This window comes from Heterodontus francisci, chromosome 7, assembly GCF_036365525.1.
Source record: "Heterodontus francisci isolate sHetFra1 chromosome 7, sHetFra1.hap1, whole genome shotgun sequence".
Lineage (NCBI taxonomy): Eukaryota > Metazoa > Chordata > Chondrichthyes > Heterodontiformes > Heterodontidae > Heterodontus > Heterodontus francisci.
Window position 1 is genome coordinate 51,114,103 of NC_090377.1, and position 212,183 is coordinate 51,326,285.

The 212,183-nt window shown below is 42.2% G+C and overlaps 1 protein-coding gene across 20 annotated transcripts; it reads left to right on the top strand.

The window, feature by feature from the left end:
- Positions 1–37,703: 37,703 nt before the first annotated feature.
- Positions 37,704–184,586, top strand: LOC137371703 (mucin-13-like). Of its 20 annotated transcripts, none has more exons than XM_068034507.1 (30): positions 37,704–37,889; positions 58,010–58,033; positions 59,638–59,661; positions 61,281–61,304; positions 66,293–66,316; positions 67,936–67,959; positions 69,621–69,644; positions 71,264–71,287; positions 72,949–72,972; positions 74,592–74,615; positions 76,277–76,300; positions 77,920–77,943; positions 89,589–89,612; positions 97,888–97,911; positions 99,573–99,596; positions 103,390–103,413; positions 105,062–105,085; positions 109,985–110,008; positions 111,626–111,649; positions 114,114–114,137; positions 115,222–115,338; positions 126,224–126,330; positions 130,404–130,462; positions 139,783–139,904; positions 143,928–144,065; positions 170,931–171,042; positions 177,402–177,439; positions 178,777–178,858; positions 180,259–180,436; positions 183,664–183,752. In XM_068034507.1, the coding sequence occupies exons 1-29, from the start codon at positions 37,805–37,807 to the stop codon at positions 180,416–180,418; spliced, it is 1,476 nt and encodes a 491-aa protein (XP_067890608.1). In that variant the 5' UTR covers positions 37,704–37,804; the 3' UTR covers positions 180,419–180,436; positions 183,664–183,752. The 20 variants fall into 20 exon arrangements, with proteins under 20 accessions (XP_067890608.1, XP_067890600.1, XP_067890601.1 ...); XM_068034499.1 differs by having other exon boundaries at positions 37,706–37,889; positions 180,259–180,406; positions 183,664–184,586; XM_068034500.1 differs by lacking the exon at positions 105,062–105,085 and adding an exon at positions 108,343–108,366 and having other exon boundaries at positions 37,706–37,889; positions 180,259–180,406; positions 183,664–184,586.
- The last annotated feature ends 27,597 nt before the right edge of the window (positions 184,587–212,183 follow it).

Below are 212,183 nucleotides of genomic sequence, written 5' to 3' on the forward strand. Positions count from 1 at the left end.
ACAGTTTCCTGCTGGAAAGGAAATGGGCAATAACTGGTCGGATGCCCATTTTACATTTCACCCCACCTTCCTTTTCATTGATCAACACAAAGGAAAATCAGGCAGGGTGTAAATAGGTGTCCAACCCATGACCACTGGAAACGGTAAAATCAACTGTTTGGTCTGTGTTGTGTTAGGTGATTTCAGCCATGGCACCTTTGGTGGGTTTACAATTTGCCTTTATGTCCCTGGATGGAGAAAGAAAATAACATCAGGATTCCTGCATCAAAATGCTATCCTGCAATGGTAAAATGTGTATGTATGTATGCCTGGTAAGGGCAGGATTGGGCTCACATCCGATAGCCCGAAACTTGAATAGTCATTCAAGTATATAGTATATAGTATATATATAGTATATATGGGTGAGGTTGTTCCCCTTGAGCCTGCATTATTGAGGAGAAAAATGGAAACACTTTCTTTCTGAAAATAATTCTCTCCAAGCACCATGGGCCACAGAGTACTTGAAGATCTCAGATACCAGTGCTGTGATATAACTCAACCAGAAAATAACATGAAGTGATGTCTATACAACATCTGCTTATCCCTGATGGAAGTTTTGCTGATGAAAAACTTTAAAATAATGTTGTACAAAATCATAAATGTAAAATTACATACTAATTGTGACAGCCTTGCATCAATTTAGCAGCCTTTATACTACCCTATCATACCATAACTCAAGCAGAGACTGCTGGAGTTGTGTACCTATCACAACCTCTGCATCACCAGCTCGTTCTTTCATACTAAACCCTGTCACCAGGTGTCTTGGAGGCACCCAAGATCACGTCGTTGGCACCAGCTGGACCTCATCGTCACAAGGCGAGCCTCTTAAATCAGCATCCAAATCACACGCAGCTTCCACAGTGCAGACTGCAACACCGACCACACCCAGGTGTGCAGCAAGGTTCGACTCAAACCAAAGAAACTGCATCACTCCGAGCAGGAGGCCCCCCGCGCATCAACACGAGCAGAATTTCTTATCCACAGCTGTTACATAATTTTCTAAATTCACTTGAAAAAGCCCTTCAAAACACTCCTACAGGGGATGCAGAGACCAAGTGGGCCCACATCAGAGATGCCATCTATATCTCAGCAATGACCACTTTTGGCAAACGTGTGAAGCAGAATGCAGACTGGTTTCAATCTCACTTTGAAGAGCTGGAACCTGTCATAGCCGCTAAGCGCATTGCACTGCTGAACTACAAGAAAGCTCCCAGCGAGTTAACATCCGTAGCACTTAAAGCAGCCAGAAGCGCTGCACAAAGAACAGCCAGGTGCTGCGCAAATGACTACTGGCAACACCTATGCAGTCATATTCAGCTGGCCTCCGACTTCGGAAACATCAGAGGAATGTATGATGGCATTAAGAGAGCTTTTGGGCCAACCATCAGGAAGATCGCCCCCCTCAAATCTAAATCAGGGGACACAATCACTGACCAACGCAAGCAAATGGACCGCTGGGTGGAGCACTACCTGGAACTGTACTCCAGGGAAAACGTTGTCAGTGAGACAGCCCTCAATGCAGCCCAGTCTCTGCCAGTCATGGATGAGCTGGACGTACAGCCAACAAAATCGGAACTCAGTGATGCCATTGATTCTCTAGACAGCGGAAAAGCCCCTGGGAAGGACGGCATTACCCCTGAAATAATCAAGAGTGCCAAGCCTGCTATACTTTCAGCACTCTACGAACTGCTTTGCCTGTGCTGGGACAAGTGAGCAGTACCACAGGACATGCGCGATGCCAATATCATCACCCTCTATAAGAACAAGGGTGACTGCGGTGATTGCAACAACTACCGTGGAATTTCCCTGTTCAGCATAGTGGGGAAAGTCTTCGCTCGAGTCGCTTTAAACAAGCTCCAGAAGCTGGCTGAGCTTATCTATCCTGAGGCACAGTGTGGCTTTCGAGCAGAGAGATCCACCATTGATATGCTGTTCTCCCTTCGCCAGCTACAGGAGAAATGCTGCGAACAACAGATGCCCCTCAATGTTGCTTTCATTGATCTTACCAAAGCCTTTGACCTCATCAGCAGACGTGGTCTCTTCAGACTACTGGCAAAGATCGGATGTCCACCATGTATTCCATGACAATATGAAAGGCATAATTCAGCATAGCGGCACCTCATCAGACTCCTTTCCTATCCTGAGTGGCGTGAAACAGGGCTGTGTTCTCGCACCTACACTGTTTGGGATCTTCTTCTCCCTGCTGCTCTCACATGCGTTCAAGTCTTCAGAAGAAGGAATTTTCCTCCACACAAGATCAGGTGGCAGGTTGTTCAACCTTGCCCGTCTAAGAGCGAAGACCAAAGTACGGAAAGTCCTCATCAGGGAACTCCTCTTTGCTGACGATGCTGCTTTTCCATCTCACACTGAAGAGTGTCTGCAGAGACCCATTGACAGGATTGCAGCTGCCTGCAATCAATTTGGCCTAACCATCAGCCTCAAGAAAACGAACATCATGGGACAGATGTCAGAAATGCTCCATCCATCAATATCGGTGACCATGCTCTGGAAGTGGTTCAAGAGTTCACTTACCTAGGCTCAACTATCACCAGTAACCTGTCTCTCGATGCAGAAATCATCAAGCGCGTGGGAAAGGCTTCCACTGCTATGTCCAGACTGGCCAAGAGAGTGTGGGAAAATGGCGCATTGACACGGAACACAAAAGTCCGAGTGTATCAAGCCTGTGTCCTCAGTACGTTGCTCTACAGCAGCGAGGCCTGGACAATGTATGTCAGCCAAGAGCGACGTCTCAATTCATTCCATCTTCGCTGCCTCCGGAGAATCCTTGGCATCAGGTGGCAGGACCGTAACTCCAACACAGAAGTCCTCGAGGCGGCCAACATCCCCAGCATATATACCCTACTGAGCCAGCGGCGCTTGAGATGGCTTGGCCATGTGAGCCGCGTGGAAGATGGCAGGATCCCCAAGGACGCATTGTACAGTGAGCTCGTCACTGGTATCAGACCCACCGGCTGTCCATGTCTCCGTTTTAAAGACGTCTGCAAACGCGAGATGAAGTCCTGTGACATTGATTACACGTCGTGGGAGTCAGTTGCCAGCGATCGCCAGAGCTGGCGAGCAGCCATAAGGTCGGGGCTAAAGTGTGGCGAGTCGAAGAGACTTAGCAGTTGGCAGGAAAAAAGACAGAAGCGCAAGGGGAGAGCCAACTGTGTAACAGCCCCGACAACCAATTTTATCTGCAGCACCTGTGGAAGAGTCTGTCACTCTAGAATTGGCCTTTATAGCCACTCCAGGTGCTGCTTCACAAACCACTGACCACCTCCAGGCACTTACCCATTGTCTCTTGAGACAAGGAGGCCAAAGATGAAGAAAGAAGAAGAAGATCATACCATAATATCAAAAATAGCTGACAGTAATAGCTAAAAGATGTTTCATTTGAGTTGTGTAAGACTTGGTTGTGTCATTTGAATGCCATTTAATTATGAAACTTATAGCTGCCTCATTCTACACAAGGTTTTCTTCTTGCTGGCAAAGGGAAGCAATATATGGAGATGTATCAGACATTAACGTCATGTGTAACTGGAATTGCTGATAAGAGGTTAATGTTTGACAGGAATTTGAAGTGCTCTTTTCTGTGAGGTGTGGCTGAATGTAATTATATGATTATGAAACTGTGATACGAAGTTAGAGTTTCGTTAATATATTTTAACTAACCTTGCTCTGAACAGGAATCAGGTTTTGTTGTTTTCTATACATTGTCAGAATGGAAACATCCCAGCCACAACTTTAATACAGGTCAGACAGTGGAGGAGGTGAATTGTGAGCCCTCATGACATTACTCATGTGAAGCACAAGCCCTACACATCTCCACTTACCCTTTCGCTAACCACTCACCATCTCTCAATCTCGCTTTCTGCAGGAGAAGATAGCACATGGTGTGATCCTAACTCTTGTACCTATTCTCTTTCCTCTACATTATTCTCAGCCACAAGAATGTCCTGAAGAAGACATCTTGGAGCAGGACAATCATCCTGAGAATGCACTGTCACTCTGCAGCTGCAGTAGGCAGTGAGCTAGAGGGATCTGCATTTGGTGAAACTACTGGCAGCAGGTATTTAAGCCAAGTGTGAGCAATGTGAAGTGAGAAATGAGTCCTGGGAGGAATTGCTGATTCTGCAATTGCTGGGATGTGAGAAGAAAATGGTGTCAATATGTGATAGTCAATTAATGGTCTAATAAATAGAAGCAAGGCAGGGCACTTCAGTCCTGTGGAGTGCACATCCTGTGGCATGTGGGACCTCTAGGATGCTTCTTGTGTCCTGGACAGCCACGTGTACAGGAAATGCCTTCAGCTGGAGCAGCTTGAGCTCAAGGTTTCAGAGCTTGAGCAGCAGTTGGTGTTGCAGCAATGTATCCGCAAGGCTGAGAGCTACATGGATACCACATTTCTGGATGTGGTCACCCCGCAGCTTAAGGGTGTGCAAGCAAAGGGGGAATGGGTGACTGCCAGACAATCAAGGAGGACCCCGAGTGCATCTCATTCTCCAACTGGTGTTCGGCTCTGAATACTGGTGAGAGTGTTGGTTCATCTGGGGAGTACAGCCAGAGCCAAGACCATGGCACCACAGATGGCTCAACTGTTCTGGGGGCAGGGGGGACAGGAGGATGATTGGGAGAGCAATAATGATAGGGGATTCTATAGTTAGGGGAACAAACAGCTGTTTCTGTGGCCAGAGACGTGACTCTAGGATGGTATGTCACCTCTCTGGTGCCAGGGTCAAGGATGTCAATGAGCAGCTGCAGAGCACTCTGATGGGGAGGGTTAACAACCAGCAGTCATGGTCCATTTTGGTACCAATGACATAGGTAAAAAGAGGGATGAGGTCCTGCAAGCAGATTTTAGAAAGCTAGGAAGGAGACTAGTAAGCAGGACCTCAAAGGTCGTAATGTCTGGATTATTCCCTGTGTCATGCAGTAGTGATTACAGAAATAGGAGGACAGAGCATATGAATGATTGGCTGGAGAGATGCTCAGGAGGGAGGACTTTAGATTCCTGGGACATTGTGATCAGTTCTGGCTGTACAGGCCAGACAGGTTGCACCTCTATAGAGCCAGGGCCCATGGTTTTGCAGGACAGTTGGCTAATGCTATGGGGAGGATTTAAACTAAGTTGTCAGGGGCTTGGGAACCAGAGTGCAACATTGGAAAGGAAAAACAAGGTGCACAAAGGATTAGGAGAGACAGGTAGCACAAGAGTAAGAAATAGGCACGAGGTGGGTCAGAGTAAGAGGGAGCGCAATAATGTCTAAATTAGGTTTACAGTGCATGAATGTAAATGGATGAACCATGATAAATAAGGTTGGTGTGCTGCAAGTCGCAGATAGCCATGTAGGAATATAATGTTGTGGTGATAACAGAGACCTGACTCAAAAAAGGGCAGGACTGGGTACTAAATATTCCTGGTACAAGGTGTTCAGGAAAGATAGGGAAGGAAAGAAAGAGGAGGGGTGGTAGTGTTGATTAAGGAGAATATTACAGTGCTCGAGAGACATGATATCCTAGAGAGGTCAAGGACAGAATCTATTTGATTACATCTAAGGAACAATGGAGATACCCACTACTGCATGCATTCTAAAGGACACCACATAATGAGAATGAATCAGAGGAACAAATTTGCAAGGAAATTACAGAGAGATGCAAAAACTAGAGCATAGTTATAAGGAGCGACTTTACTTATCCTAATATGGACTGGGAGAATAATAATGAGAAGGGCAAGAGTTTCTGAAGATCGTTCAGGAGAATTTCTGAGATCGGTACGTTTCCAGCCCAACCAGGAAGGAAATATTGCTCGGTCGGGTTCTGGGGAATGAGGTGGGGCAAGTGGATCAAGTGTCAATAAGGGAACACTTAGCGGACATTGATCATAGTATCATAAGGTTTAAGTTACCTATGGAAAAGGAGAAGGAGCAATCCAATGTAAAAGTAATGAATTGGGGGAGGGCCAATTTCAATCTGGCCGAGTTAAATTGGAATCAAAGATTGACAGACAAAACTGTAATGGAACAATGGGCTGCCTTTAAAGAGGAGATGGTTTGGGTACTGCTGAGGTACATTCCCACGAGAGGGAGAGGTAGAATAAACAAAGTCACAGCTCCCTGGATGATGAAAGAGACAGAGAGTAAGATGAAACAGGAAAAAGGGATATATGACAGATGTCAGGTTGACGATATAAGTGAGAATCAGGCTGAATATAAAAAGTTCAGAGGGGAAGTGAAATATGAATTATGAAAAGCAAAGAGAGACTATGAGAAGAAACTGGCAGCTAATATAAAAGAGAATCCAAATATCTTTTATAGGCATATAACTAACAAAAAGGGTAGTAAAAGGAGGGATAGGGCTGATTAGGGATCAAAAATGGATTTACAAATGGAGGCAGAGGACATGGCCGAGGCACTAAATGAGTACTTTGCATCTGTCTTTACCAAGGATAAAGATGCTGTCAAAGTCATAGTAAAAGAGGAGGTAGTTGAGACACTGGAATGGCTAAAAATTGATAAAGTGAAGGTATTAGAAAGGCTGGTTGTACTTAAAGCTGATGGACTGAATTTTACGCCGCCCCAGCAGATCGGATGGTAGTCTGGGGGTGGCGTAAAATTGAGTGGGAGGCTCTGGGAGGCCTTCCTGCCCTGCTCCCGCCTCCGGCCAACTTTATGGTGGTCGGGCTGGGGGGAGGGGGGGAAACGGCCAGCCCGCCCGAGGCCAATCAAGGCCTTCAAGTGGCCACTTAATGGCCACTTAACCCTTGCCCACCTCCGCGGGTATTTTACCCGTGGTAAGCAGATGTGCTGGGGACGTGAAAGGCCGCCCAGTGAAAGCTGCTGGCCTTTCCGTGCACCGGGGGAGGGGGTGCCATGGCACTTGGGCACAGGGTGCCTGATTGAGTGCCACCCCCACCTCCCAACCCACCCCTGGGACACAAGACGCCCCCCATCCCCTCCAAACAACTACCCTTGCCTCGCCAGCATGACTGATCACCCCCACCGGCAAGGCAAGCCCAACTTACCTGATGTCCTGGCTCCATGGTGTCAGCTGGGCTGCAGTCCCAGCAGTGGCCACCGCTCCCAGTGGAGCTGCTAGGACTACGAGCTGCCGGACTGCTGATTGGCCGGCAGCTCATTGAGGCGGGACCTCCTCCCTCAAGCGGGTGGAAGTCCCGTCTCAGGACAATTAAAGCCTGGGGGTCTGACTCACATTTTACGAATGTCCGTGGCTGAGTCAATAACTTCGTCATATTTTCCATGGTGCAACATGTTGGTACCTAATCCTTGCTTACAAATATGACCTTCACTTCCGCAGACTGTAAAAAGTTCACAGTTTACCCCTTCCCATCATCCTCTACAGTAATGACAAGAGTTTGACCCCATTTCCACCTGCACTGAAAATCTCATGTTTCCCCCCTCCCCCCTTCCCCACCAGTGTGGCACCTGTTTTCCCCAGATGGGAAAGTGAAGATGCAGGAATAGCGGCTGCTGCTCTGAAGATCAAGGAGGGCCATAAGATTTGAGGTGAATGCATTTAAATTTATTCATCTAATTAATTAACATATGGTAATTCAGGTCCCGTCACCTAGCGGCGCGGGTGCTGCCAAGGAGCCTCGCTGCACTGGGAAGATTAGGCATTGCCCTCCCGTCGTCAGACTCTATGACAGACCACTGCCAGAACGATCTTCCGGCTCCCCCCGCCATGGAGCCTGACGTCGGGACCCATGTAAAATCCCAGCCCAAGTCTTGAGCAGTTCATTTTTTGTGACAGCCTCTTGGTCTCATATCCTACTCAGCTGCAATTTGTAGAATTGTGCAATGTGGATGGAGATCCAATTAGATCAATTTCTGCCATAATATCTGAACCCCTCTAGCTGAGTTTGCACCAAGAACAAAGCATCAGTGGAATATTGACTTGATAAAAAAACTAACAAAATGGCAGACTAATTAAAGTTAGACTTTTGAACCCAATGATAATTGACTAAATTGGTCTTTTACTCACCAGTGCTAAGCATTTATCGCACTGTTAGAATCAAAATTGGAATATGTAGGTTGAACGTAACCTTAAAGCTCAGGTTTCAACTTGGCAGTAACTGAGTGACAGATATATAGTCTAAAAATAGTACTCTTAGTAGACAGTTTGACAATTTTATGCACACTGCAAGCTAATTATTTTTAAACTCTATAATTTACTCTACTAAAGGCTATGTATCTGAATGCATTCGAAACAAAACAGATGAACTGAGAGCAGAAATAGAAATAAATAAGTATGATCTGATAGCCATTACAGAGACATGGCTGCAAGATGACATAGATTGGGACCTGAATATTGAAGGGTACATGGTATTTAGGAAGGACAGGAAGCTAGGAAAAGATGGAGGAGTATCTCTATTAATTAATGATGGTATTATTGCAATAGAGAGGAATGACCTAGTTCAGGAAACCAGGATGTCGAAGTAGTTTGGTAGAGATGAGAAATCATAAACGCAAGATGTCACTTGTGTGAGTGGTGTACAGGCCACCTAACGTTAACCACACAGTAGGATGGTGTATAAAGGAAGAAATAATGGCAGCTTGTCAGAAAGGTACAGCGATAATTATGGGGGATTTTAACTTACATATAGACTGGAAAAATCAGATGGGCAGAGGTAGCCTAGATGAGGAATACATAGAATGTTTTCGTGATAATTTCTTGGAACAGTACATTCTGGAGCCAACCAGAGAGCAGGCGAAACTAGACCTGGTATTGTGCAACGAGATAGGATTAATTAATAACCTCATACTTAAGGTGCCCCTAGGTAGCAGTGATCATAATATGTTTGAATTTTACATTCAGTTTGAGGGAGAGAAGAGTGGGTCCAAGACTAGTATTTTAAACTTAAATAAGAGTAATTATGCGGGTATGAAAGCAGAACTGGCTAAAATGAACTGGCAAATTAAGTTAAGGGATAGGTCAACAGAGATGCAGTGGCAGACATTTAAGGGCATATTTCAGAATACATAGAATAGATACATTTCAATGACAAAGAAAAATTCCAAGGGTGAGACCCACCATCCGTGGTTAACTAAAACAGTTAAAGATAGTATCAAACTTAAAGAAAAAGCAAATAATTGCATAAATATAGAAGGCTGGTCAGAAGATTAGACAGAATATAAAAAACAGCAAAGAATGACTAAAAGATTGATAAGGGAGGTAAAATTAGAGTACGAGAGAAAGCAAGCTAGAAATATAAAGACAGTTAGTAAAAGTTTATATAGATATTTTAAAAAGTAAAGTTAACAAATTGAGTGTTGGTCCTATAGAAAGTGAGTCTGGGGAATTAATAATGGATAATAAGGAGATGGCGCATGAACTGAACAGGTATTTTTCATCAGTCTTCACTATTGAGGATACAAGTAACATCCCAGTATTAGCCGTAAGTCAGGAAATGGGTGGAAGGGAGGAACTCAAGAAAATTGCAATCACCAGAGAAGTGGTACTGAACAAATTGTTGGAGCTGTGGGCTGATAAGTCCCCGGGTCCTAATGGACTTCATCCTAGGGTGTTAAAAGAAGTGGCTGTGAGATAGTTGATGTGTTAGTTTTAATTTTACAAAATTCCCTAGGTTCGGGGAAGGTTCCTTTAGATTGGAAAATAGCAAATGTAACTCCTTTATTCAAAAAGGGAAGGAGACAAAAAGCAGGAAACTACAGGCCAGTTAGCTTAACATCTGCTATAGGGAAAATGTTAGAAGCTATTATTAAAGACATTATAGCAGGGCATTTAGAAAAATGCAATGTAATCAGGCAGAGTTGACATGGTTTTGTGAAAGGGAAATCATGTTTAACCAATTTATTGGAGTTCTTTGAGGGAGTTACATGTGCTGTGGATAAAGGGGAACCGGTGGATGTTTTGTATTTAGATTTCCAGAAGGCATTTGATAAGGTGCCACATCAAAGGTTATTGTAGCCAATAAAAGCTCATGGTGTAGGGGTAATATATTGGCATGAATAGAAGATTGGCTAGTTAACAGGAAACAGACAGTAGGCATAAATGAGTAATTTTCTGGTTGGCAACATATAACGAGTGGTGTGTCATAGGGATCTGTGCTGGGGCCTCAACATTTTACAATTTATATAAATGACTTCGATGAAGGGACTGAAGGTATGGTTGCTAAATTTGCTGATGACACAAAGATAGGTAGGAAAGTAAGTTGTGAAGAGGACATAAGGGGGCTACAAAGGGATATAGATAGGTTAAGTGAGTGGGCAAAAACCTGGAAAATGGAGTATAATGTGGGAAAGTGTGAAATTGTCCATTTTGGCAGGAAGAATACGAACATACGAATTAGGAACAGGAGTAGGCCATTTGGCGCTAGAGCCTGCTCCGCCATTCAATAAGTTCATGGCTGAATTGATTACTCCACAATTCCCGATAACCTTCCACCCCCTTTCTTATCAAGAACCTATCTACTTCTGCCTTAAAAATATTCAAAGACTCTGCTTCCACTGCCTTTTGAGGAAGAAAATTCCAAAGACGCACGACTCTCTGAGAGAAAACATTTCTCATCATCTCTGTCTTAAATGGACGACCCCTCAGGACCTTATATGTTTCAATCAAGTCGTATCTTACTTTTCTAAATTCTAAATAAAAAAGAAGCATATTATCCAAATGTTGAGAGATTGCAGAACTCTGAGATGCAGAGGGATCTGGTTGCCCTAGAGCATAAATCGCAAAAAGTTAGTATGCAGGTACAGCACGTAATTAGGAAAGCTATAGAATGTTATTGTTTATCGCGAGGGGAATTGAATATAAAAGTAGGGAGGTTATGCTTCGGTTATACAGGGCATTAGTAAGACCACATCTGCAGTACAGTGTGGAGTGCTGGTCTCCTTATTTAAGGAAGATGTAAATGCATTGGAGGCAGTACAGACAAGGTTTACTAGACTAATACCTGGAATGGGCGGGCTGTCTTCGAGGAAAGATTGGACAGGCTAAGCTTGTATCTGCTGGAATTTAGAAGAGTAAAAGGTTACTTGATTGAAACATATAAGAGCCTGAGGGATCTTGACAGGGTGGATGTGGAAAGGATGTTTTCCTTTGTGGGAGAATCTAGAACTAGGGGTCACTGCTTAAAAATAAGGGATCGCCCATTTAAGACAGAGATGAGGAGAAATGTTTTCTCTCAGAGGGTTGTGAGTCTTTGGAACTCTTCTTCCTCAAAAGGCAACGGAAGCAGTCTTTGAACATTTTTAAGGCAGAGGTAGATAGATTATTGATAAGCAAGGGGAGCGAAGGTTATTGGGGTAGGCGGGAATGTGGAGTTGAGGTTACAGATCAGATCAGCCATGATCTTATTGAATAGCAGAACAGGCTCGAGGGGCCGAGGGGCCTACTCCTGCTCCTAATTCGTATGTCCTATGCACTAATTTCACTGAGCAGGAGGGTGGGGTGGGGGATGGGGGAGGGAGGTGGTTATAATCGAGCTTATGATGTCAAGGAAATTCCACATGTATGCTGGCAACCCTCAGCTCTACTTCTCCTGACTCCTCCACTGTCTTTGTCTTGTCAGATTGCCTGACAGTCTTGGATGAGCTGCAATTTCTTCCAATTAAATATTGGAAAGACAGAAACCACTGTCTTTCATCCCCATCATTAAACTTTGTTCCCTAGCACCCGATTCCATAACCCTCCCTGGCCACTGTTTCAAGTTGAACCAGACTTTTTGCAACCTTAGCATCCTATATGAATCTGAGATGAACTTCTGACATCAGATCTCCATCACAAAGACTGCCTACTTCCTTCTTCATTGCATTGTCCATATCTGACTATGTCTCAGTCTATCTACTGCTAAAACCCTCATCCATGCTTTTGTTACCTCCAGACTCGACTATTCTAATGCTCCCATGATTGGTCTCTCATCTTCCACCCTCTATAAATTTGAGCTCTACTAACACGCCTCATATCCCATTCACCCATCATCCCGGTGATCACCGAACTACCTTAGCTCCCCATCTGGCAATATCCCAATTTTAAAATTCTTATCTTATTCAAATCCCTTTATTGCCTTACTCCTTCCTATTGCTGTAAACATCCCCAGCCTACAATCCTCTAAGAATTCTGTATTCCTTCTATCAAGGTTGCTAATGCATCTTCACTTCATTCACTCCATCAATAGAAGTCATGCCTTCAGTTGTTGAGTTCCTACGCTCTGGAATTCCCTCCCTAAACCTCTCTGTCCCGCCACCTTTTCTTCTTTAAGACATGCATTGAGCAAGTTTTTATTCACATGTCCTAAAATCTCCTCCTTTGGCTTAGTGTCAATTTTTGTCACTCCCATGAAGCACCTTGGAACATTTTAGTATGTTGTTCTTTTAATCTGACCACATTATTTTCGGCAGAAACAGCTTTCAGTGTCTCTATTTGACAGTTTCTATTCAGAGATCATTTTCTGGTTACACCCTGAGTAAAAAAAAATGAATCCCTGCTACATACAATCTGAATCTAAAGGGTAGCTGCAGGGCCTGCTCTCAGGCCACTACCAATTCTTCCCTGCAGCCAACATCATATGGCACCTGGAATTGGCAGGTACAGAACGATAGAATTGTGGAATGATGCAACACAAAGAATCTCATTCAGCCCATTGTGTCTGTGCTGGAAAAGCTATTCAATTATGCCCAGTCTGTTAGGAAACTTCCAAGCCTGTTTGTGAAGAAGACACTGCGATTAGGATGCTTTGGTAGAGACTGTTAATTGCTTACCACAGAGCTTACTTCTCCACTCCTAACAACCAGCCAGTGCTGCTGGCTCTTCTTTATATGTACATCTGAGTACAATTAACTGATCAACACCCAACACCTGTTCATCCTATTACCTTCAACTACTAAGTATTTAACATTCATTAACAGAACTTCTGAGACACTAACACACTTCCCTGCGCTGCAAATTTTCTCTCTTCAAGTATTTATCCAATGCCATTTTGATATTTTTTAGTGAATCTGCTTCCAACTTCCTCTCAGGCAGTGGATTGCAGTTTATATCTACTCACCGTGTAAATTTTTTTACCCTCATGTCACCTCTGATTTTTTTGCCAATTACCTTAAATCTGTGTCATAAAAACAGAAAGTGATGGAAATACTCAGCAGATCAGGCAGCATCAATGGAGAGAGAAGCAGAGTTAACGTTTCAGCTCTGTGACCTTTCATCAGTTGGGAGCCAAAAAATCAGGGTGGACCTGCTCACCGGGAAACCTGACATCATGATATCAGTTCCAGATTTTGTCAGCGGTGGGATAACTCCAAGGGAGCATTGCCATCATGAAGCAACTGGACTGCAATTTGAATTTGTGAACAGCTAGTTACAATGCATTGGCATTGAATTAAAGCCAATCTTATGGGGGGTTTCAAATTTAGTCACCGGCGCACGGGGATAACGTGCCTTCATATCCCAGGCCTTTTAAAGATGGCGGCACCAAGGCAAGGCCTCAGTGCAACCGCAGGAAGGCAGCCACAGGGAGTAGTGAATCGAGGGAGAAGGGGGAGCAGAGGGCATTGTCAGCCTGCGGTGCTGGGCTCTCTGCAAAGGTGGGCCCTGAGGGGCATTAGTGCATCTTCAGAGTGGAGTAGCAACAGGAAGGTCCTAAGGCAAGATCGTCTCTCCAAGGACAACGCACAGGAGGGGCAGTTGGCAAAGGTCTCATACACCCAGACTTTTTGGACCCCGATGCGGCTCAGAGAGAGGGAGGGCCAGGATCAGACTCCACATGCCGGTGAAGCTCGAATATGGAAGCAGCAGCCAGCCACCCCAAGAAGGGCCTATTCACATCAGAGAGTGTACCAGACTCGCCTCAACTACCTACAAATGTCCAGGCGGCAATGCCAGAGAAGGCTATGGTGCTCCAGAGAGGCTGTCACCGACTTATGCGCCAAGCTGCAGGACGAGATGTGCCTCATGGGCTTCGATGGACGCACAATGCCCATGGCCCTGAAGATCACACCCGGCTCTTTCCAGGGATCCATTTGGAACATGTGTGGGGTCTCCCAGGCAGCAGTCCATTGCTGCATCAAGGAGATGACCAATACCCTGTTCAAGAGGGCCAGTGACTGTGTGCAATACTGAAACACCCCTGACAATCAGGCTGAGAGGGCCATCGGCTTCAGTGCTATCACTGGATTCCCTCAGGTGCAAGGTGTCATTTATCGACTGCACGCATGTGGCCATCAAGGTTCCCACACAGCAGCCAGCTGTCTTCATCAACAAGAAGGGCTTCCATTCCATCAATGTTCAACTAGTCTGCGACCACTGAAAGCGTTTCCTGCAGGTGTGTGCCTGCTTCTTGGGAAGCAGCCATGCGCCTGCATGCTTCGACATAAAGGCTGCCTCGGGTCTGCAAATGAAACCCGACCCGAGCCCAAGAGAACCACATCTGACCCAAGCACGACCCGGCCTGAGTCCTTTCATTTTTTCCTGCGCCCAGCCCGACACAACCACCGGAATGTTCAGTTAACCTAGCTTCCGTTTTTCCCTTTTTAAGCTTGTGCAGATAAGCGACAAAAACTGTAACTGGACTTGAAAGGTTGTTTAAAAAAAGTACATTAAGGTTGGAGCCATGTACTGGAGGTGGTGAGCCGAAGATTGTTAGAATAGATGTTAGTGATTGTTTGGTCACTAGTTAAACAGAAACCCATGAAGTAGTGCCCAGAGAGGTTGTGGCATACTGTACCAGTATCTGTATTGCTTAAAATAAACACAGCATTGCTCGAAGGCTCAGAAAATATCATTATACATTACCTAGACTCCTGATTTACAGGTTGAAATATTTGCTGCAAGTTTATCCAGTGAGCAGCTGAGATGCAGAGATATTGAAGGTCCTGAGTGATTAATTATTATAAAATATACATTCCTACATTAAAGAGGTTGAGCTCTACCTTCGATGGAATCGCTCACTGCAAACTAGTGCGGAGTGTTTCCCGCCTTGATGTCCTGGCGGTCACTGTGTCCGACCCAGCCTGACCAACCCGAGTCTGAATGCTGGACCCAGAAGAGTGACCTAACCCGAACCTGACACATGTCGTCGGGTCCTGTCGGGTTCGGGTCAGGTAGCCGTGCTCTATAGTAAAGGGTAAATGCCTGCTCGGGTATACAATTTAAACCCAGCCCTGGCCTGACAGAACCACATCTAACCCGAAGCCGACCCAGGCCCAAGTCCTCTGGTTCTTTCCCGTGCCCAACCTGACCCGACCCGACCCGACCCGACTCGACTACCGCAAATTAATGAAGCTGGTCATATCAAAGAGGTTGTGCTAATGTGCTGTACCTTGGATCCTCCATGCTCCATTCTGGCAGCTGAGCAGGCTATTCCTGCAGAATCGTGCAGAAGATGGAGTTGGGAATCGGAGCTTGATCTCGTCACCAACGGCATGCCCCTATGTACCCCACCACCAACGCCCCCCTGCCCCGCAACTTTGGATAGTGTGATCACTGTCAGGACTCTATACACATACAGTACTGCAAGTGCAGATCTGCAGTACTGTTTGATTGAAGACTTCTGGTGGTTGATCAGCATACACATAATAGCCAGCACCTTGAATAGCCTACAAAGCAAAGCAAAACAGATATGTTAATGTTGACAAAGTATGTTGAACAGTTTCTAGCATTGACATTTAATACAATTTTACAGAAAGGTTAGTATCACTTTAAAAAAAAGAATATTCTGACCATAGATTATTTGATGTCATGGATCAATCTCAACCCTCCAAAGCTTTCAGAGTGTCCATCTATCCTTTGAGATCTTTATTTATCTGGCAGTGCTACAAAAACTTACAATCAGCAAGCACTGCTTGTTAATTGCTTTTACACACTGGACTGTCTTGTTCCTCTGTAAGATTACAGTTCAGTCTTACAAGAAATAAAGCATCCCAGGAGCCCTGATTTAAAGTATTAAAATGCAAAACAAATAATCTAACAGCGATCAAATACAGTTATGTATTTATTGAACATTTTTCTTCCAACTCATTGAGTCGTTCCTTTCCTTTTTGGTCTCCATGTCTGGAGAGACAATGGGTAAGCGCCTAGAGGTGGTCAGTGGTTTGTGGGGCAGTGCCTGGAGTGGCTATAAAGGCCAATTCTAGAGTGACAGGCTCTTCCACAGGCGCTGCAGGTAAAGTTGGTTGTCTGGGCTGTTACACAGTTGGCTCTCTCCTTACACTGCTGTCTCTTTTCCTGCCAACTGCTGAGTCTCTTCGACTCGCCTCTCATCAGCCCAACCTTTATAGCTGTCTGCCAGCTCTGGTGATCGCTGGCAACTGGCTCCCATGACTTGTGGTCAATGTTGCAGGACTTCATGTCGCATTTGCAAACATCTTTAAAGTGGAGACATGGACGGCCGGTGGGTCTGATACCAGTGATGAGCTCGCTGTACAATACGTCCTTGGGGATCCTGCCATCTTCCATGCAGCTCACATGGCCAAACCATCTCAAGCACCGCTGCCTCAGTTGGGCATACATGCTGGGGATGTTGGCTGCCTCAAAGACCTCTGTGTTGGAGATACGGTCTTGCCACCTGATGCCAAGGGTTCTCCAGAGACAACGAAAATGGAATGCGTTGAGAAGTCGCTGTTGGCTGACATAAGTTGTCCAGGCCCTGCTGCCATAGAGCAAGGAATTCAGGACATAGGCTTGAAACACTCGGACTTTTGTGTTCCGTGTCAGTGCGCCATTTTCCCACACCCTCTTGGCCAGTCTGGACATAGCAGCAGACATGTTTCCCATGTGCTTGTTGATTTCTGCATCGAGAGACAGGTTACTGGTGATAGTCGAGCCCAGGTAGGTGAACTCTTGAACCACTTCCAGAGAGTGGTCGCCGGTATTGATGGATGAAGCATTTCTGATGTCCTGTCCCATGATGTTCGTTTTCTTGAGGCTGATGGTTAGGCCAAATTCATTGCAGGCAGCTGTAAGCCTGTCAATGAGTCCCTGCAGACACTCTTCCGTGTGCAGTGTTCATGCAGCATCGTCAGCAAAGAGGAGTTCCCTGATGAGGACTTTCCGTACTTTGGTCTTCGCTCTAAGACAGGCAAGGTTGAACAACCTGCCATCTGATCTTGTGTGGAGGAAAATTCCTTCTTCTGAAGACTTAAATGCATGTGAGAGCAGCAGTGAGAAGAAGATCCCAAACAGTGTAGGTGCGAGAACACAGCCCTGTTTTACACCACTCAGGATGGGAAAGGCGTCTGATGAGGCACCGTTATGCTGAATTGTGCCTTCCATATTGTCATGGAATGAGGTGATGATACTTAGTAGCTTTGGTGGACATCCGATCTTTGCTAGTAGTCTGAAGAGACCATGTCTGCTGATGAGGTCAAAGGCTTTGTTGAGATCTATGAAGGCACGTATAGGGGCATCTGTTGTTTGCTGCATTTCTCCTGTAGCTGGCAAAGGGAGAACAGAGTGTCAATAGTGGATCTCTCTGCTTGAAAGTTGCACTGTGCCTCAGGGTAGACATGCTCAGCCAGCTTCTGGAGTCTGTTTAAAATGACTCGAGCCAAGGCTTTCCCACTGTGCTGAGCAGAGAGATTCCACGGTAGTTGTTGCAGTCACCGCGGTCACCCTTGTTTTTATAGAGGGTGATGGTATTGGCATTGTGCATGTCCTGTGGTACTGCTCCCTCATCCCAGCACAGACAAAGCAGTTCATGGAGTGCTGAGAGTATAGCAGGCTCGGCACACTTGATTATTTCAGGGGTAATGTCTTGAGTACATAAAATTAAAGATCCCACCTCTAGGAGCTGAACTAAATTTTATGTAGATAACTTTCAAATACACAATAATTTCTCTTTTCTGTCAGAAATATCGGCCTGTCTCTTCTGAGACTTTCAAACAATGTCTGTTTTCTCATGAGATTCTCCATTTTCTCTCTACAAAGAAAGACTTGCTCTTCTCTAGCACCTTTCACAACCTCAGGACTGTCCAAACCATTTTCCACCCAATGAAGGGCTTTGTGAATTGTCGTCACTGTTGTAAAGTAGGAAACACAGCAAGCTCCCACCAACAGCACTGTGATAATAACCAGATAAAACAGAAACAAATTGTGTCAAAACGTAGATTGAAAAGAAAACAAATAGCCCTTTCCAACAAAGCACCCAATAGGCAGTTAGGTGAACATTTAAATTAGTAGTCTCAGTTACAGACATGGCAAAACAAAAGAAAAGAGCAAAAGGTGTTATAAACTGTCATGTAAAAAAAGAATAGAGTCAGCAGTGGTAGCCTTAAGGTCAGTCCTCCATTGGTCGATTGTCCTTCCAGCTACGCTGAAGTTCCTCTCACTGCTGCTACTGCTCGCTGGAATGCAAAGTATACTTCTAGCCAGCCTGGCCAATTTGGCTATGCAACACTGTGCTCCTTCCACCAGTCCAACAGATCATGCTTGTTTGCCATCGGCAACCCAGCAGGCTTCTGTGCTGGATATTGCTGCACTTCATCATTTGTGTCCATTTCTTCATGAACATTCTCCCATTCAGCAAATTCGGTCAGTGCTTTTTCAGCAGCTGTAGGTTCATCATCAACCACTTTTGTTTCCTTCACAGGGTCTTCTGTTTTAAAGTTGCTGATACGTCTGTGCACTTCCAAATGAACTTCGTCCCTATCATGGCTGGACAACATTCGCAGCTGATTAAATTTAGGCCAGAGAATTGTTGCTATCTTGTGCACGTCATTTACTTCAACTTTCTTCAGAAGCCACTCTCTGTGCCATTGCCTAACAACTGCTTGCATTGGAGTATCTGAAGAAAGTGACATACAGACTCATTTAAGTTTCTCAAACCATGGAATTTCCAGGTTCAATGTAGGATATTGGTCTCCCTCGAGTTCTCTCTGAGCTTCATAAAATGCTCGGAGGAAATAAACCAAAAACTGCAAGACATCGGGGGCGATGTTTTCCAGCCTGTAGCTTTCCCCTCGCTGTTCCAGTTTATCGTGCAGCTCATGATAAATATCCTGAATTGAATTCAGTGTCAGATACACAGTACTGTACCTCGTTTCTGCCATTGGGTTTAAAGTTTTAGACAACTGTGCAGCAAGACCAGACTGCTAATGTATGTCACCAAGGCTTTGGCATGACGTATAGTTTCTACAACATCTGGAGCTTCGGAAGCTAATTCCTTTGGATCAAGTGAATGTCGAAGGACCGTGTTATATATGTGGTCTCAATCCAGATGCCGATATGATCTAAGAGCAAGCACTATGTTAGTGCCTTGATCTGTCACCCAGACTAATTTATTTAAATTTGCAGGGTCAAATCCAAAAGTATTCACTAGCAGCTTTAAAATCTCACATCTGATGTTTTCGCCAGTTTTGGCATCCTCCAGTTGAAACATCGCTGTTGTTAAAACTTTGGCATTAAGTTGAAAATCTACTTTGATGTAATGACAAGTTATGGACATATAATAGATTTTATGGTAGTCGTCCCGTCCACATGTCAGTTGTCATTCCCACATTCACATCCTTCAGTATGTCAGTAATCTGAGAAATTAGTTGTTTTCTCTTTTCTTCAGCTACATCACAATATCTTCTTGAAACTGTAGTTGGATTTGGTAACACACTTGATGCTGATATTCGACCGTATGTAGCACCCACATTGATAAGCTCTTGTGCTAGCTCAACAAACCTTTCACCAGAGACAGTTTGGAAAGGTCGAATATACTTGCAACAGAGACTCATGCATTTGTCTGTAATTTGTGATTTCTTGTGAGCGGGTATGGTTTTTTCACTCGTCTGTACAAACAAAGTTATGTATGACTGACTTGACCCTGCTGCAGGTCGAGTACAACCTTTCTCAGTGTGCCATTGCAAAGATGAATTTCCCGTCTTTTTGCTGTCTTGTTTTAGTAGAAGTTTGCAAGATTTGCATTGTACAAATCCAGTTGAACTTTTACTACCACGGAAAACAACAGTATTGAAATGTTTCCAAACAGGAGATTTGCGTTTTCCAGCTGCAGGACTTTCCACTGCTAAGCATTCTCCAGTTGACAACTTTCGTTTTACATCCATAGTGCACTCACTGTACTTATTACTTTTGGATGGATGGATGGAATGGAAGGAAGCTATAGCATGAGCATGATGACGTCACAGAGATGCTCACTTGTTCACTGCGCAGAGTCTACGGAGTCTGGATGCACGTTTCCCTCCTGACTTCCTGGACTCCCAGCTCAGGCTGTTCAAATTTTGACGCTTACCTACTCTTACTCTACTTACCTTTTCCTCCCAGCAGAGCAAAAGGCAACACTGTGTGTGTCCGAACCGGCCCGGCCCGACCCGAGCCTGAATGCTGGACCCGGAAGAGCGACCCGACCCGAACCCGACACATGTTGTCGGGTCCTGTGGGGCTCGGGTCGGGTAGCCACGCTCTACTTCAACAGTCCCTAATGCCACAGCTTTTCAGGTCCCCTGCATGCCTCCAGGAATGGATTATCGGGAAAAGGGCTACCCATTGAAGACATGGTTACTCAGGCTTTTGATAAGGTCCTGCATAGGAGATTGGTTAAGAAGGTAAGAGCCCATGGTGGAGGGTTGTTTTTGCAATTGGAAGCCTGTGACCAGTGGTGTACCGCAGGGATTGGTGCTGGGACCCTTGCTATTTGTAGTGTACATTAATGATTTAGACGTGAATATAGGAGGTATGATGAGTAAGTTCGCAGATGACACGAAAATTGGTGGTGTGGTAAATAGCGAGGAGGAAAGCCTTAGATTACAGGACGATGTCGATGGGCTGGTAAGATGGGCGGAGCAGTGGCAAATGGAATTTAATCCTGAGAAGTGTGAGGTGATGCATTTTGGGAGGACTAACAAGGCAAGGGAATATACAATGGGTGGTAGGACCCTAGGAAGTACAGAGGGGCAGCGGGACCTTGGTGTACTTGTCCATAGATCACTGAAGGCAGCAGCACAGGTAGATAAGGTGGTTAGGAAGGCATATGGGATACTTGCCTTTATTAGCTGAGGCATAAAATATAACAGCAGGGAGTTTATGATGGAGCTGTATAAAACGCAAGTGAGGCCACAGCTGGAGTACTGTGTACAGTTCTGGTTGCCACACTATAGGAAGGATGTGATTGCACTGGAGAGGATACAGAGGAGATTCACCAGGATGTTGCCTGGGCTGGAGCATTTCAGCTATGAAGAGAGACTGGATAGGCTAGGGTTGTTTTCCTTAGAGCAGACAAGGCTGAGGGGAGACCTAATTGAGACATACAAAATTATGAGGGTCATAGATCGGATAAATAGGAAGAAACTTTTTCCCTTAGCGGAGGGGTCAATAACCAGGGAGTATAGATTTAAGGTTTAGAGGGGATTTGAGGAAAAAAAATTTCACCCAGAGGTTGGTTGGAATCTGGAACACACTGCCTGAAGGGGTGGTAGAGGCAGGAACCCTCACAACATTTAAGAAGTATCTCGATGAGCACTTGAAATGCCATAGCATATAAGCTAAGGGCCAAGTGCTGGAAAATGGGATTAGAATAGGTAGGTGCTTGATGGCTGGCACAGACACGATGGGCCGAAAAGCCTGTTTCTGTGCTGTATAACTCTATGACTCTAATAAAGATACCCTGTCAAGGACAACGAGATATTTTGAAAGTACACTCAACTTACCTTGGTGGCGAAGTGGAGGCAGGGTACACGAGATTAAATGATTTGGACAAATCATGGCTCTGTCATTCATATCTGAATATTTAATTTTAAGAATCTATCTTTCTTAGCACCAGTTTACAGTTCATCTTACGTATCTTGATGGGAGGTTGCGTTAAATTAACATTTCTAGGTACATGAATCAATAAGTCGCATACGGAGACTTGAACACATAATCTATGTTGACGCTTCGGTACAGTACAGCAGGAATGCTGCACTGCTGGAGGTGCTGTCCTCAGGATGAGATGTTAAACCAATGTCCTGTCTGCCTTAAAATACAAGCAAAATACTGCAAATGCTGGTAATCTGAAATAAAAACAGAAAGTGCTGGAAATACTCAACAGGTCTGGCAGCATCTGTGGAGACAAAAACAAAGTTAATGTAGTGGAAATGACCAGGAATTGCCCAGCAACGAGAACCCTCCTTGATATCTGCAAATTTGAAAGGTTTAATGAGGCTGATGCCCTGGAAAAATGCAAGCCTCCTGCATCCCCAGTTTGAAAGCCCTGGGCAATGCACCTATTGAGTATTTCCAGCAGTAACCTGCCACTTCATACTTTATATGCTCTCTACAATCAGTGTGAGGGTCATGAAAAGTCATTGGCAAACAGGATTAAGGAAAATCCCAAGGCTTTTTATACGTATATAAAGAGCAAGAGGGTAACCAGGGAAAGGGTTGGCCCACTCAAGGACTGAGATGGGAATCTATGTGTGGAGCCAGAGGAAATGGGCAAGGTACTAAATGAGTACTTTGCATCAGTATTCACCAAGGAGAAGGATTTGGTGGATGATGAGCCTAGGGAAGGGAGTGTAGATAGTCTCAGTCATCTCATTATCAAAAAGGAGGAGGTGTTGGGTGTCTTGCAAAGCATTAAGGTAGATAAGTCCCCAGGGTCTGATGGGATCTTCCCTAGAATACTGAGGGAGGCAAGGGAAGAAATTGCTGGGGCCTTGACAGAAATCTTTGCATCCTCATTGGCCATAGGTGAGGTCCCAGAGGACTGGAGAATAGCCAATGTTGTTCCTTTGTTTAAGAAGGGTAGCAAGGATAATCCAGGAAATTATAGGCTGGTGAGCCTTACGTCAGTGGTAGGGAAACTATTAGAGAGGATTCTTCGGGACAGGATTTACTTCCATTTGGAAACAAATGAACTTATTAGCGAGAGACAGCATGGTTTTGTGAAGGGGAGGTCGTGTCTTACTAATTTGATTGAGTTTTTTGAGGAAGTGACGAAGATGATTGATGAAGGAAGGGCAGTGGATGTTATCTATGTGGACTTCAGTAAAGCCTTTGACAAGGTCCCTCATGGCAGACTGGTACAAAAGATGAAGTCACACGGGATCAGAGGTGAGCTGGTAAGATGGATACAGAACTGGTTCGGTCATAGAAGACAGAGGGTATCAGGGAAGGGTGTTTTTCTGAATGGAGGGATGTGACTAGTGGTGTTCCGCAGGGATCAGTGCTGGGACCTTTGCTCTTTGTAGTATATATAAATGATTTGGAGGAAAATGTAGCTGGTCTGATTAGTAAGTTTGCGGACGACACAAAGGTTGGTGGAGTTGCGGATAATGATGAGGATTGTCAGAGGATACAGCAGGATATAGATCGGTTGGAGACTTGGGCGGAGAAATGGCAGATGGAGTTTAATCCGGACAAATGTGAGGTAATGCATTTTGGAAGGTCTAATGCAGGTGGGAGGTATACAGTAAATGGCAGAACCCTTCGGAGTATTGACAGGCAGAGAGATCTGGGCGTACAGGTCCACAGGTCCCTGAAAGTGGCAACGCAGGTGGATAAGGTAGTCAAGAAGGCATACGGCATGCTTGCCTTCATCGGTCGGGGCATAGAGTATAAAAATTGGCAAGTCATGTTGCAGCTGTACAGAACCTTAGTTAGGCCACACTTAGAATATTGCGTGCAATTCTGGTCGCCACACTGCCAGAAGGAAGTGGAGGCTTTGGAGAGGGTACAGAAGAGGTTTACCAGGATGTTGCCTGGTCTGGAGGGCATTAGCTATGAGGAGAGGTCGGAAAACCTCGGTTTGTTTTCACTGGAACGACGGAGGCGGAGGGGCGACATGATAGAGATTTACAAAGTTATGAGTGGCATGGACAGAGTGAATAGTCAGAAGCTTTTTCCCAGGGTGGAAGAGTCAGTTACTAGGGGACATAGGTTTAAGGTGCGAGGGGCAAAGTTTAGAGAGGATGTGCGAGGCAAGTTCTTTACACAGAGGGTGGTGAGTGCCTGGAACTTGCTGCCAGGGGAGGTGGTGGAAGCAGATACGATAGCGACGTTTAAGAGACATCTTGACAAATACATGAATAGGAAGGGAATAGAGGGATATGGGCCCTGGAAGTGCAGAAGGTTTTAGTTTAGGCAGGCATCAAGATCAGCGCAGGCTTGGAGGGCCGAATGGCCTGTTCCTGTGCTGTACTGTTCTTTGTTCTTTGTTCTTTGTACACCATCGACACATGGCATAGAATTTAAGCCCCACGATTATGAGCTTAGACATTTAAGGGGAGAAGAAATTTCTTCCGTCCTCAATTCTGATTTCAATAGTCAGTCGAAAAGAAAGTGGTAGTTTCAAATCAATTTTACTTATGACAGTTTTTTATATTTTAGCTGCGCATTAAAACATGTCTTAGTCCAAATATCACATTCGTAGCATGGCTAAAGCTGTTAAGTGAATACTCATCAAGAAGATATGAAAGGGTTTGTGTGTTTCAATTGGCAGACTGCCAAACCTTTTGACTGGTTGGACTTTGATAATATTTTGCAACAATTTATTCCAGGAAGTCACAAAGATAAATAAAAAAGATCAAGCCAAATCATCGTCACGTTTTTAGGTTTTATGTTTGATGTTGTATTCGGGTTTACTGTTACGGATTATTCACACAAGTGGATTTCACTAACTTCAGGTTCTCTACAATTTGCAGTGCAACTTTACCTGCCCAGTATCTAGGTAAACAATTGAAAAGCCCATTATACTCCAGCTCACTGGATCGTGCCATGAATCACCACATGATTCTCTCTGTTCCATAAGCAGACGGAATAAACTGCCAAGCCTAGGCTTATCCTACAAATCAGGGTTGTCCAACCTTACTGCGTGGGGGGGCGACATTACAATTTTTGTCTTACATGGAGGGGGCTGGTGAGACAATTTTGGAAAGATAAAGGCATTAAAAATATATCTTACTATTAATCAAAACAGCAACAAATGTGAATTTTTGTGAAGAAGCTTTAAATGAGAAGATTAATTTATTGGCTTACTTTCTAATCACTATGTTGGCAGTGATTTAGTGTAATACTTGGCATTTTTGTGCTTGCACAAGTATTCAATGTCTGCCTGCACACTTGTAGCGATGTTGATTATTCCGGATAGATATTCCTCTGTCAGGAGTGATCTTGAACTCTCTCTTTGTCTCTGTCTCTGTCTCTCCCTATATTTCCCCCTCTCTGTGACTGCACCACCACCACCACCACCCCCCCCCCCCCCCCCGTCCCCTTTCTCTCTCTGTCCACCTCTCTCTCTCTCTGTCCCCCTCCCTCTCTCCCCTCTCTCTGTCCCCCTCTCTCTCTCTGTCCCCTCTCTCTCTCCCCCCCCCCCACCTCTGTTTTCCCCTCTCTCTATCTTTGCTCCTCCCCCACTCCCACTCTGACAGTTGCAGAGAGATTTTTGGTTGGTCAGTTTGTTTAAAAACATCGTGCTGTCAGTTTCACAGCTGACAGCTGCTGAAGCAGCAACGCACTTCCCAATTTTGGACAGATTTGGGGTTTTCCGGCAGGCTTTTAAAAAAAGTTGGAAAATCCCAAATCTCTCCGAAATTGGGAAACGCGTTCCTGCTGCAGCAGCTGTCAGCTGTGAAACTGACAGCGTAATGTTTTTAAAAAGGCCAGTCTGCAAGAAGAAGACAATGGGAAATTTCCCATCTCCCGTCACAGAGGGAGATGAGAAAGACCCCGGATACAGTTTACTCCCGTGGGCCAGATAGAAACATTTGGCGGGCCGGATCTTGGCCCATGGGCTATATGTTGGACGACCCTGCTATAAATCAACAAAAACAACAACAATAAAGTGCCGTTAACAGTAAAATGTTCTGAGGTGCGTCACAGGAGTGAATTCAGACAAAGAAACTGGCGTTGAGATAAAGAGCAAGACATTAGGACAGGTGACCAAATGTTTAATCAAAGTTGTAGGTTTTAAGCAAAGTCCTGAAGGAGAGAGAGGTGGAGAGGTTTAAGGAGAGAATTCTATGGCTTAGGGCCTAGATGTTTAAAGGCATGACCATCATTGGTGGGCAAAGGAAGTGGGGGATGCACAAGAGGCCAGAGTTCCAGGAATGTAGAGTTCTTGGTGGGTTATAGGGCTGGTGGAGGTTACACAAGTAGGGAGGATTAAGGAAATGTCAGACACTTTATTTAACATAGTGCAAGATATTGATGATTATTCAGTGAGAATCAGAATGTTATAGTAAGTATAAGTTAGTTTTATCCTCAATTCATATTGAAACAATAAAAGGTTTATCCTGAGCTATTTTTCAACATTACTAGAACCCTGAAAATGGTTGCTCACTTCTTAAAAGTTAAACTGCTACTATGCAACCAGGAAATTAGCTCAGATGCTTGAGTGGCCCTCGTCTCACCCACCGATCCATCATTAAAAATCCTTTGAAGAACTACTGAAACAAAGCCAGTCATAAAGAATTGCATTTCCCATAGTTACATCAAATACTTATTATTCAAAGGCATACCCAGTCCAGCCAATTCTGCAAAGTCCTCCTCACTAACTTTTGGGCAAATGTGACCAAAATTGGGAGAGCTGCTCAACAGACGAGTCAAGCAAGAGTCTGACGTAGCCATACACACAGAATCATACCTTGCAACCAACAACCCAGGCTCATCCATCACCATCCCTTGGTATGTCCTGTCTCACCGGCAGGACAGACTCATCAGAGATGGCGGTGGCACAGTGGTATACAATTGGGACGGAGTGGCCCTGGGAACCCGAGCATTGATTCTGGACCCCATGAAGTCTCATGGCATCAGGTTAAACTTGGGCAAGGAACCCTTCAGCTGATTACCACCGACTACTCTCCTTCAGCTGGAAAATCAGTACTCCTTCATGTTGACTTGGAAAAAGCACTGAGGGTGGCAAGGGCTCAGAATGTACTCTGGTGGGGGATTGCAATGTCCATCACCGAGTGGCAAGGTAGCGCCACTACTGACTGAACTAGTCGTGCCCTGAAGAACTTTCTGCCAGACTGGACCTGCAGCAGATGGTGAGAGAACCAACAAGAAGGAAACCTACTTGATCTTGTCTTCATCTTCCTGTACCAGATACATCTGTCCATGACAATATTGGTAAGAGTGGCCACCACAAAATCCTTGTGGAGACAAAAGTCCCATTTTCACACTGAGGACACCCTCCATCCTGTTGTGTGGCACTTCCATCGTGCTAAATGGGATATATTCAGAACAGATGTAGCAGCTCAAAACTGGGCAAGCATGAGGTGCTGTGGGCCATCAGCAGCAGCACAATTGCATTCAACCATAATTTGTAACTTCATGGCCAGGCATATTCCTGAATCTACCATTACCATTAAAGCTGGGGATCAGCGTTGGTTCAATGAAGAGTGTGGAAGAGCAAACCAGGAGCAGCACCAGGCACACCTAAAAATGAAATGCTAATCTTGAGAAAATACAACACAGAACTACATGCACGCTAAACAGCAGAAGCAGCATGCTATAGACAGAGCTAAGTGATCCCACAACTACTAGATCGGATCAAAGTTCTGCAGTCCTGCACATCCAGTCATAAATGATGGTGGGCATTAAACAACTAATAGGAGGAGGAAGCTCCACAAACATCATCATCATCAAAGATGGCAGAGCCCAGCATGTGAGTACAAAGGACAAGGCTGAAGAATTTTCAACCATCTTCAACCAAAAGTGCCAAGTGGATGATTCCTTTCAGCCTCCTTCTGAGGTCACCATCATCACAGATGCCAATCTTCAGACAATTTGATTCACTCCTCATGATATTAAAAAACGGCTGAGAGCATTAGATACATCAAAGGCTATGGCCCCTGACAATTGGCTGTATGCTCCAGAACTAGCCGCACCTCTAGCCAAGCTGTTCCAGTACAGCTACAATATGGGCATCTACCTGACAATATGGAAAATTGCCCAGATATGTCCTCTCCACAAAAAGCAGGACAAATCTATTCCGGTCAATTATCACCCCACCAGTCTACCGTCAATCATCAGCAAAGGTGACAGTGCTATCAAGCAACAATTACTCAGCAATAATCTGCTCACCAATGCTCTGTTTGCGTTCTGACAAAAGAGCTGAATTCCAGAGGTGAGCTGAGAGTGACTGTCCTTGACATTTGACCGAGCGTGGCATCAAGGAACCCTTGTAAAATTGAAGTCAATGGGAACAAGGGGGAAACGCTCCACTGGTTGGAGTCATACTTAGCACAAAGGAAGATGGTTGTGGTTGTGGGAGACCAATCATCTCAGCTCCACGACATTGCAGCAGGAGTTCCTCAGGTCAGTGTCTTAGGCTCAACTGTCTTCAGTTTTCAGTAGCTTCTTCAATGACATTCCCTCCATCATAAAGCCAGATGTGGGAATGTTTGCCAATGATTACCTAGTGTCCAGTACCATTCACAGCCCCTCTGTGAATGAAGCAGTCTGTGTCCTCATGCAGCAAGACATGGACAAAATTCAGACTTGGGCTGCTAAGTATTAAGTAATATTCACATCACACAAGTGCCAGGCAATGATCATCTACAACACAGTGTAATCAGCTACCCTTGACAATCAACCATTCATTACTCTCATTGAATGCCCCACGAGCAACATTCTGGAGTCACCATTGACAAGAAACTTAACTGGACCAGCTATATAAATACTGTGACTACCAGAGCAGGTCAGAGGCTGGGAATTTACGGTAACTCACCTCTTGACTTTCCAACGTCTGTCCACCATCTACAAGGCACAAGTCAGAAGTGCGATGGAATACTTTGCACTTGCCTGAATGAGTGCAGCTCCAACAACATTCATGAAGCTCAACACCATCTAGGCCAAAGCTGTCCATTTGATTGGCACCCCATCCACCATCTTCAACATTCGCTCCCTCCACCACCAGTGCACCATGGCTGCCATGTGTACCGACTACAAGATGCACTACAGCAACTCACCAAGGCATCTTTGACAGCACCTTCCAAATCTGCAGCCTCTACCACCTAGAAGAACAAGGACAACAGGTGCACGAGAATACTACCACATGCAAGTTCCCCTTCAAATCACACACCATTCTGACTTGGAAATATATTGCCATTCCCTGACTATTTGCTGGGTCAAAATCCTGGAACTCCCTCTCTAACAGCACTATGGGTGTACCTACACCACAAAGATTGCAACAGTTCAAGAAGACGTCTCACCACCACATTCTCAATGATAATTCAATTCACTCCATCTGATATCAAGAAACGGCTGACAACATTTTGGCAATAATGCTGAAGACTTGTGCTCCAGAATTGGCCACGCCCCTAGCCAAGCTGTTCCAGTACAGCCACAACACTAGCATCTACCCGCCAATGTGGAAAATTGCCCAGGTATGTCCTGTCCATAAAAAGCTGGACAAATCCAACCCCCATCAGTCTACTTTCGATCATCAACAAAGTGATGGTAGGTGTCATTTACAGTGCTAGCAAACGGCACTTACTCAGCAATGACCTGCTTATTGACGCTCAGTTTGGGTTCCACCAGGGCCACACAGCTCCTGACCTCATTACAGCCTTTGTCCAAACATGGACAAAAGAGCTGAACTCAGGAGGTGAGGCAAAAGTGACTGCCCTTGACATCAAGGCAGCATTTGACTGAGTGTGGCATCAAGGAGTCCTCGAAAACTAAAGTCAATGGGAATCAGGAGAAAACTCTGCACTGGTTGGAGTCATACCTAGCACAAAGGAAGATGGTTGTGGTTGTTGGAGGTCAATCATCTCACTCCCAGGACATCACTGCAGGAATTGCTCAGGGTGATTTCCTAGGCCCAACCATCTTCAGCTGCTCCTTCAATGACCTTCCCTCCATCATAAAGTCAGACGTGGGGATGTTTGCTGATGATTGCACAATGTTCAGCATCATTTGTGCCTCCTCAGATACCAAAGCAGTCCATGTCCAAATGCAGCAAGACCTGGACAACATTGGGCTGATAAGTGGCCATTTACATTCATGCCACACAAGTGCCATACTATCTCCAACAAGAGAGAATCCAACCATCTCCCCTTGATATTCAATTGCATTACTATCGCTGAATTCCCCACTATCAACATCCTGGGAATTACCATTGACCAGAAACTGAACTGGACCAGCCATATAAGTACTTTGGCTACGAGCAGGTCGGAGGCTAGGAATTCTGTGGTAAGTAACTCATGTCCTGATGCCCCAAGGTCTGTCCAAGGCACAAGTCAGGAGTGATGAAATACTCTTCACTTACCTGGATAGGTACAGCTCAAACAACATTCATTAAGCTCGACACCATCCAGGACAAAGCAGCCCGTTTAATTGGCACCCCAGCCACTAGCCTTCATCATTCACTCCCTCCACCACCAATGCACAGTGGCAGCAGTGTGTACCATCTACAAGATGCACTGCAGCAATGGACCAAGACTCCTTCGACAGCACCTTCCAAACCTTCAACCTCTACCACCTAGAAGGACAAGGGCAGCAGATGCATGGGAACACCACCACCTCCAAGCCACGCACCATCCTGACTTGGAAGTATATCGCCAGTCCTTTACTGTCGCTGGGCAAAACCCTGGAACTCACTTCCTAACAGCACTATGGGTGTACTCACACCACATGGGCAGCAGTGGTTCAAGAAGGCGGCTCACCACCACCTTCTCAAGGGCAATTAGGGATGGGCAATAAATGCTGGTCTTGCCAGTGATGCCCATACCCCAGGAACGGATGAAAAAATAATTTCATAGACGTCATTCGTTAGTAGAAATAACTGTAATAGTTCAAACTTTACACTTCATTCATTCAGCCATCAAATGTAGCTGTACTATAAAACATATAGAATCCAAAATCTTGGTGCGCAGTTTGCATCAGTATGTTAAAATTACCTTTTGTTCCAACAAGATAGAGTTTTGTTAAGCAAAGATATTAAGGGATATGGGCCAAAGGCAGGTATATGGAGTTAGGCTGCGATCAGCCATGATCTCATTGAATGGCAGGACAGGCTCGAGGGGCTCAATGATCTACTCCTGTTCCTATGGAACCAGTCACAAATTCATTAATACAAATACATTTTTTGATACCCATTTTTTGATACATTGATACCCATTGAGGAACCATTCTAGGTTCCCTGTTTAATGTGAATTGAGCACACTGTCCATTTTCTATATGAACCTTGATATTAAGTGCCTTATTAAGTGCTGGTACTGATAGTATGGAATTCAAATAATCATCCAATACAAACAAAAGCACATTTTTAACAAACTGACAATAGTTGCTTTGCTTGCATGAGAAAGTCCAGATTCTCATTTTAAAACATCTTAAAGCAGATTTTCCTCTGAATGCACTTGGGCATAAAGGAGATCACCTAGGCAAAATGCATAATAAAAAATCGTAAGGGGAGCACTGCAACCCTGGAATGGAACCTGCCCAATTTCCACCTGATTAATTTAACTGGATCAATAATCATACATGTGACCCTACCTGTCTGAATTTCCACTGTATGTTCCATCAGATGATCCTTTACATCCAAATACATTAAGAGCAATATTTGTCCTTTTAATTTCTTTTACCAAATTTGAATTCTAAGCTTCTTGTTTCCTAGCAACAATCTGTGATGTGCCAACATAAACATATGTATGAGTTTCTTGACATGTTAGGGTGACATTTCCTTTTTTGCAATAACTTCTTCCTTTCCTTATGTCCTGAAGCTACAGACTCTTTCTGAGTTACAGTTCCACAAGTGTGCTCACCTAAGTGATCAGTCTTCACATGTGACCCCAGTTAATGCTCACAGGTGATCTGTTGAGGATTTCACAGCTGAGTATATGACAGGGATATGTTCCATGCCAGGGTTAATGGATAGCAATCAGGAGCAGGAACCATGGTTGATTTTTCCCTCACTAAATCAGAAGAGCTGAAGTCAGTTGTAGCACCAATTATCTTTATGAGGATAAAACTGGAGGAAATATTACAAACTTCATAAGCTTTAAATCAGGCTAGACATCAGCAAAAAAAAAAATCAATTTTCACAGAAGTAGTTTATTTCTAAACATCTTTAAAAGAAGTTGGACCATTAAAAAGAAGAATGAAGGCCATAGCGATATCGATCTTACATTTCTGTTGTAACATCCCAAACCTCCTTTTTGTAGGAAATTGATGGAATCTCTAGAGAAATGGCGTAAATGGCTGGAAACAGTCATTTATTCCATTTCTCCGGGAGTTCTGCTAATCTCCTGCCGAGTTACATCAGGACATTGGGAAAATCCCTGCTGAAATGCAGTGCCATTAACTGTGCGACATAGAATCTACAACACAGAAACAGATCATTTGGCCCAAATGGTCTGTACTGGTCCTTAATCTCCACGCCAGTGTCCCCCTACTCTAGATATCTCTTCACACCCTGCTCCGACATAATTTCATTCCCTTCTCCCTGATGTATCCATCAAATCTTGCCTTAAATGCATCAATGCTATCTGCTTCAAATACTCCATATAGTAGCAATTTTTACATTCTCAACACTGTGCAAAAATATCCTTTCTAAATCCGTTATCTGTCAATTATCTTTGGCCTCCTTATCTCGAGAGACAATGGGTAAGCGCCTGGAGGTGGTCAGTGGTGTGTGGAGCAGCGCCTGGAGTGGCTATAAAGGCCAATTCTAGAGTGACAGGCTCTTCCACAGGTGCTGCAGAAAAATTTGTTTGTCGGGGCTGTTACACAGTTGGCTCTCCCCTTGCGCCTCTGTCTTTTTTCTTGCCAATTACTAAGTCTCTTCGACTCGCCACACTTTGTCACATCTATCTGTCAATAGATATCTTATATTTATGTCTCCTCGTTCTAGACTCATCCACAAATGGAAATACTTTCTCGCCATCCACCCTATCTAACCCCTTCATAATTTTAAAGACATCTATCAAGTCTCTTAGTTTTCTCTTTTCTTGAGCTAAGAGCCCAGTCTCCTCGATCGTTCCTGATAGTTACACACTCGCAATTCTGGCAACATTGTTGTAAATTTTTCTGCTCTTTCTCCAGTGCTTCAATATCCTTTTTGTAGCATTTAGACCAGAACTGTGCACAATACTCCAAATGTGGTCTAAATTCTGCATAAATTAACATTACCTCCCTGCTTTTATATTCAATTTCTCTGGAAATCAGCCTAACTGTTGTGGTTGTACTCTCTAAGGCCTTATCAAGCTGCATTGTTACTTGTAGTAATTTATGTATCTGTATTCCCAAATCTTTTTGTGTCTCTATCTGATCCATTTTCTTACATCCCAAGGAATAAGTGGCCACCTTATTCTTCCTACCACAATGAATCATCTCACACTTTGTTATACTGAATGTAATTTGTTCACTGTGCAAGTCTGTTTATGTCTTCCAATATTTTGATGCAGGTCTCCACATTATTAGCTACACTTTCCAATTTTAGTATTATCTTCAAATGTCATCATACTTCCAATTTCTGAGTTCAAATCACTTATTGTATGGTGGACAACAGTGTTCCCGGATAATAAAAACATAAAGTGCTTGAAATACTCAGCAGGTCTGGCAGTATCTGTGGAGAGAGAAACAGAGCTAACAAAGTATTTCTGGCACTTCCTGTTTTTATTTCAGAATTCCAGCATCCACAGTATTTTGCTTTTATTTTAGTGTTCACAGCATGGATCCCTGTGGCATTGTAGGTAGGTGAACCCGCACGTTCCCTCTTATACTCTAATTCCAGAGTCCAACCTGGGTGGGGTAAAATGATCAAGGCTTACAACACAGTACAACGGCAGGGAGGTAATGGGCGGCACAGTGGCGCAGTGGTTAGCACCGCAGCCTCACAGCTCCAGTGACCCGGGTTCAATTCTGGGTACTGCCTGTGTGGAGTTTGCAAGTTCTCCCTGTGTCTGCGTGGGTTTCCTCCGGGTGCTCTGGTTTCCTCCCACAGCCAAAAGACTTGCAGATTGATAGGTAAATTGGCCATGTGGTAGGGAAATAAAGGGACAGATGAGGATGTGATAGGAATATGGGATTAGTGTAGGATTAGTATAAATGGGTGGTTAATGGTTGGCACAGACTCGATGGGCCGAAGGGCCTGTTTCAGTGCTGTATCTCTAAATCTAAACACAGTATTCTTTTAACTGCTTATTGTACCATGGATAACATATCAACATCAGTACAGAATTTCCTTTAATTTCAAACAGTATGCACACTTTTCTCTAACTCCCTTCAATTTCAAACACAACTCACCCTGAAAATCCCTTAGGGGACGTATGTTCCCATTTGTGCAGGATAAGCCATACCTATTTCCATGTGATAAATAAAGTTGAACCCTTCATGTATTCGAAGGTTCCTAACAGGGCAGGGATTGGTGTTGATGAGTACATCAGCTGCTTTCCTGGATCAACTATGTGGTGTGCCATGGCTTTGCCCATCTTGGCCAACACTCAGAGTAGCACAGCATGACCACATCAAGACCCGACCAACTGATTCGATTGCTCCCACCATCCATATAAACTTAATGTTCCTGCCTTTTCTGGCACCCTCCCAACAGACAGGGTGCCTAGTGTGCCATTGCTCCCTCACAAACACGAGCGAACACAGAGTGTACACTGTTAACGGAGGGATGGTACACAGTACCTCCCTTCATGCCAGCAGAGCTTTCCCTCCAGTCATCCCAGACCCCCTCCCTTTAAGAATGCAGAGTGAGATCCCTGTGTATTACCCCCTCCCTTCTCCCTTTAAGAATGCAGAGTTAGACCCCTGTTTATCCCCCCCCCTCCCTTTAAGAATGCAGGGTGAGACCCCTGTAATGCCCGCCTCCCTCCTCCCTTTAAGAATGCAGAGTGAGACTCCTGTGTATCCCCTCCCTTTAAGGATGCAGAGTGAGACCCCTGTGTAAACCCCCCTCCCTCCTCCCTTTAAGAATCCAGAGTGAGACCCCTGTGTATCCCCCCCTTTAAGAATGCAGAGTGAGACTCCTGTGTATCTCCCCTCTCTCCTCCCTATAAGAATGCAGAGTGAGACGCCCGTGTATCCCACCCCCCTCCATTTAGGAATGCAGAGTGAGACCCCTGAAAAGAAACTTACCTTCTGCCGCGAAACCTTCTGCCACAGTGGACCCACCAGATTTTCGAATTGTGAACAGGACAGCACGTGACGGCCGCCTGTTCATCGAAAAATCAGGACAAGTCAATGGAGAGGCAGCGGGCTGCATAATCAGCAAAGGTAAGTACCGTTTACCATATGCTAATTGTGGTGCCGCCGCCATGTGGCGGGGGCTGCACCGAGGTCCCCCCGCCGCTGGTAATTTGTGGCGGGCCCTTCTCGTCGTCGCAGGTCGAGGTGGCCTCTCTGCGCAGAATTTTACCGGCACCCACGCCGCGACCCACGGCGTCGAGGGTCCAGTAAAATTCAGCCCATTGCCTCAAACTTTTCCATTTTATTTTCTTCTGCTATTATCTGTCTCTATCTGCATGTGTGTATCACGTGTGCATGCTAGCAAGGGCGTGTCCTGTATCCATAGGCATTAACCGAATTAGAGTTTAAGTTAAAAAAATTTCAACCTTTCTTCTTTAAACCTAAGAAAACCTGCTTGTGCTGGTTTCTTTGCCTTATAATTGGAAAGCAGAGAACAAGGATTCACTGATAAGTGGCAAGTAACATTCGCGCCACACAAGTGCCAGGCAATGACCATCTCCAATAAGAGAGAATCCAACCATCTTCCCTTGACATTCAATGGCATTACCATCGCTGAATCACCCACTATCAACATCCTAGGGGCTACCATTGACCAGAAACTGAACTGGAGTAGCCATATAAATACCGTGGCTACAAGAGCAGGTCAGAGGCTAGGAATCCTGCGGCGAGTAACTCACCTTCTGACGCCCCAAAGCCTGCCCACCATCTACAAGGCACAAGTCAGGAGTGTGATGGAATACTCTCCACTTGCCTGGATGGGTGCAGCTCCAACAACACTCAAGCAGCTCGACACCATTCAGGAGAAAGCAGCCCATTTGATTGGCACACCATCAACAAACATTCACTCCCTCCACCCACGATGCACAGTGGCAGCAGTGTGTACCATCTACAAGATGCACTGCAGCAATGCACCAAGGCTCCTTAGACAGCACCTTCCAAACCCGCGACCTCTACCACCTCGAAGGACAATAGCAGCAGATGCATGGGAACACCACCACCTGCAAGTTCCCCTCCAAGTCACACACCATCCTAACTTGGAACTATATCACCGTTCCTTCACTGTCACTGGGTCAAAACCCTGGAACTCCCTTCCTAACAGCACTGTGGGTGTACCTACCTCATATGGACTGCAGCAGTTCAAGAAGGCAGCTCACCACCACCTTCTCAAGGGCAATTAAGGATGGGCAATAAATGCTGGCATAGCCAGTGACACGCACTTCCCATGAATGAATAAAAAAAACTGAGGGGGAGCTAAAAACATGGTGTGTTTAAAATTAAACCCTGTTACGCTAAGACCAGGTGAAGGCTGAGAGGGGACCCTAGACGCTTTCTCACCTGGTCCTAACAGTGGTTTCTCTGTCACTCTGAATGCTGGGTAAAGAACTCCCAATTTCACAAAAGCCAGGATCTGCACAGGCTTAAGGTTCCCAACCCAACCAGAATGGCCGTACTGTATTGAAATGAGGCATGGGTCTCTAGGGTGCTACAGTTAGCGGTACGGGAAATCAGTTGATATTTTTATGATTATTTATATGGTGATCAGTGCATTAAATTTCCATATGTAGTGCACGCGCCACTTCCTTACCTGCCCACGTACTCTGTAATGTCACCTGACTACCACCAGTGGCTCTACTATCTATTACCCAGTTTGTTTGAGTATCCACAGATGCAATCCATCTGTAACGAGGGCTAGTTTGTCTAGCAATGGCTTTCTTTCTATTTTCACTGTTGTAATACAGGTAGGGGAAAGTGAGTGTGCCTTAAAGTATGAAATCAACAGGTGGTGATAATTGGAGAGGGAAAGAGGTCTACAATAAAATAATCATAAATAAATTCTGGGTAAAATTGACTTGGAGGGTCAATTGACTTTTCACACTTGACTTTCTTAATGTTCATATATTTTTCCAATGAGGAGAGATTGAGGAGTCTGGGCCTGTATTCTCTGCAGTGTAGAAGAATGAGAGGTGATCTCATTGAAGCATACAAAATTCATACAGGGCTCAACAGGGTAGATGCAAGAAGGATGTTTCCCCTGGCTTGGGATGGTTAGAACCAGGGGACACAGTCTCAGAATAAGAGATAGGCCATTTAGGACTGAGATGAGGAGGAATTTCTTCACTCAGAGGATGGTGAATCTTTGGAATTCTCTACCCCAGAGGGCTGTGGAGGCTCAGTCATTGAGTATGTTTAAGACAGAGATTGATAGATTTCTAGATATTTAAGATGCCAAGAGATATAGGGATAGTGTGGGAAATTGACATTGAGGTAGATCAGCCATGATCTAGTTGAATGGTTGAACAGGCTCAAGGGGCCAAATGGCCTACTCCTACTCCTATTTCATATGTTCCTTTGTTCCTTGAACTTCTAATATTGAAATGATTTACTTTCTCTACTCCTTTGAATAAATTTCCAGTTTGTTAACATAAAGTAGAACAACTTGGAAGACAGGTGTAATTATAGAGTCGCTGTCCTATCTGAAGTAAAGGCAATGACAGACTGATGTAATGTGTAATGTATGAAGGTTTAAAGTTCATTAATATTAGTGATCCATTTTACAGCTTCCATCTAATTAAATTTCCCAGCCACACCACAAGAGCAACATTATCACTTTTGTCATCTCAAAGCAAACCAGTCTTCAGTTGGGAATTGAAAGGTACTGTGGAGAAAGATGTTTGCAGTAACATCGACCCATTCAGTAAGAAAAGCCATTCTTCTTCATGGAATCATTTTTGGCCTTTTAATATGTAGGCCAGGTAAGGATCAAACTTTTTACATGGAAAGAATAAGATTATATTTATTTGAGTTCAGGTTTATCGCCTAATTTGTGACAACGTATTTGCATAATGAATGGTAAATTGTTTGGAAACTATGGGCGGAATTTAATTTTCCTCTCGGGAATGGGCTGCGAGACAGTGGGGGTGGGTGGAGCCGTAGAATCAGGAGGGTCACCTTCCTGAATCCCCCACCCCAAACCCCCCACCCCTACCCCTTCACCCCCGATCACAGATTAAGTCAGGGGTAGGAAGGTTGGGGATAGCCTGCCCTTCCTGGAGGACACTTAAGGGCCTATTCTGGGGAGGGGTGCCCTCTGTTATGTGGGGAGACAGTAAAAGCTGGTGGCCTCCCTGCGGGCTTGTGGGGCAGATGGAGCCCTCCTGATCAGGCACTCTGTGGCCCACAGAGGCCCCCCAAGCAGCAAGTGCCGCCCCTGCTGAAAGACACATAACCTGCCCTCACGATCGACACCCACCCTCGCGCCCCTCGCCGAGGCTTGCCTAACTGGCCTCGGAAAGCCCTACAAGCTCATCTTGGTTCCAGGGCCTCCTCCATGCTGGCTGATCTGGGCCTCTTGGTGGCGCTGCTGGGACTGAAGAGCAGCCGATCCTCCAAAACTGGCCACGGGGGGTGGTGGTGGGCGGGGGGGGAATGGTTACCCCCATGTTCTCGGCCGGTGGACAGGGCCACCGCCGCAGCCATTAAATTCAGCCCATTTGTAAATTCTAATTAATAAATACATGAGAATATATGATCGGTGCTGTATCTAAACCTGTTATGATAGCGGGATATTACGTAATTAATAATGATTCAACATAGACCAGTAAATTTAATCGATTGGAAGGTTGCTTTGCACCTTTGGTGTTGACCTGTTTTGTTTTCTTTACTTCTTCTAACAGACTGCCAAGCTGCTGGATCATGCTCTGTCTTGGTGGTTTATCATACTTCCCTTTCTACCTAACCCCCTTTAGCTGTTCTCACAGTGGGTGGAATTATATGCATCCCTCGTGGCAGCTTTGGAAGTGGGGAGAGCATACAATTAGGCGGGATGGTGGCGGGGGGTGACCCCCACCACCTTCCACTTCTACCCAAATTAAGTCCAAGGCAGGAAGGCCTCTGAATGGCCTTCCCACCCCGCTGCCAATTGGGGCCCTTAAATGGGCAAATAATGGCCAATTAAAGGTCTTATGCCACCACCACTGGTATTAGCCCAGAGCAGGTGGGCCTATCACCGCACGGGGAGCATGCCAAGCAAACCCTTGTGGGTTGCTTGCTGCCTCCGGAGGGGGTCCCTCGTTAAAAGGTACTTAGTGCCTGAACAAGGGACCCGGCATCAGGAAGTGGGTGGGGCGGTGCCGCTGAGAGCCAACCCCTGCTCTTGCTGCCGATCCCCTTACATCCCGCGACTCCCAACCCTACGAAACCCCTCCCGCCTTGACTTACCAGCGCCTCCGGTGAGTCCAGTACCGGCAGCAGCCACTGTCTCTGCGGTGGCGCTGCTCAGTTAAAGAGCTGCCAGCCTCTGATTATTCGACAGTTCTCAGAGGGCGGAACTTCCATCGCCAGGGTGCTTAATCCCGGGGAAGGCCCTCCGCTGTCTACTTCAGTGCCCAATTGGAGGCGACCCAGAGGAGGCAACATGGGGCTCTCGCCGGCACTTTAGCTGGTCACCAAGATCCCCATCGTCAAGATAAAATCTCAGCCTGTGTCTCACACAGCTCACTTTTGCAGTTCACAACTAGCTTTAAGCAACAAAACTAGACCAAGTAAACAGAAAAACAGAACTCCATTTGGCTGCAAAAAAGATGCAGAATACAATTAAGCACCACAACACCAGAACACCATAAAAAATAATTAAGCTCCAAAACTCTTGTAAATTCCTGAAATTTTTAAATTCAAAAAGTTAATACCTGATTTGTTAGTTGTTAAATGTCTGCCAGTTTTACTATTTAAACTTGTAATACATTTATTTGTTCAGTTTGTTTAGTTTCTTCAAACAAAATGTGGGAAATAAGATTATGCTATTATCTCCTGTCACTGAAGATTCTGCACAACGGCAGGCATAATAAAATCTCCATGAGCGCTATTGGTTTTCTGACAGTGTTGGATGTTTTGCTGGAGGATGTCAGCAGGAGATGTTCTATCCACTGGGTGGCAGGAGGCTGTCCAGGACAGCTGCTGTAACTGGCGCTGATTATTATGACTGTCCCCTGCCCAGTTTCTGCTTGGCAGGGCTGTTAAAATTGAGGCCATAGACCAGAAGGGAATGAACAGTGATCAGAGAATGCAGATATGCTATAATTTTAAGAATTAGGGCTGTATTTACATGGGCTCCTGATGCTGCTGGTTCAATCAAAGGGTCAACAGCTCTAGAGACTTGGGATGACGACGGGGTGAGGTGGGTGCTCCTGAGCAGGTCAGAGACCTCAATGTGGCGGTGTCCTCGAAGGCATAAATTTAAATAAAAATTTCAATGGGGCTAAGCCAATAGGCCCCTCGAGAGGAGGGGAAACCCCTCCAGCAGAAACGTTTGGGCTGCGGATGTGGCATTTCCTGCTGGTGGCTTCCTCTTTGTGGTATGAAGCCCCTAGCTCTGATGGCTCCATCAGAGTGCTGCAGGAAAGCCGCCTCCAAGGTGCTGGCAGGGGGCCACATCGCTGCTCGCAAAATGCCGGCGGTACCACAAAATCGCCCCTAAATACATAGAAACATAGAAAATAGGCGCAGGAGTAGGCCATTCGGCCCTTCAAGCCTGCTCCGCCATTCATTATGATTATGGCTGATCATCCAACTCAGTAACCTGTTCCCGCTTTCACCCCATACCCTTTGATCCCTTTCGACCTAAGAGCTAGATCTAACTCCTTCTTGAAAACATACAATGTTTTAGCCTCAACTGCTTTCTGTGGTAGCGAATTCCACAGGCTCACCACTCTCTGGGTGAAGAAATTTCTCCTCATCTCAGTCCTGAAAGGTTTACCCTGTATCCCTTAGACTATGACCCCTGATTCTGGACTCCCCCACCATCGGGAACATCCTTCCTGCATCTACCCTGTCAAGTCCTGTTTGAATTTTGTAGGTTTCTATGAGATCTCCACTCACTCTTCTGAACTCCAGCTTATATAATCCTAACCGACTCAATCTCTCCTTATATGTCTGTCCCGCCTTCCCAGGAAGCAGTCTGGTAAACCTTCGCTGCACTCCCTCTATAGCAAGAACATCCTTCCTCAGATAAGGAGACCAACACTGCACACAATATTCCGGGTGTAGCCTCACCAAGGCCCTGTATAATTGCAGCAAGACATCCCTGCTCCTGTACTCAAATCCTCTCGTTATGAAGGCCAACATACCATTTGCCTTTTTTACCGCCTGTTGGACCTGCATGCTTACCTTCAGCGACTGGTGTACGAGAACACCCAGGTCTCGCTGCATATTCTCTCTGTTTATAGCCGTTCAGATAATAATCTGCCTTTATGTTAACCAAAGGTATTAAGTGATATTGGGCAAAGGCAGGTATGTGGAGTTAGGCCACAGATCAGCCATGATTAAATGCTGGAATAGGCTCAAGAAACAAAATGGCCTACTCCTAGTCCTATGTTCCTATGTTCTATGTTCAGTGGCCATTACACATTGTGTAAGATTTTCCTTTCCACTGACTTGATTCTGCAGTTGCTGGCGTTCTGTTTTCACTGAAACACAATATGACCCTCTTTCATTTCTGATTCTTAGGCACACGTAAATTTATTTTGTGCTGTGTTTAATGGCATTGTTTCTTGACCTTTCAAAATCTACAAAAAGCAATTATTCAAAACCAATCCTTTAGCAAAACCAAGGTCTCAAGAAAGGCATTTTCTGCATGAAATTATATCCAATTTTGAATATTCTTTCTATGTTTTTTCAGGGATGCATAAGAGGCCAGAATTAGAGGAGCGCAGATATCTTGGAGGGTTGTGGGGCTAGAAGAGATTACAGAGATAGGGAAGGGTGAGGCCATGGAGGGTTTTGAAACAAGGATCAGAATTGCAAAATTAAAATGTTGCTTGACCAGGAGCCAATGTAGGTCAGCAAACACAGGAGTAATGGGGAAACGTAACCTGGTGCAAGTTACGACACGGGCAGCAGAATTTTGGATGACCTCAAGTTTACGGAGAGTAGAATGTGGGAGACCACCGAGGAGTGTGCAATGGAATAGTCAAGTCTAGAGGTAACAAAGACATGAATGCAACAGGAGCAAAGTCGGGCGGTGTTACAGAGGAGGAATTAAGCATTCTTAGTGATGCCATGAACATGAGGTCGGAAGTCATTTCGTGGTCAAATGTGGCACCAAGGTTGCAAACAGACTGGCTTAATCTCAGACTGTTGCCAGGAAGAAAGATGGAGTAGGTAGCTAAGGAATGGAGTTTGGAGCTGGGACCAAAAACAGTGGCTTCTGTCTTCCCAATATTTAATTGGACAAAATTTCTGCAACAGTGAGCGAGTCCAGAGAACTTGTGGTGAGTTAGACCTTAGTGTCGTCAACATACATGTGAAAACTAATATTGTGCTTTCGGATGATGTTGCCAAGGGGCAGCACAGAGATGAGAACTAGGAGGGAACCAAAGATAGATCCTTGGGGGACACGGTGCAGGAGTCAGAAGAGAAGCCCTTGCAAGTTATTCATTGGCTACTATTAGACAGATAAGAATGGAAACAGCTGGGAGAAGTCCCACCTAGCTGGATGACAGTGGAGAGGCTTTGGAAGAAATGGTGTGGACAACTGAGTCAAACGCTGCAGACAAATTGAGAAGGATGAGGAGGGATAGCTTACCTTTGTCACAAATATTCAAAATTGGATATAATTTCTCGCAGAGAAAGTCTTTCTTGAGACCTCAGTTTTGTTAAATAATTGGTTTTGAATAATTGCTTTTTGTAGATTTTCAATGGACAAGAAACAATATTATGTCATTTGAGACATTGATAAGAGCTGATTTGGTACTGAAGCGGGGTGGAAAACTGATTGGAGGGATTCAAACATGGAATTCCAGGACAGATGAGAGCGGATTTGGAAGGTGACAACATGTTCAATGATTTTGGAGAGGAAAGGAAGGATGCAGATGGGATGGTAGTTTGCAAGGGCGGTGGGGTGAAGGGTTGTTGTTTTGAGAAGAGGGTGATGACAGCAGATTTAAAGGAGAGAGGGATAACACTTGAAGAGAGAGAATTATTTACAATATCAGCTAACTTGGGGACCAAGAGGGGAAGTTGGGCGATCAGCAGTTGAGTGGAAATAGGATCGAGGGAACAGGAGGTGGGTCTGATGAACAAGATGAGCTCAGAGTGGGCATGAGGGAAGATGGTAGAGAAACTAGAGAAAGATGCGAGTTAAGGTCTAGGGTGGGGGGCACATGTTAGGAAGTTTGGCCAGGTGGGCTAGTGGAAAGGATGGATACGGCAGAGGTAGGTGATTGGATGGTCTCGACCTTAGTGACAAGGTAGTCCATGAGCTTCTCGCACATTGCTGGAGGCGAGAGTGGAGAGGTCAGGGTACAGAGGTTTATGAAGAGAAAAGAAAAGTGTTACAATCAGGTGAGGAGGGGTCAAAAGGTTTTTCTCTTGTCCTTACCCTTTGTTTGACCACAACAGGATTTATTGTTATTAAAACAGTGGTTGTGCTTACCACGTCAGTGAGTGTGTAACCTTTGACCTTTGCTGTGATCACAAAAGAACCAATCAGACAGGTTTTCCTGAGTTTAAGGAAAAAAGTGGTCAGTTTATTGTACTTAAAAATCTAAAACCAATCTAAATAAAATAATAAATTATGCTACACTTTCACACGCATACACGCACACGAGAGAGAGAGGGGCACCCCTACTCTTTGCACACAAAGTCTTAGCAGCTTGACCCCTTGTTGTAAAAGATTGCTAGTTTTTCACAGATGGGGAGGTGGTCAGATGATTGTCCAGTGTCCTCGTTTGCAATTTAATTAGATTCAAGTTTAGGAATTCTCCATCTCTCTCAGGTCTCATCGTTTCAAAATGGCTTTGAAGGTTTTTCCATTAGGAATGAAGCTGTTAACTGATTCCAAATTCATTGTTCTAGAAGTGATTTGCTCAGACATTCATCTCTCCTTTGAAATGTAAGGTATTTCAATGCAAATTGTGGTGGCTAGCTTGGCTGCCAGCTTTTTTTAAAAGTTAACTGTAGGATCCCAGTTTTCCTTTTTAAGAGTTTAATGCAAGTTTCCAACCAATGAATTAAAACTCCTCATTTGGCATAGCATGTTTTCTTGACACCTTAGCACCATGCCGAATGAAATGGGACGATAGGAGCATTTCATTACAAGGTGCGGTTAAAAAAAAACACACACATTCATTCTTAAACACACTGCCAAAGCGAGGCTCGGGTTTAATTTTTCCTGGGATGATTCTGCATTGAGTTAGACTCTGGAGAACGCATCAACTATCACATTGTTGTTCCTGTAACGTGGGTCATTTTTAAGTGGTCGGGTTGTAAAAGCAGGTTTCATCGAAATATCCTTGCATTTTAATTTTTGAATTTCTCTACAAAGGTTAAGGGATTATTGTCGGTGTAGACAATAGTCTGTCTATACCCATTTTGGACATTCACTTCAAAATGCTGGAGAGCTAACAACATTCCCAGTGTTTCCTTTTCCACAGTGGATGACCTCTTTTGGTGTTGGTTTAACTTTTTGGAGAAATACCCAGCTGGTCTCTTAATGCCTGATTCACCATCTTAGAGCAGGATGGCACCTACTTTTAAGCCACTAGCATCAACTGCCACTTTAAAGGGTTAATTAAAATTTGGAACTTTGAACACTGGTTCATTGGTTAGAATGGCTCTTAGCCTCTTGATAACTGTCTGGCTACCTTTGCTTATTTCTGCAGTACGTCTATCAGTGGGGCAGCTATAGTGCTGAAGTTTGGGACAAACTTGCGGTAAAATCCACACATCCCCAAAAATCACATTATTTCCCGTTGGGGACGGGAAAATCTATCAGTGCCTGAACTTTTGCTGCCCTGGGCAGCACTCGGCCCTGACCGACAATATTCCCTAAGTAGGTTACTTGAGCTTTAGCAAACTCGCTTGTTGCAAGGTTTACCACTAGGCCAGCTGACTGTAACCTGCAGAAAAGGGCTTCTAATTGGTCTCGGTGGTCCCCTCCAGTTCTCATTGTACACCAGCAAATCATCCAGGTAAACTACACATTTGGGTAGGCCAGCCACTACCTGATTCATCAGCCTTTAGGATGTGGCTGGAGTATTCCTTAATCCAAAAGGCATCACTCGGCACTGGAATAGACTGTTTGGGGTGACAAAAGCTGAGATCTCTTTGGCTTGGGGTGTTAATGGAACCTGTCAATATCCTTTTAGTAAGTCTATTTTGATTATGTAGGTGGCATTCCCTACTCTATCAATACAGTCTTCCAAGTGGAGAATTGGGTAGAAATCAGCTCTGGTCATTGCATTAGCCTTCCTGTAATCAATGCAGAGACTGGTTGAGACATCTGGCTCGGGCACAAGCACAACTGGGGAACTCCAGCTGCTCTGGCTGGGTTCAGTCAGCTTGTACCCCAGCATATACTGTATTTCCTCCCGAACCTGGGTCAGTTGTCTGAAACCTCGGCAATAGGGGTTCTGTTTTATGGGAGAGGTCTCTCCTACATCCACGTCATGTAGGATTAGGGTTGTGCACCCTGGTGTGTCCCTGCAGATTTCTTTAAATGTTGTAAGCATCCTTTTTCGGAAGTCTCTTTCTCTTGCATGTAAGTAGGAGAGTACAGTGTCCAATTTTCCTAACACTTCAGTGTTGGCTAACTAAGTAGGGGGTTCAATTCATGCCCTGATCCATCTGGATCTCAGCAGGCAGTCCATATTGGGTGAAGAATTAGGTTAGCCCCTCCACCACTACCTTGGCAGAGATAGTTCTTAGGGGAATGGCCTCTGGGAATCGGGTAGCCATATCCATAATGGTGAGAACATAGTGGTTTTCGGCAGGGGTGCCACACAATTCACCAGCACGCTGCTGAAGGGTTACCGAAAAGCCGGTATGGGAAGTAGGGGTGCAGGTTTTAATTCAGGTTGGGGCTTCCCCATCTTTGTAAGGTTTTGGCCAGTCAAAATGCTGTCTTATGCGGGCTTGGGCTTTTCATATACCGACATGTACAGCTATTGGAAGTTCATGAGCTATTTTTAGTATTTCCTTATGGTACCTCGGCGACACCACTATCTGGTGAACCACTGTGCACTCTTCATCGCAGGTCTGTGAGGAGGTCTCCACTTCCTCATTAGCACCTCATTCTTTAAATAGTAACACTCTGGGACTCCCTCTGCTTCAGTTTTGGTTTGGGCAGTCTGTACTAACTTTTTAAATACTGGGTCAGCTTGCTGAGCCTCAAACAAGGAAGATCTGTTTAACACATCCTTTGGGACCTCTAACTTCCCAAAGAAGGTTCCAGACAGTAGGGTCATCTGTGTGCAGTGCCAGTTCAATCTCCACTGATGGAGCTTGTTTGGCCATGGACCAAGTCACCACGCAGTCGGGGAAAATGCCAGAAACCTTCTTCTGCAACTGCTCTGTCTCCCTGACCTCTTTACAATTACTGGGGAAGTTACCACCTTTGCCCCCGCCAGATCATTACCCAGGAGCAGGTTGATCCCAGCGACAGGTAAACTAGGGAAAATCCCCACGGTTACCGGTACTGAAACAAGGTCGCACTCCAGGTGCAGCTGGTATAAAGGTATGGGCATATATCGCCCTCCGATACCATTCACTAACACCCTAGCATTGAATGCACTCTTCCAGCAGAAAGGATTGGGTGGCCCCTGTACTCTAAGTATGACTATGGCTTGCTTGCCTCACTCAAGGGGTATGCAGCCACTTATCCTTGGGACACAAAATCCTGGAAATTTTCAGGAATTTTGTTAAGTTTTCCCACACTGACAGTGATAGGTTTACTGTGTCTTACTGCCACAGTTAAAACCACAGCCTACTCCGCTGCACTTTCCATCAGGGCCCCTTTTCCTGCACTGGTCTGGTGTGCCATGATTAATCCTACAGGTTTTTCCTGTAACTTCCAGCAGTCAGCTCAAAGATGACCTGCCTTGTTACAATAGAAATCCACAGGTTTTCAGGTGTCACTGCTGCTCTCAGCACATTCCTTTTTGGCCTGAGGAGGGCCTCCTGTGTATCCAGCTTTCCCTTCTCACCAATAGCTATTCAGGCTCGTATCACCCTCCCACCTTTTATCGTTGTTGTGTTTTTGGGGGTGACTAGGCAAGGGTTTCCCATGGGGTAAGGGCTTGTGGACAAGCATAAATTCATTAGCCAGGATTGTGGCCTGCCTGGCTCTTGGAACCTTAAGTTCCTCTTTGTGGATTTTAATGGAAAGGGGGAGTGAGTTTTTGAACTCTTCGAGAAGGATCACCTCTCTGAGGTTTTCATATGCGGGTTGTACCTTGAGTGCCAGTATCCACTGGTCAAAAGCAAACTGCCTAGCTCTTTCAAACTTGAGGTAAGTTTGTTCATGCTGCTCATGGAGGCTTCGGAATTGGCGGTACTGGCTCATATGTGTCCAGGATAGCATTTTTAGTCATCTTATAGTCTGATGAACTCTCATCAGGCAGCAGTGAATAAACCTCATGGGCTTTTCCTGTTAGTTTGGTTTGCAATAACAGTGACCAGCTCTCTGCTGGCCACTTCAGCTATTTTGCAAGCTTTTCAAAAGAGATACAAAATGCTTCCACATCCCCCTCATTAAACTTTTGAATCAACTGGGAGAACTTTAAGAGCTCAGCATATGGTCCTGAGCTAGGGGTAGCTCCCTCACTTAGAGTGCCTTCACTGGGTGTATTGGGCCTTCCCTAATTAGTTTGAGCTGCCTTTCCTTCTTCTCTGGAAGGCTCTTTCTTTTTCCCTTTCCTGATACTTTCCTCTATCTCTCTCTGGAAAGCTCTCGTTTTTTCTCTTTCCTGAAACTCTCTTTGCTCTTTCTCCTTCTGGAATTCTAATTCTAGTCTCCTCTGTTCTAGTTGTACCTTAGTTAAAATTGCTTTGCCTGTTTCCAACTCTAAATCTGTTTCTAAGTCTTCAGGTTCAAGTGCAAAATGGTTGGCCACAAGTTTTAGAACTTTGGGTTTCCAAGCTTTTGGAAGGATAGTAATTCCTAACTACCCAGCTACATTCCTCAATTCTTCAATAGATAGGGCATTTAACCTGCCCCAACTTATTTCACTCTGGCTTTCAATGTGGACATGTTAGTATTCCAGCAGTGTAAACGACAAGAAAACCTGTACTGGAATTTTAAAATTGTTACTAGGGATCAATTTGGTTTCCCACTTCCAATTTCTCATTCGTCTTTGGGTTCTGATCACGGACTAGAGCCCCCAAATTTCTGCTACGATCAAGCAAAGCTCCCCTCTTTTCCTTCCCTTTGTTTGACCGCAACAGGGTTTATTCCTTTTTGAACAGTAGTTGTGCTTAGCAGTTCAGTAAGTGTGTAACCTTTGACCTTTGCTGTGATCATAAAAGAACCAATTGGACAGGTTTTCTTGAGTTTAAAGAAGAGGTCACTTTATTGTACTTAAAAATCTAAACCAGATCGAAATAAAATAATAAATTATGCTAGGCTTTCACTCTCACACACACACGAGAATCACACGCACACAAATAGATTACAAAGTGATGAGATATAGTCTTGGGGTTGGATTAGAGTCGAGAACAAGTAAAAAGTAATATACAGTCTATGGTGTCTGGTAGGTCAATTGCCTTCCGGCTGTAGTTGTGGTTCCGAAGACTCTGGCTGGTAGCAGTATTTCACAGATGGCCCCACCTGGTTCAGGTTCTTTTTCGAGGCAATGATGAAGGTGGCTTTCTTCCCCAGGGATCTTTGTCTTGGGTCTTTCCCAAATGGCAGGTAAGCTTTGAATGCTCAAAGGTCGCCTGGAGATAGAGGGAGAGAGAGAGAGAGAGAGAGAGGCACCCCCTATCTTCTGCACACAAAGGGCAGAATTTTACAGGCCCCTCGATGCCGTAGGTGGCAGCGCGGGGGCCGGTAAAATGCTGCGGGGAGAGGCCCGCCTCGACCAGCGACATCGAGACAGGCCTGCCGCATTTTACTGGCGGCGGCGAGACCTCGGAGTGGCACCACAATAAGCATATGGTAATGCTTACTTACCTATGCTGATTATGCAGCCCACCACCTCTCCACCGACACTGCCGGATTTTTTGTTGAAAAGGCGGCCTGACATATTCAGGTAATCTTGGTTTTGGCAAAGGTGGACAACTGGCATTGCTGAACAGTCGTCACTATACATCCTGCAAGAGTTTCCTGCCCAATGATTACATTCTGCAATTGATGGCTATCCACCTGAGCCAAAATTGAAAATGACCCTGTTCCATTTCGAATTCTAAGACACATGTAAATTTGTTGTGCATTGCATTTAACAGCATTGTTGCTTGTTCAATGAAAACTACAAAAGACAAATATTCCATTCCGAAACCAAGGTCTCAAGAAAAGCTTCTTCTGCCAGAAATTAACGCCACCTTTCAATGCTCTTTCTGTGATTGTTTTCACATTGCCATTTCTGGAAAGCATTCTTACAACTGCTTTCCGATGTGCAACTTTAGAAAAAATGTTGTTAAATCTAATGAACTAAAATACCTTTTCATGATGGAAGAGGCATGGTTCCATTGCGGAGCAAATAATAGTGGGATGGGAGAGACTGCAAATGAAGATAATGCAATTAGCCTAATGAATTTCTGATCTCAGAGATATTTAAATTCTGTGAGCATTGTGTTTGTGTCCAGCAAAAATCCACAACAGTAAAGATTATGAACGAATAATCTTCTAGAAATGTATTCTAAAGTTAGAGTCACAGAGAAATACAGCACTGAAACAGGCCCTTCGGTCCACCGAGTCTGGGCCGACCGACAAGCACCCATTTACACTAATCCAACATTAATCCCGTATTCCCTATTACATTTCCACCATTCTCCGACCACCTACCTACACGAGGGGCAATTTACAATGGCCAATTTACCTATCAACCTGCAAGATTTTGGCTGTGGGAGGAAACCGGAGCACCCGACGGAAACCCACGTGGTCACAGGGAGAACTTGCAAACTCCGCAGAGACAATACCCAGAAGCGAATCCCGGGTCACTGGAGCTGTGAGGCCACTGTGCCGCCCTGTTGTATATAGTTAATATGATTGTTCCAAATTAACATTTCAAATTAACTCTCTTACTGCACCAACTGCAACAACCCCTATAGGTATGTTCCCTACATTTCACTGTGCTGTAATATCTGGTATGGAACATTTCCTTTCAAGCTGTATTACCCAAGATTAGAAATGCATGGATATACAGGGAATTTTGAAGAAAGAGTTTGATGGGGTAAGAAATTTTTGCATACAAGTGGTCATTGAAGATGAGTTAATCGTACCATGTAGAGAGACTTCTTCTTTCTTCTTTGGCCTCCTTGTCTCGAGAGACAATGGGTAAGCACCTGGAGGTGGTCAGTGGTTTATGGAGCAGCGCCTGGAGTGGCAATGAAGGCCAATTCTAGAGTGGCAGACTCTTCCACAGGTGCTGCAGAAAAAATTGGTTGTTGGAGCTGTTACACAGTTGGCTCTCCCCTTGCGCTTCTGTCTTTTTTCCTGCCAACTGCTAAGTCTCTTCGACCTGCCACACCTTAGCCCCGCCTTTATGGCTGCCCGCCAGCTCTGGTGATCGCTGGCAACTGACTCCCACGACTTGTGATCAATGTCACAGGACTTCATGTCGCGTTTGCAGACGTCTTTAAAGCAGAGACATGGACGGCCGATGGGTCTGATACCAGTGGCGAGCTCGCTGGACAACGTGTCCTTGGGGATCCTGCCATCTTCCATGCGGCTCACATGGCCAAGCCATCTCAAGCGCCGCTGACTCAGTCGTGTGTATATGCTGGGGATGTTGGCCGCCTCGAGGACTTCTGTGTTGGAGCTATGGTCCTGCCACCTGATGCCAAGGATTCTCCGGAGGCAGCGAAGATGGAATGAATTGAGACGTCGCTTTTGGCTGACATACCTTGTCCAGGCCTCGCTGCCATAGAGCAAGGTACTGAGGACACAGGCTTGATACACTTGGACTTTTGTGTTCCGTGTCAGTGCGCCATTTTCCCACACGCGCTTGTTGATTTCTGCATCGAGAGCCAGGTTACTGGTGATAGTTGAGCCTAGGTAGGTGAACTCGAACCACTTCCAGAGCGTGTTTGCCAATATTGATGGATGGAGCATTTCTGACGTCCTGTCCCATGATGTTTGTTTTCTTGAGGCTGATGGTTAGGCCAAATTCGTTGCAGGCAGCTGCAAACCTGTCGATGAGACTCTGCAGACACTCTTCAGTGTGAGATGTTAATGCAGCATCGTCAGCAAAGAGGAGTTCCCTGATGAGGACTTTCTGTACTTTGGTCTTCACTCTTAGACAGGCAAGGTTGAACAACCTGCCACCTGATCTTGTGTGGAGGAAAATTCCTTCTTCTGAAGACTTGAATGCATGTGAGAGCAGCAGGGAGAAGAAAATCCCAAACAGTGTGGGTGCGAGAACACAGCCCTGTTTCACGCCACTCAGGATAGGAAAGGGGTCGGATGAGGCGTCGCTGTGCTGAATTGTGCCTTTCATATTGTCATGGAATGAGGTGATGATACTTAGTAGCTTTGGTGGACATCCGATCTTTTCTAGTAGTCTGAAGAGACCACGTCTGCTGACGAAATCAAAGGCTTTGGTGAGATCAATGAAAGCAACGTAGAGGGGCATCTGTTGTTCGCGGCATTTCTCCGGTAGCTGACGAAGGGAGAACAGAGTGTCAATGGTCGATCTCGCTGCTCGAAAGTCACACTGTGCCTTAGGGTAAACATGCTCGGCCAGCTTCTGGAGCCTGTTTAAAGCGACTCGAGCGAAGACTTTCCCCACTATGCTGAGCAGGGAGATTCCACGGTAGTTGTTGCAGTCACTGCGGTCATCTTTGTTTTTATAGAGGGTGATGATATTGGCATCGTGCATGTCCTGTGGTACTGCTCCCTCGTCCCAGCACAGGCAAAGCAGGTCGTAGAGTGCTAAGAGTATAGCAGGCTTAGCACTCTTGATTATTTCAGGGGTAATGTCGTCCTTCCCAGGGGCTTTTCCGCTGGCTAGAGAATCAATGGCATCACTGAGTTCCGATTTTGTTGGCTGTATGTCCAGCTCATCCATGACTGGCAGAGACTGGGCTTCATTGAGGGTGGTCTCAGTGACAACATTCTCCCTGGAGTACAGTTCTAGGCAGTGGTCCACCCAGCGGTCCATTTGCTTGCGTTGGTCAGTGATTGTGTCCCCAGATTTAAATTTGAGGGGGGCAATCTTCTTGATGGTTGGCCCAAAAGCTCTCTTAATGCCATCATACATTCCTCTGATGTTTCTGGTGTCTGAGGCCAGCTGAATATGACTGCATAGGTGTTGCCAGTAGTCATTTGCACAGTGCCTGGCTGTTCTTTGTGCAGCTCTTCTGGCTGTTTTAAGTGCTACGGATGTTAACTCGCTGGGGGCTTTCTTGTAGTTCAGCAGTGCAATGCGCTTAGCGGCTATGACAGGTTCCAGCTCTTCAAAATGAGATTGAAGCCAGTCTCCATTCCGCTTCACACATAATAACATAAATAAGAAAAATGTGAAAACTTCTGGATGAATCCTGTGAATAAAGGTAGATAGCTTCATTTGGAAATCTGGTACCAACAGTTTAATTTCTGATTATTCTGACTTATGTCACCAATCACAGATTCTTCCAGGTCACATATCAATATTAAATTCCTTTTGCCAGTGCTTAGCTGACTAAGCTAACTGTCAATTATGATGATGAATTTATCATTCATTTAAATGGAAACCACAATGGGGAAAATTGCTAGCAGTTCTAGTTTAGTTTAGAGATACAGCACTGAAACAGGCCCTTCGGCCCACCGAGTCTATGCCAACCATCAACCACCCATTTATACTAATTCTACACTAATTCCATATTCCTACCACATCCCCACCTGTCCCTATATTTTCCCTACCACCTACACTAGGGGCAATTTCTAATGGCCAATTTACCTATCAACCTGCAAGTCTTTGGCATGTGGGAGGAAACCGGAGCACCCGGAGGAAACCCGTGCAGACACAGGGAGAACTTGCAAACTCCACACAGGCAGTACCCGGAATTGAACCCGGGTCGCTGGAGCTGTGAGGCTGCAGTGCTAACCACTGCACCACTGTTCCTTGCTCATATTGTGTAATGCAGGTTGGGAGAAAACATCTCTCAGAGCTACTGCAAGCAAGATACCCAAAACTGATCCAAGAGTAAATTATACAGGTTGAGAAGGAAACAGAAAATAATTCCCTACATAAAGTATTTGAAGAAATACTTGATGTGAATTGAAATGCAATCTCACTAGCAAATTTATTTGTTAGTTAATGGAGTAGCAGAGAGAATTTTGAAAGAATAACCTGTAAAGCCATAGAATTGCAAGGATATATGGGGAAAATAGAAGCATTAATTTTCATGGAAAAGGTATTTACAATTTAAAATGCACACGCTAAGTCACAATTAGATAAGATCATTGCTGCGACTGCTGGATAGGTTTGTCCCGATGAGGCAGGGAAGGGATGGTAGGGTGAAGGAACCTTGAATGACAAGAGATGTGGAACAGCTAGTCAAGAGGAAGAAGGAAGCTTACTTAAGGTTGAGGAAGCAAGGATCAGACAGGGCTCTAGAGGGTTACAAGGTAGCCAGGAAGGAACTGAAGAATGGACTTAGGAGAGCTAGAAGGGGACATGAAAAAGTCTTGGCGGGTAGGATTAAGGAGAATCCCAAGGCATTCTACACTTATGTGAGGAACAAGGAGATGGCTAGAGTGAGGGTAGGGCCGATCAGAGATAGTGGAGGGAACTTGTGCCTGGAGTCGGAGGAGGTCCTGAATGAATACTTTGCTTCAGTATTCACTAGTGAGAGGGACCTGGTCATTTGTGAGGACAGCGTGGAACAGGCTGATATGCTCGAACAGGTTGAGGTTAAGAGGGAGGTTGTGCTGGAAATTTTTAATGATATGAGGACAGTTAAGTCCCCGGGGCCAGACGGGATATGCCCAAGGATATTACGGGAAGCGAGGGAAGAGATTGCTGCGCCTTTGGCGATGATCTTTGCGTCTTCACTGTCCACTGGAGTAGTACCGGATGATTGGAGGGTGGCAAATGTTGTTCCCTTGTTCAAGAAAGGGAATAGGGATAACCCTGGGAATTATAGACCAGTCAGTCTTACGTCGGTAGTGGGCAAATTATTGGAGAGGATTCTGAGAGACAGGATTTATGATTTTTTGGAAAAGCATGGTTTGATTAGAGACAGTCAGCATGGCTTTGTGAGGGGCAGGTCATGCCTCCACAAGCCTTATTGAATTCTTTGAAGATGTGACAAAACACATTGATGAAGGAAGAGCAGTGGATGTGGTGTATATAGATTTTAGCAAGGCGTTTGATAAGGTTCCCCATGGTAGGCTCATTCAGAAAGTAAGGAGGCATGGGATTCAGGGAAAGTTGGCTTTCTGGATACAAAATTGGCTGGCCCATAGAAGTCAGAGGGTGGTAGTAGATGGAAAGTATTCAGCATGGAGCACGGTGACCAGTGGTGTTCCACAAGGATCTGTTCTGGGACCTCTGCTCTTTCTGATTTTTATAAATGACTTGGATGAGGAAGTGGAAGGCTGGGTTAGCAAGTTTGTCAATGACACGAAGGTTGCTGGAGTTGAGGATAGTGTGGAAGGCTGTTGTAGGTTGCAACGGGACATTGACAGGATGCAGAGCTGCGCGGAGAAGTGGCAGATGGAGTTCAACCTGGAAAAGTGTGAAGTGATTCATTTTGGAAGGTCGAATTTGAATGCGGAATACAGGCTTAAAGACAGGATTCTTGGTAGTGTGGAGGAACAGAGGGATCTTGGGGTCCATGTCCATAGATCGCTCAAAGTTGCCACCCAAGTTGATAGGGTTGTTAAGAAGGCGTATGGTGTGTTGGCTTTCATTAACAGGGGGATTGAGTTTAAGAGCCGCGAGGTTATGCTGCAGCTCCATAATGCCCTGGTTCGACCATACTTGGAATATTGTGTTCAGTTCTGGTCGCCTCATTGTAGGAAGGATGTGGAAGCTTTAGAGAGGGTGCAGAGGAGATTTACCAGGATGCTGCCTGGACTGGAGGGCATGTCCTATGAAGAAAGACTGAGGGAGCTAGGGCTTTTCTCATTGGAGCGAAGAAGGATGAGAGGTGACTTGATAGAGGGGTACAAGATGATGAGAGGCATAGATAGAGTCGATAGCCAGAGACTTTTTCCCAGGGTGGAAAGGGCTATCACCAGGGGGCATAATTTTAAGGTGATTGGAGGAAGGTTTCGGGGAGATGTCAGAGGTAGGTTCTTTACACAGAGAGTGGTGGGTGCGTGGATTGCGCTGCCAGCGGTGGTAGTAGAAGCAGATACATTAGGGGCATTTAAGCGACTCTTGGATAGGTACATGGATGACAGTAGAATGAACGGTAGGTAGTTAGTTTGATCTTAGAGTAGGTTAAAGGTTCGGCACAATATCCTGGGCCGAAGGGCCTGTACTGTGCTGTACTGTTCTATGTTCTATGTTCTATAACAACACTTAAGAAGTAAGATATGAAAACATGGAGGTAGAGACGAGAAAAGTCAGTTCAGAGTGGATAGCCTGACTTGGGAAATAGCACTGACATATTCGGGAAAATTTGGTTTTCAAGATTTCCCTTCCCAATGACTTCATTCTCCAATCGATGGAATTCCACCTAGACCAAAATAAAAATGACCCTCTTCCCTTTCTGATTCTTAAACACATATAAATCTGTTGTGCGCTGTGTGTAACAGCATTATTTCTTGTCCAATGAGAATCTACAAGAAGCGACTATTCCATTCCAAATTATAGAGGAACCGAGGTTTCAAGAAATGTTTCTTCTGCCAGAAATTTACACCAACATTGAATATTCTTTCTATGATTGTTTTTGCATTGCCATTCCTGCAAAGCATTCTTACAACTGCTTCCTGATGTGCAATCTTGGAATGATGTTGTAAGATCAAAAGAAATAGAATATTTTTTCTGATGGAAGAGGCATGGTTCCACTGCACATCAAATGTTATTGGCATGGGAGAGGAGGCAAAATAAAGATAATGCAATCAGTCTAAAGAATTTCCGATCGCAGACATATCTAAAGTATGTGAGCATTGTGTTATCACAAATGTGTTGTGCCAAGCAAAAATCCACAAAAACAGCAAAAAATTCTGAACAAAATTCTTCATGCACAGATTTATTCCAAAATTGAATATTGTTGATATGGTTGTTCCAAATTAACATTTCAAAATATCTCTCTTAAAGCATCGTGCACAACAAGCATTCCAGGTATGTTCTATACATTTCATTTTGACCGTAATGTCAGCTCCGGAACATTTCCATTCAAGGTGTATCAGCCAGAAATAGAAAGGCAAGGACATACACGGAGTTTAGAAGGAATATATTTTTCTACAAAGATTTGATATGGTATGAAATGTTTTCATACAAGTTGTCATTGAAGATGGCTCAATCCTACTGGGTAGAGACACTATTATAGCATGTATAAGGACAATATGAAAACATGTGGATGAAACCAGAGAAAGTGGATAAAGGTAGATATCTTCAATACGAAATCGGGTATGGCCATTTTAATTTCTGATTCTTCTGTATCATGACACCAAACACAAAATCTTCGAGGTCACATACCAAAATTAACTTATTTTTGGCAGTGTAAAGCTAACTAAGCTAACTTTCAATTGTGATGTTGAATTTATCATTTATTTAAATGGAAATCATAATGGGGACAATTTTTCATAGTTTTCCGGCCCATGGTCATATTGTGCAATGTTGCATTGGTAAGGCAGAATGGGAGAAAACTTTCTACAATATCTCTCTCAGAGCTACTCCAAGCAAGATACCGAAGAGTGATCCAAGCACAAATTGTGCAGGTTGAGAAGGAGGCCGAAAATACTTCCCGACTAAGGCATCTGAAGAAACACTTAATGCAAATTGAAATGCAATCCAGCTGGCAAATTTGTTTGCTCATTTGTGGAGCTAGCAGAGAGAATGTTCAAAGAATACCCTGTAAGGGCTTAGAGATGCAAGGATAATGGGAACAATGGAAGGACTAATTTTTATAGAAAAGGTATTTAAAATGTGAAATAGACGCACTAAATGGCAATAGATAAGATCATTGCTACACGTGGAAAGAATATAACATCACTTCATAAGCAAGATATGAAAACAAAGAGGGAGAGGTGAGATAAGTCAAATTGGATTGGACAGCCTCACTGGGGAAATAGCACTGAAATATTCAGGGAATTTTGGTTTTGGCTAAGGTGGACAACTGGCAATTGCAGAACAGTCACCGCCATACAGCCTGCAAGATTTCCCTGCCCAATGACTACATTCTGCAATCTGTGACTTCCACCTGGGCCAAAAGTGAAAATGACCTTGTTCCATTTCTCATTCTTAGACTCATGTAATTTTGTTTTGCACTGCATTTAACAGCATTGTTTGTTGTTCAATGAAAATCGACAACAGGCAAATATTCCATTCCAAATTTTAGCAAAACCAAGGTCTCAAGAAAAGCTTCTTCTGCTAGAAATTAATGCCAACTTTCAATCTTTTTCTATGATTGTTTTTACATTGCTGTTCCTGGAAAGCATTCTTACAACTGCTTTCTGATGTGCTACTTTAGAACAAATGTTGTGAAATCTAAGGAACTAGAATATCTTTACCTGATGGAAGAGACATGGTTCCATTGCACACCATATACTAGTGGGATGGGAGAGATTGCAAATGAAGATAATGCAATCAGCCTAATGTATTTCTGATCTCAGAGATATTTGAATTGTGCGAGCAATGTGTTTATTCGAATTGCTTTGTGTCCAGCAAAAATCCACAACAGTAAAGATTATGAACAAATATTCTTCTTTCAGAAATTTATTCTGAAGTTGAATATAGTTGATATGATTGTTCCAAATTAACCTTTCAAAATATCTCTCTTACAGCATCGACTGGAACAAGTGGTGCAGGTATGTTCTCTACATTTCATTGTGCTGTAATGTCTGGTATGGAACATTTCCTATCAAGCTGTATTATCCAAGATTAGAAATTCATGGACATACAGGGAATTTAGAAGGAACGGGCTGACATTGTAAGAATTATTTTCAAACAAGTGATCACTGAAGATGAGTCAATCATACCATTTCGAGAGATTATAACAACATAAATAAGGAAAATGTGAAAACGTCTGGATGAATCCTATGAATAAAGGTCGATAGCTTCATTTGGAAATCTGGTAGCAACAGTTTAATTTCTGATTATTCTGACTCATGTCAGCAAGCACAGATCCTTCCAGGTCACATATCAATATTAAATTCTTTTTGGCAGTGCTTAGCTAACTAAGCTAACTTTCAATTATGATGATGAATTTATCATTCATTTATATGGAAACCACAATGGGGAAAATTGCTTGCAGTTCTCTGTTCCTTGCTCATATTGTGTAATGCATGCTGGGAGAAAACATCTCTCAGAGCTACTGCATGCAAGATACCCATAACTGATCCAAGAATAAATTGTACAGCTTGAGAAGGAAACAGAAAATATTTCCATACATAAAGTAATTGAAGAAATACTTGATGTAAATTGAAATGCAATTGAACTGGCAAATTTATTTGTTAATTAATCGAGTAGCAGAGAGAATTTTGAAAAACCTGTAAAAACATAGAAATGCAAGGACATAAGGGGAGAATGGAAGCCTTAATTTTCACGAAGAAGGTATTTACAATATAAAATGCACACACTAAGTCGCAATTAGACAAGATCATTGCTGCACGTGGAGAGAATATAACAACACTTAAGAAGTAAGATATGAAAACATGGAGGGAGTGATGAGAAAAGTCAGATTAGAGTGGATAGTCTGACTGGGGAAATAGCACTGACATGTTCAGGTAAATTTGGTTTTGGCAAAGGTGGACAACTGGCAATTGCTGAACAATCACCGCTATATATCCTGCAAAATTTCCCTTCCCAATGAATTCATTCTGCAATTGATGGACCAAAATGAAAATGACCCTCTTCCCTATCTGATTCTTAAACACGTATAAATCTGTTGTGCGCTGTGTGTAACAGCATTGTTCCTTGTCCAATGGGATCTACAATAAGCAAATATTCCATTCCAAATTTTAGAGGAACCGAGGTTTCAAGAAATGTTTCTTCTGCCGGAAATTAACACCAACTTTGAATATTCTTTCTATGATTGTTTTTGCATTGCCATTCCTGCAAAGCATTCTTACAACTGCTTCCTGATGTGCAATCTTGGAATAATGTTGTAAAATCAAAAGAAATAGAATATTTTTTTCTGATGGAAGAGGCATGGTTCCACTGCACATCAAATGTTATTGGGATGGGAGAGGAAACAAAATAAAGATAATGCAATCAGTCTGAAGAATTTCAGATCCCAGACAGATCTGAATTGTGTGAGCATTGTGTTGATTGTAATTGTTTTGTGTCAAGCAAAAATCCACAAAAACAGCAAATATTATGAACAAAATTCTTCTTCCAGAAATTTATTCCAAAGTTGAATATTGTTGATATGATTGTTCCAAATTAACATTTCAAAATATCTCTCTTACAGCATCGACTGGAACAACTGGTGCAGGTATGCTCTCTACATTTCATTGTGCTGTAATGTCTGGTATGGAACATTTCCTATCAAGCTGTATTATCCAAGATTAGAAATTCATGGACATACAGGGAATGTAGAAGGAACGGGCTGACATTGTAAGAACTATTTTCAAACAAGTGATCACTGAAGATGAGTCAATCATACCATTTCGAGAGATTATAACAACATAAATAAGGAAAATGTGAAAACGTCTGGATGAATCCTATGAATAAAGGTCGATAGCTTCATTTGGAAATCTGGTAGCAACAGTTTAATTTCTGATTATTCTGACCCATGTCAGCAAGCACAGATCCTTCCAGGTCACATATCAATATTAAATTCTTTTTGGCAGTGCTTAGCTAACTAAGCTAACTTTCAATTATGATGATGAATTTATCATTCATTTATATGGAAACCACAATGGGGAAAATTGCTTGCAGTTCTCTGTTCCTTGCTCATATTGTGTAATGCATGCTGGGAGAAAACATCTCTCAGAGCTACTGCAAGCAAGATACCCATAACTGATCCAAGAATATATTGTACAGCTTGAGAAGGAAACAGAAAATACTTCCATACATAAAGTAATTGAAGAAATACTTGATGTGAATTGAAATGCATTCCAACTAGCAAATTTATTTGTGATTTAAGGGAGTAGCAGAGAGAATTTTGAAAAGATTACCTGTAAAGCTATAGGAATGCAAGGGTATATGGGGAGAATGGAAGTCTTAATTTTCATGGAAAAGGTATTTACAATATAAAATGCACACACTAAGTCACAATTAGACAAGATCATTGCTGCACGTGGAGAGAATATAACAACACTTAAGAAGTAAGATATGAAAACATGAGGGAGAGACAAGAAAAGTCAGATTAGAGTGGATAGTCTGACGAGGGAAATAGCACTGACATATTCATGTGCATTTGGTTTTGGCAAAGGTGGACAACTGGCCATTGCAGAACAGTCACCGCTATACATCCTGCAAAATTTCCCCTCCCAATGACGTCACTCTGCAATCGATGGAATTCCACCTGGACCAAAATGAAAATGTTCTGCTTCTCTTTCTGATTCTTAAACACATATAAATCTGTTGTGCGCTGTGTGTAACAACATTTCTTCTTGTCCAATGAGAATCTACAGGAAGTAAATAATCCATTCCAAATTATAGAGGAACCGAGGTCTCAAGAACGACTTCTTTTGCCAGAAATTAACACCAACTTTGAATCTTCTTTCTATGATTGTTTTTGCATTGCCATTTCTGGAAAGCATTCTTACAACTGCTTCCTGATGTGCAGTCTTGGAATGATGTTGTAAAATCAAAAGAACTGGAATAATTTTTCTGATGGAAGAGGCATGGTTCCACTGCACATCAAATGTTATTGGGATGGGAGAGGAGGCAAAATGAAGACAATGCAATCAGTCTAAAGAATTTCGGATCCCAGACAGATCTGAATTGTGTGAGCATTGTGTTTATTGTAATTGTTTTGTGTCAAGCAAAAATCCACAAAAACAGCAAATATTATGAACACAATTCTTCTTCCAGAAATTTATTCCAAAGTTGAATATTGTCGATATGATTGTTCCAAATTAACATTTCAAAATATCTCTCTTTCAGCACCAACCGGAACAAGCAATTCAGGTATGTTCTATACACTTTGTGGCTGTAATGTCAGCTATGGAACATTTCCATTCAAAGTGCATCTGCCAGAAATAGAAAGGCAAGGACATACAGGGAGTTTAGAAGGAATATAATTTTCTGCAAAGCTTTGATGTGGTATGAAATGTTGTAATACAAGTGGTCATTGAAGATGGCTCAATCCTACTGTGTAGAGAGACTATAATAACATAAATAAGCCCAATATAAAAGCATGTGGATGAAATCAGAGAAAGTGGATAAAGGTAGATATCTTCAATTCAAAATCCGGTTGGGCCATTATAATTTCTGATTCTTCTGAATCATGTCACCTAATACAGAATCTTCCAGGTCACATACCAATATTAAATTCTTTTAGGCACTGTTTTGCTAACTATGCTAACTTTCAATTGTGATGTTGAATTTATCATTTATTTAAATGGAAATCATAATGGGGCCAATTCTTCATAGTTTTCCGGTCCATGGTTATATTGCGCTATGTTGCATTGGTAAGGCTGAATGAGAGAAAACTTCCTACAATATCTCTCTCAGAGCTACTCCAAGCAAGATATCTATGACCGATCCAAGAACAAATTGTGCAGTTGAGAAGAAGGCCGAGAATACTTCCCGACTAAGGCATCTGAAGAAACACTTGATACGAATTGAAATGCAATCCAACTGGCAAATTTGTTTGTTAATTTGAGCAGCTAGCAGAGAGAATGTTCAAAGAATAACCTGTAAGGGCTTAGCGATGCAAGGATATACAGAAACAATGGAAGGATTAATTTTTATGGAAAAGGTATTTAAAATATGAAATACACCCACTAAGTGGCAATAGATAAGATCATTGCTGCACATGGAGAGAATATAAGATCACTTCATAAGTAAGGTATGAAAATAGCAGGCAGAGACGAGAAAAGTCAGATTAGATTGGATCCCCTCACTGGCGAAATAGGACTGACATATTCATCTAATTTTGGTTTTGGCCAAGGTGGACAACTGGCCATTGCAGAACAGTCACCGCTATACAGCCTGCAAGATTTCCCTGTCCAATGACTACATTCTGCAATCTGTGGCTTCCACCTTGGCCAAAAGTGAAAATGACCCTGTTCTATTTCTGATTCTTGGACTCATGTAAAGTTGTTTTGCACTGCATTTAACAGCATTGTTTGTTGTTCAATGAAAACCGACAACAGGCAAATATTCCATTCCAAATTTTAGCAAAACCAAGTTCTCAAGAAAAGCTTCTTCTGCTAGAAATTAATGGCAACTTTCAATGTTTTTCTATGATTGTTTTTAAATTGCCATTCCTGGAATGCATTCTTACAACTGCTTTCTGATGTGCTACTTTCGAACAAATGTTGTGAAATCTAAGGAACTAGAATATCTTTACCTGATGGAAGAGACATGGTTCCATTGAACAACACATACTAGTGGGATGGGAGAGATTGCCAATGAAGATAATGCAATCAGCCGAACGTATTTCTGATCTCAGAGATATTTAAATTGTGTGAGCAATGTGTTTATTCGAATTGCTTTGTGTCCAGCAAAACTCCACAACAGTAAAGATTATGAACAAATATTATTCTTTCAGAAATTTATTCCAAAGTTGAATATAGTTGATATGATTGTTCCAAATTAACCTTTCAAAATATCTCTCTTACAGCACCACCTACAAAAACCTCTATAGGTATGTTCTCTATATTTCATTGAACTGTAATGTCTGGTATGGAACATTTCCTTTCAAGCTGTATTACCCAAGATTAGAATTTCATGGACATACAGGGAGTTTAGAAGGAATGGGCAGACATTGTAAGAATTGTTTTCATACACGTGGTCACTGAAGATGAGTCAATCATACCATGTAGTGAGACTAAAGTAACATAAATAAGGAAAATGTGAAAACGTCTGGATGAATCCAGTGAATAATTGGAGATAGCTTCATTTGGAAATCTGGCACCAACAATTTAATTTCTGATTATTCTGACTCATGTCAGCAAGCACAGATTCTTCTGGGTCACATATCAACATTAAACTCTTTTTGGCAGTGCTTAGCTAACTAAGCTAACTTTCAATTATGATGATGAATTTATCATTCATTTAAATGGAAACCACAATGGGGAAAATTGCTTGCAGTTCTCTGTTCCTTGCTCATATTGTGTAATGCATGCTGGGAGAAAACATCTCTCAGAGCTACTGCATGCATGATACCCATAACTGATCCAAGAATAAATTGTACAGCTTGAGAAGGAAACAGAAAATACTTCCATTCATAAAGAATTTAAAGAAATACTTCATGTGAATTGAAATGCATTCCAACTGGCAAATTTATTTGTTATTTAAGGGAGTAGCAGAGAGAATTTTGAAAAGATTACCTGTAAAGCCATAGGAATGCAAGGGTATATGGGGAGAATGGAAGTCTTAATTTTCATGGAAAAGGTATTTACAATATAAAATGCACACACTAAGTCACAATTAGACAAGATCATTGCTGCACGTGGAGAGAATATAACAACACTTAAGAAGTAAGATATGAAAACATGAGGGAGAGACAAGAAAAGTCAGATTAGAGTGGATAGTCTGATGAGGGAAATAGCACTGACATATTCATGTGCATTTGGTTTTGGCAAAGGTGGGCAACTGGCAATTGCTGAACAGTCACCGCTATACATCCTGCAAAATTTCCCTTCCCAATGACGTCACTCTGCAATCGATGGAGTACCACCTGGACCAAAATGAAAATGTTCTGCTTCTCTTTCTGATTCTTAAACACATATAAATCTGTTGTGCGCTGTGTGTAACAACATTTCTTCTTGTCCAATGAGAATCTACAGGAAGTAAATAATCCATTCCAAATTATAGAGGAACCGAGGTCTCAAGAACGACTTCTTTTGCCAGAAATTAACACCAACTTTGAATCTTCTTTCTATGATTGTTTTTGCATTGCCATTTCTGGAAAGCATTCTTACAACTGCTTCCTGATGTGCAGTCTTGGAATGATGTTGTAAAATCAAAAGAACTGGAATAATTTTTCTGATGGAAGAGGCATGGTTCCACTGCACATCAAATGTTATTGGGATGGGAGAGGAGGCAAAATAAAGACAATGCAATCAGTCTAAAGAATTTCGGATCCCAGACAGATCTGAATTGTGTGAGCATTGTGTTTATTGTAATTGTTTTGTGTCAAGCAAAAATCCACAAAAACAGCAAATATTATGAACACAATTCTTCTTCCAGAAATTTATTCCAAAGTTGAGTATTGTTGATATGATTGTTCCAAATTAACATTTCAAAATATCTCTCTTTCAGCACCAACCGGAACAAGCAATTCAGGTATGTTCTATACACTTTGTGGCTGTAATGTCAGCTACGGAACATTTCCATTCAAAGTGCATCTGCCAGAAATAGAAAGGCAAGGACATACAGGGAGTTTAGAAGGAATATAATTTTCTGCAAAGCTTTGATGTGGTATGAAATGTTGTAATACAAGTGGTCATTGAAGATGGCTCAATCCTACTGTGTAGAGAGACTATAATAACATAAATAAGCCCAATATAAAAGCATGTGGATGAAATCAGAGAAAGTGGATAAAGGTAGATATCTTCAATTCAAAATCCGGTTGGGCCATTATAATTTCTGATTCTTCTGAATCATGTCACCTAATACAGAATCTTCCAGGTCACATACCAATATTAAATTCTTTTAGGCACTGTTTTGCTAACTATGCTAACTTTCAATTGTGATGTTGAATTTATCATTTATTTAAATGGAAATCATAATGGGGCCAATTCTTCATAGTTTTCCGGTCCATGGTTATATTGCGCTATGTTGCATTGGTAAGGCTGAATGAGAGAAAACTTCCTACAATATCTCTCTCAGAGCTACTCCAAGCAAGATATCTATGACCGATCCAAGAACAAATTGTGCAGGTTGAGAAGAAGGCCGAGAATACTTCCCGACTAAGGCATCTGAAGAAACACTTGATACGAATTGAAATGCAATCCAACTGGCAAATTTGTTTGTTAATTTGAGCAGCTAGCAGAGAGAATGTTCAAAGAATAACCTGTAAGGGCTTAGCGATGCAAAGATATACGGAAACAACGGAAGGATTAATTTTTATGGAAAAGGTATTTAAAATATGAAATACACCCACTAAGTGGCAATAGATAAGATCATTGCTACACATGGAGAGAATATAAGATCACTTCATAAGTAAGGTATGAAAATAGCAGGCAGAGACGAGAAAAGTCAGATTAGATTGGATCCCCTCACTGGCGAAATAGGACTGACATATTCATCTAATTTTGGTTTTGGCCAAGGTGGACAACTGGCCATTGCAGAACAGTCACCGCTATACAGCCTGCAAGATTTCCCTGCCCAATGACTACATTCTGCAATCTGTGGCTTCCACCTTGGCCAAAAGTGAAAATGACCCTGTTCTATTTCTGATTCTTAGACTCATGTAAAGTTGTTTTGCACTGCATTTAACAGCATTGTTTGTTGTTCAATGAAAACCGACAACAGGCAAATATTCCATTCCAAATTTTAGCAAAACCAAGTTCTCAAGAAAAGCTTCTTCTGCTAGAAATTAATGGCAACTTTCAATGTTTTTCTATGATTGTTTTTAAATTGCCATTCCTGGAATGCATTCTTACAACTGCTTTCTGATGTGCTACTTTCGAACAAATGTTGTGAAATCTAAGGAACTAGAATATCTTTACCTGATGGAAGAGACATGGTTCCATTGCACAGCATATACTAGTGGGATGGGAGAGATTGCAAATGAAGATAATGCAATCAGCCGAACGTATTTCTGATCTCAGAGATATTTAAATTGTGTGAGCAATGTGTTTATTCGAATTGCTTTGTGTCCAGCAAAACTCCACAACAGTAAAGATTATGAACAAATATTATTCTTTCAGAAATGTATTCCAAAGTTGAATATAGTTGATATGATTGTTCCAAATTAACCTTTCAAAATATCTCTCTTGCAGCACCACCTACAAAAACCTCTATAGGTATGTTCTCTATATTTCATTGAACTGTAATGTCTGGTATGCAACATTTCCTTTCAAGCTGCATTACCCAAGATTAGAATTTCATGGACATACAGGGAGTTTAGAAGGAATGGGCAGACATTGTAAGAATTGTTTTCATACACATGGTCACTGAAGATGAGTCAATCATACCATGTAGTGAGACTAAAGGAACATAAATAAGGAAAATGTGAAAACGTCTGGATGAATCCAGTGAATAATTGGAGATAGCTTCATTTGGAAATCTGGTACCAACAATTTAATTTCTGATTATTCTGACTCATGTCAGCAAGCACAGATTCTTCTGGGTCACATATCAACATTAAACTCTTTTTGGCAGTGCTTAGCTAACTAAGCTAACTTTCAATTATGATGATGAATTTATCATTCATTTAAATGGAAACCACAATGGGGAAAATTGCTTGCAGTTCTCTGTTCCTTGCTCACATTGTGTAATGCATGCTGGGAGAAAACATCTCTCAGAGCTACTGCATGCATGATACCCATAACTGATCCAAGAATAAATTGTACAGCTTGAGAAGGAAACAGAAAATACTTCCATTCATAAAGAATTTAAAGAAATACTTCATGTGAATTGAAATGCATTCCAACTGGCAAATTTATTTGTTATTTAAGGGAGTAGCAGAGAGAATTTTGAAAAGATTACCTGTAAAGCCATAGGAATGCAAGGGTATATGGGGAGAATGGAAGTCTTAATTTTCATGGAAAAGGTATTTACAATATAAAATGCACACACTAAGTCACAATTAGACAAGATCATTGCTGCACGTGGAGAGAATATAACAACACTTAAGAAGTAAGATATGAAAACATGAGGGAGAGACAAGAAAAGTCAGATTAGAGTGGATAGTCTGATGAGGGAAATAGCACTGACATATTCATGTGCATTTGGTTTTGGCAAAGGTGGACAACTGGCAATTGCTGAACAGTCACCGCTATAAATACTGCAAAATTTCCCTTCCCAATGACTTCACTCTGCAATCGATGGAATTCCACCTGGACCAAAATGAAAGTGTTCTGCTTCCCTTTCTGATTCTTAAACACATATAAATCTGTTGTGCGCTGTGTGTAACAACATTTCTTCTTGTCCAATGAGAATCTACAGGAAGTAAATAATCCATTCCAAATTATAGAGGAACCGAGGTCTCAAGAACGACTTCTTTTGCCAGAAATTAACACCAACTTTGAATCTTCTTTCTATGATTGTTTTTGCATTGCCATTTCTGGAAAGCATTCTTACAACTGCTTCCTGATGTGCAGTCTTGGAATGATGTTGTAAAATCAAAAGAACTGGAATAATTTTTCTGATGGAAGAGGCATGGTTCCACTGCACATCAAATGTTATTGGGATGGGAGAGGAGGCAAAATAAAGACAATGCAATCAGTCTAAAGAATTTCGGATCCCAGACAGATCTGAATTGTGTGAGCATTGTGTTTATTGTAATTGTTTTGTGTCAAGCAAAAATCCACAAAAACAGCAAATATTATGAACACAATTCTTCTTCCAGAAATTTATTCCAAAGTTGAGTATCGTTGATATGATTGTTCCAAATTAACATTTCAAAATATCTCTCTTTCAGCACCAACCGGAACAAGCAATTCAGGTATGTTCTATACACTTTGTGGCTGTAATGTCAGCTACGGAACATTTCCATTCAAAGTGCATCTGCCAGAAATAGAAAGGCAAGGACATACAGGGAGTTCAGAAGGAATATAATTTTCTGCAAAGCTTTGATGTGGTATGAAATGTTTTAATACAAGTGGTCATTGAAGATGGCTCAATCCTACTGTGTAGAGAGACTATAATAACATAAATAAGCACAATGTGAAAGCATGTGGATGAAATCAGAGAAAGTGGATAAAGGTAGATATCTTCAATTCAAAATCCGGTTGGGCCATTATAATTTCTGATTCTTCTGAATCATGTCACCTAATACAGAATCTTCCAGGTCACATCCCAATATTAAATTATTTTAGGCACTATTTTGCTAACTATGCTAACTTTCAATTGTGATGTTGAATTTATCATTTATTTAAATGGAAATCATAATGGGGCCAATTCTTCATAGTTTTCCGGTCCATGGTTATATTGCGCTATGTTGCATTGGTAAGGCTGAATGAGAGAAAACTTCCTACAATATCTCTCTCAGAGCTACTCCAAGCAAGATATCTATGACCGATCCAAGAACAAATTGTGCAGGTTGAGAAGAAGGCCGAGAATACTTCCCGACTAAGGCATCTGAAGAAACACTTGATACGAATTGAAATGCAATCCAACTGGCAAATTTGTTTGTTAATTTGAGCAGCTAGCAGAGAGAATGTTCAAAGAATAACCTGTAAGGGCTTAGCGATGCAAAGATATACGGAAACAACGGAAGGATTAATTTTTATGGAAAAGGTATTTAAAATATGAAATACGCCCACTAAGTGGCAATAGATAAGATCATTGCTACACATGGAGAGAATATAAGATCACTTCATAAGTAAGGTATGAAAATAGCAGGCAGAGACGAGAAAAGTCAGATTAGATTGGATCCCCTCACTGGCGAAATAGGACTGACATATTCATCTAATTTTGGTTTTGGCCAAGGTGGACAACTGGCCATTGCAGAACAGTCACCGCTATACAGCCTGCAAGATTTCCCTGCCCAATGACTACATTCTGCAATCTGTGGCTTCCACCTTGGCCAAAAGTGAAAATGACCCTGTTCTATTTCTGATTCTTAGACTCATGTAAAGTTGTTTTGCACTGCATTTAACAGCATTGTTTGTTGTTCAATGAAAACCGACAACAGGCAAATATTCCATTCCAAATTTTAGCAAAACCAAGTTCTCAAGAAAAGCTTCTTCTGCTAGAAATTAATGGCAACTTTCAATGTTTTTCTATGATTGTTTTTAAATTGCCATTCCTGGAATGCATTCTTACAACTGCTTTCTGATGTGCTACTTTCGAACAAATGTTGTGAAATCTAAGGAACTAGAATATCTTTACCTGATGGAAGAGACATGGTTCCATTGCACAGCATATACTAGTGGGATGGGAGAGATTGCAAATGAAGATAATGCAATCAGCCGAACGTATTTCTGATCTCAGAGATATTTAAATTGTGTGAGCAATGTGTTTATTCGAATTGCTTTGTGTCCAGCAAAACTCCACAACAGTAAAGATTATGAACAAATATTATTCTTTCAGAAATTTATTCCAAAGTTGAATATAGTTGATATGATTGTTCCAAATTAACCTTTCAAAATATCTCTCTTGCAGCACCACCTACAAAAACCTCTATCGGTATGTTCTCTATATTTCATTGAACTGTAATGTCTGGTATGCAACATTTCCTTTCAAGCTGCATTACCCAAGATTAGAATTTCATGGACATACAGGGAGTTTAGAAGGAATGGGCAGACATTGTAAGAATTGTTTTCATACACATGGTCACTGAAGATGAGTCAATCATACCATGTAGTGAGACTAAAGGAACATAAATAAGGAAAATGTGAAAACGTCTGGATGAATCCAGTGAATAATTGGAGATAGCTTCATTTGGAAATCTGGTACCAACAATTTAATTTCTGATTATTCTGACTCATGTCAGCAAGCACAGATTCTTCTGGGTCACATATCAACATTAAACTCTTTTTGGCAGTGCTTAGCTAACTAAGCTAACTTTCAATTATGATGATGAATTTATCATTCATTTAAATGGAAACCACAATGGGGAAAATTGCTTGCAGTTCTCTGTTCCTTGCTCACATTGAGTAATGCATGCTGGGAGAAAACATCTCTCAGAGCTACTGCATGCATGATACCCATAACTGATCCAAGAATAAATTGTACAGCTTGAGAAGGAAACAGAAAATACTTCCATTCATAAAGAATTTAAAGAAATACTTCATGTGAATTGAAATGCATTCCAACTGGTAAATTTATTTGTTATTTAAGGGAGTAGCAGAGAGAATTTTGAAAAGATTACCTGTAAAGCCATAGGAATGCAAGGGTATATGGGGAGAATGGAAGTCTTAATTTTCATGAAAAAGGTATTTACAATATAAAATGCACACACTAAGTCACAATTAGACAAGATCATTGCTGCACGTGGAGAGAATATAACAACACTTAAGAAGTAAGATATGAAAACATGAGGGAGAGACAAGAAAAGTCAGATTAGAGTGGATAGTCTGATGAGGGAAATAGCACTGACATATTCATGTGCATTTGGTTTTGGCAAAGGTGGACAACTGGCAATTGCTGAACAGTCACCGCTATAAATCCTGCAAAATTTCCCTTCCCAATGACGTCACTCTGCAATCGATGGAATTCCACCTGGACCAAAATGAAAGTGTTCTGCTTCCCTTTCTGATTCTTAAACACATATAAATCTGTTGTGCGCTGTGTGTAACAACATTTCTTCTTGTCCAATGAGAATCTACAGGAAGTAAATAATCCATTCCAAATTATAGAGGAACCGAGGTCTCAAGAACGACTTCTTTTGCCAGAAATTAACACCAACTTTGAATCTTCTTTCTATGATTGTTTTTGCATTGCCATTTCTGGAAAGCATTCTTACAACTGCTTCCTGATGTGCAGTCTTGGAATGATGTTGTAAAATCAAAAGAACTGGAATAATTTTTCTGATGGAAGAGGCATGGTTCCACTGCACATCAAATGTTATTGGGATGGGAGAGGAGGCAAAATAAAGACAATGCAATCAGTCTAAAGAATTTCGGATCCCAGACAGATCTGAATTGTGTGAGCATTGTGTTTATTGTAATTGTTTTGTGTCAAGCAAAAATCCACAAAAACAGCAAATATTATGAACACAATTCTTCTTCCAGAAATTTATTCCAAAGTTGAGTATTGTTGATATGATTGTTCCAAATTAACATTTCAAAATATCTCTCTTTCAGCACCAACCGGAACAAGCAATTCAGGTATGTTCTATACACTTTGTGGCTGTAATGTCAGCTACGGAACATTTCCATTCAAAGTGCATCTGCCAGAAATAGAAAGGCAAGGACATACAGGGAGTTTAGAAGGAATATAATTTTCTGCAAAGCTTTGATGTGGTATGAAATGTTGTAATACAAGTGGTCATTGAAGATGGCTCAATCCTACTGTGTAGAGAGACTATAATAACATAAATAAGCACAATGTGAAAGCATGTGGATGAAATCAGAGAAAGTGGATAAAGGTAGATATCTTCAATTCAAAATCCGGTTGGGCCATTATAATTTCTGATTCTTCTGAATCATGTCACCTAATACAGAATCTTCCAGGTCACATCCCAATATTAAATTATTTTAGGCACTGTTTTGCTAACTATGCTAACTTTCAATTGTGATGTTGAATTTATCATTTATTTAAATGGAAATCATAATGGGGCCAATTCTTCATAGTTTTCCGGTCCATGGTTATATTGCGCTATGTTGCATTGGTAAGGCTGAATGAGAGAAAACTTCCTACAATATCTCTCTCAGAGCTACTCCAAGCAAGATATCTATGACCGATCCAAGAACAAATTGTGCAGGTTGAGAAGAAGGCCGAGAATACTTCCCGACTAAGGCATCTGAAGAAACACTTGATACGAATTGAAATGCAATCCAACTGGCAAATTTGTTTGTTAATTTGAGCAGCTAGCAGAGAGAATGTTCAAATAATAACCTGTAAGGGCTTAGCGATGCAAGGATATACGGAAACAACGGAAGGATTAATTTTTATGGAAAAGGTATTTAAAATATGAAATACACCCACTAAGTGGCAATAGATAAGATCATTGCTACACATGGAGAGAATATAAGATCACTTCATAAGTAAGGTATGAAAATAGCAGGCAGAGACGAGAAAAGTCAGATTAGATTGGATCCCCTCACTGGCGAAATAGGACTGACATATTCATCTAATTTTGGTTTTGGCCAAGGTGGACAACTGGCCATTGCAGAACAGTCACCGCTATACAGCCTGCAAGATTTCCCTGCCCAATGACTACATTCTGCAATCTGTGGCTTCCACCTTGGCCAAAAGTCAAAATGACCCTGTTCTATTTCTGATTCTTAGACTCATGTAAAGTTGTTTTGCACTGCATTTAACAGCATTGTTTGTTGTTCAATGAAAACCGACAACAGGCAAATATTCCATTCCAAATTTTAGCAAAACCAAGTTCTCAAGAAAAGCTTCTTCTGCTAGAAATTAATGGCAACTTTCAATGTTTTTCTATGATTGTTTTTAAATTGCCATTCCTGGAATGCATTCTTACAACTGCTTTCTGATGTGCTACTTTCGAACAAATGTTGTGAAATCTAAGGAACTAGAATATCTTTACCTGATGGAAGAGACATGGTTCCATTGCACAGCATATACTAGTGGGATGGGAGAGATTGCAAATGAAGATAATGCAATCAGCCGAACGTATTTCTGATCTCAGAGATATTTAAATTGTGTGAGCAATGTGTTTATTCGAATTGCTTTGTGTCCAGCAAAACTCCACAACAGTAAAGATTATGAACAAATATTATTCTTTCAGAAATTTATTCCAAAGTTGAATATAGTTGATATGATTGTTCCAAATTAACCTTTCAAAATATCTCTCTTGCAGCACCACCTACAAAAACCTCTATAGGTATGTTCTCTATATTTCATTGAACTGTAATGTCTGGTATGCAACATTTCCTTTCAAGCTGCATTACCCAAGATTAGAATTTCATGGACATACAGGGAGTTTAGAAGGAATGGGCAGACATTGTAAGAATTGTTTTCATACACATGGTCACTGAAGATGAGTCAATCATACCATGTAGTGAGACTAAAGGAACATAAATAAGGAAAATGTGAAAACGTCTGGATGAATCCAGTGAATAATTGGAGATAGCTTCATTTGGAAATCTGGTACCAACAATTTAATTTCTGATTATTCTGACTCATGTCAGCAAGCACAGATTCTTCTGGGTCACATATCAACATTAAACTCTTTTTGGCAGTGCTTAGCTAACTAAGCTAACTTTCAATTATGATGATGAATTTATCATTCATTTAAATGGAAACCACAATGGGGAAAATTGCTTGCAGTTCTCTGTTCCTTGCTCACATTGAGTAATGCATGCTGGGAGAAAACATCTCTCAGAGCTACTGCATGCATGATACCCATAACTGATCCAAGAATAAATTGTACAGCTTGAGAAGGAAACAGAAAATACTTCCATTCATAAAGAATTTAAAGAAATACTTCATGTGAATTGAAATGCATTCCAACTGGTAAATTTATTTGTTATTTAAGGGAGTAGCAGAGAGAATTTTGAAAAGATTACCTGTAAAGCCATAGGAATGCAAGGGTATATGGGGAGAATGGAAGTCTTAATTTTCATGGAAAAGGTATTTACAATATAAAATGCACACACTAAGTCACAATTAGACAAGATCATTGCTGCACGTGGAGAGAATATAACAACACTTAAGAAGTAAGATATGAAAACATGAGGGAGAGACAAGAAAAGTCAGATTAGAGTGGATAGTCTGACGAGGGAAATAGCACTGACATATTCATGTGCATTTGGTTTTGGCAAAGGTGGACAACTGGCAATTGCTGAGCAGTCACCGCTATACATCCTGCAAAATTTCCCCTCCCAATGACGTCACTCTGCAATCGATGGAATTCCACCTGGACCAAAATGAAAGTGTTCTGCTTCCCTTTCTGATTCTTAAACACATATAAATCTGTTGTGCGCTGTGTGTAACAACATTTCTTCTTGTCCAATGAGAATCTACAGGAAGTAAATAATCCATTCCAAATTATAGAGGAACTGAGGTCTCAAGAACGACTTCTTTTGCCAGAAATTAACACCAACTTTGAATCTTCTTTCTATGATTGTTTTTGCATTGCCATTTCTGGAAAGCATTCTTACAACTGCTTCCTGATGTGCAGTCTTGGAATGATGTTGTAAAATCAAAAGAACTGGAATAATTTTTCTGATGGAAGAGGCATGGTTCCACTGCACATCAAATGTTATTGGGATGGGAGAGGAGGCAAAATAAAGACAATGCAATCAGTCTAAAGAATTTCGGATCCCAGACAGATCTGAATTGTGTGAGCATTGTGTTTATTGTAATTGTTTTGTGTCAAGCAAAAATCCACAAAAACAGCAAATATTATGAACACAATTCTTCTTCCAGAAATTTATTCCAAAGTTGAGTATTGTTGATATGATTGTTCCAAATTAACATTTCAAAATATCTCTCTTTCAGCACCAACCGGAACAAGCAATTCAGGTATGTTCTATACACTTTGTGGCTGTAATGTCAGCTACGGAACATTTCCATTCAAAGTGCATCTGCCAGAAATAGAAAGGCAAGGACATACAGGGAGTTCAGAAGGAATATAATTTTCTGCAAAGCTTTGATGTGGTATGAAATGTTTTAATACAAGTGGTCATTGAAGATGGCTCAATCCTACTGTGTAGAGAGACTATAATAACATAAATAAGCACAATGTGAAAGCATGTGGATGAAATCAGAGAAAGTGGATAAAGGTAGATATCTTCAATTCAAAATCCGGTTGGGCCATTATAATTTCTGATTCTTCTGAATCATGTCACCTAATACAGAATCTTCCAGGTCACATACCAATATTAAATTCTTTTAGGCACTGTTTTGCTAACTATGCTAACTTTCAATTGTGATGTTGAATTTATCATTTATTTAAATGGAAATCATAATGGGGCCAATTCTTCATAGTTTTCCGGTCCATGGTTATATTGCGCTATGTTGCATTGGTAAGGCTGAATGAGAGAAAACTTCCTACAATATCTCTCTCAGAGCTACTCCAAGCAAGATATCTATGACCGATCCAAGAACAAATTGTGCAGGTTGAGAAGAAGGCCGAGAATACTTCCCGACTAAGGCATCTGAAGAAACACTTGATACGAATTGAAATGCAATCCAACTGGCAAATTTGTTTGTTAATTTGAGCAGCTAGCAGAGAGAATGTTCAAAGAATAACCTGTAAGGGCTTAGCGATGCAAAGATATACGGAAACAACGGAAGGATTAATTTTTATGGAAAAGGTATTTAAAATATGAAATACACCCACTAAGTGGCAATAGATAAGATCATTGCTACACATGGAGAGAATATAAGATCACTTCATAAGTAAGGTATGAAAATAGCAGGCAGAGACGAGAAAAGTCAGATTAGATTGGATCCCCTCACTGGCGAAATAGGACTGACATATTCATCTAATTTTGGTTTTGGCCAAGGTGGACAACTGGCCATTGCAGAACAGTCACCGCTATACAGCCTGCAAGATTTCCCTGCCCAATGACTACATTCTGCAATCTGTGGCTTCCACCTTGGCCAAAAGTGAAAATGACCCTGTTCTATTTCTGATTCTTAGACTCATGTAAAGTTGTTTTGCACTGCATTTAACAGCATTGTTTGTTGTTCAATGAAAACCGACAACAGGCAAATATTCCATTCCAAATTTTAGCAAAACCAAGTTCTCAAGAAAAGCTTCTTCTGCTAGAAATTAATGGCAACTTTCAATGTTTTTCTATGATTGTTTTTAAATTGCCATTCCTGGAATGCATTCTTACAACTGCTTTCTGATGTGCTACTTTCGAACAAATGTTGTGAAATCTAAGGAACTAGAATATCTTTACCTGATGGAAGAGACATGGTTCCATTGCACAGCATATACTAGTGGGATGGGAGAGATTGCAAATGAAGATAATGCAATCAGCCGAACGTATTTCTGATCTCAGAGATATTTAAATTGTGTGAGCAATGTGTTTATTCGAATTGCTTTGTGTCCAGCAAAACTCCACAACAGTAAAGATTATGAACAAATATTCTTCTTTCAGAAATTTATTCCAAAGTTGAATATAGTTGATATGATTGTTCCAAATTAACCTTTCAAAATATCTCTCTTACAGCACCACCTACAAAAACCCCTATAGGTATGTTCTCTATATTTCATTGAACTGTAATGTCTGGTATGGAACATTTCCTTTCAAGCTGTATTACCCAAGATTAGAATTTCATGGACATACAGGGAGTTTAGAAGGAATGGGCAGACATTGTAAGAATTGTTTTCATACACGTGGTCACTGAAGATGAGTCAATCATACCATGTAGTGAGACTAAAGGAACATAAATAAGGAAAATGTGAAAACGTCTGGATGAATCCAGTGAATAATTGGAGATAGCTTCATTTGGAAATCTGGTACCAACAATTTAATTTCTGATTATTCTGACTCATGTCAGCAAGCACAGATTCTTCTGGGTCACATATCAACATTAAACTCTTTTTGGCAGTGCTTAGCTAACTAAGCTAACTTTCAATTATGATGATGAATTTATCATTCATTTAAATGGAAACCACAATGGGGAAAATTGCTTGCAGTTCTCTGTTCCTTGCTCACATTGAGTAATGCATGCTGGGAGAAAACATCTCTCAGAGCTACTGCATGCATGATACCCATAACTGATCCAAGAATAAATTGTACAGCTTGAGAAGGAAACAGAAAATACTTCCATTCATAAAGAATTTAAAGAAATACTTCATGTGAATTGAAATGCATTCCAACTGGTAAATTTATTTGTTATTTAAGGGAGTAGCAGAGAGAATTTTGAAAAGATTACCTGTAAAGCCATAGGAATGCAAGGGTATATGGGGAGAATGGAAGTCTTAATTTTCATGGAAAAGGTATTTACAATATAAAATGCACACACTAAGTCACAATTAGACAAGATCATTGCTGCACGTGGAGAGAATATAACAACACTTAAGAAGTAAGATATGAAAACATGAGGGAGAGACAAGAAAAGTCAGATTAGAGTGGATAGTCTGACGAGGGAAATAGCACTGACATATTCATGTGCATTTGGTTTTGGCAAAGGTGGACAACTGGCAATTGCTGAGCAGTCACCGCTATACATCCTGCAAAATTTCCCCTCCCAATGACGTCACTCTGCAATCGATGGAATTCCACCTGGACCAAAATGAAAGTGTTCTGCTTCCCTTTCTGATTCTTAAACACATATAAATCTGTTGTGCGCTGTGTGTAACAACATTTCTTCTTGTCCAATGAGAATCTACAGGAAGTAAATAATCCATTCCAAATTATAGAGGAACTGAGGTCTCAAGAACGACTTCTTTTGCCAGAAATTAACACCAACTTTGAATCTTCTTTCTATGATTGTTTTTGCATTGCCATTTCTGGAAAGCATTCTTACAACTGCTTCCTGATGTGCAGTCTTGGAATGATGTTGTAAAATCAAAAGAACTGGAATAATTTTTCTGATGGAAGAGGCATGGTTCCACTGCACATCAAATGTTATTGGGATGGGAGAGGAGGCAAAATAAAGACAATGCAATCAGTCTAAAGAATTTCGGATCCCAGACAGATCTGAATTGTGTGAGCATTGTGTTTATTGTAATTGTTTTGTGTCAAGCAAAAATCCACAAAAACAGCAAATATTATGAACACAATTCTTCTTCCAGAAATTTATTCCAAAGTTGAGTATTGTTGATATGATTGTTCCAAATTAACATTTCAAAATATCTCTCTTTCAGCACCAACCGGAACAAGCAATTCAGGTATGTTCTATACACTTTGTGGCTGTAATGTCAGCTACGGAACATTTCCATTCAAAGTGCATCTGCCAGAAATAGAAAGGCAAGGACATACAGGGAGTTCAGAAGGAATATAATTTTCTGCAAAGCTTTGATGTGGTATGAAATGTTTTAATACAAGTGGTCATTGAAGATGGCTCAATCCTCCTGTGTAGAGAGACTATAATAACATAAATAAGCACAATGTGAAAGCATGTGGATGAAATCAGAGAAAGTGGATAAAGGTAGATATCTTCAATTCAAAATCCGGTTGGGCCATTATAATTTCTGATTCTTCTGAATCATGTCACCTAATACAGAATCTTCCAGGTCACATCCCAATATTAAATTCTTTTAGGCACTGTTTTGCTAACTATGCTAACTTTCAATTGTGATGTTGAATTTATCATTTATTTAAATGGAAATCATAATGGGGCCAATTCTTCATAGTTTTCCGGTCCATGGTTATATTGCGCTATGTTGCATTGGTAAGGCTGAATGAGAGAAAACTTCCTACAATATCTCTCTCAGAGCTACTCCAAGCAAGATATCTATGACCGATCCAAGAACAAATTGTGCAGGTTGAGAAGAAGGCCGAGAATACTTCCCGACTAAGGCATCTGAAGAAACACTTGATACGAATTGAAATGCAATCCAACTGGCAAATTTGTTTGTTAATTTGAGCAGCTAGCAGAGAGAATGTTCAAAGAATAACCTGTAAGGGCTTAGCGATGCAAAGATATACGGAAACAACGGAAGGATTAATTTTTATGGAAAAGGTATTTAAAATATGAAATACACCCACTAAGTGGCAATAGATAAGATCATTGCTACACATGGAGAGAATATAAGATCACTTCATAAGTAAGGTATGAAAATAGCAGGCAGAGACGAGAAAAGTCAGATTAGATTGGATCCCCTCACTGGCGAAATAGGACTGACATATTCATCTAATTTTGGTTTTGGCCAAGGTGGACAACTGGCCATTGCAGAACAGTCACCGCTATACAGCCTGCAAGATTTCCCTGCCCAATGACTACATTCTGCAATCTGTGGCTTCCACCTTGGCCAAAAGTGAAAATGACCCTGTTCTATTTCTGATTCTTAGACTCATGTAAAGTTGTTTTGCACTGCATTTAACAGCATTGTTTGTTGTTCAATGAAAACCGACAACAGGCAAATATTCCATTCCAAATTTTAGCAAAACCAAGTTCTCAAGAAAAGCTTCTTCTGCTAGAAATTAATGGCAACTTTCAATGTTTTTCTATGATTGTTTTTAAATTGCCATTCCTGGAATGCATTCTTACAACTGCTTTCTGATGTGCTACTTTCGAACAAATGTTGTGAAATCTAAGGAACTAGAATATCTTTACCTGATGGAAGAGACATGGTTCCATTGCACAGCATATACTAGTGGGATGGGAGAGATTGCAAATGAAGATAATGCAATCAGCCGAACGTATTTCTGATCTCAGAGATATTTAAATTGTGTGAGCAATGTGTTTATTCGAATTGCTTTGTGTCCAGCAAAACTCCACAACAGTAAAGATTATGAACAAATATTCTTCTTTCAGAAATTTATTCCAAAGTTGAATATAGTTGATATGATTGTTCCAAATTAACCTTTCAAAATATCTCTCTTACAGCACCACCTACAAAAACCCCTATAGGTATGTTCTCTATATTTCATTGAAATGTAATGTCTGGTATGGAACATTTCCTTTCAAGCTGTATTACCCAAGATTAGAATTTCATGGACATACAGGGAGTTTAGAAGGAATGGGCAGACATTGTAAGAATTGTTTTCATACACGTGGTCACTGAAGATGAGTCAATCATACCATGTAGTGAGACTAAAGTAACATAAATAAGGAAAATGTGAAAACGTCTGGATGAATCCAGTGAATAATTGGAGATAGCTTCATTTGGAAATCTGGCACCAACAATTTAATTTCTGATTATTCTGACTCATGTCAGCAAGCACAGATTCTTCCAGGTCACATATCAACATTAAACTCTTTTTGGCAGTGCTTAGCTAACTAAGCTAACTTTCAATTATGATGATGAATTTATCATTCATTTAAATGGAAACCACAATGGGGAAAATTGCTTGCAGTTCTCTGTTCCTTGCTCACATTGTGTAATGCATGCTGGGAGAAAACATCTCTCAGAGCTACTGCATGCATGATACCCATAACTGATCCAAGAATAAATTGTACAGCTTGAGAAGGAAACAGAAAATACTTCCATTCATAAAGAATTTAAAGAAATACTTCATGTGAATTGAAATGCATTCCAACTGGCAAATTTATTTGTTATTTAAGGGAGTAGCAGAGAGAATTTTGAAAAGATTACCTGTAAAGCCATAGGAATGCAAGGGTATATGGGGAGAATGGAAGTCTTAATTTTCATGGAAAAGGTATTTACAATATAAAATGCACACACTAAGTCACAATTAGACAAGATCATTGCTGCACGTGGAGAGAATATAACAACACTTAAGAAGTAAGATATGAAAACATGAGGGAGAGACAAGAAAAGTCAGATTAGAGTGGATAGTCTGATGAGGGAAATAGCACTGACATATTCATGTGCATTTCGTTTTGGCAAAGGTGGACAACTGGCAATTGCTGAACAGTCACCGCTATAAATCCTGCAAAATTTCCCTTCCCAATGACGTCACTCTGCAATCGATGGAATTCCACCTGGACCAAAATGAAAGTGTTCTGCTTCCCTTTCTGATTCTTAAACACATATAAATCTGTTGTGCGCTGTGTGTAACAACATTTCTTCTTGTCCAATGAGAATCTACAGGAAGTAAATAATCCATTCCAAATTATAGAGGAACCGAGGTCTCAAGAACGACTTCTTTTGCCAGAAATTAACACCAACTTTGAATCTTCTTTCTATGATTGTTTTTGCACTGCCATTTCTGGAAAGCATTCTTACAACTGCTTCCTGATGTGCAGTCTTGGAATGATGTTGTAAAATCAAAAGAACTGGAATAATTTTTCTGATGGAAGAGGCATGGTTCCACTGCACATCAAATGTTATTGGGATGGGAGAAGAGGCAAAATAAAGATAATGCAATCAGTCTAAAGAATTTCGGATCCCAGACAGATCTGAATTGTGTGAGCATTGTGTTTATTGTAATTGTTTTGTGTCAAGCAAAAATCCACAAAAACAGCAAATATTATGAACACAATTCTTCTTCCAGAAATTTATTCCAAAGTTGAATATTGTTGATATGATTGTTCCAAATTAACATTTCAAAATATCTCTCTTTCAGCACCAACCGGAACAAGCAATTCAGGTATGTTCTATACACTTTGTGGCTGTAATGTCAGCTACGGAACATTTCCATTCAAAGTGCATCTGCCAGAAATAGAAAGGCAAGGACATACAGGGAGTTTAGAAGGAATATAATTTTCTGCAAAGCTTTGATGTGGTATGAAATGTTGTAATACAAGTGGTCATTGAAGATGGCTCAATCCTACTGTGTAGAGAGACTATAATAACATAAATAAGCCCAATATAAAAGCATGTGGATGAAATCAGAGAAAGTGGATAAAGGTAGATATCTTCAATTCAAAATCCGGTTGGGCCATTATAATTTCTGATTCTTCTGAATCATGTCACCTAATACAGAATCTTCCAGGTCACATCCCAATATTAAATTCTTTTAGGCACTGTATAGCTAACTATGCTAACTTTCAATTGTGATGTTGAATTTATCATTTATTTAAATGGAAATCATAATGGGGCCAATTCTTCATAGTTTTCCGGTCCATGGTTATATTGCGCTATGTTGCATTGGTAAGGCTGAATGAGAGAAAACTTCCTACAATATCTCTCTCAGAGCTACTCCAAGCAAGATATCTATGACCGATCCAAGAACAAATTGTGCAGGTTGAGAAGAAGGCCGAGAATACTTCCCGACTAAGGCATCTGAAGAAACACTTGATACGAATTGAAATGCAATCCAACTGGCAAATTTGTTTGTTAATTTGAGCAGCTAGCAGAGAGAATGTTCAAAGAATAACTTGTAAGGGCTTAGCGATGCAAAGATATACGGAAACAACGGAAGGATTAATTTTTATGGAAAAGGTATTTAAAATATGAAATACACCCACTAAGTGGCAATAGATAAGATCATTGCTACACATGGAGAGAATATAAGATCACTTCATAAGTAAGGTATGAAAATAGCAGGCAGAGACGAGAAAAGTCAGATTAGATTGGATCCCCTCACTGGCGAAATAGGACTGACATATTCATCTAATTTTGGTTTTGGCCAAGGTGGACAACTGGCCATTGCAGAACAGTCACCGCTATACAGCCTGCAAGATTTCCCTGCCCAATGACTACATTCTGCAATCTGTGGCTTCCACCTTGGCCAAAAGTGAAAATGACCCTGTTCTATTTCTGATTCTTAGACTCATGTAAAGTTGTTTTGCACTGCATTTAACAGCATTGTTTGTTGTTCAATGAAAACCGACAACAGGCAAATATTCCATTCCAAATTTTAGCAAAACCAAGTTCTCAAGAAAAGCTTCTTCTGCTAGAAATTAATGGCAACTTTCAATGTTTTTCTATGATTGTTTTTAAATTGCCATTCCTGGAATGCATTCTTACAACTGCTTTCTGATGTGCTACTTTCGAACAAATGTTGTGAAATCTAAGGAACTAGAATATCTTTACCTGATGGAAGAGACATGGTTCCATTGCACAGCATATACTAGTGGGATGGGAGAGATTGCAAATGAAGATAATGCAATCAGCCGAACGTATTTCTGATCTCAGAGATATTTAAATTGTGTGAGCAATGTGTTTATTCGAATTGCTTTGTGTCCAGCAAAACTCCACAACAGTAAAGATTATGAACAAATATTCTTCTTTCAGAAATTTATTCCAAAGTTGAATATAGTTGATATGATTGTTCCAAATTAACCTTTCAAAATATCTCTCTTACAGCACCACCTACAAAAACCCCTATAGGTATGTTCTCTATATTTCATTGAAATGTAATGTCTGGTATGGAACATTTCCTTTCAAGCTGTATTACCCAAGATTAGAATTTCATGGACATACAGGGAGTTTAGAAGGAATGGGCAGACATTGTAAGAATTGTTTTCATACACGTGGTCACTGAAGATGAGTCAATCATACCATGTAGTGAGACTAAAGTAACATAAATAAGGAAAATGTGAAAACGTCTGGATGAATCCAGTGAATAATTGGAGATAGCTTCATTTGGAAATCTGGCACCAACAATTTAATTTCTGATTATTCTGACTCATGTCAGCAAGCACAGATTCTTCCAGGTCACATATCAACATTAAACTCTTTTTGGCAGTGCTTAGCTAACTAAGCTAACTTTCAATTATGATGATGAATTTATCATTCATTTAAATGGAAACCACAATGGGGAAAATTGCTTGCAGTTCTCTGTTCCTTGCTCACATTGTGTAATGCATGCTGGGAGAAAACATCTCTCAGAGCTACTGCATGCATGATACCCATAACTGATCCAAGAATAAATTGTACAGCTTGAGAAGGAAACAGAAAATACTTCCATTCATAAAGAATTTAAAGAAATACTTCATGTGAATTGAAATGCATTCCAACTGGCAAATTTATTTGTTATTTAAGGGAGTAGCAGAGAGAATTTTGAAAAGATTACCTGTAAAGCCATAGGAATGCAAGGGTATATGGGGAGAATGGAAGTCTTAATTTTCATGGAAAAGGTATTTACAATATAAAATGCACACACTAAGTCACAATTAGACAAGATCATTGCTGCACGTGGAGAGAATATAACAACACTTAAGAAGTAAGATATGAAAACATGAGGGAGAGACAAGAAAAGTCAGATTAGAGTGGATAGTCTGACGAGGGAAATAGCACTGACATATTCATGTGCATTTCGTTTTGGCAAAGGTGGACAACTGGCAATTGCTGAACAGTCACCGCTATAAATCCTGCAAAATTTCCCTTCCCAATGACGTCACTCTGCAATCGATGGAATTCCACCTGGACCAAAATGAAAGTGTTCTGCTTCCCTTTCTGATTCTTAAACACATATAAATCTGTTGTGCGCTGTGTGTAACAACATTTCTTCTTGTCCAATGAGAATCTACAGGAAGTAAATAATCCATTCCAAATTATAGAGGAACCGAGGTCTCAAGAACGACTTCTTTTGCCAGAAATTAACACCAACTTTGAATCTTCTTTCTATGATTGTTTTTGCATTGCCATTTCTGGAAAGCATTCTTACAACTGCTTCCTGATGTGCAGTCTTGGAATGATGTTGTAAAATCAAAAGAACTGGAATAATTTTTCTGATGGAAGAGGCATGGTTCCACTGCACATCAAATGTTATTGGGATGGGAGAAGAGGCAAAATAAAGACAATGCAATCAGTCTAAAGAATTTCGGATCCCAGACAGATCTGAATTGTGTGAGCATTGTGTTTATTGTAATTGTTTTGTGTCAAGCAAAAATCCACAAAAACAGCAAATATTATGAACACAATTCTTCTTCCAGAAATTTATTCCAAAGTTGAATATTGTTGATATGATTGTTCCAAATTAACATTTCAAAATATCTCTCTTTCAGCACCAACCGGAACAAGCAATTCAGGTATGTTCTATACACTTTGTGGCTGTAATGTCAGCTACGGAACATTTCCATTCAAAGTGCATCTGCCAGAAATAGAAAGGCAAGGACATACAGGGAGTTTAGAAGGAATATAATTTTCTGCAAAGCTTTGATGTGGTATGAAATGTTGTAATACAAGTGGTCATTGAAGATGGCTCAATCCTACTGTGTAGAGAGACTATAATAACATAAATAAGCCCAATATAAAAGCATGTGGATGAAATCAGAGAAAGTGGATAAAGGTAGATATCTTCAATTCAAAATCCGGTTGGGCCATTATAATTTCTGATTCTTCTGAATCATGTCACCTAATACAGAATCTTCCAGGTCACATCCCAATATTAAATTCTTTTAGGCACTGTATAGCTAACTATGCTAACTTTCAATTGTGATGTTGAATTTATCATTTATTTAAATGGAAATCATAATGGGGCCAATTCTTCATAGTTTTCCGGTCCATGGTTATATTGCGCTATGTTGCATTGGTAAGGCTGAATGAGAGAAAACTTCCTACAATATCTCTCTCAGAGCTACTCCAAGCAAGATATCTATGACCGATCCAAGAACAAATTGTGCAGGTTGAGAAGAAGGCCGAGAATACTTCCCGACTAAGGCATCTGAAGAAACACTTGATACGAATTGAAATGCAATCCAACTGGCAAATTTGTTTGTTAATTTGAGCAGCTAGCAGAGAGAATGTTCAAAGAATAACTTGTAAGGGCTTAGCGATGCAAAGATATACGGAAACAACGGAAGGATTAATTTTTATGGAAAAGGTATTTAAAATATGAAATACACCCACTAAGTGGCAATAGATAAGATCATTGCTACACATGGAGAGAATATAAGATCACTTCATAAGTAAGGTATGAAAATAACAGGCAGAGACGAGAAAAGTCAGATTAGATTGGATCCCCTCACTGGCGAAATAGGACTGACATATTCATCTAATTTTGGTTTTGGCCAAGGTGGACAACTGGCCATTGCAGAACAGTCACCGCTATACAGCCTGCAAGATTTCCCTGCCCAATGACTACATTCTGCAATCTGTGGCTTCCACCTTGGCCAAAAGTGAAAATGACCCTGTTCTATTTCTGATTCTTAGACTCATGTAAAGTTGTTTTGCACTGCATTTAACAGCATTGTTTGTTGTTCAATGAAAACCGACAACAGGCAAATATTCCATTCCAAATTTTAGCAAAACCAAGTTCTCAAGAAAAGCTTCTTCTGCTAGAAATTAATGGCAACTTTCAATGTTTTTCTATGATTGTTTTTAAATTGCCATTCCTGGAATGCATTCTTACAACTGCTTTCTGATGTGCTACTTTCGAACAAATGTTGTGAAATCTAAGGAACTAGAATATCTTTACCTGATGGAAGAGACATGGTTCCATTGCACAGCATATACTAGTGGGATGGGAGAGATTGCAAATGAAGATAATGCAATCAGCCGAACGTATTTCTGATCTCAGAGATATTTAAATTGTGTGAGCAATGTGTTTATTCGAATTGCTTTGTGTCCAGCAAAACTCCACAACAGTAAAGATTATGAACAAATATTCTTCTTTCAGAAATTTATTCCAAAGTTGAATATAGTTGATATGATTGTTCCAAATTAACCTTTCAAAATATCTCTCTTACAGCACCACCTACAAAAACCCCTATAGGTATGTTCTCTATATTTCATTGAAATGTAATGTCTGGTATGGAACATTTCCTTTCAAGCTGTATTACCCAAGATTAGAATTTCATGGACATACAGGGAGTTTAGAAGGAATGGGCAGACATTGTAAGAATTGTTTTCATACACGTGGTCACTGAAGATGAGTCAATCATACCATGTAGTGAGACTAAAGTAACATAAATAAGGAAAATGTGAAAACGTCTGGATGAATCCAGTGAATAATTGGAGATAGCTTCATTTGGAAATCTGGCACCAACAATTTAATTTCTGATTATTCTGACTCATGTCAGCAAGCACAGATTCTTCCAGGTCACATATCAACATTAAACTCTTTTTGGCAGTGCTTAGCTAACTAAGCTAACTTTCAATTATGATGATGAATTTATCATTCATTTAAATGGAAACCACAATGGGGAAAATTGCTTGCAGTTCTCTGTTCCTTGCTCACATTGTGTAATGCATGCTGGGAGAAAACATCTCTCAGAGCTACTGCATGCATGATACCCATAACTGATCCAAGAATAAATTGTACAGCTTGAGAAGGAAACAGAAAATACTTCCATTCATAAAGAATTTAAAGAAATACTTCATGTGAATTGAAATGCATTCCAACTGGCAAATTTATTTGTTATTTAAGGGAGTAGCAGAGAGAATTTTGAAAAGATTACCTGTAAAGCCATAGGAATGCAAGGGTATATGGGGAGAATGGAAGTCTTAATTTTCATGGAAAAGGTATTTACAATATAAAATGCACACACTAAGTCACAATTAGACAAGATCATTGCTGCACGTGGAGAGAATATAACAACACTTAAGAAGTAAGATATGAAAACATGAGGGAGAGACAAGAAAAGTCAGATTAGAGTGGATAGTCTGACGAGGGAAATAGCACTGACATATTCATGTGCATTTCGTTTTGGCAAAGGTGGACAACTGGCAATTGCTGAACAGTCACCGCTATAAATCCTGCAAAATTTCCCTTCCCAATGACGTCACTCTGCAATCGATGGAATTCCACCTGGACCAAAATGAAAGTGTTCTGCTTCCCTTTCTGATTCTTAAACACATATAAATCTGTTGTGCGCTGTGTGTAACAACATTTCTTCTTGTCCAATGAGAATCTACAGGAAGTAAATAATCCATTCCAAATTATAGAGGAACCGAGGTCTCAAGAACGACTTCTTTTGCCAGAAATTAACACCAACTTTGAATCTTCTTTCTATGATTGTTTTTGCATTGCCATTTCTGGAAAGCATTCTTACAACTGCTTCCTGATGTGCAGTCTTGGAATGATGTTGTAAAATCAAAAGAACTGGAATAATTTTTCTGATGGAAGAGGCATGGTTCCACTGCACATCAAATGTTATTGGGATGGGAGAAGAGGCAAAATAAAGACAATGCAATCAGTCTAAAGAATTTCGGATCCCAGACAGATCTGAATTGTGTGAGCATTGTGTTTATTGTAATTGTTTTGTGTCAAGCAAAAATCCACAAAAACAGCAAATATTATGAACACAATTCTTCTTCCAGAAATTTATTCCAAAGTTGAATATTGTTGATATGATTGTTCCAAATTAACATTTCAAAATATCTCTCTTTCAGCACCAACCGGAACAAGCAATTCAGGTATGTTCTATACACTTTGTGGCTGTAATGTCAGCTACGGAACATTTCCATTCAAAGTGCATCTGCCAGAAATAGAAAGGCAAGGACATACAGGGAGTTTAGAAGGAATATAATTTTCTGCAAAGCTTTGATGTGGTATGAAATGTTGTAATACAAGTGGTCATTGAAGATGGCTCAATCCTACTGTGTAGAGAGACTATAATAACATAAATAAGCCCAATATAAAAGCATGTGGATGAAATCAGAGAAAGTGGATAAAGGTAGATATCTTCAATTCAAAATCCGGTTGGGCCATTATAATTTCTGATTCTTCTGAATCATGTCACCTAATACAGAATCTTCCAGGTCACATCCCAATATTAAATTCTTTTAGGCACTGTATAGCTAACTATGCTAACTTTCAATTGTGATGTTGAATTTATCATTTATTTAAATGGAAATCATAATGGGGCCAATTCTTCATAGTTTTCCGGTCCATGGTTATATTGCGCTATGTTGCATTGGTAAGGCTGAATGAGAGAAAACTTCCTACAATATCTCTCTCAGAGCTACTCCAAGCAAGATATCTATGACCGATCCAAGAACAAATTGTGCAGGTTGAGAAGAAGGCCGAGAATACTTCCCGACTAAGGCATCTGAAGAAACACTTGATACGAATTGAAATGCAATCCAACTGGCAAATTTGTTTGTTAATTTGAGCAGCTAGCAGAGAGAATGTTCAAAGAATAACTTGTAAGGGCTTAGCGATGCAAAGATATACGGAAACAACGGAAGGATTAATTTTTATGGAAAAGGTATTTAAAATATGAAATACACCCACTAAGTGGCAATAGATAAGATCATTGCTACACATGGAGAGAATATAAGATCACTTCATAAGTAAGGTATGAAAATAGCAGGCAGAGACGAGAAAAGTCAGATTAGATTGGATCCCCTCACTGGCGAAATAGGACTGACATATTCATCTAATTTTGGTTTTGGCCAAGGTGGACAACTGGCCATTGCAGAACAGTCACCGCTATACAGCCTGCAAGATTTCCCTGCCCAATGACTACATTCTGCAATCTGTGGCTTCCACCTTGGCCAAAAGTGAAAATGACCCTGTTCTATTTCTGATTCTTAGACTCATGTAAAGTTGTTTTGCACTGCATTTAACAGCATTGTTTGTTGTTCAATGAAAACCGACAACAGGCAAATATTCCATTCCAAATTTTAGCAAAACCAAGTTCTCAAGAAAAGCTTCTTCTGCTAGAAATTAATGGCAACTTTCAATGTTTTTCTATGATTGTTTTTAAATTGCCATTCCTGGAATGCATTCTTACAACTGCTTTCTGATGTGCTACTTTCGAACAAATGTTGTGAAATCTAAGGAACTAGAATATCTTTACCTGATGGAAGAGACATGGTTCCATTGCACAGCATATACTAGTGGGATGGGAGAGATTGCAAATGAAGATAATGCAATCAGCCGAACGTATTTCTGATCTCAGAGATATTTAAATTGTGTGAGCAATGTGTTTATTCGAATTGCTTTGTGTCCAGCAAAACTCCACAACAGTAAAGATTATGAACAAATATTCTTCTTTCAGAAATTTATTCCAAAGTTGAATATAGTTGATATGATTGTTCCAAATTAACCTTTCAAAATATCTCTCTTGCAGCACCACCTACAAAAACCCCTATAGGTATGTTCTCTATATTTCATTGAAATGTAATGTCTGGTATGGAACATTTCCTTTCAAGCTGTATTACCCAAGATTAGAATTTCATGGACATACAGGGAGTTTAGAAGGAATGGGCAGACATTGTAAGAATTGTTTTCATACACGTGGTCACTGAAGATGAGTCAATCATACCATGTAGTGAGACTAAAGTAACATAAATAAGGAAAATGTGAAAACGTCTGGATGAATCCAGTGAATAATTGGAGATAGCTTCATTTGGAAATCTGGCACCAACAATTTAATTTCTGATTATTCTGACTCATGTCAGCAAGCACAGATTCTTCCAGGTCACATATCAACATTAAACTCTTTTTGGCAGTGCTTAGCTAACTAAGCTAACTTTCAATTATGATGATGAATTTATCATTCATTTAAATGGAAACCACAATGGGGAAAATTGCTTGCAGTTCTCTGTTCCTTGCTCACATTGTGTAATGCATGCTGGGAGAAAACATCTCTCAGAGCTACTGCATGCATGATACCCATAACTGATCCAAGAATAAATTGTACAGCTTGAGAAGGAAACAGAAAATACTTCCATTCATAAAGAATTTAAAGAAATACTTCATGTGAATTGAAATGCATTCCAACTGGCAAATTTATTTGTTATTTAAGGGAGTAGCAGAGAGAATTTTGAAAAGATTACCTGTAAAGCCATAGGAATGCAAGGGTATATGGGGAGAATGGAAGTCTTAATTTTCATGGAAAAGGTATTTACAATATAAAATGCACACACTAAGTCACAATTAGACAAGATCATTGCTGCACGTGGAGAGAATATAACAACACTTAAGAAGTAAGATATGAAAACATGAGGGAGAGACAAGAAAAGTCAGATTAGAGTGGATAGTCTGATGAGGGAAATAGCACTGACATATTCATGTGCATTTCGTTTTGGCAAAGGTGGACAACTGGCAATTGCTGAACAGTCACCGCTATAAATCCTGCAAAATTTCCCTTCCCAATGACGTCACTCTGCAATCGATGGAATTCCACCTGGACCAAAATGAAAGTGTTCTGCTTCCCTTTCTGATTCTTAAACACATATAAATCTGTTGTGCGCTGTGTGTAACAACATTTCTTCTTGTCCAATGAGAATCTACAGGAAGTAAATAATCCATTCCAAATTATAGAGGAACCGAGGTCTCAAGAACGACTTCTTTTGCCAGAAATTAACACCAACTTTGAATCTTCTTTCTATGATTGTTTTTGCATTGCCATTTCTGGAAAGCATTCTTACAACTGCTTCCTGATGTGCAGTCTTGGAATGATGTTGTAAAATCAAAAGAACTGGAATAATTTTTCTGATGGAAGAGGCATGGTTCCACTGCACATCAAATGTTATTGGGATGGGAGAAGAGGCAAAATAAAGACAATGCAATCAGTCTAAAGAATTTCGGATCCCAGACAGATCTGAATTGTGTGAGCATTGTGTTTATTGTAATTGTTTTGTGTCAAGCAAAAATCCACAAAAACAGCAAATATTATGAACACAATTCTTCTTCCAGAAATTTATTCCAAAGTTGAATATTGTTGATATGATTGTTCCAAATTAACATTTCAAAATATCTCTCTTTCAGCACCAACCGGAACAAGCAATTCAGGTATGTTCTATACACTTTGTGGCTGTAATGTCAGCTACGGAACATTTCCATTCAAAGTGCATCTGCCAGAAATAGAAAGGCAAGGACATACAGGGAGTTTAGAAGGAATATAATTTTCTGCAAAGCTTTGATGTGGTATGAAATGTTGTAATACAAGTGGTCATTGAAGATGGCTCAATCCTACTGTGTAGAGAGACTATAATAACATAAATAAGCCCAATATAAAAGCATGTGGATGAAATCAGAGAAAGTGGATAAAGGTAGATATCTTCAATTCAAAATCCGGTTGGGCCATTATAATTTCTGATTCTTCTGAATCATGTCACCTAATACAGAATCTTCCAGGTCACATCCCAATATTAAATTCTTTTAGGCACTGTATAGCTAACTATGCTAACTTTCAATTGTGATGTTGAATTTATCATTTATTTAAATGGAAATCATAATGGGGCCAATTCTTCATAGTTTTCCGGTCCATGGTTATATTGCGCTATGTTGCATTGGTAAGGCTGAATGAGAGAAAACTTCCTACAATATCTCTCTCAGAGCTACTCCAAGCAAGATATCTATGACCGATCCAAGAACAAATTGTGCAGGTTGAGAAGAAGGCCGAGAATACTTCCCGACTAAGGCATCTGAAGAAACACTTGATACGAATTGAAATGCAATACAACTGGCAAATTTGTTTGTTAATTTGAGCAGCTAGCAGAGAGAATGTTCAAAGAATAACTTGTAAGGGCTTAGCGATGCAAAGATATACGGAAACAACGGAAGGATTAATTTTTATGGAAAAGGTATTTAAAATATGAAATACACCCACTAAGTGGCAATAGATAAGATCATTGCTACACATGGAGAGAATATAAGATCACTTCATAAGTAAGGTATGAAAATAACAGGCAGAGACGAGAAAAGTCAGATTAGATTGGATCCCCTCACTGGCGAAATAGGACTGACATATTCATCTAATTTTGGTTTTGGCCAAGGTGGACAACTGGCCATTGCAGAACAGTCACCGCTATACAGCCTGCAAGATTTCCCTGCCCAATGACTACATTCTGCAATCTGTGGCTTCCACCTTGGCCAAAAGTCAAAATGACCCTGTTCTATTTCTGATTCTTAGACTCATGTAAAGTTGTTTTGCACTGCATTTAACAGCATTGTTTGTTGTTCAATGAAAACCAACAACAGGCAAATATTCCATTCCAAATTTTAGCAAAACCAAGTTCTCAAGAAAAGCTTCTTCTGCTAGAAATTAATGGCAACTTTCAATGTTTTTCTATGATTGTTTTTAAATTGCCATTCCTGGAATGCATTCTTACAACTGCTTTCTGATGTGCTACTTTCGAACAAATGTTGTGAAATCTAAGGAACTAGAATATCTTTACCTGATGGAAGAGACATGGTTCCATTGCACAGCATATACTAGTGGGATGGGAGAGATTGCAAATGAAGATAATGCAATCAGCCGAACGTATTTCTGATCTCAGAGATATTTAAATTGTGTGAGCAATGTGTTTATTCGAATTGCTTTGTGTCCAGCAAAACTCCACAACAGTAAAGATTATGAACAAATATTATTCTTTCAGAAATTTATTCCAAAGTTGAATATAGTTGATATGATTGTTCCAAATTAACCTTTCAAAATATCTCTCTTGCAGCACCACCTACAAAAACCCCTATAGGTATGTTCTCTATATTTCATTGAACTGTAATGTCTGGTATGGAACATTTCCTTTCAAGCTGTATTACCCAAGATTAGAATTTCATGGACATACAGGGAGTTTAGAAGGAATGGGCAGACATTGTAAGAATTGTTTTCATACACGTGGTCACTGAAGATGAGTCAATCATACCATGTAGTGAGACTAAAGTAACATAAATAAGGAAAATGTGAAAACGTCTGGATGAATCCAGTGAATAATTGGAGATAGCTTCATTTGGAAATCTGGGACCAACAATTTAATTTCTGATTATTCTGACTCATGTCAGCAAGCACAGATTCTTCTGGGTCACATATCAACATTAAACTCTTTTTGGCAGTGCTTAGCTAACTAAGCTAACTTTCAATTATGATGATGAATTTATCATTCATTTAAATGGAAACCACAATGGGGAAAATTGCTTGCAGTTCTCTGTTCCTTGCTCACATTGAGTAATGCATGCTGGGAGAAAACATCTCTCAGAGCTACTGCATGCATGATACCCATAACTGATCCAAGAATAAATTGTACAGCTTGAGAAGGAAACAGAAAATACTTCCATTCATAAAGAAATTAAAGAAATACTTCATGTGAATTGAAATGCATTCCAACTGGCAAATTTATTTGTTATTTAAGGGAGTAGCAGAGAGAATTTTGAAAAGATTACCTGTAAAGCCATAGGAATGCAAGGGTATATGGGGAGAATGGAAGTCTTAATTTTCATGGAAAAGGTATTTACAATATAAAATGCACACACTAAGTCACAATTAGACAAGATCATTGCTGCACGTGGAGAGAATATAACAACACTTAAGAAGTAAGATATGAAAACATGAGGGAGAGACAAGAAAAGTCAGATTAGAGTGGATAGTCTGACGAGGGAAATAGCACTGACATATTCATGTGCATTTGGTTTTGGCAAAGGTGGACAACTGGCAATTGCTGAACAGTCACCGCTATACATCCTGCAAAATTTCCCCTCCCAATGACGTCACTCTGCAATCGATGGAATTCCACCTGGACCAAAATGAAAATGTTCTGCTTCTCTTTCTGATTCTTAAACACATATAAATCTGTTGTGCGCTGTGTGTAACAACATTTCTTCTTGTCCAATGAGAATCTACAGGAAGTAAATAATCCATTCCAAATTATAGAGGAACCGAGGTCTCAAGAACGACTTCTTTTGCCAGAAATTAACACCAACTTTGAATCTTCTTTCTATGATTGTTTTTGCATTGCCATTTCTGGAAAGCATTCTTACAACTGCTTCCTGATGTGCAGTCTTGGAATGATGTTGTAAAATCAAAAGAACTGGAATAATTTTTCTGATGGAAGAGGCATGGTTCCACTGCACATCAAATGTTATTGGGATGGGAGAGGAGGCAAAATAAAGACAATGCAATCAGTCTAAAGAATTTCGGATCCCAGACAGATCTGAATTGAGTGAGCATTGTGTTTATTGTAATTGTTTTGTGTCAAGCAAAAATCCACAAAAACAGCAAATATTATGAACACAATTCTTCTTCCAGAAATTTATTCCAAAGTTGAGTATTGTTGATATGATTGTTCCAAATTAACATTTCAAAATATCTCTCTTTCAGCACCAACCGGAACAAGCAATTCAGGTATGTTCTATACACTTTGTGGCTGTAATGTCAGCTACGGAACATTTCCATTCAAAGTGCATCTGCCAGAAATAGAAAGGCAAGGACATACAGGGAGTTTAGAAGGAATATAATTTTCTGCAAAGCTTTGATGTGGTATGAAATGTTGTAATACAAGTGGTCATTGAAGATGGCTCAATCCTACTGTGTAGAGAGACTATAATAACATAAATAAGCCCAATATAAAAGCATGTGGATGAAATCAGAGAAAGTGGATAAAGGTAGATATCTTCAATTCAAAATCCGGTTGGGCCATTATAATTTCTGATTCTTCTGAATCATGTCACCTAATACAGAATCTTCCAGGTCACATCCCAATATTAAATTATTTTAGGCACTGTTTTGCTAACTATGCTAACTTTCAATTGTGATGTTGAATTTATCATTTATTTAAATGGAAATCATAATGGGGCCAATTCTTCATAGTTTTCCGGTCCATGGTTATATTGCGCTATGTTGCATTGGTAAGGCTGAATGAGAGAAAACTTCCTACAATATCTCTCTCAGAGCTACTCCAAGCAAGATATCTATGACCGATCCAAGAACAAATTGTGCAGGTTGAGAAGAAGGCCGAGAATACTTCCCGACTAAGGCATCTGAAGAAACACTTGATACGAATTGAAATGCAATCCAACTGGCAAATTTGTTTGTTAATTTGAGCAGCTAGCAGAGAGAATGTTCAAAGAATAACTTGTAAGGGCTTAGCGATGCAAAGATATACGGAAACAACGGAAGGATTAATTTTTATGGAAAAGGTATTTAAAATATGAAATACACCCACTAAGTGGCAATAGATAAGATCATTGCTACACATGGAGAGAATATAAGATCACTTCATAAGTAAGGTATGAAAATAACAGGCAGAGACGAGAAAAGTCAGATTAGATTGGATCCCCTCACTGGCGAAATAGGACTGACATATTCATCTAATTTTGGTTTTGGCCAAGGTGGACAACTGGCCATTGCAGAACAGTCACCGCTATACAGCCTGCAAGATTTCCCTGCCCAATGACTACATTCTGCAATCTGTGGCTTCCACCTTGGCCAAAAGTGAAAATGACCCTGTTCTATTTCTGATTCTTAGACTCATGTAAAGTTGTTTTGCACTGCATTTAACAGCATTGTTTGTTGTTCAATGAAAACCAACAACAGGCAAATATTCCATTCCAAATTTTAGCAAAACCAAGTTCTCAAGAAAAGCTTCTTCTGCTAGAAATTAATGGCAACTTTCAATGTTTTTCTATGATTGTTTTTAAATTGCCATTCCTGGAATGCATTCTTACAACTGCTTTCTGATGTGCTACTTTCGAACAAATGTTGTGAAATCTAAGGAACTAGAATATCTTTACCTGATGGAAGAGACATGGTTCCATTGCACAGCATATACTAGTGGGATGGGAGAGATTGCAAATGAAGATAATGCAATCAGCCGAACGTATTTCTGATCTCAGAGATATTTAAATTGTGTGAGCAATGTGTTTATTCGAATTTCTTTGTGTCCAGCAAAACTCCACAACAGTAAAGATTATGAACAAATATTATTCTTTCAGAAATTTATTCCAAAGTTGAATATAGTTGATATGATTGTTCCAAATTAACCTTTCAAAATATCTCTCTTGCAGCACCACCTACAAAAACCCCTATAGGTATGTTCTCTATATTTCATTGAACTGTAATGTCTGGTATGGAACATTTCCTTTCAAGCTGTATTACCCAAGATTAGAATTTCATGGACATACAGGGAGTTTAGAAGGAATGGGCAGACATTGTAAGAATTGTTTTCATACACGTGGTCACTGAAGATGAGTCAATCATACCATGTAGTGAGACTAAAGGAACATAAATAAGGAAAATGTGAAAACGTCTGGATGAATCCAGTGAATAATTGGAGATAGCTTCATTTGGAAATCTGGTACCAACAATTTAATTTCTGATTATTCTGACTCATGTCAGCAAGCACAGATTCTTCTGGGTCACATATCAACATTAAACTCTTTTTGGCAGTGCTTAGCTAACTAAGCTAACTTTCAATTATGATGATGAATTTATCATTCATTTAAATGGAAACCACAATGGGGAAAATTGCTTGCAGTTCTCTGTTCCTTGCTCACATTGAGTAATGCATGCTGGGAGAAAACATCTCTCAGAGCTACTGCATGCATGATACCCATAACTGATCCAAGAATAAATTGTACAGCTTGAGAAGGAAACAGAAAATACTTCCATTCATAAAGAATTTAAAGAAATACTTCATGTGAATTGAAATGCATTCCAACTGGCAAATTTATTTGTTATTTAAGGGAGTAGCAGAGAGAATTTTGAAAAGATTACCTGTAAAGCCATAGGAATGCAAGGGTATATGGGGAGAATGGAAGTCTTAATTTTCATGGAAAAGGTATTTACAATATAAAATGCACACACTAAGTCACAATTAGACAAGATCATTGCTGCACGTGGAGAGAATATAACAACACTTAAGAAGTAAGATATGAAAACATGAGGGAGAGACAAGAAAAGTCAGATTAGAGTGGATAGTCTGACGAGGGAAATAGCACTGACATATTCATGTGCATTTGGTTTTGGCAAAGGTGGACAACTGGCAATTGCTGAACAGTCACCGCTATACATCCTGCAAAATTTCCCCTCCCAATGACGTCACTCTGCAATCGATGGAATTCCACCTGGACCAAAATGAAAATGTTCTGCTTCTCTTTCTGATTCTTAAACACATATAAATCTGTTGTGCGCTGTGTGTAACAACATTTCTTCTTGTCCAATGAGAATCTACAGGAAGTAAATAATCCATTCCAAATTATAGAGGAACCGAGGTCTCAAGAACGACTTCTTTTGCCAGAAATTAACACCAACTTTGAATCTTCTTTCTATGATTGTTTTTGCATTGCCATTTCTGGAAAGCATTCTTACAACTGCTTCCTGATGTGCAGTCTTGGAATGATGTTGTAAAATCAAAAGAACTGGAATAATTTTTCTGATGGAAGAGGCATGGTTCCACTGCACATCAAATGTTATTGGGATGGGAGAGGAGGCAAAATAAAGACAATGCAATCAGTCTAAAGAATTTCGGATCCCAGACAGATCTGAATTGTGTGAGCATTGTGTTTATTGTAATTGTTTTGTGTCAAGCAAAAATCCACAAAAACAGCAAATATTATGAACACAATTCTTCTTCCAGAAATTTATTCCAAAGTTGAGTATTGTTGATATGATTGTTCCAAATTAACATTTCAAAATATGTCTCTTTCAGCACCAACCGGAACAAGCAATTCAGGTATGTTCTATACACTTTGTGGCTGTAATGTCAGCTACGGAACATTTCCATTCAAAGTGCATCTGCCAGAAATAGAAAGGCAAGGACATACAGGGAGTTCAGAAGGAATATAATTTTCTGCAAAGCTTTGATGTGGTATGAAATGTTTTAATACAAGTGGTCATTGAAGATGGCTCAATCCTACTGTGTAGAGAGACTATAATAACATAAATAAGCACAATGTGAAAGCATGTGGATGAAATCAGAGAAAGTGGATAAAGGTAGATATCTTCAATTCAAAATCCGGTTGGGCCATTATAATTTCTGATTCTTCTGAATCATGTCACCTAATACAGAATCTTCCAGGTCACATCCCAATATTAAATTCATTTAGGCACTGTATAGCTAACTATGCTAACTTTCAATTGTGATGTTGAATTTATCATTTATTTAAATGGAAATCATAATGGGGCCAATTCTTCATAGTTTTCCGGTCCATGGATATATTGCGCTATGTTGCATTGGTAAGGCTGAATGAGAGAAAACTTCCTACAATATCTCTCTCAGAGCTACTCCAAGCAAGATATCTATGACCGATCCAAGAACAAATTGTGCAGGTTGAGAAGAAGGCCGAGAATACTTCCCGACTAAGGCATCTGAAGAAACACTTGATACGAATTGAAATGCAATCCAACTGGCAAATTTGTTTGTTAATTTGAGCAGCTAGCAGAGAGAATGTTCAAAGAATAACCTGTAAGGGCTTAGCGATGCAAGGATATACGGAAACAACGGAAGGATTAATTTTTATGGAAAAGGTATTTAAAATATGAAATACACCCACTAAGTGGCAATAGATAAGATCTTTGCTGCACATGGAGAGAATATAAGATCACTTCATAAGTAAGGTATGAAAATAGCAGGCAGAGACGAGAAAAGTCAGATTAGATTGGATCCCCTCACTGGCGAAATAGGACTGACATATTCATCTAATTTTGGTTTTGGCCAAGGTGGACAACTGGCCATTGCAGAACAGTCACCGCTATACAGCCTGCAAGATTTCCCTGCCCAATGACTACATTCTGCAATCTGTGGCTTCCACCTTGGCCAAAAGTGAAAATGACCCTGTTCTATTTCTGATTCTTAGACTCATGTAAAGTTGTTTTGCAGTGCATTTAACAGCATTGTTTGTTGTTCAATGAAAACCGACAACAGGCAAATATTCCATTCCAAATTTTAGCAAAACCAAGTTCTCAAGAAAAGCTTCTTCTGCTAGAAATTAATGGCAACTTTCAATGTTTTTCTATGATTGTTTTTACATTGCCATTCCTGGAATGCATTCTTACAACTGCTTTCTGATGTGCTACTTTCGAACAAATGTTGTGAAATCTAAGGAACTGGAATATCTTTACCTGATGGAAGAGACATGGTTCCATTGCACAGCATATACTAGTGGGATGGGAGAGATTGCAAATGAAGATAATGCAATCAGCCGAACGTATTTCTGATCTCAGAGATATTTAAATTGTGTGAGCAATGTGTTTATTCGAATTGCTTTGTGTCCAGCAAAACTCCACAACAGTAAAGATTATGAACAAATATTCTTCTTTCAGAAATTTATTCCAAAGTTGAATATAGTTGATATGATTGTTCCAAATTAACCTTTCAAAATATCTCTCTTGCAGCACCACCTACAAAAACCTCTATAGGTATGTTCTCTATATTTCATTGAACTGTAATGTCTGGTATGGAACATTTCCTTTCAAGCTGTATTACCCAAGATTAGAATTTCATGGACATACAGGGAGTTTAGAAGGAATGGGCAGACATTGTAAGAATTGTTTTCATACACGTGGTCACTGAAGATGAGTCAATCATACCATGTAGTGAGACTAAAGGAACATAAATAAGGAAAATGTGAAAACGCCTGGATGAATCCAGTGAATAATTGGAGATAGCTTCATTTGGAAATCTGGTACCAACAATTTAATTTCTGATTATTCTGACTCATGTCAGCAAGCACAGATTCTTCTGGGTCACATATCAACATTAAACTCTTTTTGGCAGTGCTTAGCTAACTAAGCTAACTTTCAATTATGATGATGAATTTATCATTCATTTAAATGGAAACCACAATGGGGAAAATTGCTTGCAGTTCTCTGTTCCTTGCTCACATTGAGTAATGCATGCTGGGAGAAAACATCTCTCAGAGCTACTGCATGCATGATACCCATAACTGATCCAAGAATAAATTGTACAGCTTGAGAAGGAAACAGAAAATACTTCCATTCATAAAGAATTTAAAGAAATACTTCATGTGAATTGAAATGCATTCCAACTGGCAAATTTATTTGTTATTTAAGGGAGTAGCAGAGAGAATTTTGAAAAGATTACCTGTAAAGCCATAGGAATGCAAGGGTATATGGGGAGAATGGAAGTCTTAATTTTCATGGAAAAGGTATTTACAATATAAAATGCACACACTAAGTCGCAATTAGACAAGATCATTGCTGCACGTGGAGAGAATATAACAACACTTAAGAAGTAAGATATGAAAACATGAGGGAGAGACAAGAAAAGTCAGATTAGAGTGGATAGTCTGACTAGGGAAATAGCACTGACATATTCATGTGCATTTGATTTTGGCAAAGGTGGACAACTGGCAATTGCTGAACAGTCACCGCTATACATCCTGCAAAATTTCCCTTCCCAATGACGTCACTCTGCAATCGATGGAATTCCACCTGGACCAAAATGAAAAAGTTTCGCTTCCCTTTCTGATTCTTAAACACATATAAATCTGTTGTGCGTTGTGTGTAACAACATTGCTTCTTGTCCAATGAGAATCTACAGGAAGTAAATAATCCATTCCAAATTATAGAGGAACCGAGGTCTCAAGAACGACTTCTTTTGCCAGAAATTAACACCAACTTTGAATCTTCTTTCTATGATTGTTTTTGCATTGCCATTTCTGGAAAGCATTCTTGCAACTGCTTCCTGATGTGCAATCTTGGAATCCTTTTGGGCCTCCTTATCTCGAGAGACAATGGATATGCGCCTGGAGGTGGTCAGTGGTTTGTGAAGCAGCGCCTGGAGTGGCTATAAAGGCCAATTCTGGAGTGACAGGCTCTTCCACAGGTGCTGCAGAGAAATTTGTTTGTCGGGGCTGTTGCACAGTTGGCTCTCCCCTTGCGCATCTGTCTTTTTTCCTGCCAACTACTAAGTCTCTTCGACTCGCCACAATTTAGCCCTGTCTTTATGGCTGCCCGCCAGCTCTGGCGAATGCTGGCAACTGACTCCCACGACTTCTTATCAATGTCACACGATTTCATGTCGCGTTTGCAGACGTCTTTATAGCGGAGACATGGACGGCCGGTGGGTCTGATACCAGTGGCGAGCTCGCTGTACAATGTGTCTTTGGGGATCCTGCCATCTTCCATGCAGCTCACATGGCCAAGCCATCTCAAGCGCCGCTGACTCAGTGGTGTGTATAAGCTGGGGGTGTTGGCCGCTTCAATGACTTCTGTGTTGGAGATATAGTCCTGCCACCTGATGCCAAGTATTCTCCGAAGGCAGCGAAGATGGAATGAATTGAGACGTCGCTCTTGGCTGGCATACATTGTCCAGGCCTCGCTGCCGGAGAGCAAGGTACTGAGGACACAGGCCTGATACACTCGGACTTTTGTGTTCCATGTCAGTGCGCCATTTTCCCACACTCTCTTGGCCAGTCTGGACATAGCAGTGGAAGCCTTACCCATGCGCTTGTTGATTTCTGCATCGAGAGACAGGTTACTGGTGATAGTTGAGCCTAGGTAGGTGAACTCTTGAACCACTTCCAGAGCGTGGTCGCCAATATTGATGGATGGAGCATTTCTGACGTCCTGCCCCATGATGTTCGTTTTCTTGAGGCTGATGGTTAGGCCAAATTCATTGCAGGCAGACGCAAACCTGTCGATGAGACTCTGCAGGCACTCTTCAGTGTAAGATGTTAAAGCAGCATCGTCAGCAAAGAGGAGTTCTCTGATGAGGACTTTCCGTACTTTGGACTTCGCTCTTAGACGGGCAAGGTTGAACAACCTGCCCCCTGATCTTGTGTGGAGGAAAATTCCTTCTTCAGAGGATTTGAACGCATGTGAAAGCAGCAGGGAGAAGAAAATCCCAAAAAGTGTGGGTGCGAGAACACAGCCCTGTTTCACACCACTCAGGATAGGAAAGGGCTCTGATGAGGAGCCACCATGTTGAATTGTGCCTTTCATATTGTCATGGAATGAGGTGATGATACTTAGTAGCTTTGGTGGACATCCGATCTTTTCTAGTAGTCTGAAGAGACCATGTCTGCTGACGAGGTCAAAGGCTTTGGTGAGATCAATGAAAGCAATGTAGAGGGGCATCTGTTGTTCACGGCATTTCTCCTGTATCTGACGAAGGGAGAACAGCATGTCAATGGTCGATCTCTCTGCACGAAAGCCACACTGTGCCTCAGGGTAGACGCGCTCGGCCAGCTTCTGGAGCCTGTTCAGAGCGACTCGAGCAAAGACTTTCCCCACTATGCTGAGCAGGGAGATTCCACGGTAGTTGTTGCAGTCACTGCGGTCACCTTTGTTTTTATAGAGGGAGATGATGTTGGCATCGCGCATGTCCTGGGGTACTGCTCCCTCGTCCCAGCACAGGCATAGCAGTTCATGTAGTGCTGAGAGTATAGCAGGCTTGGCACTCTTGATTATTTCAGGGGTAATGCTGTCCTTCCCAGTGGGCTTTTCCGCTGGCTAGAGAATCAATGGCATCACTGAGTTCCGATTTGGTTGGCTGTATGTCCAGCTCATCCATGACTGGTAGAGGCTGGGCTGCATTGTGGGCAGTCTCAGTGAAGCATTCTCCCTGGAGTACAGTTCTAGGTAGTGCTCAACCCAGCGGTCCATCTGTTTGCGTTGGTCAGTGATTATGTCCCCCGATTTAGATTTGAGGGGGGCGATCTTCTTGAAGGTTGGCCCAAGAGCTCTCCTCATGCCATCATACATTCCTCTGATGTTTCCGGTGTCTGAGGCCAGCTGAATATGACTGCATAGGTGTTGCCAGTAGTGGTTTGTGCAACGCCTAGCTGTTCTTTGTGCAGTACTTCTGGCTGTTTTAAGTGCTGCGGATGTTAAATCGCTGGGGGCTTTCTTGTAGTTCAACAGTGCAATCTTGGAATGATGTTGTAAAATCAAAAGAACTGGAATAATTTTTCTGATGGAAGAGGCATGGTTCCACTGCACATCAAATGTTATTGGGATGGGAGAGGAGACAAAATAAAGATAATGCAATCAGTCTAAGGAATTTCGGATCCCAGACAGATCTGAATTGTGTGAGCATTGTGTTTATTGTAATTGTTTTGTGTCAAGCAAAAATCCACAAAAACAGCAAATATTATGAACACAATTCTTCTTCCAGAAAATTATTCCAAAGTTGAATATTGTTGATATGATTGTTCCAAATTAACTTTTCAAAATATCTCTCTTTCAGCACCAACCGGAACAAGCAATTCAGGTATGTTCTATACACTTTGTGGCTGTAATGTCAGCTACGGAACATTTCCATTCAAAGTGCATCTGCCAGAAATAGAAAGGCAAGGACATACAGGGAGTTTAGAATGGAATATAATTTTCTGCAAAGCTTTGATGTGGTATGAAATGTTTTAATACAAGTGGTCATTGAAGATGGCTCAATCCTACTGTGTAGAGAGACTATAATAACATAAATAAGCACAATGTGAAAGCATGTGGATGAAATCAGAGAAAGTGGATAAAGGTAGATATCTTCAATTCAAAATCCGGTTGGGCCATTATAATTTCTGATTCTTCTGAATCATGTCACCTAAAACAGAATCTTCCAGGTCACATACCAATATTAAATTCTTTTAGGCACTGTATAGCTAACTATGCTAACTTTCAATTGTGATGTTGAATTTATCATTTATTTAAATGGAAATCATAATGGGGCCAATTCTTCATAGTTTTCCGGTCCATGGATATATTGTGCAATGTTGCAATGGTAAGGCAGAATGGGAGAAAACTTCCTACAATATCTCTCTCAGAGCTACTCCAAGCAAGATATCTATGACCGATCCAAGAACAAATTGTGCAGGTTGAGAAGGAGGCCGAGAATACTTCCCGACTAAGGCATCTGAAGAAACACTTGATACGAATTGAAATGCAATCCAACTGGCAAATTTGTCTGTTAATTTGAGCAGCTAGCAGAGAGAATGTTCAAAGAATAACCTGTAAGGGCTTAGCGATGCAAGGATATATGGAAACAATGGAAGGATTCATTTTTATGGAAAAGGTATTTAAAATATGAAATACACCCACTAAGTGGCAATAGATAAGATCATTGCTACACATGGAGAGAATATAAGATCACTTCATAAGTAAGATATGAAAATAGCAGGCAGAGACGAGAAAAGTCAGATTAGATTGGATCCCCTCACTGGCGAAACAGCACTGGCATATTCATCTAAGTTTGGTTTTGGCCAAGGTGGACAACAGGCCATTGCAGAACAGTCTGCAAGATTTCCCTGCCCAATGACTACATTCTGCAATCTGTGGCTTCCACCTTGGCCAAAAGTGAAAATGACCCTGTTCTATTTCTGATTCTTAGACTCATGTAAAGTTGTTTTGCACTGCATTTAACAGCATTGTTTGTTGTTCAAGGAAAATCGACAACAGGCAAATATTCCATTCCAAATTTTAGCAAAACCAAGGTCTCAAGAAAAGCTTCTTCTGCTAGAAATTAATGCAAACATTCAATGTTTTTCTATGATTGTTTTTAAATTGCCATTCCTGGAAAGCATTCTTACAACTGCTTTCTGATGTGCTACTTTCGAACAAATGTTGTGAAATCTAAGGAACTAGAATATCTTTACCTGATGGAAGAGACATGGTTCCATTGCACAGCATATACTAGTGGGATGGGAGAGATTGCCAATGAAGATAATGCAATCAGCCTAATGTATTTCTGATCTCAGAGATATTTAAATTGTGTGAGCAATGTTTTTATTCGAATTGCTTTGTGTCCAGCAAAAATCCACAACAGTAAAGATTATGAACAAATATTCTTCTTTCAGAAATTTATTCCAAAGTTGAATATAGTTGATATGATTGTTCCAAATTAACCTTTCAAAATATCTCTCTTGCAGCACCACCTACAAAAACCTCTATAGGTATGTTCTCTATATTTCATTGTACTGTAATGTCTGGTATGGAACATTTCCTTTCAAGCTGTATTACCCAAGATTAGAAATTCATGGACATACAGGGAGTTTAGAAGGAACGGGCAGACATTGTAAGAATTGTTTTCATACAAGTGGTCACTGAAGATGAGTCAATCATACCATGTAGAGAGACTAAAGTAACATAAATAAGGAAAATGTGAAAACGTCTGGATGAATCCAGTGAATAAAGATAGATAGCTTCATTTGGAAATCTGGTACCAACACTTTAATTTCTGATTATTCTGACTCATGTCAGCAAGCACAGATTCTTCCAGGTCACATATCAACATTAAATTCTTTTTGGTAGTGCTTAGCTAACTAAGCTAACTTTCAATTATGATGATGAATTTATCATTCATTTAAATGGAAACCACAATGGGGAAAATTGCTTGCAGTTCTCTGTTCCTTGCTCATATTGTGTAATGCATGCTGGGAGAAAACATCTCTCAGCACTACTGCATGCATGATACCCATAACTGATCCAAGAATAAATTGTACAGCTTGAGAAGGAAACAGAAAATACTTCCATACATAAAGAATTTGAAGAAATACTTGATGTGAATTGAAATGCATTCCAACTGGCAAATTTATTTGTTAATTAAGGGAGTAGCAGAGAGAATTTTGATAAAATTACCTGAAAAGCCATAGAAATGCAAGGGTATATGGGGAAAATGGAAGCCTTAATTTTAATGGAAAAGGTATTTACAATATAAAATGCACACATTAAGTCGCAATTAGACAAGATCATTGCTACACGTGGAGAGAATATAACAACACTTAAGAAGTAAGATATGAAAACATGAGGGAGAGACAAGAAAAGTCAGATTAGAGTGGATAGTCTGACTAGGGAAATAGCACTGACATATTCATGTGCATTTGGTTTTGGCAAAGGTGGACAACTGGCCATTGCAGAACAGTCACCGCTGTACAGCCTGCAAGATTTCCCTGCCCAATGACTACATTCTGCAATCTGTGGCTTCCACCTTGGCCAAAAGTGAGAATGACCCTGTTCTATTTCTGATTCTTAGACTCATGTAAAGTTGTTTTGCACTGCATTTAACAGCATTGTTTGTTGTTCAAGGAAAATCGACAACAGGCAAATATTCCATTCCAAATTTTAGCAAAACCAAGGTCTCAAGAAAAGCTTCTTCTGCTAGAAATTAATGCTAACATTCAATGTTTTTCTATGATTGTTTTTACATTGCCATTCCTGGAAAGCATTCTTACAACTGCTTTCTGATGTGCTACTTTAGAACAAATGTTGTGAAATCTAAGGAACTAGAATATCTTTACCTGATGGAAGAGACATGGTTCCATTGCACAGCATATACTAGTGGGATGGGAGAGATTGCCAATGAAGATAATGCAATCAGCCTAATGTATTTCTGATCTCAGAGATATTTAAATTGTGTGAGCAATGTTTTTATTCGAATTGCTTTGTGTCCAGCAAAAATCCACAACAGTAAAGATTATGAACAAATATTCTTCTTTCAGAAATTTATTCCAAAGTTGAATATAGTTGATATGATTGTTCCAAATTAACCTTTCAAAATATCTCTCTTGCAGCACCACCTACAAAAACCTCTATAGGTATGTTCTCTATATTTCATTGTACTGTAATGTCTGGTATGGAACATTTCCTTTCAAGCTGTATTACCCAAGATTAGAAATTCATGGACATACAGGGAGTTTAGAAGGAACGGGCAGACATTGTAAGAATTGTTTTCATACAAGTGGTCACTGAAGATGAGTCAATCATACCATGTAGAGAGACTAAAGTAACATAAATAAGGAAAATGTGAAAACGTCTGGATGAATCCAGTGAATAAAGGTAGATAGCTTCATTTGGAAATCTGGTACCAACAGTTTAATTTCTGATTATTCTGACTCATGTCAGCAAGCACAGATTCTTCCAGGTCACATATCAACATTAAATTCTTTTTGGTAGTGCTTAGCTAACGAAGCTAACTTTCAATTATGATGATGAATTTATCATTCATTTAAATGGAAACCACAATGGGGAAAATTGCTTGCAGTTCTCTGTTCCTTGCTCATATTGTGTAATGCATGCTGGGAGAAAACATCTCTCAGCACTACTGCATGCATGATACCCATAACTGATCCAAGAATAAATTGTACAGCTTGAGAAGGAAACAGAAAATACTTCCATACATAAAGAATTTGAAGAAATACTTGATGTGAATTGAAATGCATTCCAACTAGCAAATTTATTTGTTAATTAAGGGAGTAGCAGAGAGAATTTTGATAAAATTACCTGAAAAGCCTAGAAATGCAAGGGTATATGGGGAGAATGGAAGCCTTAATTTTAATGGAAAAGGTATTTACAATATAAAATGCACACATTAAGTCGCAATTAGACAAGATCATTGCTACACGTGGAGAGAATATAACAACACTTAAGAAGTAAGATATGAAAACATGAGGGAGAGACAAGAAAAGTCAGATTAGAGTGGATAGTCTGACTAGGGAAATAGCACTGACATATTCATGTGCATTTGGTTTTGGCAAAGGTGGACAACTGGCCATTGCAGAACAGTCACCGCTATACAGCCTGCAAAATTTCCCTGCCCAATGACTACATTCTGCAATCTGTGGCTTCCACCTTGGCCAAAGGTGAAAATGACCCTGTTCTATTTCTGATTCTTAGACTCATGTAGAGTTGTTTTGCACTGCATTTAACAGCATTGTTTGTTGTTCAAGGAAAATCGACAACAGGCAAATATTCCATTCCAAATTTTAGCAAAACCAAGGTCTCAAGAAAAGCTTCTTCTGCTAGAAATTAATGCTAACATTCAATGTTTTTCTATGATTGTTTTTACATTGCCATTCCTGGAAAGCATTCTTACAACTGCTTTCTGATGTGCTACTTTAGAACAAATGTTGTGAAATCTAAGGAACTAGAATATCTTTACCTGATGGAAGAGACATGGTTCCATTGCACAACATATACTAGTGGGATGGGAGAGATTGCCAATGAAGATAATGCAATCAGCCTAATGTATTTCTGATCTCAGAGATATTGAAATTGCGTGAGCAATGTTTTTATTCGAATTGCTTTGTGTCCAGCAAAACTCCACAACAGTAAAGATTATGAACAAATATTCTTCTTTCAGAAATTTATTCCAAAGTTGAATATAGTTGATCTGATTGATCCAAATTAACCTTTCAAAATATCTCTCTTGCAGCACCACCTACAAAAACCTCTATAGGTATGTTCTCTATATTTCATTGCACTGTAATGTCTGGTATGGAAGATTTCCTTTCAAGCTGTATTACCCGAGATTAGAAATTTATGGACATACAGGGAGTTTAGAAGGAACGGGCAGACATTGTAAGAATTGTTTTCATACAAGTGGTCACTGAAGATGAGTCAATCATACCATGTAGAGAGACTAATGTAACATAAATAAGGAAAATGTGAAAACGTCTGGATGAATCCAGTGAATAAAGGTAGATAGCTTCATTTGGAAATCTGGTACCAACAGTTTAATTTCTGATTATTCTGACTCATGTCAGCAAGCACAGATTCTTCCAGGTCACATATCAACATTAAATTCTTTTTGGTAGTGCTTAGCTAACTAAGCTAACTTTCAATTATGATGATGAATTTATCATTCATTTAAATAGAAACCACAATGGGGAAAATTGCTTGCAGTTCTCTGTTCCTTGCTCATATTGTGTAATGCATGCTGGGAGAAAACATCTCTCAGCACTACTGCATGCATGATACCCATAACTGATCCAAGAATAAATTGTACAGCTTGAGAAGGAAACAGAAAATACTTCCATACATAAAGAATTTGAAGAAATACTTGATGTGAATTGAAATGCATTCCAACTAGCAAATTTATTTGTTAATTAAGGGCGTAGCAGAGAGAATTTTGATAAAATTACCTGAAAAGCCATAGAAATGCAAGGATATATGGGGAGAATGGAAGCCTTAATTTTAATGGAAAAGGTATTTACAATATAAAATGCACACACTAAGTCGCAATTAGACAAGGTCATTGCTACACGTGGAGAGAATATAACAACACTTAAGAAGTAAGATATGAAAACATGAGGGAGGGACAAGAAAAGTCAGATTAGAGTGGATAGTCTGACCAGGGAAATAGCACTGACATATTCATGTGCATTTGGTTTTGGCAAAGGTGGACAACTGGCCATTGCAGAACAGTCACCGCTATACATCCTGCAAGATTTCCCTGCCCAATGACTACATTCTGCAATCTGTGGCTTCCACCTTGGCCAAAAGTCAAAATGACCCTGTTCTATTTCTGATTCTTAGACTCATGTAAAGTTGTTTTGCACTGCATTTAATAGCATTGTTTGTTGTTCAATGAAAATCGACAACAGGCAAATATTCCATTCCAAATTTTAGCAAAACCAAGGTCTCAAGAAAAGCTTCTTCTGCTAGAAATTAATGCTAACATTCAATGTTTTTCTATGATTGTTTTTACATTGCCATTCCTGGAAAGCATTCTTACAACTGCTTTCTGATGTGCTACTTTAGAACAAATGTTGTGAAATCTAAGGAACTAGAATATCTTTACCTGATGGAAGAGACATGGTTCCATTGCACAGCATATACTAGTGGGAATGGGAGAGATTGCCAATGAAGATAATGCAATCAGCCTAATGTATTTCTGATCTCAGAGATATTGAAATTGCGTGAGCAATGTTTTTATTCGAATTGCTTTGTGTCCAGCAAAACTCCACAACAGTAAAGATTATGAACAAATATTCTTCTTTCAGAAATTTATTCCAAAGTTGAATATAGTTGATCTGATTGATCCAAATTAACCTTTCAAAATATCTCTCTTGCAGCACCACCTACAAAAACCTCTATAGGTATGTTCTCTATATTTCATTGCACTGTAATGTCTGGTATGGAAGATTTCCTTTCAAGCTGCATTACCCGAGATTAGAAATTCATGGACATACAGGGAGTTTAGAAGGAACGGGCAGACATTGTAAGAATTGTTTTCAGACAAGTGGTCACTGAAGATGAGTCAATCATACCATGTAGAGAGACTAAAGTAACATAAATAAGGAAAATGTGAAAATGTCTGGATGAATCCAGTGAATAATTGGAGATAGCTTCATTTGGAAATCTGGTACCAACAGTTTAATTTCTGATTATTCTGACTCATGTCAGCAAGCACAGATTCTTCCAGGTCACATATCAACATTAAATTCTTTTTGGTAGTGCTTAGCTAACTAAGCTAACTTTCAATTATGATGATGAATTTATCATTCATTTAAATAGAAACCACAATGGGGAAAATTGCTTGCAGTTCTCTGTTCCTTGCTCATATTGTGTAATGCATGCTGGGAGAAAACATCTCTCAGCACTACTGCATGCATGATACCCATAACTGATCCAAGAATAAATTGTACAGCTTGAGAAGGAAACAGAAAATACTTCCATACATAAAGAATTTGAAGAAATACTTGATGTGAATTGAAATGCATTCCAACTAGCAAATTTATTTGTTAATTAAGGGCGTAGCAGAGAGAATTTTGATAAAATTACCTGTAAAGCCATAGAAATGCAAGGGTATATGGGGAGAATGGAAGCCTTAATTTTAATGGAAAAGGTATTTACAATATAAAATGCACACACTAAGTCGCAATTAGACGAGATCATTGCTGCACGTGGAGAGAATATAACAACACTTAAGAAGTAAGATATGAAAACATGAGGGAGAGACAAGAAAAGTCAGATTAGAGTGGATAGTCTGACTAGGGAAATAGCACTGACATATTCATGTGCATTTGGTTTTGGCAAGGGTGGACAACTGGCCATTGCAGAACAGTCACCGCTATACAGCCTGCACGATTTCCCTGCCCAATGACTACATTCTGCAATCTGTGGCTTCCACCTTGGCCAAAAGTGAAAATGACCCTGTTCTATTTCTGATTCTTAGACTCATGTAAAGTTGTTTTGCACTGCATTTAACAGCATTGTTTGTTGTTCAAGGAAAATCGACAACAGGCAAATATTCCATTCCAAATTTTAGCAAAACCAAGGTCTCAAGAAAAGCTTCTTCTGCTAGAAATTAATGCTAACATTCAATGTTTTTCTATGATTGTTTTTACATTGCCATTCCTGGAAAGCATTATTACAACTGCTTTCTGATGTGCTACTTTCGAACAAATGTTGTGAAATCTAAGGAACTAGAATATCTTTACCTGATGGAAGAGACATGGTTCCATTGCACAACATATACTAGTGGGATGGGAGAGATTGCCAATGAAGATAATGCAATCAGCCTAATGTATTTCTGATCTCAGAGATATTTAAATTGTGTGAGCAATGTTTTTATTCGAATTGCTTTGTGTCCAGCAAAAATCCACAACAGTAAAGATTATGAACAAATATTCTTCTTTCAGAAATTTATTCCAAAGTTGAATATAGTTGATATGATTGATCCAAATTAACCTTTCAAAATATCTCTCTTGCAGCACCACCTACAAAAACCTCTATAGGTATGTTCTCTATATTTCATTGTACTGTAATGTCTGGTATGGAACATTTCCTTTCAAGCTGTATTCCCCGAGATTAGAAATTCATGGACATACAGGGAGTTTAGAAGGAACGGGCAGACATTGTAAGAATTGTTTTCATACACGTGGTCACTGAAGTTGAGTCAAACATACCATGTAGAGAGACTAAAGTAACATAAATAAGGAAAATGTGAAAACGTCTGGATGAATCCAGTGAATAAAGGTAGATAGCTTCATTTGGAAATCTGGTACCAACAATTTAATTTCTGATTATTCTGACTCATGTCAGGAAGCACAGATTCTTCCAGGTCACATATCAACATTAAATTCTTTTTGGTAGTGCTTAGCTAACTAAGCTAACTTTCAATTATGATGATGAATTTATCATTCATTTAAATGGAAACCACAATGGGGAAAATTGCTTGCAGTTCTCTGTTCCTTGCTCATATTGTGTAATGCATGCTGGGAGAAAACATCTCTCAGCACTACTGCATGCATGATACCCATAACTGATCCAAGAATAAATTGTACAGCTTGAGAAGGAAACAGAAAATACTTCCATACATAAAGAATTTGAAGAAATACTTGATGTGAATTGAAATGCATTCCAACTAGCAAATTTATTTGTTAATTAAGGGAGTAGCAGAGAGAATTTTGATAAAATTACCTGTAAAGCCATAGAAATGCAAGGGTATATGGGGAGTATGGAAGCCTTAATTTTAATGGAAAAGGTATTTACAATATAAAATGCACACACTAAGTCGCAATTAGACAAGATCATTGCTGCACGTGGAGAGAATATAACAACACTTAAGAAGTAAGATATGAAAACATGAGGGAGAGACAAGAAAAGTCAGATTAGAGTGGATAGTCTGACTAGAAATTCATGGACATACAGGGAATTTAGAAGGAACGGTCTAAAACGGTTAGAAATGTTTTCATACAAGTAGTTTTGAAGATGACTCAGTCATACCATGTAGTGAGATGGTAATATCATAAATTTAAAAAATGTGAAAACGTCTGGATGAAGCCAGTGAATAAAGGTATTAAGATTCAATTGGAAATCCAGTACTAACATTTGATATTCTGCTTTTTCTGACTCATGGAGCCATCCACAGATTCTTCCAGGTCACATATCAATATTAAATTCTTTTTGACACTGCCTAGCCAATTAAGCTAGCTTTCATTTGTGTTGAAGAATTTATCATTTATTTAAATGGAAACCACAATGGGGACAATTGCTCACAGTTCTCTAGTCCTTGCTCATATTGTGTAATGCAGGCTGGGAGAAGACATCTCCCAATAGCTCTCTGAGAGCTACTACAAACGAGATCCCCAAAGCTGATCCAGGAATAAATGAACAGGTTGAGAAGGAAACAGAATGTACTTCCATAAATAAAGTATTTGAAGAAATACTTGATGTGAATTGAAATGTCATCTAACTAGTAAATTTATTTGTTAATTCATGGAGTTGCAGAGAAAATGTTGAAAGAATAACCTGTAAAGCCATAGAAATGCAAGGATATATGGGGAGAGTGGAGGATTAATTTTCATGGAAAAAGTATTTGCAATATAAAATGCACATGCTGAGTCGCAATTAGATAAGATCATTGCTGCACGTGGAAAGAATATAATAATACTTAAGAAGCACGATATGAAAACATGGAGGGAGAGACAAGAAAAGTCAGATTAGTGTTTCTCGCCTGACTGGGGAAATAGCACTGACATATTCAGGTAAATTTCGTTTTGGCAAAGGTGGACAACTGGCAATGGCTGAGCAGTCACTGCCATACAACCTGCATGATTTCCCTTCCCAATAACTTCATTCTGAAATCCATGGCATTCCAGCTAGACCAAAATTAAAATGACCCTCTTCCCTTTTTCATCTGTTGTGCTCTGTGTGCAACAGCATTGTTTCTTGTCCTCTAATCTTGTCGCTTCTTGTGATAGACTCTATGACTCTAATCTGCAAGAAGTATCTACAAGAAGCAAATTATAGAGAAACTGAGGTCTCAAGGAAAGGTTCTTTTTCCAGAAATTAACACCAACTTTGAATCTTCTTTCTATGATTGTTTTTGCATTGCCATTCCTGGAAAGCATTCTTACAACTGCTTCCTGATGTGCAATCTTGGAATGATGTTGTAAAATCAAAAGAACTGGAATAATTTTTCTGATGGAAGAGGCATGGTTCCACTGCACATCAAATGCTATTGGGATGGGAGAGGAGGCAAAATAAAGATAATGCCATCAGTCTAAAAAAATTCTGATCTCAGACATATCTAAATTATGTGAGCATTGTGTTTATTACAATTGTTCTGTGTCAAGCAAAGTTCCACAAAAACAGCAAATATTATGAACAAAATTCTTCTTGCAGAACTTTATTCCAAAGTTGAATATTGTTGATATAATTGTTCCAAATTAACATTTCAAAATATCTCTCTTACAGCACCGATCGCAACAACAAGTTCTGGTATGTTCTATACATTTCATTTTGGCCGTAATGTCAGCTATGGAACATTTCCATTCAAGGTGTATCAGCCAGAAATAGAAAGGCACAGACATACAGGGAGTTTAGTAGGAATATATTTTCCTGCAAAGCGTTAATGTGCTATGAAATGTTTTAATACAAGTTGTCATTGAAGGTGAGTCAGTCCTGCTGTGTAGAGACTCTATAATAACATAGATAACAAGTAAATGAAAATGGCTGGATGAAACCAGTGAAAGTGAATAAAGGTAGATAGCTTCAATTGGAAATCTGGTCGTAAAATTTTAATTTCTGATTCTTTTGTCTCATTCACCTACCATGAAATGCTCCAGGTCACATTTCAATGTTAAATTCTTTTTGGCAGTGCTTCGCCAACTAAGCTAACTTATAATTGTGATGTTGAATTTATCATTTATTTAAATGGAAATCATAATGGGATGAACATTCACAGTTCTCTGATCCTTGGTCATATTGTGCAATGCTGTATTGGTAGTGCAGGATGGGAGAAAACTTTCCCCGGTGTCTCTCCCACAGCTACTACAAGCAAGATACCCATGACTGAGCCAAGAATAAATTGTGCATGTTGAAAAGGAGACTGAAAATTCTTCCATATATGAGGCATCTGAAGAAATACTTGATATGAATTGAAATGCAATCAAACTGGCAAATTTGTTTGTTAATTAGTGGACTGGCAGAGAGAATGTTCAATGAATAATCTGTAAAGCCATAGAAATGTAAGGATATATGGGGAGAATATAATATACAATATAAAATGCATACACTAAGTGGCAATTAGTTGAGACAATCACAGCTAGTGGAGAAAATATATCATCAGTTAATAAGTAATATATGAAAACATGGAGGGAGAGTCCAGAAAAACTATCAGGGAAGCATGACAGGCAATCAGCCATGCACTTTACAAATGTGACATTTTTGAGTTGTGGTGAATACATACTGGTGGTCGAGTTTGAAAGTTCAAAAAAGATATGCTCATAAATTAGTCAATTATATGTAATTAGGTTATTAGCATATTATTTAATCTAGCTAACTTCTCTTTTCTGTGATCCAGTTTGCTCTACAAACCCCTGTGGAGATATTGCAACATGTGTGAACTTGCACAGTGGCTTTGCCTGTGAATGCAACTTTGGTTTTTATTATGAAAATAATACTAAGAATTGCAAAAAAGGTAAGTAGGGAATCATTGTTCTTGCAATGGCACAAACTACACAGATTGTTTATGAATAATTTTACTATAAATTGTATTCCATGTAAAATAATGTCTAGAATTCCCTAATTTTATTTTGAGTATTTATCTACAAACTTAAAGCATAAGTGTAATAGGAATTTATTTAGTCTCTACTACTTAATGAAGTTGTGTGCTCTGTCTGATTGAAAGTACAGAATACTTTCAGAGAAGTAACATTATGTACTGATGTTGACTTCATTTATCTTCTAAAATGTATAATAAACGAATACTAACATTGGCAAGGGGTCTAAATAGAGGAGGGAAATAACTAAATTGAAAAATATAGAAACAGGAAAAGGACAAAACAAAAGTAAAGTACAGAAACAATTGGAGGATATTGATATCCCCAATAATGTGCAATACTATTGCACTTGCACAGGTGCAAAAAATTATCACAATTTAGCACCTCAAATGGAAAATAGCTGCTATAGTGCACTGTTGGCAGTGGAGGGCAATGTTGCAGTAATCACAAATTGTTTTGTCTATTCTTTCACATCAGCTGGAGAAATGCAATTTCTTCCTAAGATATATAATGGATACTTTTGCTATATAAGTAAAATTGAATTGAACAGCAAAAACAACTTGCATTTATATAGTATCTTTAATATTGCAAAACATTTCAAGGTGCTTCACAGGAGTGTTATTAAACAGAATTTAACACTAAGCAACATAAAGAGATATCAGGACAGAGGACCACAAGATTGGTCAAAGCGGTAGGTTATTAAGGGTTATCCTAAAGGAGAAGAGAGAGGTAAAAAGGTTTAGAGAGGTTTAGGCCTATGAAACTGAAGGCATGCCCTCCAATGGTGGAGTGATTAGAATCCGGGGTCTGCATGAGGCCAGAATTGAAGGAATGCAGAAATCTTAGAGAGCTGTCGGATTGGAGGAGATTACCAAGTTAGGCAGTGGTGCAGCTATGGAGGGATTTAAAAACAAGGATGAGAATTTACAATCGAGGTATTGCTGGTCGTGAGCCAATGTACTTCAGCAAGCACAGGGATAAGTGAATGGAACAGTGCAAATTAGGATGTAGGGAGAAGTGTTTTGGATGAGCTCAAGTTCATGTAGGGTGGTAGATGGGAAAAGTGAAAATTCCAACTCCCATAGTTATCTTAGAAGAATTAGATTGGGATTTAAGGGTGATGTTACAATCAGGTGTGGAGGGGCTGAAGGGCTCCCCTCTTGTCCCTCTCCTTGTTTGACCATAACAGGGTTTATTTCTTTTTTAAAAAAGTGAACGTGCTTGCTCAATTCAGTGAATGTTTGACTATTTACCTGCTATGATCATAAAAGAACCAATTGGACAGGTTTTCTTGAGTTTAGCGAGGAAAGACATTAGATTAGTTTAAGTACAATAAAACTATGTAAAATAATAAACTACACTCCAACTTTCACACATACGTGCGTGGGTGTGAGTTTCACACACACACACAAATAGGTTAGAGTGGAGAAGGATAGATTGGTTGGGTTAGAGTCCAGAGCAAAACCAGGTGTTTACAGTGTGTGGAGTTTGATGACTCGGTTGTCTTCCAGTTGAATCTCATGGTCCTGAGGCTTCCAGCTTGTAGAAGTGGCCAGCAGATTCGGGGCTTTCCTGGAGAACAGCGAAGCAGATGATTTTTTCCATGGGGTTTCTGCATGCAGCAATGATAGGACTTAGGTGGTCATGGACAGTAGGCAAGGCTCAAAACTGGCCAGGTGGGCTGTGGAGAGAGAGAGAGGTGGGGGGCATACCCCACTTGGGTCTCCTCTGATTAGTGTTCAGTTGTTTGTCTGCTGCAAAGAGAAAAAATCCAGCTTAAAACACTCAGATAGTGGGCCTTTCACATGATGGCACAGTGTATTTCTTCTTTCAACTTAATTAGTTGATGTTTAAGAATTCCCTTCTCTCAATCAGGGTCCCATTATTCAAGTGATTACCTTGAGTGGTTTGTCTTCACCAGTTTAATATCACAAGTGATTTCCTTTAAATGTCTTGCGAATGGGGACTGGCCAGGTGATGTACTCCAAACTTCCCAAGTCAATGTTATGGAAGGGATTGGTCAGACAATTCAACTCCCTCTCGATGCATTAGAATGTAGGGGATTTTGATTCAGATTTCAGTGCCTATTTTAGCTGCTAGCAGTCACCTTTACTCAGATTTAATTCAGGTTTCCCTCCGATGGATTAAAAAAATCGTTATTTGGCATAGGTTCGTGACACCTTCACACCATGCAGAATGAAATATGATGACAGGAGCATAAGGTTGTAAAACAATAAGAAACTGTACATACACATTCATCCTTAAATACTCACTTCTCAGTCTTACACTGCCATAGATGTGCTTTGGTTTCATTTTTGTCTGCGATGATTCTGTGTTGAGTTAGACTCTGGATAAAGCATCGGCTATTACCTTGCTTTTTCAGCAATGTGGGTAATCTTTAAGTGGTAGGGTTGCAAAAGCAGGCTCCATCAAAATAGCCTTGCATTCTGGGTTTTGAATTTCTCCACAAATGTTAAAGTGTTATGGTCGGTATAGACAATGATCTCCCTATATCCATTTTGCCTATAGACTGCAAAGTGCTTGAGAGCCAGCAACAGTGCCAGAACTTCCTTTTCCACAGTGGAATATCTCTTTTGATGTCAATTTAATTTTCTTGGAGAAATACCCAACTGGTCTCTCAATGCCAGACTCATATCTTCGGAGCAGGATGGCACTCACCCCTCAGTCACTAGCATTTACTGCCACTTTAAATGGTTTATTAAAGTTTGGAGCTGCCAGCACTGGTTCATTGGTTAAGATGGCTTTTAGCCTCTCGAAAGCTGTTAGGCACCCTCCTGACAACACTAACCTTGCTCTTTTCTGTAGTTAGTCTGTCAGTGGGGTGGCTATAGTGCTGGAGTTTGGAACGAATTTGCACTAAAACCTATGCATCCCTTAAAATCGCATTATTTCGTGTTTGGTCGTGGGATTGGGAAAATCCATCAGCACCCTGTACCTTCGCTGCTCTCGCCCCTGATCCATAACATACTCTACGTAGGTTACTTGAGCTTTAGCAAACTCATTCTTTGCCAGATTTACCACTAGGTCAGCCGACTGTAACCTTCGGAAGAGGGCTTCTAACTGGTCTAGGTGGTCCCCCCCAGTTCTCACTGTACACTAACAGGTCATCCAGGTAAACTACACAGTTGGGCAGGCCAGCCATTACCTGGTTCATCAGCCTTTGGAAGGTGGCTGGGGCATTTCTTAACCCAAAAGGCATTGTTCGGCACTGGAATAGGCTGTCTGGGGTGACGAAATACCAGATTTCGATAGCTCAGGGTGTTAAGGGAACCTGCCAGTATTGTTTTAACAAGTCTATCTTGGTTATGTAGGTGGTGTTTCCTACTCTACTAATACAGTCTTCCAGGCATGGAACTGAGTAGGAGTCAGCTCTGGTCACTGCATTAACCTTCCTGTAATCAATGCAAAACCTGGCTGAACCATTGGGCACAGGCACGAGCACAACTGGGGAACTCCAACTGCTCTGACTGGGCTCAATCAGCTTGTACTCCAGCATATACTGAATTTCCTCCCAAACCTAAGTCAGTTTCCTGGGACCTAGGCAATAGGGATTTTGAATTATGGGAGGGGGCTCTCCTACATCCACATTGTGTAGGGTTAGTGTTATGCACCATGGTTAGTCCCTGCAGATCTCTTTAAATGCTGTGAGCAGCCTCGTCAGCGTTCCTTTTTCTTCTGCACTTAAATAGGAGAGTATGGTGTCTAATTTCCCTAACATTTTAGCGTTAGCTAACCGGACGGCAGGGGGTTTGATTTGGAATACCTCCTTGCCTCCCTCTAACTCACTGTCCCTTTTGTTCTCCCCCCTGACTGCCTGACAGACCTGTGCTTGTTTGTCCCCTTCCTGGCTGTGATACCACTTTAACATATTGATTTGGTACAGTCTTTGCTTTTTCCTAGATCTGGGGTGTTAATTAAATAATTCACCCTGCCAATCTTCTTTACTACTCTGTATGATCCACTGAACCAGGCTTTCAATGGTTCACCCTGTAATGCTAGTAGCACTAACATGAGACTGGATTTCAGCGCCGGATGCAAACTATGACAGTCCGCCCGTATAGCGGACCGCACATCGCGGAGCTGTCGCGATATTAAATGCGCTGGCTCATTTAAATGGCCTGGGCACAATGCCACTCCCGCCCCCCCCGATGAAGTGGAGGGGGTGGGCAGTTCATTCCGACAATGGCATCAGGCACCATTGTGCAGACGCTGCCATTTTTAAAGGGCTTCAAGCCATTCCATGTATTTTAAATATTTAAAGAACAATGATTGTAAAAAATTAAAGTTATCCCGACCCTCTCCCACCTCCCCACCAATGAACATAAAATTCATTACTTACGCTCTCCACCCCAAAACACTTATCTTGTGCACCCGACCTTTCACCCCCAAAGTTCATAAACTTTAGACTTTACCCCTTCCCACCACCTAGACCAACGAAATTACTTTGATGCCGCTCCCCCCAACTGCACTGAATAACATGCCTGCTCCCTACTCCCCACCAGTGTACCGCCTCGGATGCCCCTACGGGGATCCAAAGGCACAAGAGTGTAGGCCACAGCAGCAATATCGCACTGGAGCGGGTAAGTACTTAATTCATTTATTTAAATAAATTAAACAATGCAAATGATGTTCCTGCCACTGAGCGGCGGGGAGTCCGCCATGAGGCCTTGCCACTTTGGGCAATATCGGGCCAGCCCTTCCCAGCATCGAGGCCTGTGGCGGACCTCTCCCGGAGGCATTTTCTGGCCCCCACCACAACCCCCCTGCGATGTTGGGGGGGCTGTAAAATCCAGCCCATGGTCTCCGGGCTGAAATGTTCTGGCCTTGGCATGTTTATCTGCCCACCTTTTCATAGTTGTCTGAGAGGTTTTTAGTTGTTCCTGAACCATCGCACAGGCTCTCTATGAGCTGCTCCCAGAACATCGTGATGTACTCTAACATGGAAAGCTCATCCCTGTGTCCCAAAATCCTCTCCTTGATTAGTTTGAGAAGACCTCTCACCATGTGTCCACAAACTAATACAAAGGGAATAAAGCCAGTGGACTCATTGGATGAGTCCCTGGCGGCAAGCAGACGAAATCCCAGCCCTATGCTCCAATCCTGCGGGTACTCGTAGCAGCATGCCCTGATCATTGTTTTTAGGGTCTGGTGGTACTGTTCCAAAGCCTTTTGTAACTGTGGTGGTAGGCTGAGGACTTTAGCTGGGTTTTGCCCACATTACCCATGACCTTTTGAAAGGAACCCGACATGAAATTTGTGCCCTGATCCATCTGGATCGTGGCAGACAGGCCATATCGGGTGAAGAATTGGGTTAGTCCTTCCACCACTACCTTAGCAGAGATAGTTCTTAAGGGGTTGGCCTCTGGGAATAGGGTTGCCACATCCATAATGGTGAGAAGATACAGGTAGCTCCCTTTTGTTATCGGCAAGGGCCCCACACAATCCACCAGCACTCTGCTGAAGAGTTCCCCAAAAGCTGGTATGGGAATTAGGGGTGCAGGTTTTTTTGAAGGTTGGGGCTTTTCACCACCTGGCATGTGTGACAAGTTTTACAGAACTCCACCACATCCTATGGAGTTGTGGCCAGTCAAAATGCTGCCTTATGCAGGCTTGGGTTTTTTGGATACTGACATGTCCAGCTGTTGGAGGTTCATGGGCTATTTTCAATATTTCCTTACAGTACCTAGGCAGCACCATCATCTTGTGGACCACTGTCCACATGTCTACTTCCTCATCAGCACCTCATTCTTTAAATAGTAGCAATCTGGAACTCCCTCTGCTTCCATTTCAGTTTGGACAGTCTGCGCTAACCTTTTTAACACTGGCTCAGCTTGCTGAACCTCGACCAAGGAAGACCTGCTTAACATTTCAGTTTGGGTCCTCTAACTACCCGAAGGAGGTTTCGGATAACCAGATAGTAGGATAATCTGTCTGCAGTGCCAGTTCAGCCTCCTCTGATGGAGCTTGTTTGGCCATGAATCGGGCCACCACACAGTCAGGGAAAATGCCAGCAACCTTCTCTTGTAACTGTTCTGTCTCTCTGACCTCTTTTGGTCACTCTAAAACTACTGGAGAAGCTACCACCTTCGCTCCTACCGGATCAGTACCAAGAAGCAGCTCAACCCCATCCACGGATAAACCAGAGACAATCCCTACAGTTACTGGAACAAAAACAAGAAATGCTGGATTCACTCAGCAGGTCTGGCAGCATCTGTGGAAAGAGAAGCAGAGTTAACGTTTCGGGTCAGTGACCCTTCTTCGGAACAGTTACTGGTCCTGAAACAAGGTTGCACTTCAGGTACACCGGATATAAAGGTCTGGGCATGTACCTCCCTCCTATACCGTTTACTAATTCTCTAGCATTCAATGCCCTCTTTGGGGGAAAGGTTATGTCTTTTCCCAGCAGAAGGGATTGGGTGGCCCCTATGTCCCTATCTATGACTATGGGCTTACCTGCCTCACTTGAGGGTTATGGGGTCATTTTTACTTTGGACACAAATCCTGTTAACTCTCAGGGTTTTGTTCTGTTCTTCCGCACTCACAGTGATATGTTTATTGGGTCTTACTGCCACAGTTAAAGCCACAGCCTGGTTTGCTGTGCTTTCCATCAGGGTCCCTTTTCCTTCCCTGATCTTGTGTACCTTAATTAATCCTATAGGTTTTCTCTGTAACTTCCAGCAGTCAGCTCATAGGTAACCTGTCTTGTTGCAATGGAAACACACAAGCTTTCAGCCATCACTTCAATTCTCAGCACATTCCTTTTTGGCCTGAGGAGGGCCCCTGTGTTTCCAGCTTTTCCTTCTCACCCATGGCTGTTCAGGCTCCTATCATCTTCCCACCTTCTATCCTTTTTTGGTTTTTGGAGGTGACCTGGGAAGTGTTTATCTTGGGCAAGATCTTGTGGACAAGCATATATTCATCAGCCAGGATTGCTAACTGCCTGTTGGAACCTTTTGGTCCTGCACATAAGTCTTTATGGAAAGGGAAAGTGAGTTTTTGAGCCCCTTGAGAAGGATCACCTCTATGAGGTTTTCATAGGTAGGCTCTATCTTAAGCACCCCTTTCCATCAATTGAAAGTGAGTTGCTTAACACTTTCAAACTCGATGTAAATTTGTTCAGGCTGCTTTGGAAGGGTTCGGAGTTTTTGGTGGTATGCCTCCCGTACCAGCTCATAACTGCGCAGGATAGCATTTTTGGTCATCTCAGTGTGAGGAACTCTCATCAGGCAATAGTGAATACATCTCGTGGGCTTTTCCTGTTAATTTGCTCTGCAGTAGCAGGGTCCAGCCTTCTGCTAGCCACTTCAACTGTTTTGTAAGCTTTTCAAAAAGAGATGAAAAATTCTTCCACATCCTCCTTATTGAACTTTGGTATCAGTTGAGAGAACTTTAAGAGCTCAGCATTCAGTCTTGTGTTAGGAGTAGTTCCCTTACTAGTGGTGCTTGCACTGGGTATGTTGGGTCTTCCCCTAGTTAGTTCAAACTGCCTTAACTCTCTTTGGAAATCTCTTTCTTTTTCTTGGAATGCTAGCTCTAGTCTCCACTGTTCCAACTGTAGCTTGACTAATGTTACTCTGTCTGTTTCAGATTCCAAGTCTGTCTCTGGTGCTTCAGTTTCAATTTCAAAATGGTTGGCCACAAGTTTTAGGATTTCGGGTTCCTAGCTTTTGAACAGATAGTAATCTCTAAATGCCTACCTATACTCCTTAACTCTTTCACAAATAGGGCTTCAAACTGTCTGAAGTTACTTCACTCTGCTATAGGAAGGTATTGGCCTCGAATGTGGGCATTTTAGTACAACTAGCACTGAAAACCACAAGAAAACTTATATTCACGTTTTAAATTTTTGCGAGGGATCAATTTGGTTTCCCGCTTTCAATTTCTCATTTGTCTTTGGACTGATCCTGGACAAGAGCCTCCAAATTTCTGTTACAGTCAGGTGAGGAGGGGTCAAAGGCCTCCCCTCTTGTCTCTCTCCTTGTTTGACCATAACAAAATTTAGTTCTTTTATTAAAGTTTGCCAATTCAGTGAGTGTTTGACTATTTACGTGCTATGACCATAAAAGAACTAATCGGACAGGTTTTCTTGAGTTTAATAAAGAAGGAGGTTACCTTTATTGTACTTAAACTGACCTAGGTAAAATAATAAATTACACTCCAACTTTCATACACACATGCAAGGTTCACAAACACATACACAAATAGGTTACAAAGTGGGGAAGGATAGATTGGTTAGGTTAAAGTCCGGAACAATAAAAAGAGGCATACAATCTATGGAGTTTGATGACTCGGTTGTCTTCCGGCTGAACTCAGTGGTCCTAAGGCTTCCAACTTGTATAGGTGGCCAGCAGATTCAGGGTTTTCCTGGAAAACAGTGATGCAGATGGTTTCCTTCACGGGGTCTCTGTCTGCAGCAATGACAGAATAAGGTGGTCACGGCCAGCTGGCAGGGTTCAAAACTGGTCAGATGGACTAGAGAGTGAGTGAGATAGAGGAAGAGACAGAGAGACATAGTGAGAGAGAAAGAGACAGAGAGAGAGAAAGAGAGAAAAAGAGAGAGTCTACCAATTGGGTCTCTTTTAATTAGTGCCCAGTTGCTTGTCTGCTGCAGAGCTAAAAAAACCCAACTTAAAACACACAGATGGTAGGCCTTTCACATGATGGCACAATGTATTTCTTTTTTCAACTTCATTAGTTCATGTCTAATAACTCCCTTCTCTCAATCGGGGTCCCATTGTTCAAGTGATTACCTTTGAGTGGTTCCTTTCCACCAGTTTAATGTCCCAAGTGATTTCCTTTAAATGTCTCAGGATGGGCTAGGTAAAGGGGACTGGACAGGTTATTCACTCCAAACTTCCCAAATCATTGTTCTGGAGGGGACTAGCCAGACAATTCAGCTCCCTTTAGATGCATTAAAATGTAGAGGATATTGATGCAAATTTCAGTGGCCATTTTAGCTGCTAGCAGTAACCTTTATTAAAATTTAATTCAGGTTTCCAGCCAATGGATTAAAATAATCATTTGGCAGAGCACATGTTCGTGACTATGAATTAGCTTTGGGGTTCTCCCGCTTTCCCACAGTAGCCTTGGAAGAAGAACCATGAACAAAATCATTTTTCAGAGTTTCTGCAGTTTTCCTACAAAATGTAGAGAAGATGAGTTGAACACCTCCGTGGAAATTCACCCCCTTAATATTTATGTATTCGCTAATGAAGAGGATGAAGTTAATGTCATGGTAGAAGAAGAGACAGCAGAGATATTGCATAGAATAAAAACAGATTGAAAGAAGGTGCTAACTAGGTTGGCATTACCACAAAGTTAACAAATCACCCAGTTCAGATGGGATGCATCCTTGGTTATTGAGTGAAGCTAGAGTTGAGATAGCAGAGGGTCTGACCACAATCTTTCAATACTGCTTGGATATGGGAGCGGTGCCAATGGACTGGAGGATTGTAAATATTACACCTTGTTCAAAAAATGAGAAAACACTCAATGTGGTAACTACAGATCAGTTTATTGAACACCAGTGATGGGAAAACTAGTGGAGACCATTGTCAAGGACAAAATAAATTCTCATTTGGAGAATTGTGGGTTAATTAGGGACAGTCAGTAGGGACTTTTAAAGGCAAATTAGGTCTGACGTGATTGAATTCTTTGATGAAGTAGCAGATTGTTAAAGATAGTGCAGTAGATGTATATATGGACTTTCAAAAGGTTAAGTACCACGTAACAGACTTATTTAGAAAATATAATCACATAGCATTAAAGGAACGCTGGTAACTTGATTACATAATTAGCTAAGGGATAGGAGGAAGAAAGTGGTAATGAACAGATATTTTTCTGACTGGAGTGAAGTATGCAATGGCACCCCCCACAGCCCCACCCCCCTCTGGGATTGGTATGAGGACCATTGCTTTTCTTGTTACATATAAAATGACCTCAACTTGGGTATAGGGAGTACAATTGCTAGAAAAATGGTAGACCATCTTCCCAAACCTATATTTTAATGGTCCCCTTGAGCTGAACAAATGTATTTGAAATCACGTTAAGTTCATCTATCTAAATTTTAGTGTGACAGATCCTTTATTCTTTCATTAAATGATCTAGAACAGCCCAGCAAATCTTAATCACAATGTTCATTTTGTTTACATCTTCACCCATTTCAGGTTCTGTTGTTAATTATAAGACTAGAAAAAACACTTTTTTAAAGTTATTTTGGTTATTCATCATTCCTGATACTGCAATTTGAGTAGTTTGGAATATAGTACCAATTGGATTAATTGGAAATAATTAAGTCTCACACAACCTATAATTTGAGCTTCTACAATTATGTTGATAGAGGTTCCAGCACAATTTGTTATCTTTGTAATCGAAGCATTGATGATAATCAAGATGATTGGAACTTCCTTTAATTCTTCCCAGAACTTTTGTATTTGTGTGTGCTTTCTTAATGGTCAATAAAAACCCTATTTCAAGTTGTTTCTAAATCTAAACAAAGACTAAATTCATTGAAGTTGACTCCTGACATGTTGAACAAACCAATAATAACCCAACAAATACAAACAGCATAAACTGATATTCAAGACTTTTTGAAATGGAAGGACTTGCTGCTGCTTTTCCCACTCAGTGGTTATGGTTTTCAAACCTTCCAATTGTTTGAAACCTGTAATTATAATTGGAAAAGAAATGGGGAAAGAAACTGCTGTCATTTATAAATCAAGTTGCTATATCGTCTGACACTTGAGCAAAATGTAAGTATTCAATTGTATTTTTAATATCTAGGCAAGACTTTTTGCGGAGAATTGACCATTCAAATGGATTTTCATGAAGACCTGAAGAACAAAATATCTTTGGAATATATGAAGCTTCGAAATAATATAACGATCTTTGTAGGTATTCGTAGCTGTAAAGCACAATTTTTTTTTAAATTAAGAGAAACAAACCACTTTAAAAGACAAACTTAGTTTTGGCTAAAAATAAAGGTGACAGGAAAGCGTAGAATGTTGAAATTTGAGCACACTGCACCGTGAGTGGCAGGATACAGGTTCACACCTGAGGTTTCCAAATGGTGACTTGCCAATTTTAGCCATACTATTGTAATGAAGCACAGAACAGAAGATGGGCAGCTTCCACAGGAACAAAGAGACTGGGCAGAATTTTCCTGCGAGATTCAGTACCTCAATGTTGGGACCAAATGGAGGTCCCAATCCACAATTGCCGGCAGCGAGGCCAGCGTCATGATCTTCCAGGAGACAGCTTCCAAATTGGCTGCCTCTAAGCTTGCATCCGATAAGGATGGGCTCTCGATGCTGGCAGCCCAATCAGAGGGCCAGCATATCTAGAGCCTCAGCAACCCCACTGGTAGAAATGGGCACTGCTGAAGCAGGTTGGGGACCATGAGGGCCCCTCAACATGAAGCCGCCCTAGCTGCCTGCACATCAAAACTTAAATAGCTGTGATATACATGGGTAGATGATTTGGGTGGAGGGGAAACCCCTCTGCTGGATCAGTCTTGCGTTAATTCAGCCCCCTCTTTGCAGCATGGAGCATCCGGCTCCAATGGATCCCTGCCTGCCACACTGAGGCCGCCTCCATTGAGTGGATGACCTCCATACGTGGCAGGGGGCCACTCTGCCACTGAAAAAATGGTGGAGAGGCCACAAAATCACCCCTAATTTGGGAATTAACTCTGCAAATTGTCTGCCTACCTCTGTGGTGCAGGCAGCTGACCCGCCTCCCATCCTACCCGGGAAAGTTCCCCAGTGGCAGGAATGTGTTGGGGAGCTGATCCAACTCAGCTCCCCACTATTTTCCCGACAACCCCCTCCACTCTTGCCACCAAACCCGCCACCATGAGGCCAGTAAATTCACCCACCACTCCCAATTGTACCTTTTAGTTGCCCCTTATAGACCAAGATTGGCAGAGATTTGGAGCAGATTTTATGAATATTCTGTAAACTGGATATGGTGAAAGGAGTCTGTAGAACATGTGAACATAAGAAATAGGAGCAGGAGAAGGACATTCAGCCCCTCAAGCCTGTTCCTCCATTTAATAAGATCATGCATGATCGTCAACTTCAACTGCACTTTCCTGCCTGATCCCCATTGGGCCTAAAAATCTCTCGATCTCAGCCTTGATTGTGGGGCTTGGCATTTGAAAGTGTTATGCCACTTATATTTCCTGCCCTCTTGAAACCTGTAGTGCAGTGTCTCCAGGTTGGAGGAAGTACAATCCTGCCGCTGACTTCCTTGGCCTCTTCCATGCACGGCTGCTTGGTTTGTGAGACTGGTCACTTGCTCCCAGCCTTGGGAAAGATTACTTCACTGCAGTCCCTCAGATCCTGCAGAAGGACCATCAGGTAAGAGTGTGAGCTCCAGCAGGGAGGAGGTGGTGGGAGGTCCTTTCCAGGTCTCCTCTCCATTCCTGTGGTTGCTGCAGCCTTCGGAATACATGTCCAGTTGAGCCTTTCTGGCCAATGTTCCACGGTCCATTTAATTAGATGTCCTTTCTTTAGGAGAGCCACGGCAAAGCCTACTCCAGCAGCAATCAGATTCCTGACCTGCTGCAGCTCCCATCGTTTTGCCAGGGAACTACGACTTGCAAATACTACCTATTGTGCCCTCCTCCATAGCTCACTTGCCCACCTAGCTTTGTATTGTCCAAAACTTGTTTACATTACATTTGGTCCCTTCACCTAAGCCATTGATACAGATTGTAAATAGCAGAGGCCCTAGCATTGATTCTTCTGGCACCCAGTAGTAACAGCCTGTCGACCTGAAAATGACCCGTTTATTCCTACTTTCTGTCTTCTGTCCTTTAACCAATGCTCTATCCATGCTAATATATTACCCCCAACCCCGTGAGTCCTTACCTTTTGCAACAACCTTTCATGTGGCATTTTATCAAATGCCTTTTGAAGATGCAAATGTACTGCATCCACTGGTTCCCCTTTATCTACCCTACTAGTTACATCCTCAAAAAATCTTAATAGATTTATCAAACACAGTTTCCCCTGTCATAAAACCATAGTGACTCTGTCAATTATATCTTGCTTTTCTAAATGCCTTGTTATCACTTCCATAGTAATGGATTCTAGCATTTTCCAGATGACTGATGTCAGGTTAACTGGCCTATGGTTCCCCTGTTTTCTCTCCCCCTCTTTTCTTGTCTTCTACTGTGAAGACAAACATAAAACAGTGAACACTGACATAAAATATTTGTTCAACATCTCTGCTATTTCCTTATTCTCCATTATAATTTGTTCTCTCTCAGCCTCTAAGGGACCTATGTTTGCTTTCACTACTTTCTTCCTTTGTACATTCTTGTAAAAGGTCTTAAAATCTTTTTTGTATATTTCTTATTAGGTTACTCTCATTCTATTTACTCCTTTATTTTGGTCATTCTTTGCTAGTATCTAAAACTCACCCAATCCTCAGGCATACTACTCTATTTGGCAATATTATAAATCTCTTTGTTTAATCTAATACTATCCTTAACCTTTTTATTTAGCTATGGATATATTTATTTTTCTGTGGTGGTTTTATTTCTCAATGGAATGTAGATTCATTGAGAATTATGAAATATTTCTTTAAACCTTCACCATTGCTCATCTACTGTCATACCTTTTAGTCCAATTTCCCAACTTACCTTAGCCAACGTGCCATTTATACTTATGTAATTGGTTTTATTTAAGTTCAATACCATAGTTTCAGACTTAAATGTCACTCTCAAATTCAACATGATATTCTACCATATTATGATCATGCTTTCCCAGAGGATCCTTTACTATGAGATTACTAATTAACCCTGTCTAATTACAAACAAGATCTAGAATAGCTTCTTTCCTTTTAGTTCAATGGCATATTATTCTAGGAAACAATCTTGAATACATTGCATGAACTTTTCTCCAAACTACTTTTGCTGATTTCATTTGTCCAGTCTATATGAAGATTAATGTCCCCTGTAATTATTGCTTTGTCTTGGTTACAAATTCCTCTTATTTCTTAATTAATACTCTGTCCAACAGTATAGCTACTGTTAGGGGGCCTATAAACTACTCCCACCAACATTTTCTGACTCTTGTTATTTCCCTACTGGTTCTACTTCCTGCTCTTCAAAACCTAGATCCTTCCTCACTATTGTCCTTATGTCATGCTTTATTATAAAGGCTACCCCTCCCGCCTCTTTTCCATTTTGTCTTTTTCGAAATGTCAAGTACCCTGGAGTATTTAGTTCCCAACCTTGGTGACCATGCAACCACAGGGCAGGCAACACAACCTTCAGAACTCCCAGTGCTGCAGAAAGCAATTTCTAACCCCCTGACTATACTGTCCCCTGTTACGACCACATTTCTTTCAATCCCCCCACCTAAATTACCTCCAATACCTTCAGGTGCTGTGCTTAGTTTGCTCATCCACCTTGCAGACTTTGCCGTCATCCAAAGAAGCACCAAAAACCTTGTACCTATCGAATAATGGCAAAGGCCGAGGTTTCTCCAGCACCGCACCTAGAGTCCCCTTACTAGCCTGACTCTTGGTCACACTCTCCTGTGCTTGACCACTAACCAGACCTCTCCCACTTCCTGACCTTAAGGGGTGCAACTGCCTCCTGGATCAGAGTGTCCAGGTGACTCTCCCCCTCCTTGATACCACGCAATGTCTGCACCTCAGTCTTTTAACTAATTACTTAATCTAGTGTAAGTTATTGGTGGATTAAATTAAATGGTTGCCTGTAATACAAACCTCTACAAGTACTGGAAGCAAACTGCAGCCCCTGCTTCCCCACTTTTGTCACAAATTCCCAATTGCATCAAATTGACAACTTTTGGACCCTTTGGAAGGGGAAGAGGATAAGAGTAAAGCATTTATCTTGATCAATACAACAATGCATTTATATTTCAATCAAAAATAGAATGGAAATTTTTCATATATATTTTGAATCTATTCTCACATTTTTTTGCAGTTTGAATCTGCATTTAACAACCGTAAAGACTACCGAACAACTTTAATTGTTGACGTCAGGTAAGGAAAAATCTTAATTTCAAATACCTGAAATCTACGTAGTTAATTTGAAGTATGGTCAGGATCAAACGTGCAATATTGATATATTGAAACAGGAAAAACTGAAAAAAAATCCGAAGTGAAGAGAATGATGAATCAAATGAATGCCACATAAACATGATCAGTGGTGTATTGTATTTCATTTATTGTCATGAAAGAATTATTTTGTTAATAGTCCTGTTAAGACCAGAATTTTTCTGGCTTAGTTATGGTGGTATACTGGCAATATAGTTCTTTATTTTAAAACGGCTCAGTGGGATGCTAATGGATAGTGTGCAATCAAAAAGGAATGTGTGGTCATTAATGGTACAATATAATCAAATCCTTGCATTTATATATTATCCTTAATGTAGAAAAAATCTCAAGGCACTTCGCAGAGGCATAATTAGACAAAAACAGACACCAAACCAAAGAAGGAGAGATTAGGAATGGTGACCAAAATCATGTTCAAAGTAATGGTTTGAAAGAAGACCTTCAAGTTAAAGAGAGAGATGGAGAGTGTTCTATTTCAGAAAGCCAGGTGGTGAAGGATAGAACTGGAGCCAATCTTCACACAATTTTATAAGCTTTTAATTACAGAGATACGCATTACAAACATGCACCTCCTAATCTAGTCACAACTGTTTCTATCTGTTCCTATTTATAAGAGCACAAGTGAATTACCAGTTAATGCTCACCAGCTGCATACAACTAAAAACAATTAATATACAATTAACAGATAGGTGGAAAGGTTTAGCGATATAATTCCAGAGCTAGGGCCTGGGTAGCTGAAGGCACAGCCAACAATGCTGGGGTGAAATGTGTGGGGTATGCACAAGAAGACAGAGTCAGAGGAATGCAGAGTTCTCTGAGAGTTGCAGGGCTTGAGAAGTTTGCAGAGTTAGGGAAGAGGAAGGCCATGAAGAGATTTGAGACGTTGTGAGACCAGGAGCCACTGTAGAAATAGGGTTGATAGGCAAGCAGGACTTTACTTGGCTTATACTACAAGTTGCAGAGCTTTAGATAAGCCAAAGTTTATGGAAGATGGAAGACTGGCCAGAAGAGCATAAGAATAGTCAAGTACTGAGGTGACCAAGATATGGATGAGGGATCCAGGGGTAGATAGGCTGAGGCAGAGGTGGAAGCCGACAATGTTATGGAGATGTAATTTCGTAGTCCTTGTGATGGCAAGGATATGGGGATCAAAAGCTCAGCTCAAAGTGTATTAGGATGCTGAAGATGTGAACAGTCTGGTTCAACATGAATTAGTGGCTGGTGAGAGGGAAAGAATAGGTGGTGAGGGTATAGAGTTTGTAACAGAGGCCAAGATGATGGCTTCAGACTTCCAAATGCTTAACTGGAAAAAATAATAGGTCATCCAGAACTGGATGTTGGACAAGCAGTCTGATAGCACAGCGGCAGTAGAGTGGTCAAGAAAAATATGATAAATTTGAGTGTCATCAGCCTACATGTGGAACTTGACCCATGTTTTTAGATGATGTTGCTAAGCAGAATGGTAGCATAGTGGTAATTTACTGGACTAGTAATCCAGATGCCCAGACTAATGCTCCAGAGACATGTACCTGAATTTTGCATTGGGTGGGATGCCCACCAGTCTGTTTGCAACCTTAGTGTCACATTTGACCCCGCGATGAGCTTCTGACCTCATATTCACACAATCAGTAAGACTACCTATTTCCACTTCTGTAACATTGCCCAGTTCACTCTGTCTCAGCTCATCTGCTGCTGAAACCATCCTTCATGCCTTCATTACCTCTAGATTTGACTATCAACACATTCCTGGCTGGTCTCCTACATTCTGCTCTCTGTAAATTTGAGGTCATCCAAAACTCTGCTGCCTATGTCTTAGCTCGCACCAAGTCCCATTCCCCTATCACTGTGCTTGCTGACCTATATTGACTTTCTGGCCAAGCAACATCTTGGCTTTAAAATTCTCATCCTTGTTTTCAAATCCCTCCATAGTCTCACACCGCCCCATCTCTGTAATCTCCAGCCCCACAACCCTCCAAGATATCTGCGCTCCTCCAATTCTAGCCTCTGGTGCATCCCTGATTTTAATCGCTCCATCGGTGGTGGCTAACCTTCATTTACCTAGGATACAAGCTCTGGACTACCCACCCTACACCTCTCGGCCTCTCTACCTCACTTTCCTTCTTTAAAACACTCCTTAAAACCTACCTCTTTTCACCAAGCTTTTGGTCATCTGACCTAATGGGCTGGATTTTGTGGCACTGATGGGGCTTCTGGTGCCAAGCTGAAAAGTTGGGGGATGTTACGACCAGGTGAGAAGGGGTCTAGGGGCTTCCCTCTCAGCCTTTGCCTGGTTTAACCTTAACAGGGTTTAATTTTAAAACACGTGTTTTTAGCTCCCCCTTAAGTGAATCCTTGTTCACTGCTCCAATTGTAAGGCAAAGAAACCGAACAGGTTTCCTTAGATTTAAACAAGAATGGTAGAAGTTTATTAATATTAAAATCTAATCCAGTTAACAACTACGAATACACGGCGCGACCAGGCTCGCATTCATACGCGATAAATACACTCGCAGATAGAGACAGAAAAAGTGAAAGGAATAAAGGGGAAACGTTTGAGGCAATATCTGGTAGTTACAGTCCTTTAAGTTCAAAGTGGAGTCTTTGGTTGCCAGTAAATCTTGCAATTCGTTGGGGCCCAGTTCACGCTTCAACTTGTTCCGATGTAGGAGTCTTTTGTCTCTTGAGGTTTACGTGTTTTCCGTGGGCTTGGGAGAGAGAGAGACAGAGAGAGAGACAGAGATGCTTCCTTGTTCCAGCTTCAGTTGCACACTACCTTCTGAATTATTATGCCTCATTCTTGGCAGATGCGATCCTGCATGACAGGGGAATCCCACTTCGGCCTTTCCAACTCCCACCACCCCATCCCCCAAGCCCCACATGATCATTCATTGCTCTGACACCTCAGTGCCCAGCGCCGGGATCCCTCTCCCTCTAAAGATGGGGAACCTGCCTAACAGCTGCCAGCCAATCACAGGGCCGGAAGCTCAGCAGTATCAGTAGTGCTACTGGGAGCAGAGGCCATTGCTGGTACTGCAGAGGTCTTAGACCCAGGCTTAGCGCTGGAGCCCAGACCCAAGGTAAGTGAGGCGGAATCGCTGGAGCCAGACCGGCAGGATCCAGTGAGGGAGGGGGCTAGGGTGGGCATTTAGTGCAGGTCTAGGGGGGAGGTTCACCTATGTGTTTTTTTTCCCGTGGGGCCCTCCGTCAGTCACAGAGGGCGCATCGTTTTACTGGGCGATGTCCCCGCATGGTGGAGGCCCCACCGCCACCCTACCTCCCCCCACCACCACCGCTGGCTAAATCCCAGTGGCAGCAGGAAGAGGCCCTTAAGTGACTGTTAATAGGCCCTCCATCCCCCACCTCCTGTAACTATTTTATGGGACACCCGCCTCCGAACCTATCTCAGGGGGCCCATAAAATCCAGCCCAATATCTCCAGTTGTGGCTCAGTGGCTTTGTTTTATAATGCTCCTACGAAGCACCTTGGGACGTTTTATTACGTAAAAGGCATTGTATAAATTTAAGTTGTTGTTGTTCTACAGCCAATGGCCAGATTCCTCGCATGAACAGGACAGACCACCAGAGGTTTAGTTTAGTGATACAGCACTGAAACAGGCCCTTCGGCCCACCGAGTCTGTGCCAACCATCAACCACCCATTTATACTAATCCTACACTAATTCCATATTCCTACCACATCCCCACCTGTCCCTATATTTTCTCTACCACCTACCTATACTAGGGGCAATTTATAATGGCCAATTTACCTATCAACCTGCAAGTCTTTTGGCATGTGGGAGAAAACCAGAGCACCCGGAGGAAACCCACGCAGACACAGGGAGAACTTGCAAACTCCACACAGGCAGTACCCAGAATTGAACCCGGGTCGCTGGAGCTGTGAGGCTGCGGTGCTAACCACTGCGCCACTGTGCCGCCCTGTGGTTATACAGTTGGAATGGGATGATCCTGGGAGTCCTCAACATTGACTCCAGACACCATGAGGTCTCATGGTATCAGGTCAAACATTGGCAAGGAAACCTCCTTGGATCACCACCTACCACCCTCGCTCAGCTGATGAATCAGTGCTCCTCCATGTTGCACACCATTTGGAAGAAGCACGGAGGGTAGCAAGAGCACAGAATGCACTCTGGGTGGGGACTTCAATGTCCATCACCGAGCGGCTCGGTAGCACCACTACCGACTGAGCTGGCTGAGTCATATATTTGAACCATATATTTGCCAGAGTGGACCTGGTGGTGAGAGAACCAACAAGGAGGAAAAACCTACATGACTTCATCATCACCAATCTACCTGTTGCAGCTGCATCTATCCATGACAGTATTGGTAGGAGTGATCACTTCACATTCCTTGTGGAGATGAAACCCTGATGGTGGCGTAGTGGTAATGTCACATGAACTCGTAATCCAGAGGCCCAGACCAATGCCCTGGGGACATGGGTTCAAATCCCACCATGGCAGCTGGTGGAATTTAAATTTAATTAATTAAAAAAATCTGGAAGTGAAAGATAGTCATATTTTCATGGTACTATTACTACCATCGATTGTCGTAAAAACCCATCAGGTATCTGGTTCACTAATGTCCTATAGGGCAGAAAATCTGCCATCCTTACCTGGTCTGGCCTACATGTGATTCCAGACCCACTGCAATGTGGTTGATTCATAACTGCCCTCTGAAATGGCCTCGCAAGCTACTCAGTTGTCAAGGGCAATTAGGAATGGGCAAAAAATTCTTGCATTGCCAGCAACACCCACATCCCATGAAAGAACAAAAACTTGTGTTGTGTGGCACTATCACCATTGTAAATGGGATAGATTCAGAAACAGATCTAGCAGCTCAAAACAGGTATTCCATGAGGTGCTGCGGGCCATCAGCAGCAGCAGAATTGTATTCAACCACAATCTGTAACCTCATGACCTGGCATATCCATCACTCTACCATTGCCATCTAGGCAGGGACCAACCCTGGCTTAATGAAAAGTGTAAGGGAGCATGCTAGGAGTAGCACCAGGCATACACAAAAGTGAGGTGCCAACCTGGTGAAGCTACAACACAGGTTTGCATGCATCCTAAACAGCGGAAGGACAGAACTAAACGATCGCACATCCAATGGACCAGATCTAAGCACTGCAGTCCTGCAAGTCCAGTCATGAATGGTGGTGGAAAATTAAACAACTAACCAGAGGAGGATGCGCCATAAACATCTCCATCCTCAATGATGGGGGAGCCCAGCACATCAGTGCAAAAGACAAGACTGAAGCATTTGCAACCATCTTCAACCAGTAGTGCCAAGTACATTATCTATCTCGGCCTCTTTCTGAGGTTCCCAACATCACATATGCCATTCTTCAGCCAATTCAATTCACTCCACATGATGTCAAGAAATGGCTGAAGGCACTGGATACAGAAAAGGCCTAAACCTGAACCTAGCAAAGGCTATGAGCCTTGACAACTTTCCAGCTGTAATGCTGAAGACTCGTGCTCCTGAGCTAGCTGCATCATTATCTAAGCTGTTCCAGTACAGCTACAACATGGGCATTTATCCAACAATGTGGAAAACTGCCCAGGTATGTCATGTCCACAAAAAACGGGACAGTTCAAATCTGACCAATTACCACCCCATCAGTCTATCTCAATCATTAGAAAAGTGATGCTATCAAGTGACACTGACCCAGCAACAACCTGCTCACTGATGCACAGTTTGGGTTCCGCCAGGACTACTCAACTCCAAACCTTATTACATTACAGCCTTTGTCCAAGCACGGACAAAAGAGTTGAACTCAAGAGGTGAGGTGAGAGTGACTGCCTTTGACATCAAGGCAGCATTTGACAGAGAGTGGTAACAAGGAACCCTAGCAAAATTGAAGTCAATGGGAATCAGGGGGAAAACTCTCCACTGCTTGGAGTCATACCAGCAGAAAGGAAGATGGTTGTGGTAGTTGGCGGCCAATCATCGTAGCCCCGGGACTTCGCTGCAGGAGTTCATCAGGGTAATGTTCTAGGGCCAACCATCTTCAACTGCTTCATCAATGGCCTTCCCTCCATCATCAGGTCAGAAGTGTGGATCTTTGTTGATGATTGCACAGTGGTCAGTACCATTTGCAACTCCTCAGATACTGAAAGCAGTCCATGCTTGCGTGCAGCAAGACCTGGACAACATTCAGGCTTGGGCTGATAAGTGGTAAGTGATAATCGCATGTAACAAGTGCCAGGCAATGACCATCTCCAAGAAGAGAGAATCTAACCATCTCCCCTTGACATTCAATGGCATAATGATGGCTGAATTCCCACTATCAACATCCATACCATTGACCAGAAACTGAACTGGACCAGCTATATTAAATACTGTGGCTGCAAGATTAGGTCAGCTGCTGCGAGTAACTCACCTCCTGACTCCACAATGCGTGTCCACCATCTACAAGGCACAAGTCAGGAATAGGATGGAATACTCTTCACTTCTGTGGATGAATGCAGCTCTGACAGCACTCAAAACGCTCAACACCGTCCAGGACAAAGGAACCCGCTTGATAGGCACCCCATCCATCGCAACAAACAACCACACCCTCCACCACCTGAGCACAGTGGCAGCAGTGTATACCATCTACAAGATGCACTGCAGCAACTTGCTAACACTTTCCAAACCTGCAAGTTCCCCTCTAAGTCACACACGATCCTGACTTGGAACTATATCACTGTTCTTTCACTTTCGCTGGATCGAAATCCTCAAACTCCCTTCATAACAGCACTGTGGGTGCATCTACACCACATGGACTGCAGCGGTTAAAGAAGATGGCTCACCACCACATTTTCAAGGGCAATTAGGGATGGGCAATAAATGCTGGCTTGGCCAGTGATGCTCACATCCCATGAACGAATATACACAGTGCACCGTGGTCACATCCATATTGCATCATATTATGTCTTTGATTAATGCCATTGTATTGCTGGGGGAGGTGAAGATACTAATTGGAGAGATAGCAATGTAAAGTTATGGGAAAGGCATGGATTTGAGAGATGACACACACTTAATAACAGGAGAGGAAAGGGAGGTAGGGGATAGATGGTTTGCAAGGACAGAAGGTCTAAAGGAAATGTAGGGTGATGATCGCAGTTTTGAAAGGAAGCTGGCCAGTACATTTGCAATGTCAGATAGCAGAGGCCAGGAAGGAAAGCTGGGTGATCAGCAGCTCAGTGGAAATTGGTTCAAGGGACCAGGAGGTGGGCCTGATGGGCAAGATGAGCTCGAAGAGGTCTTGAGAAGAGATAGGACAGAAATTCTAGAAAGAAACAGGTTTAGGTCTAGGACAAGCTGAAACCTTGGGAGAGGTTTGGCTTGTTGCGCAAAGGGAAGGGGCATGTGGTAGAGTCAGTTGACAAGATGTTCAGTCCATAAGCTCCTTGTACTTATTTAGTGGAGTTGAGGATAAAGGGGGCAGGAGAAAGGAGTTTAAAGAGATGGCTGAGAGTGGAGAAAGGAAGCTGATTGATTATCTTTGCTTTCCAGGATGATCCTGGAGTATTGAGCAGTTTTGACAGAGGAGAGGAAGGCCCAATAAACTTGATGTGGTCTAGCTGAGTTAGATGAGTTAACTAGTTGTGTGCCAGATACTCTCAGGTCTGCAGCTATTAGACTTGAGGAAGTTGCGAAGGGACCATACCACGGGAGCAACCAGGATGAGAGAGAGTAAGGATTTTACTGAAAACTATGACCTTAAAGGTGGAGTCAGAAGTATCATGGAAAATGGAGGGCCAAAGGCAAAACACATGGGGATTTTAAAGTGCAGTTGTAAGTGACTTGGGAAGAGTTTATTCCATGGATGAGTGCAGAAGGAAGTGCAGTTAAATGGGGGTAGACGGTGAGTTGGGTGGAACAAGGTAACTTGCTCAAAAGGAAGCAAAAGTACCAGAGGAGTAGGGAGTGAGACCAAGGTATGATTTGGGCCACATTGTCACAGTGGCAATTTGGACAGGGCAGTTACATATGAACGTGAGATCGGAAATGTATAGCAAGATAGGAAATCTTCGGTAAGGAACAGGTGTCACCACCCATGAGCCAGTTTTCAGTAAAGCCATTATAAGATTGTGGATGACAAAGACAGTGGACTGGATCTTGTTCTCCTCCAAACGGCGGGTTTCGTGGTGGGGGGTGCCAGAGAATTGGACGCCAGCGACCGCCACGGAACCCGACACCAGGATTGCCATTTCTGATTCTCCCAAGGCCGACGACAGTCTTCCCGACCAGATGCCAAATAAGGGCCACTTCCCACCGTTGCTGGAATCTTACCAGCGGCGGGTGGGTGGGATGTGGGGGACTCCACCACGTGAGTACGATGCCTTGAATAATGAGGTGCCCTCCCTGTGGGAGGGGTGGGGCCACCCTCCGTGGGAAATTTGTGGCCCATGGCGGACGCCCTCCAGGAACAAAGTACCCCCGGAGCTCCCTGGACCGAACGCCCATCCCCAAACTTCCAGACTAGCCCCAGCGACCCTGCCTCACTTACCTGAGGTCCAGGGTTTGAGCGCTGGTCCTAGGTCCGAGGCCAATGCAGTAGCAGCAGTCGCTACCGCTCCCAGTGGTGCTGCCGATACTGCTGAGCTCCCAGCCCTGTGATTGGTCGGCAGCTTTTGGGGTCTGGATCCCCATCCTTATTAAGTGTTTAAAGGAATAGAAATCCCACCTCCTTAAACTTTGATCCCAAAAGACTGGAGGATCGCTCCGGATGTCAGAAACAATTCAGAGGCGGTTCCCCCCGACTTTTCAGCCAGGTGCCAGGAGCCCGGCCTCCTGCATAAAATCCAGCCCAATGTTCCCAAATGAATGGAGATTCTGGAGGGAAATACAGAGAGGGATTGCTGTTTGTAAGGAGGAACTGAAGATTGCCTGAGAGGTGAGGGTGGAAGTCTGTGGACTTATCCAGGGGGAGTTCAAACTTGGTATAGTGACAGAAGAATTGGAAGGCAGAGGAGTAGTAATGGGCTGGGATAGGGATTGGGGTGAAATGTGCCCATGGGGAGAAATGAAAGGTGGCATGACTGGGTGACAACAAAGTGGTGACTGGAGAGAAGGATCCAAGAGTGGTCAAGAGAAGAAAGACAAAAGGGAGATACAAGAAACAGAACTGTTTTAGACTCTCAGATGGGCTTTCTAATAGCTGTCTTGACTTATTAACCCCACAACCGTGTAATTGCACACTTGTGCTAGTCAAATGATAATACTTGACTTTCTAATTGCAGGAAAGGAAGTGTCATCACATCAGTTACAAACACATTTACTGCCGATGCTGAAGTGAATGAAGCAATCGTTAAAGAAGCTGTAGACAACATTCTAAATGACAATCCACTTTATTCATTTCAAAGTAAGTAATGTCATTTTTGCATTTTCTAGCAGAAATAAAAGGGTTTTGTGAAATTTTAGGCACTATACAATGAAGCATATACTATCCTCTTGTGCTGCACCTCTTCAGGCTTTCTTTGTTGAAGGGGACTGGCCTGGCTTCACTTTCCTGTCCATCTAGTTGACCTGAATTCTTACATCCAAAAATGCTGTGATACACAACAAAATTAGGACTCTCAATGCTAAAAGGAGAGCAATAAATATTGAAAGTGTAGGGAGAAATAAAAAGGAAGAAATGAAAGGCTAAATGGGAATATAAAAGGAAATAGTAAGGGCTTGTATAAGCATTGAAGAACTAAAACAATAGCTAATGGAAAAGATAGGACTGCTCATGGATGAAGAAGGAAATCCATCTATGGAAGATATAGACAGAGTTGTTAAATAAACCATTTACATTGTTTTTACAAATAATCTTTTTTATTCATTCATGGGATGTGGGCATCGCTGGCTAGGCCAGCATTTATTACCCATCCCTAATTGCCCTTGAGAAAATGGTGGTGAACCGCCTCTTGGTTTTGTGGCCATCGTCGATTGTTGTAAAAATCCATCTGGTTCACTAATGTCCTTTAGGGAAGGAAATCTGCCATCCTTACCTGGTCTGGCGTACATGTTACTCCAGACCCACAGCAATGTGGTTGACTCTTAAATGTCGTCTGATAATGGCAGAAGTGAGAATGCAGGTGCACTTAAGGAGAACATGGAAAAAATGTTAGAGGTGACTGTAGAAAAGGAAATGGCCCTAAAAAGATTAGCACAACTCAAGGTGGATAATTCACTGGGCCCTGATGTGATGCACCCTTGGCTGTTGAATGAAGTCAGGACATGGTTGAGGGTCTGGCCACAATTTTTCAATCCTTCAGAAATATGCAAATTTAACATCTTTGTTCAAGAACAATACATAGGAGAAAATAGGTATTTACAGAACAATTCATTTAGCACCAATTGCAGCAAAATCCTGATTTTAACTTAACCTGCCCAGATTGAAAAGGGTGGTTTGGATCATTTTACACCCTGCTAGAATTTACCTTCCATTGATTTCAATGGAGAGTATAATCAGATGGGATGCAAAGTGGGCATTCAGCCTGAAATGCATGGATTCTTAATGGACAACCAGCATAGATTTGTTCAATGCAAGTTGTGTTTGACAGATTTAGTTGAGTTTTTGAAGACGTGACCAATTGGATATACAAAGGAAATGTAGCAGATCTATCGTATATGGAATATACAGAGGGCATTTAGTAAGGGCTCTCAAAAGAGACTTCAGAAAAATTCAGGCATGTGGTATGAGGAAATGTGGATAGAAATGTTTGGTGGACAGGAAACAAAGAGACAAGGATTTAAGGCAAATAGGTGTTCACATTAAAGAAAGCTTGGAAATTATGTATTTTGGGAGGACTAACAAGGCAAGGGACTATACAATGGATGGTAGGATCCTAGGAAGTACAGAGGGTCAGAGGGACCTTGGTGTACTTGTACAGCAGCACAGATAGATAAGGTGGTTAGGAAGGCATATGGGATACTTGCCTTTATTAGCCAGGGCACAGAATATAAGAGCAGGGAGGTTCTGATGGAACTGTATAAAACACTAGTTAGGCCACAACTGGAGTACTGTGTACAGTTTAGGTCGCCACACTATAGGAAGGATGTGATTGCAGTGGAGAGAGTGCAGAGGAGATTCACCAGAATGTTGCCTGGGCTGGTGTATTTCAGCTATGAAGAGATACTGGATAGGCTAGGGTTGTTTTCCTTAGAGCAGAGAAGGCTGAGGGGGGACCTGATTGAGGTATACAAAATTATGAGGGGCATAGATAGGGTAGATAGGAAGAAATTATTTCCCTTAGTGGAGATGTCAATAACCAGGGGACATAGATTTAAGGTAAGGGGCAGGAGGTTTGGAGGGGATTTGAGGAAAAAAAAATTCACCCAAAGGGTGGTTGGAATCTGGAAAACACTGCCTGAAAGGGTGGGAGAGGCAGGAACCCTCATAACATTTAAGTAGTATTTAGATGAGCACTTGAAACACCATAACATACAAGGCTACAGACCAAGTGCTGGAAAATTGGATTAGAATAGATAGGTGCTTGATAGCCGGCACGGACACGATGGGCCAAAGGGCCTGTTTCTGTGCTGTATAACTCTATGACTATGAAAGGTGCAGGGATCAATGCTGCCTTCAATATGTTCTCGGTTTATATAAGATGATTTGGATTTGAACGTAGGGAGCATAATTCCAAAATTTCCCAGTGGCATAAAAGTATAGTGTTTAGCAAACAACAAGGAGGATAATAAAAGACTTCAAGAAGACACAGAGATTAGTTGCATGTACAAACAAGTGGTATATACAACTTAATGTGGATAAGTGTGAAGTATTGCATTTTGGAAGGCAGAACAGTTAATGAACTGATACTCAAGAGTATGGATAAAGAGAGATCTATGGTTTCAAATGCATAATTTTTACAGTGCAAAAACAGGTATTTAAAACCATAAAACGGGTCAATATAAATGTAGTTTTCATAAATATAGCATACAATACAAGCAAAGAAGTAACAATAAAATTTTATGAAAAAAAATTGGTGAAACCCCAATTAGAGTACTGTGTCCAACTTTGGGTGTTCTGTTATAGGAAGAGCATTGAAGCTATAAAGACCATACAGCATAAGTTCACCATAATGATGCCAAAGATGAGAAACTTGTCAGATATTGGAACCATTTACACTGGCAAAGAGAAGGCTGGGAGATGATTTCATAGATATTTTTAAAGTTATGAAGTGAGGGTGAGTCAATGATGGAGGATCATCAACTTCAAATGGAAATTAGGATAGTGAAGTGAAAAGTTAAAAGAATGTTTTTCATGATGTGGGTTGTCAGAGAATGGAATACTTTAACAGGGAGTGTCTGAAGGAGAGGCATTGTATTTTGTGAAGAAAACCTGGACAAATATTTGAAATAGGGAAACTTGTAGGGCTGTTGGAATTGAGCAGATCAGTGAGATTAGTTTTGAATTTGTCTAGCACCGAAATAATGTTGGAATCACCTCCTTCTATGCTGTAAACTACTAAAGTTGATGCACAACTTTACCTTATCAAAACAGCCTTACAAAAGAGCAAAATGCTAAAAACCTGAGGCCTCAACCAGTGGCAGAAGATATTCCTGATCAAGAGCGGGAAGATGTCTCTCCCACTAACCAATCATCTGGAGCGTGTTGGAGACCTCTATAGAACACAGGTTTAGTTAACAGCATGACAGAGCTAAGCCCCTAGCCAGATAAAGCATCAAAACAAAAACAAAATTCCGTGGAAAAAGCATCATATTGCTCTGAGCATTAAGTCAAAACTCCTGAGCACAAGAATATTTTTCACTAAGTACTTTTATCTGCTTCAAAGTTGAAAGAATTGGCAGCAAACAGCACAGTATCAGAACTCCCATATTTTTATGAACGGCAACAGTGTGAGATGAAGATGTACTCAGAGCAGTGTTCCTTAGTGCTTCCCCTTTGGCACGTTGTATTTTACTGCCATTTATTTTCCTCCCTATCTCCAGAACAGCTTCAGGAGAGACCAACATTTTTTCTAAAGAGCTGCTGCACTAGAAATCCTGACCTTTGGCCCTTTTGTGCTTTTAGCTGCAAGCAGATCACTTAAATGTTAAAGAGCTGACCTTGCATTACCAGCACGAGCTGACTTTATTTCAATTGCCGTACATTTAGCACTTGAGAAACCGTTATCCCAGTAACAAAGTATGAAGACAACATTATTAGTCCAAACTGCTGATAGCAGGAAGAGCGTTGTAGGTGTTAGATGCCATAGAATACGGAATAGAGTATGTTTTTTTAGGTTCATTCATGGGATGTGGGCGTCGCTGGCCAGGCCAGCATTTATTGTCCATCCCTAAATATGACTAAGTATGATTAAGTCAATACTTTTCAAGAACGAGTGTGTAAATTAGATGTTTGGAAATTAATTTCCTATTTTGTTCTCTTCTACAGCTGTGTCTACATGCGACACGCTTAAGTGTGACAATAAAACTACTACAAATTGTTTTCAACCACCTAATGGAGCAGCAGCTGAGTGTATCTGCAAAGCTGGATTTTATAAACCATCTCCATCTGATAATATATGCATAAGTATTTACATTTAACACCTGATTTTATATATCAATGTTAAACTTCTACAGTTCTGATCAGTATATAATTTTTGTTGTCATTATGGATCAACATAAAATTTGTTTTCCCTAATTATAGTTTTCAAAATAATGTGCCCTTTAAATTATAATTTTCTGTTCCTTGCATTTAAAAGAGATAACAGCTTTCTTCTTACTCCAGTGGATCTCTGAATATACTTATTTAAGTTGGTTCTTTGTAGGCTGAACATAGTAATGAAAGCAGAACAATCTTTTTTTTAGATTAAGCTGATACAGTTCCTAGTTATATGCTTTATTCCTAATTTTCTGCATTTACTTTATACCTGATTCAATTTTGATCTCTGATGATATATTTAAGCAAAGAATGTTTGGTAATTACGAGACTTGATGTGGCAATCCTAGACAATTCTTACCGGCAATTCATTTGACACATAAGACGTTGCTTGAAATATCAGTTTAAGCATAAAACATCAATCCAAGTAATCTTTACAAGAAACTTTACAGATATTACCAGTTTTCCTTGGCACCCAATTATATTGAAAGCATAATGAAGGGATAAACATGTGAAATTGTTGCTTCTACACAAAGTGAAACAAAGTGCTAAAATATTTACTATTGTAAATCTCCAATATAGATAGTGTTCAAATGCTGTATTGTCACTAGATTCTGTTTGCTAATGCAATGTGATAACTCTAACAATTTTAATGAATGAACCTAATTGTATGATATTCTCAGTACTTCTGTTAAAATGTTTATTGAGGACCAAAATAACCATCATAAACATAATATTTATCAATAGGATGCTAAGGTAAATTGGGAAAATCAGATCCATAGACTACACTATGGAAGCCGGAGACCCTCTGAGTGACATGTGCTGTGTCTCCGGCTGCTTCTGGCATGGCCTGTGCAGCACCACTTGCTTGGAAGGGTGCTCGCATGTACGTCCCCTGCATGCACTAGAAGGATCGGTGCTGCCATGACGTCAAACAGCTATACTGGCTGATTTGACGCTCCACTAACAAACTTGTACCATGCAGGTCCATTCAATGTGTTCCCGTGTCACTCACCAAAGAACACCCAAAAGCTGCAAATGGTGCCCAGTGGGAAGCACAGAGTGGAGACAATGGATGTAAACTTGGGAATTTGGTACAGGTGGAAATTCAGTGCAGAGAGAGAAGGCGGTGTTGCTTTTTATAACTTTTTTCTGCCTCCAATGGCTGATGAGTGTTGAAAGATATTAATTAGGTGAGTAGGTAGGTGATTGGTTGGTGAGTTTAAGATTTTATCCCTTAAATGAGGCCAGTAGTTCTGTACTGGGGAGATATAACTATTGCATTTAATTAATAGCATGACTAGTTAAACTGCTTATTATTACTACAGATAACAGTTGAGTGATATTTCTAAATTTGAAACCTAATTAATTAAATAAAACACAATAAAGATGACAAGGCAGGTACTATGTTGTAGCTAGAGCATATGGGAGTTGGTGGACACCAGTGTGGTCTACGACAACTATGCCCGCAGTAAGTGTCTGCAGCTTGAGAAAATTTGGCTCAGATTTGATGAGCTGGAGTCCAAGCTTTGGACATTGCTGTACATCAGGGAGGGAAAAAGTTACCTGGACACTTTGTTCCATGAGGCAGTCACACCCCTTAGGCTAGGCACTTCTGATTTGGTCCGTGGTTAGGAACAGGAAGTTGTGACTGCGAGTGAAGCAGATATAGGGACCCAGAATGTAGCAATAGCCATTCAAGTGAGGTGAGTAAAAAGAATGTAGTAGTAGTCGGAGACAGCATAGTTAGAGGGATAGATACTGTTCTCTGCAGCTGAGAACGCAAGTCCTGAAAGCTGTGTTGTCTGCGCGATGCGAGGGTTAAGGACATCTCTCGGAGCTGGGGAGGAACTTGGAGTGGGAGGAGAAGGATCCAGTTGTCATGGTCCACATGGGCACCAACAACATAGGTAGTACTAAGAAAGAGGTTCTGCTGAGGGAGTGTGAGCAGCTTGGGGCTAATTTAAAAAGTGGAATCACAAAGGTATTAATCTTTGGATTACTATCTGAGCCACAAGCAAATTGACATGGCTCAAAGATTAGTGTGGGAGAAGTGGGTTTCGATTCATTGGGCACTGGCACCAATTCTGGGGATAGAGGGACCTGTACCATTGGGATGGCCCTCACCTGAACTGCGCTGGGACTAGTGTCCTGGCGAGTCATATAACAAGGGCTTTAAACTAAATATTGGGGGGAGGGTTCACATAAGGGGAGATTTGGAAAGTTATAGAGAAAGGACAAGGCAACAATGCAGGGTAGTGAAATGGGTAATGGTAACTAGAGTGTCACAGGAAGGGACAGAACATACAAATGTAAGAGGGCACCAGCAAATACGGTCAAAGTAGGGAAAATCGCTTTACATGATAGAAAGAAAGGAGGATTTGGATGAAGGGAGATTTCGAAATCCAAAGATAAAAGTTGAGGAAGTAGTAAAGCTTATCGATGTGGATAAAGACAAGCTGACTGCGACAGGAAGGGACAGAGAGTTTAATGGTAATAGTGCATCAGAGAGTAAAGTCCATGTAGGGAATAGTAGTAAAAAAATAAAATTGAAGTCACTTTTTCTGAATGCGCAGAGCATCTGCAATAAGATAGATGAACTAGTGGAACGAATAGAGATAAATGGTTTAGGCCTAATTGCCATTACAGAGACATGGGGCTGGATTTTACCATAAGCAGATGGGAATTCACTACCAAAGTAGAAGTCGGTGGTGAACCTGCTTCCGCCTAGCCCGGGAATCCATCCCACATTTTACGGGTCCCCTTGCTTTAATTGTCCCGAGGCGGGACTTCCACCTTCCTGAGGGAGGAAGTTCTGCCTCAGTGAGCTGCCGGCCAATCAGTGGGCTGGCAGCTCTTAGTCCCAGCAGTGCCACCAGAAACGGTGGCCATTGCTGGGACTGCAGCCCAGCTAACCTAATGAGGGAAGGTAAGTTGGGCATGCCTAACCAGGCAGATCGGTCCTTCCCTGGTGAGGCTGGAGTGGTCGTTTGGGGGAAGGGGAGGGGCATCTTGGGTCCCATGGGTGGGTTGGGAGGTGGGGGCGGCCCTCAATTGGGCACCCTGTGCCCGACTGCCATGGCCCACCCCTCGGAGCACAGAAAGGCCGGCAGCTATCGCTGGGCGGCCTTTCATGTCCCCAGCATGCTTGCTTGCCATGGGTAAAATACCCGTGGAGGTGGGCGCAGGCCATTAAGTGGCTGTTAAGTGGCCACTTAAGGGCCTTGATTGGCCTCGGATGGGTGGGCCAGTTCCCCCCCCCCCCCACCCCCCGCCCGACTGCCATAAAGTCGACCGGAGGCAGAAGCGGAGCTGTATGCCTCCCGGAGCCTCCCACTCAATTTTACACCGCCCCCACGCCACCATCCGACCCGCTGGGCCGGCGTAAAATTCAGCCCATGGTTACAAGTTGAGCAAGTTTGTGAAATAAATATTCCATGGTACACAATATTTCAAAAAGAGAGGCAGAATGGAAAGGCAGAGGGGTAGCTCTTGTTACAGAATGGTGAGAAGGAGGTCCAGGGTGCCCCTTCAGCCTTCACCTGGTCTTACCGTAACAGGGTTTAATTTTAAACACACTGTGTTTTTAGCTCCCCCTTGGTGAATCCTTGTTTACTGCTTTCCAATTAAAAGGCAAAGAAACTGGCACAAACAGGTTTTCTTAGGTTTAAAGAAGAAAAGTTTAAATTTATGAAACTTGAACTTAAACTCTAATTTGGTTGACACCTACGGATACATGACCTTCCCAAGCTAGCATGCATATGCGATCCACACATGCAAATAGAGACAGAAAGGAGCAGAAGAAAAATAAATTGGAAAAGTTTGAGGTAATAATTGAAGAGCTTCTGTGATGGCTCTTTGAGCTCACTGTAGCGTCCTTGATTGCAGATAGATCTTGCTTTTCATTGGGGCCCAGTATTCTTCTTACACCTTGTTTGCATAGGACACTTTTCTCTCTTGGGGATCATGTGTCTTCAGTGGCTTCAGAGGCTTGTGAGAAAGACAGGCGAGATCTTCTTAGTCTTTGAGTTCAAACTCTCTGCGGTGAGTTCAAAAGACTAGAACAGCCAGTTAGTCATGTGACCAGCTGGTCTAACCACTCCTGGCCCCTGTGGATTGCATCGCCCCAGCAGGCCCTGGAATGTGCTTCCCCACCCCCCTCACAGTCCGGTGATCAACATCCATTATGGGTTGAATGTGTCAAGGAATGGTTAGATTAGATTAGATTAGATTAGAGATACAGCACTGAAACAGGCCCTTCGGCCCACCGAGTCTGTGCCGAACATCAACCACCCATTTATACTAATCCTACACTAATCCCATATTCCTACCAAACATCCCCACCTGTCCCTATATTTCCCTACCATCTACCTATACTAGTGACAATTTATAATGGCCAATTTACCTATCAACCTGCAAGTCTTTTGGCTTCTTTGTCCTTTGTCCATAATACTGTTAATATGCAAATTTCTTTTCCAGCCATAACTGGTCTGCTAACAAGTCATTTCCTTGCTCACACAACAGTTCAAAATCAATGTTCATGACAAAATTAAGTGCCTCATTTTTGGCAGGTGCAGGCCTGGCATGACACCCTGATACTAAGGGATGACATAAGGACATTAGTGAGGAAGGATCTTGGCTCAGAAAATCAGGAAGTAGAATCAGTGTGGGTGGAGATTGGGAATATCAAGGGTCAGAAAATGCTGGTGGAGTAGTTTATCGGCCCCCTAATGTAGTTATACCATTGGACAGAGCATAAACAAGAAATTATTGGAGCTTGTAACAAAGGCAATGTAATGGATTTCAAACAGATCTAGCAATGCAAAACTGGGCATCCATGAGGCGCTGTGGGCCATCAGCAGCAGCAGAATTGTACTCAACCGCAATCTGTAACCTCATGGCCCAGCATATCCCCACTCGACCATTACCATCAAGCCAGGAGACCAACCCTGGTTCAATGAAGAGTGCAGGAGGGCATGCCAGGAGCAGCACCAGGCATACCTCAAAATGAGGTGTCAACCTGGTGAAGCTACAACACAGGACTATCTGCATGCCAAACTGCGTAAGCAGCATGCGATAGACAGAGCTAAGCGATCCCATAACCAACGGATCAGATCGAAGCTCTGCAGTCCTGCCACATCCAACCGTGAATGGGGGTGGACAATTAAACAACTAACTGGAGGAGGTGGCTCCATAAATATCCCCATCCTCAATGATGGGGGAGCCCAGCACATCAGTGCGAAAGATAAGACTGAAGCATTTGCAACAATCTTCAGCCAGAAGTGCCAAGTTGATGATCCATCTCGGCCTCCTCCTGAAGTCCCCAGCATCACAGATGCCAGACTTCAGCCAATTCGATTCACTCCACGTGATATCAAGAAACGACTGAAGGCACTGGATACTATAAAATCTATGGGCCCTGACAATATTCCGGCAATAGTAGTGAAGACCTGTGCTCCAGAACTTGCCACGCCCCGAGCCAAGCTGTTCCAGTACAGCTACAACACTGGCATCTACCCTGCAATGTGGAAAATTGCCCCTGTATGTCCTGTACACAAAAAGCAGGACAAGTCCAACCTGGCCAATTACCGCCCCATCGGCCTACTCTCTATCATCAGTAAAGTGATGGAAGGTGTCATCAACAGTGCCATCAAGCGGCACTTGCTTAGTAATAACCTGCTCAGTGACGCTCAGTTTGGGTTCCGCCAGGGCCACTCAGCTCCTGACCTCATTACAGCCTTGGTTCAAACATGGACAAAAGAGCTGAACTCAAGAGGTGAGGGGAGAGTGACTGCCCTTGACATCAAGGCAGCATTTGACCGAGTATGGCATCAAGGAGCCCTAGCAAAACTGAGGTCAGTGGGAATCAGGGGGAAAACCCTCCGCTGGCTGGAGTCATACCTAGCCGAAAGGAAGATGGTTGTGGTTGTTGGACGTCAATCATCTGAGCTCCAGGACATCACTGCAGGAGTTCCTCAGGGTAGTGTCCTAGACCCAACCATCTTCAGCTGCTTCATCAATGACCTTCCTTCAATCATAAGGTCAGAAGTGGGGATGTTCGCTGATGATTGCACAATGTTCAGCACCATTCGTGACTCCTCAGATACTGAAGCAGTCCGTGTAGAAATGCAGCAAGACCTGGACAATATCTAGGCTTGGGCTGATATGTGGCAAGTAACATTCGCACCACACAAGTGCCAGGCAATGACCATCTCCAACAAGAGAGAATCTAACCATCTCCCCTTGACATTCAATGGCATTACCATCGCTGAATCCCCCACTATCAACATCCTAGGGGCTACCATTGACCAGAAACTGAACTGGAGTAGCCATATAAATACCGTGGCTACAAGAGCAGGTCAGAGGCTAGGAATCCTGTGGCGAGTAACTCACCTCCTGACTCCCTAAAGCTTGCCCACCATCTACAAGGCACAAGTCAGGAGTGTGATGGAATACTGTCCACTTGCCTGGATGGGTGCAGCTCCAACAACATTCAAGAAGCTCGACACCATCCAGGACAAAGCAGCCCGCTTGATTGGCACCCCATCTACAAACATTCACTCCCTCCACCACCAACCCACAGTGGCAGCAATGTGTACCATCTACAAGATGCACTGCAGCAACACACCAAGGCTCCTTAGACAGCACATTCCAAACCCGCGACCTCTACCAACTAGGACAAGGGCAGCAAATACATGGGAACACCACCACCTGCAGGTTCCCCTTCAAGTCACACACCATCCTGATTTGGAACTATATCGCCGTTCCTTCACTGTCGCTGGGTCAAAATCCTGGAACTCCCTTCCTAACAGCACTGTGGGTATACCTACCCCAAATGGACTGCAGCGGTTCAAGAAGGCAGCTCACCACCACCTTCTCAAGTGCAATTAGGGATTGGCAATAAATACTGGCCTGGCCAGCGTCGCCCACATCCCATGAATGAATGAAAAAAAAATAGTTTTGGCAACCTTAATCTTCATATAGACAGGGCCAATCAAATTGGCAAAGGTGATCTGGAAGATGAGTTTACTGGAACAAAACTTTGTGGAACCGACTAGGGATAAAGCTATTTTAGATCTAGTGTTGTGCAATGAGGCAGGGTTAAGTAGTACTGTCAGAGTAAAGATTCACTGGCAAATAGTGATCACAATACAATTGAATTCCACCTCAAGTTTGAAAACAAAATATTCCAATCACAAACAAGAACCTTAAATGTAAACAAAGCCAATGACATAGTTTGAGGGGAGAGCTGGCTAAGGATGATTGGGTAAATAGATGAAAAAGTTTGGTGGTAAATAAACACTGGGAAACATTTAAAGAAGCAATTCAAAATGTTCTTCAAAAATACATACCATTGAAAAACAAAAACTGAATGAGAAAGATCTCTTTGTGGCTTACTAAGGAAATTAAAGATAGTAATATAATAAAAGTAAAATACTGTAGATGCTGGAAATCCGAAATAAAAACAGAAATGATGGAAATACTCAGCAGGTCTGGCAGCATCTGTGGAGAGAGAAGCAGAGTTAATGTTCTGGGTTAGTATTGGATTAAAAGAAGAGGCTTATAATGCTGCAAAGAATAGTAGTAAGCCTGAGGATTGGAGGTGTTTTAGAAACCAGCAGGGGCCACCAAAAATTTGATTAAAAAGGGGGAAAATAGAACGAGAGTAAACTAGCTAGGAATGTAAAAAACAATTGTAAGAGCTTTTACAAGTTTAAAAAGAGTAACTAAAGTAAACGTTGCTCCCTCAGAAGCAGAGACAGGAGAAATTATCATGGCGAATGAGGAAATGGCAGAGACATTGAACAAATATTTTTTGCCTTTCTTAACAGTAGAATACATAAGTTACATACCAGGAATAGAGGGTAATCTAGGAACTAATAAGAGGAAATTTAGGTAATTAATATCAGCAGAGAAAAAATACTGGAGAAACTTAAGGGACTAAAAATCCAACAAATCTTCAGGACCTGATGGCCTACATCCTAGTGTTCTCAAAGAGATAGCTGCAAAGATAATGGATGCGTGGCTATGATTTTCCAAAATGCCCTAGATTCGAGAATTGTCCCAGCAGATTGGAAGTTAGAAAATATAACAACGCTATTTAAGAAAGGAAGGAGGGAGAAAACATGGAACTACAGGCCAGTTAGCCTGACAGCAGTCATCGGGAAAGTGCTGGAATCTATTATTAAGGAAATATTAACAATGCACTTAGAAAAGCATAGTATGATTAGAATAAGTAAATATTGTTTTCACAAAGGGAAATCCTGTTTGACAAATTTATAGAGTCATAGAGTCGTACAGCACAGAGACAGGCCCTTCGGCCCACTGCATCCATGTCGACCATAATGCCTATCTATATTAATCCCACCTGCCTGCATTAATTCCATATCCCTCTATGCCTTGCTCATTCAAGTACTTGTCCAGATGCCTCTTAAATGTTGCTACTGTTCCTGCCTCCAACACCTCCTCTGGCAGCTCATTCCAGATGCCCACTATACTTTGTGTGAAAAATTTACCCCTTTGATCCACTTTAAACCTCTTCCCTCTCACCTTAAATCTATGCCCTCTAGTTTTAGTCACCCCTACCCTGGGAAACAGACTCTGGCTACCTACCCTATCTATGCCTTTTATGTACCTCTATCATGTCCCCTCTCAGCCTCCTTCACTCCAGGGTAAATAGACCCAGCCTAACCAATCTCTCTTTATAATTCAAGCCCTCCAAACCAGGCAACATCCTTGAGAATCTTTTCTGCACCCTTTCTAGCTTAATCACATCTTTCCTGTAGTGAACAGAACTGCACACAGTATTCCAAGTGCGGTGTAACCAATGTTATGTACAACTGTAACATGACGTCCCAACTCTTGTACTCAATGCCTCGGCCAATGAAGGCAAGCATGCCATATGCCTTCTTCACCACCCTGTCTACCTGTGTTGCCACTTTCAGGGAACTCTGTACTTGCACCCCAAGGTCTCTCTGCTCAACAACACTCCCCAGGGCCCTGACATTCACTGTATATGTGCTGCCCTGGTTTAACTTCCCAAAATGCATCACTCGCACTTGTCTGCATTAAATTCCATTTGCCAATCCCATGCCCACTTTCCCAGTTGATCTATATCCTGTTGAAATCTTAGACAACCTTCTTCATTAGAGTTTTTTGAGGATGTAACTATAATAGTGTAGATAAAGGGGAACCAGGAGATGGAGTATACTTGGATTTCCAAAAGGCATTCGATAAGATGCCTGTTACAATCTCAGTGAGATTGTTAACATGAAAAATATGGGATATGAACCCCCAGACTAATTTCAAGAAATACACAACATGATTTCACATTGTAAGATTTTTATTATAATAACTAAACTAAGAGAAATCTCCAATAGCACTTCGGAAGTAGCTGCTCCCCCAAATTACAAAGAAATGTATTTTCTTTACTTATTAAAATACTTGAAAACCTCACACCACAATTATGCATTACATAGTCCTTTTTGATGGTGAAATCCTTTTCAGTTAAAAGTCCCAAACTCTTCTCAGTTGCAATGATTTGGATCTTCCAGACTATTTCAAAAATCAATGTTCTCTTTGTTCACTTCTCTGAGCACTTCCAACCTGAACATCCATGGATAAGGCGTTTCCTGCTGATCCCGTTGGTCTTCTACATCTCTACAAACTTTGACTTTCAAAACAGGTTCAAGTCTTTGCAGCCTTTTACTGTACCAGGCTTCCAAGAGCAGGTGTCTCTCTCGAGACTACAACCAGCAGTTTCTTCTCTTGCAGCTTGCTGTGAGGCTGCCACTGCTGAGTTCCCTTCTTCCAGCGTGCCTTGAGGCCACAACCATTGGTTTCTTCTCTTATCGTCTGTATGCCTTCAGAAATTCTGTTAAATTTATCTGGACTCAAAAGTCAATAGCTTATTATTCTGCTCCAAAATGCAAAGTCCAGAAGTTTGGTTTCAGAAAGTCACTTGGGCCTTTCCATTGTTCCCAGGTGCTAACAGCTGCCTGGTTCATTTACACCTTCCGAATTACTGACTCCTTGTTTTACAACCCAAAAGTCTGGGAGGGTGAAACCCATTGTTCTTGAGGTGAGGTCACCCTGCAGTCTCTGTTTTTCAGAAGAAAGTCTTTGATCTGTTTTCTCTGTTGTCCTGCTAACCTTTCGCAGAGTGGAGGTGAGGTCACCTGACCTTACAGACTCCATCTTGAACTTTTAAAAATCACAATTTTTAAAAACATAGTCATGTTACGAGGTCCGGCATTCATAACAGTGCCACAAAAGGTGTGTGATAATGGCTCATGGAGATGTGAGTGATATATTAGAATGGATTGAAGATTGGTTAAGAGACAGGAAGCAGAAAGTAGGGATAAATGGAGCATTTTCAAGTTGGCAGGCTATAACTAGTGGAATGCCACAAAGATCCGTGCTAGGGTCTCAAGCTGTGAGGAGGACACAAAGAGGCTGCAAAGAGACATAGACAGGTTAAGTGAGTGGGCAACAAGGTGCAGCTGGAGTATAATGTGGGGAAGTGTGAGGTTATTCACTTTGGGCAGAAGAATAGAAAAGCAGAATTGCTGAAAAGGCATGAAACTTGTAAATGTTGATGTTCAGAGAGACTTGGATGTACTCATACAAGGAACATAAAAAGTTAGCATGCAGGTACAGCAAACAATTAGGAAAGCAAATGGAATGTTGGACTTTATTGCAAGGGGATTGGAGTACAAGAATAAAGAAGTCTTGCTAAATTATACGGCATCCACATCTGGAAATCTGTGTGCTATTTTGGTCTCCATACTTAAGGAAGAATATACTTGCATTGGAGGCAGTACAGCGAAGGTTCATTAGATCGATGAGACTGTTGTCCTATGATGACAGGTTAAGTAAATTGGATCTATAGTCTCTAGAGTTTAAAAGAATGAGAGGTGATCTCATTGAAACATTTAAGATTATGAAGGGGTTTGACAGGGTAGATAGTGAGATACTGTTTCCCCTGGCTGGGGAATCTGGAACAAGGGGTACAATTTCAGGATAAGCGGCTGATCACTTAGAACTGAGATGAGGAGAAATTTCTTCACTCAAAGGGTTGCGAATCTTTGGAATTCTCTATCCCAAAGGATTGTGGATGCTCCATCATTGAATATATTTAAGTCTGAGATAGAGAGATCTTTCAGGGAATCAAGTGATATGGGGAGCGGGCGGGAAAGTGGTGTTGAATTCCAAGATCAGCCTTGATCATATTGAATGGCGGAGCAGGCTTGATGGGCCGTATGGTGTAGTCCTGCTCCTATTTCTTATGTTCTTACTGGCATTGCTTAAAGGTGCAGTCATCAAACTTGCCAGTAAGGTAATTTAGAATAACTTCTGCTATTGCAATGTTCCTGGAGGCACTGTGGATTGCTTTTGGAGGTGTTGAGACTTCCTGGATTTGGCAAGGACTGCATCCTCACAGGGTGTGTGGAGGATTTGAAGACCTGTCCAAACAAAAGCTGCAACAGGTATGGAAACTGCAGTGCTTCTAGGTTTGCAGCATGCCAGCGAGATGGAGCAGGGGCTGTGGGAAGACAAGCTCTGCCAAGCTGGAACTGGATGGAGGGACGGCACAGTGGCGCAGTGGCTAGCACCTCAGCTTCACAACTCCAGCAACCCGGGTTTGGTTCTGGGTACTGCCTGTGCGGAGTTTGCAAGTTCTCCCTGTGACCGCGTGGGTTTCCTCTGGGTGCTCTGGTTTCCTCCTACATGCCAAAGACTTGTGGGTTGATAAGTAAATTGGCCATTGTAAATTGCCCCTAGTGTAGGTAGGTGGTATTAGAATTGAGGGAAGGTGGGGATGTGAGAGGGAAATGGGATTAATGTAGGATTAGTATAAAATGGGTGGTTGATGGTCGGTGCGGACTCATTGGGCTGAAGGGCCTGTTTCAGTGCTGTATCTCTCTATGATTCATCCATGCTCCTTAACAGTGACAGGAGGTTGTCTGGCAGGTCAGGCAATGCACCCAGCATCTCGGTATGCACCCTTATCAGTGTTTTCCTATATGCTGACTAAAACAAGGTCCTCATCTGATGCCCCTGTAGCAGAATTTATCTGCAACCTCACACTCCGGTGAGCTGGCACACAAACCATCTTTTCCCCTGCCTAGCTGCAGCCCATTCATACTCAGTGGCTCACGACATATAGATCCCAATTGCATATGAGCCTCTAAGGTACATGCTGTGCCAATATCTGAGCTGGTGGCTGCAAGTGTGAGATCAAGTGACGGGGCCTCTTCATCAGTGCTGGGCAGTTGATCTCTCCTCCTTCTGAGTGAGCTGTGGCTGGGTAGGCAGCAGTTCTTGGATATCTGAAAGCAGTAAATCAGAAAGGAGAAGATTGAGGTGAGAGAAGGGGTGTGGGTCGGAAAGCAAGAGGTCCATGACCACACCATCTGCAGCTTGCTGATCATACCAGAGAGTAGGATGATGGTGAGCCAGAAATTGAGAAGGAGCATAATACACGAGCATACTGTCATCCTCAATATTCCTAGATACCATAGACTCTATTGCAGCTGGTCTCATGATGTGTAGAACCATCTCCTCCATAGGATTTGGGAGATGCAGGCATTCCTGTCGTCCACCAGATCTGCCCTGCTCCCTTCTATTGTGTGCCACCTTGTTTGCAAGAGAGAGGGAAGAATGTCAGTGATTGTGTTGCGCTGTCTTTGGGTGATGTGCCTTCCACAGCTGAATACCTGGAGATATGTGGAAGCAGTGGGAACTGGATGTGAGGCTGGCATCACTGGAATATGTGTGAGGATGTTATGCCTGAGTGCTGAGTGCCAGGAAGTACTGCTGGGTGAGTGATGGGGATGTGGTGCATTGAGAGGCATGAGAGGTTGGTGGTGTAGTGGGTAGGAGATGTCAAGTGAAGATGCATTCTCGACCTTGAAAACCTGCATGAGGTCATGAAACGTCTTGTGGTACTCCTGCCTAGTCCTCGAGGACAGACTCTAGGAGTTGACCTCACCTGCTCCCAATCCTTCTGAGGGTGGTCCTTGGGGGCCTCCTGACCCCTTGCGGAAACATGGCATCTTTCCTCCTGACCACCTCCACCGCTAAGCCTTTCTGTGCTGTATCTGTGAATCTAGGAGCCTTCTCTCTTTCCTGGGGCTCCATTTGTGCAGCTTCTACAGTCAGCCAGAGTTAGGCCAAGTAGCCAACAGCAGCCCCCTTCCACTAGGTGCACCTGTCCTGTAAGAGGGACAGACTGTCTTTAAGAGGAGCAGGGTGGTTGCATAATTACTCTTGAAGTGCATTCACTGTTGTTATATAAGACAAATGCAGCAGCCAAATTACGCAGAGCAAGGTTCCATAACCTACATTGCATACATTACCTGTTTTTGATTATGTTCACTGAGTGAAACATTAGGGCCAGGATGACCTCCTTGCTCTTCTTCAAATAAGGTAATAGGATTTGTTTCATCTGTTTGAATAGCATCTTCATTTAATTTCTCATCTGAAAGACAATGCTTTCACTGAGGTAGCACCTCTCAGTATTGCGTTGGGTGTCAACTTAAATTATGTGCTTCAGTGCTGGAGTGAGGCTTGAACCTACAACTTTCTGAGCTAGACGTAAGAATGCCACCAACTGAGCAAAGCTGACATATGTTGCTACAATTGAATTGAAAGATATGGGTATAGCATTTAGTGTTCCCCTTGAGATTGATGGAAGGGAAGGAATCACCACAACCCTCACTGTTTATAGCTGTGGAGCCTTCCACGCCCGTAGAGTGGACTTCTGTAATATAAGCCACTTAAAAGTAGTATTAACGATGTATCAAACAGGTGATTTATCCATTGTACAGCAGGGTGAACATAATCATTATCTTCCTACTGAACAGTAACAAAAGCATGAAAAGACTGCCCAATATCATTCCATTGCAATACCCTGTATTCCCTGTGGCTCACCACTTGAACTCCTCTTTTCTTTCATTCTCTGGCCTCTCATTTATGGGCTTTTATACCATTCCAATGAAGCTCAACAGAAACTTCCGAAACAGGGGACAGGAATAGAGGTGGGGGACCCATAAAATTGCATTAGAAGGCAGGAGGTGAAGTGCCCGTCACATTCCCACACCTTCCAATTTAGCCTTCCCGTCCCAGGCCAATTGAGGCCCTTATGTGCCTCTTCCTGCCTCCACCTCAATTTAATAGAAGACGGAAGGGTCCACTGCTGCGGGGAGATGCTGCTAGGTAAAACCTGGCAGCCTCCTAGTGGGGTTGGGGGCTCCCTCCTTTGGAGCAATCAGAGACAGTGTCCCCAAATACGGGTATTAATTTCCTGCCCACCGTTAAATAGCAGCGGGGTCTGACGGAGGGCCGAGACAGGGTCTTCCCCCACCAGGATCCCCAGCTACCTCATTCTTCCAGACACAAGACCCTCGGAACATCTTGCCATTTCCTGGACTGATCTCACAGCCGACAGCCTCCTTTGCATACTGGAAACAGACAAGCAACTCACAAAATGAGGCTTAATGGTTAAATTCTTCCAGATTTCCAAATCACATGGCTGCTCCATTAACCTTTCTCATGGATATCTTGAAACAGCAGAAATGGGCTCAGGTTTTTTGACAATTGCAGAATTCCCTAAAATCCAGAGGAAGAAGCTTTTTAGAATCTGTGGATAAACAGAAGGGAATAGGCAGAGGCCAATTGTGGAATCTTCACCATTTCCAAAGCTGTGAAGTCAGGCATTACTGAACTTAAGATCTCCAATGACAAGATAACTCATTAGATGCCCTGCAGAATGAAGCACTACATGAGTTACCTTGTCTGTAGTGCTCTAACAATTAAATTAATTAATTCTGACAAGAGATTAAAGACAAGAAATGCTGGAACCACTCAGCAGGTCTGGCAGCATCTGTGGAAAGAGAAGCAGAGTTAACGTTTCGGGTCAGTGACCCTTCATCGGAACCTGATGAGTGGTTCCAACATTTCTTGTTTTTATTTCAGATTTCAGATAGCTGGTGCTCTAATAGACCTAAATAACAGAGTGAACTGGATGGGAAGAATGGCTTTTTCATTTCTACTTTATTCTATCTTCTTTTGCTGTTGATATATCAATACAATATAAAAACTCCATTATTGAACTTTGTTTCAAGAAAAAAGGAAAATTAAAAACTTCCATCCTTATTTTAAGGAACGTACTGGTGAGACTACTTGCCCACGCAGCATTATAGTATCCTAGAATTTAATAGCACATGAGGTGGCCATTTGGTTCATTACACCTGAGCTGAGTTTCTAAGAGAGCGAGAATAATTCACTTTGTCTCTTTCACCTGACCTTTCCCCATACTCTTTTAAACTTGTCTTTTCCGGATATTTATATTATTCCCTTTAAAAAGCAATTATTGTAGAAGATGTCCTAACATACTCTTCATGAAATAAAACCTCTTCTAACCTCTCCCTTTGTTCTTTCTTGATGATATTAAATTTATGCCCTCAGCATACAACACAGATTTGACACCAGCACTGCCAGTTTGGAGCTCAATGCTCTAGTTGACGCCTTCTCTTAACCTCGCAAGGCTAAACACATGTTAAACAGCAGGAAGGATCCCCACCACCCCACAGTTTTATTTAACAAAGAACAAAGAACAAAGAAAATTACAGCACAGGAACAGGCCCTTCGGCCCTCCAAGCCTGCGCCGATCCAGATCCTCTATCTAAACATGTCGCCTATTTTCTAAGGGTCTGTATCTCTTTGCTTCCTGCCCATTCATGTATCTGTCTAGATACATCTTAAAAGATGCTATCGTGCCCGCGTCTGCCACTTCCAATGGCAACGCGTACCAGGCACCCACCACCCTCTGCGTAAAGAACTTTCCACGCATATCCCCACTAAACTTTTCCCCTCTCACTTTGAACTCGTGACCCCTAGTAATTGAATCCCCCACTCTGGGAAAAAGCTTCTTGCTATCCACCCTGTCTATACCTCTCATGATTTTGTACACCTCAATCAGGTCCCCCTTCAACCTCCGTCTTTCTAATGAAAATAATCCTAATCTACTCAACCTCTCTTCATAGCTAGCGCCCTCCATACCAGGCAACATCCTGGTGAACCTCCTCTGCACCCTCTCCAAAGCATCTACATCCTTTTGGTAATGTGGCGACCAGAACTGCACGCAGTATTCCAAATGTGGCTGAACCAAAGTCCTATACAACTGTAACATGATCTGCCAACTCTTGTACTCAATACCCCGTCCGATGAAGGAAAGCATGCCGTATGCCTTCTTGACCACTCTATTGACCTGCGTTGCCACCTTCAGGGAACAATGGACCTGAACACCCAAATCTCTCTGTACATCAATTTTCCCCAGGACTTTTCCATTTACTGTATAGTTCACTCTTGAATTGGATCTTCCAAAATGCATCACCTCGCATTTGCCCTGATTGAACTCCATCTGCCATTTCTCTGCCCAACTCCCCAATCTATCTATATTCTGCTGTATTCTCTGACAGTCCCCTTCACTATCTGCTACTCCACCAATCTTAGTGTTGTCTGCAAACTTGCTAATCAGACCACCTATACTTTCCTCCAAATCATTTATGTATATCACAAACAACAGTGGTCCCAGCACGGATCCCTGTGGAACACTAAAATAAAAGCAAAATACTGCGGATGCTGGAAATCTGAAACAAAAACAAGAAATGCTGGATTCACTCAGCAGGTCTGGCAGCATCTGTGGAAAGAGAAGCAGAGTTAACGTTTCGGGTCAGTGACCCTTCTTCGGAACTGACAAATATTAGAAAAGTCACAGATTATAAACAAGTGAGGTGGGGGTTGGGCAAGAGATAACAAAGGAGAAGGTGCAGATTGGACCAGGCCACATAGCTGACCAAAAGGTCACGGAGTAAAGGCAAACAATATGTTAATGGTGTGTTGAAAGACAAAGCATTAGTACAGATTAGGTGTGAATATGCTGAATATTGAACATCAGCAAGTGCAAACCTGAAGAAAAACAACCTGAAAAAAACAGTGGGTAAGCAAACTGAACAAACTAAGATGAAATGAAATAAATGCAAAAAAAGATTATAAAAAATGTAAAAAGGAATGCAAAAAAAAAAGGAAGAAAAAATAACTAAAAATGACTAAAAATGAAAGTAAAGTGGGGGGCTGTCATGCTCTGAAATTATTGAACTCAATGTTCAGTCCGGCAGGCTGTAGTGTGCCTAATCGGTAGATGAGATGCTGTTCCTCGAGCTTGCGTTGATGTTCACTGGAACACTGCAGCAATCCCAGGACAGAGATGTGAGCATGAGAGCAGGGGGGAGTGTTGAAATGGCAAGCAACCGGAAGCTCAGGGTCCTGCTTGCGGACTGAGCGGAGATGTTCCGCAAAGCGGTCACCCAGTCTGCGCTTGGTCTCCCCAATGTAGAGGAGACCACACTGTGAGCAGCGAATACAGTATACTACATTGAAAGAAGTACAAGTAAATCGCTGCTTCACCTGAAAGGAGTGTTTGGGGCCTGGGATAGTGAGGAGAGAGGAGGTAAATGGGCAGGTATTACACCTCCTGCGATTGCAAGGGAAGGTGCCCTGGGACGGGGACGAGGTGGTGGGGGTAATGGAGGAGTGGACCAGGGTGTCGCGGAGGGAACGATCCCTTCGGAATGCTGACAGGGGAAGGGAGGGGAAGATGCGACTGGTAGTGGCATCACGCTGGAGGTGGCGAAAATGGCGGAGGAGGTGTAGAGCGATTGGACCTCCATCCCCCACCAGGATGGTTTGAGGGCTCTCCGCTTCTTCCTGGAACAGAGGCCCAACCAGTCCCCATCCACCAACACCCTCCTCCGCCTGGCTGAACTTGTTCTCACATTGAACAACTTCTCCTTCAACTCCTTGCATTTCCTTCAAGTAAAAGGTGTCGCTATGGGTACCCGCATGGGTCCTAGTTATGCCTGTCTTTTTGTGGGATATGTCGAGCATTCTTTGTTCCAGTCCTACTCAGGCCCCCTCCCCCAACTCTTTTTCCGGTACATTGATGACTGTATCGGTGCCGTTTCCTGCTCCCGCCCCGAACTAGAAAACTTTATCAACTTTGCTTCCAATTTCCACCCTTCTCTCACCTTTACATGGTCCATCTCCGACACTTCCCTTCCCTTCCTCGACTTCTCTGTCTCCATCTCTGGGGATAGGTTGTCTACCAATATCCATTATAAGCCCACTGACTCCCACAGCTACCTCGACTACACTTCTTCACACCCTACCTCCTGTAAGGACTCCATTCCATTCTCCCAGTTTCTCCGTCTCCGACGTATCTGCTCTGATGATGCTACCTTCATTGACGGTGCTTCTGATATGACCTCCTTTTTCCTCAACCGAGGTTTTCCCCCCACTGTGGTTGACAGGGCCCTCAACCGTGTCCGACCCATTCCCTGCACCTCTACCCTCACCCCTTCCCCTCCCTCCCAGAACCGTGACAGGGTTCCCCTTGTCCTCACTTTTCATCCCACCAGCCTCCATATCCAAAGGATCATCCTCCGCCATTTTCGCCACCTCCAGCGTGATGCCACTACCAGTCGCATCTTCCCCTCCCTTCCCCTGTCAGCATTCCGAAGGGATCGTTCCCTCCGCGACACCCTGGTCCACTCCTCCATTACCCCCACCACCTCGTCCCCGTCCCAGGGCACCTTCCCTTGCAATCGCAGGAGGTGTAATACCTGCCCATTTACCTCCTCTCTCCTCACTATCCCAGGCCCCAAACACTCCTTTCAGGTGAAGCAGCGATTTACTTGTACTTCTTTCAATGTAGTATACTGTATTCGCTGCTCACAGTGTGGTCTCCTCTACATTGGGGAGACCAAGCGCAGACTGGGTGACCGCTTTGCGGAACATCTCCGCTCAGTCCGCAAGCAGGACCCTGAGCTTCCGGTTGCTTGCCATTTCAACACTCCCCCCTGCTCTCATGCTCACATCTCTGTCCTGGGATTGCTGCAGTGTTCCAGTGAACATCAACGCAAGCTCGAGGAACAGCATCTCATCTACCGATTAGGCACACTACAGCCTGCCGGACTGAACATTGAGTTCAATAATTTCAGAGCATGACAGCCCCCCACTTTACTTTCATTTTTAGTCATTTTTAGTTATTTTTTCTTCCTTTTTTTTTGCATTTCTTTTTACATTTTTTACAATCTTTTTTTGCATTTATTTCATTTCATCTTAGTTTGTTCAGTTTGCTTACCCACTGTTTTTTTCAGGTTGTTTTTCTTCAGGTTTGCACTTGCTGATGTTCAATATTCAGCATATTCACACCTAATCTGTACTAATGCTTTGTCTTTCAACACACCATTAACATATTGTTTGCCTTTGCTCCGTGACCTTTTGGTCAGCTATGTGGCCTGGTCCAATCTGCACCTTCTCCTTTGTTATCTCTTGCCCAACCCCCACCTCACTTGTTTATAATCTGTGACTTTTCTAATATTTGTCAGTTCCGAAGAAGGGTCACTGACCCAAAACGTTAACTCTGCTTCTCTTTCCACAGATGCTGCCAGACCTGCTGAGTGAATCCAGCATTTCTTGTTTTTGTCCCTGTGGAACACCACTGGTCACACGTCTCTATTTTGAGAAACTCCCTTCCACTGCTACTCTCTGTCTCCTGTTGCCCAGCCAATTCTTTATCCATCTAGCTAGTACACCCTGGACCCCATGCGACTTCACTTTCTCCATCAGCCTACCATGGGGAACCTTATCAAACGCCTTACTGAAGTCCATGTATATGACATCTACAGCCCTTCCCTCATCAATCAACTTTGTCACTTCCTCAAAGAATTCTATTAAGTTGGTAAGACATGACCTTCCCTGCACAAAACCATGTTGCCTATCACTGATAAGCCCATTTTCTTCCAAATGGGAATAGATCCTATCCCTCAGTATCTTCTCCAGCAGCTTCCCTGCCACTGACGTCAGGCTCACCGGTCTATAATTACCATGGATGATAACAACTTGCAGATTAGTTATTAGTCGTTTTCTTCTGGCTATTGATTTAATTCTGCAAGTATTTGGTGTTTTCCATAGTTGTTTCAAGTTGCAAAGGGCTACCGTGCTGCCTTCATGGCTTCTGCACAAACCAGTTGTTTCTAGAGATGGGTGCACAAGTGGGCCTTTCCCTTGGACTAGAACATGACTGGGAAAATGAACTGGGAGAATGAACAAAGGCCACGCAGAGCAGGACAAGCTGAAAGAGGGAGGAAAAGGGCAGAAAAAAGGAAAGATGGCAGCAGCTGCCTGGGCTGAATGTGAAGAGCTAATTTGAATGAGATACCAGCAACCGTGACCCCAATTCCCTGCTCACCAACAGTCCCACACTCCTTACCTTCCCTGTGTCATTGACCAATGAAATCATGACATATTGCATACAAATGTCGAAAATCGCCTTTGTGGATTCCCTTAGTGCCTGTCAGTGGAGGAGACGGCAGATGGCCTTGGAGGATGACCTCAAGCAGCTCTGTGCCTTGAAGGCCCGGCTTCTGGCTGCATCATCTCAGCATGGGCAGCAGCAGTCTGGGCTGGCTGGCCGAAAGGCAGCAGAAAGGGCACAAACAGAGTGGCAGAGGTGGAAGATGAATGATGTAACACAGAGAGGACAGCAGATTTGTTCTCCATCGGGCTACTGCTACTTCCCCTGGGTGGTGCTTCAGCAATCCGAGTAATTTAGTAATTTGTTGGAGGACAGATTGCTGAACTGTTGTGATATCATGAAAGCCACTTTGAACATTGGATTCACAGGCTTAACAACAGCAGTATCAGTTTGCATGAGAGCAGTCTGATCTTGCATGGCAACAAGCTGACCCTGCATGACTTCAGTCTGAGCTTCCACTGTAGCACTCAGACACAGAGTGGCTTCTGTTTCTGACTTAATGGAAACTGAGACATCGGCCATCAGATGCTGCATCGTAGTCTTTTATTTTATTAGTTCCTGAGATGAGAGCATCATTGGCAAGACCATTATTTATTGCCAAACCTCAGTTGCTCTTGAGAAGGTGGTGGTGAGCTGTTTTCTTGAACCGCTGTAGTCCATGTGGTTTACCTACCTGCAGTTAGAGAGGGAGGTCCATGATTTTGAACCAATGACAATGAAGGAATGATGATATATTTCCAAGTCAGGATGGTGTGTGACTTGAAGAGGAACTTGCAGGTGATAGTGTTCCTATGCATCTACTGTCCTTGTTCTTCTGGATGATAGGGATCGCAGGTTTGGAAGGTGGTGTCAAAGGTGCCTTGGTGAATTGCTCCCACTGTTGTAAATGGTGCACGCTGCTGCCACTGTGCGCCAGTGGTGGAGGGAGTGAATGTTGAAAGTGGTGGATGGGGTGCCGATCAAGCAGACTGCTTTGTTTGGTTGGTGTCAAGCTTCTTGAGTTACGTTGGAGCTGCACTCAGCCAGGCAAGTGGAGTATATGCCATCACACTACTGGCTTGTGCCTTGCAGATGGTGGATAGGCTTTGTGAGGTCAGGAGATGCGTTACTCACCACAGAATTTCCAACCTCCGACCTGCTCTTGTAGTTGGATCCAGAAGTATGCAAATGGTGTTGGTTTCCACTTCCTCCACTGGAAAGAATTCAGGACCAGGCTCTGCATAAAGCCTTGTTCCAAGTTTGTGCCGAGCTCCCCATGCTCTTTGACATTGTATGCAGGTTTTTCCGGCAGGCAATGCACCACGCATTTCATTGTGCATTTCCATCAGCTTTCTTTGGCAACCTGCCCCATCAAAGTCCTTGGCTGAGTCCTTTGCATCAGAATTTGTATGATCTTGGCCTCTAGCGAGCTGGCATTTGCTCTATCCTTGCCCCCTGTCCTAACTGCAGACCACTCATGCCCAGTGTCTCACCATTTGCAGATCTTTCCTCTATGCTATCTGTTAAATTACACACAGCATCTGAGCCACTGGCTGCAAGTGTGAATTAGAGTCTTCTTGCTGGTCCTTCACTGCCTGGACAGCTTGCACTTCTTGGATATCTGAAAGGAGAAAGGCACTAGGATAGTTTGAGTTCCGATGAAAGGTTACAGACCTGAAACATTAAAGCTCTGTTTCTCTTTCCACAGATGCTGGTAGACCTGTTGAGCATTTTCAGTATTTTCTGTTTTTAATTCAGATTTCCATCATCTGCAGTATTTTGTTTTTACACAAGGATAGGGTTGTGGTGAGCAGTGTGAGGGAAATTAAGAGGTACATGCTTGCATCTTGCAGCTTGTAACTCAGAAGAGACTGTGCAAAGCGAAAAGAAGGATTAGGTATGACGATACTGTCATCATCAATTGGTTCAGCCTGCCTCTGGATAGGGGCTCAGCACCATCTAATAATGGCCAGCACCATCTCCTCCATGGGGATTATAACAGAAGGTTCCCAGCCAGTAAGCTGTTGCTGCTTATGGTTTTGTGCCACCTTGTGCTCCAAAAGAGACGGAAATATGTGAGTGAGTGTTGTGAAATCTGTCTTGGTAATTTGGTTGTCATGGTTGAATATCTGGCAGTGTGTGCAAGCTGTGAGATGTGGGTGGGAGGCTTGTGTTGTGATATCACTTTAAGTACTCCACACATCTTCACAGGACATGATGTCATCCAGCATGTGATCAGTTCATTGGCGCTGTGTAAGACACCTGGCACATGCGTATGGTAGAGCTTTCTTGTAAGTGTGTTACTTCGTGTTAAAGAACCCGCAGATTAATAACCCTCATCTTAAGTTTGTTTAGTACCTTATTGCTGCATCAAAGCAATAACACATCAGCTTGCAGCAGTGTCAAGTGTGTGAGCATGCAGTGGAACATATGAATGTTAGGTATGAGTCCTGATTGATAGAGATTGTTGCAAGGTGAGTGATGGAGTGTGGTGAATTGAGGAGTATCTGAAAATAATGGTGCAGTTGGTGGGATAGGGCATTTGAAGATGCAGTCACTGATCTTGATCATTCATATCAGGCCTTTGAACTTCGTGTGGCACTGCCTCCAGGTCCGAGGGGCTCGACTCCTGTCATTGCCACCATGTCTATCTGCTCCTACTGCCTTTTGCGCATGTGTCTGGAGAGTTTCCTGGCCCTCTGCAGGTACAGGATATCTCTCCTACTTTCCACTTAGGTCTCCAGTGCAGCATCCAAAAAGTTAAGAGTTCACTCTCTCTCATTTTGTGCACATTCTTCATTTTTTTTCCCAGGTCAGATTCACTTTCTTGCACAGCTATTGCAGCCACAATGCACCTCCTCTTTAAGTGGTGCTGGCTAGCTTTAAGAAGTGCTAGGACGTTATGATTTCAATGAACAGGCAGCACTAAGTTTTCATGCTGCCTGCATTGCAATCAATGGGCACCATTTAATCATGCGTTGTGATCCCTGCACCTGGTTTCGGGGACTATCTAATTTAGTCCCCAGGGAGTACTGGCATTCCGGGATGGGGGTTGGGGGGAGGTGCTGTTTTATGGGTGAGATGATAAACTGAGGCCCTGTCTGCCTATTCATGTCGATGTTAAACGCCTATGGCATTTATCTAAAGAAGAGCAGGATGTTATTCCAATGTCCTGGCAAACGTTTCTTTATTCCTCAATTGATGCCACTAAGTTGCATTAACTGGTCATTTGTTTCACTGCTATTTTGGGGACCTTCCTGTGTACAATTTGGCAGCTGCATTTATCTACATAGGAACAGTATCTACACTTCAAAAGTAATTCATTGGTTTTAAAGCATTTTAGCACATCCTGCAATGAAAGGCACAATGTAATTGCAAATTTTGTCTTGCCTTATCAAAACCCTCATAATTTTAAGCAGAACTACTGTGCAGATTTGAGTATTATGAAATAATTGATCAAAGAAGGTTAAGAACTTTTGTTATTCTAATGAACAGAGCTCTGGTGTCTCTATTTTCATAACTGAAACCTTTCATGGTTATCATCTTGGTGAATCTTGTCTATACCCTGTCCATCACTTTGAGATCTTTCCTAAAGTAACATGCATATAATTGGACACAATACTCTAACTGCAGCCTATCCAATGATTTGTATATATTTAGGATTACCTCTTTGCTATTGTACTCAAGACACTATTTACAAAACCTAGGATCTATATGCTTTTATACAGCTTTAGCAACTTATCCTCCACCTTTGAAAGATTTGTGTACCTGAACCTTTAAATCTCAAGGAGTCGCTATTCTTTTTAAAGTTTTACCATTTAGTGCATGAGAGAGAATTTCTATATCTGAATGCACATAGCATTCGAAACCAAACAGATGAACTGATGGTGCAAATAGAAATAAATAAGTACAATCTGATATCCATTACAGAAACATGGCTGCAGGATGGCATAGATTGGGAACTGGATATTGAAGGGTATATTTAAGAAGGACAGGAAGCGAGGAAAAGATGGAGAGGTAGCTCTGTTAATTAATGCTGTTGTTAGTACAATAGAGAGGGATGACCTAGGTTCAGGAAACTAGGATGTAGAAGTGGTTTGGGTCAAGATGAGAAATGATAAAGGCAAGAAGTCACTTGTGGAAGTAGTGTCCAGGCCCCCTAACAGTAACCACATGGTACGACACAGTGTAAAGGAAGAAATAATGGGTGCTTGTCAGAAAGGTACAACAATAATCATAAGGGATTTTAATCTACATACAGATTGGAAAAATCAGATGGGCAAAGGTAGCCTAGGTGAGGAGTTCATAGAATGTTTTTGGGATAGTTTCTTAGAACAGCACATACTGGAGCCAACCAGAGAGCAGGCTATACTAGACCTGGTATTGTGCAACGAGGTAGGATGAATTAGTGACCTCATAGTGAAGGCACCACCAGGCAGCAGCAATCAAAATATGTTTGAATTTTATATTCATTTTAGGGGAGAGAAAAGTGGGTCCAAGACTAGTTTTTAAACTTAACTAAGGACAATTATGAGTGCATGAAAGCAGAGCTAGCTAAAGTGAACTGGCAAAATAGGTTAAGGGATAGTTCAATAGAGATGCAATGGCAGTCATTTCAGGGGATATTTCAGAATACACAGAATAGATACATTCCAATGAGAAAGCAAAATTCCAAGGGGAGGACCCAGCATCCGTGGTTAACTAAAAAGTTAAAGATAGTATCAAACTTAAAGAAAATGCATGTAACTGTGTAAAGATGGATGGCAGGTCAGAAGATTGAACAACTAAAAGTTTAATGAGGGAAAAATTAGAGTATGAGAGAAAGCTGGCAAGAAATATAAAGACAGATAGTAAGAGTTTCAATGTATATTTTAAAAAGAAAGTTGACAAAGTGAGCGTTGGTCCTATAGAAAGTGAGTTTGGGGAATTAATAATGGAAATGCAGGAGATGGCAGATGAATTGAATAGGCATGTTTCATCAGTCTTCACAAAAGAGGATACAAGTAACATCCCAGTATTAGCTGCAAATCAGGAAATGGAAGGGAGGGAGGAACTCAAAGAAATTACAATCAGCAAGGAAGTGGTACTGAACAAATCTTTGGAGCTGCGGGCTGACAAGTCCCCGGGTCCTGATGGACTTCATCCTAGGGTGTTAAAAGAAGTGGCTAGTGAGATAGTTGATGCATTTAGATTTGGGGAAGGTTCCATTAGATTGGAAACTAGCCAATGTAGCTCCTTTATGCAAAAAGGGAGGGAGACAGAAAGTAGGAAACTACAGGCCAGTTAGCTTAGAACTGTCATAGGGAAAAGGAGCATATTATCGAATTAGTGAGAGATTGCAGAGTTCTCAGATGCAGAGAGATCTGGGTGTCCTGGTGCATGAATTACAGAAAGTTAGGATGCAGGTACAGCACGTAATTAGGAAAGCTAATAGAATGTTATCATTTATTGCGAGGGGAATTGAATACAAAAGTAGGGAGATTATGCTTCAGTTAAACAGAACATTGGTGAGACCACAACTCGAGTACTGTGTACAGTATTGTTCTCCTTATTTAAGGAAGGATGTAAAGGCATTGGAAGCAGTTCAGAGAAGGTTTACTAGACTAATATCTGGAATGGGCGGGTTGTCTTATAAAGAAAGGTTGGACAGGCTAGGCTTTTATCTGCTGAAGTTTAGGAGAGTAAGAGGCAACTTGATTGAAAAATAAAAGCTCCTGAGGGGGCTTGACAGGTTGGATGTGAAAAGGATGTTTCCCCTTCTGAGAGAATCTTGAACTAGGGGTCACTGTTTAAAAATAAGGGGTCACCCGTTTAAGACAGAGATGAGGAGAAATTTTTTTCTCTCAGAGGGTTGTGAGCCTTTGGAACGCTCTTCCTCAAAAGGCAGTGGAAGCAGAGTCTTTGACTATTTTTAAGGCAGAGGTAGATAGATTCTTGATAAGCAACGGGGTGAAATGTTATGGGAGTAGACAGGAATGTGGACTTGAGGTTACAATCAGCTGAGCCATGATCTTATTGAATGGCAGAGCAGGCTTGAGAGGCTGAGTGGGCTACTCCTGCTCCCAATTTGTGTGTTCCAATGTTCAGCATGTTTGCCTGATCTTCTAACATAACTTTGGCAGAAGATTAGCAAAAATCTTGGAGAAAAGGCATAAATGCGATTTTAACTGGGGTACACCAAAGTTACAGTTAGTAGATTGGGTGAACCAATCCTGACAGAAATTCCAAGCATATCTGTCCTCTCCTATTCATCCTTCCAGAATGCATCACCCCACATTTTTCTGCATTAAATTTCATCTGAATTTTATTTAGCATTTCTATATCTGTGAAATAATTGGTTAATCTAAGATCCAAATGTAGAAAACATTTAAATTATGTTTGAAAATGTCAGTGGCTTCAGTACCACTTACAGTAATTTTCTTTAATACCTTCAGATTCATGCTATTTGAAATGCAAAGAATTAAATGAACACTGTGTTCCACAAGGTGAAAGCGTTGCTTGTGAATGTCAGGCTGGATATAAAAGAAACAATGGCAAATGTGAAAGGTTAAGTATGAATAATTAGCATATAAGATTACTTTTATTTTACACACATTTTTTCCCTTACAGGCTGTTCACCACACATTGTCATCCAGCCAGTGAAGGAATACTGGCTGGAACACAATGGCTGTATACACTGGGATATCTTCTCTGAACAGGATTTATGATTCCCGTCGGGAACCCATGCACAGCAGCAAAGCTTGTATACAATAAAAACCATGCTGCCACAAGGAACATTATCAGCAAACAGTGGGCTGAATTTAGTGAACCCGTTTGGAGTGGAAATTGGGGCATGGGGGGGTGGGGGGTGCAGAGAATAGCTTTGGACGTGTCCGCCCAGCAATCCGATGTAATGTCATTGGTTCTGGATGTAGTCAGTGGTGGGAAAGCACTGAGGTGGCATCGCCACCCCAACACGATAGACTGGCATTTAAATTGTAGATCTGTTACTTATAATATATTTGCATGCAATTCATCGCGATTCAGTGGGGGGCTTGGGATTAAATAGACGATGGGCAGCCATCATGTGCCTTCGGATTCCCAGCCATTGAAAGGTGGCGGCACTTAGGTAAGGGCTCAGTGCCACAACGGGTAGGCAGCCATAACCAGCAATGGATAGGGGAAGAGGGGGGAGCGGAGACCATTGTCGGCCAGCAGTGCTGCGCACTCTGCACGGGTGGGTTTAGTCTCGAGTGGCAGTACTGGGTGGGTTGGTCTTAGGTTGTCAGCACAGGTGGCCATACTGCTGGGTGAGAGGGTTGGCTACCAGCAAAGGTGGGCACTGAGGGCCTTCAATGCGTCAGCGGAGAGGAGTAGCAAAGTCAAAGATGCCAAGGCAAAACTGTCTCAGCAAGGACGATGCTCTGGAAGCCCACTGATCACCTGGCATGGCTCATACACCCTGTCTTTTTAGACCCCTGTGGCATGATGCAATGTCTCCAATATGAGGTGGGCCAGGAGCAAGCTTCAACTGCCTATGAAGCTCCACGATAAGAGAAACAGCAGTCGGCCATGCCAAGAAGGCTGCTGCATTCTCCACTAACTGCAGCTCTCCAGGGAGGCGATCACTGACTTATGCGCCATGGTGCAGGAAGAGTTGCAACCTGTGGGGGTCACCCTGTGCCAGTGGCCCTGAAGATCATAGTAGCATTCAACTTTTACGTGTCTGGATCTTTCCAGGGATCCACTGGGGACATGTGTGGGGTCACCCAGGCAGCAGCCCACCACTGTTTCATGGAGGTGACCAATGCTCTGTTGAAGAGGGCTGGTAACTATGTCAATATACCCTGACAGTCAGGCCGAGAGGGCCATTGGTTTTGAGGCAGCGCTGGATTCATCCGGTGCAAGGTGTGACAGATTGCATGCATGTGGCCATCAAGGCTCCAATGGACTATCATCAACAGGAAAGGCTTCCACTCTATCAACATGCAACTGGTCTGCAACTACCAAAAGCATTTCCTGTGTGCCTGCTTCCCAGGAGACTATATGTGTGCAATTCCTCCTACATATTTCAATAGCCCCCAGGTGCCACAGTTTTTCAGTCCCCCCCCACTCACCATCAGGGATGGATTCTCAGGGTCAAGGCTACCCCTTGAAGACATGGCTACTGATATCTATGAGAAACCCTCGCACTGCAGCAGAGGAGAGGTACAGCATTTGCCACAGCTCTACCCGAGCGACCATCGAAGAGGCCATTGCATTGCTGAAAATGAGACTCTGGTGCCTAGATTGATCCAGTGGAGCCCTGCAGTATGCTGCAGCAAGGGTTCCGTATGTCATGGTGGTCTGCCGTGCTTTGCACAATCTAGCAGTTTAGAGGAAGGAGACCTTGCCTGAAGAGGACATGATTGATCACCACTCCTCAACCAATGAAGAGGACACAGAGGAGGGTGATGAACAGGCAGCACTGGATGTTGAACCCTGTGCACCGGAGGCCAGGCACATTGAGTGACGGGCCAAGGAGGCTAGAGACAATCTCCTACTTACCTGCTTCCAGCCACCATGATGGCCTCTCATAGTGAAATCAATAAAGACTCACCTAAATGCACTCAGTCTTTTCTATTTGGGTTCCACGCCTAGCACCCAGTTTAACCACGCGCTCCATATGAGACACTTACTAAAGGAGGGCTGTGCCTACATTGGCAGCCCCGTAAGGGAGAATAGTGAAATCAGCATCTCGAAATAAAAGCATGAAAGAATAAGCATTTTCCACAATGAATATTAACTTCAATAACAAAGAAGCTTTACAACACAAAACAAATGGCAAATGTCCAACACCGGTGAAACCCCAAGTGTGACCCTGATTCTAAAGCCGAGCAGAATCCCACTGAGAAAAACATATCCGCGCTGATAGAAGGTGCAGGAAAGTCACGTGATGGTGCATCCTCTGACTGCTGTTCCCCTTCTGATGTAGTTTCCTGGGGACGCCGACCTGCATGAGAGAACACAAATATGTGTGGGGTAGGCTGTGCAGATCTCGTCATGAAATCCATGCATGATGTGGATCTCCAGAAGTGTGTTGGATGTCGATTGAAAATGATCCTCACTCTCTTGCATGAAAAATCCAGTCTCATCATTTGTCATTGAGGAGCTACCCTGGGTCCCCACTAACTCCATTGCTTTATTGTCAGCTGCTGATAGAGGCTATGAGGTGCATTTTATTAGGTTTCCGACGCCGGGAACGGTGGCGGGAGAGGGCATGAAGATCGCAACGAATGAGGCCCGCCACTGACCCTGACGCCGGCAGGCCCTGTCCCAATCTCAGCAGCGAGGCCTTGTGGCGGCTGCCCCGCCCCTCGGTGATGGGACCTGCATTATAATATGCAAATAGGTACTTACCATTGATTAATATGCAGGCTGCAGTGATTCTGCCAGTAGGTTGAGATATTCATTCCGGCTGCCGACAATGCCGTGACTTCGAGTCACCGTTCAGGGAAATGAGGCGCTGCTCCTGTGGGAAGGGGGAAGGAGGTACATTTCTCAGTGCAGGAGTGGGGAGCGGGATCGAACTCTTCGGATTGGTTGGGTGAGGGGGGGGTGCGGTGATGGTAAGGGGTAAAGGACAAAGGTTCCGAACTTGTGGCGGGGAAGGTCAAATTTTCATGGTAGGTATGCTGGGCGGGGGCCGCAGGAATGATTTGGGGGGCGCTGGTGGAGGAGGGCATGGAAAGATTATTTTCATTTTTGTAAACTTTACAGTTAATGTTCCTTTCAAATTTAAATATTCATTGAGGCTGTAAGCTCTTTAAAACTGTTGCCAGGGACAGATCACCCGCCCACTCCATGTCATTGGGGGAGCAGCCGCCCCAGCCGTGCTAATGAGCTGCTGCATTTGGAATCATGGTGGCTCTGCACTGTGGGCCCAAGTGTGTGCGGACTGCAAATTTTTCCGCCCGCCACCTATTTTAGCATCGGGCTTTTAAAATGCAGCCCTATATGTCTGAAATTCCTCTACCAGTCCATGAGGTCTCCCAGTTGTTATGGGCGTGCTTGTCCTGCAAGTGGAAAGAGGGAGATATAATACTTCACAGGAAGAGCTACACGACAGTTGTACTAGTGGCAGCCCCTCATCCTCTGCTGGGGTTTGCGATAGGGCTCATCTCTATGTCAGTTCTCAGGGAGAGGTAATGGGGATGAGCTTCGTAAGATTAGGGCGGCACAGTGGCGCAGTGGTTAGCACCGCAGCCTCACAGCTCCAGGGACCAGGGCTCGATACTGGGCACTGCCTGTGCGGAGTTTGCAAGTTCCCCCTGTGACCGTGTGGGTTTTCGCCGGGTGCTCCGGTTTCCTCCCACAGCCAAAGACTTGCAGGTTGATAGGTAAATTGGTCATTGTAAATTGCCCCTAGTGTAGGTAGGTGGTAGGGATTATGGGATTACTGCAGGGTTAGTATAAATTGTTGGTTGGCACAGACTCGGTGGGCCGAAGGGCCTGTTTCAGTGCTGTATCTCTAAATAAATAAAAAGATAGTGGCCTGTGCCATGCATCTGGCAGGATTTAGTAATGCCTATCCCCCTTGCCAGCGTCTCTGTGGTGCCTCCCTCCCCATGTCCTGCTTCCTCACACGTAGCCACATGCAATCCCCAAAAAGGAGAGTGGTATGGAGCAATCAACTTGGCAGAGCGAAGGGAGGGCATTGACTCTCCCCATGCACTGCATGATGTTCAACGGGTCACCCCACAACTGCTGACCTCCTCTGTGATCTCAATCCAGGCTTGCTTAGTCAGGTGGGAGGACCTCTTCTTGCCATCCATCTTACCTCTCCTTTGTAGCCTGGAGGAGAATCTCCAGGGAGGCATCGCGAAACCATGAGGCCACCCTGTGTCTTGCCTCTGCCGTACTGTGGCGTCCTTGTACGGGGTTGAGGGGTCCAGGAGCCACTCCAACACCAGTTTCAGCAGTAAACAGCAAATGACTCAAAGGCAGCAATGAAAGCAGGGCTGACAGGGCTTTAAATATGGCACCAACACCAGCTCTGGAGTCAGCTAATGCTGCATATGGCACCTTGAATCCCACCCCCTCACGTAGTTGGATTGGCCCTGCACCCTCATTATTATAATTAACTGCTCACCAAGTGATTGTGATGGGCCATCTGTAGCCATGACGAGCGGCGACAGTACGCACTTCCAGGTCCACCACCAGAAACCATGATGTGAACACTAAATCCAGCCCATTCAGAGCACTGAAGCAACACCTCTGTTTTATGAACCATTCGGAGCAGCTTTGCAATACATCTCTGAGAGGATATCCATATTTGTGCCTGATGCATCCCCCACATCTCTGCTATCATGAGGGATCAGTTCCTACCACAACCTGAGCAACAAGTGAACGAGGAGTTGGAAGAGAAGGAGAAGGTGGAAGATGAAGAGGAGAAGGAGATAGAACAACCACCAGAACCCTTATTTTCCCAAACTCTCAGAGATCATCTCATTGAGGAACATTTCACCGAAATCAGCCCTCCCATTCCCCAACAGTCCTACAATCCTTACCACTTACAACCACAATCTAATTGTCTTTCTTCACTCCAGATTTATGGCTGTTGTCTTCACTTCAGATAACCTTGAAGGATGTCCACGAGCAGCTCTGGGCCAAGAGGGCCCCGTTGCAGACTGCAGCATCTTGGCATGAGCTGCTGTATTCTAGGCTGGCAAGTTGAGTGGCATCAGCAAGGGCCCTGCTGGACTGTCTGGTGGGAGAGCTGTCACCGTGAGATGCCTCTCCCATGGAGCCAAGGCCACTCTCCCGGGGCAGAGCCTCAGCACTCCTTAGGGCACTGTTGGAGACTGGAGTAATGTAATGCCTGGAAACCCCATGCAAGTGGCCTGCCAAGCAACAATGACAGCCAACTGAGCTGTCATGGCAGCAGTCTGGTTAAGTATGCTTTCTTAATTTGATCCAACTCTTAACTGATCAAATGCTTTTCATACTAAAGTATCTAATAAACCCTATAGAACAAGACTCTAATTATTAGTAGGAAGATATCTTACTATTTCTTTAGCTCCATGGTTTATAAAGTTCTTCCATAGTAATCCATTGGATTCTCATAATTAACATTACTTTGAGGCATTGACTGATTTGTTAATTTTCTTAAGTGTTTTTCCTAGTGGTTTTGGCATAAAAAATTCTTCACTTCGGTCACATTGTCACCACTGGCACTCTTGATTTTATTTGTTTTTGGTTTGAGCGGAATACTGGCAAGGTTGCATTTATTCCACATCTCTATTTTCCCTGAAAAGGTGGTGTTGTGCCAGAACAGCTGTCATCCTTGTGATGATGGTGCTCCTATCATTGTGCTCAGTAGGAAATTCTAGGATGTTGGCCCAGTGATGCTGAAAGACTGGTGATATATGTCCACATCAGGATGGTGTGCAACTTGGAGGGGAGGTTGGAGGTGATAGCGTTGCTATAACTTTGCTGATATTGTCCCTCTGTGATTGAACAGCCTGCTGAAAGTTACCATCAAAGTTTACATAAATGATGACACTTATGTGAAGTACCATACAGTGACTGTGCCAATAGAAAAGTATTCCGGCAAGGAGTTAACATCTTCAGGAAAAGAAAGGGGTGGAGAAAATGGAGAAAAAAATTACATAAAAAGTATTAATGCTTATGTTTTTCTGTTCAGGATTCAGGGAATTAATGTTATAGGTAAACAGATCCATTTGAGGTGGATTCCAAAAAAGAAATAAACACAGCATTTAAAACTGAATAAAAATGAATTATAGATACCCAATTTTTAACTATTTTGATCTTATTTCAAGTTAACTATTTTAGTAGGCCAAAATTAATTTGACTTGTTACATAGCTATGCTGTTGAAGCATCTTTTTTTTTACTAGTCTTAACTAATGTGTTTCTTTTCATTTAGTTGTCCGTTTGGCTATAATGGAATAGATTGCAAGGATGGTAAGAACTGCAATTAATAACTTCAAACTCACACCATGAAATGAAGGGGATGGAATTCTCTCATTAATGAAAGAGCAGTGCTTCACTGGTGCTGTTTGTGTGTGCAGAGTTAGCCCTTCAGAAGTTTCCTTTAAAGTACATTGTCAGAGCAGGGTGATGGGAGCTCAACTTTGCCTCTACTATGTAGCGTATCTGGCCTGTTAATGCTCTTTGCTGAAGTTTGTTTCAGAACAATGGTAAAGCATTTCCTAGCACTGACATCCCTCGCCTTGATGAGCAGCACAAAATTTACTTCCCAAAAATCTGAACCCCAAGGAATCGGCCCATGATATCTCAAAATGGACTTCCTTAAAAGGAATACGTGTATTTATAGTTAAAAAGATGAAGTACATGAAATGAACAATTTATAGTCAAATCAATTTGCTACACCTCATGGGTCATCATGCTCCACAAGACCATATTAATTGTGGTGTATGAAGATATGTGTGAGGAAGTCACATAATGAATTAATGGTCAATAACTGTAGCTAGGTGTTGCTAGTTTAAAAAAAAAACATCCATGTATTAGTATCCATCTTAAGGCTGTATATCTCAACAGCTCTGTTCATCTTGTGTTGGCGTACATGATATTCAACATAATAACCCTTTGACTGTATGAGGTCAACTCATCACTGAGGTCATAGCAGAGTCCAGTTTCTAAATTAACATTAGATTATATATCCAAACTATATTCAATTTATATAATTCCTCTTTATCCTGCTTTATTTTACTGATATACTTATAAACTGCTTAGCTACAAAATGGAAAGAAGAAATTAGAAGTTTGAAATGTGGAGAGGTTAGAGAAGCTGGTATTGTTCTCCTGAGAACAGAGAGGGTTAAGGGGAGATTTAATAGAGGTATTCAAAATTGTGATGCGTTTTACAAGAATAAAAATGAGAAACTATTTCCACTGGCACTGGTAATCAGAGGACATAGCTTTAAGATAATTGACAAAAGAATCAAAGGGTTGATGAGAATGTTTTTATGCAGTGAGTTGACATCATCTGCCTGAAAGGGTGGTGGAAGTTGATTACATAGTAAATATCAAAAGGGAATTGGTTATATACCCACTGAGGAAAATTTGCAGGGCTATTGTAAAAGAGTAGGGGAGTGAGACTAATTGACTAGCTCGTTCAAAGAGGCATGATTGGTCAAATTGCCTCCTTTTATGCTATACGTTTCTATGGAAGTTTATACAATAACATTTTACAGCATCAACATTGAGGTTCAAAGGTTTCAGATACAGTTTGTTACAGTTCATTTGATAATTATTTTAAAATGTACTTTTATTTTGCAGGATTTAAACTCGGTATTATAATTTTTGGTGTTATAGCTGGAGTTTTGATACTGAGTTTGATACTTGGATTAATTTATATAAGGTAAGATTATTTATTTTATCAGAGTCCAACATTCTTCATTATTGATGTACAAGAAAGGCCCCTATAAATGTACAGCTCCAAATTAGGTGATAAACAATTACTGGAGCTAATTCATATTCTTGCAAATATATTTCTGAAATACATAGCATTATTTCAACATACCTGTTTTCTGAGCAACATATTACAACATTAAAATTTCGTTAAGGTGATGTGACTTTAGGGATGCGGCCTGCCATGGAGCCAGACGTCGGAAGGGCCGGGCCCAATCTTCATGGCAGCAGCGAGGCTCCGTGGCGGTCCTCCCGTCGCCCAGCGGCAGGACCTGGATTAAAATATTCAAATTAAGACAATGCATACATTTAAATAAAATTAAAAGCAATCTTAGCCATGGGCTGCGATCTGCTGAATGACGGGCAGCACTCACGCGCCTTCACTTTCCCGTCTGGGGTATGCAGGCGCCACAGTGGTAGGGAAGTGGGGAAGCTTAAGATTTTTCGTGCAGGGTGGGGGGCAAACGGTGTCTAATTTACATCATTAGTGTAGGAGATGATGGGAAGGGGTGACCTCTGCACTTCGTTCAGTTTTGGAAGGCGGGGGGGGACGGTCAAGTGTGGAAGGTATGTGTTTTGGGAGTGGAGAGGGCAAATAATTGAATATTATTGGGAGGTGGGAAAGGGACAGCAGATTTTTGATCAGAACAGCGGGGGTGGGGGGAGGGTATAACCTTAAAAATGTAAATTAGCCAGCTGCCCTTTAAAAATGACGCCAGCGCACAGGCAGCTGACGCCACTGCCAGCTGAGAGCTCGCCCCCTTCGTGATTGTGGGGGAGGGTGGGCGATGGCCCGACTGGCATTTTATTGTGGGCGCCGCAAAGAAGATCGCGGCGGCATGCTGGCTTGCGGGTCACCATTTTATCCGCCTGCCGCCAGGCCAGCCCATAGTTTCTGCAGTAGCAGGAGGGCAGCCAGCACTGGAGAATTGTTAAAGTAATCAAAGTAATCAATAGTTTAATATAAACACAGTACTGGAGTATTCTCATCATGTAGCCTGTAATCTGTTGGAAAATACTGATCTTTCTTCTCAAGCACTTATGCAAATATAATTCAAATTAATTCCTGCCCAAAGTAGCCAAAAACAGCTGATAATACAAAAAAACAGCAGAAATACCTGAAATGATTGGATAGTAGAGGGGTAACACCAGTAGGTCATAAACTTCAGTTCAACAAGTGTTAGACAATAGCACACTGGTCTATGATGGAAACAATTCTATGGTGACAATCGATTTTGTTTTATGTAAGCGGTAGAACATTTCATAGCTCTGATCCATTGTAGAATTATTTACTTTTCTAATACAAATATACTTTCTAAATTAACAACTATTCTAATTTCACTATTGTAGGCGAAAACATGTTAAACATGATGAACTGAAAGAACCCTTGGTAAACGGAATGGACAAATCTTTGCATCCAGTCACGATTCCAAGAGTAAAAATGGTTCCTACTGACAACAACCAGAGGATGGATGGAAGACAAGGACTCTATAATGAGGCACTGTTTTAATACTGAACAAAATATAGGGTTAATTTCTCACTGAACATCTTGTTTAGATTTTCTTTATTTATGTAGGGGTAAATTTTCATCTTTACAGGCTAGGCATTAAGCAGCATCATGCAGAGAGGAAAACTGGGTGGGAGGAATACACACCAGTACAGAACTCCTCAGATTTTCCATTAAGTTAAATTAATGATAGGAAAATCAGGGGCCTGTAAGTGGTGTGTGATCATTCCCACCCAATTTTCCTTACTGAGTTAAATCCAGGCGATGCTTAACATCCAGGCAATGAAGACAAAAAGCTACCTCATTATCTTTAAATACACATTTATCATAAGTACTTATAATGAACTCAAATTACCTTTTTAAACTAAAATAATTTAAATGCTATGGTGTTGAGTGAATCACTTTAAACAATTATGGATGATGCTCAACAAAGCTCAGCAAAGTTGCCTGTGCAATGTAAGTATTGACCACAACTGCAACATTCTTGGAATTCATTTGTCCTCGTGTCACTTACTTTCAAACCAAATCAGGCTGAAAATTCTTTAGTTTCACACCTACTTTCAAAGTTGTTCAAATTCAAAATTAGGTATTGGTCATGACACTGGCCTTTCATCTTTAGGACTTGGGTTAAAATTCAGCCCAGTATGATACGACAAGAGTTTGGGCAGTCTCATTTTGTTTTTTAGTGACCAGCATTACCCCTGAAATAATCAAGAGTGCCAAGCCTGCTATACTCTCAGCACTACATGAACTGCTATGCCTGTGCTGGGACGAGGGAGCAGTACCCCAGGACATGCGCGATGCCAATATCATCACCCTCTATAAAAACAAAGGTGACCGCGGTGACTGCAACAACTACCGTGGAATCTCCCTGCTCAGCATAGTGGGGAAAGTCTTTGCTCGAGTCGCTCTGAACAGGCTCCAGAAGCTGGCCGAGCGCGTCTACCCTGAGGCACAGTGTGGCTTTCGTGCAGAGAGATCGACCGTTGACATGCTGTTCTCCCTTCGTCAGATACAGGAGAAATGCCGTGAACAACAGATGCCCCTCTACATTGCTTTCATTGATCTCACCAAAGCCTTTGACCTCATCAGCAGACGTGGTCTCTTCAGACTACTAGAAAAGATTGGATGCCCACCAAAGCTACTAAGTATCATCACCTCATTCCATGACAATATGAAAGGCACAATTCAACATGGTGGCTCCTCCTCAGAGCCCATTCCTATCCTGAGTGGCGTGAAACAGGGCTGTGTTCTCGCACCCACACTTTTTGGGATTTTCTTCTCCCTGCTGCTTTCACATGCGTTCAAGTCCTCTGAAGAAGGAATTTTCCTCCACACAAGATCAGGGGGCAGGTTGTTCAACCTTGCCCGTCTAAGAGCGAAGTCCAAAGTACGGAAAGTCCTCATCAGGGAACTCCTCTTTGCTGACAATGCAACTTTAACATCTCACACTGAAGAGTGCCTTCCGAGTCTCATCGACAGGTTTGCGGCTGCCTGCAATGAATTTGGCCTAACCATCAGCCTCAAGAAAACAAACATCATGGGGCAGGATGTCAGAAATGCTCCATCCATCAATATTGGCGACCACGCTCTGGAAGTGGTTCAAGAGTTCACCTACCTAGGTTCAACTATCACCAGTAACCTGTCTCTAGATGCAGAAATCAACAAGCGCAAGGGAAAGGCTTCCACTGCTATGTCCAGACTGGCCAAGAGAGTGTGGGAAAATGGCGCACTGACACGGAACACAAAAGTCCGAGTGTATCAGGCCTGTGTCCTCAGTACCTTGCTCTATGGCAGCGAGGCCTGGACAACGTATGTCAGCCAAGAGTGACGTCTCAATTCATTCCATCTTCGCTGCCTCCAGAGAATACTTGGCATCAGGTGGCAGGACCGTATCTCCAACACAGAAGTCCTCGAGGCGGCCAACATCCCCAGCTTGTACACACTACTGAGTCAGCGGCGCTTGAGATGGCTTGGCCATGTGAGCCGCATGGAAGATGGCAGGATCCCCAAAGACACATTGTACAGCGAGCTCGCCACTGGTATCAGACCCACCGGCTGTCCATGTCTCCGCTATAAAGACGTCTGCAAACGCGACATGAAATCCTGTGACATTGATCACAAGTCGTGGGAGTCAGTTGCCAGCGTTCGCCAGAGCTGGCGGGCAGCCATAAAGACGGGGCTAAAATGTGGCGAGTCGAAGAGACTTAGTAGTTGGCAGGAAAAAAGACAGAGGCGCAAGGGGAGAGCCAACTGTGCAACAGCCCCGACAAACAAATTTCTCTGCAGCACCTGTGGAAAAGCCTGTCACTCTAGAATTGGCCTTTATAGCCACTCCAGGCGCTGCTTCACAAACCACTGACCACCTCCAGGCGCATATCCATTGTCTCTTGAGATAAGGAGGCCCAAAGAAGAAGGAGCGACAGGTCAAAACTGCCCTTAGTTTGGCATTAAATTAGTAATCTTATTCTTAACCTGGAAGATGTTGAAGCTGCCACTTGGTACCTGAAATGGAAAACATTCCAATCCCCAGCATTGACAGCCCTCATTTTGATGAGCACAGAAAATCTTTTTTAAAAAATTAAATGATTGTTCAAGATTACAGGAAAATCTTACCATAATGAAAAATTATGCACTGAGCTTCAAGAAAATGTATGCAAAAGCAATTTTCTGATTGCTTTTGATTGCTTATTTTAATATTGGTACATTGAATGCTATTCAGTATGGCTTCAAACAAGAAATTTCATTTCCCTGGTTCAAAAGAGCTTCTTGGTTCACAATATTTCCAAAAAGCTGATAGCCTCAAGCCCATAGAAAATAAAAATGCTTCTGTGATAATCTCCCAATACTTGAGAAGATGCTCCCATATAATTAATGCTATTTTCAAAAGCTTAAACTAACAAATATTCATAAATTATGGAGAAATATTTTCTTTAGTTTCTTGCTCAGTTGTACCTTTTCCTTGTATTTATTCCTATAATAATTTATTACTTTAGACAAATTCCAGAAGCTGAAAGAGGCTAATAGATGTTTTAACACATTACTAGTGCAAATCTGAAGCATATGTAACAATACTTGTAAATCATAATTTTAAAATTTACCCATTAACAGGAGTAGAATTGGGTAATGAATATTTCAAACTAGCTAATTAGATGGTGCTAATACCTTCATACAAAATGATTAATTCTCAGTTTAAAGCTTTTGATTTCATTGATTTATTCCACTAATACTTTACTTACTTCCTACAGATTGAAAGCTTTGAACAGAGTAACTCAAACGAAAGTCAAAACCAATGGCATGAAATGGGTAACTTCAACAAAGGGCTTCATCATAGAGACAAGGAATATGATAGTACAAGGCACTTTTGAGCTGACTAAAACAGTCTGCGAAGATTATGGAAATACTCAACCAGTAACCATCTACAATAAAAAAAGACAAATTACATTAATTATTGCTTCCAAATTACAAATTCTGACTGACCAGTATTGTATTTGCAATATTTTCTGTTTTTATGTGAGATTTTCAGCATGCAGTGTTTTTTCTTTTCAGAAATCTGATTAATCAATTTTATTAGTTTTGTGATGGACAATAACCAAATAATTAATGTAATCTCAGCATTTTTAGTACTCGATGTGCAAATTATTTGACAATGATTGGCAGTTTTCAATTTTAGTTTTGATTATTTCCACCTAATATGCATTATTTGATTTGTGAAACTTGGGTATAGATCTTACATTAGCACTGCACCTTAGTATGGAAAATATTGCATTCCCCAGTATTATCTTTTATGATAATGGGGAGAATGAACACCCACATGGACCAGTCGGGCTAAATGTCCTGATTCTGTGCTATAAGTTCTATGCAAAAGTGCAAATTCAACTGATTTCCAATAACCTATTTCCTCTGTTGCTAATCAATAACATTCCTAGAGCAAATACTTAAGATTTTTCCCACTGAATTTATCCTTATTATAGATTCCTGTGCCACCACAATCATATACTGTGCTTGAAAGCAAAATGTATTATGAATAATCAGTTTATAGTCTGAAATGAATGAAGGAAAATTAGTACATGGACTTTTTTTTTAAAGATCCATTTGCTCTTGCGGAGTGTTTAAAAATTAAGTAGACTGCACATGCAAATGAATAAAAATAATATATTCTTGCAACTCTTGGACAATGAATTGACTCCTGTCTGGTTACTACACAATCTGGCTGTTTGTGCAGTATCTCTCAACTTCCTTTATCAATTTAACCTGAGTCAAATTTTATTGCATATAATTAACAATTGGGAACAGTCTAGGGGCTAAAAATTCGTCTGCTTCACTTTTCAAGCACGGAGGTCGCTATCAGCAATCTGCCTGTGCCTGGTCCTGTTGAGGCAGGCAGCATGCAAACTTCTTGCTGTCTCCTCATTTCCATGATTACAGTGTTCAGCCGAGTGTGACCCTCACTGCTGGCTGGCTGAACGCTCAACAGAGGACCCAGCAGCATGCAAGACTAGCATGTATTCCAGCCATTATCCAGCTCTTAAAGGCAACCTGCACCTTTTAAAGGGGAGCTGCAGTCATTAGAAGGTGCTGCTGACTGCCTGTAATGAAACTGGCTGCAAATAGAAGCAAAACAAATGGAATGCCAGGGAAGATAAAGGGCTCCAGGTTCACTGATGTGGCACTGGAGGCCTAAGTGATGGAGGTCAACAGGGGGAGAGAGACCATGATTCAGCAGACGGGAGGGATGGTGGAGCAAGAAACACCCTCCGAAGGGAATGGAAGCAGGTTGTCAGAAAGCTCAACTCCCAGAGTCTGGCCCTGAGGACCTGATCATTAAAAAGTTCAACGACCACACACAAGTGGTCCAGGTCAGTGAAAGCATCTTCAAAAAACATCTCCTACCCACCGCACCACCAACCTCTCATGCTGCTCAATGTACTATACCCCCATCAGGAGTCCCTAGCAGTCAGGACTCAGGTCTACCATACAGATACTCCAGCTTACCATCTCACACATTCGAATGATGGCAGCCACACATTCACCTCATGCCACCTCCACATATCTGCAGCTATTCAGCTATGGCTGAATGAGCCAAACACTGTGCTGTACAATCATTTACATTATTTCCTCGCCCTTTTATTTTATATTTAGAGATACAGCACTGAAACAGGCCCTTTTGCCCACCGAGTCTGTGCCGACCAAGAACCACCCATTTATACTAACCCTACAGTAATCCCATATTCCCTACCACTTACCTACATTAGGGTCAATTTACAATGGCCAATTTACCTGTCACCTGCAAGTCTTTGGCAGTGGGAGGAAACTGGAGCACCCGGCGAAAACCCATGCGATCACAGGGAGAACTTGCAAACTCCGCACAGGCAGTACCCGGAATTGAACCCGGGTCCCTGGAGCTGTGAGGCTAACCACTGCGCCACTGTGCCGCCCTTGTACGACAAAGTGGAAATAAAAGAGAGCAGAGCAGAACCAGCAGAGGACAAGCACGACTGCATCTCCGGAGCCCTACGGAGAGAATGGTGCTCCACATCATGGGGCCAGCTGTGACATAGCTTATTGCATTATGCATCGCTGAGAACACTGAGGATGCCAGCATATTCCTGCCTTTATGTCCCCTCTCAAATTCCATCTCACTCTCATCCTGCTATCTGGCATTAAGTGCAAGTTGCTGATGATGTGACCATAAACTATTGCTAAACACCCTAACCCACTTCCCTCACCCCAACCTTCTCGCTCTGATTTTCTGCTTTTAGACGCCCTGGAACTGCTGCCTGTCCAACCACAGCAGCCACAAGAGGAAGGGCAAGAACAATACCACACCACTGATGAAGAACCACCATCACTTGCTCTGACAATTGCAGGCACCAGATCAGATACTGGCATTAGTGAACTTTAGAAAGTTGTGTAGAGTTGGGATCTGCAAGTGGTGACTCGCTGGGTACAAATGGGCTGCAGCCAGGCAAGTGGGAAAGAATTGTTTTTGTGCCAGTTAAGGGTGAGGTTGCACACATGTTCTGTGACAGGGGACTCTGATGAGGACTTCAATGGGACAGCGTGCAGGAGATACTGATGAGAATGCACACCAAGATGCTTGCTGCATTGGCAGGCCTGCCAGACAGTTTTCTGTCAATGTCAAGAAGCATGGAGGAGTCCATGCTTCAATGTGGCATAGAGCATCATGAAGAACTTGGAGTCTATCCTTGACGCTGTGAAGGTGGTGGCAAACTCCATGACAGCACTTGTAGACCCAGCTGTGATGCAGCATCTGGTGGCTAAAGTCTCAGATCCAACTACAGCAGGGATGGAAGTAGATGCAGTGGAAACTCAAACTGAGGTCATGAGATCCATATTTTCTGCCATGTCGGCTCAGACTGCTACCATAATGACTATGAACCACCAGTGGCGCTACATAGTCTAATTCTGCGGTCTCAGAATCCATTGGAAAATTATATTCCACGCACTGTTCCATATTTTTTTGCATGGGGGTGATTCCAAGCTGAAGCAGGCAACATCTCATTTTGCAGTTTACCATCCACTGCTGTATAAGGGAGGTCACTGATGCACTGTGTGCCAGGAGAGGAGAATACATTGCATTCTCTCTTCCCAGAGAGAAGCAGGTGGTGTGTGCAAGTGGCTTAGCCAGGCTAATGGGCTTCCCCATGGTGCAGGGTGCTATTGACTACACACACATTGCTTTGCAAGCACCACATCTAAATGCAAAGATGTAATGCAACTGCAAAGGGTACCACTCCCTGGATATTCAGTTTGTGTGCAACCATGCTCAGCACAACATGCAGGTGAATGCCTGGTTTCCTGGCGGCAGTTATGAAGCCTTTATTCTACTGGGTGACAAGGACTATGCACTGATCACCTGGCTCACAACTCCACTGCACAACCCAAGCATATAAGGGTAGCGTGCATATAACGAGAACCATGCAACCACTTGAAATGTCATTGAGCAGGCCATTGGGGTGCTTAAGGAATGCTGCATCCTGCACAACCTTGCCATCATGAGGGCACAGCCACAAATTGTTACGTAAAAACCCACAGAAAGCCTGTGGGAAAGTGTAAGTGCAATGAATGGCAAGTGCCTGTTTGTCACTGATTGCAAAATCCAGGCCATTATTTCTCCACCATTGTTCAACAGAACAACAAAACACATGGCATCGCATGCTGTTTATATCTGAGTCTTATTATATTCAAATACAGTTATCATATTTGTTGCTATATTGCAATGATTATGATACTATTGCTGTGATTAAAAAATTTGTATGAGTTCATTTGGAGTAGATATGCAACTATTTCCCAACCTGCATGTAGTTAAATTGTCACTTACACTTGCATAAACACAATTAAAAGTATTGGGGGAAGATTAGCAGTGTGTGTCTGATATAACAAAGTGCATTTGCAAATAAGAAATTTGCCATTTTCTACACATAAAATTCAGACCTTTTCTGTTTCTGACTATGTTGGACCACCAGGCTTCTCAGGAACAGGAATGTCATTCCCAATGAGCATACCCTTGTGGGCTGTTATCATGGAGGAGAAGGAGTAGCGGTACAGGATGGAACAAAGAAGAGTCATACAGTTTAGGATAGATGGATTCCCACCCCCAGATATTAGCAGACATGGTCCCTTCAGACTACTAGCAAAGATCGGATGTCCACCAAAGCTACTAAACATCATCACCTCATTCCATGACAATATGAAAGACACAACTCATCAGACCCCTTTCCTATCCTGAGTAGCGTGAAACAGGGCTATGTTCTCGCAGCTACATTGTTTGGTATCTTCTTCTCACTGCTGCTCTCACATGCGTTCAAGTCTTAAGAAGGAATTTTCCTTCACACAGATCAGATGGCTGGTTGTTCAACCTTGCCCGTCTTAGAGCGAAGACCAAAGTATGGAAAGTCCTCATCAGGGAATTCCTCTTTGCTGATGTTGCTGCATTAACATCTCACACTGAAGAGTGTCTGCAGAGACTCATCGACAGGTTTGCGGCTGCCTGTAATGAATTTGCCCTAACCATCAGCCTCAAGAAAACGAACATCATGTGACAGGACGTCAGAAATGCTCCATCCATCAATATCGACGACCAGGCTTTGGAAATGGTTCAAGAGTTCACCTACCTAGGTTCAACTATCTCCAGTAACATGTCTCTTGATGCAGAAATCAACAAGCGCATGGGAAAGGCATCTGCTGCCATGTGTAGACTGGCCAAGAGGGTGTGGGAAAATGGCGCACTGACACGGAACACAGAAGTCCGAGTGTTTCAAGCCTGTGTCCTCAGTAATTTGCTCTATGGCAGCGAGGCCTGGACAATGTATGTCAGCCAAGAGCGACGTCTCAGCTCATTCCATCTTCGCTGCCTCCGGAGAATCCTTGGCATCTCCAATGCAGAAGTCCTCAAAGCGGTCAACATCCCCAGCATATACACTCTACTGAGCCAGCGGCGCTTGAGATGGGTTGGCCATGTGAGCCGCATGGATGATGGCAGGATCACCAAGGACACATTGTACAGCGAGCTCGTCACTGGTATGAGACCCACCGGCCGTCCATGTCTCCGCTATAAAGACGTCTGCAAACGCGACATGAAATCCTGTGACATTGACCACAAGTCGTGGGAGTCAGTTGCCAGTGATCGCTAGAGCTGGCGAACAGCCATAAAGGCGGGGCTAAAGAGTGGCGAGTTGTAGAGACTTAGCAGTTGGCAGGAAAAACGACAGAAGTGCAAGGAGAGAGCCAACTGTGTAACAGCCCCGCCAACCAATTTTATCTGCAGCGCCTGTGGAAGAGTCTGTCACTCTAGAATTGGCCTTTATAGCCACTCCAGCCGCTGCTTCACGAACCACTGACCACCTCCAGGCACTTACCCATTGTCTCTCGAGACAAGGAGGCCAAAGAAGAAGAAGAAGAAGAAGAACTTCCCATAATAAAATCCATGTAACACAGATCATATGAGGATCTCAGTGAGGAGGTGCAAGAAATAGTACAGTTAAACAAAGAAGCAATAGAACAGATCTGCCACCTTTCATATGAGGCCTTGCAACCATGATCATCTACTTCCAATGCTCTTTCTGTGGCTATGGAGGTGACCACCACATGCCACTTTTATGGCATTGTCTTGTTTAGGAAGCCATAAGACATTGTAGTAATATCAACAAGGCCATAGTACGGGCATGCATTCATCAATTTACTGATACACTTTACAGGAGATTCTGGGGAATTCATTGCCTTTGGCATCACACTAAGGCAGCATCCAGGTTTACGGAATGCTGGCTTTCCTAAGGATGGAATCTATAGTATCCATGTTGCTTTGCGAGCTCCTACAAAAAAAAAACCCCACAACCACCTCAACCCACAACCACCTCAACAGGAAAGGCTGCTACGTCCTGAATGTTCATATTGTATGTAGTATCCTGCAGAGGATCCTGCATGTCAATGTGAGATATGCTGTAAGTTGTCACAATGCCATTATCCTTTGCTGTTTGATTCTCCCTGACCGCTTCAGGGAAGAAAATAATTTTAATGAATAGATTGTGGGTGATAAAGCTGACCCCATTCTTGTACAGTAATGACCCAACTGAATGTCCCAAATTGCAGCATCGAATGCTACAATGAGATCAATACGTCATCAAAAGTGGTCATCAAGAGGACGTTTGAGGTTTTAAAGGGATACTTTTGCTGGATATACAGGTCGGGAGGGCTTAGCAATATGCTTCAACTTGTGTTTTGCCTGTTGTGCCTGCATAATTTTGCCATACAAAATAGCCTGGATTTGGATTTTTATGGGGAGGTAACTGCTTTGGAAGTAGAATTACAGGAGGAAAAGCATCCATGACTTTCATTGAGAAGACTCCATGGAGACTACTGCAAGAGATATCAGAGCACAACTAATCATTAAAATAAAAGCAAAATACTGCGGATGCTGGAAATTTGAAACAAAAACAAGAAATGCTGGAATCACTCAGCAGGTCTGGCAGCATCTGTGGAAAGAGAAGCAGAGTTAACGTTTCGGGTCAGTGACCCTTCTTTGGAACTGACAAGTATTAAAAATGTCACAGGTTATAAGCAAGTGAGGTGGGGGTGGGGCAAGAGATAACAAAGGAGAAGGTGCAGATTGGACCAGGCCACATAGCTGACCAAAAGGTCACAAAGCAAAGGCAAACAATATGTTAATTGTGTGTTGAAAGAAAAGCATTAGTACAGATTAGGTGTAAATACACTGAATATTGAACAGCAGCAAGTGCAAAGCTGAAAAAAAACCTGAAAAAAACAGTGGGTAAGCAAACTGAACAAACTAAGATGAAATGAAATAAATGCAAAAAAAGATTGTAAAAAATGTAAAAAAGAATGTAAAAAAAAGGAAGAAAAAATAACTAAAAAAGAAAGTAAAATGGGGGGCTGTCATGCTCTGAAATTATTGAACTCAATGTTCAGTCCGGCAGGCTGTAGTGTGCCTAATCGGTAGATGAGATGCTGTTCCTCGAGCTTGCGTTGATGTTCACTGGAACACTGCAGCAATCCCAGGACAGAGGTGTGAGCATGAGAGCAGGGGGCAGTGTTGAAATGGCAAGCAACCGGAAGCTCAGTGTCCTGCTTGCGGACTGAGCGGAGATGTTCCGCAAAGCGGTCAACCAGTCTGCGCTTGGTCTCCCCAATGTAGAGGAGACCACACTGTGAGCAGCGAATACAGTATACTACATTGAAAGAAGTACAAGTAAATCGCTGCTTCACCTGAAAGGAGTGTTTGGGGCCTGGGATAGTGAGGAGAGAGGAGGTAAATGGGCAGGTATTATACCTCCTGCGATTGCAGGGGAAGGTGCCCTGGGATGGGGACGAGGTGGTGGGGGTAATGGAGGAGTGGACCAGGGTGTCCCTTCGGAATGCTGACAGGGGAAGGGAGGGGAAGATGCGACTGGTAGTGGCATCATTAAAATCTCTTGTTTAACACATGCTGCCTCTAACACCAATGCCTTAACTTCTTCTTCCCATCCTCAAATAAAGGAAAGGTTATTCAATTCAGTACTCATCCTAGAACATGACAACACAATCAGTTTTCTTTGCCCCTATATGACTATCCCAAAAAATTATGGGGAGGTGGTGGCATTGTGGTAATGTCACTAAAATAGTAGTCCAGAGGTCTAGGCTAATGCTCTGGGGACATGGGTTTGAATCCCACTGGAGCATTAGAACATTTAGAACATTACAGCGCAGTACAGGCCCTTCGGCCCTCGATGTTGCGCCGATCATCTGACCTACACTATTCCATTTTCATCCATAATTTCACCAGAGGGTGACATTTGAATTCAATTAATAAAAAAAAATCTGGATAATCTACTCTAATGGTGACCATGAAACCATCGATTTTTGTAAAAACCTATCTGATTCACTAATGTCCTTTAGGGAAGGAAATCTGCCGTCCTTACCTGGTCTGGCCTACACATGACTCCAGATCCACAGTAATGTGGTTGAATCTTAAATGCCCTCTGAAATGGCCTAGCAAGCCACTCAGTTCAAGGGCAATTAGGGATGGGCAATAAATGCTGGCCTAGCCAGCGATGCCCACATCACACGAACAAATATAAAAAAAGTGCATCCTTCCCTGTATGACTCTAAGCTCCAAGAATGACAAATTTATATTCCATTTTAGTATTATAAAGTTCAAAGTCATAGAGAGTCAACCTATTCTTTTCTAATTCTATGCTTCCTCTGACTGGCAAGATTGTCTTATCTGTCACTCCCCAGGGCCTACTGTCAACCTCCACATGGCAGCCTCAGGAATGGGAGGAGACGTACCGCAACAGCGCCCTGCCATTTACATGCAGCAGAGAAAGAGGAAGCAGTCAGTGGAGGCCCCAGTTGGGAGGAGGGAAATCCCAGAGGGAACAGTGAGGCAACGTAGGCTTTCCTGCCTGAATTTCCTCATTCTCTCCCATGATCCTTCCCCAAGCAAAGCAAAGCATCCATAACCTGGAAAGTGATGATTTTGAGAACACGATAGACATAGGAACCATAAAACTGCATAAATGTCTGGATGTGACAGTTCCCAGAGAAAAGAAATTCACACACCATTCAGGTCAGGAGGAGGGTGAGAAATAAGCTCACAATGACAAATCTGAAGGTGAAGATTGATATTGGAACACAGAGTAACATCATCCTGCTCAGACTATACCAGAAGATCTTTCCTGAAAATTTGGAAGAAAATAGTTATCCAAGGAAAGATGCTCTGAAACTGAACAATGTCATGCTAACGGTATATGGAGGAACGGAGATTCGACAGCTGGGAACAACCCAAATCAATGGGACATAGAAAGGTAAAGATGTTAACTGTATGTTCTCTGTCACAGAAACAGCTGGCCCTGCTATCCTGGAGTTAAGCAGTTGTGAAGAGCTGCAGATTATCTCAGTAAACCATGAGGTGAAGGAAATGACACTGAGGGTTAAAGATAATACACCCATTGAAAAGCACCTTCTGATCAGAAGCAAAGATGATCTGGTTTTGATGAGACGGTTGGATGCTTTGAAGATTTTGAGTATCATCACTATAGACCTAGCGATGAAACCAGCAATTCCTCCCCCATGTAAAGTACCAATAGAACTAAAAGGAACATTTGAAAGAGAGCGCCAAGAAATGGAAGAAAAGGTGATCACCTTCACAGAGCCCACAGATTAGGTAAATTCCATTGTGGTGAGAGAGAAACCGAATGAATGGCTAAGAATTTCCCTGGATCCCAAAGATCTTAATCAAGCAATAAAGAGGAATCAGTACCCTAGTCCAACACTGGAAGAAATCACACCAGCACTGGTAAGGGAAATGGCTACTGGAACGTGAAGCTAGATATTCGCTGTTGACAACATTCAACAGGCCCTTTGGACAGTACAAATTCCTGTATCTACCTTTTGGTCTTAAAGTGAGCCAGGATATGTTCCAGCAGAAAGTAGACAAAACATATTGAGGATGTAAAGGAGCAGTCAGCAAAGCTGATGATATCCAAATATATGGTGTAGACAGAAAATATCATGACTACCATATCATGAAGCCATGGAGAGAACCAGGAAAGCTGAGATCAAGTTAAACACAGACACAGAAAATAGGAGTAGGAGTAAGCCATTCGGCCCCTCAAGCCTGCTCCACCATTCAACTAGATTATGGCTGACCTTCTACCTCAATGCCATTTTCCTGCACTACCCCCAAATCCCTTGATATCTTTAATATCCAGAAATGTATTGATCACTGTCTGGAATATATTCAATGACTGAACCTCCACAGCCCTCTGGGGCAGAAAATTCCAAAGATTCACCATCCTCTGAGTGAAGAAATTACTCCTAGTCTCAGACTTAAATGGTCTACCTCTTATTCTGTTACTGTGCCCCTACTTCTAGACCTCCCCAGTCAGGGGAAACATCATTCCTGATCAACCCTGTTGAGCCCTGTAGGAATTTTGTATGCTTAAATAAGATAATCTCTCATTCTTCTAAACTCTCGAGAATATCAGCCCAATCTCCTAAATCTCTCATTGGACAGTCCCGCCATCCCAGGAATCAGTTTGGTGAACCATCGTTCCACTCTCTCGATGGCAAGTATATCCCTCCTTCGATAAGGAACAAAACTGTACACAATACTCCAGGTGCGGTCTCATCAAGGCCCTATACAATTGCAGCAAGACATCTTTACTGCTGTACTCAAATCCTCTTGCAATAAAGGCCAACATACCATTTGCCTTCTTAATTGCTTGCTGCACCTGCATACTAGCTTTCAGTGACTTATGAACAAGGATACCCAGGTCCCTTTGGACATCAACACTTCCCAATCTCTCACCATTTAAGAAATACTCTGCATTTCTGTTTTTCCAACCAAATTGGATAATTTCACATTTTTCCACGTTATATTCCATCTGCCATGTTCTTGCCCACTCACTTAGTCTGTCTAAATCCCCTTGAAGCCTCTTTGCATCCTTCTCACAACTCATATTCCCATCTAGTTTTGTGTCATCAGCAAACTTGGAAATATTACATTTGCTCCCCACATCCAAATCATTGATATAGATTGTAAATAGTTGGGACCCAAGCATTGATCCTTGCGGTACCCCACTAGCCTGCCAACCTGAGAATGACTTGTTTATTCCTACTCTCGGTTTTCGGTTTGTTAACCAATTCTCAATCCATGCCAGTATATTACCCCCATCCCATGTGCTCTAATTTTGCTTCCTGTGTGGGACCATATCAAAAGCCTTCAGAAATTCCAATAACACCACATCCACCAGTTCTCCCTTATCTATACTGCTAGTTTCACCCTCAAAAACTTTAACAGGATTGTCAAAATTAATTTCCCTTTCATAAATCTATGTTGACTCTGCCATTATTTTCGAAGCGTCCAGTTATCACACCCTTTATAATAGATTGTAGTATTTTCGTATTTTCCCTATTCCTGATGTCAGGCTAACAGATCTGTAGTACCCCGTTTTCTCTCTCCCTCCTTTATTGAATAGTGGGGTTACATTTGCTACCTTCCAATCTGCAGGAACCATTTCAGAATCTATAGAATTTTGGAAGATGACCACCAATGCATTCATTATCTCTACAGCCACCTCTTTCAACACTCTGGGATGTAGATCATCAGGTCCAAGGGATTTATCAACTTTCATTCCCATTAATTTCTCCAGTACTACTTTTTTACTAATACTAATTTCTTTCAGTTCCTCATTCTCACTCGTCCCCTGGTTCACTAGTATTCATGGGAGGTTTTCGGTATCTTCTCCGTGAAGACAGGCACAAAGTATTTGTTTAGTTTCTCAATCATTTCCTTATTCCCCATTATAAATCTATCTGTCTCTGCCTGTAATGGGCCCGCATTTGTCTTTGCTAATCTTTTCAATTTTACATATCTATAGGAGCTTTTATAGTCTGTTTTGTTTCTCACTACTTTACTTTCATATTCTATTTCCTCTTTCTTTATCAGCTTCTTGGTCCTTCTTTGCTGAAGTCAAAAATGCTCCAGATCCTCAGGCTTACTACTTTTCTTGTCAACTTTGTAAGTCTCTTCCTTTTTTTTTATTCATTCATGGGATGTGGGCAACGCTGGCCAGGCCAGCATTTATTGCCCATCCCTAATTTCCCTTGAGAAGGTGGTGGTGAACTGCTTTCTTGAACCACTGCAGTCCATTTGGGGTAGTTATACCCACAGTGCTGTTAGGAAGGGAGTTCCAGGATTTTGACCCAGTGACAGTGAAGGAACTGCGATATAGTTCCAAGTCAGGATGGTGTGTGACTTGGAGGGAAACTTGCAGGTGGTGGTGTTCCCATGTATTTGCTGCCTTTGTCCTTCTAGTTGGTAGAGGTCTCGGGTTTGGAAGGTGCTGTCTAAGGAGCCTTGGTGCATTGCTGCAGTGCATCTTGTAAATGGTACACACTGCTGCCACTGTGCATCTGTGATGGAGGGAGTGAATGTTTGTAGATGGGGTGCCAATCAAGCGGGCTGCTTTGTCCTGGATGGTGTGGAGCTTCTTGAGTGTTGTTGGAGCGACACCCATCCAGGCAAGTGGAGAGTATTCCATCACACTCCTGACTTGTGCCTTGTAGATGGTGGACAGGCTTTGAGGAGTCAGGAGGTGAGTTATTCGCCTCAGGATTCCTAGCCTCTGACCTGCTCTTGTAGCCATGGTATTTATATGGCTACTCCAGTTCAGTTTCTGGTCAATGGTAGCCCCTAGGATGTTGATAGTGGGGGATTCAGCGATGGTAATGCTGTTGAATGTCAAGGGGAGATGGTTAGATTCTCTCTTGTTGGAGATGGTCATTGCCTGGCACTTGTGTGACACGAATGTTACTTGCCACTTATCAGCCCAAGTCTGGATATTGTCCAGGTCTTGCTGCATTTCTACACAGACTGCTTCAGTATCTGAGGAGTCACGAATGGTGCTGAACATTGTGCAATCATCAGCGAACATCCCCACTACTGACCTTATGATTGAAGGAAGGTCATTGATGAAGCAGCTGAAGATGGTTGGGCCCAGGACACTACCCTGAGGAACTCCTGCAGTGATGTCCTGGAGCTCAGATGATTGACCTCCAACAAACATCTTCCTTTGCGCTAGGTATGACTCCAGCCAGCAAAGGGTTTTCCCCCTGATTCCCACTGACCTCAGTTTTGTTAGGGCTCCTTGATGCCATACTCGGTCAAATGCTGCCTTGATGTCAAGGGCAGTCACTCTCCCCTCACCTCTTGAGTTCAGCTCTTTTGTCCATGTTTGAACCAAGGCTGTAATGAGGTCAGGAGCTGAGTGGCCCTGGCGGAACCCAAACTGAGCGTCACTGAGCAGGTTATTACTAAGCAAGTGCCGCTTGATGGCACTGTTGATGACACTTTCCATCACTTTACTGATGATAGAGAGTAGGCTGATGGGGCGGTAATTGGCCAGGTTGGATTTGTCCTGCTTTTTGTGTAGAGGACATACACGGGCAATTTTCCACATTGCAGATTAGATGCCAGTGTTGTCGCTGTACTGGAACAGCTTGGCTAGGGGTGGGGCAAGTTCTGGAGCACAGGTCTTCAGTACTATTGCCGGAATATTGTCAGGGCCCATAGCCTTTGCAGTATCCAGTGCCTTCAGTCGTTTCTTGATATCACGCGGAGTGAATCGAATTGGCTGAAGTCTGGCATCTGTGATGCTGGGGACTTCAGGAGGAGGCCGAGATGGATCATCAACTCCGCACTTCTGGCTGAAGATTGTTGCAAATGCTTCAGCCTTATCTTTCGCGCTGATGTGCTGGGCTCCCCCATCATTGAGGATGGGGATATTTGTGGAGCCACCTCCTCCAGTTAGTTGTTTAATTGTCCACCACTATTCACGGCTGGATGTGGCAGGACTGCAAGCTTCGATCTGATCCGTTGGTTATGGGATCGCTAAGCTCTGTCTATCGCATGCTGCTTATGCAGTTTGGCACGCAGATAGTCCTGTGTTGTAGCTTCACCAGGATGACACCTCATTTTAAGGTATGCCTGGTGCTGCTCCTGGCATGCCCTCCTGCACTCTTCATTGAACCAGGGTTGGTCTCCTGGCTTGATGGTAATGGTAGAGTGGAGGATTTGCCGGGCCATGAGGTTACAGATTGTGGTTGAGTACAATTCTGCTGCTGCTGATGGCCCACAGCGCCTCATGGATGACCAGTTTCGCATTGCTCGATCTGTTCAAAATCTATCCCATTTAGCACGGTGATAGCGCCACACAACACAACACTTTAATCTAATACAATCTTTAACTTCTTTAACTTCTCTTGTTAGCCATGGTTGGCTCCCTTTCTCTTTGTTTTTGTGCTTCAAAGGAATGTAAATTTGTTGTAAACCATGCATTAATTCTTTAAATGCCTGCCTTTGCCTGTCTACCGTCATACCTTTTAATGTAGTTTCCCAAACTACCACAGCCAATTTTCCCCTCATACCTTTGTAGTTTCTTTTAAAGGCCGGCTCGGGTCTGTGAAGGATACCTGACCCGAGTCCAACAGAACCCCAACCCCAACCCGGCCCGAGTTATTCCATTTTTTTCTGTGCATGACCCAACCATCAGTTAACCAACCTTCCATTTTTCATTTGGTTGCTGATCTGCACAAGCTTAAAATAACTGTAATAAAACCACCTTCCAGGTCCAAAAATTACATTAACAGTGGAGCCACTTATATGAGGTTGTGAAAGATCGTGTCTGACCTGGCCCGGCCCGACCCAAGCCTGAATGCTGGACCTGGAAGTGCGACCCAACCTGAACCCGCCACATGTCGTTGGGTCCCATCGGGTTCAGGTCGGGTAGCCGGCCTTTAGTTTCTTTTGTTTAGAGCACATGGGATTGGTTTTAATATATTGGCATGGATTAAGAATTGGTTAATGGACAGACATTGGTTTCAGATTGAACTACATCACTTTCAAACTTAATGTAAAATTCTATCATATTATGGTCATTATTCCCCACAGGCTCTAAATTAGCCCTTTCTCATTGCACAATACTAGATCTAAAATAGCCCATTCTCTGGTTGCTTCAACATACTGTTCTAGAAAACCATCATTTATACATTCCAGGAATTCATCCTCCAGCATTAGTGCTAATTAAGGGTCACTGACCCGAAACGTTAACTCTGCTTCTCTTTCCACAGATGCTGCCAGACCTGCTGAGTGAATCCAGCATTTCTTGTTTTTGTTTCAGATTTCCAGCATCCGCAGTATTTTGCTTTTATTATATGTAGATTGAGGTTCCCATGATTACTGTATTACTGTTGTTATATGCACCTCTAATTTCCTGATTTATAACATGCCCTACATTACCACTACTGTTGGATGACTTATAAACAACTCCTACTAATGTTTGCTGCCCTTTACTGTTTCTTAGCTCCACCCAAACTGATTCTACATCTTGATCTTCCGATCGAAGATCCTATCTCACTAATGTACTGATCTCATCCTTTATTAACAGTGCTACCGCACCTCCTTTTCCTCTTTGCCTATCCTTCCTAAATGTCGAATACCCATGGACATTCAGTTCCCAGCCTTGGTCACCATGCAGCCATTTCTCTGTAATGGCAATTAGATTATACCTGTTTTCTTCCATTTGTGCTGTCAGTTCATCTACCTTGTTACAAATGCAGTGTGCTTTCAGATAGAGTGCCTTTAATTCTGTCCTTTATTATTTTTGCAACCTCTAGCCTTATCTGCTGGCATACTCTTTGGTTTGTACGCTCTGTCACTTCCTGCCACACACAGATTATCAATTCCCTTATTGCTACCTTGTTCTCTTGTCTTGTCCTCTCTCCTTAGTTTATCACATCTTCCCTCACTTGATCCCTTACCACCACTATTTAGTTTAAAGCCCTCTCTACCGCCTTAGTTATATGACTCGCCAAAATACTGGTCCCAGCATGGTTCAGGTGAAGACTGTCCCAACGGGACAGCTCCGACTTTCCTTAGTACTGGTGCCAGTGCCCCATAAATTGAAACCCTTTTCTCCCACACCAATCTTTGAGTCATGCATTTAACTCCCTAATCTTATTTACCCTACTCCATTTGCTCGTGGCTCAGATAATAATCCAAAGATCAGGTAATAATCCAAAGAGGTTCTGCTTTTTAAAATTTAGCCCATACTATCTAAGCAGAACCTCTTTACTAGTCCTAGCTATGTCAGTGGTACCTACGCAGACCATGATAACTGGTTCCTCCCCCTCCCACTGCAAGTTCCTTTCCAGCCCAGAGCAGATGTCCTGAACCCTGGCACTGGGCAAGCAACACATCCTTCTGGACTCTCGCTCTTTGCTGCAGAGAACCGTGTATATCTCCCAACTATACTGTCCCCTACTACCACTACATTCCTATTAACTCCCCCTTGCTTGAATGGCTTTCTGTACCATGGTGCCATGGTCAATTCGCTCATCCACCCTGCAGCCCTTGGTTTCGTCCATACAGGCTGCAAGAACCTTGAACCTGTTGGACAATTGCAAGGGCTGAGGCTGCTCCACTTCTACCTTCTCGATCCCCATACCTGCCTCACTCACAGTCACACCCTCCTGTCCCTGACCACTGACCAAATCAGAAGACGCTATCCTAAGGGGGCATGACCACCTTCTGGAACAAAATGTCCAGGTAACTTTCCCCCACCCTGATGTGTCACAGTGTCTGCAGCTCAGCCTCCAGCTCAATGAATCTGAGCCGAAGCTCCTCCAGCCACAGACACTTTTATGATGCATTTGGGGTGGTCAAACAAGGTATAGGAATACACAATTAAAAAGGAGAATGCTAAGAGTTGTAGAGGAAGCGAGGGACCTTGGAGTGAATGCCCACAGATCCCTGAAGGTAGCAGGACAGGTCCATAAGGTGGTTAAGCAGGCATATGGAATCCTTTGCTTTATTAGTTGAGCTATGGAATATTAGAGCAGGAAGGTTATACTGGAACTGTATAAATCATTAGTTAAGGCACAACTTGAGTACTGTGTGCACCTCTGGTCACCCTATTACAGAAAGGATGTAATTGCACTAGGCAGGGTACACAGGAGATTTACGACGATGTTGCCAGGACTGGAAAATTGCAGCTATGAGGAAAGATTGGATAGGCTAGCGTTGTTCTCCTAGGAGCAGATGAGGTTGAGGGGAGATTTGATTGAAATGTACAAAATCGTGAGGGGCCTGGATAGAGTGGATGTGAAGGGCCTATTTACCTTAGCGGAGAGGTCAGTGACTAGGGGTCATAAGTTTAAAGTGATTGGTAGAAAGATTAGAGGGAAGATGAACAAAGAACAAAGAACAGTACAGCACAGGAACAGGCCATTCGGTCCTCCAAGCCTGCGCCGATCTTGATACCCACATTTTCACCCAGAGGGTGGTGGGAGTCTGGAACCCACTCCTGATAGTGTAGTAAAAGCAGAAACCCTCAACTCATTTAAAAGGTGCCTGGATTTGCACCTGAAGTGTCGTAAGCTGCAGGGCTACGGACCAAATGCTGGAAGGCGGGATTAGGCTGGGTGGCTCATTTTTCAGCCAGCACAGCCACAATGGCCCAAATGGCCTCTTTCTATACTGCAAATCTGCTATGATTCTACTTACTGCAGATGTGTTTGCCTTGGATCACGCAAGTGTCCACAAGCGCCCACATTCTGCAGCCGCCACACATCACTGGCCCTGCCATCCTTATAGCGCTTAATTAATTAATTTTACTGATTACATTTTAATTAATGTCTCTAGTCCTGCCTGTGCTTATATTCTTATTTCAATAAATATTCCACTTTCCCTGATTGAAATTCCCGAGTTAAGATAAATAGGAAATACTCACCAGCCAATCTAATAAGCTTTACTACTATTAGTAAATCATGTGGCCGGGATTTCACGTTGGGCGGACAGGAGACAGCCACCAACTGAAAATTCGTCGGCGAACCCAGTTCCGCCTCGCCTGGGGATCCAACCCACATTTTACAGGTCCCTAGGCTTTAATTGTTCCAAGTCAAGACTTCCACCAACTTGAGAGAGGAAGTCCTGCCTCACTAAGCTGCCAGCCAATCAGCAGGCTGGCAGCTCTTAGTCCCAGCAGCACCTCCGGGAGCAGTGGCCACTGCTGGGACTGCAGCCCAGCTGAAGACATGGAGCCGGGAAGACAGGTAGGTTTTGGTAATCGGTCAGGTCCCGGCGAGGCAAGGATGGTTGATTGGGGGAAAGGGAGGACGTATTGGGTGCTGGGGGTTGTTGGGGTAGCGGGTGCCCGATGAGCAGGCCCCCCCCAGGATGATCGCAGCCGCCTGGTTTTCACAGATAGCTTTTCCCGGCTCCAAGTCGCCCACTTAACATGCGTAAAATCTGCGTGGAGGTGGGCGAAGGCCCTTAAGAGGTCATTAAGTGGCCACTCAAGAGCCTTGATTGACCTACGCCACCCATCATTGGGGTGGTGTAAAATTCCAGCCTATTATTACTGATAAAACCTTACAATTACTAAAATTACCCAAGTTTTGAAAGATAAATGAGAAAAATACTCACCAACCAATCCAATGCATTGTGAAGTTGACAGAATGCCAGTTCTTTGGAATGCTGTACACACTGGATGGAATCAATATGCGTCCTGAAAGAATCACAGCTTTCTCTGGGATGGAAGGACTAAGAAAGAAGAGAGAGTTGAGAAGTTTCCTTGGTTTGATCCAAGATATGAGTTCCTTCATACTGCACATGTCCGAACACACAGAAAACCTGCAGGAGCTGAAGAAAGAAGATGTCGCGAGCCATAGGTTAAAGTCATATGACAGGAGTTTCAACAAACTCAAAAAGGTGGTATGCAAGGACACAAGAAACCTGTCACTCTGCAAGTAGATGTTTCTAAAAGGACTGGGAGCAGTCCTGGTACAAGATGGAAAGCCAATAGCATTCACATCCAAAGCTCCAACCTCAGCTGAGACCAGATATGCGAACACAGAGACAGAGCTTTTGGCAGTCGTATATGAATGTAAAAAGGTCCACACATATCTCTATGGAAGAAAGTTCATTGTGGAGAGTGATCATCATCCAATCGAACAGATCTACAATAAAAATATATGTAAAGCACCAGCAAGTATGCAGATGTTATTCTGGAGGCTTCAGAGTTATGAATTCACTCTGAAATACAAGCCAGGAAGAGAAATGGCGCTGGCAGATACCCTATCTCGGTTGTTGCTGCAGGAGAAACACAAGGTAGAAAATCTAGGTATAAAGATTTATCACCTAGTGAACGTAATACCATCAAAATGGAGACAACTTAGAGATGAGACCAGTAAAGATGAGGTGTTACAGATGGTCTGTCAGGAAATGATCCAGGGATAGCCTGATAAGATACAGCAAACACAGCCAGCAATACGACAGTACTGGTCTATCAGAGATGACATCTCACTAGAAGATGACGTTCTACTAGCCAGATCCAGAATAATCATAAGTAAAACAATGCAGGAAGAACTTCTACAGAAGATGTATGAAGGTCACAAGGGAACGGAGAAGTGTAAGCGCAGAGCCAGATCAGCTGTGTCGAAAGACATCGAAGATATGGTGTCTATATGCAATATATGTCAGAAATACAGAAACACACAGCAGAAAGAGGAGTTAATAGCTACTGAAGTACCACCCAGACTTTAGCATGTTGTAGGAGTCAATCTATTCACACACAATCAAGAATGGTATCCCATAGTCGCAGACTACTACTCAAAGTTCCCCTTTATCCAGAAGGCGAAAGACTTGAGAGCCACAACAATCATCTCAGCACTATGGGTTCTGTTCGCTGAGCAAGGGATTCCTGAAAGATTAATGCGTGACATTGGTACCCAATTCACATCCAGAGAACTTAGGAATTCGCTGAACTGTATGTGTTCAACACCAACACCTCATCACCGCACTACCCACTGGGGCACGGGTTTACAGAAAGATGCATCGAGACAGTCAAAAGAACCCTTACAAAATGCCAAGAGACAAAGGAAGACCCAAACCTTGCCTTATTGTCACTCCAATCCACACCTCTCAAGGCTGACGTGAAATCACCTGCAGAGCTGTTGAATGGAATAAAGTATAAGACAAATCTGCCAAGCAAAATGCATCCTCTGAGTGACCAGGAGGAAGTGAAACAACTCACTGAAGCACAGGTAAGAGGTGGTCAACACTTCAAAACATGCTGAATACCTACCTGAGCTGCTGAAAGCTGTTAAACTGTGCATGTACAGGATCCAATCACGAAAACCTGGAGCCCAGCAAAAGTTGTTGGTGAAGCTGAAGTTGTACATCATTGATTGGTATGCAAATGAGAAGGAACAGAGTCCATATTGGACCTACACCTGAGCTGGAAAAGCAGAAAAGACATTCAACAATACCAGAGGTATCAGTATCCAACAAGACATCAACAATGTCTGGCACAACATTAGCAACAGCAAGCACGACTCCTACACTACCAGGAGCAATATGCACATCACCTGTACAGCGTGCCAACTCTCCACTGAGAGCAACAAATGCCAAATCTACCAGATGGAGGCACAACATCTCCCCACCTAAGTGACACCATGAATAATATTTTTAGAAAAGAAAACACGCTTTAAAAAAACATTTTAAGCTTATCTCTAACTTATTGGAGCTGGAAGGCAACCAGAAGACCTAAGACATCTTGAGGTGTCAGCTTTTTGGAGGAGAAATGGGAGAGAAACTAAAGGGCACGAGAACGAGAAGCAGGTTCAAGGCTGGTAAATAGTTAATAAATCACATCAGTAAATCTTTAATACTAGGAGAGTGAAAACAGCAATTTCAACCACAATGCAAATTCTGATGGATTAGTACAGTAGCGACAGAAGACCTTAATTCTAAAGACAAAGATGTAGAATCACTTTGGGTGGAGATAAGAAATAGCAAAGGTAAGAAGTCACTTATGGGAGTAGTTTATAGGTCCACTAACAGTAACTACACTGTAGGATGGAGTATACAGGAATAAATAATGGGGCTTGTAAGAAAGGTACTGCAATAATTATGGGTGATTTTAATCTACATAAAGATTGACAAAGGTAGCTTGAGAGAGGAGTTCATAGTGTGTTTTCGGCACATTCTTCAGCCAACCAGCGAGACGGCTACTCTAGACCTGGTACTGTGCAATGAAACAGGATTAATTAATTACCTCAAAGTGAAGGAGCCTTTAGGTAGCAGTGATCATAACATGACTAAATTTCGTATTCAGTTTGAGGACGAGAAGAGTCGGTCTCAGATTACTGTTTTGAATTTAAATAAAGACAATTACAAGGCTAAAGTAAACTAGGAAAGTAGATTAAAGGGTAGGACAGTAGTGATGCAGTGGCAGACATTTAAGGAGATATTTCACAACACTCAACAAAGATACATTCCAATGAGAAAGAAAGAATCTAGGAGAGGGATGCACCATCTGTGGCTAAATAAGGATGTTAAAGGTAGTATCCTCCAGCTAAAAATATAAAAAGTAGGAGTTTCTACAAGTGTTTAAAAAAGGAAGGAGTGACTAAAGTGAGTGTTGGTTCCTTAGAGGGCAAGACTGGGGAACTAATATTGGGAATTAAGGAAATGGCGGAAGTGCTAAACAGATATTTTGTGCCTGTCTTCACTGTAGAAGATGCAAACAACATCCTGGAAGTACTTGTAAATCATGAAGTAAAAGGATGGAGGAAATTAAAACAATTAAAATCGCGCCACACAAGTGCCAGGCAATGACCATCTTCAACAAGAGAGAATCTACCTGTCTCCCCTTGACATTCAATGGCATTACATTCACTGAATCCCCCACTGTCAATATCGTGGGGTTACCAATGACCAGAGACTGAATTGGAGTAGCCATATAAATACTGTAGCTACAAGAGCAGGTCAGAGGCTAGGAATTCTGTGGTGAGTCACTCACCTCCTAACTTCCTAAAGCAAGGCACAAGTCAGGAGTGTGATGGAATACTCTCCACTTGCCTGGATGGGTACAGCTCCAACAACACTCAAGCAGCTCGACACCATCCAGGAGAAAGCAGCGCACTTGATTGGCACCCCATCCACAACATTCACTCCCTCCACCATTGATGCACAGTGGCAGCAGTGTGTACCATCTACAGGATGCACTACAGCAATCCACCACGGTTCCTTAGACAGCATCTTCCATACCCACGACCTCCACCACCTAGAAGGACAAAGGCAGCAGATGCATGGGAACACAACCATCTGCAAGTTCCCCTCCAAGCCACACACGATCCTGACTTGGAACTATATCGTCGTTCCTTCACTGTCGTTGGGTCAAAATCCTGGAACTCCCTTCCTAATAGTACTGTGGGTGTACTTACTCCACATGGACTGCGGCACAGTTCAAGAAGGCAGCTCACCACCACCTTCTCAGGGCAAATAGGGATGGGCAATAAATGCTGGCCTAGCCAGCGACGCCCACATCCCATGAACAAATAAAAAAACAGGGAAAGGATTCTATTATCTATTCTCTATCTATTATAACTAAAGGCTGACAGGTCCCCAGGAGCTAACGGCCTGCATCCTAGGGTCTTAAAAGAAGTGGCTGCAGAGATATTAGATGCATTGGTTGTAACTTTCCAAAATTCCCTAGATTCTGAAAAGGTCCCAACAGATTGAAAAATAACAAATGTTACACCTCTATTCAAAAAAGTAAAAAGTCAGAAAGCAGGAAACTATAGGCCTGTTAGCCTAACATCTGCCATAGGAAAAATAGAACCATAGACAAATTACAGCACAGAAGGAGGCCATTCAGCCCGTTGTGTCAGTGCCAGCCGAACAAATTAGCCACCCAATCTAATCCCACCTTCCAGCACCTGCTTCATAGCCTTGCAGGTTACAGTATTTCAGGTGCATGTCCAGGTACCTTTTAAAAGAATTGAGGGTTTCTGCCTCCACCACCATTCCTGGCAATGAATACCAGACACCCACCACCCTCTGGGTGAAAAAGCTTATCCTCATGTCCCCTCTAATCCTTCTACCAATCGCCTTAAATCTGTGCCCCCCGGTAATTGACCTCTCCGCTAGGGGAAACATGTCCTTCCTGTCTACTCTATCTAGGCCCCTCATAATTTTGTACACCTCAATTAAGTCACCCCTCAGCCTCCTCTGTTCTAAGGAAAACAACCCTAGCCTATCCAATCTTTCCTCATAGCTGCAACTTTCAAGCCCTGGTAACATTCCTGTAAATCTCCTCTGTACTCTCTCCAGAGAATTATGTCCTTTCTGTAATGTGGTGACCAGAACTGTATGCAATACTCCAGCTGTGGCCTAACCAGCATTTCTTACAGTTGCAGCATTTACATCCCTGCTCTTGTATTCTATACCTCGGCCAATAAAGGAAAGCATTCCATATGCCTTCTTCATGACTCTATCTACCTGTCCTGCTATCTTCAGAGACCTGTGGACATGCACTCCAAGGTCTCTCAATTCTTCTATCCCTCTCAATATCCCCCCGTTTATAGTGTATTCCCTCACTTTATTTTCCCTCCCCAAATGCATTACCTCACACTTCTCCGGATTGAATTCCATTTGCCACTTTTCCACCCACTCAACCAAAAAATTGATATAGTTCTGGAGTCTACGGCTATCCTCTTCACTATCAACTACATGGCCAATTTTTGTGTCATCAGTAAATTTCCCAATCATGCCTCCCACATTTAGGTCCAAATCATTAATATATACCACGAACAGCAAGGGTCCCAACACTCACCCCTGTGGAACGCCACTGGAAACAGCTTTCCATTCACAAAAACATCCATCGACCACCACCCTTTGTTTCCTGTCCCTGAGTCAATTCTGGATCCAACCCGCCACATTCCCCTGTATCCCATGGGCTTTCATTTTACTGACCAGTCTGCCATGTGGGATTTTGTCAAATGCCTTACCATGTAGACCACATCCACTGCATTACCCTCAACAATCCTCCTTGTTACTTCCTCAAAAAATTCAATCAAGTTAGTAAGACATGACCTTCCCCTAACAAATCCATGCTGACTATGCCTGATTAATCTATGCCTTTCTAAGTGGCAGTTTATCCTGTCCCTCAGAATTGATTCTAATAATTTACCCAGCACAGAGGTCAGACTGACCGGTCTATAGTTATTTGGCCTATCCCTCACACCCTTTTTACCTGCCAATAATTTTTCATGACCTCTCTTTGCTTTTCTAATTTCCTTTTTTACTTCACCACTGCACTTTCCATACTCCTCTAGGCTTTCTAAAGTATTAAAATTTTTGTGATCGTCATAAGATTTCTTTTTCTGCTTTAACTTACCCTGTAGGCTTCTAGATAACCAGGGGGCTCTAGATTTGGCAGTACCACTCTTTATCTTTGTGGGCACATGTCTACACTGTGCCCGTAGTATCTCACTTTTGAATGCCTCCCACTGATTTGCCACTGATTTTCCTTCAAGTAGCTTGAATCCAGTCCACTTTTGCCAGGTCACCTCAGTTTTGTAAAATTTGCCTTCCCCCAATATAGAACCTTTATGCCTGTTTTATCTTTGTCCTTTTCCAGGATTATGCTAAAACTGTAGGGATTATGCTAATGCTGTATTATGGTCACTATCTCCAAAATGGTCACGCACTGTTACGTCATCCACTTGCCCAGCTTCAATACTGAAGACTAAATCTAGAATTGCGCCCCCTCTCATTGGGCTTGTTACGTACTGGCTAAAAAAGTTCTCTTGAATGCAGTTCAAGAATTTTGTCCCCTCAGTGCCCTTCACACTGTTTGTATCCCAGTTGATATTAGGGTAATTGAAATGTCCAATTATTATTGCCCTATAGTTTTTGCACTCAGAAATTTGCCTACATATTTGTTCTTCTATCGCCCTCTCACTATTTGGGGGTCTATTGTACATTCCTAGTAGTGTGGCTGACCCTTTTTTATTTGAGCTCCACTCATTATGGCCTCATTTGATGATTCATTTAGCATATCATCCCTCCTCAAAGCTGTTATTGATTCCTTTACTAATAATGCTACACTCCTCTTTCTTTTTATCTCCCTCTCTATCCCATCTGAAAACTCTATATCCAGGGATGATGAGTTGCCATTCTTGCCTCTCTTTTAGCCAAGTTTCCATTATAGCAACGATATTGTGTTGCCATGTGTCTATCTGTGCCCTCAGCTCATTGGCTTTATTTACTATACTCCTTGCATTTAAATAGATACCATTTAACACTGCCAAATTCCTGCGCTGCACCCTTTTGAACCTTTGCTTCTTCTGTCTTTCAGAGTCACTTGCTAATTTTCTGCCTCCTGTTCCCGGCCCTGAAATTGTCCGACCAAAGACTTGCGGGTTGATAGGTAAATTGCCCATTGTAAATTGCCCCTAGTGTAGGTAGGTGGTAGGAGAATTGAGGGAAGGTGGGGATGAGAGAGGGAAATGGGATTAATGTAGGATTAGTATAAATGGGTGGTTGATGGTCAGCACAGACTCGGTGGGCCGAAGGGCCTGTTTCAGTGCTGTATCTCTCTATGGCTCTAAGACTGCGCTCAGGTTCCCATCCCCCTGCCAAACTAGTTTAAACCATCCCCAACAGCACTAGCAAAACCTTCCTGCAGGGATATTTGTCCCAGTCCTGTTCAGGTGTAGACCATCTGACTTGTACAGGTCCCACCTTCCCCAGAACCGGTCCCAATGCCCCAGAAATCTGAAGCCCTCCCTCCTGCACCATCTCTCCAGCCACACATTCATCTGGTGTATTTTCCTATTTCTATACTCACTAGCACATGGATTTGGGAGTAATCCGGAGATTACTACCTTTGAGGTCCTGCTTGCTAATCTCGTTCCTAACTCCCTAAACTCAGCCTGCAGGACCTCATCCCTCTTTCACCCTATATCATTGGTACCAATGTGGACCACGACCTCTGGCTATGTACCCTCGCCCTCCAGAATGCTCTGTCACTGCTCAGTGATATCCATGACCCTTGCACCAGGGAGGCAATATACCATCCTGGAATCACATCTGTGACCACAGAAACACCTATCTGTTCCACTAACTATAGAATCCCCTATCACTATTTCTCTCTTGTCCTGTCTCCTCCCTCCCTGCACAGCTGAACCACCAATGGTGCTCTGGTCATGACTCTTGCTGCACTCTCCAGAAGAACTCTCTCTCCCATCAGTACTCAGAACTGAATACTGGTTAGAAAGTGGGATGCCCTCCGGGGATTCCTGCACTACCCCTTGACCTTCTCATCTGTCTGGCAGCCACCCAGTCCCTCTCTACCTGTGCTCCCTTAAGGTGACTCCCTCCTGAAATGTGCTATCCACGTAGTTCTCTGCCTCGCGGATATGCCACAGTGACTCCAGCCGCTACTCGAGTTCCAAACCCAGAACTCAAGCTTCTGCAGCCGGTGACATTTGTTGCAGATGTGTTTGTCAAGGACACATCATGCGCCCATGACTTCCCACATGCCACAGGAGGTACATTCTGTTTGGCTGAGTTGCCCTGCCATTACTTAGCTTTACAAACTAATTATTGCTTGTGTAATAAAGTAGAATAACTTACCAGTTACTTGCCAATCAGCTTCTTCACCTGCACCGTGGAGGCAGAAAAGCAAAACTGCAAAGAGCACCTCCTTCCTCTAGTCAGTGAAATCCCTCACACACAACTCACAGATTCACTCTGTCCAAACAGCACTATTCTAATTAGTAATTATTAAAAAATTACACTAATTAAAAAACCCTAATAGTACTAACCTTCTCATTTACAAGGTAGTTATTTGAAGGTTTTTTTAAAAAAAAAGAACTTTTCCTCTGATTTTTTTTGTTATTTACAGGCAATAACAGCTGGCACTTACCAACTAATCAGTTTATAGATTTCCCGTGATATCACTGGTAGATTTTTTTGCACTTTTCAAACGCAGCGCACGCCAACACAGAGACCGAGACCTCCTCTGCTCCGCTCCAGGTAGGAGAGGCCGCGCTCCGATCCCCGGGCTGTATTTACACTGCCTCTGCTCCGCTCCAGGTAGGAGAGGCCGTGCTCCGATCCCCGGGCTGTATTTACACTGCCTCTGCTCCGCTCCAGGTAGGAGAGGCCGCGCTCCGATCCCCAGGCTGTATTTACACCACCTCTGCTCCGCTCCAGGTAGGAGAGGCCGCACTCCGATCCCCAGGCTGTATTTACACAGCCTCTGCTCCGCTCCAGGTAGAAGAGGCCGCGCTCCGATCCTCAGGCTGTATTTATACAGCCTCTGCTCCGCTCCAGGTAGGAGAGGCCGTGCTCCGATCCCCCGGCTGTATTTACACCACCTCTGCTCCACTCCAGGTAGGAGAGGCCGTGCTCCGATCCCCAGGCTGTATTTACACCGCCTCTGCTCCACTCCAGGTAGGAAAGGCTGACCTCCGATCCCCGGGCTGTGTTTATGGCAAATCTATTATTAAGGAGGTTATAGCAGGGCACTTAGAAAATCTTAATGCAATCAGGCAGAGTCAACATGATTTTGTGAAATCGTCTTTGACTAATTTATTAGAGTTCTTTGAGGAAGTGACAAGCAGTGTGGATAAAGGGAAACCTGTACATGTGGTGTACTTGGATTTCCAAAAGGCATTTGATAAAGGTGCCACATCAAAGGTTACTAAACAAAATAAAAGCTCATGATGTAGGGGGTAACATATTACCATGGATAGAGAATTGATTAGCTAACGGGAAGCAGAGAATAGGAATAAATGGATCATTTTTGGGTTAGCAGGCTGTAACTAGTGGAGTGCCACAGGGATCAGTTCTTGGGCCTCAACTATTTACAATATCACTGACTTGGATGAAGGGGCAGAACGTATGGTTGCCAAATTTGCTGATGATATAAAAGCAGGTAGGAGAGGAAGTGGTGAAGAGGACATAAGGAGTCTGCATAGGTTAAGTGAGTGGACAAAAAATTGGCAGGTGGAGTATAATGTGGGAAAATGTGAACTTGTTCACTTTAGCAGGAAGAATAGAAAAGCAGTATATTATTTAATTGGCGAGTGATTGCTGCACTCTGTGGTACAGAGGGATCTAGGTGTCATGGTACATAATTCACAAAAGTTTAGTATGCAGGTATAGCAAGTGATTAGGAAGAAAAATGGAATATTGTCATTTATTGCAAAGAATATAAAAGTAAGGACGTTTTGCTACAGTTGTACAGGGCATTGATGAGACCACATCTGGAGTACTGTGTACAGTTTTGGTCTCCTTACTTAAGGATGCATATAATTGCATTGGAAGAAGTTCATTCAACTAATTTATGGGATTAAAGGGTTAGCTTATGAGGAAAGGTTGGACAGGTTGGACCTGTATCCATTGGCGTTTAGAAGACTGAGAGGTGATCTTATTGATACATAAGATCTTGAGGGGATTTGACAGGGTGGAAGCTGAGAGGATGTTTCCTCTTGTTGGAGAGACTAGAACTAGGGGACACAGTTTAAAAATAAGGGGTCTCCCATTTAAGATGGAGATAAGGAGAAATTCTTTTCTCTGAGGGTCATTAGTCTGGAATTCTCTTCGCCAGAGAGCAGTGGAGGCTGAGTCATTAAATATTTTTAAGGCTGAGTTAGATAGATTCTTGATTGACAAGGGAGTCAAAGGGTAGAGGGAGAAGACAGGAAAGTAGAGTTGAGACCACAATCAGATCAGCCAAGATCTTATCAAATGGCAGAGCAGGCTTGAGGGGCTGAATGGCCTACTCCTGCTCTTAATTCGTATGTTGGTATGTAGTGGCCTCTATCAAGTTTATGAGTCACGCTCAGAGCAGGCTTAACATTTCAAACTTTTTGGGTTTCACCCCTT

Coding starts and splice junctions, on each gene's coding strand:
- LOC137371703 (XM_068034499.1), top strand. CDS start 37,805: ATGTTTGCAGTAACATCGACCCATTCAGTAAGAAAAGCCATTCTTCTT. Junction 110,009..111,625: donor ACCTACAAAAACCTCTATAG/GTATGTTCTCTA, acceptor TCTCTCTTGCAG/CACCACCTACAAAAACCTCT. Junction 111,650..114,113: donor ACCTACAAAAACCTCTATAG/GTATGTTCTCTA, acceptor TCTCTCTTACAG/CACCGATCGCAACAACAAGT.